This window comes from Pelodiscus sinensis, chromosome 5, assembly GCF_052426305.1.
Source record: "Pelodiscus sinensis isolate ZL-2025 chromosome 5, ASM5242630v1, whole genome shotgun sequence".
Classification (NCBI taxonomy): Eukaryota; Metazoa; Chordata; order Testudines; family Trionychidae; genus Pelodiscus; species Pelodiscus sinensis.
In genome coordinates this window covers 13664554-13938744 of record NC_143056.1, presented here as the reverse complement: position 1 = coordinate 13938744, position 274191 = coordinate 13664554, and the positions used below count along the sequence as shown (strand labels likewise).

Below are 274191 nucleotides of genomic sequence, written 5' to 3'. Positions count from 1 at the left end.
GCCCAGGGAACATTTTTAAGGGGGTGGGAGTGCTGACTTCTTCCCCCTTACCCTGCCTTCTCCTACCCCTAGCTGAGGTCAGGATCAAAGCCCTGGTGTGTGGAGCAGCACCAGGGACCCAGGGCATGACACTGGCAGGAGAGACTGCAGGAGAGCAGATTGTGTGTCTGTGCAGGCTCTACACATCAGAACTGCTGTTGCAGCTGAGCATGGAAAATGGCAGGAGGCAGTGTTCTATATGTCTTCCTGCCCTACACAATGATTCAAACATTGCTGTTTAGAAGTCACCGGGCATGGCTCAGACCACAAACTTTCCATTTATAGAACAAATAGACACAACTAATAAAACAATAAGGTCTTTTAAAAATTATGTCCCCTATCCTGAGACTCTTCATGAATAACCTGATACATAGAAGTGGTCCTATTTATATTAATAGGACTACTCACCTGCAAAAAGCCACTTGGGAATATAATGGTTTATAAGACAGGGTTCAGTGGATCCACTCCAACTCCCATTATGATAACAGATAGACTCCTACCAACTTCAGTAGGAGGACTGATGCAATGGGATGACCGACTTCTGGTGAATACGTAGCCTTACTGTAGGAGAAATATGACTGCAATGCAACCATAGTACACACCTGCAACCATTTATCACTCTAGTCTTTTGCAATACAATACAGGTAAAATAAGTTCTGTTAATATAGTATTAAGAAAATGTACTGTGCTGAATATAATACAATTAGTTAGTACCTTTGGTACCAAAAGATGTCATAGTATTTTACGTATGCAGCATGACGAGCATCCATGGTGCTTTACCAAACACAGAAAAAGACTAGGTCCTTTCCCAACGAACTTGCAAGCAAACTCAAATAAAAAACCAAGAGACAACTGTGCCAGCACAAGTACAAGCCAAGACTTTGTTGGTGAAGAGAGGGTGTAGACTACAGGGTTTTTTCAAAAAACTTCCCATGTCTAGTCTGCTGCCACAGTCTTTCGAAAGTAAATCAAAAGAACGCAGCAGTTTTTTCGACCATGGAAAACCTTGTTTTACAAGGAATAACGCCTTTTTTCGAAAGTGCTCTTTCGAAAAAAGATACTATGTAATAGAAAATTGTGCTTTTTCGAAATAAAGCATCCAGACTGCCTGGGTGCTCTCTCTTGAAAAAGTGGCTTGCTTTTTTTAAAGTACTGGTTGTAGTCTAGACACTCTTTTTCAAAAGAGGCTTTTTCAAAAGAATCTTTTGAAAAGGCTCTTTCGAAAGAGGCTTGCAGTCTAGACATAGCCAGATTGACATAGTAAGCTTTGTGAAGGAAGCCTAACAAATATAGACACACAGTAAGAAATATCTGGAAAAGAGAAAAGCACCAAGAACATGACACACCACGGCTATGTCTACATTGGCACCCTTTTCCGTAAAAGGGATGCTAATGAGACAAGTCGGAATTGCAAATGCCGCGGGGGATTTAAATATCCCCCGCGGCATTTGCATGAACATGGCTGCCGCTTTTTTCCGGCTCGGGGTTTTGCCGGAGAAAAGCGCCAGTCTAGACGGGATCTTTCGGAAAATAAAGCCTTTTCCGGAAGATCCCTTATTCCTGATTTTAAGAGGAATAAGGGATCTTCCGGAAAAGGCTTTATTTTCTGAAAGATCCCGTCTAGACTGGCGCTTTTCTCCGGCAAAACCCCGAGCCGGAAAAAAGCGGCAGCCATGTTCATGCAAATTCCGCGGGGGATATTTAAACCCTCCGCGGCATTTGCAATTCCGACTTGTCTCATTAGCATCCCTTTTACTGAAAAGAGTACAAATGTAGACACAGCCCACATGACCACAGCTAAGGAGAGTGGAGAAAGAAACTTTTGGTCCGAGTCAGTGGAATTAGCATTGAAGGCTCCCCTGCAATGTTAACTATGTCTTCTCGATCATGTGGATTATAGGCCTTATTCTGTGAGGGGTAAATATAAGTGAGATACAGAGGGTGTTCAGAAGTGCTAAAAAGCTTTCATTATATTCCATCACATGGATCTGCAGCTGCTCTGTCTCCTTTCCCATGCTGGGTCTATCTTGTCAATTTAGATTATAAACTCTTCAGGACAGGTGCTGTCTGCTTTTCTGTACAGTGCCTAATACAATAGAGCCCTCTGCTTGGTTCACCTGTAGACATTCCCACAATAAATGATAAAACAAACAATAATAAATGCTCATTTAGGGCTGGGTAATTTGATATACTCTTAAATGAATGATACACAAGGAGCTACACCCGTTGAAGATAATATTTTATTATCTTTGATTTTTAAAGATAATTTTGGCATACCTTTCTGTACATATTTTATAATGTAATGAAAGCACCTTGAGGTGCAAGTTGGTGGTGCTGTGATACCCTTAACTCCCTGGCTTTTATATATGTAGGTTTTTAATTTTAACAACTCAGATAAAGTCATTTTTTGCATACAACTGAAGAAAATGGTGACTTTGAAGTTTAAACAGAAATGGCAGGGCGAATAGTTGCTGCAATCTGATACACATATGTCATGGATTCTTTTTATCCTTTGAGATTTCTCATCCAAGAACTGATGAAGGCTAGTTTGGCTTAGCTTATGAGATGTGACAATATTATAGCTCACGGCAGCAAGGCTGTGGACTTGTGATATTTTTGTTGTTCTGCTCACCGAAGCCTCAAGGACAGAAATAATCAGGACATAAATCAAAACTAGATTTCCCACATAAACATAAAAAAGCACCAATGCTAGGCCACTGGGGAAGAGAATAGATATTTACCTTTTAGAAGGAAGCACAGACAGACAGCCTGAAGATAGGGAAAAACTCACGGTGCACTGCCTTTATACCAGCTTAACTAGGCCACAGAGCCATTGTAAAGGCCTCTCGGGAATTCCCCTGATGTAAATGGGAACTTCTCGCAGGTGCACAACTATCTCAGGTGACTCTGTGCCACTTGCACAGGAACCTTGGCAGAGCTGAAACAAAAAACAGGACTATGTAGCTCTTTAAAGACTAACAAGATGGTTTATTAGGTGATGAGCTTTCATGGGCCAGACCCACTTCCTCAGATCAGATAGTGGAAGAAAATTGTCACAACCATATATACCAAAGAATACAATTTAAAAAATGAACATATATGAAAAGGACAAATCAAATTTCAGAACAGAAGGCAGATGGGGGGGGGGGTGTAAATGTCTGTGAGCTAATGATATTACAGGTGATAATTGGGGAAGCTATCTTTGTAATGGGTAAGATAATTAGTCTATTCAAACTTAGGCGTAAAGTGTCGAATTTAAGCATGAATGGCAGCTCAGAGGATTCTCTTTTAAGTATAGTCTTAAAAGGCCTTTGAAGCAGGATGCAGGTAATCAAGTCGTTGAGACAATGTCCTTTCTGGTTGAAATGGCAAGAAACTGTTTTTTCTTTGTGATCCTGTCTAATATCTGTTTTGTGGGCATTGATCCTTTGGCGAAGTGTCTGAGACGTTTGTCCAATGTACATAGCAGATGGACACTTTCGGCACATGATAGCATAAATTATATTTCTGGATGCGCAGGAATATGTGTTCTTGATCTTATAACTCACTTGGTTAGGTCCAATAATGGTATCAGCAGAGTGAATATGTGGACAAAGCTGGCAACGGGGTTTGTTGCAAGGGAAGGTACCAGGATTGGTATTAGTGTGGTATGTCCTGTGGTTGTTGGTAAGAATCATCTTGAGGTTAGGCAGTTGTCTATAGGAGACTATGGGTCTGTCTCCCAGAGCCTCTTGGAGTTTAGTATCCTGTTCCAGTATAGGCTGTAGTTTATTGATAATGTATTGGACAGGTTTAAGTTGTGGGCTGTAGGTGATGACAAGTGGTGTTCTATTGTTGGTTTTCTTGGGTCTGTCTTGAAGTAGATGGTTTCTAGGTATTCGTCTGGCTCTTTCAATTTGCTTTTTTATTTTTCCGGGTGGGTAGTTGAGGTTTATAAATGCTTGGTAGAGATCCTGAAGTTTCTGGTCTCTGTCAGTGGGATTAGAGCAGATGTGATTGTATCGAAGGGTTTGGCTATAGATGATGGATCATATGGTGTGTTCTGGATGGGAGCTGGAAGCATGTAGGTAACTGTATGAGTTAGTGGGTTTTCTGTAGAGAGTGGTGTCTAATTTTTCCTTGCTGATTTGTACTGTAGTGTCCAGGAAATGGATCTCTCGTGTAGAATGGTCCAGGCTGAGATTGATGGTGGGGTGTAGGTTAAAATCTCTGTGGAATGTCTCCAGTGTTTCTTAGCCATGCGTCAAGATCATAAAGATTTCATCGATGTAGCATAAGTAGAGAAGGGGTAAAAGGGACAGGAGTTGAGAAAACGTTCTAGGTCAGCCATAAAGATATTAGCATACTGTGGGGCCATGCATGTACCCATGGCTGTGCTGCTGATCTGGAGGTATAAGTTGTTCTCAAACTGGAAATAATTGTGGGTGAGAACAAAGTTACATGGGTCTGCTAACAGATTGGTAGTGGTGTCCTCTGGGATAGTGTTTCTAATTGCTTGTAATCCATCTTCATGTGGAATGTTGGTGTATAGATCTTCTACATCCATGGTGGCAACGATGGTGTTATCGGGGAGGTTATCGATGTTTTGTAGTTTCCTTAGGAAGTCAGTAGTATCTTGGAGATATAGCTGGGGGTTTTGGTTGCGTAGGGTTTGAGAAGAGAGTCTACATAGCTAGATAAATCAGTAGTGAGCGTGCTGATACCAGAGATGATGGGACGTCCGGGGTGTCCAGGTTTATGGATTTTGGGAAGCAGATAGAACAATCTGATAGAACAATCAGAGCAGATGTGTAAGGGACATTTCTGGGAGGAGACAGAACATGACAACAGTGTTCCTATTCTGGCTGCAGGAATGGTGTTCTAACCTGCACTGGGAACTGAAGTAGCTCCTGCTGACCCCAGCATATGGAGGTGGAAAGCCATCTTTGCTCTTCTACTGCAGTGTCAATGCAGATCTTAGTGCATGTGAAGGAGTGATTTGGCCTTGTAGAACACTAGGTAAAGAGCACAAGATAAAGTACTAGTCAGGTCAAAACCTGCAGAGCTTTAAAAATTAGACAGGATCAGGCTTATTCTAGCAATTAGCATAATTTATTTCAGGCTTACCATTGCAAACCTTTCAACTGCAACTAACTTTCATGCCTATGATGTGCTCATTTTAGGAGGAACTTGTACATCTTAACATCTGGGTTTGTTAGATCATGAAAGTTCGATGTGTTTATGGACCACTGTACACGTGACAAATTTCGATTGTGCTTTACCAAATATCCCCATGTGCCTCGTTCAGTCTAGTTGTGACTCAAGCAATGAGACTCTAGATTAACAGTACAGTCACGCAGGTATAGTAGATCTTTTGGGATCCCTGGATGGAAGGCACTAAATCGGGCTGGGCAATCATTTTTGACTGGGGGGGGGCACTTGAGAAATTTTGGAAGTGAGCTCCAGGCCTCTCTGGAAGGGGCAGGGCCTCAGGCAGAAGGGGTGGGGCCAGGACACATCGGTGCTTCCCCACCCACAGACCCTGATTGGTCTTTTGGTGGAGGAGCACGTGAAGTATTTGCCTCCACCCCCTCTAGAGAGAACCGCCAGTTGTTCAGAACAGTTGGTGGTTCCCTTTAGGAGCCTGTGCCCCTGGCAGTGGGAGGAGCCTTCGCTTGCTCCCCTGCCTCCAGGTCAATCAGAGCCTGGGGATGAAGATGAGCACACAAAGCCTGCCCCCACCCTGCAAGAGAGCACCACACTTAGAGTCACCTGCCAGCTGAGCAGCAGCTGGAGGTTGATGCTAAGTGCCGAGTCCCTTGTAGGGCGGGAGGAGACTTTGTGTGCACCCCCACCCCTACGCCAATCAGGGCCTAGCGGCAGGGGAAAGTGTGCAAAGTCTCCTCCCGCCCTTCCCCCATCCTGCAAGGAGTGCACGGCAGGAGAAGACTTCTAAGCACTGTGTACCCATTGCAGGGTAGGTGCAGGGTGGGAGGAAACTGTGCACTTCCCCTCACCCCCAGGCCCTGAGTGGCCTTGGGGCGTGGGGAGCACGAAGTCTCTCGCTTCCTACACTCTGGTGTGCAGCGCTTAGAGTCAACCGCCGCGTGCTCCCCCATCCCTAGGCCCTGATTGACCTGGGGGCAGGGGAATGGCAGGACCTCCACAGGCTGGCTTCAGCCTGGGGAGGCCCTTTTGCCCACCCCTGTACTAGATAAGTGCTTAGTATGCATGTTATTAATAGTAATCCACATGAATTGTTTAGAAAGGGAACTGGCTGAGGAGTTGTAGGTGCTGTGGGCTCATTACTATGTACAGTTCAGATAGGCATCTTTGTAGGCATTTCTCAAATACCAAATATATAGAGCCCTGCAAATCTACTGATATCTGCTTTATATCCATGGGTATCTGCATCCGCAGATGCAGATATCCACTGCTCATTTTTGCAGATATGGATGCGGATACAAATTTTGTATCTAGAACCCTGAAAATTTGCTGATATCGGCTTTATGTCCATGAGTATTCACATCTGCGGATGTTAATGCCAATATCCACAACTCATTTTTGTGGATACAGATATGGATACAAACTTTGTATCAGTGCAGGGCTCTATAAATATACACACAGTCTGCAGTAAAGACCTACCCATCAAAAGGTGGTAGTGTTTTAAAAAAATATTAAGAATGGATGCTTGCTCAGCAATTAACTATTTCCCTTTAAAATGATACTATCGTAGATTTAGAGATGGCATGAAGTATAAATATTTTCCCCTGACATGAAATTTCAAGCCACTTAACTTCAATAATTTCTGATACACTTTTCCCTTCTCATTTTGCCAGTACTTGCTAACAGTAACTCATGATAATATGTAGCAACTTTTAGTCACTTTTCCTGACCTTTATAGATGTACAAAGTTCAGTAAGTTATTTCGTTAGCAGAACTTCCTGAGTAAACTATTGCTTACATATGACTAATTACACCTAATTCACAGCAGACTGGGCACTGAGTCAGAAAGTAGCTCAGTGAGGTAGGAGCAGGAAACAGGGCCGAGAGCAAGTCCACAAAAGGATGCCAGGTCCTTTTCCTTTCTGCCCATGGGAATACAGGAGCTGTCTTGAGCTCCAATCTGGGTTTCATTCAAATAAAGGGCAAAGCTTCTATTGACTTAAATGGGAGGATGATCAAGACCTTAACTCATTGGACACCCTTCCCTTCTGACACTGTAACAGGACACAAAGAAGACCCATTGACTTTCAATTGACAGGGAAGTCTATTGTGATAACAGTGTCAATGTCCACTAATTTTGTAAATAAAGCCCCCTAAGGCTACAGTGATGGGCACCATATAACCAAGTACATATTTGTCCACGAAACAGATGCAACTCACCTGCTCGCTGTGGAAGCACCTATGGAAAGAGTATGTCTTCACTACAGAGTTAGCCTGGGCTAGAGTAGCATGAGTGAAGCATCCTCACTTCAGATCCCTACCTGTGAGTCTGCATCAGTAATGGTGCTGAACTAACTTATGTGCTGTGCTGAATTTCTAGCAGGGCATCTCATGTTTCTTAGCTGTACCTCTCCTATGGATTCATTCACAGTGTGTTGTGAGAGAACGTCTCTCTCCTTCCAGGCTCCTGCGGAAGTGCTCTTGTGGGTCTTACTGATGTCACATCACAGCTTGACCACAAGGCTGTGGTCAGCATTAGCCTTCTGGCAGCCCAGGAGCAAGATGTATTAGATGGCATCTCTGTAAATACAGAGGATGTGCAACAGAAATGGAGCAGGCCAATGTGGGTTTAAAACACAGTGCAGAATAAGGGTGCCGTTGGATAAAAAAAATATTGATCAGGTGGAATTGTGGAATAGGATAGGGTATGTCTACACTACCCCGCTAGTTCGAACTAGCGGGGTAATGTATGCATACCGCACTTGCTAATGAAGCCCGGGATTTGAATTTCCCGGGCTTCATTAGCATAAGCGGGGAGCCGCCATTTTTAAATCCCCGCTGCTTCGAACCCCGTGCAGCGTGGCTACATGGGGCTCGAACTAGGTAGTTCGGACTAGGGTGCCTATTCCGAACTACCGGTACACCTCGTTTCACGAGGAGTAACGGTAGTTCAGAATAGGAACCTAGTCCGAACTACCCTAGTTCGAGCCCCGTGTAGCCGCGCTGCACGGGGTTCGAAGCAGCGGGGATTTAAAAATGGCAGCTCCCCGCTTATGCTAATGAAGCCCGGGAAATTCAAATCCTGGGCTTCATTAGCAAGTGCGGTATGCATACATTACCCTCCTAGTTCGAACTAGGAGGGTAGTGTAGACATACCCATAGGGGGACTAACAGCACTTGGGCTTGATTAGCCTGCATCCCTGCTGCAAAGTAGGCAGGTTGCCAACTTGGGCTGAAGCTAAACCCACATTCAACCCTATATCTTTGCCATTCCTGCTAGCTTGGGCTTAAACCACACTCAAGTTCAGGGTAAAGGTTTTTCTATGTGGCCTAAGGTTAGAGCCCAAGATAACGTTGCACTATGGGCCTTGGAGGAGGATTAAGTTTCATTTAACTCAGGATACACTACTCCCAAATTAGAGTATCCACATAGAAATTTAATGTGTTTAACTTATATGCATCAACTTCACACCTTTAGCTGATTTGCCTTAACTTGACTATATCCCTGTATAGATATGGCCTAAGAAAAAGAGTAGCTAAGTTTTTATGACACATCCTTGGCTTCTCTACAGAGATGGTCAACAAATTACCAGCTGATTCCAATTACTGTGATATTTTTAATGATGCAAAAACCTGGAATTATCACCAACTCGTTTCACAATAAACTGCTGTTTTTCAGTAATATCTGTCTCTACTGATGGGATTCAAACCTTCGACAGGGTAGCAAAAGCTACCAACATGAGCTGAAGCAGAAGAGACATGACTAGATGAGGCTACTACTCTTCTGCAATTGCTGCTATTTCCACGACTCTCTCCCAAGCCTTAGAACATGTCTATTGTGCAATCAAAAGCCTAACGGCAACTCATGTAGACATACCCAAGCTAGCTCTGATTTAGCTAACTCAGATAACAACACACATCTCAGAGGGGCAGCAGTGTTGGTTTGTAACTTTAAAAACGACTAGTCCTGCACCTTAGAGACTTACCAAATATATAGAATAATGAGATTTAATGGGTAAAACCCACTTCATCAGATGGACTTGAGTGGAAACCATAGAAATTGTATATTATATATAGTGGCAGGGTCAGTTCCACTTCTGGGCCCCAGACTTCTGTTTAGTTCACAAACTCACAGCCTAAGTACTGTGGGATGGGTGCCACTTGCCCTTGCCGGGGTTTGGGCTTCTGTTCCTTGGCTAAAAAGGTATTGGAGCAGGTGCCCCCGGTCAGCCTGGGCTGGGTAACCAGTCTTCCCCAGCTACTGGCTGTACTCTAAGACTACTTGGGGAAGGGAGTCCATACACTACGGCTGTGTCTACACTGGCAAGTTATTCCGGAAAATCAGCCGCTTTTCTGGAAAAACTTGCCAGCTGTCTACACTGGCCACTTGAATTTCCGGAAAAGCACTGACGATTTAATGTAAAATCATCAGTGCTTTTCCGGAAAAACTATGCTGCTCCCGTTCGGGCAAAAGTCTTTTTCCGGAAAACTGTTCCGGAAAAGGGCCAGTGTAGACAGCACAGTAGTGTTTTCCGCAAAAAAGCCCCGATCGCGAAAATGACGATCGGGGCTTTTTTGCAGAAAAGCGCATCTAGATTGGCCACGCACGCTTTTCTGGAAAAAGTGCTTTTCTGGAAAAGCGTCCTGCCAATCTAGAAGCGCTTTTCCGGAAATACTTTTAACGGAAAACCTTTTCCATTAAAAGCATTTCCGGAAAATCATGCCAGTGTAGACGTAGCCTCCCTGTCAAAGCCCCTCACCTTCCCTCATCTCCAGCAACTCTGCTGTTCTCTCTGTATCAGCTTCTCTGATTCTTTCCTTATCAGCTATTGCTCCTCTCTGCATCACTCCAAACTCCTCTTCCACTCTCTTGCCTCTTCCCACAGCAGGGGAAGCTTTTTAAGAGGCCTCAAGTGAGATCAGACAGCCCTAATCTCTGGTCTCCCACTCCGCCCCTGAGTCAGTTGTGCTTAGCTGCCCTAAGTAACCCTTTCCTGATTAGCAAGGGCCATTGTGTTTTCTAGAGCTGCCTCTCTCCCTCTAATCTAACCCTCTAGCATGACCCTGTCACTGTATATAAGGGACGTAAGCAAATAGTCAAGTAGTCGACGACCCAATAATCCTAGGCTTTTTGGAAAGTCAAGTCGACTACTCGCTTCCCCCGCCCTTGGTACCTCTGTATCAGAGGCAGCAAGGGTGGGGGAAGCAGGATTTGGTGCTGGGCGGGAGCTGGCTTAAAAGCCCATTCTCTCCAGCACCATCTCCACAATGCTGCCTGCCTCCTGCCCCACACTGCTTCCTCTATCAGAAGCAGCAGTGGGGGAGGGGCTGGGGAGGCTGCCACGAAGCAGCCCCTGTTCACAATGGCTTGGGCTGGCCGTGGGCAGAGGCTGCTCCCGCAGCAGCCCCTGTCCATACAGGGGAGGAGGGGTCCCAGGTTCCAGCTGGGACCCCCTGCGGACAGGTGGGGGCTGCTGGACCTGGAGCGAGCAAGCCCGGCTCAGGCCTGGCTCTCTCTGGGTCCGGGACCTACTTCTGCTGTGCCTCTGCAGTTTAAGTGTAGTAGGAGCCAGGCTGCCTGTGTACCTGGCTCTTACTACCGTTAAACTGCAGAGCCAAGGCGGGGATAGCTCCTGGACCCAGTGAGAGTCTGGACTGAGGAAGCCTTCCCTTAGCGACTAATTGTGTCATCGATAAACATTTTATTGAGTACAGGATTAGTGGATTACCGCACCTCTTAACATCCTTATTTTAACAGCAGAAGAAGTGCCTGTCAATTGTAGGGCCTGTGTTAATGAGGCTAATTAAGTGGGCTAGATGTGTCCCATACATAGCTTTTGATGTGGACATGTAGATGTTAAAGGCAAGAGAAATTAGCTTTGTAATGCACCAACTAGTTAATATCTTTGTTCAACCCCTAGGTAATGTAGTCAAATCTGTAGATGAATTCCAGTTCTGCAGACTCTCTCTATAATTAGTTAGTGAAATTCCTTTGTAGAAGATTGGTTACTGTTAAATGCATCGAGTGACCAGGCAGGTTAAAATGTTCCCCTACACCTAGAGGTTTGTGTGTGTTACCAGTTCTGATGTCTGATTTGTGTCTTTATCCTTTGTCATAGGGACTGTCTGGTTTGGCCAATATACATGGCAGAGGAGCATAGCTGGCACTCGACTGCATATATCATGTTAGTTGTAGATTGTCAATGATACGCTGGAAGTGTTTGAAGATAACATAATAACATAAGATAACAGATAACAGTGATGCTGCAGCAGCACAGATGGTGGCAGTTTGTGCTGTACAACTTCTCCCAGGATCCTGGGTATGTGCTCGCAGCTGGCCCATGCTACTGTCCTTGTTGCCATGGCTTCACTGCTATTTTTAAGCTAGCTTGGTCAAAGGTTGCTCAGGTGTCTACATGTGCCACAGGCACAGTTCTGAAGGCAGTGTAGACTTACCCTTGAAGACTCATATTCCTAGTCCAGTCTCTTGTTCCTTCCTCTTAACATTTGCCTGCTCAAATACTTTAAGGCCAATATCCATTTTTAGGGCCTGGATCCAAAGTCAGTTTAGGTACATGGAAAGACTCAAATTGGCTTCAATGAGCTTTGGATCAAGCCATGCTCTGCATACAAAGATGATGGAGAGTGGCCTGATAACTGTTCCTGTAATAAGAAAACTGACATCAAATTCAGGGTGCTCAAATCAGCTGAACTTTAAGGGAGAATATTGCTTATCATGAATGAGACAAACTAACACTGACCAGATGGAAGCATGGTGCATGCAATGTTATTCAAATTTCCTCATGCTGGTCTGCCACAGAATTACATCCTGCCAGCCCCAGACCACTCTTGAGCAGACAGTGGTCATTGTACAGAGGTGGATGCGGACAAATTGGAATGGAATCTACAATTGCCCCCCAGCGTGAGGATGATCTTGTAATTAAGACATAATCAAGGGAGGCAGGAAGTCTGGGTTCCGCTCCAGACTCTCTATGGAACGCTGGACAAATCATCTGACGAAGTGAGTCTTTGCCCACGAAAGCTTATGCTCCTACACTTCAGTTAGTCTATAAGGTGCCACAGGACTCCTCGCCGCTTTTGCAGATTCATACTAACACGGCTACCCCTCTGATACTGGACAAATCAGTTTTTCTGTGACTCATCTCCCCACCTATAAAATAAAAATGCAAATGCTCCCTCTTCCCCACTCTTGGTCTTTTCCTGCAAGCTCTTCAGTGTGTGGGCTGTCTCTTACATGACTATGCAGTGGCTAGCAGAATGGGGCCCTGTTCTCAGTTAGGGCCTCTTGCTTCTATGCAATACAAATAATGAGTCATTTTTTCTTGTGTCCAAAATACAGTATTTTTACTCACATCTTTGGATCTGAAAGGACACTCCCATGTGCCGGCTAACTCTACAACATAACCAGCTTAGCTGCAAGGCATCTACAAAGCTAGATTCACTTTCTTCTTAGTCCAGCTTCTCTTGTGAATGCCTTATAAGTATAAGGGAAGTGCTTTAAGAACCTGTGATGGAAGCCAGGCAGGTGAAACATGAACTGGATTTCAGGAAGAATGTGTACTTACGTACAAAACCTAGAGCAGATGGAAACTCTAAGCCCTGGTCTACATTAAGGAGTTATTTTGAAGTGACTCCCCTTATTTCAAAATAACAAGTAGAACGTCCACACTACCAAACCCATTATTTTGAAATTAGGGGGCTGGTTATTTCAAAATAATAACTCCTGCTTCTCATGAGGAATAATGCTTATTTCAAAATAGATATTTTGAAATAGTGGTAGTGTGGATGCTTCAAAATAACTACTCCCCAGAGTCATTCAAAGTAATTACTCCCCAATGCTTCCTGAGACTCTAAGTCAAGGTAGTGCATCCACATTAAGGGATCCTGCCTCGGACTAATTTCAAGGCTTCTCTGTAATGAGGACATGGCTATTTCAATTTTGTTACTTCTGGGGTTATTATTTTGAAATAAGTTATTTCAAAATAATTTCCTAGTATAGACATGCCCTAACTCTTTCAAAAGAAGTGGTTTTTGCTTCACATCACACTCTGCAAATACCCCTGAACATTTTGGGAAAAGTTTCTTTTTTTCCACCCTCAGCTAATTCACAATCTGGACTGCAGGTCTGTTATTTCTGAAAAAAGATGTGAGTTTTAACATGTAAGTGAGCGATTAAAATATAAGGGGAAATCAAATGTTTGTACATAACTTCACATCCTGAACTGTTTTGACTTTGAAAATTTCCTGTCGTGTTATTAAAGTTATTTTACTAAACGCTGGAAAATGCACATTTCCTGAATAATTTTTCTCCTGGAGTTGTTGGCTAAAACAGAAACTTAATTTGTTTCTGTGTTTTGGCTAATATATTAGAAAACACAGTTCAGTCTTTAACACCTATGTGTGTCATAACATGCCTTTTGGAGAACTGTAGGCATTCACAGAGGGAGGGAGGCGATTAACATTATATCTAGGCTTGCAAAAACAAGTTAGAAGCAATAGGCTTGTTTCTCCAGCAATTGGAAGACATTAATTAAAATAATAATATCTTGCCTTTTTTCTTCTTCCATTAATATTTTAGTGTATGCTAAACCCTGAGCCACAGCTTTAAAGGGATCATCTTATTACAGATAATAATGATTTCACACATATTCAAAAGGAAGCATTCATACAAGCTACAATAAAAGTGTATATTATAAAGCAATGTCATCAGTAAATTTAAAATGAATTCAAGAACTCCTGAATTCTAATCCCCATCCTGATACTAACTTCCCCAGCAGCTTTATTCATGTCACTTACCCTTCTGCTAAATGTGAGTAACAGCGCTAACAATATTTGATGGAAGAGGAAGTTGGCAAGATTCACTAAATTGACATAGGGAGGTGTCAGATACAGCACACCCTACATCATTGAGGAACCTTGCTTCTCAAGGGTGAGATCTGGAGGGAAAAGGACAGATGGAATTAATTCCTCAGGAATCCTTCCTGCAGAAGAACCCAAACTAGTGTTTATAAAACACTGCATCTCATTGGGCCAAAATGAGCACTTTACCAACTTGACAGGGATAGGGCTGAGCCAGGGAAAATCTCTTGTCCTTTTAATTCTCTTCCAATTATCTCAATAATGTGTTGTCTGTGGCTCAAGGCCAACAATGCAATGCTAGCTAAAGAGAGCTTGTTGGTTTAATCACAGGATAATAAATGGCTATCCCTTATAAAGGTGATATTGCTTTTGTTTTGGTAATATCAAAAACTAAAGCAATATAGTAAGACACCTTTGGAATAGTTAATCATTCTCCAAGAGCCCTGAGATAATTTATTCAGGCTATTGGGATAAAGGGTGGCCCAGTGATTTGGGGGCTAGCCTGGAACATGGGAGATCTGAAATCAGACATGGCTACATTTCTATCACTGAAGATCTAGACCTTCGTCTTTGTGTGCCTCAGTTTCCAATCTACATAGAAGGGATGAAAGTACTTCCCTCTTCACATGGTGAGGGTAACTAAATTAAAACATGTGAGGCACACACAACTACTGTTGTAAGCACCCCAAATAGACAGATACCATGCAAGTTACTGTTCAGAGGCAGGAGTGGCCTTCAGCCTGTCCCCCTCCCCCCCCGCCCATAGGAACTTGTATTTATAACAGGCAGAGGGAGCATCATTCCTGATTCCTTGTCTATCAGCCTATCTTCTGACATGATTCATGGCAGAGACTGAATTTCCCTTCCCCCACTCCTAGGTTGGAAAGTTGGGGTTTAGCTCATCTTGCTGGCTTCATAGGAGTTTCATAATAATGTGCAGAAGTAGGGGAAGAAGTCACTAGAAACCAAGGAGTTGGATGGAGCCTTGCCAGATTATTTCAAAAAAGGTTCCACAAACTTGGGCTGACCCAGTTGGGAGGTAATAAATGGAGCCCGCTGATGGGGGGAGCAAAGGGGTCAATTGCCCTGGGATCTGGTGATTCAAAGGCGGCTCCCAGCTACCCCTGCTAGAACCCCACACTCTTTAAAATTGCTTCCAGACTGCCACCCAGAGCACTCCGGGCAGCTCATAAGGCCACCTGGGGAGGCAGGAGCATACCTCTGAGGGCTAGTGGGGCAGAGTGCACCACTGTCTGGGCTGCACTGAGGGCTGGCTGCCCTCCCCTGCTTCTGCCTGAGACCCTGCCCCTTCTGCTTGAGATCCTGCCCACTACCGCTGAGGGCTGGGTGGGGAGGCTAACTCCCAGCCCAGCAACATCTGCCCAAAGCCCTACCCCTTCTGGGGGAAGGGTGGGGCAGAGCAAGCCCCCTATACACACACTTTGCCCAGGGCCTGGCAAAGTTTGTCACCAGCTCTAGGGCCAGATATATTACTAGTTAGAACTTTCTTCTGAGTCCATAAACACTTGTAATACGGTGTCTGTCTAGAACTCTGCATGTAAACCAGTTTCAAGTTTATAACTGCCTTAACAAAATACAGACCATAAACTAGGTGAAAGGCTCCTAGCTCACTGCTGACAACACCATTTAATTTAATAGTGACGTAAAATAAAATAAACAAACAAGGTCTTGAACTTTATATTGAGAGGTGGAGCAGTCATGTTCATACAAGATGTTCTGTCAACACAGGAACCTAAGTACACTTCATTTTAATAGATTATTCTGTTGTGATGGTTTGGGCACACTGCTAGAGGACAAACTCTGCAGAGATTAGAAAAGTACAAGACATAGCCAAAGTCAGTCAGTTGTGTGGGTTGGATTTCTGATAAATGATTACCAAGCTTCGCTTGACACCAGAGATTTAATACTAGATCAGAGGTTCCCAAACTTTTATTTCATGTCCCCTTCCAAAATCTACCAGCTGCCTGCATACCCTACACCAGATTTATCAGCTTCCTGCTTGCATATCCTTCTCATCACTAATACCTAATGGCTGCGTCTAGACTGGCATGATTTTGCCGCCTGTCTACACTGGCCGCGAGTATTTCCGCAAGAACACTGACTTTATAATGTACAAAATCAGTAGTTCTTGTGCAAATACTCTGACGCTCCCACTCAGGGATAAGCCCTCTTGCACAAGTATTCTTGCTTAAGAGGGCCAGTGTAGACAACAACGTTAATTTCTTGCGCAAGAAAGCCCGATGGCTAAAATGGCCATCGGCGCTTTCTTGCACAAGAGAGCATCTACACTGGCACGGATGCTTTTGCGCAAAAACAAATCTTTTGCGCAAAGGCACATGCCAGTATAGACACTCTCTTGCGCAAATACTTTTAACGGAAAAACTTTTCCATTAAAAGTATTTGTGCAAAATCATGCCAGTCTAGACGCAGCCAATGTGTTCTTCTTAGCACTACCTGTCTTTAGACATCTGTCCCTATTTCACTGTTACATCCATGTATAGTTATAGTGTAATGTAATTTGTACAACTAAAAAACCCCAAACAAACAAATCCTACATTCTGCCCACTACCTCAGTTAGGATACGGGGCTATTTGGGATACCAGAGGTATCCTGAAATAGCTACCCTACATCTTTTAAAGGTGCCCGTTATTTCAAAATATTTTTCGAAATAACAGGTGCGCTGTTCCAGCATTCCTGTAACCCTCTTTCCACAAGGGTTATAAGATGTCTCGAAATAGCACGTTATTTTGAAATTTGGTATCGTGTAGATGCACCAAATTTTGAAATAAGCTATTTCAAAATACAATTGAAATAAGATACGCAATTTGTGTAGTGCAAATTGCATATCTTATTTTGAGTTTAGGGTGCTGTGTAGACGCACCCTTAGATTAGACAGTTGCTGGGCATTCTGAATGGTGACTGGAGGTGAGGGCTCTGCACATCAGCATCTCTGTGTATCTATGTTCTTTTGGTTTATCCTGAAGTAAATTAAGTACCGTACTACGTAAAAACATTCCCACAGATTTTTAAAGCTTCATCTGAACAGTTTATTATGAAAATGGAATAAATCCAAATAATTAATAAATAAAATCCAACATTACACAAATCCTCCTGCATACTTGCCAGAGATGTGTCATGTACCTCCCAAGGGGGCTCCTACCCATTTGGGAACCCTGCACTAGATGCATTGCTCTACATTCTATAAAAAGGGAAATAAGGCCAATACAGTAGAATACAGACCAGTGAGTTTAACTTGAGTTCACCTGCACATCTACAAATGTGATATATGCCATCAGAGCGGTCCTGTTCATGGGATGGTTTGGGGTGGACACCCTAGGGTCCATGCTATGAGGGGGGCCCCCATGGCAGCTGCCTCAACTGTCCTACAGGATACCTAGGGTTGCCAGATGGTTTAACCAAAAATACCGAACATGTTCTCCCCCCCCCCCCCCCAAAAAAAAACACTGGGGAAAAATTATGTTGAGAAAAAAGAGGGGGGGAGACCAAAGTTGTTGAGCAAAAAATAATTAAAAAAAACCCCAGCATGGCCCCTTTAAGAAACGCTTTTGAGGCTTTTTGGCCCTGTCAGGGTGCACACCCCCACCGTGCCTCAGTGCCCCCTGACTGTCCTCATCTAGCCCCTCTCAGGGCAAGTTATAGTCTGTATGGGTTGCTCATCATTGGCAATGGGGTTATCTCTACTGCCCCGCTTACCTAAGCCGCGTTGTGATCTGCCTCCAAACCCTGGGCCTTGCCTCCGGCCCCTAGCCAGGGGGAGTCTTAGCTGGCCCTCTCCCAGCCCTTGCTGGCTATTCCCAGCTGGTCTCCCTCCTGGGAGCTCCTGCTTCCTCTGCAGTCAACCCCTTACTGGCTCTCCTCTCCAAGCCAACCGTGCTTCTCTATATAGCTGCCAGCTGGGCTCTCACTAGCCTAATGGCTTCAGCTGGCCTCTCTGTTCCCAGCCCCGGCTCAGGGCCTGAGTCCTGGTCTTAAAGGGCCAGTGCAGGGCAGGCGCCCTGTCACAGGCCCTAACAGGCTGCCGGTGGCCATCCGCCATCTTGTCTTCCTGCTCTGGGCCAGACAGCTCCCCTGCAGAACCAGGTAAGCACCTGGTATTTTCCCCTCCGAACTGGGAAAAAAATCAGAAAATACCGGACATTTTAGGTGAATTTTTTTTACCGGACAGGATGCAAAAATACCAGACTGTCTGAGTCAGTACCAGACACCTGGCAACCCTAAGGGTACCAGTAGGAGTCACCACGCCCCTACCCTGATGGCGGGAGCCAGAGCTATCTGACAGCCTGCGCTGTCCTGCCACCCTCTCCCAGTTGGCTGCACTTGACTTCTCCGCAGCAGCAGGAAGTGGAGGGCCTTGGTCCCAGGGTGCTCTGCTTCCTGCCACTGCGGAGAAGTGAGGGGCAGCCGGCTGGGAGGACAACGTGGCATGGCGGAGTGGAGCAGGCTGCTAAAGCACTCCAGCTCCCACCACCAGCTGAGTGCCAGGGATGAGGGTGTAACAATCCCAGCTACCATTCGGCCCCTGGTCATCTCCTGCCTTGAGTCTCATGGGGCAGGAGGCAAGGACATGGGAAGGGTCACAGCAGGGATGGAACAGGCGGAACAGGGGTAGGAATTGGGGGAAGGAGTGTAGTGGTGGCAGGGTAGGGACGGTGGATTGGTAGGGTGGGGCCTGCAATGGGGGGGGGGGTCTGCTCTGGGCCCCACACCAGAAGCACTGTGGGGGCGGGGGTTTCCCCAGGCCCTGCCTCCCCCTTGGGATGACTCTGTATGTCATCATGTGCCATCAATGCTCCTCTACATGTACATTGGACAAACTGGATTGTCTCTATGGACAAAAATCAGACATAAAAAATGGTAACATACAAAAACCAGTGGGAGAACATTTTAACCTCCCTGAAAGTTGCCATCCTCAAACAAAAAATTTCAAAACCAGGTTACAAGGTGAAACTGCTGAATTGGAATTTATATGCAAATTTGACACCATTGGACTAGATCTTAATTAGGAATGGTCCACTCATTACCATAAGTAATTTTCCACTTTAGACATTCTCACCTTCTTCATCCTGACTGAATTATTTCTGATGCAACACTCCCATCTCTACACCCCTACTGTTTCTTTTTCTTTCCTTGCATGCATTTGATGAAGTGAGTTGCAACTCATGAATGCTTATGCCATAATAAAATTGTTATAGTCTTTAAAGTGCAACCGGATTTCTTATTTTTTTGAAAGCAATTAATTTATAAACATCTAGAAAATAATAAAGTAACAGAGTGAATTTGTCAAAAACAAATCATGTTCAACCCACTAATAGCTTTCTTTGACTGGGTAACAAGCCTTATAAATGGCAGGAAGTGGTTTATGTGCTATACCTTGACTTTAGTAAGGCTTTGGATTCTGTCTTGCATCACTTACTCATAAACAAATTGGCTACGTCTAGACTGGCATGATTTTCCGGAAATGCTTTTAACGGAAAAGTTTTCTGTTAAAAGCATTTTTGGAAAAGAGCGTCTAGATTGGCAGGACGCTTTTCTGCAAAAGCACTTTTTGCAGAAAAGCGTCCGTGGCCAATCTAGATGCGCTTTTCCGCAAAAAAGCCCAGATCACCATTTTCACGATAGGGGCTTTTTAGCGGAAAAGAAATCTCTGCAGTCTACGCTGGCCCTTATGCGCAAAAGTCTTTTGGAAAAAGACTTTTGCCCGAACGGGAACAGCAAAGTATTTCTGCAAAAATCACTGATTTCTTACAGTAGGAAGTCAGTGCTTTTGCGGAAATTCAAGCGGCCCGTGTAGACAGCTGACAAGTTTTTCCGGAAAAGCGGCTGATTTTCCGGAAAAACTGGCCAGTCTAGACACAGCCATTAGGTAAATTAGCCTAAGTAGAGCTGCTATGAGTTGAGTTCCTACAAGTTGAGTGGAGTCCTGCATGGATCAGTTCTAGGTAAATATTGTCATCAATTATTTAGGTAATATCACAGAGAGTAGATTTCCTGTCAGGGTAGTTAAACAGTGAAATCAATTGCCCAGGGAGGTTGTGGAATCTTCATCACTAGACATTTTAAAGAGCAGGTTAGTCAAACACCCCACTGAGGTGATCTAAACAACATTTTGTTCTGCCACGAGGGCAGATGAGGTGATATTTCAAGGTCTCTTCCAGTCCTACAGCTCTAGCATTCTAGCAGCCAGCACTATTTCATGGTTTTACTGCTGTAATAAAAGAATGCCAAAAATAACATTCCAGACTCTCCCAACAGCTTTTAAACTACTGATTTATATCAGCATCTCTCTCTATATATATATAAAATGGAGACAAAAAGGATGTTCCACTGACTAAAGTAAGATCATGACAGGAAAAGAACAGATTACTGCTAAAAGCAGCCCCAGATAATTGAAAGGCAAGAGTTTATGGCTGAAGTAAAGTAAGCAATAGCCTATATGCAACAGAGTGTGAGTTTGTTGCTAGAATTAGAAGTGGCATCATGAAGAAAGATCCCAAAAGCAGCAACCAAAGTAAATATAACTGGGATAGCAGAATGTTACTTTGGGAAGCAAAAGGAATTATTTTGGAGGTTATAAAGATAAAGCTTTTAGAGTTTTGGATGATTTAAATCAGGAAACAAATTGACCCACAAGAAAAAGCATCCGTACCAGAAAAAATCTTCCCTATTAATTGGAATAGGCATTAATAAGTCAAATGATCTTTTCTTTCTATTATTAGTATGTACATACATTGGGGTTGTGTGTACATTGGTGTGATCTTGTGCAAAAGCAGTAGCTTTTGTGCACAAACTTCCTGCCTGTCTACACTGGCCATGAGTTCTTGTGCAAGTACACTGATGTTCTAATGTATGAAATCAGTGCTTCTTGTGCAAGAACTCTGATGCTCCCACTCAGAAATAAGCCCTCTTGAGCAACTATTCTTGAGCAAGAGGCCAGTATGGACAGGCAACATGAATTTCTTGCGCAAGAAAGCCCTATGGTTAAAATGGGTATCAGAGCTTTCTTGCGCAAGAGAGCATCTACACTGGCATGGATGCTCTTGCACAAAAGCACATCTCTTGTGCAAATGCACATGCCAGTGTAGATGCTCTCTTCTGGAAGAGTTTTTGCACAAGAACTCTTCCACAAAAGAGTTCTTGTGCAAGGTCATGCCAGTGTAGACATAGCCTGGAGTTAAAATGAAAGGAATTTAGCAGGGCTAAAATTCCTCTCCCTGGGATATGGTAACTAGACCAGGAGTCCACAGGACCTGGGTTCTATTCCTAACTCTTCTACTATCTACAAAGTGATCTTGAGCAAGTCACTTTACAATTCTGAGCCTCAGTTTCCCATCTCATATCCATTTATACTGTAAGTTCTTCAGGGTAAGGGATGTTTTTGACCACGTGCCTGTACATGTACCTAACACAATGAGGTCTCAATCTCAGTTGTGATGTCTAAGAGCTACCATAATACAAATAAATAGTCTAAAACTTCTGTTCAACAGTGTTGCCACAACTTTTATACTGGTCTTTTTCTCACTCAAGTTTAATCACCACCCAAGCTCATCTGAAGAAGTGGGGTTTTGCCCACGAAAGCTCATGACACTATGTTTTTGTTAGTCTCTAAGGTGCCACAGGACTACTTAAAATATATACTAGAGATCTTTTAATTTGCTTTCTAGTTTCCAAATCTTCAGGGTTCATGGTTTCATATTCTTCTCCATAACACAAAGGCTAGAAACTTACTTTAGAAACCCCCCAAAAGCCGACATTTTAGTGTATTCATAAGATTCCATGGTCTCTAGAGCTTTAAGGGAAACAACAGATATGCAAGATTAGCATTAACACCTATAACTAGAGGATTTACCCAGCATTTTTCGAGTCCTTCAGGACAGGAGGTATGGGGGGGCTCAGGAGTCGGGGAAGGAGGTGGGGAGCTCAGGGGAGAGAGTGGGGGAGGCTGGCAACTGCTCCCCAGGGCTGGCCCTGGGCAGTGGAGCCTGTACTGTCCACTGCCTGTTCTTCCCCGGGGCTGGCCCCAAAGGTGGCAGGGACAGCACTGGTTTACCAGCAGCTGCTCCCTCAGGGCACACCATGGTGGTGGGGGCCATGCTGCCAGCCAGAGGCTGCTCCCTGGAGCTGGGGCACTTGCTGCCCCCCCATGGTCATTCTGGGATTAACTTTCCTCTCTGATTGTTGCCCTCCTGTGGTCACTCATGAGTATAACCACTCCTGCTGTCACACTCCGCCCTTTCCATTTGATGAGAAACAATCACCTGCCAGGCACATCCAATTGTCCTGACACAACGGCAGGGGGCTTGCTTTAAGTTATGATAAGAGGAAACTGCATTCCAAGTTTGGTGATCCTAGCTCAGGGTGGTCCTTGCCTGAATCTGGCCCCTGAGGCTCATGTCACCCCCAGCTTTGGGGAGCCTACACTGGTGCTCCAGTCCCTCTGCCACCTCACAGCTGGGCTAGAGCTTACAGAATATGCTCGGCTGGGCCCCCTTAGGCTCTGGTGTGCGAAAGGAATGTGGAGAGTGTCTGTCTCCTTCTCCGTTGGGGACCACATCAGTGAGGTGTGTGGCCCCGACTGATTTTTCTGTGGGTCAGTGGCCCCTGACCCAAAAAAGGTTCCCCACTCTTCTTCTCGCTCATACCATATAGGAGGAATTCTTGAACAAATGGACTCACAGACAGACACACAAACTTTCTCAAATATATAGTAGATAAGAGTTGACAACATAGATATAGACTATAGAAACATTCTTAGTTCATCTTGGAACATCATTAAACCCATTTTGTGGATCAGGCAACTGAGACATTGAAAAGACAAGACACACAGCTAGTTGGAAAAATTGGAATTTTATCCATGTGGAAAAAGTTTGGTTTTCAATGAAAAAAATCAAGAATGGAAATATTTTTATTCAGAAATGCCGCAATAGCACTTGCCAGAATTATAGCTTACGTGGTTCATGCACTTCTCTAGGCCAGACACCCTGATCAGTCTACATGTCCCATGGAGACAGTTGTCTACCATCCTGGTGAGAGAAAATGGTGCATCCTGGGAAATTAAGTCTGTCTGGGGAACCCTGCCCATGGAGAAAAGGAACACAAGGCAAAGGAATTACAAGTCCCATGAGGCAGCAGCATATCCAAATTGAAAACAGTTTATTTTTCAGTTGAAAACAATTCCATTTTCATACATTTTGTTTTTTAATGAAACAAACTTTTTGTGAAGTTTAATTTAACTGAAAACCCAATTTCCCACCAAATAACTGTTTCCATCGAATAACAGATATGATGGGAAATTTTTGACCAGCCCTATTCCTAAGCCCCCATCTTGTGCACTTGCCCCTAGATCATGCTGCCAATGGGTCGACAGACGTGAAAAAGAATCCAACGACAGCACTTCAGGATCCCACACACGTCTTCAATCAATAAGAGACATGTGACTGCTGAAACCCATGTTTATCTTTCCACGTAAAGCAGTTTCTCATGCAAAAGCAATTAAATGAGTCAAAAGCCAGCAAGAAGCTGTCATGAAGAACAAACATACCATCACATGTCTAAATACTAAACTCATAAAGTGAAAAGAAACTTGTTCTGTACTAAAGAGACTTTATACATGAGCAAACATCATACAGGAAACTGATGCAATATACCACAACCATAGACACAGTATAACAGCATATCCAGGGCTAAACTTTCAAAGTTAGGCATGAAGAACAGTTTGCATGTGCTTTATACAGACAAACACACACCAATTTGCATGTGCTTTACACACACACACGGACACACACACACACGGACAACCTAGACATGCAGCTAAGTACACATGCCAGATAGGTGCCTAACTAGCGATACACATGCACACACCATATACAGATGTGTGTGCGCAATTGTGCATGCTTAACTTTGAATATCTGGCACCTATTGTTCCATGCACAATCTGTTACCCCCTCTCACATGCACCATAGATATGTACTCCAAGAGTATGAAAGCAGCATGGAGTGTTTGGCAAGTGACCCAATGCATCTTACCAAAGTTTATTTTATTGTTCACTGCCTTTTCTTCTGTTGGCCACATAGAGCCTCCTGCCAGGCCTCTATGTTACAGAGTAATTAAAGTACAAATAACTAGTGACTTATGAAATAGCTTAGCAATTGTACACAGCTACAGAGTATAGGTATGCGTGTATGACTCAATTACTGCTTAAACACCATAACTGGCAGATTTCCAGTTCCTGAAATATCATTGACACTATGAACCCTGTCTCAAAATTCATTCTTCCATATAAGAATACCAGGGGGCTGTGCCCCCTGCTTGCTATGCTAGCCAACCCCCCTTTCTCTGGAGGTAGGCAGCCCTGACTCTCCCCCCGGCCACCAGGGTAGGCTGGGGCCGCACCAGCCACGGCTCTCCCGTGGGCTGCCGGGGAGGGCCAGCCTCAGTCTCTCCCCACAGCTGCAGAGTAGGGCCAGCACCGTGCCAGCCCTGGTCTCTCGGCCCCTCCAGCCACTGGGGAGCGGGGAGAAGGAAAAGGCAGGGAGGAGGCCACATGGCTGAGGATGGAGGGATGCAGAGTGACGTGATGATGTCACTCTGTTGGCCTCCAGGACTTTTTTTTTTACAGCAATATTATTGACATTTATAGCATGACTTCAAACCCCTCCAGAGCCAATGAAGGTGCTAATCATGTCCCAGCATTATTATTATTATTTTTTCTCCTTCTCCTCTCCTTCCTCATCCTTCTTCTTGAGTTATTTTCTTTATTATAATTATGCCAAGCCCCAGAGTCCTACAGCATGCTAGGAGTAACACCTTTCTGGTTTCTGAAAATGGACACAATAGTGGGGATATGTCTACACAGCAGCGTTATTTTGAAATAACAAAATGCGTGTCTACACAGCAAGCTGTTATTTTGAAATACTGTTGAGCTGGAGGACTTCCTACTCCAACTCCTGTAAACCTCGTTTTATGAGGAGTAAGGGAAGTGGAAGGAAGCGTGTTCTTCTTTCAACTTCCTGCTGTGTAGACAGCGCCAAAAGCTGAATTAAGCTATTTCGACTTCAGCTACGCAATTGATGTAGCTGAAGTTGCGTAGCTTAATTTGACTTTTGCCCTGCTGTGTAGACGTACCCTAGGAGATCTGGAACCTCCCTACTCCTGCCTCTTCCCAACACTCACTGCTCCCCCCCGTCTCCCTTTCTCCTCACTTGATCCTGTCTACCTTCACTGCCCCATCCCCTACTAGCTGGGCAAGGATGGGAGCCTGCCTGCCCAAGAGACACAGGTAGGAGGCAGCCCCAGCTGAGCAGGGACTGGCTTGAGTTGATAACCCAGCACTTCCTTCTTTGCCCCACCCTCACCTGTTGTAACTGGACTTTTGGTGTCTAGTCAGTACCTGTGAATAGACACTGCACTGGTCTTCTTCCAACTGGACTTCCTGGAAGAAAACTGGATACCCAAGTCTGCCTGTTTTCAGAGCTCAGTGCACGGCCCACCTCTACGTGCAAGCTGTCCCTCACTGAAGGAAGGAGCATGTCTTGTCACAAACTCAAACGGATGATGGTGAGGGCCGCGAGGGCAGTGGGAAGGAAAGTCACAAGGACCTGATCCATTACGTGAGTAATCCATACTCCTGTGAGGAATTTCATTGACGGCTGGCTGCCACAGCAGCCATTTCTTTTTCACTGTGGTAAGAGGAGCAACATCACATCTGCAATGTCAGGTGAAAAAGTATCCACTGAATCCCTCCTCTCCCCCAGGTTTAAAACTTTAGCAACATAAAGTGAGAAAGACTTAAGGGGAGAACAGGGCAGGAGCCCAGACCCTATCCATGTAGAACCATTTCCCCTGGAGCAGTAAGTGCGGACTCCACATTGAACAGGACACTTATGCTAAATCTTGTCAGTCTTTTCCTTGAAGTCTGTGCAGTGAGGACAAGGGGAATATGGGAAAAGTCAGGAAGATGATGTGGAATGCACAGAGGTTGTAACTCAGGGTATGTCTAGACTACAGGGTTTTGTCAACAGAAGTTTTGTCGGCAGATACTGTCGACAAAGCTTTTGTCGACAAAGAGCGTCTAGACTACATCTAGTTCTGTCGACAAAGCAAGCCGCTTTCTCGACATAACAGTGTGGACACAAAGGACAGTGTAGATGCAATAATGCCTTCTATCGACAGAACTCTGTCGACAAAAGGCGTTATTCCTCGTAGAATGAGGTTTACATGCGTCGACAAAACTGCTGAGTTTTGTCAACGTTACGTCGACATAACTCAAAGGCAGTGTGGACGCAGGTATAGTTTTGTCGGCAAAAGTCCACTTTTGTCAACAAAACCCTGTAGTCTAGACACACCCTCAGTGTTTTGTGTGTGTGGAGGGGCGGGTGACATGGAAGTAATTCAATGGGAACCACTGAAAGATATTTCTCTTTTCAGGCACATGCTTTGTAGGCTTTCCAGTGTGATATCAGTTGGGGGAGGGGAAGACTCTAGTAATAGAAAAAGCATCTTTTTGCCAAAATATTAGTTTTTTGGAAGGATGAGGAACACTCCAGGAAATGCCATGAGAGATTCCCATAGAATGGAGGGGAGACTGAAGCCAGGTAAGTGTTAGAGCTATAGAAATAGGAAAAACAGGCAAGAAAGAGGGCAAGGCTAGAAACAGCCAGGCAAGACTGTAATCTGGGAAAGAAATTGGAGACCCCCATGAGCAGCACAGCTGCCTGTGATCAGGGATTAAGCAGGCCTTGTCAGCAGGCTTATGGTGTCTCATAAACCAAGAGAGGTTTTCTTCACTTCTAAAAGAGAGAACTTGTGTGCTGGGCAGGTTTGTGGAAACTGTAGATGTCTGGCTGGTGTTAGAAAAAAAACCCTTCTGCCCCCCCCCAGTACAAAGTTTGGCCAGGCCGTGCTTGCCATAGTGGGCTGCAGTACTCCTTGGGAGAAACCGGCTGCACCCTTCCTGCATACCGTTGCCTGTAGAAAAGGGAAGGTGTGAAAAAGGGAAAATAGCCTTGGACTCTCCCACCTGTCACCTTGGTGTGAGAACTGCGGGGCTTACCTGGTCGCATGAAACCTGCACAGTTTCGGCCCGGCTCCTGTGACACATACCCCCACTTGGTGACCGTTGGGCTGTATATGGTAATATGCAAGCGTGGGAAAGCGATGTGCAGACTTGGGGATAGATACCCATCACACAGTTCGCTCTAAGAGGACTTCGCAACACAAAGACCACCGTGCGTGTGCCTTCCTGTCTATTTCAAAGCGCTGCCGGCATGATCAACCAACAGGCAACTTCCCCCAACTCTTGGGTGTAACCAAGGCCTTCGCAACCGAACCAATATCTTTGAAATGTTCCGTGTGCTGTGTAAGTTGTTATGTATGATTTGATTTTCTTTGTTGTATAGCTTAGTGTTATATAGTTGTTTTGGTAGTACATAGAGTTTGTAGTTATCACTGTTATTAATTAGTATAACTTGATATCTTTAGAGCAGAGACTAGTCCCCTTGCCGTTCCCATCCTTATATTTCTGATACGTTCAACTAGAAATCATAGAATAAATATAATAAATATTGTAAATTCATTACTGACACAGTCAATTAAAAATCTTAGAATAAATACTATAAATTCATCACTGTCATAAATATATATCTTTTATTTTACTAAAACGGTCCACCTGGTTCTGTCCTTCCCTTCTTGGGTATGCATCATCGGAACTGTGGTTCTCGCAACAGCTGGTACAAGGCAAAGCAGCCATAGCTACTTTCATGGAAACAGGCTTTTTAGAAATAAAATTTCCACAGAGTATATATATATATATATATATATTCTCTTCCGGAGTCTGTGACACATGGTAACTGTTTGCTTGCAGAAATATTGGGCTATTTGTTTTCAAGAATGAACAGAACAGAAAGTTACCCTATCCAAGATGTAAGAGAGAGCGGGGGAGAGAGAAAACCACAGAAACCAAACACAACTGGGATCGTAGAGGCAACCTAAACCCTGACAGTTCATTCCCTGAGCTCAAACACAGCATTTGCAGTGAAATACCAACAAAAGCTTTCCTCAGGCTTAGCAACACTGTTCAGTACTACTCCATGGTAGCATTTTTAACTTCAGTTGCAATTTCTTTATATTCCTTCTAATGAATATTGGTAGAATCATAGAATCATAGGACTGGAAGGGACCTCGAGAGGTCATCGAGTCCAGCCCCCTGCCCTCAAGGCAGGACCAAGCTCCGTCTACACCATCCCTGACAGATGTCTATCTAACCTGTTCTTAAATATCTCCAGAGAGGGAGATTCCACCACCTCCCTTGGCAATTTATTCCAATATTTGACCACCCTGACAGTTAGGAATTTTTTCCTAATGTCCAATCTAAACCTCCCCTGCTGCACTTTAAGCCCATTACTCCTTGTCCTGTCCTCAGAAACCAAGAGGAACAAATTTTCTCCTTCCTCCTTGTGACACCCTTTTAGATATTTGAAAACCGCTATCATGTCCCCCCTTAATCTTCTTTTTTCAACCCAAAGAAGGTAGGAAAGGATATATTGTTATTCTAGTGGGGTGAGTAAGGGCATGTCTACACTAGCAAATTATTTTGAAATAGTTATTTTGGGTGTTATTATTTTGAAATAAGTTATTTTGAAATAGCATATCCGCACTACAGGGATGCCTCTAAATTAGTCCAAGGCAGGCTCCCTTAATGTGGACATGCTACCTCGACTTAGAGCTCCAGGAAGCACTGGGAGACATTACTTTGAATGACTCTGGGGAGTAGTTATCTCGAAATAGCAGCAGAGGAGCATCCACACTACTGCTATTTTGAAATAATTAATTAAAAATAAATGTTATTCCTCGTGGAAAGCAGGAGTTATTATTTTGAAATAACCAGCCCCTTATTTCGTAATAACAGGGTTAGTAGTGTGGACTCTCCACTTGTTAGTTCAAAAGAAGGGGAGTTATTTCAAAATAACTCTGTAGTGTAGAGTAAGGATTACTGTTTTCTGGCTCTAACATAAAACCAAACACATAAAAAACCAAGGGATTAAAAACACAAAATTTAAAATATTAATTATAATGCCAATGATTTTTCAAGAATTAAAAGTATTAAAGAATTAAAGCATTAACCTACATTTTAAAATTCAAAAAATACAATAAAGTTTCAAAACTATGTAAAAGTTGGTTAACATTTAGCTGCAAAATCTTGTTCTCTGTGATGGAATTCCAGCTAAAGCAGGCATCTCACAGAGAAAGTGCTCAGTGACATAGAATTGTGTTTCTGTGTATTTTGGAACGGGTTTTGGAACATTTGTGCTCACTGAAATGACAGCCTTTCTGGTAATTTCTCCGTTTCCCACCAAGAAAAAAAAAGGGCCTTAATCGTCTTACTGGAAATTGTTCTATTTATGCAGTAAATCCAGCTTCTAAAATTGCTTTAGTTCATAAGTTATGTAACCTAAACAGATGGACTTTGAGCAATTTTTGTATGGCAATTCAAACGATAATCTAAACAGGCTGCAATGATTTATCAGCTCATTCACGGCGGAGGGGAAACAGATTTGAGGCCTTGAAAATAGGCATGGGCTGTACACCCTGGTGTAGCAGTGTTTATGTGGCAAAAACGGTAAAAAAATAATAAAGGGCTTGTTCTCTCTGTCCCCAGCTGAAGCATTCTAGATGCTGTACATAATAAGCAAATAAATAAATAGTACACTATATGATATATTATGGTCCTCCTGCACATGTTTAATTTTATGCACTGTGAGTAGCTTCATTGAAGACAATGGGGCAGACAAACTACTATAGATACAGTTACTTAAGTCTTTCCAGGATCAAGGCCTAAAAGATTAGTGAGGGAGGAGGGAAGGACAGAGAAGGAACTTAAAACAGGGCCAGAAATAAAATAGGCAAATAAGGGTTGGGAAATGTGAAAAATACACAGTCCCTTAATAATGTTCTCCAACCAATGTTCTCATCTCACAATCAGTGTTATGTACAGAATTATAAAGTATAAATCCATTCCATCGCCCGCCCCACGATCTTCAGTTCTAAGGCAGGAAGAGATATAGTATTTTTACTATATAAAGAAATGTCTGTTTGTCCATCCATCTGTGAGTCCATTTGTTCAAGAATTCCTACCAAACAGTAAGAGCCAGGACTACCAAATTTGGTATGCAGTCTTATAATAACTTCAAGCAAGGTCAGGATCAGTGTTCTCTCTAACATTTTCTATCCTTGGGTGGGTTGAATTTTCTTTTGGAGGGTTGAAATTTCTTCTGTGCAACACCAATATTGAAGTAGTGCGTGGATGTGCATATGTATATATATTTCCCCCACCTATCCCATGCAGTCAGCCCTTTACACCTCCCTTCCCAGCCCACGAGGGTTGAGGATACTGTTGGGTTTTGGCCTCTGCCTCTCTTTCTCTCTCCCTCTCCTCGCACACAGGACTCTCAAAAGTCCACTCCCCTCTGGCGTCCCCCTAAGCCAATTAATATATATTTAACAGTCCATATGCGTGGAAGAAAATATGAGAGATTTTTAACAAAGAGTGATGCTTACAATATTAAATATGAAATTAATAAAAAGAAAATTAACACTACCCTTGGAGAACATGTATCATCATCCTTTCTAAAAACTCAGTCTAGTAAACAAACCAAAATGAATATTATCTACACATAGCTCAGCTTCAAGATGCTAAACAAATCTATGAGACAACTAGAAATAGTATTTGCAAAGAGAGCATGAATAATACAGTAGTTCCTGACACTGGGAAGGAGAGTAAAAGGCATTCACTAAGGCTTATATAGTTTTTCTGGGGAATGTTTAGGATTCATGCTGTAAAAATAGACAAAAATAGTTTCTCGGTTTGAAACGTTCACCTTTTGTGGGTCACCAAGAGTAGAAGCCCCAGAACAAATTATCTCAAGGCTTCAGGATTTGTAGATGGTTTCATGTTTCAAAGAGCTTGGAAATGTTTCATCCTACAAAATAACTAGCATCATACCTAGTACTTGCTATTTCTGACTCATAAGAGCCAGAACTCTACTATGTAGCAAAGATTCAGCCTTAATGCAATAGAATATACCATGTATTAATTAGTAACACAGGATTTAAAAAAAATCATTAAGATAAGAATTTTAGATATCTGAAACACTCAAAAAAAGTCTGTTAAAAGAATCTTTTTCTTTCTAACCTTAAGCCATTAACACCCAGGTAAACTTTGTTTGTTGTAGCTAGTTGAGTTAAGGATCGACGCAATACTGGATAAATCTTCTAGGAATGTATAAATCAGACTATTGCATGCATACATTAAGCTATTTTTAATTAAAAATATTTATAACCTCCCTTTTCCCAGTCATATTCAAACAAACAGTGATGTCTCAAGGGGCCTGATTAGTGTCTTGCCAATTTTACACTTGTTTATTATCACTGACTTTAAGAGGGCTACTTATATTTGTCACCTCTGTAAGCAAAAGGAGACTCAGGATCACATAAGAGTTTAATGCCTAAAAGGATGAGAAGAAGTAGAGGGAAAATAGGGAATAAAGGTCATTCTAAAATATAATTAAGTATCTGGCTGCTTTTTAAAAGTTAGGAGAGTTGGTCTGATGGGTGTTGGAGTAGGCGGAGGAAGGACAGAAAAAGTGACTTGTGCCCACTAGAGATCACAGTAAACACTCCATTTCTTATACACCTAAGAGCCATCCAAGGCTACAAAATGTACCATGTTGAAATGTAGCCCTAATCCAGCCATATTACACAGCTTTTATCCTAATCCTTTAGGATTTAAATGGAGTACTTGCAAATCTGGGATCAAATTGCGATGTAGCCGTGGTAAGGCTCTTTGATCCAGGTTATGTTTTAAACAGGGCTAAAAAGCAGAGTTTCTTAATATAGTTTAAATAGTCTAGGCTGAAGCAAGGCCAAAATATGGCCCCAGTTCTACAATCAAGTCCATGTAAGCAGACACTTGCACCTGTATGGAACTGATTGCAGGACAGGGATCCCTGTTATACCATGGCTGGACCATCACGATGTTTAAACACGGTACCTAATGACAGTGAATTTGTGAAGTTTAAAGGGAAATTATGCGACCCGGGCAAGCAGCATGAAGTCCAAGTCCCTCACAAATATAGCCAAGGTCTGCCCAGAAGGCCATTTTTTGTCCAAGGTTTCAGCCCTGAAATTTCATTCACTACATGGTTGTGAGTTGTGCTTTTCTAGCCTCCCTGCATTTCTCCATCCTCAAGGTTTTCCTTTTCTAATCTTCTGATGAGGGGGAAAGGTGCAACAGGTTTCACTGAAATACCAAGTCATTACAGAAATAAACTGACAGCACATTAAATATAAAGGACCAAATTCAGTCCCCGTTGCAATGCTCTTTTCATCATGTGAGTCTACAATGCCTAGCACAAACAAGGCCTTCGTCTTTTGGGTGGTCCTGAAATACAAAGAATTAATATGCAATGACCTCCGTGGAGTTTGAATCTGGCCTAATGATTACTGTATCGTCTTTTAGTCAGATTGTATTTTGCTATACAAAAACCACCCCAAAATTCCACCTCCTCACAAAAGAAAACAAATATGTTTCCCCTTCTGTTTGTAAATATATTGAAATGATCAACTGAATAGGCTTGTCACTCAAGCTTAGAAGGCATGATTGGCTTAGAATAGCTTTTCCATAGATGATGTCATTTACTTGACTGTGTATTCCTACCTATTCCACAACTGTGTTAGTCAATCTCGCAGTAGATTAATCCTGATGCACCAATCTGGCATGCACTCAATTTGCCCAGCAGTTATTGAATGCATTTCAAGAAGGCTGCTATTTATGTTGCAGAAAGCATGGTCCAGATGACTTTCAGATGGCCATTAGTTTGTTTGTGTGTAAATAGGTCTAAAATCCCTGAGGACTAACAACTGGACTAAGCCAGATACTGTATTAGCAGTTACATAAGAGGAGAGCTAATGTTTTCCCCCTATTGTTACTTGGCTATACTGAATTCAAATACAGTATAGATGAAAAGGGATTCCCACATCTTTTGGCATACTGACTGATCCCTAAAAGTTCTCTTCAACTGCCCGGTGTTCTTAATTTGAAACTTTAAGGAACAGTGGATGTGTGGCCCTTGGTCAGGAGAGTTTTTGTTTAATCTTAGTGAATTTAGACCTGATGAAAAGCACTGGCCTGACAGCTCTTGGGAAAAGTACTTTATTTAAACAGAACATATAGAACAAGTTACAATGTCTCAGAGGGGTAGTTGAGCTAGTCTGTAACTTTAAAAAGAACAAGTAGGAATTTCATCACCCAATACAGAGAGAGACTGCGGAATTGGAATTCATCTACAAGTTTGACACTGTTACCCTGGGCTTGAATAAAGACATTAACTGGTTGGCGCATTACAAAGACAATTTCCCCTACCTTTAACATCCACATTTTCACATCAAAAGCTATGAATGGGACACATCCAGCCCACTTAAGACGGGTCCTATAACTGACAAGTACTTCTTTTCCTGTTATATATACCTTGATTTCTGCTATTTCCACTCCGTCTCATCTGATGAAGTAGGTTTTAGCAACAAAAGCTCATGGTACTATATATTTTTGTTAGTTTGTAAGGTGCCACAGTACTACTCATTGTTTATATAGAGCAAGGTTAAGAATAATAAACCCTTTCCCATGACATACTCTTATGTGCCTCAATGTGGCCTGCTGGGATTACCTTTAAGATAAAAGATGATGATGACCTCTATGCAACTTCAAGCCTTAGTTTCTTTGCTGATTTAACACATTAATTTTGTGCATATGTTCATGTCTCCCTGCCTCCAAATACTAAAACAGCTGGCTTCATGAGGCTAAAAGAAGTTCCCAGTAGTTAAAGTGGTGAGGTGCAAGAGCTAAAGATTTCAGCTTCAGACTAAGTTAAATCAATGATGCATGTAACTAAGCAAGATAGAGAGCAGACTAATGTTTATTCCACCGGGATGCCCAACAGACTGTCACTAATTGCAACATCCTTAAAGATCTGCACTGAGAGAACCAAGTCATTTTACCTAGGTGTCCAGACAGCTATTAGACCATAGTATTTTTTTGGTCAATGCTGGCCCAGGCTGAATTCAAATCATGGATCTAGAGGTGAAGGTTCCATATCCCTTGATAAAACCAGTGCTGTGTTTTTTACACATGTAGAAGTGGCAAAATTGGCCAAGAAACTGACAGCATCGCAGTAACAAGAATAGCTCTTTTTTTCTTTTGGTACTAAAAGTATTTCTAGTGCACACAGAAATGTACACTGATATGGCTGATTGAACAGAGACAGGTAGTTACTTTTGAACACATTCAGTCTTTGAGGAAGGTGTTATCTTCCCTCAAGAGATTTCAACAACCTACACCCCACCATCAACCGCAGCCTGGACTATTCTATACGAGAGATCCACTTCCTGGACACCACAGTACAAATCAGCAATGGAAAATTAGACACCACTCTCTACAGAAAACCCACTAACTCATACAGTTACCTACATGCTTCCAGCTCCCATCCAGAACACACTACACGATCCATCGTCTCTAGTCAAGCCCTTCGATACAACCACATCTGCTCTAATCCCACTGACAGAGACCAGAAACTTCAGGATCTCTACCAAGCATTTATAAACCTCAACTACCCACCTGGAGAAATAAAAAAGCAAATTGAAAGAGCCAGACGAATACCTAGAAACCATCTACTTCAAGACAGACCCAAGAAAACCAACAATAGAACACCACTTGTCATCACCTACAACCCCCAACTTAAACCTGTCCAACACATTATCAATAAACTACAGCCTATACTGGAACAGGATACCATACTCCAAGAGGCTCTGGGAGACAGACCCATAGTCTCCTATAGACAACCACCTAACCTCAAGATGATTCTTACCAACAACCACAGGACATACCACACTAATACCAACCCTGGTACCTTCCCTTGCAACAAACCCCATTGCCAGCTTTGTCCACATATTCATTCTGCTGATACCATTATTGGACCTAACCAAGTGAGTTATAAGATCAAGAACACATATTCCTGCGCATCCAGAAATATAATTTATGCTATCATGTGCCAAAAGTGTCCGTCTGCTATGTACATTTGACAAACATCTCAGACACTTCGCCAAAGGATTAATGCCCACAAAACAGATATCAGACAAGATCACAAAGAAAAAACAGTTTCTTGCCATTTTAACCAGAAAGGACACTCTCTCAATGACTTAACCACCTGCATTCTGCTACAAAGACCTTTTACATCTGCACTTGAAAGGGAATCCTCTGAACTGTCATTCATGTTAAAATTCAACACTCTCCGGGAAGGAATGAACAAACACTCAAACTATCTTACCCATTACCAAGATAGCTTCCCCAATTATCACCTCTAATACCATTAGCTCACAGACATCCCACTCTCCCCACCTCTAATATCATCAATTCACAGACACTTACCTTCCTTCCTCCCCCCCCCCCCCCTGCATTCCCCTCCTGTTCTGAAATGTGATTTGTCCTTTTCATATGTGTTCACTTTTTTTTAATTGTATCCTTTGGTATATATGGTTGTGACTATTTTCTTCCACTATTTGATCTGAGGAAGTGGGTTTGGCCCACGAAAGCTCATCATCTAATAAACCATCTTGTTAGTCTTTAAAGTGCTACATTGTCCTGCATTTTGCTTCATCTTCCCTCAAGACTTTCTGCTGAAGTTTCCTTCCTTAAATAATGGCATTTTGCTACAGACCTGTAAAACAAAACTGGGAGCTCTACAGACTGCTCTCATAACTGTATTTATCCTTCTGCTAACAGTTTTATGGCAAATTATATTTCATTTTGTTAAATGAGCTTTTGAGTAGAAGCCAAATTGCTCTGGGCAAAACATATTTTGTTTTCCTACCATTTAATCAGTAGAAAATTAAGAGACCAAAACTGCAGTGCCACTGACTTAATGTCAAGCATCTGAACTCCCTGAAATGAACACTGAGAAGAAAAGGTCAGTGTTCTTATTGTGATGTACCTGGGAGTCAAACAAAGATTCTGCCGGTAAAATATAATTTTAAGTCTCCATGTTCCTTTAATAATGCTTCCTACTATGAATGTAACAGAAACCAAATACCAAACTAAGCTTTAAGGAGCTAATCTTCAGATGGTGTGAATGAGTACAGCTCTTGTGGTGTTACAGGAGCTGTGTAATTCTAAACAGTCAAGAATTTGGTCTTGAGAGTTTTAGTGGCCATCAGCTTCTGAAATGTTCTAGGATCTCACTCATCTACTTTGCTGTTGGTTTTGTTACAAATAAATTTGACCTTCTAAGGGGAAATTGAGGACATTGCTCAAATTCCTGTTTCCGCCCTTGCTTCTCTTCTGGCAGCTATTCAGAGAGCAGGAACTGCTACAGAAATAATATCTAAAGATTGCTGCTGCCAAAGATCAGGGTTTGTTGCCCTGAAAGAAAAAATGTTTCTAGAGTAAACACTAATATGACAATGTAGCACATGTCTCTGCTACCAAAATATAAACCAGTTTGAAGCATTTTTATTTCTATGACGAACATGCTCAGCAGCACAATGTCTGCTAATGCCAGAGCCAAATCTGGCTCAAAGTCTTAAAACTAGATGCAATTTTTCTCAGTTTTGGGTGTGTGGAGGAGGCAAGGGGGAGGTAAGAGCTTTTTTTTTTTGCTACTTATGCACATGGAGGAAAATTTTATAATGTTTTTGTTTTTAATGTTATCTATGATAGCTATGCAAATGCTACACTGGTACAGTACCATACATTTTATATGTCTGGAAAGGAAATCATATATTTACTCATATATGTGAATATAAAAGTGGCCATTTTTATATTTCACTCTGAAGTTACATATGTAACATGTGTTACTTACAATCTATGGCCCTGATCCCACAAACGTGACAGACTTCTACACTCCCACAGAGACCTCTTGATTTCAGCAGAGTTTGGTAGAATCGGGACCTATTTGTATCAGACATATGTCCTTTCCATAAAACTAGAATCTTATTTGGTACAGTCCTTGAGCCACACTGTGTCTCCCCGCCAGCAGTGGAAGATCCAGGCCCAAGATTTACTGCAAGACTGTAGTTCACTCTGCCGTTTCTACTGGTTAGATAGCTCTGGCTCTTAGCAGTCGTGGAGGGTGGGGGAGTGAGTGCCAGGTACCTCCATTTGCAAATAATCCAATCAGGCCCAATTGTGGGGGGGCATTGTTGTGTATTGGGTTGTAGATGTAAATCTTGTTGTTATAATAACTGAGTTAGGTCACTGGGGTCAGCCCAGCTGGTTTGGACTTGTTCTAGTTAGTTCTGTGCTATGCAATAAAATGGATACTTGCAACTACTCCAGCTCTCTGTATTTCCACTGGTTTCTTCCTATACTGTGAAACTCCACACGACATAACGAAGGTGGGATACCTGTGCTGCCTCCAGCAACAAAAGAAGTAGAAGTCAATGTAAGAAAACAACCTTTTTTTTTTGGCTGTTCTGGAAGGTGGGGGTAAGAACTGGCTGCTACCCTGTGCAAACTGAAACTAAGATCAGTGGAGCTCAGAGGCTGAAAAAGAAAAAAAAACGGGGGGGGAGTACAGCAGCCATGGCTACACTTACAGGGCCGCTCGGACGTTTTGAAGAGACTATAGAGCAATGGCACGTATATACTGAGCGTTTTGAACTTTTTGCTATTGCAAATGCCATTAAAGAAGAGAAGAAGGTGCCAATATTTTTAAGTGTTGTAGGGGCTAAGACCTATTCTCTGCTACGCAGTTTGCTGCTCCCTGTTAAGCCGGAGACCAAATCTTACAGTGCCATTGTGGAAATCCTGGGGTCAAATTTATGCTCCAAAGCCATTGGTCATTGCAGAAAGGTACAGGTTCCATAACAGAGACCAAAAAGAAAGTGAAACAATTGTACAATTTGTAGCAAATTTGAAACAGCTTGTTGAACACTGTGAATTTAAGGAGATGTTAAATGATGCCCTACGTGACAGGTTAGTGCGTGGCTGCACTGGGAAGCTATACGGAGGCGTCTGTTAACAGAAGCTCAGCTCACCCTACTGAAGGCTATTGATATTGTGGTCTCCATGGGACTGGCCACATGAGAGGCGCAATGCCTTAGTGCACCCCCTAGAGTGCATAAAGTGTCCCAAGAACCTACCCACAAAACAGTGGGGAGCCAGGCACATTACCGCTGTGGAAAGCCAGGCCACCATGCATCAGAATGCTGGGGTAAGAACCGAGTGTGTTGACAGTGTAGAAAAAAAGGACACATTGAGCGTGCCTGCCAACAAAAGAAAAAGAGGCCTGTGGTCTGGCAGAACAAAAAGGAAAATCTGCATCCCATTGAGCAGATGCCTGATGATCAAGGTGACACCCTGTCTGAAGAAGAAGTGCCATGCTAGGTTTTGTCTTTGGAAGGGGGCTCCCATGTATACTGGGTAACCCCCTGTTGGATGCCAAACCTGTACGCGTGGAAGTAGACTCTGGTGCAGTTTCATTGGTCTCAGACATGGTGTATAAGGAAAAGCTGAAGCATCTTCCACTTCAGGCTATTGTGACGGCTCCACCCCCTCAAAATGTTAGTCAACTTCACTTGTTTCTAGGACTTTTGAACTATTATGGAAGGTTTATTTCACAGCTAGCCACACTATTAAAACCACTTCATGAGCTCCTTGGCCAGAACAAGTCTGGAAGTGGACTGACGCCAGTGATGTTGCATTTAACAAGGCTAAATGTGCACTGCTAAATGCAGAGGTCCTGATGCATTTTGATCCATCCTTACCTTTACAGTTGGCCTGTGATGCCTCCTCATATGGAGTGGGAGCAGTCTTGTCACACATTATGCCTTCAGGAGAGGAGAAACCAATTGCTTTTGCTTCACGCACCTTACGCTAACTATGCGCAAATTGAGCGTGAAGCATTGGGAATTGTTTTCGGGCTTCAGAAACTTCACCAGTAGCTGTTTGGATGAAAGTTTATACTTCTCACTGACCATCGACCTCTGACAGCAATTTTTGGTCCACACACAGGTATTCCGCCATTGGCTGCTAGTCGTATGCAATGATGGGCACTGTGGCTTTCAGGACACACATATGAGATCAGATATAGGAAATCTACTCTGCATGGCAATGAAGATAGTCTCTCTAGGCTGTCTTTGCTAGTCAAACATCAAGATAGTGGCCAGAAGTACCTGTTTTACTTTGAACAGGTAGAGAACACGCCCATCACTGCTGCACAAGTTAAGAGAGCAACTCGTGTTGACCCAGTACTGTCCCAAGTTATGGATCTAGTGATGCATGGAACATCTCTACGGAACTCTCAGGTCTCACCTGACCTTGTCTCCTACATGTCCAGGAGAAAGGAATTATCAACCCATTCGGAGTGCTTGTTGAGGGGAATACCTGTCATTATTCCAAAAATACTGAGACAACAGATGTTAGAGCAGCTGCATTCAGGTCACTGTGGAATGGTGTGCATGAAAGAAGTTGCACAAAGCTATTTTTGGTGGCTTGGCTTAGGCAGTGACATTGAAGAGAAGGCAAGAGCTTGTATTTCTTGACAGGGTGTGAAGAATGCACCTCAATTGGCACCCCTACACCCATGGGACTAGCTTGAAAAAACATGGCAACGTATTCATGTTGATTTTGTTTGCCCATTTGAAAGTAGCATGTTATTGGTGGTGGTAGATGCTCATTCCAAATGGCCAGAAGTCTGTATAATGCCTTCCACTACTGCAGAGAGTACTATCCAAAAACTATGGGGAATCTTTTGTCATTTTGGTCTTCCAGAACAACTTGTGAGTGACAACGGTCCACAGTTTGTCTCTCAGGAGTTTGGAAATTTTATGAAAGCAAACAGGATCCATCACATCACTTCAGCACCGTATCACCCAGACACGAATGAATTGCCTGAAAGGTTCGTTCAGACAATGAAACAAGCTCTGAAATCGGCTAGAGGACATTCACTCATACAAAAGAGTCTGGACACCTTCTTACTATCCTACAGAAACACACCTCATGCTACAACTAAAATGTCCCCGGCTTTTCTAATGATGGGATGTCAGCTGTGTACTTGCTTTGATTTGCTGAAACCTTCAGAATCACAACAAATTGTGCAACATCAGCAGGAAGGTCAAGTCATCAGGCGTGCATCCAGATCAAAAGATCGAACCTTTAGTCCTGGACAGCCAGTTTTGGCTCGGAACTATGCTCCTAGAGCTAAATGGGTCCCTGCCACTATTATTGCTCAAACAGGACCTGTTTCCTATACTGTCTGGACTGCGAAGGCTCTCATTTGGTGGCGGCATGTAGATCAGTTATTGACAGGTTATTCCTGCCCCCAAGGCACATCTCCAGTAGAGTTGCCCGTCCTTCCCACTGCTGGTGTCAAGAATCACCTGCTCCTGACTCTCCTCCTCCATCACCACCTGCAGTGAACATAAACCCCCTCCTTGAGCAGGCTAATCCGACAGCCTCACCTGTTCACACTTCTGGTTCCCAGCCCAGTGTCAGGCCCGTACCCATAACACCTTCGGGTGCGAGAACGCCAGACGTCCGCCGTAATCCACCTCAAGAAAGGAGGCCTCTTCAACGGTTGACCCTTTAGTTGAGATTAACTCACAGATGGGGCAAAATAATCCCCAGGATTAGCTGGGAACTTGAGGCCATCTACCCTCATTCCATAGTTAGTGATAGAAATGTAGCCGTGTTAGTCTGGGGTAGCTGAAGCAAAATGCAGGACAATGTAACACTTTAAAAACTAACAAGATGGTTTATTAGATGATGAGCTTTCGTGGGCCAGACCCACTTTCTCAGATCAAATAGTGGAAGAAAATAGTCACAACCATATATACCAAAGGATACAATTAAAAAAATGAACACATATGAAAAGGACAAATCACATTTCAGAACAGGAGCAGGATGCGGGGGGGAAGGAAGGAAGGTAAATGTCTGTGAATTGATGATATTAGAGGTGGGGGGAGTGGGATGTTTGTGAGTTAATGGTATTAGAGGTGATAATTGGGGAAGCTATCTTGGTAATGGGTGAGATAGTTCAAGTGTTTGTTCATTCCTTTTTGGAGAGTGTTGAATTTTAACATGAATGACAGTTCAGAGGATCCTGTTCTGCAATGTGATTTGTCCTTTTCATATGTGTTCATTTTTTTAATTGTATCCTTTGGTATATATGGTTGTGACTATTTTCTTCCACTATTTGATCTGAGGAAGTGGGTCTGGCCCACGAAAGCTCATCATCTAATAAACCATCTTGTTAGTCTTTAAAGTGCTACATTGTCCTGCATTTTGCTCCATAGTTAGTATTTGTTTTCTTAAAGGGATGTTTTTATTAAGGGGAGAGGAACATGTTGTATATTTGGTTGTCGATATAGATCTTGTTGTTATAGTAACTGAGTAGGTCACTGGGGTCAGCCCAGCTGGTTTGGGCTTGTTCTAGTTAGTTCTGTGCTATGCAATAAAATGGACACTAGTATTCTATGATTCTAACTACTCCAGCTCTCTATATTTCACTGGTTTCTTCCTATACTGTGAAACTCCCCACAACATAACAGGCATTAAAGGGGCAATTGCCCCAGGGTCCAGCGATTCAAAAAGGCTCAGGGCTCCTGGATGCCGCTGCCACTGCTACTGCCCTTTAAATTGCTGCAAGAGCCCCAAGGTGGCATGGAAGACCCCAGCCCTGCCCCTCCACCGAAGACCACATCCCTTCTAGGAGCACAGAACTGCTCCTCCCTGGCCCAGGGGCCCCTCCCCCCCCAAATCTGGTACAGTTGAAAGTTTTCAAAGTACAAATTCTAACCACAGCCGGCCCCGCTCAAACACAGAACATGAGCTAGAATCTCAGCTGGTGCACACTGTCCCAGCTCCATTAACTTCACTTGAGCTAAGTCCATGTACAGCAGCTGAGGATCTGGTGCCGGGCATGTGAAGTGCTAACCCCTCTTCAGCATCATACAGAGCAAACTGTCAGTGCAAACCTGACAACACTGCCGAACCTGTCTGAGATAACGCGGTTAGTCTGGGCTATTGCCATATAGAATGCAAACAGCGAGACATACTGCTCAGCCCGTCTAATAATACCTCTTATCAGCAGTTCTGAGGTTGTTCCAGTGTAATAAAATGTATGTAAACAAAAGCAGATTGACTGTCTTTTCATGTCTACAGATAAGGTGACCAGAATTTGAAAATGTGCAAGGAGGACACTGAGTTGACAAAAAAACCATACTTGTATATGTATATAAATAATCATATAAATAAATGATCACAATATTAGTCGTCTTATAAGACAAACAGACTTAACAAAAACAATCATTTAACATTAAAAACATCAATATTTGTCACTCTTTTAAGAAATTAAAATTCTCGATCCATTTTTTATCAATGTCACGTTCAGTCCATTCATTGTCTTATATTATATTGTTAATTCTTCGTACTTCGTCGAACAATACATTGTCATTTATTGTGATGCTAAATTTTTCCTTAACGAATAAAACTGTTTCAATGATTTTATTCCATTGAATTTCTTCATTCAGCAGAATCCAATCAAACACGTACACTGGTTCGTCCAATTTTCTAGATATTCAAGAGCATTTTTATAAAAGCTCATTGCCTCCCTCGCAAATTCTTTCTTCGTTCCCGGATTGCTCTCTTGTAATTTGTTTAAATTAGTAATTACAACCAATGGAAGGAAGTTGGACTCAAGACGTGACTGAAGTTGCTCCTTCAATTGTTTAATATGCAATCCCACTTCTGTAGAAGTGATATGCTCTTTTTCAATACTTTTTATAACTGACTGGAACAAAGTTGCTTGATTGTGAACAAAATACAGAGTTACTTCAGCAGATTCATTCTTTAAAAAGTTTTTCAAGATCAGTGAACATTTTTCCAAACTTAGAAAATATGATTTTAAAGGCTTGAACAATTGCAGCACTCGTTCAATGGCTGGCATTAAAGCTAACCATCTTGTTTTCGAATATCCCAACAGTTTTTTATATTCAACTGAGGCTTCTTCACAAAAAGACTTTAATGATGTAACTCATCGTTCAAAATGTAAATAAATTTGAGGTATCACAACTTCAACATCGATGGACATTAAGCTTGATGCTGGATTGATGGCATTAGATACAATATGGGCATTGCAACTGATTCCAATAATCGTTTTCCCAAGTAAATGCATCATTTTCTTATGAACATTTTTATCGCCCTTGCGATTTACACCCCCAAAAATAGTATTTGTGTCAATGTCAACTAAAAAATCACATTGACATTAAAATGGCTCAAAATAAACAATAACATTTCATAAATACCCTCTAAGTGTACTTTTACTGTATATTAAGCCTTTTAAAAGGGGTTCAACTGCAGTATGATGATACTTTAAAAAACAGCGGGATATATTTTTTTGGCAAAGTAAGACAAGAAGGACAATTTTTTTCAAAGGAGGACAAAAAGAGGACATAATTATTGGGGAGGACAAGCCCCTCAGAAGGAGGACTTTGCTCTACAAAGGAGGACGTCTGGTCACCTTACTACAGAGCATCTGGACATTGCTCATTATTCTATTCAGGTTATTTCATGGCACCTATCAAAAGGGCTAGGCACACTACAGAAATGTACAACAATTTTAAAAAAAAGCTACGACAAGGTGTCCCTGCATGTGCTGGGGCTGCACAGCATAAATGTGGGTGGAGAATCACATATATTAGCACAGGTAATACTCAGGTCAGAGGGTACAAAGGAACCTGATCTTGCAATAATGTGGGAATGCACTCCTGCCTCATGGCAAAAATATGGCCAAAGAGTTGTGCTATTAGTTTCAGTGGGGCCAGGATACTCTTTATACAAATGAGGATCATTCTAGGACTCCCATCTTCTCATGTGTGCACACACCCACCCACCCACAGACACACACACGCCCTCACCTACCTACCTTGTCCCTATTTTACCCTCTGTTGAAAGCACAAGGACAAACACACGCACCAGACTTGCTCCCAGTGCTGCTACTTACATAGGTGGGAACAGCGGTGAAAGTAACTTAAAATGTCTTACAGGCCCTGTCCTATTGCAACCCGGGTTCCTGCCAGCTCTTTAAATAGCTCCCTGCTGGCTTTTGCCACAGCTCAGCCAGTTCTTGCTGAAGCTGCACACCAGGGCACAGCCGCTTACTTTCACCTCTGTGGGGGAAGCTTATTCTGCTCCGATTTTGTTCTCCCCCAGCAGTTCGCTGGCCCTGCTCCAGAGTGAGCCCAATCTGTCCCTTCCCCTTTCTCAGAAATCTGCTTCTCTGGGAGGCATAAAAGTGAGCAGGCGCTTGTTCCCTGAGTGTGGGGGGAGCGGAGTGTGTGTTGTGAGTAGTCTCTGTGCAACAGCTAGAGAAGATACTTGCTTGTCCCTGCCCCTGCATGCACACTTGCAATCTTGCTGTGTAATTAACTAATTGCCTAGAACCTTGTAGACGCTCAGAGCCAAGTTCTGCTCTTGGTTCCACAGCCATACTCCAGAGTAGCTCCCTCTAGGGACAGGCCTGTCTACACTAGGACCACAAACACTTGCTGACAATGGTAATAGACAGAGTACCTCACTAGGAAGCTGTTTGACTGCTAGTGCAGGCCTGGGCCGAGTTATTTGTAACTTCATTACAGAAAATGTATGAGACCAAGTAGAACCAGATGCATTTTCTATAGGGTTGCTCCCTTCTGCGTTGGCCTCCAACAAGTTTTCAACAGGAGCTGCGGGGGAGAGGGAGAGTCAGGATTGATTAACATTGTCAACAGCAATTCATTGTTCTGGTGTAGCAGGCAGAGCTTTAGACCCTGGCTTCTAGTCAGGGTCATATGAGGTGACTACAGCTGGTAATGCATCCACTCAGTCCTGCCCCATCCTCTTACTCTTAGAAACTCATCCAAATCAATATTGAACTGAAACTCTTGTCATTGATTAAACAGGCTCCCCTCCCCCCATGGGGATTTCCATTTCATCCTCCCCAGGTTTTTGAGGACAAGACATCTTGGATCTGTGAGTTTCAAAGCCAGCAGTCCCATGCTGTGCAGCTGTCATAGGACCCCTTTGCACTGCAATGTTGTCACTAATGCATTGTGATTATTTAGTAGATGTAGCTAGTTGAGATTACCAGATTTGTTGTGTTTGTTTTTTAAAGGGAATCTTAATAGTCACAATTTATTTGGCTTCTGATTTCATATTGATCATCTTTCCTTACTTGTGCCTCCTTTTCACCTCTTCCTGCTGTCCTACAGGCCGTCCTTGCTGTAAGTCCAAGATGTGTTCCAAAACACTGGGATTTATAGCAAAACAACTTAAAGCGGGAATTTTTTTCCTGTGGCTGACTTCCATTTGCACAAATTGGGTTTTTTTTTTTTTGGTTGGTTGGTTGGTTGGGTTTTTTTTGTGCAACTTAATAACGGGGAATGGGAGGACTTATAATGCATCAGTTCCTACAAGCGTCAACAACTTTAGTGTGGCCGGATGTGTGACATAGCAGGGACGATTTTGCTGGAGAAAGACAGCTTTGATCTCTGCTAGCATCTCTTATCGGCAGAGGCTGCAGCAGGGATGCACTGCACAGCCTGGCCTCCAGGCATGCCTGACACACTGTCATCTGGTTTCCATTATCCAACTAGATTGTTCCTGGCCACTTAGCCTTTCCAAGGGGTTGCCGGCTTTCACTGGCCTGGAGCATGGGAGGAACCTGATCCCTAGCACCTGAAACCCAACAGATTGTCCGTTCTCTACACAGCACGCTCTGAGATCCTACACTGTCTGTGCCTGATTTTGCTTTCCTGTATATTGCATGGTTTAAGTGCATGACATCACACTCAAGGTGATACACGAACTTCTATTTCCAGCCTCATCGCATCCCTTAGCACGTCTAACAGCTCAAAGGTCACAGAGCATTTTACCTATTTCTAACAAAACACAAGTCACTCGTTGAAACCTCTGTTTTGACAAGTTGTGCCCACTAAAACATTGGCAGGGAGAATCTGTGTTAAGGTTTCTCATTCATGGGGTAAGAATGGTCCGTTGACATAGCTGGGGCATTGTAACTGTTTGCAGTGCAAAAACAGCAGAAGTTGATAACATCTGTTCTTATGGCAGGAAATGGGAAGAAGGCGGGGGCTGAGCCCAGAGGGAACAAACCAATGTCAATTTTCACCAGGTTTCCTCATTTCAAGCATCAGCATTTTTTTTTTTAAATACCACTTGTGGAACAACTATTTAAAGGCTTTGTTAATTATCCTACGGACCCCAGCTATTCCTGGGCTAACTGCTGAGAAGCCCGTATGACGCCACACTGTTCAATTTGACCGATGCAATGTCAAGACATACCAACCGCAAGGAAACAAGAGTATTTGCTCACTCCTTGATGCACTGTACTGTGGGGACAGCTAAACTGGGATTTATTTGTGGAGGTATCCTGATAATGCAGGACAGCCTTTCAATGAGTCCTGCCTTCAATCAGACTCATTTGCACAGCGCTTCTGAGATGCAGCAGCCAGGCAGTGTTCCCTCTAAGATTTTTCAACCATGAGCAGAGTGAGTTTCAGCTTGTGCACTGGTTTGGATGTGTGCCACCGTGGCACCCTATTTATTTATTTATTTCTCTCTCTCTCAGACATCCCCTCCCACCCCCAGCCATGCAGCATGTACCATCCCAGGCTGCCGGAACAGTCAACCCACCCTCCCCCCACTGGCATGTGGCAGGTCCTGTTCCTGGCCCCAGTCTCCTGAATAGGCTCCACCCCCCCCCCTCACATGGCAGCCCTGGCCACCAGAGCAGTCCTCCTCCTCCCCACCACGTGGCCCTGGCAGCTCCCTCACCACGCTGTCTCAGCCAGCCCCACCCACTGGAGCAGCCACCTCTCCAGAGGAGGTGGGCGGGGGAAGAATTTTTTAAGGCATGCACCTTAGTGGGAACTATGGTGTCTGGCCATCGGTGCCCGCACTGCTCAGAGCAGGGTGGCTGGGGTTTTCTAGTCTCACTAGACTATCAACAGGGAACTACTGCCCAGAGTCAAAACTGCTGAAACCTCAACTTCCTCATCCCAACCGGTCATACGGTTATCAGTGTGTTGACCCTGAAAAAAGTACTGTGAGACAGGCAGTGAGAATAATCAAGTACAACCAGACCTCCTTTTCCAATAACCACAGTCCAGGGCACGGCCTGAAGGGTTCTTTCACTTTTTCTTCCCCCATACGGAAGGGAGGCCAGCAGGCAATTTTTTTTTGTCTCTCCCTTAGCGCTCAGCAGTAGTTGAGTAAATCTTTAGCTGGTGGTGGGAAGGGAAAGCAGCAAACCGGGTTCTAGTTCTGCTCATCCGTGGTGCAGACCCAGACCCAAGAAATTAAGAGTTCAGGCTCCCACGTTAGAAGAAAGGGAAGAAGCACCTAAAGACAGTAAACCAGTTTCTTCAAGCTCCCTCTTTAAATGCATGAGTCTCCACAGCTCATGCCTGACCCCTTCCACTACTTCCTATTTAACACGCACTCGCTCCTTCGCTAGCTCCTGCTGCTGCTCTCAGACCCCTGTATGGCCTGCCCTGGAATGGCATAGCCCAGGAGCCTCCAGGGGCACCAACTGAGGAGGCCCTTCCTGCACTTGCTCCATGGGCTGCACAGCTGTGGCTCAACCTGTCGTAAGCAGCAGCCCCATCCTAAATCAGCACAGGTCTTGCTCCAGCTACATGGTCACAACACCCCTGCAAGCTGACCCACATCAGCCACCCTTCCATCCAGACAGACAGGCAGCCCTGGCAAATGATAAGCGGGTGCACAGGGTACGGTAGAGTGCAGACCAATCTGCCGAGAACTGGATTCCCGGCCGCACCGGCTCACGCTGAATGGATACCAGGAGATGAGATTCAGCCAGTGAAGGAGACCTGGGATTCCTGGGGCAGGAGGGGGGAATGAGTGGGGACAGGAATTTGCAGCTCTACCTCCCTCATCCGCCGCCACCCAGAAAAAAAAAAAGAAATCAGCTTTGACCCAAAGTGCCTGTAGTGAGTGAAGATAATTAGATTGCATAAGTAAAATAAACTGGAAATAGATTTCCAAAGAGGTTTAAAGACTGAACAGTCTTTTCCTTCCTAGGCTGGCATTTGATATAGTAACGAAGCGTAATTTAATTCGTAAAGTAATTCTTAATGACCATGAGGGGGATTACATACCTGCCTCATCAGGAAGCTGGGAGGATTAGGTAGCTAATGTTTGCTCTGTGCTTTAAAAATGTAAAGCACCAGATATACCGCCAGCAGGAATCTCCTTCCATGAGGCGGTGAAATGCCAGGGTTGATGGCATTCTACCATGCCTGGTAGGTGGTGGTGTATCGCCTGCCACTGCATTAGGCAATACAAACAGCAGGCTGTCAAAATCCTCGATTTTGCCACAATTCTGGAAAGAAAAGCCATCTGCTCCCAGAGCAGTGTGACACCATTGGCTGCAGTGGAGTCACTGCTGATTTACACCAGGCTGTGCCAAAGAACAGCTGGGCCAGGTCTCTAAAGCTGCAGCTTTCTAGGCCTTTGGTCTTCAATAGTCCTCTATAAAATCATGACTGATGTGGAGAAAGTAAATAAGGAAAAGCTTGTACAGGGCCGGCCTTACCATGAGGTGAACTGAGGCGGCTGCCTCAGGTGCCAGACTGTGGGGGAGGGCGGGAGGGGCCTATTAGGACCCAGAGTGTAGAAAATTGTGTCTGTTCCTGGTGCATATGTATTCTCTCTGTAGTACCATGAGAGGAGTAGAACAGGAAGAAGGCAGAACTGAGACCTTTCAAAGTTTTGGCCCAAGTGAGGGGGCATGGGGGCATCATTTGAGCTCCCTGCCTCAGGTGCCAAAATGTTGTGGGCCAGCCTTGAGCTTGTATAATCATAGAATACAAGAACTAGAAGGGACATCTGGAAGCCATCAAGTCCAGTCTCCTGCCCTCAGCAGAACCAATCACCATCCCTGATAGATGTCTATTCAACCTGCTTTTAAATATCTCCAGTGATGGAGAATCCACAACCTCCCTAGGCAATTTATTCCAGTGTTTAACCACCCAGTTAGGAAGTTTTTCCTAATGTCCAACCTACACCTCCCTTGCTGCAATTTAAGCCTGTTGCTTCTTGTCCTATCATCAGAGGCCAAGGAGAATAATTTCAAGTATCTAAACACCCTTTTAGATACTTGAGTTATTTACTCCTTCCCATAAATAAGGGGGTCATCAAATGGAATAAATAGGCAGAAGGTTTAAAACAAACAAAAGGAAGCACTTGTTCACACAACACACAGTCAACCCATGGAACTCCCTGCCAGAGGATGTCAGGAAGGCCAGGGCTAGAATAGAGTTAAAAAAAGAGCAAGATAAATTCATGGAGGACAGGTCCATCAATGGCTATTAGCCAGGATGGGGCAGGGATGGTGTCCCTAGCCTCTGTTTGTCAGAAGATGGAAATGGGTAACAGAGGGTGGATCACTTGATGATTCCCTTTTTTTGTTCATTCCCTCTGGGGCACCTGGTATTGGTCACTGTCAGAAGACACGATACTGGGCCAGATATACCTTTGGTCTGACCCAGTCTGGCCATTCGTATGTTCTTATTCTTTATGACACTGGGAAGTACTGTCGGTAATTCCCCCCTTAGCATGGAAGGAACAATGCCTTCTCTCTAGATGCCCTCCAGAAGTCCTGGGGCCACATGTCAGTGAGTGCAGTGTCATTGCAGATGCAGTCATATGAGGGCTTGGATAGGGCTTTGCACTGGGGGCATTCAACCCGAGGTCGGCTAGCCCAGGTCAGGTGCCTGTCTCCCATGCTAACCGCACTGAAGGCACATCCTGCCTACGATCTGCTCTTGTCCCTGTGGAGACCACTGCGTTCGCACACGAGGCCCTTTCAGTGCGTTTGCTTCTTGAAAGAGGATTAACATAAGAACGTAAGAACGGCCGTACTGGGTCAGACCAAAGGTCCATCTAGCCCAGTAGCCTGTCTGCCGACAGTGGCCAGCACCAGGTGCCCCAGAGGGGATGGATCGAAGACAATGATCAAGCGATTTGTCTCGGGCCATCCATCCCCAGCCTTTGACAAACAGAGATCAGGGACACCATTCCTACCCCCTGGCTAATAGCCTTTTATGGACCTAACCGCCATGAAATTATCTAGCTTCTCTTTAAACTCTGTTATAGTCCTAGCCTTCACAGCCTCCTCCGGCAAGAAGTTCCACAGGATTGCCAGTTTCTCTCCTGTAAACACATTAGGTTGTGGCCTCTTTAATGAATCGCCCTTTCAGCTTCTTTGTCAGGCTCCAGCGTGAGGCCAGTCCATCTGAAAATGAGCTGAAATAATGCCACCACTTTAAGGATACTAGTCAGGTGCTGCACATTGTATTAGGGGTGAAGGAACCAGAGCCTCCAACACAGTGTGGAGAGAGAGCCCTACTTGGGATTGAAGACAAGAGGCAGATAAGGCATCCTGCTGCTAATCCCCTGCTGGGGAATTCATTGTCACTGGTCGCTAGCTCTATCTAGGCACCCACGCCAGGTGCAAAGCAGGGTGAAGGATATTTCTATGACATAGCCACTAGAATGGGATTTGATTCAGAGGGTACAAAGCTACCTTGCTTAAACTTAGCTCTCGTTAATTTGCTATATCCATCATTCTGTCTGCTTCTAGGGCTTTATAGCTGCACATTTGATTTGAGGGTAGAATCAGCATAAAATGCACACACAGAATGGCAAGTGCTTTGTTTTCTGTGTTTTTCTTTTTGTGGCAAACGAGTGTTTGCCTCTGTGGATGAGAACTCGTACTGATCCAATTGGCTGCCCAGAGAGCTCAGGGCGGAGATGGGTGAGCATATGTGCTACCTGTACAAGGACAGTGGATTAGAAGGGGACAGGTAACAGCCAAGTGATGTATTCGTGCTGTGCACGTGTATTTACACACAAAGATCTGCGACTGAGGCACTATCTAAAGCACAAAGCTTGCTGACATTTATTATTGCAAGAAAGAAAGAGAAGAAAATGAAAAATCTCTCCAAGAGTCATCTTTTCAGAATCTCTTAGCAGGTTTGGCATCTTAATCCAGTTTGTCACATCTGTTTCCTTTGCATCAGAGAGGGAGAAGCTGGAGAAATCTTATGAAGCTAACTGAACTTTTCAAAGAAGCAAAGAAGCCAAGGTCTGTCCTTGTTTGTCTGCCTCAGGAGAGCCCCAAGGGACATGTAATTACTTTCAAAAATATCAATTTACGCATGAAGGGGGGAGGCACCAAAATTCTGTTACCTTCATCAAAGTAGACATGGATATATTTTAAATTGGTGCTTCACTACATATTACAACCTAGCGTCTACTTCAAAAAGGCTCTCACCTTAGGAGAAAACTATGTTAAATTAGGGTCAGATCTGTATGTACTGCTTAGCACCTTACTCTGCAAGCATTCCCATTGACTTCAGGAGGACAGTTCTAGGGGTGAGGTACCAAATGTGACTAGCAACTGCAATCTACCAGACTTGATCCTTAATTTTCCCACTCCAATTCGCCTCAGTCTACAGCAAAACTGATGATTCTTCACAAAGGTGTTTTAATGAGCATCACATTAAAGGATGAGAGAGAGCGAGGAACAGAGTTTCCATCTTATCACTTTGAATCAGCAACACAAACCAAGATAACAGGATAGGCCAGGAATAAATATCATTGGATTTCCACACTTTTCCAGATTGAGGCTGTGTTATGATTAGACTCTGGCAAATGTTGGCAGTACATTTTCCACAGATGACCTAATTGCTGAAGAGGGATATTCAACAATCCTGGATAATTCATTATCCAAACTGCATTAGCAAATTCTACAATCATAGTTTATACTTTATGACAAAAAGAGCAATTGCCCTGGCAACGAACATGTCCCTCATATGGTGTGTCTTTTTCATAACATGCGTTTGACATTAATGTGTGTGCCCAAGCAAAGTCATTAAGATGACTGAAATTGCAAGATGCTGACCCTAGAAATCAGAGATTCCACAAAACCAGAAACACAGCTGCAGTTTCTCTCACCCAGACTAAAATAAATAACCACAACACAAAAGAATCAAGTGTTTGGGGTTTTAAGAGACTGTTGGGGAGGGGAGAAAGTCAAGAGTTCTGCTCTGTTAATTACTCTCAGTCACTCTTGCTTTTGGGTTCTGCATGAATTGGACACAATTTGCATCTTTTTAGTCTGGTTTCGAAAGAGACACAGTTAGATGAATCTGGTGTTTTTTAGAGACATGTTGGCTAAGGAGCCATTTTTTAATTACCACTCCTAAGTAGAACTATCCAAAAATACTTGTGTGTAATGTTCCCTCTAATTTTTTTCCATCTATATATGGAATACATTTTGTTATGTGCACCAAGGCCTGTGTGGATGTGCACTAGTAGAAACACATGCTACCAGCTGTGGGCAGCATTTGAATCTCTGCTTGGTGGCCACCCAAGCGCACAGCTTACAGGGAACACTGCTTGTGTGTGCATTTTATTGACAGATTATCATTGTTAGGTTTGATTCTACTCACACCTACATGAGTTGTCAAATCAGGAGTGACTCCACTAAAGTTAATGGAGTTACACTGTTGTAAACCCAGATCCAGTGCCAGGATAGTATCAGTCAAGTACTCTGAGTTGGGAATATCCGTGAATCTAGAACTCTAAAGGCAAAGGGGGAAGAATAGACAATTCTTGATATGAAAGGTGAATGGAAATCCAAATACATTCTCTAGAAATGAGTGGCTATCGCTGTTGCCATTCTTTACACAGGAATGACACAGAAGAGATATTTTCAGATTACATCTGAAACCAGCACCTGACAACATCTGCTTCTACTGTTGGTAAACTCTTCTGAAAATGACGTCGAGGGTATACTCTTTCCACCTTGCTCTAGTAGATTAATGCAATAACAGCTATTTACTATATCTGCAAGGGAAAAGAGGGAGCTCACGGGTCAACCAGAAGCAATGCATCTGCTGCAGCATGCCGTGAACTGCTAACCTGGAAAAAACACCATGCAACAAAATCAATGCCTTCCACCCGCTTCTCTCCTCGTGCACTCGGAAACCAAGGACTCATTTTGTAATGTCCTGTCCAGCATGCAAGAGGCTCAGTGTAAAACCCAGGGTGAGGCATCTTTGGAAGTGTCCTGCTCAGGATTCTGTAGGAGCAGTCACTGGCTGGACATTACAGTGGCCTTCATTCCCTGATCTGCTCTGTTGTTCTCTTGAGGTGGCAGGGAGCTGTCAGCTGGCCTGATTACCCCTTACTCGTTATAGCTTTCCTTTGTGGAGAGCTGACTAAGCAAGTCATCAGCTTATCTCTATAGACAGGCCTTCCCTTAGGGGTCTAGCCAGGGAGCAAACAGCCCAACTTAATTCTCATTAGGCTGCCTAGAGCTTATTAATAGGCAGCAAGTGGCATGTTTCATGAGGTTTAGCTCCTAGGGGGCCATCAGCACTTTATTTACCTGTGTCTCCACAGGTATGGCCACTTGCAGCTCCCATTGGCCGTGGATCACTGTTTCCCACCAATGGGAGCTGCAGGAAATGGTGTCCCAGTCCGTACCACTTCCCCCAGCTCCCATTGGCCAGGAATAGGGATCTGCAGCCAATGGGAACTGTAAGCGGCCGGACGTGTGGAGGCGCAGCTATATAAAGTGCCAGTGGCCCATCAGAGGCTAACTCTGGTGAACTGCATCCAGCTTATTATCCACCCCTGGCTTAGAGTGTCCAATTCCCTCCTTAGTATTCTGCGTGGGACTCAGTAACCTTTCCATTGTCGGTCCTGCTTTAAAATTTAGAAGGACTTCTGTGTCTTCAGCAAAAATCTCTTCCCCTCGGCACCACCCACATGATTAGGAAACCCTCTGCAACACAGTGCGACTCACCGCCACAGTGCCTCCTGCTGGCCACTCAGGAATTAGCCTGCTTATCACTGGAGTTCCCCCTTCTGGCTGGTGCCTCATTGATACTTGAGTGTGCTCTGTTGCCTTTCATTAGGACCCACCTCCCTCCCAGACTGCAGTACTCTGCCCTCTGGGTACTGTCCTGCCTCAGTGCCCCCACACTCTGCAGTCCTCCCCTTCAGGGAACTCCAACCTCCTTGCCTCAGTGACCTACTGCCGGTTGTCATCTAGCCTCTGCCTCAGGGCAAACTGCAGTCTGAAATGGCCACTCATCATTGGCAAGAGGGTGGACCTGCTGCCTGCCCCCCCAGTAGCCTGAGGCCCTGAGAGCAAGGCCTCAGCCTGGAAGTTTGCCTGGCTAGAGCTACCCAGTCCCACCTGCCTTTCCCCAGCTCTGTTCTGCATCAGGAATTCTCTAGCTTCCCTGGCAGATAGGTGCCTCCTGCCTCACAGCTGGAGCAAGAGAGAATGTGTCTCTACTCCCCACCTGGAGCCCTCATTTATACAGCCCTCAATTGGGCTGTAATTGGCTGACACATGCCACAGCTGTGGGCTCCACCCCTACTCCAGTTAAAGAAATTGGTGTTGGAAGAGGAGACAATCACAGGTCATTTCCTCGTGAATCCCTTCCTCCCTCAGCCCATCCTTTACCTGCCCCCACCCTATGCTGAGGTGGCTGCTGAACCTTTCCTCCATAGGCTGGTGAGATCTGCCTTGCTAATCTTGGCCTGTAGCTCCTTTTCAGTGACCTTTATGGAATCCTCTGACACTACTAGAGAACCCTAATTGTTTCACACACACCTCCATTACAAGTTCTATAGAACTCAGTGATTGCAAGGGGATGCATATCTAGTAGGATTGCCAGATGGTCTCCCAAAAAATACCAAACACACAAGCTAAAAATTTGTTGAGCAAAAAAAACAACCACCCACACCGAACACACATCCTGTGTGGCTACTACCAAGATCCACCAAGCTAGGAACAAAGCAGCCGCACAATGGCAGGGCGGGGGAGGGGGGGGGGGTGACCGTGGGTTGGAAGATAACTCCCTCATAGCCAGGTGTCCCAGTGGGAAGAAATAGAAATTCCACCCCAGTCAGTTTTGGCTGAGAGCCCATGGAAGGCACCTAAACGCAACTACAAAGCACCCGCGGGCTTCTCTCCTGGACTATGGCACCACAACGCGCTTGAACAGCGCTCAGGAGCAGGGACAGGGCTTCCCCTCCTCCACAAGGTGTCACTCCTCTTCAGACGCAATCAGCTGAGGGCTCCTAGCCCAACTTAATTCCGCCCCCCCCCAGGCACTCCCCCCGCCCCCGCCAGGTTTCTGCCTGGCGCCCAGCCGGAAAAACAGAAAATACCGGACATTGCACATGTCCGGTATTTTCTGAATTGTTTTACCGGACAGAGGGGCACAAAAACTGGACTGTCTGGTAGAATACTGGACACCTGGCAACCCTCATAGACTCATAGACTCATAGACTTTAAGGTCAGAAGGGACCATTATGATCATCTAGTCTGACCCCCTGCACAGTGCAGGCCACAGAATCTCGCCCACCCCTCTTAGAATAATCCTCTCACCTATGTCTCAGATATTGAAGCCTTCCAATACTTTGAAGGCCCCAACATGCAGAGAGTCCTTCAGCTGTGATCTGTGCCCAATGCTACAGAGGAAGGCGAAAAACCTCCAGGGCCTCTGCCAATCCACCCTGGAGGAAAATTCCTTCCTGACCCCAAATATGGCGATCAGCTAAACCCTGAGCATGTGGGCAAGACTCACCAGCCAGACACCCAGAAAGTTCCCTATAGCAACTCCTATCATCCCTCCATTGACCTATTTCCAACTGGAAATGAATGGTCAATTAGTTACCAAGATCATGTTATTTCATCCAACCATCCCCTTATCATAGAATCAGAACTGGAAGAGACCTCAGAAGGTCGTCAAGTCCAGCCCTCCGCTCTAGGCAGGACCAATCCCATCTAAATCAACCCGGCCAGGGCTTTGTCAAGCCGAGACTTAAACACCTCTAGGGATGGAGACTCCACTACTTCCCTAGGTAACCCATTCCAATGCTTCACTACCCTCCTAGTAAAATAGTTTTTCCTAATATCCAATCTGGACCTCTCCCACCACAACTTGAGACCATTGCTCCTTGTTCTGCCATCTGTCACTACTGAGAACAGCCTCTCTCCATCCTCTTTGGAACCTCCCTTCAGGAAGTTGAAGGCTGCTATCAAGTCCCCCCTCACTCTTCGCTTCTGCAGACTAAACAGACCCAAGTCCCTCAGCCTCTCCTCGTAGGTCATATGCTCCAGACCCCTAATCATTTTGGTTGCCCTCCGCTGGACCCTCTCCAATGCGTCCGCATCCTTTTTGTAGTGGGGGGCCCAGAACTGGACACAGTACTCCAGATGTGGCCTCACCAAAGCCGAATAAAGGGGGATAATGACATCTCTGGATCTGCTGGCAATGCTCCTCTTAATGCATCCTAATATGCCATTAGCCTTCTTGGCTACAAGGGCACACTGTTGACTCATATCTAGCTTCTCATCCACTGTAACCCCCAGGTCCTTTTCTGCAGAACTACTACTTAACTGGTTGGTCCCCAGCCTGTAACTATGCTTGGGATTCTTCCGTCCCAAGTGCAGGACTCTACACTTGTCTTTGTTGAATCTCATGAGATTTCTAGTGGCCCAATCCTCCAATTTGTCTAAGTCACTCTGGACCCTATCTCTGCCCTTAAGCGTATCTACCTCTCCCCCTAGCTTAGTGTCATCTGCAAACTTGCTGAGGGTGCAATCTATCCCCTCATCCAGGTCATTAATAAAGATATTGAACAAAACCGGTCCCAGAACAGAACCTTGGGGCACTCCACTAGAAACCGACCGCCATCCTGACATCGAACCGTTGATCACTACCCGCTGGGCCCGGCCTTCTAGCCATCTTTCTATCCATCTTACCGTCCATTTATCCAATCCGCATTCCCTTAACTTGCTGGCAAGAATATCGTGGGAGACCGTATCAAAAGCCTTGCTAAAGTCAAGGTACACAACATCCACTGACTTTCCCATGTCCACTGAGCCAGTTACCTCATCATAGAAGCCAATCAGATTGGTCAAGCACGACTTGCCCTTTGTGAATCCATGCTGACTATTCCTGATCACTTTCCTCTCATTCAAGTGTCTCAAAATGGATTCCTTTAGGATCCCTTCCATGATTTTTCCAGGAACCGAGGTAAGACTGACCGGCCTATAGTTCCCTGGATCGTCCTTCTTCCCTTTTTTGAAGATGGGCACTACATTTGCCCTTTTCCAATCATCCGGGATTTCGCCCGATCTCCACGACTTTTCAAAGATAATGGCCAAAGGCTCCTCAATGACATTTGCCAACTCCTTCAGTACCCTTGGGTGCATTAAGTCTGGACCCATGGATTTGTGTACGTTTAGTTTTTCTAAATAGTTCCTAACCTGTTCTTTACCCACCAAGGGCTGTCCATCTTCTTCCCATCTTGCGTCGCTTAGCACAGAAGTCCAGGAGCCGACCTTGTCCGTGAATACAGAGGCAAAGAAAGCATTGAGCACTTCAGCTTTCCCTACATCCTCTGTCACTAGGTTACCTCCTTCATCCATTAGGGACTGCACACCCTCTCTGATCACCTTCTTTTTGTTGACATGCCTGTAGAAACCTTTCTTGTTATCCTTCACATCCTTAGCCAGTCGCAACTCCATTTGCGCTTTCGCCTTCCTGATAACCCCCCGGCATTCTCGAACTATACATTTAAGCTCCTCCCTAGTCATTTGTCCAAGTTTCCACTTTCTGTAAGCTTCCTTTTTGTGCTTAAGTACACCAAGGATTTCCCCTGTAAGCCAATCCGGTCTCCTACCAGGTTTGCCTCTCTTGCTACGTGTCGGGATGGTTTCTTTCTGTGCCTTCAATAAGGCTTCTTTAAAATACTGCCAGCTGTCCTGGACTCCTTTCCCCTTCATGTTAACATCCCAGGGGATTCTTTCCATCAGATCTCTGAGGGAGTCAAAATCTGCTTTTTTGAAGTCCAAGGTGTGTATTTTACTACTCTCTTTCCTTCCTTTGGTCAGGATCCTGAAATCTACCATCTCATGATCACTGCTTCCCAGGTTGTCACCCACCTCTACGTCCCCTATTAGTTCCTCCCTGTTTGTGAGGAGAAGGTCAAGCTGTGCACGGCCCCTGGTCGGATCCTTCAGCACTTGTACCAAGAAGTTATCCCCAACATTCTCCAAAAACTTCCTGGATTGCCTGTGTACTGCTGTATTGGTTTCCCAACAGATGTCAGGGTGATTAAAGTCCCCCATGAGAACCAGGGCCTGCGATCTGGAAGCTTCGCTCAGTTGTTCGAAGAAAGCCTCATCTACCTCATCCACCTGGTTCGGTGGCCTGTAGCAGACACCAACCACAACATCACTGCTGTTTGCTCCTTTAAACCTGACCCATAGACTTTCAACAAGTTTTTCTCCCTCTTTATACTGGAGTTCAGAGCAATCATAGTGCTCTCTTACATATAGTGCAACTCCTCCTCCTTTTCTCCCCTGCCTATTCTTCCTGAACAATCTATACCCTTCCATGACAGCGCTCCAGTCATGCGAGTCATCCCACCAAGTCTCTGTTATCCCAATTAAATCATATTTCTTGGCCTGGGCCAGGGCCTCCAGCTCTTCCTGCTTGTTGCCCAGGCTTCTCGCATTAGTGTACAAACACTTCAGGTAACCAGTTGATTGCACTATCTTCTCCATTCGAAACTGGGGTCCTCCTTTCTCGCTCCTTGCTCTATGCATTTCTTCCCGGTATCTGACTTTCCCACTCCCCTCAGGGTTTTGGTCACCGTCCCCCGACGAACCTAGTTTAAAGCCCTCCTCACTAGGTTCGCAAGCCTGCCCGCGAAGATGCTCCTTCCTCTCTTGGTTAGGTGGATCCCATCTCTTCCTAACAATCCTTCCGCCCGGAACAGAGTCCCATGGTCGAAGAAACCAAAGCCCTCTCTGTGACACCACCTGCGCAACCACGCATTTACGTCCTCAATTCGACGATCCCTGCCCAGTCCTTTCCCTTCAACAGGGAGGATGGACGAGAACACCACTTGCGCTCCAAAGTCTTGGATCCTTCTTCCCAGTGCTACATAATCCGCAGCAACCCGCTCAAGGTCATTCTTGGCCGTATCATTCGTTCCTACATGGAGAAGCAGGAAGGGGTAGCGATCCGAAGGTTTGATCAGCTTGCTAAGCCTCTCAGTGACATCCCGAATGCGAGCTCCCGGTAAGCAGCACACCTCTCGAGATTCCAGGTCCGGACGGCAGAGGGATGGCTCAGTCCCTCTTAGGAGGGAGTCCCCGACCACCACCACCCGTCGTTTCCTTTTGGGGGTGGTGGCCGTGGAACCCCCATCCCTAGGACTACGCATCCCATGCCTTTCAGTAGATGGTGCTCCCTTCTGGTTTCTACCTTGTGAGGTCCCTTCCAGAGCATTCAGCACTGCAGAGCCTGTGGAGAGAGCTTGAAAGCGATTGCTTACCTCTATAGCATCGGGGGAATCCCGTGCTGGCCTTTTTCCCCTTCTAGAAGTTACATGCTGCCAGTTCTCCTCTTGGTCGCGTACTGCCCTCACTGGCTCCTCTGCCTGCCGTGCTTGAAGGATCAATTGCTGCCTTCTATCGAGGAAGTCTTCATCCTCTCTGATCAAGCGTAAGGTCGACACTTGGGCCTCCAGTCCTCTAATTTTTTCTTCCAAAATCTCGACCAGCTTGCACTTGGTGCAGATGAAATCCGTTCTTTCTTCCGGGAGGAAGACAAACATGGCACACGCCGTGCAGGTAACAACAGCAGCAGACGCATCATCAACCATCTCTGCTGTCCTGGAGAAGGGATTTAAAAAGAAAGACAAGAGAACCTCCCGCCCTTCCCTCTCCCCTTCCCAACTCCCTCTCAAAACTCCCTGTTAGCAATCACCTGTTCGCAAGCTCCTTGGTCGCTTGCCCACTGCCTTATAAAGCCCCTCCCCCTACCAAGGCTCAGCCAATCAGCAGAGGCTTCTACAATTCAAACTTTAATTAGAAGCCAACAGTTTCCACCTGCCAATCACAGCCCCTACCAATCACAGCACAAACTCTAATATCTAGGGCCTAATATCTAGGGCCTTATATAAATAATAAAGCAAGGCGGCCTGGTCTGCCCCCACAGGGGAGGCCCAGTGGGTGCGACTGCAGAAGACTGGGATGGGTAGGGAGACTAATGGACTGCAGGCCCTGTGCTGAGATCTGCCTTACCAGAGAGTTGGTGGACAGGCAGCAAATCAGAACCTTAACAAAACTGCCTGGCCACCCACCAACCCTCACCCAATAGGACCTGCTGCTGTAGTAAATTCCCGCACTGGGCAGTATCACGCCTCCAGGACATCCCTTTACCTTCTGGGATTCAGTTCCCAGGGAAGGGTTCTCATTTTATCCAACCCACTCACTCAGCACTAAACAACAGTTTCCTGCAGATGTCAAATTTACTGCTATTCCTGTTAAAAAAATTAAACTGCATTTACCACCAGTGAGCCTTCTTCATATAGTCAAGAGTCCTCTGGCCAGGACAGTTGGCAGGAACATTGGAAATGAGCTGGCAAAAAACAGTGACGTTTTAATGGATCTTATACATCCTCCTTTGGGGTTTTTAATTGCCTGCTTGAGCAGATAGCATTCAGCTCTTGCTGCTGTTGCAGGATGTGGAAAGAAGTCAGATGAAGAAAGGAGACAGGCTATTGTTGCAAGATCTTCAGGGTTTCCCCCTTGCTGCAGCATGAAGCTATCTGTGGTCTTGCAATGCTTTAAACTTGCAGGTTTCATTTTCCAAGAGGACTTTCTTAGACGGATTGTTCTGGGAGGTGTGTTATTAATTCTGTGTCATGTTTCTGTACTGATGAAATTCTGGAGACAGAGCTAAGGAGAAAGGACGTAAGCCACACCAAAGACAATGCTAAAATGAGTCACATTGATCTGGTTGTTTCAATTTCATAGTAACAGAAATGGAGAAGGGGGAGGGGAGAGATAAGTAGAAGATTTGCTGGCATGGGCTATTTCCTTCTGCATGTAGGTTTACTGGTCTCGGAGATTAGCAGTACTTTTTGTGCATTGTTCCAAGACTAAATATAACAAGTCATACATCTTTGACTTGTGTCATATCATATATTGGACCGAGTAAATTAATATGCTCTTGACTGTCATCTTTAGAGCAGGAATCCAGTGCAATTCCAGGCTGATTTAAGGGTTACATTTCAGATTGAGTCCTTCATTGATCAATGTTCCTTTCCTATCGTCTGACCCCACTATTCTACGATCAGTTCTTCCATGAACTTAGTGATATGCTGGGAAGTATAATAAAAAGATACAAATCTAGGTCTTAAATTTGCTCTTTCTATCCCGCATGTGTCCCCTGAGGAAATCTGAGACATCAGTGAAAGAATCATAATTTTTTCTTTATACAATTGATTATTTAATAGTGATTAAATTCTAGTAGCCAAATACTGTCCATGCCTCAATAATCTATCCAAGAGAGCTATACGTTGGCTTCCTTGGGTTTTTTTTTTTTTTTTTTGGCCTTCAATTAGTCTCACTCATGGGTCAGTACCTGTGAATGAGGCCATAAAGCATTGTAAAGAGCCAAGGACATTACTGAAGGCTGCTGGGCTATGAAGCGGACAAGTGCTCCAAATGCTCTGTAGCTGAAATGCTGACCTTGATTGCTCTTGGGCTGCCTAAGCTGCTGCCTGCCTCTGGCAAGGATTAATTCAGTCCCTTATTGATGGATCAAGCAACTGTCTTTAAATCAGAAACAAGCAGAAAGCTGTTCTCTAGAACTCTGGGAAAAGATAAGGAACTAACATTCAGAGATACTTATTCACAAGTGAGAACAGTATGGAAGCACTATACATTGTATGGCTTGCAGCAGCCTTTATCACTGTCTAAATATTCTTTAGAGGGACAGACAGCTTTAGGGTCTGATTGGACAGATTGGATTGGATTTACACTGGTGTAGGGCTAACATAAGTGCAAGGGGAATGTGACCTTCAGGCTCAGACCTCCAGCTGGCGTCAATCAACAAACTTTCCGAGAGCTACATTGATTTACACCAACAGAAGCCCTTAAAGTTTATTTTGTGCACCGCTTTATAAAGCGAGACAGGATCCAGCCATCAGTACAGATTACAATTCAACTCCTACCTTCTCTTTTTAGCAGCTGAAGTTTGCGCTAGTGTTCTCCCCAGTTCCTGGCCTGGCTCTCATCTTAGATAGGAGGGTAACACAGTTACCTTTTCTCTTGAAATCTCTCTGAACACAGAGATACCCCATAACATTCATCAGTTCATGTGATCTGTTCTGACACGTGAATTTCTGTGCTAAACAAAGCAGCGCATGGCCTCCACACTTTCTCCAGTACAAACTGTATAAATACTCAGCGGAAGCCAGGAAAGCTATATGTAAATAGCGGACACCAAAGAGGGATGCGACGGGTTCCCCTCAGGGTGCCACCTGGAATTGGGGTACTGCTGAGCACCCACTGGCCAGGGCGCCTTCTCACACTCCACCGCTGTGACAAGTTGCCAAGCCCTCAGGACTCCAGCCTACACTCTCACCAGCATACAAGCAGGGACAGGCCCAATGCAGTTACATGAGGGTGCTCTGCTCTGACCCTGCATAGGAAGGCTACAGCCAGGACAATTACCAAATCCTCAGGCACACCCTGCCTCTCGAGTATAGACCTAACACGATCCCTTGTTGCGCTGCACAGGGAACCATACATACACACAGGACAATTATATTTAGCAAATTACAACCTCTCCAATGTCATCTCACAAAATTTATCTTGCCTAAAATACATCATAACTATGTCATAACCATGTGCTATTGCTATGGAGAATAGGAGGTGTAGTGTGTGTGTGTATGTGTAGGGTAACTTGATCGTTTTGGCCCTCCATTACTTTTCATGGGGTACTTCCACACCACCTTGCCCCAAAAAGAGGGTTTTCCCTTTGTAGACATTGCTGCAGGGAAGAAAAAAAAGTGAGTAGGGGGATGGCAAAGAAGATGCTGATATGGAAGTAATGTGCTGTTTCCTATACCTGACTGTTCCTTCTTGCTTTATATGGCGATGCAAAAGATGCTACAATTTCTGATCGCCTGTTATATACAATTTGTGGCCTGCTACCTGAATTATCACTCAGATGAATTCCATTCATTGTTGGTTCCCTAGACATGAATTGCCTGAGGAAAGTTCAGCGGGGATGGGCAGAGTTAACTTTTGCTGGAAGTGGATGTTGATGCTTTTCATGTGTTGCACATGGAGAAGAAGTCAGAGCGCTCTCAACTAAGTCTATATTTTTCTGTTTTCTATGAGACACCAGCACAGCTGGGAAACAGGAAAGAGGTAGAAGAATCTCCTGGGTCTGGCATATACAAAGCAATTGCTTTGTATACGCCAGTCTCCACCAATCTCATATCTCTCTCTCGGGTACTGTCACCATAAGTAGCCAGTCAAGAGATGCACAACAATAGAAACATGGCTTTCCCAAATTCACAGTCCTTATTTGCAAATTTCAATCACTGCATTTTTAACATTTTGAATTTCGTGGTTTCAGATATTTAAATCCTAAATTTCACAGTGTAGTAGCAAAGCATGAATTTGTTTTTAAAAACAGCAAAAATAGAATCTTGTAAAGCCCTTAAGTCAGCAAAAGCAGGTGAGGGGGAAAAATCTGATTTCAAATGGCATTAGCTGAATGTGAGCATAGAGCGTCCTGCAACTGTGTCTTTCCTCAGTCCCTGTCTCTGTGCTGAGCACACCTGTCCATGTTTGGACACTGCTCTCTCTGCAGCCACAGGGTACCCTGGAGTTGTCAGACAGTGCTGAGTTAGCCTTGTCAGGTGGGGGTTTCTTGTCTTCCACTAAGTTCCAAAATGCTTGCACAGACAAGGTTCAGTCTGCTGCTTTTGTGACATTTTTGTAAGCAAGGATCTGTACCTACAATTCTTGTCAAAGCTGGGAATTACATTGAGAGGAAATCCCACATCAACAGGTGCATTTGTGCAGGGTCAAATATAGACACCTTTTTTAGGAACCCTGCTACAGGTTTTTAGGATCCTTGCTACCTGTTCTTTCTACAGAGCTTAACTCTCTTCCTCATTGCAGTAATATTGGTCTGAGTTTCTTTGCCAGGCAAGAAAGCACTTGCTGAGTGCTGGCATTTAGCTCAGCATTGTCAGTGATTTTCATTTGAGTGAATGTCAGCCTGGGACTGTACATCCATTACTTTGCTGTAAGCTTCATGGATTATGACATGTTGAGATTCGAACCAAGTGATTAAGTCCATCAGTCCTGTGGCATTCTTGGCAATGAACTGAACTTCCTCATTCAGCTTAGCATTGGCTAGAAGGGTTAAAGTTCTGTTAAAACCTGCTTTTTTGGAGTCAGTGAGAGCTCTTTTGAGACAAACTCTGAGCAATATCTCAGGTGAGCTGCGTGGTATTATACAGCCCCAAAACAAAAAATCCATCAAGTAATAACTGACTCTGGGGGAAAGTGCAATTTTCCTTCCCTCCCCTCTCCCTCCCCCCCAAATCAGTTGCATTTGCAATGTATTCCGTGTATTGAAGTTTGCAGCTACACTGGGCTGTGTCTAGAATGGCCAGTTTTTCCGGAAAATCAGCTGCTTTTCCGGAAAAACTTGCCAGCTGTCTACACTGGCCGCTTGAATTTCTGCAAAACCACTGACTTCCTACTGTAAGAAATCAGTGCTTCTTGTGGAAATACTATGCTGTTCCCGTTCAGGCAAAAGTCCTTTTGGGCAAAAGTTTTGCACAAAAGGGCCAGTGTAGACAGCTCAGATTTGTTTTCCACAAAAAAGCCCCGATCTTGAAAATGACGATTGGGGCTTTTTTGCGGAAAAGCACGTCTAGATTGGCATGGACGCTTTTCCGCAAAAAAAAAAAGCATTTCCGGAAAATCATGCCAGTCTAGACACAGCCCTGGTGTTTAAAGATCTTTTTAATGTAGCCGAGCAGTTTATCAACTTTAAACTAGTGTCTCAATAGCTCACCAACAAGAGAAATTATATATGCATGATATATGAGAGAGACAGAATTTGGCACAGGACCTTGGAGAACAGATTTGAAAGATTTCATCATGTAAGCTGCGTTGTTTGTTTATGAAAACAGATACTTTCTTAAAATCCACACTGTATTTTGAAAGGATTTTAATTATTGCTTGAGACACTGTAGTAGTGTAGTTAACAGCATCCAGATAAATGAAGTTGAGGAGCACAGTTATTAGCTTTTCTGTCTTGTACATCTTTGGCCTGGTCAGAAATAAAATCAAACAGAACATGCAGTGGATAGCTGTTTTGCTCATCAGTGGACTCATCAAAAATAATGACAAAAGATTCATGAGTTACAGACATCAGTTCCTCTAAACGTGTTGCCAAACCTCTGGGGAATGATCCTGGTAACTTATTCACACTTGGTAAGCAATTGGCATTTTTTACATTCTGTTGAATAAGTTCATGCCACTTTGTGTGATGAAATTTTTCAACTGGTATATCAGCACTTGCAAATGCACCCACAAGTTCCATTGTGGCTAAATGATGGGTCTGGGTGCTCTCTGTTGCCTTCTTAAAAAGAGAAGAAATTGGGTTTTTACTTTTTCATTTCCCAGCAATGGGCTATCCACAGCCCTCCTGCTGCTTTGATTGCTTTCCAAGTCAAAGTGACGCTGAATCGTTGCCCACTGCGTGTGATCCAACAAAACATGTCTGCTTCCAAATAGAAAATTCAGAATTCAGCTTCCAAATTCTTTCACACAATCTCCTGCAACAGTGATTGTAGAGGTTTTTGGACACTCATTTTAAAATAATTTCACTTGTTTTACGGTTGGCTAATAATTGAGATTACTGCGCTACAAAACTGCACTGGATGCCCATATCTACCAATCAGTGCGTTGAACCCAGAGTGTTAGTTGCTGCTGTAAAGTCTCAATAAACAACCCACTGTCAAGATCATGACCTTTCCTCTTTTTATATCGAAACAAACTAATAATTGCACGTGGACTCTGTAACGGTACATAGAATCGCATTGGTTTTACTATAGGGTAAAAGTACACAGAATATCAGCTTTCACTGGGCAGACCAAATTTCATGGTCTGTGACATGTTTTTCACAGTCATGAAATGGGTAGGAAGCCTAGTACAAATGCCATACAGAGACAGACTTGGAAATAACTTTACCCACAGGATTATCCCCCCTTCTCAGATTCACTGCATATTGTCAGTTTGCAGGGTGGTTAGTTTTCCATTTACTTGGGACTTGTATTATTGTGCTGTTGCACCAGGGAGCTGCAAATATAGAACGGGCCTCTGATTAGAACACTGGATTGAGATTTAGATTAAGATCTAGGCTTAATTCTTACTTCCACAGAATTTCTGAGTAATTTCATCTGCAAAATAGGAACACCACCATTTCCTTTCTCCCACCGTTTGGCAACTTCTTCAGGGTGGGGCCTGTCTGTTACATAAAGCAGCTAGCACTACGGGATCCCAATTTCAGTTGACTTCTAGCCACTTCCTAACAACAAATGAGCAACAAATAAAAATTGTGGTGTTATGATAGTGTTGCACTGTCACTAGGCAGTTTATTTTACCCCACAAGACAGCTCAAGTGAAGACACGCCCTAAGATGTCTCTAGCTCCTTTAAAACACAGAATCATAGAAATGTAAGACTGGAGGGGACCTCCGTGGCTTCTAATCCAGAAAGTCTCCTGCACTGAGGCAAGTCTCAGTGTTGTCTAGACATGAGTTTGTCTAACGTATTCTTAAAAACCTGCAGTGATGGAAATTCCACAATATCCCGAAGGGTACGTCTACACCGCAGGGAAGCCTCAAAATTAGACTGAGGCAGGCTTCCCTAATGCAGATGTGCTATTTCGATTAGAGCCCTAGGAGGCACTGGGGAGGAATAACTTAGAATAGCCCTGGTCAGGGGCTATTTCGAAATAGCAGAAGTGGAGCATCCACACACGCCTTATTTCAAAATAGCTATTTTGGAATAGACATTGTTCCTCGCAGAATGAGGTTTACAGAATTCAGAATAAGCTGTCCATTATTTCAAAATTATTTCTAAACAACAGAATGGCTGTATAGACGCTCGCATAGTTATTTTGAAATAACGCTAGTTATCTCGAAATAACGGTGCAGTGTAGATGCACCCAAAGTAACGTGTTCTAGTGTTTGACTACTCTTATTGTTAGGACTTTTTTTTAATCTCCCATCTAACTTTCCCTCATGAGGTTCATGAGTGGTCTGCAGTGTTCTAGACATCCAGAGTAGGATTTCAGTGGGAGTTTGGTGTCCAAGTTTCCAATCTACTTTCACCAGCCTGCCCTCACTTCTGCAAACAAGGAGAGAACACAGAAATCCACCAGGCCCACATAAGAGGAAGCACCATCATCCATTTCAAGGAAACCTTCTCCCTGACTTTTTCTAAAACCATCAAATTACTGTAATCTCTGAGCAAAGCTGTTTCATCACAATTGATTCCAACATCATATTGTGCTCGGTTTAATGCAGATCTTTCCCTGCCCCTCCCTCCCCACCATCCAGTTATACCCCAACTTAAATACCTGTAGGATTATCTTTTCCCTTTAGGCTCCAACTACAGTTTTCCTGCTCTGCTGCCTATATGAAAAGACTGATGGGCCTCCTGCTTTTCCAGGCATGGCATTTTCACACCATACCTCCCAGTACAATTGCAATGTGTGGTTCCACCTTCAGCCAAGAGGACAATCACATGGCTTCCTCATTCAACTGCTGCCAATGCTGGGCCAGGAGGAAGCCGTATGGCGTGAAAAGCTCTTCCCTTTATACATCTCTAGAGCACCCAGCCTCTTGTTGTGTAAGATAGCCAGAGATCTTACCACACTAGAGTTCCCCAAAAGCCTGGGAACGCACATGGCCAACACAGTAGACAGGTAAAGCCAAGATCCCCCTCCTACTGAGAGTGGGTCACGCAATTGATTTCAGTGGAGATGTTCTTGACTGACTTTGTTGTGAGATCACAATCAAGCTCTGAGCAACCAGAGAGATACGTATCATGACAAAAAACTTCCCTCTGGGGACACTGGAGTAGGATTATACCAAGGAGAATGTATAGGAACTCAGAAACCTCTGATTTCAGGAAGTGCTTGCCAAGAGAGGACAGGGCATGTGAAAGAAGGACCAAAGCCTGAATGTTGCCCTATCTTGGCTATTTCTTGTTGCACACCCAATAGCACAATATGTTGCTAGAGTGTCCAACACACACAAATGTACCATTTCCCAGAATACTCAGCAATCATTCCCTGCAGTTTTTCACCATAACTGGTTATGAGCAGTGAGCGATACATGCTGTGCAAGGCAACCAGAAGACCATCCTTTTGTTACTGCTTCACCCACGTACTGCTAGTGACATCCACTGATAAGTCTGTGTTCACTAAAACACAGGCTCTTACTAAGTCAGGGCCATATTAGCACAAACCTTACTCAGCCGCACATGGGAGTGTATCCCCCCCACACACACCTCACTCAGCCACACATGGGAGTGAATCCCACACACAAACACATGCACACACACAAACCTCATTCAGCCACACATGGGAGTGAATCCTCCACACACACCCCCAACTTGCTCCCCTGCCTAGCCCTGTGATTCTGGTTGCAATGACGAAAGCAGGTGGTGTTTGTCTAGTACTTCCCTTCAAGGAAAGTAGAGGTGAATAGAAGTAGTTTTGCCTGCACCCTCCCACTCACCAGCCAGACACATTGGCTGGGCATGTGGGGCAATTACACTGTTTCATTGAGAACACCCTAGAGCAAACGGAGTAAGGCAGGAATCATGACTTGGAATCGCAAATTCCTCCCTGATCTGCTCCACAGTGCGGCTACATACCACCCCTTGCCCAGCCCAGCCTATAAAGTTACAATCTAGTGCTTTTAATGATGGATATGACGTTGTGACATTTTGTACTCCACTGCTGTGAGGCAAAATGCACAGTGCTGCTGGATCTGGCACTGCAACTCATCTGACTAGAGCTGAGTGGAATTCAGAATTTCCATCCTGTGAGAAATTCCAATACATCAACTCACAGACTCAGACTTTGAGGTCAGAAGGGATCATTGTGACCATCTAGTCTGACCGTCGGCACATTCCAGGCCGCAGAACCTCACCCACTCCTATAACAGAAGCCTGATTGAGGCTATGTCTATACTGCAGAGTTTTTTCAGGTATCCCTGAAAAAACTCTGCTGCAGCCAGGGAACGCGTCTGCTCTTCCGAATTTTTTTCCGGAAGAGCAGACATGCTTTTTCTGCATCCCTTTAAACCTCGTATTACAACGAAGAAGGGATGTTCTGAAAAAGGTTTTTTTTCTGACACTTGGCCCAGTGTAAACGGACCAAATGTTAGAAAAGCCTCTTCTAATAAAAGAAGCAGAAAAAGCTTTTTCCAGAAGAGCAGTGCTGTGTAGACATAGCCTGCGTTACAGAAGTCCTCAAATCATGACTTAAAGACTTCAAATGGTGTAAACCCACCATTTACACTAGTTTAAACCTGCAAGCGACATGTGCCCCAGGCTACAGAAAAAGGGGAAACAAACAAACTTAGGGCCTTTGCCAATCTGACCTGGGCAAAAACTACTTGTAGACCCCAAATATAGTGATCAGTTATACCCAGAGCATGAGAGCAAGACCCTCCAGCCAGATACATAGAAAAAAATTCTCTGTAATAATACAGAGTCTTCTGCATTTAGTGTTCCATCAGCAGCCATTGGAGGTATTTGTTACTAGCGGTCAGATCAGTTATATGCCACTGTAGACAGTCTTATGCCATCCCATCCATGAACCTTTGTTTTCATCCCAAACTGAGACAATTTTTTTTAATTAATTCAATTTTTCCAGGAACAGAAAGCTCTGAAAATTTTTGATTCAGAAAAAAACATTTGGCACCCCCAAATCTAAGAATTTCATTTCCAGTTAGCGAAACAATGAACTGTGTTTTCCTGCATTGCTGCAGTGCCTCACGGGAGTTGTAGTTTGAGAATAAGGACAGGAAGCAAAGAGAGGGCTTTGTTCTCTGGCTGGAGTACATTTTCCATGAAGCCATGCAGTCTCACCTCTAGTTGAATCACCATGGTGTATCATGGGATTCCCGTGGCAATGATGCACCATGGGAGAAGTAGTTTGACTGTGGAGACCAGCCCTTAGAGGAGAGGAAACACATGATGTACTCAAACTACAGCTCCTATGAAGCACTACAGTAGCTCTGGTGGACTCAGATTAGTGATGAACTGACCCAGTAGGAGATGTTTTTATCCAACAAACGAAATTGCTTTGATTTGGGCTGAAGCAACCTGAAATCAAATATTTTGCTTAGATTTTCTCAACATAACCATTGAAACATTTTGGCACAAAAAAATTTCAAAAATGTCTCGTGGAAAAATTCAATTTTGCAGAAATTGCAATTTGCATTGATAGAATATTGACAGAAAGTTCCTGACCATGGACTCTATTCTTTGAAATCACTGGAAGATTTAGCAAGTATGTCCAAATTAACTCCCCTTTGTGGCACGTTCAAAAACCATCGGGTGGGTACATCAACTCCTGAGAAATTAAAAATATGAGAGACACAGATGCAGTCTTCTACACTTTCTATATGTAGGATTGCATAATAGCTGACACCCTGAAGGATAGGTCACAAAGTGTGAAGTAACAGTTCATTATTTATCCATTTCAGTTGTCTCAGTCTGCTGACTGCATGGCCGGGAAGGAGAAAAGGGAAGTAAGGGCTGAGCAGTTAAAGCAGAGAAAAGCTATTGTCAGAGTTGCAGGACTCATGATGGCTCCTTGATTCACAGTTTGGGCCTGACCTCCTTTCACAAGCCAATCCTGCTAATTACTGCCCTCCTCACCAGCCAAGTTAATGGTGCTGCTGAGGATGCTCAACAGTTGGTGCAATTGGGCCCTTAATTCCTCTTGGATGGCGATGGCAATTTACATTTCTAGGTTTCTCAGATCACCATCCAGCAGACTAGAAGAAAGCCTGTGCTCTGCTCCCAGCCTGGGTGTTGGCTTGCTTTGTGATCTCGGACAGGTACTGCAGCACTTTCCTCACCTGTGAAATGGGGCTAATCAGCAGGGTATCAGTTCAGAAAAATTCAAAGAGGGGTGGAAAGTTTTATCACCCTCTGTACTTCCTCCTTCCTGATGAGGCGAGGAGGGGGGATTAGTGGCTGGTCCCATCCCAGAGGGGGGCAGGGAGGTGGTGTGCTGGTCCTATACCAAGTGGCCCAATAGCCTGTAGGGGTGTCTCACCAAGGCCCGTCCTGGGGCAGGGATTGGGGCCTGGCTCATGCTGCACTAAGCTCTCGTTCAGGCTGCTGCTTTCTGTCTGGCCACTAGAGGGCGGAGGCAATGCTAAGAATGAGGTGATTAGGAGCCCTGGCCAGCCGATGACACAGCAGCACCCCGATACCAGGGAAGACACCAAAGTGCTGACAGCTGAGGAGCACTGAAAAGTCAGGGGAGGGGAGGAAAACTCCCCTTTTGCTGCACAAAAAATGGCACCTGGATATTAACACTCACCCACCTTTGCAATCCCGTGATGAGAAGCACTAAGTAAAAACTAAGCATTATTAATGGCCAGCCAGAGCTGTCTGGAACAAAAGTGTCCAGGTGGGCCTCTTCCAATGGCAGACAGTCATCAGTCGAGTGCGATCACCCGGCAGCTTGTAGTAGTCTGACAGTCCTTGAAGGAGTTTTCCCTCAGGACAAGGCCATCTCTTTAACTCTGTGGTTCTCAACTGGTGGTCCATGGTGACTTTTTCGGTGGTCCACAGGAACATTGTCCAAAGTCACATGGCATGACTACCATAGAGAAATGTTGGGCCAGTGTGACCGGGAGGTACCCAAATCTGTCAGCACATGCAGTCTCAAAAAGAAGGTGGTCCATGAAAATTCTTTGATTGGCCTGGTGGTCCATTGACTGAAATGAGTTGAGAACCACTGCTTTAACTGGAGGGGAAAAGGAGGAAATTTGCTTTATATGAGAACCATTTGTTACAGTTAGAGAGAAATTCAGCCCTATGCAGAGATTCAGCACCAGTTAGGGTATGTCTAGACTACATGCCTCTTGTCGGCAGAGGCATGTAAAATAAGCTACCCAACAAAGTCAATGAAATGGGGATTTAAATATCCCTGGCTTCATTAAAATAAAAATGGCTGCTGCACTGTGCCGGATCAGCTGATTGTCGGCACAGCACGCGAGTCAAGACGCGGATCAGTCGACAAGGGAAGCTTTTGTTGACCGTTCCCTTATGCCCCGTAGAACGAGGTTTACAGGAGCGGTCGACAAAGGCTTCCCTCGTCGACTGATCCGCATCTTGACTCACACGCTGTGCCGACAATCAGCTGATCCGGCACAGTGTGGTGGCCATTTTTATTTTAATGAAGCCGGGGATATTTAAATCCCTGCTTCTTTGACTATATCGGGTAGCCTATTTTACATGCCTCTGCCGACAAGAGGCATGTAGTCTAGACATACACTTAGAGTCCTGCCTGAATCCTATTTTCAGAACCTGAGCTATGTACAGAATGTGCTTTACATGATCAGCATAGGTGTGAATTTTATTTGTACAAATGAGTTTACTCCTTAGGTTTTACAGGCCAGTTGATGTTGACTTTGGTGTAACTCCACTGATTTATACCAATTAATAATCTGGCCCTATGTATTTTGACCTCAGTACATTGTTGCTCACTGTGTCCCATAGATTCAGGCAGATTAATTAGAGTTTAATCCTGAACAGAGCTGAGTGACCTGAACAGAACTGAGCAAGACACGAGAAGTCATTCTTCCACTCTATTGTGCATGGATTAGGCCTCAATTGGAGTATTGTGTCCAGTTCTGGTTTCAAGAAAGATGTGGAGAAATTGGAGAGGGTCCAGAGAAGAGCAACAAAAATGACTGAAGGTCTAGAAAAAGTGACCTATGAGGAAAGACTGAAAGAGCTGGGTTTGTTTAGTTTGGAAAAGAGAAGACTGGGAGGAGACATGATAACAGCTTTCAAGTACCTAAAAGGCTATTACAAAGATGTTATTTTCCTTAACATCTGATAGTATTAGAAGCAATGGGCTTAAATTGTTGCAAGGAAGGGTTAGGTTGGTCATAAGAAAAACTTACCAACTGTCAGGGTGGTTAAACACTGGAATACATTGCCTAGGGAGGTTCTGGAATAACCATAATTGGAGATATTTAAGAGCAGGTTAGATAGACATCTACCAGGGATGGTGCTTGGTCCTGCCGCGAGGGCAGGGGACTGGTCTTGATGACCTCTTGAGGTCCTTTCCAGTTCTAGTGTTCCGTGATTCTGTAACTTTCACTAATCTCAGTGACAGATTTCATAGAAGTTGTTCAGAGTCTCACAGACTTGGACCTAAAAACAGATGTGACATTTATAATGAATAATACTTGCACTCTTTTGGCAAGAGGCACTCCAGCTTATTGATCATTTTTTTGACCAAGTATCTTACAGAATTGTTCCATGATTTCTTGTTTCCCTGGAGGGGCCCATTAAAAGTTCTGTTTCACATTCCATCCACTTGATATTTTTAAAAATTATGCTTCTGTGATCTGCATACAGTGGAAACAGAAGTCCTGCTTGCATTTATATTGCAATGTTGTTACATGCTGTTCTCCTTTATGCTGACATCTGCAGAACACTGAAGATGGCATTAAAAACACCCAAAACAAAGAGGAGTGCAGACCAAACATCACTTGCAATTAAACCGGTGTAAGCCTGAAGTTTATGGAGGTACTTGAAGTTTACATCAACACAAGATCAGGATTTGGTTTGGCAAGTCATAATTAGAGCCATGTGGAATGTTCACAGTGAAAACAAGATAGAACTGACAAGGTTCCAGGTTTTGTTTCAAATACAAATCAGACCGTATTTATCAGAGTGTTTGTATGGGTTCACGAACCCTTTTGAGTGTCCTGGGGCAGATACGCAGTTTCAGACCACACTTATGCAGAACATGTCATTTTGACTCTCCAAGCCAGTGACATTTTGGAGTTATCCTATGAGAGCCTCTCTCATTCAAACTGATAATTCAAAAGAAAACACAGGGGCATGAGATAATTTACGTGAGTCAACTCTGAAGGAAGTGCTCACATGAATCCCTGCAAAATGAATCTTCCAAGTATTGTATAAGTCTACCACTACATACTCGAACCTTGAATTGGGTACATTGCAAACTTTTCCCAATGGAGTCAACTGAGTTGTGTCCCCTTATATCAAGGATAACTTTGGTTCAGTGATTACTCACTGCAATTTGCAGTGCTCTAACATATCTAACGTACTGTGTTGCAGAAAGCCACAGTTACTGAATGACCAAATGCCACCGCCACTCATATAGTGCAGGACCTTACCGATTCACTAGCCTCTTTTATTTCAGTAGGACAACTCAAAACCTAGATTTGTACTCTACATGAGTAAAGAGGGCAGGATCTGGTTCCTAGGGCATCGCTTGTTTCTACTTGGAAGGAAAGATTAATGTCAAGACACCTCACAACAAAAGCAAAATTGGTAAAACAATTCGCACCAGCCAGTTGTATTCTGACCAAAGCAAGTCTAAGTGTAATACTATCAAGACTCATCCCAGAGCTGTCTCTCATGGGCAGCCAGTATGTTAGGCAGGGGAAGGCTTTGCCTTCCCAAACTGCCAGCCTGGCCCTGCCCTCATTCTGCCCTCAGAATGCCTACTGTAGGCGTACTAGGCGTGAAGTGTTGCTGCCCCCCTGCGCCTGCCCTCCCTGTGATCTGGGGACAGGGAGGCTGGGATGAGACGCCTTCCTCCCGCCCTGTGCTCCAGGCCCACCTGCCCTCCCCATGGTGTGGGGTAGGGGGTACAGGGAGGTGGCTTGGTTCCCATAGGGGGCAGAGCCTTGGCAGAAGGAGCAGAGTTGAAGGTGGGGATAGGGGCTTTCCTCCCCCCAGCTCTACTTTCACCCACCACCCGTATGTATCTGAAAAATATACAGGACAAACCAGGACTAGAATAGTATGGCAACACAAAACAGCCAAGAATTGAGACAGCATGCGTGAGAGCCAAACGTATCTGCATGTACCTTTTCCATTATTGACTTCATAATCTTGACTTAGTTGGCAATAGAAGTAACTGAACGGCTACGTCTACACTGGCCCCTTTTTCGGAAGGGGCATGCTAATTTTGAAAGTGGGAATAGGGAAATCCACGGGGGATTTAAATATCCCCCGCGGATTTAAATAAACATGTCCGCCGCTTTTTTTCCGGCTTGGGGAAAAGCCGGAAAAAAAGCGTCTAGACTGGCCCGATCCTCCGGAATAAAGCCCTTCGAAGTAGGAATAAGAGATCCTCCGGAATAGGGCTTTATTCCGGAGGATCGGGCCAGTCTAGACGCTTTTTTTCCGGCTTTTCCCCAAGCCGGAAAAAAAGCAGCGGACATGTTTATTTAAATCCGCGGGGGATATTTAAATCCCCCGCGGATTTCCCTATTCCCACTTTCAAAATTAGCATGCCCCTTCCGAAAAAGGGGCCAGTGTAGACGTAGCCAACATGTTTAAGTCTTAGAATAGTAAGTGTGATTCAGACGTAGAATTAGTCAGACCTGGCACGAGTCTAAAGGAAGGTAGAGGTTATACTGAAAATAGTAAAGAGAAGATGAAAGATCCAGAGATCTGCAAAATGAAGAGCTGGGAAATGCATGATAGATCTGCAAACAATGCACCTATTTTTGCCAATGACATGTACTGAGGAACTGAATGGATGTGGAATCAAAATTTGTTATAAGGATGTTATGATTAATGATGTCATGGAAGTAGGGGCCAGAATTAGGGAAATGTAAGGTGGATTCCTGACAATGTGCATCTTGCGGCCTCTGGCAAGGTCACAGCCTCAGGTAATGTGTGTCTGGGAAGGCCACCAATTAAAGGGAAGGGCTTTCTACACTACCTTTGCTACCTGGGAGGTCTCCACGGCTGCCAAGCTGCCACCTTGCCTAAGAACTACATTTCATTCCAAATGCAGCTTTCTAAGGGCACTTGCCATGCTAAAGATCGATGTTCTTGCATTTCATTTAGTGGGTCTAGTTTAGACCTGTAAATCAATTTTGAGGGCAGCTCCGGCTGGCACCTGTACTCATTGCAGTTGTGATAAGTAAGGGAAGCTGTTGGGACACCACCAAACTCGGCTTAAGATAAGCTGACTCCAGCTACGCATTCTATGTAGCTGGAGTTGAGTATCTTCCGCCGACCTTCCAGGTCTAGTGCAGACCCGGCCTAAGTCTGTTGGCCAAGATTTTTCAAATGCGATTTTGGATGTTTCAAGTTTTGAATGCCCAACGTGTCATGAAGGAGTCAGATACTGAGCCCATCCTCTGAAAATAAGGCCTCTTTCCAATGGTCTAAAAAATAACTGTTTACTTTTGAAAAAACAGTGATCCTACCTCTGTCTTCTCAGCTCTACCAGTCCAAGTCCCCACAAGTGCAGGGTACTTCTGATTTAGGAACATGTGTCCTGCAGGCCTGACTCTACCTTTCCAGCCCACATGCAAGATACAGGGGACGGGAGAGAGGCTGGGATTTTCATATTGACCCTTCCAGTGAATTTTGGACATCCAAATTCCTTAAGGGTTTTTTTTTTTTTTTTTTTTTTTTAACATCTCGAGCTAGGATTTGTACAAGTGTCGCAGTGGAGCAGTTAGACTGTGGGTAAGAGTATGGCGTCTTGTTATGCTTTGTCGAACTGAACTGCTCATAAACTATTTTGTGGAGGGACTATTAGCAGATTTTGTAAAAAGGCCAAGCCAGTAAATGCTTTACCACGGCTATAAGAGACCACGGAAGTTATTCAGATTGCATCTCAAAGCACCTACAAGTTTGAAGTGTATGCAGATCTTGTCTGTTCTCAATATCCAGCCCTCTAGCTCTTCTGAACCTTTGAACTAGTTAATTTCCCTGCATTAGATTTCAATAAACTCATGACTAAGCCTACAAGTGTTCCAACATGTGCTTTGCTCCAACATGCATATGTATTAGATCCTAGTTACAGCTCAGAGAGGAGTCTCTGTCAATGGGCTTGAATTTCACATACAATGGGGCTAGGGGAACTGCTATGCAAAAGCGCCACTGAGAATAGCATCCAAAGCTGGCCACAAATAAACAACAGAGGCTGTTTTGAAACTTACCTAGTTTCCTGAGAAAATGTGCCCAGCACCAAGCCACAATGCTTCTGAATGAGAAACCTCCCCCTCCCGCTCTCCACAATCAGTGAGGGGGAATTCAGACTATGCAATAATGTCTTCATCGGAGATAAGATTCCGCAACCATGACAACTTTTACTGTGGCTCACACAATACAGTCACAGGGTCAGATCTTCAGCTGAGAAACATCAGCATAGCTCCATTGACTTCTGCTAAATGATGCCCATTTATGCCAGCTGAAGATCTAGCTTCTAGCTCTACTTGAATCCAGAATTAATTTGCAAACTAGACAAATGAATAAAAATAAGTAGCTAAAAGCTACATAATAGTTCAGGGTCCAAATAATCAAACCTTCCCCCTATCTCCATCATGTTACTCTTCTTTTTCCTTGAAAGGTATCTAAAAATGCACTAAAAGGATATCAACAGACAAGAAAGGGGGAAAAAGAGGAAGGATAAAAGTGTGACAGTTCCTACTCTGTGAAGCATGTACACATCAGCAGTCATGTCACATGGGCTCTTGAATAGTCTTCTTATCTTGGTAACAACTTTTGGCCATTCCTACAGCAGTTTGGATTGAGTGTGAACTACTGCCCAGGACAGGGAATGGCCACGGGAGATCAAACTTAACAATCTCTCCTCTAGAAGTCAAAGAAACTGGACTGAGATGTTCAAAGCCACTGACAAGATCTGAACATACAATTCCCATTACATTTAATAAGAACTGGACATCTGCGTCTCTGGGCAGCTTGATAGTTTGTGAAGCTGCCTAGATTAGTTTCAGGGGGTAGCCGAGTTAGTCCGTTACAGAAAAAAAACAACAAATGGTCAGGTAGCACTTTATAGACTAACAGAACATGTAGATGCTATCATGAGCTTTCCTGGGCACAGCCCACTCCGGTCTTCTGAAGAAGTGGGCCCACGAAAGCTCATGATAGCATCTACATGTTTTGTTAGTCTATAAAGTGCTACCGGACCATTTGTTGGTTTTTTTTTAGATAATTAGTGAATCCACAATCTTCTGGAACCTTGGCTGTGTTTCCTTGACGAGCCTAGTACAGGGAACAACTTTCACATTCCTTCTCTTACCCAAACACTTAAACTGCCCTGCCAGAAAAAGCTGAACATCATTTTGGTTACAGTGACCACAGACTACAGTTATTTCAGCTGGTGATGCAAGAATTTGTTCTGCAGCTGAAATAAATCTATGTCTTGCCTGTTTCCTTTCTAGACTAAATTACTTTGCCTCAGTGTTTGCAATATTGCATATCGAAAATACAGGGAAACACATGACTAATCTTTTCTTTTTGTCTAAGCTAAAGCCTGGCAGAAGTTCACATTTGTTCTGGGAAAACTCCAAACAGGTAGAACAGGTAGGAATGGTAAAAGGGAGAACAGCAAAATAGAGACAATGGATTTCAGGAAGGCAGATTTTGGAAACTCAAGAGAGCTGGTAGGTAAGGTCCCATGGGAAGCAAGAATAAGAGGAAAAACAACTGAAGAGAATTGGCAGTTTTTCAAAGGGACAGTAAGGGCCCAAAAGTAAGCTATTCCGTTGTGCAGGAAAGATAGAAAGTATGGCAAAAGACCGCCTTGGCTTAACCAGGAGATCTTACAAGATCTCAAAATCAGAAACAAGTCATATAAAAAGTGGAAACTAAGACAAAGGAGGAATATAAGCAAACAATACAGGTATGCAGGGGCAAGATTAGAAAGGCAAAAGCATAAAACGAGTTCAAACTAGCTAGAGACATAAAGGGTAACAAGAAGTCATTCTCTAAATATATTAGAAGCAAGAGGAAGACCAAGGACAGGGTAGGTCCACTGTTCAGTGAGGAGGGAGAAGCAATAACAGGAAACTTGGAAATGGCAGAGGTGTTTAATGACTTCTTTGTTTTGGTCTTCACCAAAAAGTTTGATGATGAAGGGATACCTAACATAGTGAATACTAGTGGGAAGGGGGTAGGTTTAGAAAATAAAATAAAAAACGAACAAGTTAAAAATCACTTAGAAAAGTTAATGTCTGCAAGTCGCCAGGGCCTGATAAAATGCATCCTAGAATATTCAAGGAGCCAATAGAGGAGGTATCTGAGCCTTTAGCTATCATATTTGAAAAATCAGGAGAAGATGGGAGAGATTCCAGAAGATCGGAGAAGGGCAAATATAGTACCCATCTATAAAAAGAGAAATAAGAACAACCTAGGAAACTACAGACCAGTTAGTTTAACTTCTGTGCCAGGAAAGATAATGGAACAAGTAATTAAGGAATTCATCCACAAGTATCTGGAAAAAAATAAGGTGATAGGTAACAGCCAGCATGGATTTGTAAAGACCGCTCAAGATCCCTTCCAGTTCTAGTGTTCTATGATTCTATTTGAGAACTTTTAGAACTTGTGCAGACATCACAAGAAGGCTTGTTCCATGTTTGTTGCTGAGTTGGGTTTCATCATTTGGGTTTGTGTCCTCTCTACTCTGATTTTGCTATTAACATGTGAATTAACACGTTAGAGAACGTATGTTCTTTAGAACACTGCATTATGCAGGACTGGATTTTAGTGTTACTTTCGCTAGGATTACTTGCACTCACCCACCCATTGGAAGGTAGGTAGTAAAACCTTTGTGAGTTCCGTTAGGCTTTGTCTACACAGCAGCTAGCTCGAAATAAGCTTCACAATTTGAGATATGCAAATTGCGTATCTTATTGTGAGTTTATTCTGAGATAGTCTGTTTCTAAATTTGGCACTACCTACACCGCAGCCAATTTCAAAACAGACTGCTATTTGACAAGTCCCTTAGTCCTTGTGGAACAAGGTTTAGCAGGACATCGGAATAGCAAGCCTGTTATTTCGACTGCATTTCAAAATAACGGACATGCTGTTAAGATGCGGAAAAGGCTATTTCGGGATACCAGACATATCCTAAAATAGCGCCCGCTGTCTAGATGTACCCTGTGGGTACGTCTAGACTACATGCCTCTGTCGTCAGAGGCATGTAGATTAGGCTACCCGACATAGTAAAATGAAGCGGCGATTTAAATAATCGCCGCTTCATTTAAATTTACATGGCTGCCGCGCTGAGCCGACAAACAGCTGATCAGCTGTTTGTCGGCTCAGCGCGATAGTCTGGACGCGCGGGTGTCGACATCAAAGGTATCTGTCGACCACCCAGGTAAGCCACATCCCAGGAGGCTTACCTGGGTGATCGACAAATACCTTTGATGTCGACATCCGCGCGTCCAGACTATCGCGCTGAGCCGACAAACAGCTGATCAGCTGTTTGTCGGCTCAGCGCGGCAGCCATGTAAATTTAAATGAAGCGGCGATTATTTAAATCGCCGCTTCATTTTACTATGTCGGGTAGCCTAATCTACATGCCTCTGACGACAGAGGCATGTAGTCTAGACATACTCTTAGACAAAACAGGAATCCCTTTTATTCTGGGATCAAAGAACCCCATAGACAGAGGCTGCCCAGCTATATGCTGAATATATTGTCCTAAGACATGCATCAGCTGGGCAGGACTCCACAGCCATTCCCCTTCCCAGCCCGTTTCTGGACAGCACCAGCTGGCTCCAGCTCCCTCCCAAGAGTAAGGATTGTGGCTGCTTGCATTGCCTTGGCTCTGCCCACCCTTGCAGGAGATTTTTATTAGTGCAGATTAGGGATGTAAAACAGTAGTCTATTAGTTGACTCCCCGATAAGCCTAGCCTTATCAGGTAGTCGAGTTGACTACTCCTATATCAGAGGTAGCAAGGGGGGGGGGGGAGGAGCAGCAGCTGGAGCTGGGGGGAGCTGGCTTAAAAGCCGGTTCTCCCCAGCACTGTCTCTGAGATTTGGGGGGGAAAGGGAGGCAGGGGAAGGAGAGGTGCAGTGGCCTTTTAAATGTAGTGAGCCGAGCGGATCTTATTACATTTAAAAGGCAGAGCCACAGAAGTCCAGACCCAGCATGAGCCCCAGCTCGTGCCGGGTCCGGCTGCCTCTACGCCCGGCTCCTACAACATTTAAACTGCAGAGCTGCAGCGGCCCCTTATCGACTAATCACGTACTCGATGGAATCATTAAACCTAGCCAGTGAATTATACCCATTAGAAACTATGCGTGGGGCTGAGAAACAGCCCCTACCATAATCCTGGACCCTGCCACGTGGCAGCCCTGGCCCTTGCTGCCTTTTAGGACACAGTGGGCTACGGGTTGAAACCCACAGATCTAGTCTGATCTCCTGCCTAACACAGGCCATAGAATTCCATCCAGGGAGTCCTGCATGGAGTTTCATGGCTTATGGTGGAACTGGAGCGCATTTTGCATTAATCTCTGAAAGAGGATAGCTGGGGTTGTAAGCTGGAGAGGGCAAAGACAGTCTCTGTCCTACTTGTGCCTGTGGGGATACTTACCAAAATGAGGCTGGGATGTTGACTCGGGCCTCTAGTACGACAGTTCTACATACAAGTACATACAGTACGAGTACAAATAGTGCATACGAGTGCCCCATGATTATTACAACTGGTGCTCATTGTGGGGAGGGGATGCTCTTTCAGGAGCTCTGCCTCTGAACACTGCTCGACATTTTGGAAGATGATGGCTGGTGGCTCTGATTTCTGATGCCCTTGGAGACGCTGATAGAAATGCACAAGGAAAAAGCGTCTGAATAAAGGAATCCAGAGCTTGTTCCAGCTCCAGGCTGGAGGATGCTGCTGAAACCTTCAGGATACATGGGTTTGCCCCACTCCTTGAAAGCTGTGTCACATTTTCAACTCCTTCCCCCCGTTTCAGACAGCAGTGCTCTGGCCTCTTGAGCATATAGTCAAGGCAGACTGGGCACCCACAATTCCTGTGGCTGCAGAAGGAAGCCCCCCAAAATCAAGGTACAATTGCCTGCTCCTAGGGGTGAGCGGGCATCTTTTCCCCACACAAGGAGGCTCCCAACTTCTCTCTTGCTGTTGAGGAGAAGAAATGGAATAAGTCCCCATCAGAGCAGCCTGCAGGTAACCAGATCCACTTCATGTCATTTCCTTCCCTGGCTAAGAGCCTATGCCATAGCCCAGAGAAGTCAGGGGGAACTTTTCCATGGATTTTGCTGGACTTTTTGACCAGGCTTTCAGATGGAAGGACGTGGCTGTGGGGGAACAGCGGTGGGGAGAACTGGTGGTCAGACCCGATGCCTATTTGCCTGGAGACCCACAGGCAAATCTTTCAAAAAAGCGCCTAAATCCATAGGCACCTAAGAACGGCTTACAGCCCAGGCCCAGAACGCATCCTGCTGGTGAAGGGTTTGGAACAACAGGGCCTTCTCTACACTTGCCATGGTAATGGGTCAGCCCTGGTTCAGGAGAACCCATTCCTGACAAACTGGAAGTAATTTACATCAGAGGGAAGGCTGTTTAATTCCAGGGCTGGCCACAAATCAGTTCAGCTCCCACCTGCCACTTCCCCAAGGGGCCAAGCCATTAACCAGGAACAGCTGGCCCCACAGACTGCACACTCCTGGCCGCATCCCACTGTACTGTGGCTATGGGGATGGAGGAAGCCTCTATTCCAGTTCTGTGCCACCCCCAGGCTCCCCTTTTCTGCTGGGGGCTTCCCAAGCAGCCAACAAACCTCACTTGATTGTGCTTCAGGAGCAGTGCAAAAGGAGCCTAAGAACTTCGACCTTGCTTTTGAGAAAGCTGGAACAGCTGTGATTTTACTGACTGCTGCGGTGATGACTGCTGGACTCCGTGAAGCGAGGACAGGCCCCCTCCCAGTGCCACTTGTAGCTGGAAGCACTGTGACCTAGAGCGGATTAGACATGAGTCAGCATTACCACGAGGGCTGAGTCAGCTGTTGGAAGCTCTCTGAGCTGACTTTTGGGCAATAGGTTTAAATATCGTTGCTTGATGAACAGATGGGAACACGTTGTTCTGCGGTTAAATTGTTCTACTTGGGGCTAGCCATGCCTCTGATTTTTGCAGGTTTTCTAACTCCTGCCCTATCAATTAATTGACTATTTTTGCCTGTCACAAGTGAGCTTTTTTTTTTTTCTTACAGACCCATGATGCATTCTCCAGAGTTCGGATCCCAGGGCATGACGCCTTTAAGCTTCAGCCTGCTAAAACAACACACTGAGCCAGATTCTTGAGTCTGCTATGACTACTTTGCACCTCTCAGTCACAGGGGTAGGGATGTTAAATTTCCTTTAATCAACTAGTCGATGGATTTTCCATCAACTTGTTGATTAGTCGGTAAGCGGGGGAGCTGCAGCAGGGTTAGCTCCTGACCCTGGGAGCTAACCCTGCTGCGGCTCTGCCTTTTAAATGTACTAAGAGCCTACCAGCTCTTAATACATTTAAAAGGCTAAAGTGCGGGGGGGGGGGGGGGACCTGGAGCAAGCTGGGACAGCTGATTCCCAGCTTGAACTGGGTTCCCCCCTCTGCACCAGCCTTAAATGTAAAAAGGCTGGAGCGCAACACTACCCGGCGCGAGCCAGTGATCAGCTGTTCCAGCATGCGCCAGGTCGCCCCCGCTACACTTCAGCCTTTTAAATGTATTAAGAGCTGGTCAAGGGACTAGTCGACTATCCAATAAGCTTTTGCTTATTGGATAGTTGACTAGCCGCTTACATCCCTACACAAGGGAATTCTTTGCTGGCATAAAATTGGAGGAGGTGGCATAGCTAGTACCTGCTTCCTCTTTCAGCCCCTTCCCCCAATTCTTTGCTCTTAGAGTCTTGTCTGGGAAGGAATGAGGGGGCTGCAGAGCACCAGTGTACCTATGCTCTGCTAGCATATGATCACTTGGGGGCCATGTGCCCATGAAGTAGCTCTTTGGCTGTCCTAGCTTATGCCAGGGCTAGGTGGCTTAGGCTCAGGACACATCAGCCAGCTCCCCAGAGATTCAGGCTGGATATGCGGAGTTTCTCAGAGCTATATGACTGTGATGCATTAGCATGCCACTAAGTACTGTGATGAAAGGGAAGCAAGAAATCCACAACAATTTGGGGGCATCACGGGGCGGTGATAGGCCCTTATGGGTGGGTTGCAAAACTTCTGCATTGAGGCCTTTCAATTGAGGTGAAACCCCTGAGTAGTTTTCTCACCATCTCGCAGTCAGAATGTCAATGGTGACTGCTCTCTATGAGAGGGAGGAGGAGATGGCGATGAACCAAGTGAGGTATAGTGCTATCTTTGTTGGCGCGGCACAAGGCACGTTTTCCCACTGATCTAAATAAGAAACACCTCCCCTCAGTGGCTGATTCCAAACAAGCGATGAGATAGAAAGCTAATCTGCCCCATTTAGACTCAGTCCATGAGATTAAGGCTATCCATGCATGTAGCACTGGGAGAAAGGAGCTGTTTAAACCACATGCTGCACGTGGTGATTATCCTGCTACATGACACTCTATGCAGATCACATTATATTTAGTCTACTGTCATCAGCTCACTGGTTTGTGGTATTGCTGATTAAATTGTTTTGCCTTTGGGCCCCATTGCATTCTGGCAAGCCAGGAAAGAAGTGAAATGTCAAGGTTACATTAAGATACCTTTTTAAATCCACCCCACGCTCTTTATTATGTATCTGAGAACCTGCCCATCAGACCAGCTTTCTGCATCAGCCAAACTCAAAAGCTCTTCACACTGTTATTCATCAGATATTGGAGCTCTCAGATGACACCCATTCAAATGAACCCTCTGCTGGCAGAGCTGGTTGTTCACTAAAGGTCAAATTCAGCTCCCCTACTGCTGTCTAAAGGCTCTGGATTATCCAAGTGAGTAAAGTGGCCTGGCATTGAACCCAGCAAATTCCCTTCTGTTTCATACTCTCAGCCTCAGCTTGGTTTCAGAGGACCCCAGCCCCCAAAACTCCAGGGGAAATCAATGGCAGCCGCGGGGACTCAGCAACTCTGAAAACCAGGCTCTATGGCCCAGATCCTCAAAGCTGTTGAGGTGCCTAACTTCTACTGAAGTCATTGGGATTTAGGAACTTCATTTACTTTTGGGGATCTAGACTTAGTCAATTACAAGGGACATCCTAGAGCCAAGAGTAAACACTAGGCTATGAGTCAGTTGCACTCAGTCCAGGATCTGCAATGGGTATAAATCATAGTCTGCTTAAGCATTTAAACTCTTAAGTCACTGGTGCAGATACCTTAAAAATTCCCAGAATTTCACTGCCTAACCCTTTAGTAACTGACCCAGGCACTGCTCCAAGGCAAAAACTCCTGGACGCCTCGACAAGAATCCCTGGGGAGTAGAGGGATGGCTGAGGCGGGGGCTTGATTGGGAGGTTGGAGCTTAAAAATGTAAGGTACCTTACATACAAGTAGGGCCGCCAATGGAAGAGGGAGAAGAGAGCAGCTGCCTTGGGGGCAGGAGATTCAAAAGGACATGGGGCTCCTGGTTGTCACTACTGCAGGAGCAGCAGGAGCCCTGGGCCCTTTACATTGCAACTGGAGTGCTGGGGGGGACTGGCCTGGTGTGCTCCAGATAGTGCAGAGGGCTGGCTGTCCCAGTCCTGCCATTTCCGGGCATGCAAAGTTGCCCCTTCCCCACTTTTCCCAAGGGCCTGGCAAGTCTGCTGGGCCCCCTGGGTACAAGCAATCGTGACAGGATCACATTCATAATGTGCAAGCAGACTAAAGTCTAGGCTAATAATATACTTACTTGGTGCTTTAATAGGGGCAATTTCACAAAGTCAATAATAATTAAGAGCCAGATTAGCTGGGGGAGGAGGGAGAATTTCATCAGAAAAATGTGACTGACATAGTGGAGGGCAAGCAAGCGAGCATGGTGCCTGGTGCAAACCCAGAAGCCTGAACCAGTCTGCAAAGCCACCCCATGCTATGAGACAGTCAGGCCCTGTCATAAAGCAGACATTTGCTTACAAGAGCACTATCCAGTACAGGAAGTTGGCCATGGTTTGCAAGTGTTGCTGAAACACAAGCTCTCCTAAGTACTGGCTGTTCATATAGACACAGTTCTGGGAGATAGCACAGGAACATACTGATCCTGGTAAGACAAGGACAGGATAACAGAGGAGGATGTTTCTTTCAAACTAGCAAACACAAAGGAGTTTGGTAACTAATCACGACCGGAGTGTAATATGTAACTTGTGTGAATCAATGCATAAAAATTGATTAAAAGGGCAACTGCAGAAAATCCTGTGGCTGACGGAGCTGGTCTGTTAATCGTGGGCATACATGCATTATTGTATCTGGAGCAGTTATGGGGCAGCTGGACCGTGGTTTGTCAACAATAAACCTAGCTGAGTGTTTTTGCCACCAAACCCAGTCTGTAGCTTTTCTGGGTGGCCCTCTCAAGGTCTGCGTAGAAGTTGAGAGCCTCGAGAGAGAAAACGCCTCCCCACCTGGCAACAAATGATAATTGGGAATAATTTAAGAACTCCTTATTAGAGGCCCCACAAGCCACAATCCCACAATTGAGGAAGGCAGCTTTGTCGGTTGGGTAATTAACCCTCCAACTGAAGAGTTAAACCTCTTGAAAATCTCCATCTTCTCTTTTTATCAGGGTCACTGTCTTCACTCCTATCTAGGGCAGTGGTTCCCAAACTGTGTGCCATCACACGCCCTTTTTGATTTTTGAGAAACCCTCACCCCCCCAAAACAGCAAAACCTGTTCAGCAAAAAGAAAGAAAGAAAGAAAAAACCACTTGTGATTGACTCTGTGTGTGTGTGTGTGTGTGTGTGTGTTGAGCAAAAAGAAAGAAAAAACCACTTGTGATTGACTGTGTGTGTGTGTGTGAGCGCACACGCGCTGGGTCACATCCCCCCCCAGGAGGGCAGGCCCCCCAGTTTGGGAACACAGCGAAATCACTGATGGGCTTTGGAAAATGTTCATCCAGGGGGCCCAAAACATCAGATCTGACCCCTGTTTCTCCTACTTCTGTTTTCTCAAGGCTACCTCTTTTGTTCAAGCTTCTTCCAGGGCTCCAAGTAGCAAGGCCCAGAGGTCTGGCTCATTTCCTGCTTTCTGCTTGTTCTGAGTAAATGCAGTTTTTCTATCTCCCCTCACTTGCTCCCAGCATCTGTTGACGGGACAGCTCTTATTCTTATCAGCTGTGGAGATGACAAACCCCACAATTCCTTGGCTCAGGGCTGAACTGGAACAGGGCTGTGCTTAAAGGACCAGCACCTTCTGTTACACAGTGCGAAAAATAAAACCAGGTATGTGTGCCACAATGAGGAAAACAGTGCCTGATGCTTCAAGCAGAAAATACATGCCAAGGCATGGCACTTAAGTTAGCAGCAATGCGACGTAAGTTCAAAGTGAGTGCATTAGCAACAATAGTAGGACCAATCAAAAGCGTTCAAAGATCATGAATCAGTTCCCTCCCTGCCAAACAGGTTCTTTGGTTAAATTTCATGATTTCTTTTTACTGGCCTTCTGCTTTTTGAGTCTTTAAGATGCACCCAAATCCCATTTTTTTAATCCAATCATAAGGGCTCCAAAATGATGGTTTTGTTAAACATGAAAGCTAAGATTCTCTTACTGACACATCTGCAGGAGCTGGGGTTCTAAGAAAAATAAGAAACATCAATAAAACTAGCAGATCCCAAGAAATGACAAAACTGTAACATTCCATGACTGGTAAGCAAGAACAGACAGGATGTCTCTGGTAAACCCTCTGCCTTGTCCATTGTCAGGTGCATTAACAACCAGCCGGTAGCCCAGGCCTCATTCTCCGTATGGAGGTTGTAAGCTTCACAATATACAAAACCAACTCTCTCATTGCAGGTACATTCCACTCTTTGGCTACATCTATAGTTTTTGAGCCTTGTAGGAAAAAGGATCTTTTGGTGGCTTTCCTGCAAAAATACTGAGCTCCCTTAACATCCGTGACCCGTACCAAACAAGGTAGGGTTTGTTACATTTTTTTACTATGGTGCCACATGCACTACAATTGTCTACCCGTATAACTTGGCTAAAACAACAGAATTTTTGTCAAGGTAACAAAAGCAGTATTTGCAACACAGATGATCAAACAAAGAAAGAGCCAGATCTCCCTCCCGCCCCCAAATCACCAGGCTGACTCAAAAAAAAAAAATCACAGAATCATTCTGAGTTTTTTATTTTGACTTCTGGTTTCTGAGCTGTTTGGGAAGATCTCCCCCTCTCCCCAGCTTTCCTCTGCAATCACAAGGACTCAGAAACTTAAAAAACCAAACAAACCTGATAATCTTACCTGATCCCATGACTCCAGGAGCATCAGCTTTAAATAAATCAACAAATATTGTGAAACTCTCAATAAAATTGCAAGGATCATCAATATGGTGAAAGGTACTTTGATTCTATAAGAGCTTTGTAATTCTGAGTTCTTATTTTGAGATATTTTTGCAATAGGAAAACAATACTTTATTCCTTGTTCATGCCCTTGTTCTCAAAATTGCTTTCTCCCAAGCTTGAAAAAAATATGTAAATTTCAGCCTGAAATTTGAATGTTATAGAAGGTAAGGAGGAGATTAGGGTAGATATGCCTAGGCAACCTCAACTGTACACAACTGTTGCTTGTGCTGCAGTTGAAGAAAATGAGTGAAAACATGATGTGATATTTTATAACTTATGTAAAGCATCTATACACAATTGCTAAATTTTATTTTAATATTAAATTCTTTGGAATATTTTGAGGCTAGTGACAATGTTTTTTATTGCTTACCAAGCTGTTGCATTAAAGCGATTCCTCTAACAGTCTACTTGTCATATATTTTGAACCATTTGCCTTCTTTGCATTGCATCTTCCCCTAAACTTTCAAAGGCCTTGTATAAGATTTAGCCCATTGAATTTTATGGCTAAATCTCATGCATCTCTTTGCAAATGAAAGGAACAAGAATTCAGAGCTGAAACTTCAAAGAGACGTTTCTTTTTAATGCATTTACCTTTTTAGGAGAAAGTTGCCTAATAATAATTTGCTCCATGACCAATGTTCATACTGGAGAGAACTTGAGCTTTCTATACTTTAATCTTTGCAAACCAGTGGTTGCTAGTTTAATACACTCTCAATGCAAGGTCTAAAATTAATATACTAAAACCCTCTAATCGTATCCACCCAAGTTAGTCATGCTGTCAAAATAATAGGCAGAGGAACTCATGCAGGAGTTTTTTCAGATGGACGCTTTGTTTTAAAAACCAATCTTTTATTTGCATATTCAATAGCACCTAAACACTAGATCAGTATTTGCAAAAACCAAAATTATTTCACAGATACTTTCTAAGGAGTCGATATTCATTCTGCAGATTACGTGGTCTTGAAGGAGTGAAAGGAAAATGTTAATTCCTTCTAAAAGAATGGCAGAATGTGGGGAATCTGGCCAAATGTGTGGCTGATTCAGCATCTGCTGACTGGCAAAAATGATGGTTTAGCTGCCATTTTAGTGCCAGGAAGCCAGCAGAGATGAATGGTTATTCTGAATTGTGAAAACCAGTAAGATTATTTTATGCTGCACAGCAGATCTGCAAATTACCATGGAATTTCCAGCCCAGGCAATAGATCTGCACAGACATGATTTTACAATGAGGAGGATAATGTAAAAGGTTTATGAGGTGAATTCCTGGCTCCTCGGACATTAATGGCAAAATTGCCACTAACATCCATGGGGCCAGGATTTCACCCATGATACTTTATTTATCCAACGAAAAAAGTTACCCCACGGTGAATGACCAACCAAAAACTGGCTGTACAAGGGGAGAAATTTTCCTGCAGGTCTCTCTCCAGGATGGTGCGAAATGCTCTTAGAGATACTCCTATTCCCTCATTAGCAGAGATTTTTGTGAAATGAACATCGGAAACCATGTCACAATGGCCTGTTCCTTGCATTCATAGCCAATGCTCTCAGACTACAGATTTCAAGAGGGTACATCAATATAAGTTGGATTTTCCACATTCTTCTTACAATCAGTGGCATCCCCAGCTACTGTACCAAGGCTGGGGTCCTGTTAACACAGCGATACAATAGTAAGGTTTGATGTTTACGGGTGATTTGGCAGCTCTAATCATCCCACGAGGCCCAGAGCCATCTCATCTATAGGATAGTCTGGGGTCAATCCCTGCTTTAAGGGCCCCCAGAAAGCCTAGGGTGGCCTGGAGAATTACTGGGGGGCCTGGCGCTGGCTGCAGGGGCCAGGTCTGCCCTCGCACTCACTAGTGGTGGCGGAAGCTGTGGGAAGCAGAGTGACTCAGCTGCGTCATTCCACTTCCCCGTGGCGGTGAGAAGCAGTCTGCCCTGGCCAGTGTACTATGCTCCGCTGAGCGATGTGGCTGGGAACTAGGTTCGGGGGAGCGCAGCTGGCTGGGGCTGGGTTGCTCTGCTTCTTGCTGCTGTGGAGGGGAGCAGGGCTGATTCCTATGGTCAGTGCCAGGCCCCCCAGTCATCCCTCAGGTCATGTCACTCGAGGGAGAGGGCACAATGGAGGTGGGAGGGGACGGAGCAGGGGCAGGACTTGGTGGAAAGGGTGGAACAGGGGCTGGATTGCCCTGGACTTTGCACTCACCTCCCCTGGGGACAGCACTGAGGAGGCCCGTGAATGTTCAGCGGTGCAGTCCTAGCAATAAAAGTGAGCTGGGGAAGGAGCCATGTCATGAATCACCCTCCCGGCGCAGATTTTCCCAGGAGGTTACTCTACAATTATCTCCAGTGGGACTAGCGGCCAAAGGCCCTGCCTACAGACCGTGTGCCACAAGCTGCCTGCTGAAGCCCTCCTTCCAGAGCGGAAAGTAAAGTTTACGGATCTTTTTTATTGATTTGGTGCCTGCAGCGTCTGTTAGAAAGAGAATCTCCAATTTTAACACTGCTCAGATGCTGCTGTGGTGGATGTGGCCTGGATCCAATGACCACGGAGGTCAAAGAAAGGACACCACTGGACTTCATAGGCTTTGGATAGGACTGTAAAACCTTGTCTACACACCCACCTTGTAGCACTGTAACGACACCAGCATAATTAAAGTAGCACAACCCCCCAAGTATGAATGCAGTTATATTGGTATATAAGAGCTTAGATCTGTATAATTTATTCCTGTACAGGAAGAACTTTTATACTGGAAGAATTGCATCCATACTAAGGGTTACATTAGTGCGACTATCAGCAAGGAGGAAAAAAAGGTACAACCCTAACTAACATCAGGTACAGTGTCAGTCTGTAGACCAGACATGAGAACACAGACAGTCCCTGCTGGATGACCCTTTTTTCAGTTTAAAACTTGTGACTCATAATACAAAGACATGAGTAGCCTTGCAAGCTTTTTAAAACATACTTCCCCTTCCCACTAACTGGTATCTGCCCAAAAGGTAGGCAAATCCTCAAGAAAAAAGATTCTAACCCTGATATGTAGCCTGAAATCTAGCAATTGCTAAAGAAGTCAGCATTGGAAATGGACATGGAATCTGTCCAGCTTCCTGAAGTGCAGGGTAAAGCACGTCTGAATTTCCTAACAGAGTGACTGATTAATAGAAGCTGCTTCCAGCACTGTATCAGCTTGACTATGACTCATGCATTTAATGCTAAAATTGATAAGGTATCTCCTCTCAATAAATTCTTCAATCCAAACCAAACTAGGTCAATTCTCTCCTTCAGTCTCAATGAAGATGTATCCTTCAAAAGGGAAGAGTATTGTCCTTTTATGTCATTGTTTATTTGACAATTCTACTTTCAAACAGCTTGCCCGTTTTGCCGCTCCCATCACAATAACACCACAAATAATTTAAGATCTACTATTTTCCATCAATGTTTTAATGAGCCAGTGAATTCACAAAAGGGGCTCTGTATAACATAATTAAATACAATCTGTCTAAGTAAATGGCAAGATTTCACGCACATTATGTTAGTTGAAAACAGCTGGTACGCAGAGAAAGGGTGCATGATGCAAAAGAGCATTTCACAGAATGCAAATGCTAAAACATTTCATATCACACAAATACTAAAACACTGAGCTTACAAGTGGCTTCGCTCCGTTTTGGAAGACGGGGAGAGGGGAGGGGTGTGTGTGACACTTTTTTGCTTTTGCTAGTTTGCACAGTGAAATATTTTACATGGAAGCCCAAAACAGGTTCAAAGAGCCATTTGTTGTTAGGATAGAAATAAATACTTCAGAAACAGGTAGCGCCACGTGGACCATCTTGCTCAATGAGCTCAGTGGAGGCTAGTTCTTTCCCATGTCTCCAAAGAGGAAGCAGCACTGGATCCCTCAAAGCTGAGTCTTGCAAAGGGCAATATTGCAAAATGTCTGTTTGGCTCAGAGCTGCAAGACCATGCTCATGTCGTGCTCACACCAATTCCTCAAACTCATTGCAAATTGCAACTAGTCAGATTTGTGCTGAACCAAATATCTCGGCATTAAACGGTCCGTCCGCATTGACTAGTTTTGATACCATGTTTATTCCAGCCCTCTAAATATTTGATATCAGAGCTGCACAAATCCTGGAGGTTTTTTTTTCCTAATTTCACATTAAGGTAACGTTGTTGTCGGTGCTGTTGCATAATAAGGCTGTTTCAGTGTATTCCTTGAGAATGAAATTCCTGGTCATTCCAATTTTCACTTCTTCGGTCATGTTCTATCATTACCTTGCACAACTTTTTCCATGAGACTATGGCTGTAATTCTGGATCAGTGTATGAAAAGTTTCTAAATTCTTCTTGGTTAATCATGGCAAGAATCCCTTCTTCGACGGGAGTTAGAGCTGGTTCTTCTTTTACAAAATCAGGATCAAAATTACTGACATCTTCTCTGGATTTCTGCCAAACAAAAAGATAAAGAGAGAAGAGGTCAAACTAAGGTCGCCAGGTGTCCGGTTTTTGCCTGGACACTCCGTTATTCATGGCCCCTGTCCGGTTTAAAAAAAAACAACCTAGAAAATACAAGGTTGCTCAACAACTTTGGTTGGTCCCCCGTTTTTTTTGGTCAACCAATTTTTTTCCCTGCCATGTTCGGAATTTGGGGTGAAAGCATCTGGCAACCTTAAGTCAAACACTTGCACCATCATTTTTCTATTCTCTTCGTAACTCATCCTTGTCTTAAATGAGATGCATGACTGGCTCCATGGAGTGCTCAGTTGTTTTGTAACTCACTTTGGGCTGCTTCCTGTGAGATGTGAGTGCCCCTGCGTAGCCCTTTCTAGCCCTTCCTTTCCTTGTTAGCTTCTCTGGGCTTTTTGCAGGCATACCCCTCACTAATTTAGCTGACATCAGCTGCAGTTTTGCTTGCTCTGTTGCTGCAAGGCAGACCCCAGGAAGCAGTAATCCCTTACTTTAAGTGCCAGACTGTACACACTGCCATTCACAGCAATTATACACACTGTTTCCAATTAGCTGAATCTACACAATCTCTCCTTATCTGTGCGGCATCTGAAGCTGCCCAGTTGGGGGATATTCTCCTTTGTCCAAAAAGCCATTTTACTTGTACCACAATGAATTAGTTATGCCACAGGGGAATAAATACCCTGTCTCGAGGTGCTGGATTCCTATCCACTCAGCACAAAGTAGGACTGTTCTCAAAAGAGACCCAACCAAGTAGTCTTGTGGCACATTTTGACACAATGCTGTTTTTTCCTGTCTCCAGAAGAGCAAGTTTCATTACCACAAGAGTTTATTTTCCCAGAGCCACTCTAGCAAGAGGAATTCAGTAGGCCCTACTGAACGGTCACTTTATACCGTCCAAGAACACGTGCATGTTTAGAGCGGGATTCAGAGTGCTCCCTCCTGCTTGTGTTTCGAAAGGGCATTTTATTATCGACTCCTGGGGGCTGAGAGCCTTGGAACCCTCCCCATCCCGTGATTTCAATGACAAGTCTCTCAGACCTGGCACAACCCATGAGATTTTAAATCTCAGCTCTCTGGATGGCGAAATCTCAAACTGCTCGTTAGCCAAAACAAAGGCCGAGTATCAGGGACGGCTGTGATTTGAGCCCACTTCCCTTAATTTCCAGTCCAGTGCCTTAATCATAAAGCTGCCCTTCCACTGCCTCCTTCTCCCCAGTTAGTGAAAGAGTTCAGCAAAAGGAGAGACTCGTGCCCACTCCCTGTCACTCACAATTCGAGGTCTGAAGGGCGGTTCCATCTGGCGCTGGTTCAGCAGGTCCCAGTCCAATTCTTTGAAGTAGGGGTGCCTTAGGATAGCATTCTCTCCACCCTGAGCCAGGCTGCCCAAACGCAGGTTGGGGTTCTTGGTCATAAACTGCAGAGCAAAATAAATGAAGCTGGTTAGTCCTTTACTCACACTCAGCAAGGAGGCAGGAGATACTCCTTTTACTAGCAATCACACAAATGCTTTTTCTCTCAGATTTCTTGTTGAGTCTACTTTGCTGGCCTGGCTTTCCACCTTCTTTACACTGGAAGAGCAAGGAGGGATCTTGGAACCCCTTTTAGGGTGGGAGCATCAGTATATTTAGATGCTTGGTCACTTTTATTTCAGATGCATCCTTGGTTACCATGACAATAAAAGAACATAAAAGTGCATCGCCTGCAGCACTACAAACACTGTTTTTGGGGGGTTTCTTTTTCAGGAACAAAAGCTCTTTATAAGCCTGATATGTGCCAGCTGCCTGGGCTTTGGATTGGAGTCAGTTTTTAATTGTGCCTTTTTCCTAAACCTCGGATGGCAGAAGTGAAGCCGGAAACCCTCTCTGTGCTTCCTGCAGTCTCACAGAGAAGCCACGGGTGGCTGAGGAGCAGGAGGAAGAGTTTGAATTTCAGAGATCATTAAAAAGAAAATAGCAATATCCAAAGAAAACTGGACATTTGAATTCATGCAGGTGGCATCAGCTTGTGTGTGTGAAACTCAATGGCAGACTCTCCCTTCTCTGCAACAAGAGGAAAGAAACCTCTACCACAGTATCAGACTTCAGTGAGGGATTCTAATCCAGAGGAAAGCCACAGAAAAGCTGTCGATCATCTAACCAGTTCAGTACTGGGGCGAGAGAGACATGGCTTGCACCTTTCAGATTGTAGAAATAATGCTCAAGTGAAAATGTATTTGCAAACTGTTTGAAACTCCTTTCTTATACTAGTAAAAAAGTGTTGTGTTTTGTTTTTAAACTTCAGGACACATTTTTTTAAAAGACTGAAGAAACCAAATCAAAATTCCACTCCTCCATTTGATTTACTAGAGAAAGAGAAATTTGTTTCAATTGGAGAAAAACAGCCACTTTAATTTGCTGGGGCAGCTGAAATGGCAGCAGAAGGAAACATCAGGATCAATGGTAGACTTGTCTGGATGAGTCCCTTGAGGGTGAAAGCATTACGTTCAGTGAACATTGCGCCGGCCAAACCAGGCATCCAGTCGCTGCTGACAGAATTTAAATCTATTGCATCCTCAACAGTGAGAAAATCAAAAAGGCCAAAAGCAACGTTGACAGACCTACTTGTATCTGACAGGAAGATCCTTTCCGAAGGCAGGAATTCCTCAAGACGAGTTACTAAAAGGCGGGGTCATTCCCCCTCTCTCTATCCTCCCAGACAGATCCACGAGAGGGGTTGGAGAACAGTGGAAATTCTGTAAAATTCACCTCAAGGAGTTTCCTCCACATCTTTCCAAAATGAACCAAATGCCACAATTTCGGACTCCAGGCCATGAGACAGGGAACCAGCTCCTATATGTACCTCTCTGACCTCCAACAGGGTTGCCTACTGTCTAAGGACGCCGACCCAAACACTCTTGCCCTGCCCCAATGCACCACCCATAATACAAAACAGTATTTTTCCATAAGAACTTAGATTAAATAGTCAAGACAATGGAGGGGAAGGAGAAATAGAGGCACAACTACATGGACTGACTCGTCCATAAGAGCTGGAAAGAGAGCCCACATCTCCTGACCCCCAGTCCAGTACCTATCCACTGTACTATGATGCCTCTGCTTGGAATATAAAACAACAAACTTTTTCAAGTCTCAGCAAAGTCTCATGGAGGATAGATTCATCCTATTAGCCAGGGTGGGCAGGGACGGTCTCCCTAGCCTCTGTTAGCTGGAAGTATGGAATGGACAACAGGATATGGATCACTTGAGGCCCATATGCGGAAATTTCTGTATGGGGGTGCTTTTTTGGTACACATGGACGGCAAGGATGTGACTGCACCCCCAAGTAAGCAGGGAAATCAGCCCCAGCCTTCCCCGGCCGGCCAGCGCATAGGGGAGGGAGGCTCGGGCAGTACACTGCTCCTGTCTTCCCCAGCCGCTGGAGCATGCTTACTTGGGGACCATGCGGGTGCTTTCACATCCCCCCCTCACATATGGGCCTGCACGTGATAATTACCTGCTCTATTCATTTCTTCTGAAGCACCTGACATTGACCACTGTTGGAAGACAGGATACCAGGCTAGATGGACCTTCGATCTGACCCAGTATGGCCATACTTATGATATGTTCTAAAGGCTTGGTACGTTTAGATTCAAGCAATGAAACCAACAAAAGTCTGAATGTGTCTGCCCATCCTCAAAACGGGAAAGTAAAAGTGTGTTTATATTCTGACTAGCTTGTTGTATTTAGCATTATGCCAAAACTGCATCAAGCAAAAGCATCCAGTTCAACAAATCAAGGTCCACCCAATTGTTCTGATTCTGTTAATTGGCTTGGATTATCATAATAGACCTGATATCCTCAGGAAATTATAGTGCATACATTCTGCGTAGTGATACCTGCTTTTTTTTCCCTATCTGGTATTTGGTATCCAAAGGAGGTAGGAAGGGAGTTAGCCCTTTCACTTTTGCTCACTTATGGAATGCACTTCTGACTGATTGCAGTTGTGAGAGGCTGCATAATTACTGCCAAGCTCATGGCAGGGCTGCTGTGAAAATCCTTTTGAAGCCATCCTTGTTTCAGAAGAGTAAACATGTTTGGAAATGATCCAAACACTGGATACCTGATCAAAGAGCCTCATTCTCCTGTGCTTCATATTTTATGTATAAATTCTGTTCTATCCTGTTGCTTGGTGTAGAAGTGTACGTTTCCAGAGTGCATAGAGATTGACAAACCAGATCCCTGAGCCATTATTTTTATGTCTCTCTGAAAAACAAAGAGCTTAAAAGTGTGTGCAAATAACTAAATTTTCCACAGGCACCTTTACACGACCAGAGTGATGTCAAAGGGCTTTATTACATAAAAATCAGGCCCAAAACATACTGTTTTAAAACAAGCAGAATACAATTTGCAAAACGAATCACATTTCTTATTATAGAACATAATTGCACCCATCTCTGACTGACTTCTTTTACACTGGACCGAAGCATTTTGTATGCAAATGTAGCTCAGTAGGTGTTATTTATTATTCTGAAATTCTAGTTCTGATATGCCATTATACTGTACCTGTAAACTGTTACTATGTTCATGGCAGCCTGGAATATCTTGACCTAGATGATTACAGGCTGATGTGCTGTTTTCATGCCTTTATAGCCCAGGGGATGTCACAAACAACAAACTCTTTGTCATTTCTAGTCTTTCAATGCATGAAATCTTATTGTGATTTCTGGAAATGGGGTACCTGTGGCAGACTGGATATAGTCAGCTTGTTTTATGTGGGAAACAGTTGGCTTTAATATCAAGTAGGTCTCCACAAATGAGTGGAAAAACACAGAATGCTAACAGCGCCTCTTACTAATTGCGTCAGTGTTGACAAATGTGCCATCATATAGTTATATATCGTATCATATGATGCATTTCAAACTTAAGGCTGAAATGTTCAAAGATGCCTAAGGGATTTGGATGCCTGATTCTCATTAAATTTAATAATTTAAAAGATATGTTCTTAATTCTGCCTGAAGTAATGGGCTTCACGCAGGACTTATTGACTGAAATTATAAGGCAGGAGGCCTGCAGCAAATCAGACAGATAATTATGATGGTCTCTAGGGAAGTTAAATGGTTAGCTGGCAAGCATGATGCTTACTGGTACGTTTACTGGTTAATTGGTTAACCGGCCCTTGCCAGTGAACTCCAGCAACAGCTAGCTGTACTGAGCTGAAACAGCCCCAGCTGTGGAGGCAACAGTGGGCTAAGCCCCACGGCCACAGTGGAACCAGCAAAGACTCCACAGCCACAGTTGAATTCCACATCCGCAGTGGGCCAGGTAAGAGGCCCTAAGTTAACTGGTTAACAGGTTAAGCAGTAATATCCCTAATGGTCTCTTCTGGCCTTAGAAATCTATTCAACTCTCTACACAGCACTGAGAGCCTCAGTAAATTTTTGTATTGTTTATTGTTTGTATTACAGCTGCATCTAGAGGCCTAATAGTCTAGGTGCTATACAGACAGACAACAAAAGACATCCTCTAAACAGACAGGACAAAAGAGTGGGAGAAAGGAAGTGTTACTAGCTTCATTTTTACTGATGGGCAACTGAGGCATAAGTGTCTCAAGGTCACTGAGCAAGTCTTTGGGAGAGCAGAGAAGCCAGCCTGTTTCTCCAGACTCTCAATCTAATGCCTTAACCACGAAGACCAGCCGTCTTCTCCAAAGTGTTTACATGACATTATGGAAGATTGAAGCCTGTGCCTACGGCTCGGAAATTTTAACCAACACCTTCCTAATTCATCAGTGGCAGGATGCCAGTCTAGGCCACCAGAGACCTCTGAGGGCTTCTGGATACCAAATTGGACAGTCATAGGGCAAGGGGAACATAAGGACATTTAAAGAAATCCAGTGTCTGGACGGTACTCGGAAATGATAAACTTTGGAAGGGGAAAGGCCGTTCCAAAGTCTTGGTGTCAATTAAATTCTAGAGAAAAATAAGGCTTAGACTAATATATATTCATCACCAGGTCCAGGCCTGAGAGACCTACAGGGCCTTCCAGCTCCAACTATGCTGTGTTTTGGCTGGTAATAGGAGACAATTCACATACGTTTATTAGTACTGGTATCTGTATTTTGCACCAATAACTGGATAACTAACATAAATATCTGCCTCTGGATATTCTATCTACACACTGCCTATCAAAGAATTACACAGAATGAATGAGAGAGCCCTTAGCAAAAGAAAATAGGTTAAAAAAACATGTTAGTCACTTGCTCCTGCTCCCCTTAAAACCAACAGCAAGACCATTGGTTTTAATGGAGGCAGACTCGTCTGTCAACAAGGGTTTGTAAAGCTGCAAACTCACAGCTAGACTGAACCTGACCTCATCTGAACTTCTCAGAGGCACATCAGCCAAAAACAGCACTGCGAGACAGCCAGAACACCTGACCTCTATGGAATTATTGATACGTATTTACTGAAAGAACATGTCATGAATCACACTATGCAATTAAGAGCTGAAGCTCGGTTTGCCTAGGGCCAGTGAAGCTACAGCAGAGATTGTAAGGATAAGGGACCTCACCACAAGGAAAATATTGTGTCACCCACTAGAGCTAAATCTATAGACAGGTGGACAATTTTGTATACTGCTTGTCCCATCACTCTACAAATGATTTATAAAGAATTAGGGCTTGCAAAAGCATCTGGAGACTTAAGACTGCAGAAATGTTTGTACAAACTTTGTTGCTAATCATAGTTTTGCTTTTGAGAGTTGTATATAAAGATCTCTCTCTCTCTCTCACACACACACAACTCAGCATTATTTTAACATATCTATATTGCGTTTAATTATCACCTGTGGCAATTATTTTCACATGTAATATTGGGTGATTAGGTTACTTGCTAATGGGGAGAAATGTTAAAAAAGTCCAAACAGAAAGAGGGAAAGGTAAAGTATCTCAGGAACCTAGAAGGGCGAGGAATGAAAATGCCTAGTTTAACCACAACAATTTTCCTAGCAATAATAATAATTATTTGCACTACAGTAGCGTGTAGTGGTCAGAACTCAGGTCACTGAGTTAAACTGCATACGTAGTACTTTGTAAGACACAACTGAAGCCCTGAGAAGCTTACAATTTAAACAAAGAGAGAGACAAAGGAGGTAAGTAGTTAATGAAGATGTATTATCCCCATTTTATAGATAGGGAAAATGAACTACAAAGAAGTTAAGTGACCAGCGCAGACACACATGGAGAGTCTTGGCCGAGCTGATGCCAGATCTTGAGTCCCAACCTACTGTGCCAGCTCTTGCCTTCAAGATGTTAAGGGAAAGCAAGATTTCCTTTTACGTTTTCTTAAAGTTTCCCTCCTGTTGTTAATGAAATATGAGAAACACAAAACAGAAAATCAAGCGTGTACTAGATTAATGGTACCAAAATACAGCTCCCTTCAGAATGAGATAGAATGGATTCTTCAGGCTTAGTTATAGGAGTGACTTAGACCTACAAAACAGAAATTACCTCTAAAGGAAACAGGGTTTCTCAAGGATCTTTCTGATTTCAGACAAAGGGAGATCGTTACATAAATAAAGCAATTACTCTAATTGAGGCTTCCCTTGATGAATCTCACCACTAAACATTGGACTTGAAACAAATGTGGTTTGATTATTATGTAAGGAAAGTAAGCCAACAATATGTGATTTAATTAGTCTTCATCAGCTCCTGAACAAAAGGGAAGAATGATGGCTCTACATTTGTTAATGACTTGAAGCCAGGAGGCACTTGCATAGAATAGAAGCACTTTATTAGCAGCTCTTACAGAACTCAGTCCTGAGCTCCTTTCTGTATTGGGTTCTGGCAGGAATCAAGACAAATTCTCCAGTGTAGACAGGGCCTAAAGAATGCAGCATTAGCTCTAGGGAGTAGAAATATACTCCAAATGAATTTTTGAAAATGGGGAGGAGGAAAATTCTTGGTTATTTCACCTTTCCAGCTATGAAGTAAAGAGGATGTGGGTAAATCACTTTTCTCTATTCGTCCCAGAAGCCACATGGAGTGTAAAACTTAACAGCTATCAGAATGGCATAGCCACAGGTTCAGTGCAGTAGGCCACGATGTCAAGGATAAAAATATCAGTGTTGCAGAGATTCACTTCACTGACATTAAACTAAGACAAGTTTGGTCTCACTCTTGTTTGATTCCTAGATGATCCCTAGTGGGTGAGGTGCTGACAATTCCAACTTTGGTAGAGGACAAAGATTACTCTGTTATGACGATTGTTAAGGAAGACATACATAAAGTAAACCAGAAAGAGGAAGCAATGTGAGCAATCGATATATTTGGGGCCACATTTTCTGCAGTTATAAATGGATAAATGAATTTTGCTCGTTCACCCAGCAGAGAATTTGGCCACAAAAATGTGCTCTCTGCCCCAGGTGAGGTTAGAGTATTGATAGTTTAGCTTCAAACTAACTTGCAGTACTGGAATCTACATGGTCCCCTTCAATTTTTCCAGATGTTCCCATCAACTCAAGGCGAACATTTTCAAACCCAAGTGCCTAAAATTAAAATTCTGAGGCTGTGATTTTCAAAAGGCACTAGTGATTTTGGGTGTTCAATTCGACATCTCAAAAGGGCCTGAATGTCAGAAAGTGGTGAGTGGCTCTTAGGTTGTGTATCCAACAACTGAACTGCCCCAAATCATTAGTCACTTAGAAAATATTGGCCTTCTCTCTACATTTACACATCCCTGGTTCAAGTAGAAAGATGAATAAAACAAAGCCTGAATGAACAATAAGGAAATCTCAGAAAAATCACTATACAAATCTTTTTATTCTCTTGTAAACTTTTAAATTATTTGAATTATGGTGTTCCTATGATAGTAGAATTGGTCAGAAAGGTCAGGAATAGAAGGATGAGAGAAGAGAAAGAGTACAATCATTTGGAACATTATTACAGTAGTATCTAGCTCCTCCAATTAGAACTGGGACTCCACTGTGCTAGGCACTGTACAAACACTGAGGGCTCATCTAGACTACGCCAAAGTGCTGAAAGAGGATCTCACTTCTGAAAGAGGAGCTTTCGAAAGTGAAAGTAGTTTGGACGCGGCTTTTTCAGTTATCCCCCCTTTTTCGAAAAGCCATTTTTTCCTCAAAAATGAGGTTTACACGGCTTTTCGAAGGGGGGGGGGAGTTTGCCGAAAAAAACCAAACTACTTTCACTTTCAAAAGCACCGCTTTCAAAAGTGAGTTTGGAAGAAGATTTGAGTTTGGAAGATTGGAATTTGCATATCCTCTTTTGGCACTTCGGCGTAGTCTAGATGAGCCCATAGTTAGAGACAACACTTGCCACAAAGAACTTAAATAGGCAAGACAGACAAAAGAAGTATTACTGTCCCCATTTTGCAGATGAGTAATTGAAGCAAAGGGACATGAAGTGATTTATCCAAAGTTACAAAGGGTGTGTCTGGCAGAGAACTGAATGAGTTCTATCGAGTCCTAATCCAGTGCCTTTGTCACAAGAACATCTTTCCTCCCATGCAGCTCGGAAAAGAGCAGAGAGAAAAGCAAAAAATGATCAGCATAACTAATATTGCTTTGCCTGAATCTGTGGCAGGGAGAGAGAAATGAATCATAAATGTTGTAGTAATAGCCAGGATTATGAGCTTTTATTATGCCGCAGACTAGTCCCTGCATGCTGGGGATCTTTATAAGATGCTGAGTTTGAAAAGGAAAAGTAGAAGAGCAGATGATTACATTCAAGATGAATTTGACCTCAGCTTTTCCCACAGAATTAGTTTCCTTTTATAGTGAAGTGCACAGGAAGAGTATAAAGCCTGTTACTGCACAAAGTTCAAAGAAAAAGAGAGAGCATTTATGACACGAACAGAGAAGATGCAGGCTTCTGAAGCTGCCTACCACGATGGCAACAAGGGTAACATAGGGTTAAGTAACTGGCGAAAAAGATGACTCAGAGGAAGGCTGCATCCTCCCAGGGAGGAGGCATTTGTTGTTTTTTGGCAAGTAAAGATCTTACACCATGAAAAGCTAAATGAAAGCAGGAATCAGATACAGCAACCTAGGAGAAAAATGCAGAAAAGAAAGACAGGAAGAGAGAGCTCCGAGGGACAAGCCTGAGGAAACTTAAAATGTCACAAACCAAAAAATAGGCCTTGTCTCAATTCCATCACCTCCTTATTCAGCCTTGTCGTGGCATGGCTGGACACATAGTGCCTACTCTCCACATACTCTCCCCGTGAAATCAGGTACATGAGGAGTGGGCAGAGCTTTAGCACCTCACTAGCCAGCAGGCCAGCGCACTTGGGTTCAGGGCTGCAGTACAAAACTGCACATCAGGAGCAGGGTGTATGTGTTAGGGATGTAAAATCCTCATTTAATCAGTTAACCAGTTAAATGGTAGGCTTCTGCTCCTGCCCCCTACCTCTCCTCCTCGCGCTTGGGGCTGCAACTGCAAGTTTCCTCCCCCTCTCAACACAGGCTTGGAGGCAGAAAGAGCCCAGAGGGACTGGAGCAACCCTCCTCCAGCAGCAGGCTGTGGGCGGAGGGCTGCTCCTGGGTACTAGTTAACTGGTTACTCGTTCACATGCCTTGTTTGTGTGTGTGTGTAGAAGTAAAACACCCACTAATCACAGTTCTTTTCCAGGGTTCTGCAGTTATGTATCATCCCTTACTGAGAACAAACTCTGAAGTCTGATCAACTGTTGGAATGAACCTAGAAAAAGAAAGAAAGCTTCTAGTATATACAAGACTGGCAATACAATACAAAGGTGAGGGGACAGAATGCTATTGAGCCATGCCAGGAATTAATTTCATTCACTACCAGTATCTGCAAAATCCAAGAAAGGACAAACAATTTACAGGCAGTCCCCGCGGGGGTTACGTACAAGATAGGGACTGTAGGTTTGTTCTTAAGTTGAATTTGTGTGTAAGTCGGAACTGGTACGTATTGTAGGGGAAACTCTAGCCAAACATTTCTCCAGAGCTCAGTTTTATTCTCCCACCTCACTTCCCTCAGTCCTTTATTTTCAAGCTGAGGTGTCTGCTGAGAAAAGCCGCTCCGCATCTCCCTGGTCTGCTGGGGGAGGCGCTAGCTTCGCGTCTCCCTGGTCTGCTGGGGGGAAGCAGCTAGTGAGGGGTTGCCTCACCCCGTTTGTAAGTAGGGATCCGATGTAAGTCGGATCCATGTAACCCGGGGACTGCCTGTATATCCAAATCCAAAAAATAAGTCCAGTAAATGAAATCACAGGAGGGGCCACCGGCTGTTCCTGGGCTTTGGAGATTTACAAAAGAAAAGTGGAATGAATAGAGGGGGATAACATGGTACAAAAATGGATAATGCAAGTTCAAGTAGCAAAATATAAAAGACAGACTGTTGGCGGCAGACAATGTTGTGGCATAACCATGATGATCAGAGAACAACTGAAGGACAGTGTAGTGGATAGCTGATAAGGTATTAATGTCTATGAGTTTCTCCTGTGCGTGGAAGAGGAGAGAATATTTAGTGTGAACCTTTAGAACAGGGGTGGGCAAAAGGGCCTCCATGGGCCAGATCTGCCGTTTCCCCACCCCCAAGCCAATAAGGGCCTGGGAGTGTGGGAGCGCACGAAGTTTCCTCCGCCTTGCCAGAGCACACAGTGCTTAGAAGCACCAGAAGCTCCTGGCAAGGCAGGAGGAGGCTTTGCATGCCCCAAGGCCAATCAGGGCTTGGGAGTGGGGTGGATGGGGAGGGGAGTGCGCAAAATCTCCTCCCACCCTGCCAGGAGCCTTTGGCACTTCTAAGCGCCGTGTGCTGCTCACAGGGCAGGGACAGAGCAGAGGAAACTTCACGTGTTCCCCTACCCCCAGGCCCTGATTGACCTGGGGGCGTGGGAGCGCATGAAGCCTTCTCCCACCCTGCCAGGAGTGGCTGGTGCTTCTGAGCGCCACGTGCTCATGGCAGGGCAGAGGAAACTTCGTGCACTTCCCCCTGCTCCCAGGTCCTAATTGGCCTGGAGGCGGAGGCCCTTTTGCCCACCCCTAATCCCGGGGGGACCTGGAGGAGGCAAAGGTGATCCCCCGCCCATGGTCTAGGGGCAGGGAACCCAGAAGTATCCTGGCCCTGCCTCTTCCAGTGCAGCCTGGGGCCACTTCAAAAATTTCTGAAGTGGCTCCCAGCAAAGAATTATTGCCCACCCCTGCTTTAGAAAATAATCTCAGCTAAGAAGCTACAGGAATTCCAGAATTCTGGTTCTGAGGAAGGAGTTGGAAAACTGCAAGGTGAAAAGCAAACAGAAGTTGTTTACAACAATCCAGAACAGATCTTCAGAAAGCAAGTCAAATATTGTATCGTGGCTTTGGCAGCCAAAGCCTAATTTAACCTGTGAGAGAGAATCTGCTAATCAAGAAAAGATGCCGAAGAGAATGATTTACTGGCATATTTGAAGACATTTTTAATATCTGTTTTTGTTAGCCTGGTTCCATGGCTCTGAGGAAAAGCTGGGAGTTCATCATGGCTCCTCTTTGATTTCAGTTGTGTCCACCGTTCGTGTTCATCCTTTCCCCTTTAATCCTTGTCCAAAATCTTACAGCACCTGGTTTGTTCCATAGACAAGTTCACACAAAGTTGTTCTGGCACAGTGTGTAAAATAAATTAGCAACAGCAGTCACAAAGTTGCTATGATCTGCTCAGGGGCTAACCTGGCCTATGATTTGGGTGCATGAGATAGAAAGTTCTCAGTCCTATGCATTGTTTCCCTGGGCATTGGTAGCAGTTGGCTTGCAATATATTCTTTAAAAAAAATCTGCTTCATAAAAAAAAAAATCTTTTTATGGTAAGAATCCTGGTCTTTCCCATCATCTCTCCTAATTAATAACATTTTCACATTGCTGACTGAGATAAGACTGAGGCTCAGGGCTGCATGCTCTCTTTCCTGGACCCGAGATGACTGCCTAAAGGTATGCAGATGAGCAAGCACAACGTGTCCTACACCATGTGTAACCAATATAGCTGATAATGTCGACATCCCTGGCCTAGGATACATAGCTTATTTCTCCCGCATTCTCCTTGCTTTCTTTACTGCAGCTTGTCTGGGCTCAGGGCCATAGGGGAATTTTTTTCAGTATCTCTCAGATCTAGTTTCTGGCCAGTAGGCTATGATATGTTCATGTGGCACAGATTCAGTCTTTGAGTGCTTCACTTTGGAACAATTGTCTTCCATTTACTTAGACCAAATCACAGGGTTGCCAGATGGTTTCAACAAAAATACCAGACACAATTGACATTACATCACAATCTACATTACATCTTATTTAGAAAATACCAGACATTTATATTTTCTCATTTATATTTTCTTAATTTGTTTCCCAAACAGAAAGCTCAAATACTGGACTGTCCGGTTCAAAACCGGACACTTGACAACCCTACAAACCACATTTAGCTCTTGCCACACAAGATTAAGCTCTGTTTTAATTGCATTTTGTGGGGGCCTCACCACTTTCTGCGCTTCCTCATCAGGTATCACCTGCAAATTAGGAAAACCCATATTTTCCATGCACTATTATCTACCTTTTTTATGAAAATAAACTAGTTCACTGCCCTAGACTTTGATGTAAAAGGTGCAATTATGGTGTTATTTATATGAGGACACAAAGCACTGAACAGAATGCACTACCAGAGTTCCCCTATTTAGCGTGCTGCATTAGGGCCCGATTCTGCCATTCCTAAGCAAATTGAGTCTGTGAGTAGCCCCACTGACATCAGTGAAACTGCTTGTGGAGCTACTCAGGATGGCTGAATCACGCCTCCACGCAACAGGGGAACAGAACCATATTGACAGCAAGGCATTCTGGGAAAATTTGGTGGGCAACAGTTTGTCCAACAGTTACAAGGTAGATGAACTAGTCTCAGATCTTTTGCTCTTATGGGCTGCAATGGAATGCCAACTCTTTACAGAAAATATTACTTTGCCTTTTTGATTGCTAAGACTAAAAATGGGGGAGGTAGAGGAAGGCACTGTGCCTTTGTATGAATGTACAGCAACCACCACAATGAGGCCCTGATCATGGCTGGGGCTCATCAGGCAGGACCGTAATACAAACAGTAACAGCAATAATAATAAACAGTGACACTTTAACGTTGCTCTTAGGCATTCTACGCACACAAGAGTCTCTCTCTCTCTCTCTCTCTCTCTCTCTCTCTCTAACCCTGCTCTGAAAGACTCCGGAGCCGTGACTGATTGAAGAGGTGGTCAGGGCTTTTATCTGCTCCCCCACTATGGCCTGTAACTCTGGACCACTCTGGTATGGGATCCTGTCTTTGGGCCCCTGAATGAGAAGTCCTTCTGAGATTGGGATTGAAAAAGCTTCTGCTGGTATCCCAAGCGACAGTATCCTGGGGTCAGTATTCTGGATAAGACACCGGGTTCTGTATTTAAATCAGCAGTTGCTGTTTTAAAAGCTCCAGTCTCTTGAAAACAGGATCAGAGGACACAGAGGGGTCATGAGATCAATGCCGGTGCCTTTGTTCTCCAGGCAGGACACAGATCAGGACACATATCCCAGCTGACAGAGCTCAACCTCTAATGAGTGCTCTCCTGAGGTCATGGGGTTTGGGGAGACACCTTATCTGGTTGACTCTCCACATGCTCTCGAACACTATGGGGAAATTTTCCATGATGGACTCCATGACGAAGAAGAAACTTCCAGCTCCCTCTTGCTCTATCTTGTGTACCAGTGGCCAAGAACTAGAGCATAGATAAGTCTCTTTCTCACACAAGATCTATCTTCCACAGGGATTCTTGGAGCACCAGGATGCTGTTTCCTATATACAAGCATAGGGTCCCAATACTCATTTACACTGCAGCCCCTTTACACCACTTTGGCAGTACAAAGAGACTTGAAAATGCATGTAAATGTAATTCACTCTCAATGTCAGGCCACTCTACCCTGCTGGAGCAATGTAAATGAGAATCAACCATTAGATCTTTAGGACATGTTGATCATGTTACGGTGAAGAGTGTGGGCAATGGCAAGTAAGCATGTCATTGATCTCTGGACAATTTCAGTGAAGCTGATGGGTAACCAGCCTTCATTCTGGCTAATTATAAGAAGCCACTAAGTACCTATGGGTATGTCTACACTACAAAGTTAATTTGAATTAACAGCCATTAGTTCGAATTAACTTTAATAGGGGCTACACATACAAACCGTTAGTTCGAATTTAATTCGAACTAGTGGAGTGCTTAATTCGAACTAGGTAAACCTCATTCTACAAGGCGTAACACCTAGTTCGAATTAAGTAGTTTGAATTAAGGGCTGTGTAGCCACTTAATTCGAACTAGTTGGAGGCTAGCCCTTCCCAGGTTGCCCTGGTGGCCACTCTGGGCCAAACCAGGGAAACTGTTCTGCCCCCCTCCCGGCCCCAGAGCCCTTAAAGGGGCATGGTCTGGCTACAGTGCTTGTGCCAGTTGCAAGCCTGCCAGCACCCCGCCAGCAGACTCTGCACCTAGCATAGCACGAGCCAGCCACCCGCTGCCACCCAGCCCTCTGCCTCTTCCCAGGACCAGACTGGCGGCTCCCAGGAGCCTGCCCAGGGCTGCAAGAGGCGGGCGCCCGCCTGGTCTAGTGCAGAGATCATGGACTTCATCAAGGTTTGGGGGGAGACCTCCAACGTCCACGACCTCCGCACTAGGCACAGGAATGCGGCCGTCTAGGGCAGGATAGCTGCCAGCCTGGCCACCAAAAGCCACATGCAAACCCAGGAGCAGGTTTGCATGAAAATCAAGGTAGCCCAGTGAGACCCCCCAACCCTGAGCCCTGGGCTTAGAACATAAGGACATAAGAACGGCCATACTGGGTCAGACCAAAGGTCCAGCTAGCCCAGTAGCCTGTCTGCCAACAGCGGCCAACACCAGGTACCCCGGAGGGGATGGACCGAAGACAATGACCAAGCGATTTGTCTCATGCCATCACACCACTCATGATTTTATATACCTCTATCATATCCCCCCCTCAGTCTCCTCTTTTCTAAGCTGAAAAGTCCCAGTCTCTTTAGCCTCTCTTTATATGGGACCTGTTCCAAATCCCTAATCATTTTAGTTGTCCTTTTCTGAACCCTTTCCAAGGCCAAAATATCTTTTTTGAGGTGAGGAGACCACATCTGTACACAGTACTGAAGATATGGCGTACCATCGTTTGATACTTCCTCTCCTCCTTCTTCCCCTGGCTTCCCCCTCCCCTCTCCCACGTCCTTTTCCCAGTCTCCCCAGAGGTTAATCCCCCCCACCCGACAGTTTTGTTAAATAAAGAGAGTTTCTATTTTTGACCACGTGTCCATTATTTTTTACATCAGGAAGGGGGGCTAGGGAAGGGTAAGTGTGAGGAGGTGAGGGAGGAATGGGGCACAAGCCCCCAATGGGGAGGACTGGGGTGGCTCTGCAGGCTCCTCGGGGTGGAAGCTCTCCTGCAGGGCCTCCTGGATCCTGACAGCATCCCGACTGACTCTCCCCCCCACCCCAGATGGCAGCCTGCGGCAAGTGCAGCCGGGCTGAGGGCTGAGTGCTGTGATGTGCCGAGTGAGGGCACCCAGGGCACTCCAAGACAGGACTGCTTTGCTGTCCCTCATCGAGTTAGACAAGCAAGCGGGGAACCCTGAGAACTGTCTGGGTCGGGTCCCTTTAAGCACAGCCCTCGGCTAGCCTGAGGCAGCAGCTCCACACTCTAAGTCCTAACCTGATGCCCTACCGGCACTGGTTCTGGCCAGCCTTAACTTCGGTTCAGGGTCCACTCAGTGTGGACATGCTATTTCAAATTAGCAAAACGCTAATTTGAATTAGTTTTTAGGTCTAGATGCACTAATTCGAATTAGCTTATTTTGAATTAGTGCTGTAGTGTAGACATACCCTATCTGGAGTAAAAGAGCTGGAACAAAAACACTGGCAACATGGAAGGCCTGATCAAGAATTAATTCTGGCAGGATCAGAGGAGTTTCCCTGGGGGCTGATTTCAGAACAGGTGCTGGGGCATTGACTGGATTGCAGCTGTGCATGTTGGAAGCAGATAGCAAGAGAATCACATCAGTGTGATTGTAGCCATGGGAGAAAGCTAAAAGAGGATTTCTTCTGGGCAAAGTAATGGCTTGAAAGATACGTTTGGAAATTCCGAGCAAGAAATCGGCCTCCTGTGTGTTCCCACTCTGTGCAGGGAAGCAAGAGCTGTATACAATCGTTGTGAATAAACAGAACAGCAGAGAGATACCAAACTCCTGTCATCAATTTCTCCTCCTTACATAAACAACCTAGCAAGGCCTCCAAATTGGATCACCGCTCTGCTGAAAGGGGGCAACAATAAGATTCTGGAAGTGTGCTGATAAAAGGAATAGCAATGAAAGATAGGGGACAAAATATGCTCACTTCTGCAGAACATGGGGGAGTGGCTTTTCCTATTCTTTGTTCTACTTTTTTTTTTTCTATAGAAATTCAATAAAACAAGAAGTGATAAAGAGAAACATGCAGAACCTAGCGGTAACACTGACTACTCTGCTTAGGAGTTGGCACTAGAAATGTTTCATGACAAGTACCCAAGTTGGCTGCTGCTGTTTTAATGATGGGTTCAGACATCTGCAAGTGCTAACCAGCACCAAAGGGGTGATGTAGAGCCGTGTTTCTCAACCAGTGGTACAAGTACCTTTAGGGGTACTTAAGAGAAGTCTGGGGGGTATGGCAACACAACTGAAATTTAGAAAAAACTGAATTTTTGTTTTAAGTTTTACAGTGCTTTATTATTTTTGTTCTTTTTACAAAAGAATAAAAATGTAATCGCCTGACTAGCTACAATTAAGTTGTTTAAACAAATGTGTTGCAAGGGCAGAATAAAAAATTGTGTGTCTGAAAGCTTTAGGTACTTGGTGTACTTATAATTTTTTTTAAAGAGGGTACTTACTTTTCTTTTTTTAAAAGGGGCATTTTATTAAAAAAGGTTGAGAAACACTGATGTAGAGAACCGTGGCAGGAAGTGAACTCAGTGATCTGTAGCAACAGACAGTTTGGTAAACCAGAGAATTTGCCTTCTGAGTCAGTGTCAATTCTGGCTAATTGTAATCTATAAACACAGGTCAGCTTCCGTCTTCTTTTCTCCCTTCTGTCAATACATTACTGGCAGCATCACTACCACTGAGTACTTCTCAGGCACCTCTGTGTCAGCCGGACTGGATTAGCACCTATAAGCATGCTCATTAGCTCTTCAAATCATCCCCTCTATAGTATCACTGGCTCTTTTTGCTAACTCGCCAGCATAAGGATTACTCCTCAATATTACACCCGCATTTCCAAACGAAGAGTTGAACATTGCAACCACAGACTGCCTTTCCACAATTGGATCCCTTGCTTACAGTATCTTTCAGCTTGTTGTTTGCTCTTCATTCAAAAACAGCAATGCAGGCCCACCCCCAGTCTTGATTTTGATCTCTACAGACAACAGCAAAGTTTAAATGGTACTATTTTGTTGCTATTATTATCCAGGGGGGCTGGAACAATTTTTATAGTGGGGGTGCTGAGAGCTTTTGACTCAAACTGTAAATTTAGGGTGGGGAACCTAAGGCCCAGGGGCTGGATGCAGCCCCCCACTTACCTGGATCTGGCCTCTGAGGCTCAGGGCCCCCCCAATATTGGGGAGCCCGTTCTTGCACTCTAGCCCTCCCACCCCCGCTGCCCCACTGCAGGGCTGGAGCACACAAAATCTACCAGGTTGGACCCCCCGAGTCTCTGGTGTACGAGGGGAACGTGGAGAACGTCTTTCTGCTTCTCAGTTGGGGGCCATGTCAATGAGGGTTTGTTTGGTTGGTTTTTTTGCTTCTCGCTTGCATGTGGCCCTGACTCACAGAAAAAATCAATAAGTGGCCCCTGACTCAAAAATTTCCCCACCCCTAAACCCTACATATGATAGAAACCCCCAGTTCCAGCACCTATGTCCCCAGCCGGCCTGAAGAGTGCAACCCTTCCATAGTCCACAAGAACAGGGCAGTGCTGCCCACACACCTGTTTTTGGAGGAGTGTCTGAGCTGGAAGGAAATGTTTGAATGCTCTCATTATGCACAGAAGTTAGCAGTCATATTCCAGAGAACTCCTAATTCCTCATTTGACTTCCAAATGTGTGTGGGAGCTGACAGTTAGAAGCCCTGGGCCCAGAAGATTGCCTGCTCTTGGAGAGTAGGGATTTAGTATAGCTGGCGGTCTCCAGAAAATCTTGGACAGCATCTAGACATAAAATCTCGAAGCTTTTGGTCCACTGATAACCAGTTCTATTGTTCCTAGAGCAGTGACAGAAGGGGGAAAAGAAGACAGAAGCTGATCTGTTTATAGATTATGATTAGCTAGAACTGACACTGACACAGAAAGCAAACCCTCTAGTTTACCACTATATCTTGTAATGACTGTATTGTCTTAGGATTTGCCTAAGCTTACAGCACTGTAACACTTCATGAAGTCTATCTACACTGACAGGAAAGCTTCTCCACATCAGGGTAATTAATTCTCCATCTTGAGAGGCACTACCTATGTGTAAACGAGAAGCCCTCCTAATTTGACATAGTGCTATCTGCATCTGGGGTTAAGTTTGCATAACTATCTCACTCAAGGGTGTGGACATTGCAGACCAAGCATTCCTCTTTCCCCGGAAAGGAAGATCTCTGCAATTTTTCTCTGTACCTTTCATGGTTTTACCTTCCCTTTATAGACCACTGCTTCCTGAATCTTGGTTTTTAACATGACTTTTCCAGTTAAACCTAATTTCCAGCAAGCTGGTGCAGAATTGGGCCATGTCCAAGGAAAGCACACAGTTATGGCCTTAACTAGAACTATAGTGATGGTGCTGAAATTATATTTACCACACTGTGCATGGGACAAAAAGGACAACAAAGACAGTCATATTTCATGCTGCAATTCATCCAGCTGGGTCCCTAATATCTCCAGCTACTGGGTGTACCACTAGTTCCACTCTAGATATTATCCACTAATGACAAATCAGACATCAGCCTTCTGTGTGAAAATGAACCCCTAGCTACATACAGCTGATGTGGGTCACTGTCTAAGAACTTGCATTTCCAATGCAACCAAAAAATAAGCTTCCTTTTCACAGAGTCCTCCCCAGAAAACAGGGGTAACTAAGTCAACTTGTATCAAAGAAGATTTTGAGGGGTATATTTTATAGAAGTTTATACAGCAGGCCTCATTCATTCTTGGCATAACTCAACAGAATTATATTAGGGCAAATCTAAGTAGTGAGAGATGGAAGTTGGAAAATAAACCTCATGCAGCTTGTTACAACTAACAGGCCAGGTCCCCAGCTGGTTTAAATCAGCACAGCACCATTGACTCCAACACAGCTTTGCTGATTTATTCCAGCTCGGAAGACCCTTCCTTCCAGCCCTTTACAAATATTTTAAATGCCACAAAACACTGATGGGGAAATAAGGAACAATTTCCTGTTTAAAACACAAACGCTCTGGCTTCTATACAGGCTCCAAGTGCTTCTAGGTTGTTTTTTTGTTTACCTACCGCAGCAATGCTTAAAAACATTCCCGGAACAGCTGCTGACCAAACAAGATCTTAAGTCCTAAATAAACCCTGGAGAATGGATTGCAACAACCTTCAGGAAATTAGGAAGATGTACAAGATGCAACCTACTTCACAGGATACATGCACAAATGACATCTAGGGAGGAGGGAGCTGGGCAAAACAAAACAGTAGTGAAAAGCAACTTGAAATAAGCCCCAAATTTCATGATCCCGAATCACAGCAGAAAGCCATACACAAAGATAAACTGCTCCTGGGCTTATTTATCCTATGTATCAACTTGTAAAACATCTCAAGGCCAACTGTTTAGAAGATCAAATATCTTCACAGCGAGGGAGATTTTGATTTTTGTTTCAGGGATGTGTGGCACTCATGCTCTGCATTCATTAGTATCACTGGAACTGATGAAGATTTCAAGTCAGATGCATTAGTGAGGAAGGACAATCCTGCAGTTAGGTCGCTGGTCTGGTATTTAAAAGACCCAGGGTCAATTCATGGTCTGCCAGGCCTCATGTACAATCTGTTCTGTTCTAGATAGGCTCTTCTACCATGCTCATCACTGCAGTGTCAAAGTATTTGGGCAATTCACTCAGTACCTCATCTATAATATCGGGTTAATGGTTTCCTGCCTCACAGGAATTCTGCAAGAATAAATAAAATAGAGACTGTGAAGTGCTCACACACTATAGTAACAGAAACCAATAAATAACTTAGAGAATGTTAGTCTTCTACCACCTAAATAAGTCTCTTAACCAGGAACTATAGTAAGCTATTACCCTTTCATACAGACCAGCCACTAGAGGGGAAAAAAGACTTGCCTTGTACTAATGGGGGTTAACCTCGAGTGCGCCAGGTTACAGCCCCTTTTTCGGCTCCTCCAGAACCTCTTGTTGAGGTTCTAGCTGCACTTTTCCCATCACCTGCTAATCTACGTACACCCCATCCATGGCCCCACAAAGTTGCGGGACCTCCTGGTCAACCTCCTCCTGGCTATGCCCAAACTAGCAATCTACAAAACTAGGGAGCAGAGGCTGGCCGAGGGAGGGGCCTGCAACTGTGGGGCCTATTTCCGTTCCTGCATCCGCTCACGCATCTGAGTAGAGTTCCCCTGGGCAGCGTCCACTGGCTCTCTCAAAACCTTTGAGGGGCCAGTGGGCGCTGTCTGGGGTTCTCTGCTCAGTGTCTCCATCCGGTTCCCTTGTTTCAGCTCTTTGACCCTCACACCAGTCCTTGTTTTCTCTTTATTTGTCCTCCAGAATCACTTGGGCTGTGTCTACATTGGCACCCCTTTCCGGAAAAGGGATGCTAATGAGACACTTCGGAATTGCAAATTCCGCAGGGGATTTAAATATCCTGAATCATAGATAAAAACTTTTGGTGCAGTCACCTGAAGCATCAGCCACCTGGAGAATGACATATGTGTAAGGAACTGAACCAAATGGCATATATAAAATTCTGTGATGCAAACACATCAGTTCATCACAGATTTCTGGCCATTGCTCTGAAATTGACCTACTTATAACAAGTCTTCTCTCTCATTCCTTCCCCCACCCCATTTTCTACCACTAACTTTCAAGGCACAGCTTTTTGCAAGCAATGCTTGCAAACTGCAGAAGGAAGTTCTGTTCTGGTTTGTGTTTCATGAGCAATAAGCTCATGCTAAGGTGAAGCAGAGTGTCAGGAGAGAGATCTTTGTTCATTATGTCGAGAGTTTACAGTCTGAGGGAGCTGCCTGGCTTCCCATTACATTCCTAAACACCTTGGTGTCTTACTCAAATAGGCCCCTCTTGAAACATGACCCTCTTTCTCCAGTTCCACTCACCTTGCTGCTATTGACAGTTACAGGAGAATGACTTAAAGTAACACGTGTAAAAACTTATTGTGAAATCACTATGGTTACAGCTCCCTGATTCTTTGTCTCCGCATAGGGCAGAACAGCTTGGGAGTGAATCTAACTTGCCATCAGCTGGCTTGCTGAGATTCCTGTAGTAATGAGTTAAATAAATGTGTCATCAGTTTTATCCCCCTTCACCTTGTTCTGACACAGAATAGGTCATATTATACTTTGTACTTCCTTGTGTGATTAGCATTTACTGTATCATACTATGCTCTCTGGACTTACATAAGATTCCTGCAATGTATAAAAGTGCAACTTTATTTTAGAATTGTTTTTCGATTAGCAAGCGCTCATACACCTGAGGAAATATCAGTTCCAGGACATAAATTGTCCTAAACATTTGAAAGCACCAGTCTAGCACTGCAAGTAGTGCTCTTGAATTTCCACTGCTTGGGAACACAACCTTTTTGTAAAAACAGGTTTTTTTAAATTTCTGGGAAAGATTTCCAAGCCCAGAGCCTTCATTGAGAAAAATGATCACCTCGGGCCAAGGCCTAAGGATTTCATAGCACAATCCTTCCTCAGTAGACTGATTTTGGTTTTAGCAGTGCTTTTAGGAATAATACAGATGTGCTGACAACTTTGTAAACTGGATTATCGACTTTATATACTACAGAAACCTTCCACATCAATTTCCAGACTTTTATTACTAGATTACCTTTCTTTATAGCCCCAGAGGGGTAGCTGTGTTAGTTTGTAACTTTAAAAACAATGAGAAGTCCTGCTGCACCTTAGAGACTAACAAAAATATACATAGTATCATGAGCTTTTGAGGGTAAAACCCACTTCCTCAAATGATGTGGCGTGGGGAAAAAAGTGTCCGATTCACCCTATTTTTCAGAATTTTCAAATTCAGTTAAACCTGAACCAAAATATGATTTTTTTTTCTGTTTGTGGGAACTGCCATGGAACTGAAATGTCAATTATTTGCCCACTTCTGTTTGCATCAATGAACACGTCCAGCTGGGGTGAGCTGAAACGAAGGGCATAGAAGCAGAGCGCACAGAAGTAAGGGAACTTACCGCTTTCAAGATGGCTACTGCATCCTGCTGGAGCCAGGTTGGGTAAGTAACTTCATCATTCAGGATGGCTTCGAAGAGATCATCTTCATTCTCTGCTTCAAAAGGGGCATGGCCACATAGCATCTCATAAAGCAGCACCCCCATAGCCCACCAATCTACATCAGGACCATAGAGCATCTCCTGCAGAATCTACAATGGGGATTTGGAAGGGGGAGAAATGTCATTCACAGGGCTTAACAGTTGTTTTTCTAAGCAGGGATTATGAAATATTAATGGGAGCAAAACATATCCCCACATATGAACCTGCTTCTGTGCTTGCCATTCCCCCTTTCTTAAAGCCCCTTGTCTGATGTGGATTTCCAACTGGCAACCCATTGATTTGCAAATGGAATAAACAAGGGGTCTGCCAGTTGTACTCACTTGCCAGACATGCTTAGGAACAGACTCTTTAAAAGAATGGGCTGAGCAGGAGATGAAGTGTTTTTCAGTCCAGTTGTTCTAGTCAGGTGGATCAACTGGGTCTGCAGATGGAGCTTCTGCACTCCCCTGGGCCTCTCAGAAGGAAAGGCCTACATGGTTCCAAAACCACATTCCCAGCTGCAGAAGGGAAGGGTGTGTCAGCAAAAGTAAATGTGAGTGTGAGAAGGGGGACAGAGGAACCATGACCATAGCACATAAATTGAGCAGCGTAACAGAAGCCTCTACAGCATGACTGGTACACCTGGCAGGATATGGAGGAAAGGTGCTTCTGAAAGCTGTGTGTACTCTTTTTTTTTTTTTTTTTAAATTAGGCAGATGAATGACAAGGAGGGAGGGAACAGACAGAGGCAGGGAAGGGAATTGGGGAATGAGGGAGATTGCAGTCTGCTCTCAACCACACTGGGCTGGAACCTGTGATATTTGCTATAACCAGCATTTTGGCAGCTACAGTCTGGCATCTATGTTTTTCAAGATGCATGTCCTCTTCCCTGAGTGGGGCTGATGCCCAGTGTCAGCCATAGCAACGTGCAGATTTATTTAGACTTCACTAGCCCATGGGACTGTAAATCTCAATGCGCTTCTGAGACCAAGCTTTCCACCAGTCAACTCCATAAGATGCAGCCAAGTTAAGCAGAGATCTCATCTTGTTGCTTTTAAACCAGACCTAACAGGAGGTCAATGGATCTTCCAATCTAGAAGCATTTCCCTGTACCTCTGGAGCAATGTAGTCTGGCGTGCCGCAAAACGTTGCTGTCGTAATTCCATCGCGAATCCCCTCTTTGCACATGCCAAAATCTGCCAACTTGCAGTGGCCCTCGTGATCCAGCAGCACATTATCCAGCTTCAGATCCCTGCAAGAATAAGAACGATTATTGTTATTATTTAAGTTGTTACATATGAGGAACTGCACAAACCCAAATGAAGATACAGGGCCTATTCTCTCAAGAGCTTAAAATAAAACCTGGACAAATGCATGTCACTGGATCCAGCAGCCTACTGCACCATCGTCTTCTGAAAACAAGCTGTGTGCATGAATTCAGCACTTGTGTAAAGGAGGACCTAATATTGTTGAGTTGAGCCAGATTTAATATGAACAGGTGTTATGAAATTCCCCAAGTCTTAACTGCTGAAACCCCTAGTAATTCAGTTTTGAGATGCATTTGAGGCAGGAGTGGGCAATAAAATGGCAGCGGTTCACCAGGTTTAGCCCCTGGTGGGCCACTGCCACTATACTTATCTGAGCCTCCACAGGAATGGTGATCCGTAGCCAACGGGAGCTGCGATTCCCTTGCACCTGTGGAGGCGCAGGTAAATACGGCAGTGTGGGGGCCCACCAGGGGCTAACCATGGCGGACCAAATCTGGGCTGTGAGCTGGTATTTGCCCACCCCTGTTCTGAGCAGAGTGATAGTTCTGCATATACAAAGGCCTAAATTAGTCCTGGAGGAATTCTGCAATTGTTGCGTTTAGAGTCATAGTAAAATTGCAGAATTCCCCCATGCCTGCTAAATGTCCATAGGTGCACTAATCTCGGTGAGGTTGCACTGGTGTATCCAAGAGGAGGATTTGCTGCCAAGAATCTTGTTATTATTTACTTGTGCTCTCTTGTCTCATCCCCACATTATTGTCATTATGTAGGAAGCTTGTTGGCAGCTTGATCTTGAGATGGCCCCAGAGAATATTTCACCATCATAAATACAGTCAGGATAACAATGGAGCCATCTGCAGACCCAGGCAACGCTTTCCTAAAAATATAGTCCAGCTCTTAGCATCTGGCCCCTTCAGCTGTCACGCTTATCCCGCGCACACTCGCAGATGGGGGAAAGCCACCCTTGCCACAGAGCTGCCCCAGTGATGTTAATATCAAGAGCAGAATGCCTGTGTACATGATAGCAATGGGCTCTGTTTCCTCTTCCTAGGTCTTGGGGAAAAGATATGAGACTTGGCCTCTCGAATGTATTCAACTTGCCAATCACTTGGTCAGATAAGCCAGTGCCTTCCTGGTGTGGTACAACCCAACATTCTGATTCACTCCCATAGCAGACAATTAATTAGGACCTAGACAGGCATTCTGGGTATCTATGTAGGTCCTTATATGGCCATATTGCTACGGTCTCTGGACATCTCACAGCACTCCAGAGAGTTAGACCAGAACTATTATCCCTCATTTACCAAGGAACAGAGAAACTAAGGCAGAGGAAGCCTATGTCAGAGAATGGACTAGAACCCAGATCTCTGGTTAGCATTCTAACCGCTGGGCCACCATTCTTCTCTACTACAGTGCCTTCAAAACAAGAAGTACAGATATTCCACTCTCTCTCAGAAGTCCTATCAGCAGAACCACCACAGGATGTATCTCTTAAACTAATGTTGGGTCACCATGGAGTTTATTATTATTTCTGGTCTTGCTATGCTAGGCAACTGTGCTAGCAAGAGTCAGGTCCTGCCCCATAGAATTTACAAATAAATAGACAAGAATATTATCCCTACTTGGTTGATGAGGAACAATGATAAAGAGAGATTAAGACCCTTGCCCAAGGTCACCAGAGCCAGGAATGAACCTGGATCTCCTGAGTTACATTGCAGCATTTTCTCTGGATGGGATGTGAACTAATAGAGTTTTTCTTTTTAGAATTAAAAATGGTCATAAAGCTTGATGGGCCAAAACCCATCCTTTAAGGGATTAGGAGGACACAAAGAGATGTATTATGTGTTGGCTCATGACAACCTTGTAGTGTGGTTTAAAGAGTGGCTTACAGTTAGAGCTCCTGGAATTCTGCCCTGTGCTACTAGCACATTAGGAAACATTTCCAAGCATAAAGGCAGGCTTTGTTATCCATAATTTTTAGGGAAGTGATTGAAATAGCAAATTATTCTTAAATCCAGTCAAATTCTTTTTCAGATACATGAGAGAGAATGGAAGAAACCATGTTCAGCCACAGTTCTTGAAGGCTTTAGTCTCTCTCAGAGGCTGTGAGCTTTAAGCAAACTTCAGCCTTTAAACTGGAGTGCAACATCCAGGCCTGTTTTGCCTAGAACTCAGGTCTAGAATCTTTACCCTCTTGTCCAATGAAGCTACAGCAGCTCTGTTAACTGGGCAATGCAATATACTCTTCAGAACACCAATATGGAAGGAGCATTTGCAGGTGCAAGTTCATTGTGTGATTTCCCCCAAAAGAATCTCTGTTTTTCTAATTCCCATTTTATTTAAATCAGCTGCTGCCCATTCACATTCTGGAAACAAGAACAGTGTTAGCCACACCAAGACAAAACTCCAGTGTATGGGCTTCTAATGTTGGTATATTAATCTTGTTAAGAACACCTGTCTCCCACTGCTACAAGGTGGATGTTTATTCCTACTGGCATCTTTTAAGTGATGAGAAATCTAAAGCTCACATTTTATTATTTCATGTGGCCCAGAATGGGGTATTAATTGAACCTTACTTGGTCACAAGATACTACAAGTCTGGCTCCCAAGATAGGATGTGTCAAAAAGGATTTATTTCACTCTTCATCAACTCCATCTACAGTCAGTGGTTCTCTCAAGTCATGTCAATGCTATTAATCTGCATACTTGTTGCTTTGCATTCACTGGTCTTACCGTTCTTTATGCCAAATGAAGTCACATAAAGAAACCTGTACAGGATTCTAAGATTCACAAGGTGCTCTTCAGTTCAGCTGCAAGAGCTCCAGGAAGCTGATGAAATTAGAAAGTAGCCCATTCACAAAGCCCAAATCTAGCTCAGATTTCCTTAATACTTGTCTTTTTCATTCCACATTTTGGTAGTGTGATGCAGCAATAAAGGGAGGGATATTTTGGAGGTCATTATATGCATTTGTTATGCCATTATTCTGTTTTGATGCAGTCCTTTTGAAGGCAAACTCACACTGGAATAAGAATGTTGTGCACACTAACGGCACGTCTGAACAAAATTTTTCGAAAGAGGATATGCAGATTCCGCATAATCTGGCCCAATATTTGTAACAAGACCTCATCTTGTCTTAACTTTGTGACATATCAAAGGGCCTGAGCCAAAGCCCATTGTGGTAAATGGAAAAACTCCTTTAAGGCTTTGGATTGGGTCTCAAGAAATCTCTTACCATATGGTATTTTACTAACAGTATTTGCAATCCTGTGACTTGAAATCGCAGAGAAATTACTGCCGAGTAAGAATGTTTTTTTGTCAGGAACATCTCTCACTTCTTCCAGATTTTTTCCCCAACAGCAAGGCATGCATGTGACCATGCATATTTTTATATCCAGGAATTCCTTACCCCAAAGCATCATGAGACTGCTTTGCAAATTTCCAGAGCACCAGTAAAGCTGAGTAAGCATCAACAAATAGTAAAAAATGTTGTCTAATGAAGACTTCTCTATCTGTGATTCCAGAGCTCAGACAGAAAAACCCAATCTGTGCTGGTGTCCTTTTTGTCAATGTTACCACATCAGTAGGTTTAGAGATCACAATCACAAATGGAAAACCAGAGTATTGAATTTTAAAAAAGGAAGCCACAAAACAGAGATCAGAAACAGATGAAACTGTTTTTAATTTGAGAAAAACAGCTTGAAAATTTCAGGTCAGTGGAATAAAAGACTGAATCATCACTCCCCCTCAGCTTTGGATGTTTGTTCTAAAGTCACTAATGTGGAACTTTAAAGGGAAAAATCAGCAGAGCTAGAACAAGTGTGCAGTGATAAGCAGTCCATATGGGGTATAGAGAGCTGGGAGAAAGAACACTTTCTTTTTGGCACAGACCCAAAGGAAATACTTAAAATGACATATTAGGTTGATTAACTAAAGAAACCCTGCTGCCATTTATGGCCATAGTATTCTTGCTGACCCATGTTTAGAAGGTTGGAATTGTTTTATAGCTCTGAGCTTCCAGAACATGATCACAAAATCTTTGTCAAGATTCAACTGCAGCCTGCTCTGTTACTTTCCCTTATTTAAAATATGAAACAATGGACACTGTAGTTATGTGCATGGTCCTCCTGAGCTTTGAAAATGAAGCATTAAAATAAATCTTTTGGTTTGCAAAACATTAACTCACCAATCACCACCCTATTTTTTAGATCAATTTTCTGTTTTTTGGGTGAGTGAAATGCATTATCTAGTTTCCAGGTGGCTGTTAAAGGCCCCTGAAGTGTAGGAACACTAGTACACTGAATGTGATGGCTGGACCAGCGTAACTATGAAGCACTGAATGGTTTGCAACTTCAGATATAATAAAGTCAGAATGAAATGAAGAGCGAGCCTTCACGTGGTGTCCTGGCTTTTGAAAAATGAACACAACTTTTAAAAAAGGAGTTAAATGTAATGATGTGTACACAATGTAAAGATGGACAATGAAATGCCCTCTTTGTTGTTGTGACAGCAGGAAGTCCTTCTGAAATGCTTGCCAGTTCCTAGGACAAAGGAATGAGGAACATTACTGTGAAGGCTCCAATCTAGACCTCTATTTCTCCTGAATAATGGCATAGCAAATGGCAATTCAATACACAATGAAGTCAAAGGGTCAAATCTAGACCTTGTACGAGTGAGTTTAACCCCATTAAAAACACATGATGGCAGGGAGTTACTTGTTCTTAACAGAGTCTGGGTGGACCTAGGGAGAGGGACATAAGGTCCTTTGGGAAGGAAACAGAGTCCCTGTGCAGCTCCTCTTGTGTGTATGGGGACTGCACATTGTGACTCCTTGGGATTGTGCAGCCCGCTTTCCTACAACACACCCTGTCAGCGTCAGAACCGGCGTTGTGACAACAGCAGGCGATAGGGAGATAAGAGAGCTGTGGCCTCATCTTTTCTCCACCCCCTCTTTGATATATCTTATGTGGAAGGACCTAGGCCTCGTGTTGGGAAAGAGGGGGCGGGGGGATGAGTCTGAGTGTGTGTATGAGACAGAAAGAGAGAGAGTGAAGGCTCCTTGCACTGTCTTCCCCTTGGGTACCTCTTGCAAGGTCCAGTGACAATCAGGCTAATGTTGTGTTATGTACCCAGTGAGATTAGGGTTGCCAGATGGTTTCAACAAAAATACCAGACACGCTTGACATTACATCACAATCTACATTACATCTTATTTAGAAAATACTGGACATTTCTATTTTCTCATTTATGTTTTCTCAATTTGTTTCCGGAACAGAAAGCTCAAATACTGGACTGTCCGGTTCAAAACCGGACACCTGGCAACCCTAAATGAGATAAATCTAATTCAATGTTAGAATTAGTTTCTGATGGGCTATATGAAACAGTAGCTTCACATATAGAAATACTGCTATTACACTTAAATCATAAAGCCAACTAGCACTTCAAACACATGGATACGTTTTTGCAAGTTATTTGTCCAGACCCTGCCAATGCCGTTCTCTTTTCAGCAGATTTTGGATTAGAACACAGGCGCTCCTGGCTCTCAGTTTCACCCTCACATCACTTGATACTGCTGCCTTGTATCTGTAACTGTGTTATACCTGCAATATAACAACACCATGAGCACCAAGTCTGCATCATTTTTTGGTGGTGCCCAAAACGGGTCGAAGCAGAGCTGTCCCATCCATAGAATGGACCAGAACAACTGCCTCAGGCCCTGTGCTTTGGGGAGCTCTGCATTTCAGGGAGACATGGGGTCCAGGGTGGTCTGGGAAGTTAGTGGAGGCCTGGTGTTGGCAGCAGTGACCTACCTGGCCCCAGTCTCCTGCATTCTGCTCCGCCAGCTCCCAGCATTGCTCAAGGGAGGGGGCGGAAGGCGAAAAGATGTGAGGCACAGGTTTGGGGAAAGGAGTGGAAAGGGGGTGGGGCAAAGGCGCTTGCTGTTGCTGGCGCCAGGTTTCCATGTTCCCTTGAAGCACGGGGCCCCCTCAAAGCATGATGCCTGGGGCAGCTGTCCCAGTCCATCCTATGGATGGAACAGCTCTCAAAGATTGGTGGAGCTGGGCTCACATTCTGGAGTATTGGTGGAGCACCACGAGCCCATATAACTCGTAACCTATGAACAACACAACAGCATTTGTAAGACCCAGGTGGCTTCGCTTCCTGAGACGGTGTTCACAGAGAACATGCAGTGCCCCAGAGGCCAACTACAAAGACGACACACGAATGGCTCAAACATTAATTAGACTTTTCCTGCTCCTGAAACCTCTCTGAATTAATTTAAAATCTCTAATCTCAGCCCCCCTTTGGACAGTCTCATTGCTCAGAAGAGCTTCCTATGGAAGGTAACTATTTCTAACCCAACTGAGACCAGCAAGGCCTGATTCAGCTTCCAATTAAATTTGAGCATGTAGGATAGAGAATACAGCCACTGACTAAAAACCTGGCACATCACAAAGATTCCTTAATGCTCCTGGCCCCGAGAGGTGCAGAACCAATTCGAAAAGTGGGTGCTCGATACCTTTCAGGATCAAGTCTGCTGATAAATGCTGCACCCTTATTATACCAATGGTGGCTATTAGATAGCGTAATGACAATCTCAAAAGTGGCCTTAAAAAGAACTGAAAAATTTTGGCTTATAAAATTGGGCAGCAGCAAAAACATTACTGATGAAGCACAGACGCTGCTAAAGTTGGCTCTCTTAGGGTACGTCTAGACTATATTCCTCTTTCAAAAAGAGGAATGCAAATGAGGAAAATCAAAAATGCAAATGAAGTGCAGATTTACAAATTTCGTGCTCATTTGCATAATCATGTCCGATTGCTTTTTTTCAAAAAAAACCTTTTTCGAAAAGGCAGTCTGGGTTCTTTCAAAAAGGGATTTGTTTAGAAAGAACTGCGTCTAGACTGCTTTTTTTCGAAAGAGCGATTGGACATGATTATGCAAATTAAGCACGAGATTTGTAAATCTGTGCTTCATTTGCATTTTTTATTTCCCTCATTTGTATTCCTCTTTCAAAAGAGGGCTGTAGTCTAGATATAGCCTTAGGGTAACCCCTGATTATGGTGCAATCTACCCTTATGTACATAGATAGCACACATTTACTGCACTTTTCCATGGTAGTCTCCTCAGGAAAAGAGAGAGAATGGAGTTACACTTGAGGCATTTCCCAGAATCCCAATGAAAACATTCTGTAATTTACAGTGCAGAGAAAAGTGACGGAAAAAAGTCATTATTTCAAGTTCATGGTATTCATGCTGTACACGTCCTGTCTGGATGACCAAATACATGAACCATTGGACTGACATTTGCTGGCCCAGGCAATGTCATTTACCAAACAATGCTTCTCCTTTATGCTTGCCAAAATAATTTTAAAAAAATCCTCCATCTACCTGCCTGAGATCTGCATAGTGGGTGCAGAGTAAACGTCAGCCATAAATGTACCAATGTATGATGAAGATTCGTGACTGATGGTGCCAACAGAGAAAGGAGAGGGATTAAGAAGCGTGAGCCTGTTATGTCACCGTGACAGAAATAGACCCATGCTGAATCCTCAATCAGAAATGAAAATCAAACAGCACTTGTGATGGCTGTAAATCTGGCAGCAATGAGTTGGCTGAATTACCAGACAAGATGAATGATTAGTGATTAAGCCCAGTTATAACAACACTTTATCCAATATCAAACCATAGCCAACCTAGCAGTATATGCTAAAAGGCTCAGCCAGAGCTCTTGTCTGTCATGGCAAAAATCAAGGGAGAGAGATATGTCCCCTTTTGGCCTGTGCCTGCCCTGGAGCATGGATCAAGTCAAAGCAATTATTTCTGCTGCCTGGTCAGTTATCTCACAACTGTCCATGGACTCTACCTTCCCCACACCCAGAGTAATAGATGGAATATTTCACTTCAGGAAGAAGCAAAAAACGCTTGGCAGAGTTGATCTGGATCACATGTGCAGATTGCTGCTGGCAACAGCTCAGACAGCAAGCTAACCTGTACTAATATTGGTAATGCTTTATAGGGCTTTGTGAGGAAGGAGAAAATCCTCAACTGAACCTAAATGTCTAGCCAAAAAACCCAGGTTTCTCCACATATTATATATACCTGCAATCTGCACTTCTCCAGCTCACTCAAATCATTGCAAAGACTTCTGCTGACTCTGGTGGGCTTGGATCAGCCCCTGAAAACCAACCAACCAACCAAACAAAAAAACCCCACCCATTACTGAGACTTTGATATCCCTTTCAAGACTTCAGAGAGACAAGGTAGGTGAGGCAATGCTTTTATTAGATCAACTTCTAGGGATGAAAGAGAGAAGCATCCAAACCTACATTGAGCTTGTCTCTTTCAACAGTTGGTCCAATAAAAGATATTACCTCACCCAGTCTATTCTGTCTTAAATCCTATGACCAACACAGCTAAAACAACACTGCAAGCTCTCAAGGGTTCATGTTGTTTGATAGCGCTTCCTCTATTATCCCTTTCTATTCGGAAGCGGGAAAGCTGACAGTAAATTGTGAAATATTCTGGGTGGGATTTACAAATGTGCTCAGCTTTGATCTGTTTCCACAGAAACTAGCTGGACTTCACTGCTAACTTCAATAGGCATCTGGCTAAACATGGAGTATTTCTGAAAACTCCCCTGTCCTTGTCTATCGCTTCGGTTTATAATAGGAAGAAGAGTCTCTAGGACACGTTCTTGGGGCATCATGCACTGATGGTGTGTCCACACAGCAAAAGAAACCAACCCAAAAAACAACCCCCCTCCTCCACCACAGTAACAAGCTGTAGGGAGGAGCCTCAGGCAGGAGGGGTGGGGCAGCCAGATCTTAGCACTGCCCAGAGCATGCCATGCCCCTCCTTGCCAGCTCTTAGTGCTGTCCCAAGTGTGCCACTAAGCACTCCAGTCAACATTTACAGGACCTGAGGCCCTGGCCACTGCAGCAGTGGCTGCCACCATAGAAGCTGCCAGTACCCAAGGTCCTTTTGAATTGCCAGGCCCCAGGGCAGCTTCTGCCTTTGCTCCCAACTTTTGGCAGGCCTGAGGATATGTGCTGTCAGGCTAAAACTAGCAGTGTAGACTTTCAAGCTTGCCCTGGCTTCAAGACCTTCTCCTCTTACTGAGTTTCCAAAACCAAGTCTGTCTCCACTGCTATTTTTAGGCCTGTCACACAAGCTCGAGTCCATTGAGACTTACTGCTGCTGTGAAGACATGCAAATATTTATTGGGGGGAACCCATCTTCAGCTTCATTTGCATTAAAAGCCGAAACCAGCATCGATACTACTGGTACTCTCTTTTCTAAGACTCTAGGGAAGCTGTGGCTAAATAAAAAAAGTCTTCTTGTCTCCTCTCTTGCCTCAGAAATCTCTTAAAATCAAATTGAGAACTATTGGTCAGAGCCTAGCAGATGGGATATTGTCCAATGTTTTAGCTTCTCCTTCAACATGAACTATTGTTGCTTGTCCCTCATAAATGGTGATTCACTCCACCCCCGCATAAGGTGCAAGTATCTTGGCTTTCTATGGGTGGAACAAAGCAAGATGAAATTCACCCCACCCACCACAATGGCAGGATGCCGGCCTACTGTGCAGCCCATTCCACCCATAACTGGCTTTTCATCAGCCCTCCACAATTGAGGCAGATTTCACTCTGCATGCCCCCAGATGCCACGCAGACATGCAGAAAAAAAGATGCCCATCCTGAAGAGGCTGGATCCTAAGCGCTACACATATAAAGCTGGCATCAAGGCTGAAACTGACGTGGCGAACGCGGTTTGAACAACTGTTTTAGAAATGCATTTGAAAATGTGGAATAAATAGGTGACTCAGACTGTAAAACAAAGCTCTCTTGGTTGATGTTCCCACCCCTTTGCAGGCAGTGGGTTGGCAAGCAGGTTTCTGAATGAGAAGAGGGTGGTGTATGTTGAATGTATGTCTTTAAACATACCATGAATTGCCCCTCTAGTAATAGGAACAGCTGGTAAAGTCTAGAGGGCAATTCTGGGAACTCACAGGCACTGGCATTCTATTTTCCTTAAGGGTGTTCAACACCCACTCAGCCCTAGGCCCCACCCCCACTCCACCAATGCTCTCCCCCCTTTTCCCACCCAGTTCTGTCCCCTCCCCCAAGCACGACCCATCCCCAGCTCCTCCTCCTCCGGTACCTTCTGCCCATTGCAGAATAGCTGATTACAATGGGCAGGAGGAGCCGAGAGAGGGAGTGAGGAGTGGATCATCATGGCCGCTAGCATGTGGGTGGTGCTGGGGGGAGGGAACTGGCTTCTAGTGGGTGCTATGGATGCTCCAGGGCTGGAGCATGCACGGAGCTGGCGCCAATGCTGGAACTAATGACTAACTGTGGTATGCAGTAAAGATGGAGATTATGAAGGTACCATCCATGAGTAACATGTGTCTGCCAGCCAGCTCATCCTGAGCCATTACTTGCATGGTTCTATTTTCCCCTAGAACGAGACCTTTTTGATTAACAGAAGGTAACTCTGCAGCTCTATCACTCACTCTTCACCAGGTTGAAACTGAGGGTCTACTCTTCTCAAGACTAGATTATTTAAAACCAAGGAAGGCCTAAGTTTCAGATACATCCTTCTTTGTTATAGCCCACAATTCAGGACATGCATTCGGGTATTTGCATTATGAGTCACTTTTCTTCTCTCCCCCCCTCAAAAAAAAAAATTACTTAAGCTTCTTTTAATCCAAGGAGACAAGAAACAACAAGCAACAAGAAAAGCAATCTTTGCTGGATGATGTGACTAGCAAGCACCTGTCAAAATCTGAAATTACATATTATGCTCTCAAATCTCCCCTATTTGCACCTTATACAATTGCATAACTATAAACATTTCTTGTTATGAGGCCTGTCTTAACCTTAAAATAAGGTTTTTCAAAGTACTTTGGTCTATGATTGTTTAAGTTACAATGACCCTGGTCAGATCTAAAATGCACTGCATTTCACTCATGTACTGATTAAAGTTTAATGCACAAAACTCAGAAGTCCTGTTTTTCCATCACTCTGCCATCGTCTTGCTTTGATTATGGCAACCAGTGTTCCCTCTAAACTGATGAGCAGCACAGCTTCACAGGTAATTAATTATCCCCGCCCAGGCAGAGGTTCAAGACTCCTTGCAAGGAGCTGACTGACTGGGCGGGGCTGATTAATCACTTGTGAAGCTGTGCTGCCGCGCAATTTAGAGGGAACTCTGGTGGCAACTGAGCGGCCTTTAACAAGTACTGCAAGCATATTGTCGGGCACGAGTAAGCCAAACTGAAAAGTACATACAAGTATGGGTACCAGTAATACCTACCATTTGTGTTTGTTGTTTTCAGTCACACTCCCTTCAATAGCAAATTCAATGGCAACTAATTAGAGGTAGTGGAAGCTAGTGGGAAGCTATGGGACACCCTCTAAAGGAACTCAACGTGCAACTTTTTTGCTTGTAGTGTATATTCTGGACGTCATTTGTTCCACCACATAAACAAATTATGTATCTGAATTATTAAAGGCCAGGAGCACTTGGCAAAGGGAAAGAATGGGATGGTGATGTGTTCTCCCCTTTGCATTTTGGGCATACAGTGCACATACACACTTTTTTTGGAAGCCCAGGCCTCTGTTCACAGACAGAATCAACTGTATTTCACATCACAACTGGTGCTCAAACTTTTTCACATTGGATCAAACCTGAAAACACAGATCCTCTTTCGCTCCCTGCTCCACACTTTGCTTGAGGCAACTATAATCACTTGGTTACAAGGCAGCAATGTTACAGAAACAAGTGCATGATTATGACATATGCATTTGGGACCAGAGCACTTTCACTCAGTGGGGCTAGGACTTCACAATCCTCTTCCTACCTGAATCCCCCTGTGATGGACCAGTCAGCCCCTTGAAAGCAGTAGTGCCTAACGGTCAGTCCTTCCTACCACATGGCATGTCCCTTTACGGGTCTGAAAGGTCCAATACAAGGATTGAAAGGGCATATGGCTAGAGAGGAAGCTGTTCTGGGAACACGTAGTGCTTGGAAGGAAATCCTGTTATTTTATCCTTATGGACCCAGGGTTAGGAGCACTCCAGAGAGGCAAGGCTCCCCGCTTACCTAACACACTGGGAATAATGTGGGAGATGGGTTCTAGTATGTATGAAAGCAGAAACAAGCAAAAGAAGGCTGCCAAACCCAACGACTCAGAGGACTAAGTGGGACCTGCTCAAGAAGAAGTTGCCTAATGTCTGATAGCCAGTAAATGACAAGCCAGGGTCAGCAGGAGAGTTGGGAATTCCTGGTTTAAGAATAAGGATAATAATTGTCTGTATTACCCAGCTCCAAGAGCAGGCTCCTGCTGTAAGGAGATACACACAGAGGTAACCCGCTAAGGGCTACAGGGCTCAGAGAGTGAGTTTCAGAGGAACCTCAACAGCCAGCAGAACTTTGTTTATTTGGGACTTTCGTTGTAGACTATTTTGTAAGAGATTTTATAAGAAACCAGTGCCAAGACGGATATTATTGAGTCAAATACAAGAAGAGGAGTTACTGGCTTCCTTTCAGAAGAAACTGAGGCCACGAATGCCTGGCGTGCGACACTTAGCCAGAAAGGGGCACTCCAAAGTTGTCATGCTCTGTGATGGCCATGCTGTTCTATCCCCCCAAACCGAATGTTTGCTAGTGCCCACATTTTTGCTGCACCAGCAAATTTGATCGTGTCCGAATTTACTCCAAATAGCCCATGTTCAGCAAAGAAATACTAGGTAACACTACAGAGTTGATCTCCTGTGCAGCAACCCAAATGAGTTCTCCCGGGGACACAGCTTGGATGATGACATATGCAGCTGACACTTGCAGGATGTTTGCAAGAGCAGCCTGGCTCTGTTGCTCGTGTGAAAGTGCGCCCACATGCTCCATCATCCACATGCCATAGTCAGAGGCCCCTGCAACAGGAGATAGATTGCTTTGCCCTGCACATTTAATTTCAAGTTTCTATCTCAAAGCAAAGGTTGAACTCTGCGGAGTACATATTGCATCTTCACAAGACAGAAAGCTAAAACTGGCACCTAGCCCTTGCTACTCAAATCTGCAGCCAAGGAGAGCTCCTTTCTGTCCTTAGTTGCTCTGTGGTGGCTTGAGTGTTTCCTGGCATTCACTGGCAACTGTATGGGCTTATAGAGGTGGAAAAACTAAACAGAGAGCCAAGCAGCTTCTGGTTTAGTTTCTCACCTTTAAAGAAAATGTTAGGGTATAAAAATGGCTCTGGCCAGCAGCTCAGACACCAGAAGGCCTCTTTTTTTAATAAGTTAATTATCAGATATATGGGTATGGCTGTCATGGGTCCTTCACATATTGGTTTCCTCTCCAATGGTGCAGCCACACAACTTTCCTTACCTAAACCAGTCACTTGTGTTTCATCCTGTCTGCATTAACAGTGACTGTGCCTCCTGTGGTGTTTATAAAGCATCACACATATATGCATTGCTCTGTAAATAAAATATTATGACTCAATTCCCAAGCCCTTTATCCATCTATTGTGAGCTCCCTTTGTGAGCTGGAAGCATTGCATATCCTGTAACAAAGGGCTTCCTGCTGGGAGGATTTTTTAAGGCTGGCATTTAAATATTTCAAACAATAACATTTCGTAAATTACTCTGAACCACACCTTGGGTGGGGGAATGGCTCTTTCTGGGAATTTAAATTCCCCCAACAACATTCCGAGGTGCTGCCCCCTCCCACACACACTACTGCCTCTATCAGGGACCCTCCATGGACAGTGGCTGCTGCTGGAGCAATCTCTGTCTGCGGCGGCCGGGGCTGGCCATGAGCAGAGGCTGGTATGTAGTAGTCCCTGTCCACGGGGCATCCCAGCAGACAGGGGCTACTGTACCTGGCGTGAGCTGAGACTGAGCAAGCCTGGCTTGGTCCCGGCTCATGCCAGGTAGAGGAGCTACCCCTGTTATGGCTCTGCAGTTTAAATGTAGTGGGAGCAGGGCTACCTGCATGTCTGGCTCTTGCTACATTTAAACTGCAGAGCCACAGTGGGGGTAGCTCCTTCTGAGCGCCTTCCCTTATCAAGTAATCGTGTAGTCGATACAAATTGTATCGACTACATAATGACCCAATTACCTGCCTCTTAACATCCTTAGGACTCAGCAGCCCCCCAGAAAGCTAGGGCTTTCCTTGGGACGGAGTTGCTCCTCAAAGAGGAGATTGGTGACAGGAGAAGAGCCATTTTCTCTCCCTTCTCCTCATGCAGGAGAAGACTGGGATCATGTAACTACCCTGCCAAGAGAGGAATCCTTATTGTTCAGCTATTTGTTTTAGTCTGATTTTAATAACAAGGGGACTGTGTGAAAAACTAATTGCCTCCCACAAGGAAAGCAGCCGGAGCTGCTGGACAATGAGTGTGTGAATTGTTTGTTCCCAGGCTGACTTAAATGGGTTTATGACTTCCTTTCCAAGGGTGAGGGGCAGTGACTATTACAAAGAGAATATAATCCGTACAGGCATCTGTTACTAAGTGTGCCCTGGACATAAACCATCACTACAACCTCACAATATTTACTCACTAGATAAGAGATTGCTGCTCTCGCCAGTTTGAGGTAGCTCTGCAGGGACAGAAGAAGGAAGGCGGGTAAGGCAGGTCTTGAGGCGTATTACCCAGCTGATTGGAATTCCCAAAACTCAGCAGTTTAAACAAACTTTTATGGTAGCTTGCTGAGCAAGAGCACCACGTGATTACGATTACGACACTGCAGGGAAATGAAGTGAGTCACTGAAAAACAATGGATATGCAGACAGAAAGAGAGAACTCGCTTAAAGGCTTCTGGCTAAAGGAAGAAAGGGCTATTTATAAAATATGTAATGCATTAAGGGGGAGGTGGGGCTTCAATTGTGGGTGTATGTTTCAGTGTTAAAAGGAAGTGGGTGGATCTTGAAGAAAAATCACTAAAAATTATGTTATGGCAGGTACGGACACCCGCTCTGAACTTACTAGACTGGAAAAAAAAAATCACTGTAGAAAAAGCATCTAGCACATTGTGTTCTGTATTTGTTGACAGCAGTCCCAATGAAATCAGTTGGTCTGTTTTCAGAGCAGGTTACTACTCAAGGGGAATAAGACTAAAGAGTTGGACCCTACACTTTTATGCCCTTTATATACTTTTAAAGGGAGAAAATGTTTGTTCTGGGGAGGAGAGGAAGACTCAAACCATTCATGGCTCCCAAGAAAAAAGGCTGTGTTGCAGCAGATAGGACACCAGAGTTCCGTTAAATGCACCAGAAATATCAAAACACCCATAAGAAAAGATTAGAGCATTCTAGACACCCAGATGGGTTTATTTTAAAGAACATACAAATTCATCTCTCTTTTCACATAACTTCAATTGACGGATGGCCAGACTGAAATTGTGCATTTCCCAGAGACGTCAGTAAGCAGCAGGAGTTGAACCTTGCAACAGCAGGCTAGGGCAGTGTTTCTTAAACTTTTTAAGACTGTGTAGCCAGACAGCCCCCCCGCCCATCTCATCCATCTTATTTGCCTCTCTGAAGCATACAGGGCAGAGAAGGAGCAGTAAAATCAGCATAGTCTATGCTGGCTCATCTGATCCTGAGAAGCTGGAAAAACAGATATGTGGAGAGAGAGCGATTAAGTCAATAAGCTGGCCTCGAGGCTGTGAGAACTGCCCCCGGCTGGCACCCATGTTGATTCGAACACACACACAGTCCCTGGGAGAGGAATTTCCCACTGAGAAAAGAATCCCCAGTACTTCCAATTTAATCATCTCAATTCTCTCTTACAAGTGTAAATTAAGTTCACAACTCCCTTGTAAGAACTGGTCTCACAAAAGACAGACCAGCCCCATTTGGCATGACAGATAAGAAAGAGAAATACGTGACCCAATGGGTATATAAGATAGGTCCAGCACACACTCACTTTGAGTGTCATTCTACCCTCTACCTGCTGGTCGGGTTAGGTGTTTGACCTCCCGAGGTTCTATGGGGACGCCCACCTCGTATGTTCGTCTTTCCTAGGAATTGAGGGACCGGCCCTGGCCCGACATGCTGGAGTCGAGAGGCACAGAAGGGGGTAAAAATTGTACCTGGATGTGGTCCTCTGTCTTAAGTGTACACATAGAAAGAGTAAGCTGTTAGTTGGTACCATTATTTCTATTTTTCTATCTTTATCTTCTTTGTAACCATTTTTAAGACCTATATTTTGCTAGTAGTTAAGAAACAGAACAATAGCCATTGTAACCATATGATTTATAAGCTTCCTCAAATAAACCTGTAACTGTTTAAGTTTTAACCTGACTCCTCAGTTGCTGTAATAGAACCAAGCACAATTTAAAAGAACTTCAGCTGGTCATAAAGGGACAGACATAGGGAGAGCTTGGGCGTTTGGATCTGTGTCACTCCCAGGTGACAAGATCCGTTGGGACACCTTTTCAGCCTTTCCTAGGCTGCCCACTGCAAAGGAACCCTGTGTTCTAGCAGCTAAAATCTAAGGTGTAATAAGCTCTTCCTATATAATGGGGTGTCTGTTGGCCTGCTGGCCACCCTATGCGATGGGACCCCGGTCCTAGCAGTAAAGACATGGACGTTAAACCTTTTCTCGGAAACATACACACACACACTGCCCTGACCGACCGTCGGCTGACAGACTGAGGAACACCAAAGGATTTCTTTTTGTTGAGCCAAAAAAAAAAAACCCAACCAAAAAACCCAAACAAACCACTGGATCAGGAAGGAGGGTAGAGGAGGGGACTTGGGGCAGGGAGGGTGCAGGAGGGGACTTGGGGCAGGGTGTCACAGCAAGCTGGGAATGCGGGGTCTTGGTGGGGGAGGGGAGTGAGGGGGGTTTGGCACCCTGCTGAAGAAGGGAAAGCCTCCAGGGAGCATGCCCTTGTTCCTCGGGGGGGGGGGGGGGCAAGGAGCTCAGTCCCTCCCCCCCACTGCCTATGCAGCGGGGAACCCAGCTCAGCTGCTGCACTAGGCCAGGCTTCCCGCTGGCAGGGCGAGGGCGGGGGGTGGGGACGAGTAGAAACCCCAACTGTCCCTGCCAGATTAAACTCTGCCACTTCCACAGCAGGCTGGGGAGGGACGCAGGGGGGAGAGAGCAACAGTGCACAGGGGGCAGCAGAGACCAACCACGTCCCAAGGGGGGACCGCAGAGCCCGAGTGCGCCGCAGGTGGGCGGTCGGCAGAGCCTGAGCCGGATTCCCCGCAGGTGGCAGTTTTAAAATGCCGAGGTCCGGGAGCAGCTCCTCAGCTCCGGTCACCCCTCCACCTCCCAGCAGCTGCTGTAAAAGCTGCCGCCTGCACACGTGGAGGAGGAGGCTGCGCAGCATTGGAGGCCCTGTGGGACAGGGACAGTCCTGCAGGCTGGGGAGGAGGGGGGGACAGCCGCAGCGGGAGCGGTCTACAGGCTCTGCAGGGGGCGGGGGAGCAGATTTTTTTATATTTCTTCCACGGCACACCTCTGACTGCCTCGCGGCACACCGGTGTACTGTGGAACACAGTTTAAGAAACAGTGGGGTAGGGTCTGAGATGCCTTCCCGTGGACAACAAAAACAAAAACAAAGGTTTGGAACATTTGTTCCACATTAGCAATAGTGATGGGTGTAGGGGGAGAGGTTCTGGAATTCTGGTGCATAAGGAAGCAAAAAACGAACAGCAAAATCCTTTCATTGGTCAAATATGGATAACAATAGATTGGCCTAGATATGCCAAAGTCTTCAGGTAAGGTGAGGGGCTGCCACCTTTGCTGCTTGGGCTCCTAGAGTTCCCACCTGACATCCCTATTGTCCCCAAACAGCCTCAGTTTAGGGTTAGCCTCATGATGGACTACATCCAGGTCAGTGCAATTTGTCCTCTGTTTCTTGCTCCCTGGTTTAGCAGGGACTGTGTCACTCAAAAGGCTGCCATCTGGCTGAAGTTCACATAGACAAACTTTAGAAGAAACCCCATCAGGCCAAGGGAATTCGGCCCTACAGGGTCTTTGGAGATAGTTGTGTACTTCTGTAAGTGGCGAGGAGCCAAGAAAATTTTCCCCATAATCGTAATAAATGAAAACAACTTTCCTTTTCACAGGGGCCTTGAGGGTCAGGTTAGTCAGCAATTTGCACAGTCAGCTTGGAGCAACTAAATCCAAAGCGAGTAGGGGACACAATGTGGAGTGCTTCCACTCATGAGTCACACTTGCTGAGATTCAAATCCACTAGAAAAGTTGAACTTAATTTCCCAGTTTATAAAAGCATTGCAACCTTTTCCCCCTGGTTAGCTACCTGGCCGCCATGTGAAAAAACAAACATTTGTGCTCCGCTTCCATTTTGACACAAAGCATTGCAAAGAGATATACTCTTGTGGGCTCCGTCTTGATAAAGTTCATGGTTTTAACAGCAGAACTGAGAATATTATTAAGTCCTGATCAGCTTTGTGGTGTTTCAATCAGTCCACAATCTATGTGGAGCAATTTCAGAACCTTTGCCTTTTAAACCTGTCATATCTGCAGGCATAGAAGGAGTCTACCCATGCAGATTCTGACACAGGCTTCCCACTTCAACTAATGAGATGTTAGGAAGTCATTTAAAACATTAAACAATTCAGACCCAGTTGTACACAGTTTAATTAGCTTCCAGTACAAAAAATCTTCCAATAATGATGTTTCACGAGAGTACTGAATTGAAGTAATGAATGAGCTTCTTTGTATATAAATTGGCTTCACCCAACTGAATTGCAAATAAACTGGATTGCAGTTGAGAGATAAACTGTGCTTCGACATTTTTGGATGTGTCAGAGATTCGGTGGCTGACTGTGTCATCTGACAATGGGATCACTTAAACTTCCTTGTTGCATTATCATCAGGTATCATCCTGCAAATGTCAATTGCTGCAGGGAGAACCAGCTTTTCCCTAGTTACACAAGACTTTTTATTCTTGGCAATGTGGCACACAACTTGATCTGATGCATTTAAATTATTTGTAGGGGTGGATACCACATTTTTCACTGTTTTTTTGATTGTTAATTTCTTGTTGATTTTCTTAAAAAAAAAAAGTCTTTGTTCTTTCCTATCTGATGCTTTGTTTCTAAAGGGTCTCTTAATTTTGTTGGATCCGGGCTATCATTTGCTAAAGTTACTGCACAGACTACACACTGAGGCTTAATTTCTCTGTTTACTGCAAAAGAAGCGAAACCAAAATCCAAAAATGCTTCATCATATATTTTTTTTGCAGATTTTTGTTCTGTTTTGCCTTTGGCAGTTTCAGCATCTGCCTTTTGTTTCAGAATACCAAGATCTTTGGCAATATATACTGACCTACTTTTGACCACATAGTGATATGAAAAAATATCTAGTTCACCAGCTGAATAAACACTGCATAACTGTTTGTTGTAACGGCAGGATATGATATGCTAAACTAGAAGACGGGAAAGCTGGTTGTGGCTATAGAAATAATCATTGGCTTATAAATACATAGCAACATGCTCCCATGTACTGCATCAGAAGCCTTGTATCAGCCAAAAAGTCCATTTGATTACATAAGCACAAGTAAACGTTTTGCAACTTAAGACCCTACTTAATTTGCAATATTGAAGAAATCATAGATCCTGCAATCTCAAGCTTCCATTGTAATTTGTTGGCTGGGCAATTCATGGCCACTGACAGATCCGGGCAGCTGACAAAATTGCACTGGTAGCCTAATATTGCAGGATTCGCAATTTTCACAAAACCATGAATTAAGTAGTGCCTTAGTAATAATAATTTTTTAAAAAGTAAAGAATGCCTTGCACATTACACCCTCTCAATATTCCTCCATGCCCTCCAAGAAGAGGATGCCTGACAGGGGTTAGACAAGTACCTGTCTAAATTTACTTGGTCCTTCCTCAGCACAGAATGGACTAGATTATGGGTTCCCAAACTGGGGTGTGTAAAGAAATTCCGGGGGGGGGGGAGCGAAGAGGGAGCCGTGAGGCAACCCACCCCCCCATCAAGTTTTGCTGCCTTGGTCAGTTCCCCTCTTTTTTGTTTTTTTTTTTTTGCTCAACAAGTTTTGCTGCTATTTTTTGTGGGGGAAAGAAGGGGGGAATGTGAGGGTTTTTCAAAAATCAAAAAGGGGGCGTGATGCCGAAAAGTTTGGGAACCACTGGACTAGATGGTCACTCCAAGTCCCTTTCAACCCTAAAATTCTATGAGTCTATGATTGTGGGCTTTTGCCAGAATTAAGTCAGGACACATGACAAGCCTGTTATATTTTCCTGCTAAGCAAACTACCTCAAGGGACCAAACCGGATTCATATGGAGAAAAAAAAGCCTGTATGCTACGTGCCATGCATCAGCTCAGCCACTGAGTCCAACGTGCTAGAACCTGTGTGCATTGGAGTCTGTAAATGAAATGCTCTGCAGCCTTCTTGCACATATACAGGCATATTTACAGAAGACAGTCTGGAATAGTGATTACTGTTCTCAAAGTGACCAAATTCTTGACTGCTGCATTCCAGTCCCCTCTCACAATGCATTTCTCCCTCCCCACACCTATTATTCTGAGAAAAAGAAAAAAAAAGCGCCTCGGCCGCTTTGGGAAGGCTTCTTGACTCTGCAAGCCTTTTCTGAGATGGCACGTGTCCAATGAGTCTGGACACCTCACAATACCACATTCTCCCACTGCTTTAGCAGCTCATATTGAACATTTAACAGTCTCAGAGGGGTAGCTGTGTTAGTCTAAAACTTAAACGACAATGGTAAAATTCTTAGATGACTCTGCAAGGCAGAGTACCTAGAAGTGGGATTTAACTGCAGGAAAACACTTCCTAAAGCGAAGTCATTTTCCAGATTCAGAGATACTTCTTTGCTGTTTCTAAGTGGGAGAAAGGGAGTGAGCGTGAGAGAGATTTGTGAAACAGCTCTATAGATTTATAATTTAGGCCTCGGATATGGATATAAACAATTGATTCAAGTAAGGCTTGTTCAGAATTTGGAATAAGTGTTTCTGTGGTTTCTGGAGATATTTTACCATTGATTTACTTTATAAACCTGAAATTAAGACTCTGAATAGCTCTGTTATTAGTCTCTGAGGCCTGCTCCGGTTGTAGCGTTTTGCCACGGGCTTCAGAGGGATAAGGATCAGGTAATACAGCTCATGGCCTAGACTGTGCCTTTAGGCACAGCTCCAAACAAGGGGTGGTGTGCACCACCCCACCAGGCATTGTGACATACCTATGAGGCACACTTCTCAATTTGCTCTGCAGCTGGGGCAATGGTTTAGCAATTTGAATTCTGGAATAGCAGCAAGTCATGACACTCCTTTCATCAACTCAGCTGCACCTGGCTGGTGCATTAAGGGACAGAACCAATACTTTACTAACATTCTGTACTCACCTGCCGTGCATGGTGCAGGGACTGGGTGCGTGGCAGACAACACTAATGTGGTCAACTTAATGTAGCCTCTCTTTTTACATATATATCATGTATCACTTGAAAGCTTATTATGTCTAGTTTAAGATGAGGTATGATGTGTAGCTGGAGATGATGCTGTTATCTTAGAAACAGGATAAACAATTACACCATCAAAAAGTCAAAATGACAAATTTGAAATAGTTTATTGATATAAAATTCACATTTCTATGTTACCTCAAAGCACTATAACAACAATCTAAAAGGTAAAATAAAATCTTTTTACAAATATAATTGAAATGTAATAACGCTGGTGAGATTTCTGGTCAATAACATCATCTTGCTCATCATTAAGATTTCTGTTGAGTGTGCGTGGATAACCACAGTCTTCATTGTCTTGGCAGAGTTCTGTGCATGGAAGATTGTTCTGGCTACAAATGCAGTGGACTGTGAAGAGACCCTTATTACTACAAGCACAAATAAGGTTCTGTAGGAGCTCAGATGCCATTCGGTCCTTGGCAAATACAAAATGCATCTTTCATTCATGCTGCAATGGTGATCCAGTATCTAATTTATATGTGTGTGAAGACATCAAAAAGCGAAGTTACTCACCTTGGTGCAGTAACTGTTATTCTTCGAGATGTGTCCCCCCATGGGTGCTCCACTGTAGGTGCTGGACTTGCCCCGGCGCTGCAGGACGGATATTTTTCGCAGCAGTAGTCTGGTCAGACCGCGCATGCTCGGGGAGGGTTTTGCAGCATTAGTGCCCTTTTTCACTGCTTGGTCCGGTCTGAGCCAGTTCCTCATACCCGCCTCAGTATCTGGAAAAAAGGACGGACACAGACTCTGAAGTGGGGAGGCGGGCATGTAGTGAAGCACCCATGGGGACACACATCTCGAAGAACGACAGTTACTGCATCAAGGTGAATAACTTTGCTTTCTTCTTCAAGTGATGTCTCCATGGGTGCTCCACTGTAGGTGTCTGCACAGCAGTATCCCCGCTTCCCCATACCATGGAGGTAGGTAGGAATTGGAGTCTCTATCAGTTGACAGACGAAAGAACTGTGGCCATTACAGATTTATCCAATAGCCATCTCTGCTGTGCAGCATAATGTTCTACAAAGGTGCAATAGGGTGCCCATGTGGCTGACCTACAGACGTCTGCAAGGGGAACCCCTCTGAGGAATGCTGTGGAAGCTGAAATGGCTCTAGCGGAGTGTGCTCTGGGGCACTCGGGCAGCAGTATTCCCTGAACAGAGTAGCAGTGGGTTATGCAAGACACAATTAAGTTAGCTACTCTTTGAGCAGAAATGGGTTCACCCTTGGAGCGTTCTGCCAGGGACAGGAGAGGTCAGTCTGTCTTTCTAAAGGGCTTGTTGCGGTCAACATAAAAGGCTAATGCTCTACGCACATCTAGAGTATGGAGAGCCACTTCTTTAGCAGAAGTGTGAGGCTTAGTAGTATGCAGGTAATACGATGGGCTCATTAACATGGAAATCGGAACAGACCTTAGGTATAAAGGCTGGGTGATGTCTGAGGACAACACAATCTCTCTGGAAGATGGTGTATGGGGGTACGGCCATTAACGCTGATAGCTCACTGACTGCGCTTAGAGGTGATCACGAGTAGAAACACCAACTTCTGGGTCAGGAGTTGAAGAAGTATTGTGGCCAATGGTTTGAATGGTGGGGCCATAAGGGTCTGCAGTACCATGTCCAAGTCCCACAGCAGAGGGGTTGTGCACAAGGGCGGGTTCAGATTTGTCAAGCCCTTGATAAACCTCTTTGTGATGGAATGTGCAAATATAAAAAACCCCTCTATAGGTTATGGGAAAGCCGCTATTGCCACGCAATATACTTTTAATGATGTTAAAGCTAGTCTTGTTTGTTGTAGATCCATTATATAGGCTGGAACATTATGCATATGAGCAAGTAGTGGGTTCCCGCGATGATCTGAGCACCAGGAGGTAAACCTTGTCCGCTTTGCAAGGTACGTATTTCTTGTATAGGTCACCTACTATGTATGAGGATGTTTTTAACCTTCTTAGAGCATAAGGTTTCAGTAGCATTCAGCCAGCTAGGTACCAGGCTGCAAGGTGCATCGTGTGAAATTGTGGGTAGAGAAGGCGGCCATGGTTCATGGTGAGAAATGCCGGGAATAGTGGTAGTTGGTAAGACGGGTAGCAGGACAGTTGCAATAGTAGAGGGAACCAGTGCTGCTTATGCAGGAGCTATCAATATCACTGTGACCCGGTCTATCTTGATTTTCTGCAACACTCTTGGAATGAGTGGTATGGGGGGGAAGGCATACATAAGGGGCCTCCTCCAGCTGATGAGGAATGCGTCCCCCAGTGAGTGGCGACCAAGGCCTACCCTGGAACAGTATTGGTGACACTTCTTGTTGTAGGTTGCGAATAAGTTGATGAGCGGCGTGCCCCATCAGTAAAAGAAGGAGCGAAGAACTCCGTGGTGAAGCTCCCATTCGTGATGTGGGGCAAAATTCCTGCTGAGGGAATCCGCTGTTACGTTGTTGATGTCAGGTAAGTATGACGCCACAAGAGTGATGCTATTGGTGATGCACCAGTTCCAGCATCGGACCGCCTCTGCACATAGGGATTGTGAGCGTGCTCTGCCCTGTCGATTGATGTAGTACATTGTGGTTATATTGTCTGTTAGAATCTTTATCATAGAGTTGCGTATGTGGTCACAGAAATGCCTGCAAGCACTGGCGACAGCTCTGAGCTCCAGAAGATTTATATGGAGCAATGTCTCTTGGGGTGTTCAGTGGCCTTGTACAGAGGCTCCGCCCATATGTGCTCCCCATCCCAGAAGGGAAGTGTCTGTCGTAATCTGTTATTGTGGTAGTGGCTGGTGGAAGGGCACTCCTGACAGCAAATGCTTTTCTATGGTCCACCTGTGCAGAGAGGCTATGACATTGGAAGGTATTGCCACAATTCTCTGTACATCAGGGGTGATATGACTGTGCATGGTGGCTAGCCAATGTTGGAGGGCACGAAAGTGTAGACTGGCATGTGTGACCACGAAAGAAGTTGCAGCCATATGGCCCATAAGCTTGAGGGCCAAGAGTACTTGAATCCTGTGACTGATTCGACAGGTATCTATTAGCAGCTGTATTGCATGAAACCTGGCCACAGCTAGGAATGCTCTTGCTGACTTGGAGTCCAGCCTTGCTCCAATGAACTCTAGGTCTTGGGTGGGAATCAATGTTGACTTGCCCTCATTCACTAGCAGGCCAAGAGATTGGAAAGTTCATCTGAGAATGGATAGCATGCTGGCTACCTGCGAAGACGATCGGCCTTTTTATAAGACAGTCATCTAGGTAGGGGAATATGATTACCCCTTTGCGTCAAAGATGAGCGGCAACAACTGAGAGCACCTTTGTGAACATTCTGGGGGCGGCTGAAAGTCCGATGGAAGGACCCTGTATCGGCAGTGATTTTTGCTGGCAACGAATCTGAAAAACTGTCTGTGTGCCGGGTGGATTGTAACATGGAAATAAGTGTCCTGTAGGTCGAGAGCAACAAACCAGTTGTCCTGATCTAAGGCTGGGATAATTGATGTAAGGGTCACCATTTTGAAACACTGTTTTCAAAGATATTTGTTTAGTTACCTGAGATCCAAGATCGGTCTCCAACTCCCTGACGTCTTCTGAATCAGGAAATAGTGAGAATAGAACCCTTTCCCTCTGAATTAGTGCGGCACTCTTTCTACCGCACCGATCTGCAGCAGATGATTTATTTTGGCTATGAGCAGATCTTCGTGAGAGGGGTCCCTGATCTTCGTGAGGGGGGGTTGTAGGTGGGATAGAGAGGAAGGGTATGGCATAACTGGTTCTGATTATCTCTAGCACCCATCTGTCGCTGGTGATGTCTGTCCAGTGTTGGTAAAATGGGCATAGGCGATGGTGAAACAGTGGGATGGTGACCGGTGAGACTGGTTGAATGCTCCCAACCAAGCAGTCAAACCTGCTGCCTGGTATTGGGTTGGTTTTGCAGACGATTATTCTGATTTCGATGTCTCGGAGGCTGTGGACATTGGCGGGAATTATCTAAAGGACGGTGTTGCTGCTGTTGCCATGGCTGCCTGGGATGGTAATCATAGCACCTCTGGTATGGTGTATATCATTGTCGTCTCCTATATGGCGGAGTGTACATACCAAGTGTTCTCATGGTGGACCTGGTATCCTTGCTGGAATGAAGCAGGGTATCTGTCTTCTCCGCAAAAAGGTTATCTTTCTCAAACGGTAAATCCTCTACCTTTGATTGCATGTCCTTAGGAACTGCTGCAGCCTGGAGGAATGAGGCCCTTCGCATGACAACTGCAGTGGCAGTGGCCCTGGCTGCAGTGTCCGCTACGTCAGCTGCTATCTGTAAGCTGGTCCTGGTGGCAGCATAACCTTCCTGAACAATAGCCTTCAGAATGTGTCTCTTGATTCAGGTAGAGACTCCATGAGGGTTGTCAGTTTTGAATAGTTGTTGAAATTATGGTTAGATAAATGCTCCAAATAGTTGACTATTCGGAGAAGAAGTGTTGATGATGTGTACACCTTCCTTCCAAATAAATCCAGTCCCTTTGAATCTTTATCTGATGTTTGGCCTCTATATTGTGGCACCCGTGTTCTCTGTCGTGCTGCATCAACCACCAAGGAATTGGGGAGCGGGTGGGTGAATAAAACTCTGATCCCTTTGGGGGGGACAAAATATTTCTTGTCCACCTTCTTGTTTGAGGACAATACTGATGGTTGGGTTTGCCACAAGTCATTGGCGACTTCCAATATGGCCTTATCCAGGGGGATCGCCAGTTTAGGAGCATGAGACATCTCGAGATTCTTGAATAGACGGTGGTGTTTACCTTTGATTTCAGTGAGCTGAATCTCCTGAGAGAGAGCTACTCTTTTGAAAAGCTCTTGGAATTGCCTGAGATCATCAGGGGGAGAGGTGTCCCCTCGTATAACCGCCTTATCTGGTGAGGATGGCGACGGATCGGTAGGCGATATTTCAGGCTGATGTGTTTCCTCCAGTAGGGGCTGCTCTTCCTCGATGTGAACCTGGAGGAGGGGGGGGGGGGTGAGGACCTTGAGCCACGCTGGGAATGGGGTGGGTCAGTCACTGGTGAGTATCTCACAGAGAAGTCATGTGTCCCAGATCTAGGAAGTGATCTGGACGAGCAATGATAAGAGTGGTGGTAAGGCAAATGGTTCTGTAGTATGTATGGTTATTGTACAAGTCCCGATAGTAATAGGAGGAATGAGATGGCGAGCGGTCGTAGCAGTGAGAACTGCTGTAAGACCTGCTGTAAGAGACCTATAGGCATGGTCACACGAACGCAGTGACAGTGAGGGAGAATAGGACCTCCGTGGTAAGGGAGAAGGTGCGGTGGAAAACTGGTGATGACAGTGAGGCTCCCTTTGATAACGATGCTCCCTTGGTGGCATTAGGAATGGAGATGGGAGGCGCTCGCGGGAGGAAAATCTTCTAGATGGAGACCACCTAGGTGACTGAGGTGGCGATGGCGAGGAGGGTTCTGAAGAAAATGTTGGAGAAGGGGAGCGTGGAGATGGGCTTCTCTCCCATGGTGTCTTGGCTGTAGCCTGCCTGTGGTGCCCCCGTCTCGGTGCGGAGGTTGGTGCCGTATTGCCCTCCCCAGTAAGTGGGGTTGCAGGCGCCAGTGCCGCTTGTGGAGCCGGCAAGATTGGTGCTGCACGGGCAGTTTGGTCTTCTGGACGACTCGGCACCAGAGTCGGTGCCGCGAGAGGCTCAGGAGGGGTCGGTGCCCGCCTTGGCATCCGTGCCGGTGTGGCTCGAGTGGCACTTGTCGGTGCCAATGTGCCACGAGCGGAGCTTGACGGTGCCGAAGACATCGGTGCCGATGAATGACATGCAGTAGGCACTGAACAACTGAATTTTGCTGATTTGGACAGTGCCTTGTGCACCATAGATGTGCCTGAAGTGCCCCGTTTACTGCCAACGCACAATCTGCCATGCGAAGGAGCAGGCAGAGAGCGAGTTGGAGACGGCTTGCTCTTTCTTGGTGGGGCAGCAGTCAGAGAGGAAGCCCTTCTTTTTTGTGGCTCTCTTGCTGGCCATGGGGGGGGGGGGGGGGGAGAGGAGAGACAGTTCTTTGAGGCTGAAGAGCCTTATCAAACAGGATCATCCTGAGCTTCATCTCCCTGTCACATCGCACTCTAGCTGTAAGCTTAGAGTAGTGAGGGCACTTTTGTGGAACATGGCCCTCCGCTAAACAACGAATACAGGAGGAGTGGCCATCCGAGGCGGGCATTCCCTCATGGCAGGCATCACATTTTTTGAATCCTGGTGAATCAGTCATTATTGTAATATAACTTCAAATTACTAAACTTAACTTTTAATTATTTTTTTTTTAAACGGGGAGAAGGTAATGAGTAACAGGGAAGATAAACTTAGCAAGTAAGGGCAGTAAACGTATGGTAACCAGTTCAACTGTAACTTTTAACTTTAAAATGGGTAGGTTTTTTTTAACTAGGAAAGGAAAGGAGAAGGTAAGTATAAAATGTGAACCAGAGATAAGAACCAGAGAAAAGAACAAGCTTGAATTCCTCACGAACAGAAGAGATCCAAGGAGAGAGGTTTCCTCCGTCTGCAGCCTGAGGCAGTTGAGAGGAACTGGCTCAGACCGGACTGAGCAGCGCGAAAGGGTGCGAATGCTGCGAGATGCTCCCCGTGCATGCGCGGTCCAGCCAGATTACTGCTGTGAAAAATCTCTGTCCTGCAGCACTGGGGCAAGCCTACCGCCTACAGTGGAGCACCCACGGGGACATCGCTCAAAGAAGAATCTTTTTTGACTAAGCTGCTCTTCTGATCTGCCCTTCAAAATGGTCCTCGCATGGTGACTTGTCCTTTCTGATGGCTAGATTGAAGAACGAGCAATTCAGGTCTCTGTGGGTCCCCTTTTCTTTGTTGCTCTGCTCATATAACATTACCAACTACCTTGTTGCAGAGACTGTGGCTTGTCTGTCACTGTCTCCCAATTTGGAAACATCTTTGAACCAGGAAGCATCCTCTATTTTGACATTAAACACACATTTTTCCTAATGCCAATTAGGGTTGAAATAGTGTCATATTCCACTAACACACATACAGCAGGAAGTTAGGAGCGAGTGCATCACAGGTTGCATGCACAGGTATGAAGCAATGTTTGTAATGGTGCCCATTTCAACTCACCTTATCTGCATGCTCCTTTTGTGGAAAGTAGTTAACAACAGGAGCCAAAACATCTATATCCGGTAACCAAATTACTATGAAAAACTTAAAAAACAATGAATAGTCTAGTAGCACCTTAAAGACTAACAAAACAGGTGCTACTAGACTATTTGTTGTTTTTTAAGTTTTTCCTGTTGCACACTAACTCAGCTACCCTTCTGAAGCTAATTACTATGGTTCCTTTGATACCCAGAGATCCAAAAGCCATACTGATATATACAGCATGCTGAAGCATCTGTGTGTCCATTCCTCCTGAATACCATCTTGGGCTTCTTTAACACCTCTGCTGAGGGACTTTGCTTGGAAAAGCCTCCTACATGAAGGACTGTTGATGTTGAGTGTGCTCCCATGTGTCCAGATGCATTTTGAACCACATATCCACAGAGGAGTTTTGCAAGTGACTACATGTTGCAGGCCACATTTAGAAACGTCTTCCTTGTAGGCACAGGGCATCCACCAATCACCTGGTATTTCTTATATCCAACCTCAGATCCTGTCCAGTGCTGTCCTTCTGCAGTTTCCACAGAGTTACTGTTGCCTTTGGTTACAGAAAAAGCTTTGTCAAATCCTTTTAGGATCTTCCTCATGTCCTCAGCAACTAATTCACTGAATGTGTGGAATTTACTTCCAGACATTCATTGTATGACAGCCGTGGCATTTCTGATGTTTTTTTGTTGCCTGCTGTTCACTCATGGCTTCTTTCAGCTTAAACTTCCAGCTGATACCCTAATTCAGCTTTGTCAGTTTTTCTCATTGTTCCATCAGCATCGAAGACAGACATAGGATCAGGTCCTATTGGGTGACTAAGAACAGTTGCCATTGAAGTAATACCTCTGCATTTTGCTAAGGACAGGGTTCTGCAGAAAACACATTTCTGTGCTAATAGCAGCTGTGATTGCCTCTCCCCTTGTCAGACTTGGTCTTCTGGTTCATGTCAGCAAATGGTTTGAAGAAGTTTTATATCCTATCCCCTCTCGCAAATCTCTCCATTTGTTCTTCACCAACATCTGCTATTTTGAACAGACACTCTTATATAGCCGATGTTACCTGCAGTCTAGTAGATAAGCACCTCTGGACTTGATTCCGAGTCAAATGGGTTTGTCATATTGATGATGACATGGTTGGCAAGAGCTGTAACTTCTTTGCAGTTCAGAGGCAAAGCTATGTTTGTGAAGTCTATCTTCACTTCTTCTTGTTAAGCCACTTCTTTATCACTCATAGCTTTTGCATGCTCATCATCTAAAATTCTGTATTGTCAGTGCTATCACTAATATCGAGCTGTGCATAAGTGTAATTAAATTAAAAAGCTAGATTCTAGAATATTTCAGAGGCTTAGTAGCACATGCATAGTCAATTGCAAATTAAAACCTTTTACCAGGCAGACCAGTTGCTATATTGTATGCACAAAAGCTTACAAAAAGAGAAGCATTGCATTAATCATTCATGTACATTTTTATCTACCCACTATGCAATACAAACTATAAGCACACAATCTATCAACATTAAGTGTGAGACCCAGTCAGCAAATTTCAACTAAAAATACAGAAAACTATTACACTTACTTGTGAAATCTTTTGACAATTAAGAATGAGACGTGATAACATTTCATGTTAGTATATTGCCATTTTTGCTAAACAGCTTTTCTCAACTTCAACTTCCTGCTGATGCCCCAATTCAGCTTTGTCAGTTTTTCTCTTTGTTCCATCAACATGAAAGAGGGACATAGGCTCAGGTCCTATTAAGTAACTAAGAACAGTTGCCATTGAAGTAACATCTCTGCATATTGCTAAGGAGAGGGCTCTGCAGAAAACAAATGTCGGGGATAATAGTCTAACTACCAGCTCTTGTTTCTTGTAAATTCTGGACTTGCAATTTGTTTCTCAGCAGACTAAAGTATCATATGTAAAGACAGACACAGGCTGGATAGGATTGTTTTTATTCTGTGCTTATGTGGTGGTGGACCTGGGTAAAGCACGGCAGAAAATTTAGTTAAGACGTATTAAAGACAGAGTGACAATATATAAGAAGGGACAGAGGTAGCATAGTGAGTGGACTGGAAAGAAAAAGGGAAGACATTATTCATACACACACAGCTTCCTATATTCCCCCACACTTCTACCACAGAAAAACTGTCATGGCTTTTGGACATAAGAGAGACCCTATCAGGGAATATTTTGAAGCAATTCATTCCCTGGGTAAAAAAGAAAAATGTGTCAAGTGTAAGCAGTGTAAGAAGATGATGCAGGGCCTAGTTGGAAGAATGAAACGTCAGAAGTAAAACTCCTTCTTGGGAGAAAGTGATGTGGACGAAAATTTAAATGTGGATATGTCTGAAGAACAACACATAACTGGTTAGTAACTTAAATAATTCACTTTGCAAGGCATCATTCTTCAAGACTCTCTATGCCTTTTAGAATAAGTGTGATTTAACAAATAAATCACAAGCTGCTTGCCATTTTTGAACTTGTTAGGAAAAAAAAAGTTTAGCTTAGCTAATATTTATGGCTTGTTTAATTAGTTAACTAGATTTAGAATCTGTCATCCAAGTACATGGTACAGAAAGCTGCAGTAAAAGAAAATCTAGAGCTACAAATTGCCACTGGGTGTCATTTTCTTATTTAATATTACATATAATGAATGCCCCTTATTTGGGAACAACATGGCCACATACCATAATGGTGATTCCACAAGTCTGTTCCCTATTTTACTTCTGCATAACTCGGCTTTAAATGGGAACCCCATCCTATACTTGTTTTTCTCAAAAAAACAGAAGTTCAATGGGGCTTACACCAAAATTAAGTGTACTCACTGTAAGCAAAGTCAGTCTTAGCTTTTCTGGTAATCTACGTCCTTGATGAAAAAATTTAAATGATTAACTCTGAATAACAGAATGAGAAAAACTGAAAAGAATTTTGTTTCAGGATCCCTTTTAAGTGTAAGAGACTTTGTAGGGTTGCCAGGTGTCTGGTATTGAACCGGACAGTCTGGTATTTTCGCCTCCTGTCCGGTAAAAAAAATTCAGAAAATTTTCAGACACCTAAAATGTCTGGTATTTTCCGATTTTTTCCCAGCCAGGAGGTGAAACTGCCAGGCTGTCCGGCTCAGTACGGAGACAGCCTGGCAACCCAGAGGGGTGGAGATTACTAATCTCCCACTCAACCAAAGCAGCTAAAATCCCCCCAGGCTGGGAGACCTGAGAGCAGCCTGGGGCCAAACCTTCCCCCTGCAGCCTGGGGGCACCAGGGCACCTCTCCCGGGGGGTCTCTCTTACCTGCCCCCCAAGTGCTGCCCGCCTTGGGGCAGGGGCTGGCTACGCTGGGGGCGCTGTCCTGGGAGAAGATCCTGGAGAGCAGCGGGACTGTCCCTGCCGGAGATTCCTCCTCCTGGCTGCAGCCCAGGCTCCGAGGCCCCGCAGCAGCCCCCGCTGGGGCTCAGGGATCCAGTCCAGAGCCTGGCCCCAGAGTCCCTCAGAGCAGCAGCGGCAAGTCACTTCCTGCAGCCGGGCCGGAGTCTGCGATCGCTCCCCCCGCGTCTTCTGGGACAGCGGGACTCCCAGCTGCAGCTCCCGTCCCCAGCGCCTCCTGGGTTCTAGCGAGTGCAGGGCAGGGAAGGGGACTTGGAGGAGTTCCCAGCCAGGGGGGCAGGTTGGCAGAATTTTTGGTGGAGCCTAGAAAGTGTCCAAGACCGCCTTCCTCCCCACCCCCACCTGCCTAAGGCTCTGGAAGGGAGTTTGGGGGCAGGATCTGGGCTGAGGCAGGCCATTGGGGTCGGAATTTGGGGGCAGAAGGGGGTGCAGGCTCTGGGAGCTTGGGGGATTTTCAGCAAAGGGTGTATTCATAAAAATGTATTTAACCCCTCCCCCCAAATATTTAACTGCCCCCCCCCCCCCCACACACCTGTCATGAAGTCTAATTAAGATTGATTTGCATGATCATTCAGCCCGGAGAGTTGTTAAGCAAAATTAAAAAAGGACCCTGAGAGTTAAGGCCAAAAAAAAAAAAAAAAAAAAAAAAAAAAAAAAAAGACGCTGAGAGTTAAGCAAAAAAAACCAACCAAAAAACCACATAGACCCTTTAAAAGTGGAAGGCAGCTTGGGTGAAAGTGATCATGAAATCATAGAGTTCACAATTCTAAGGAAGGGTAGAAGGGAGAACAGCTAAATAGAGACAATGGATTTCAGGAAGGTGGATTTTGGTAAGCTCAGAAAGCTGATAGGTAAGGTCCCATGGGAATCAAGACTGAGGGGGAAAAACAACTGAGGAGAGCTGGCAGTTTTTCAAAGGGGCATTATTAAGGGCCCAAAAGAAAACTATTCCACTGTGTCGGAAAGATAGAAAGTATTGCAAAAGACCGCTGTGGCTTAACCATGAGATCTTGCATGATCTAAAAATAAAAAAGGAGTCATGTAAAAAATGGAAAGTAGGACAAATTACAAAGGATGAATATAGGCAAACAACACAGGAATGCAGGTGAAAGATTAGAAAGGCAAAGGCACAAAATGAGCTCAAACTAGCTACGGGAATAAAGGGAATCAAGAAGACTTTTTATAAATACATTAGAAGCAAGAGGAAGACCAAGGACAGGGTAGGACCACTGATCAGCAAGGGAGGTTTAGGTTGGACATTAGGAAAAAAGTTCCTAACTGTCAGGGTAGTCAAACACTGGAATAAATTGTCCAGGGAGGTTGTGGAATCTCCATCTGTGGAGATATTGAAGAGTAGGTTAGATAAATGTCTATCAGGGATGGTCTAGATGGTATTTGGTCCCGCCATGAGGGCAGGGGACTGGACTCGATGACCTCTCGAGGTCCCTTCCAAGTCCTAATATTCTATGAAAAAACACATGGTGAGGCTTTTTGGCCCGCCATCTTGCCTCCCTACGCTGGACGGTTTTTAATGGGGGCCACGGTGTTGCTTAACAAGTCTCGGGGTCTTTTTTTGCTCAACAAACTTTTATCCTGGCATGGTTTTTTGTTGTTGTTGTTGGGTATTTTTTCTGAAACCATCTGGAAACCCTAAGACTTAGACTGCTTCTGTGCAACAACTTCAGAGTCATCTTTTGGTACTGTTATCCACAGAGCTCCAAGTAAACATATTTCAGAAAATGAAGTCTCAGTAGCAAGAAAAATATTTCAATCATCTAGTAAAACCACCACCATGGGTTGGTTTGTAGTAAGGACCAACAAACAAACACAGATGAAAAGATTGCTACATTCCACCTGATAGAGCAGACATTGGTGAAAGGTTTCTAGATAAACTGTATGAGAAGGAACTTGAATAGTGAGCAAGAAATACTGGGGGGAAATTAGCCAGTTTAAGCCTTGATGAGTGGAACAATGTACACAATAATCCAGTAATATGTGCTGTGAGACAATAGAAAATGGGGTTGCATATCTTTCAGAAACAATAGATACCATCAGGAAATGCCCACACAGCAGACTATTTAACAGACGTGGCAGTGAAATTGTAATAAACAAAAATTCAACTGTCACATCTGCAGTTTTGTCATAGATAATGCAGCAAACATGGCAAAGATGTGAAGATACTTAGAAGAAGAAATGGAAATATACTCCTTAATAACATATGGCTGCAATGGCTATTTAATGCATCTGTTAGCCAAAGACTTAAGTACACCTTATTCAGGAATAAAAGAAAATGTTACTGAAGTCACAAAATACTTCTGTAACAACCATTTTCCTTCAGCTTCATTGAAGAGAGCAGCAGGATCCAAACTAGTTCTCCCTGAAGATGTTTGATGTAACTCTGAACAATTTATTAAAAATTGGCTCATTCTCGTAAAACTTTAAGATAATTGTGATTACATAGATGGAAGTGTCTCATCCAAAGTATCTCACATTAGGTTAAAGAGGAATGTAGAGAATATGTTCAGTATACTGAAACTTATTGTCCATCACCTTAAACAAACTTCAGAGAAATGGATGCTGGATTGCTGATGCTGTTGAAATTTGGAAGGCTCCTCCAGAGATATTGACTAAAGAAATACCTCCCCAGAAGTGATCAAATACTAATTCCACCTCATTTTTTTGTGAACATTTTTACCCTCGGGTATAAAGCTTGATGTCTAACTTCTGAAGATGATGCATCTGCCATGGCATTGGCATCTCAAAATCACTTCTCTATTAACTCCAGTCATAATAAATTTCAGGGCTAAGTAAAACCATTTAATCAGTAAACATTTATTGATGACATTTTGAACAAAAATCTCCCCCCTGAATTGGTGAAAATCATTAGCCACGCATCTTGAAACAGTTCCATCAGTTGCTAAGCCAACTTTTCACAGCTGTAGCTTCTTCTACAGGCACAGAAAGAACATTTTCATCACTTACTCAAAGCTAAGACATTGACTAGGAGTTGAAAAAGCAGGAAAACTTATATTTGTGTTTCAGTCTATGAATCAAAATGACAGTAGGAGTGGGGAATATGAGAGCTAGTTGTAGAAGTTTTAAGGAGATTATATAATTGGTGTTATGATGACTTGTTTATTAGAGTTAATAAAACTTGAAAATTAAAAAAAGTTTAAAGAAGCCATTAGCAGTCAATTCAGAAGACTGCTGCAATTGCAAATATGAAACATTTATGTAACACTCAAGATTTGGCTGAATAAGCTATAAGTGCTACTATATTTGTGTGTGTGATTTAGTTCTTACGTTCCTAATATATTGCAGCTTGATACTCTTGCCTGTATTACGTACTATTTCCTAAATTAATAAAAATCAAGTTATCCATAAAAATTAGACAAAGTATATGCTCTAAGATAGTTAAATGCTGTACTGAGTTGTAAATTAACATGTTTGAGTGATTAGATTTGCACCATTGTTGAAGAAATATATGAAATAATATCAGTGGGAACTTGATTTAAATCAATGATTTTTTCTTGATTTAAATCAATCCGCCCTACAATCTAAATAGACAAGATGCAATCAAAAAAACCCAAATAAAACCTTGTCAAGAAACATGTTTTACATACACTAGCTATGAGCACAGGTTGCATGTTTTGAGTCAATTTATTTTAACAATATAAAAAACCAACAGGCATTGATTATGTCAGTAATTCCTGATAATGACCCTTCTAACTAATATCAGTTGGTCATTTAGTAGCTCTTATGCATATAAGTAGCCATATTACAGAGCTATGCTTAATTATGTCAATGAGATGAGAGATATGTATACAATATGCAACAGAGTTCTGAAGGCAGGACTTTTTCCCCTACGAGCAAAACTGAAATTCAGGTCTAAGAAATATAGCACAATGTCTGATAACGAACGACAGCACACAAATGTGATAGGCTGTTTTCGCTGCACTTACTATTTTTGTCCACGTGTCAAGAATAAAACACCTTATACAGCACAGGTCCAGAGGATGTAAAAATAATACAAACACACACAAATTAAAAAAATGGAAAGCATAAAAGATTAACCTGAACCAGGTTAAAAAACACAGTTGTAATCACAGTGCAAAGTATGTGTGCTCTTGGATAGTATATAAACTTTCCCACACATATTATTAGATTACCCGGCCCTTTACATATTATGTCTGAATGCCCTTTATCCAGATGCACAAAAAGGATTACAACACAAAGAAAATCTAGGCTGCTGCATACAAACTCTTGCCCAGGGGGCTATGCTATTTGCAAGCTACTGTGATTTCTGCCATTTTACAGCTTTTAATTTACCAGTTTTTTTGTTCCTAATAAAATCTGCTTATTTCCCATTCTTTTTACTAGACTCTTAACCCCTGTCTATTCTATCAGCATAATACTCTTCCTGGCCCCAGTTCAGGAAAGAACTTAAGCCTGTGCTAAACTGGTTTCCTGAATCAGGACCTCCAAGATTACAATAATTGACATATTCAGTCAATGAGGATTTTTGGAGCTACAACGAACACACAACTGTGGATTTAAAAATGCCTCATCATTTGGCCTAATGTCTCACATCCCATCCATAGCTTTCCCATTGGAATACATACTACATATATGTGTATGTGTAACCCATACACACCTAGGCTATGTCTACACTCACGGCTTCTTGTGCGAGAAATATGCAAATGAGGCTAAGCATGGAATATCACGAAGCCTCATTTGCATACCTAATGAGCCGCCATTTTGCAAAAGAGGCTCTTGCACCAGAAGGAGCTGTCTACGCTGCCCCTTCTTGCCCTAGAAAAACCCTCTTGCGCAATGCCATTATTCCTGAAAATAATCAGCATAGCAGCGTAGACAGCTCCTTCTGGTGCAAGAGCCTTTTTGCAAAAATGATGCCTCATTAGGTATGCAAATGAGGCTCAGCAATATTCCACGCTTAGCCTCATTTGCATTCTTCTCACACAAGAAGCCGCAAGTATAGACATTGAACCACACATGCGCTCTGTCCCATGAAATGGCACTTAGACCACTTACAGCCAGAGATAAGAACAAGGGAGCTCTACAACCTAAACTGAGAGCCTACTTGCTTTATAGCTCAAGCTGTAGCAGCTCCTACACTAAGCTCCAAAAGTCCTAAGTTCAAAACTGCCAGGTGGCAGTTACATATGCACATATTTATGTGATTAGAGAATACAATAGAGTGGATGTGTAACATGCTGCAGATCCCCAGAGTTTTGCAGACCACAGGTTGAAAACCACTGCTTTAAGGGGATCAAGATCTGAACCCAGATGTACAGATACGGAAACCAACAACAGAAGCGAAGGGGAATTAAAATCACCATTTGCAAAAACTGAGAAAGTAAAAAAGGTGGTGTGAAGAGGGGGAAGCTCTTGGCATGGCAAGAAAGGAAGAGCGAGCTGCACTATAGACAATGGCTCTAGACAAATGGGAAGCAGGGCTAACTACGTTTTGATTTGCAGCATATAATTTTACATTCACTTAATGTCAGATTTTTGTCTCAGTGGAAACCCTATGTCCTTTTTGGCTATTATAAACCTTTCTTGTAAAATTAGTCTCTTTAAAAGGTCTATGTAAACCTCTCTCTAAATGTCACCGACTGTCAACCGAAATATGAAGTTTATGAACATGTAGCAAAAATGCCTTCCTTATGAATGTCTATAGCTGGAGAAATGTGATCTTGTCAGGCCTTATAAGCTAAAAAAGCTGATCTTATAAACATGCCCCAGTTTCCAGTTCACGTACTGAGAGATCTCCAAGTCAACTGCAGCTCCTGGAAGATTCAGCCGGTGGTTAGTCAATCCTGAATGCTGTTAAGGAGCACTGCACTGATGAAATTGTATAAATGGGTCTCCAACCAATTGTCATTGACAATTCTGTGGCACTTTTCACAACAGTTACTGTTAATCCCTAAATAATGGCCACATTCTAATCTAGATAATTACACTGTGCCCTCCACAGAACCAAAGTGCATGATCAAAGCAGTCACTTTGAGGGACCTGCCAGTAATTTGCTAAAGACCTGGACTGTCGCAAGGGATGGGGATTCCACCACCATTTTCCTTCGAAGAGTTAACAAACTGCAGGGCCTATCTTCATTACAACATACAGATGACCGGGCTTGGCCTGGGTACACAGCTAGGGGGCATCTACATGGTTATTTCTGTAGCATAAACACATACTCGAGGTGGCAAAAAGTCATGATCCAAATTAGAACTGGGTGAAAACACAGGCATTTGTGCCCTGCTCTCTTATGAAAAGTGACTCAGGATCTACAATGCCCATAGGTGGCTGGGACTTCATGCTGAAAAGGAGATGCTCAATCAAAAAGAGAACAACTTGTCTGCACCTGAGAGATCCTATGCACTCACTGAAATCATCATCAGCTGCTGGCGCTTATCACCTCAGCAAGCTATGCTACCCTTGTGTAGAGAGATGCCTTCCAGGGGAAGAGAAGGAAGGTAGAAGTGTCATGAGAGTGAAGAATGTGTAGACAGGTTGGGCAGACAACTGGGTGCTGCTGCTGTAGGAAGCCTGTGAGCTGTCTGAACCCTACTAACCTCACTAAAGAAAAGGAACATTTCAAAGATACATTTGAACCTGATGGGTCTTGGTGTGCATATATCATGCTTCAGTTTCAGGACACTGCAAATGAAACATGACAAGAGGACATAGAAGATAGCAAATTTATAATCCAAATGCTGCACTGATTTGCCTTGGTCTGAACTGGGGTACAAGAAAGCAGCTCACCCATTTGGCATATTAGATCAGCATACAATTAATATGTACCATTTTAAATTTAGAAATCAAGTATGCTCTTTTTCCAATCCTTTTTGTTATTTGTTAGGGCTAGTATGTCTGGCAACACATACAGCCTACAGTACAACATACTACAGTACAGCTCAGATATACTCATATTGCAGGTTTTTTTCTTTATACTATTCACAGAGAACTAGCAAGCTGGAAAATGCAAGCTTCAAGAAGAATATTTATATGCATGCTTTACAAAGAGTTGTGAGCAAACTCACTTATCCTTTCCCAAACTGATCATTGTGTTTTTCTTTGTAGGTAGGTTTAAAAAAAAAAAAAAAAAAGAGCGAGAGAGCGCACATGTGTTGCTCTACAATAGAGGATTCCTCATGCAACACCCTGAAATGTGGTGATGCCTTTTTCTAGTCTAGTAATATATAGCACAAATTGAGCCAAAATCTACCCTTGCACAACATTAGTGTATTTCAGATAACAAAAAACTATGATTTGGCATATGAAAAAGCATGTACTTAAGTCCATATTTGAATTTCATTCTAATTTTTCCCCCTTGTGTGATGTGATACGAAACTGTGATATACTTGTCAACATTCTTCAGAATACAGCTATAAATAGCAGGTGCTGACTTGAGAACTCAACCTCAGCTGATGTTTCTTTGATAATGCTAATGAAATGTCCCACTTCTGCAGCAACACAAAAACATCCATGAAACCAAAACCTGCTTTTAAAAAAACCCAAAGCCACATATTTTTATGGGAATTATTCTTGAGTCTGTTCTCATGACCAAAAAACAGACTTTTATCCAGTGACAGCTTCAAAATGAGGTGATCTAAGCAGCTACTGAAAATTAAAGGGCATTAAAATTATTTATCCTGAAATGCTTCATGTTGAAAGATGGAAAATGTCAGTATTGTTACACTTAAAGCTATCCTGGAAGAATTGTTAACTATATGGTGCTTTTCTGGGATCATCCTCTAAGTTACCACTTTATTCTAACGATAATTTATATTAGTATAGTCCAAAGAAGATTGTTGGAAAGATGTTGGCAAAATGCTTTCAATTCAGAAAGTTTTTCCCTTAACTTTTTTGCAGACGCTTCAATCTCGTTTCTGTTAATAAACAGCACTTCTCATTCTAACATCAGTTCAAATGGCTTCCTCTTAATTAAACATTTTCCTCTGCCCTGTAAACTGCTTCCTACAAGTCAAGGACCACCCAAAGAGCAATCTGTGAGTTAAAAGATTTCCTTTCTAGTTTCAGCAATTGAAAAAGCTGAGATTCTCATCCTAGATGGATGTATCATATTTAATAAATCTGCCATTATACAAAAATTATATATTAATATTAGCCTTTTAAAAACATTTTGTAAGCCACCTCAAATATTTTAAATAGAAAGGCAGGGTAAAGTATTTTAAATAAATAAAATAAAATAAATAAATAAAAAGCACTCTCTACCATCCTTATCATCTAAGATAATCTACCATATAATTATACGACATGTATCCCTCTGGGATCTCTGTGCCCCTCCACCCTCACACATATGCACTCACATTTTCTAACAATGAACTCCAAACAAATTTAATTGCCGGATCAGCCTTTAAACATCTCTAATATCGAGGCTAAGTTTTCTATCACAAACTATAGCAACTTGTAGGAAGCTCCTAAATATAAACAGATTGACTCCCCTCATCTGAGGACAGGCAGCAGGAGAAAGCATTGAAACCACAGAGGGATAGGCATTTGATTTTGTGCAAAGTTCTGTCAGTGACTGAATGGCAATGACTATCGGAGGTTAATATTTTAAGAATATTAAGAAAACTGTGCAATTATCTGGCAGGGCCTCCCTTCTGAGGCTGGTATTTTATACAAGGGAAAATTTAGGATGAAAAGCAGGTATGGGAGGAGAGGACTTGTTTTTACGTGTAGGTCACAGTGCTTTAGGAGCATAATAGGCACTATAAATATCACAGGTAAAGCCCACGTTACATTGGAGTTTGGAAATACTAAAACTACATCCTTTTTCTTTTCTATTTTACATGCTCATTCAGCAGATCATTTTGTACTTTAAAGAAATACAGAGAACTCTGCTCTGTACTTGTGTCTCTACTTATTCTGGGAGCTCCATCTGCAAAGAGGAAGATCTCGATCTCCCTTTTCCTAACTTATCTTTCAGTCTTGCCAACAACAGTTGATTACTGAACCCCAAGCTAAAATGGTTTTGAAAACAATTTTTTAACATTGTTTCTCTAGTAAGGGAAACCCCACTACCAACTGGGGAGAAGGCTCACATGCACTAAACTTTAGGAGCCAAAGATCAAATGGTGTTTGGGCCAACCTTCAGTACAAAAACCATACCAATGGCCACTGTCTTCAACAAGGCAGTTCCGAGTGGGCACAAGAGTCTACCTGTGTGGATCCAGTTGCATGATGTAGCATAATGTGGTTGAATCAGCACAAAGCATGTCCACAACCACATGGTTTCTAACCATACTGGCATAACATGTAAAGGCCTGACTGGAGAATAGGGTCGTGGCAGGGTTGGTAGGCCATAACTGGATACAACACATTACCGACTTATTGTTGGGACTGCCGGAAAGGATCTGTGTAATATAATTAGCTGGTCCTCCTACCCTCTTAATGGAAGGGCAGTCTGAAGTGCATTGCATCCAATGTCATAGACAGTACTCTTTAATCATGTCCTAGTATCTTGTATGCTCACTGCACTAGTCATTCTATCCAGTTCTATGAAATGTCTCATATAATCTGGCCCCTTGTATATGTACGGGAATTCTTAAAAACTTCTGGCACCCTGGACTTTGCCAGTCCAACTCCATGATCGAGAATCAGTTATCCACCCTGGCCTGCTGATCACAAGAGTAGTCAGATGGGCAAGGAGGGGAGAGTTGGAGCATTACACAACAGACAGCCAATAGCTAAATTAGCTCTGTGGACCCAGATGGATTCTGGAATTGGAATGCAGTGTAGCCATCAAGAGGGAAATGAAATCATGAAAAACACCCATAATCCTCTAGTCTGGCAGCAGTATTTGAAGCAGTGTGGGAACAATGCTCAGATTTTCCTAGAGTGCACTGATACAAACACAATCATGTGAAGTGGTGGATGTGGACAACATCTGATGCTTAATTGTGCTGAGGGAGGGCGGAGAAAATGCTTGTGTGGATGTGCTGAGTCATGTTAGATGTGGGTCTCAGACCCAGTTTTTTGTTTGTAGCATAGATGGGCATTGAGGGGGAATGAACACAGTCCTGCAGCACTGTTGCAATGCAGAATAACAGCAGCCCAGGGCTGGATTTGGGCCCTGTGTACAGAGCTATAAATGACAAATCACTCACAGCCAGGGGATACAGCTCATCGTACTTATGCCCCAGATAACACAGAACGCTTTCACCTAATCTGCTCCCTCTTTGTTGTGACCTTGATTTATATTCAGCAGCAGCAGTAGGATAGGCTGAGACCTATTCAGAGGAGGCTTCTGTTTTTCAGCAGCTATCAGTCTACAGCTCTCCAATTTCCCATTAATATAGGCACCCTGATAAGTGCAAATGTCTGCGTGTCAACATTGTGGGCCTGATCTTTTGCTGGTGTTGCACTGACTTCAGCAAAGCAATGCTGATTTACAATTCTAGTTTACATCAATTCAGCATCTGGCAAGGTATCTTGAACATGTAAAAGGCTGATATTTTTATATCTGTTCCTAGACATATAACTGGTCGAGGAATGATGGTCTCACCTCCCCCCGTAATAAATATTATACCAGGTAGTTTGTCTGCCTCCTGCAGGCTGTGGGCACATTTGACAGTCAGCAGCAAAGAAACAGAGTGATTATCGTTACATTTGTTAAGTGATTCCCAGCAGCCTGCGAGGAATTATTTGTCTGAATGGAAAAAGCACAGCTTAGATCAAGAAAGTAAATGAAATGCAGAGCTCACCGATAAATGATGCCTTTCTCATGGAGAAACATGAGGGCTGAAATAATTTCTGCAGCATAGAAGCGGGCTCGAACTTCGTCAAAGCGACGGGACTTCTGAATATGGAACATCAAGTCCCCACCATTCACAAACTCCATGACGAAGAACAAGCGATCCTTTACAGACACACAAACACAACATGGACATTAAGCGTTAATCAGCATATCTTGTCCCATGCAGAGATTACTTAAATTCAAAACTATTCTCTCCAAAACAAAATCAGAAAAAACACTAAGAAATGCTGAAAAATGTGATCTTTCCAGAGAGGTTACGTCAAAAACGATAAGATCTAAAAGAAATACCCCTTATTGCTCAACAATGAAATATGTCCATTTGTTCTGTACATGTGAGCACATGCATACTTATGAAAAGAATCCCAGAGAACTTTACAGATAATTATAACCTTTCTCCAGGTTTTTACTAATCACTCCAATCTGGTTTAATGCAGACCAGGGGGAGGGGGAGCAGAGCGGAGCAGAGCAGAGGAACGCGTCTGGGCTGTCAGCTGGCCGCGCGTTCCGCCGCTCTGCTCTGCTCCCCCTCCCCCTGGTCTGCAGACCTGGGGGACGGGGAGCAGAGCAGAGCAAAGCCGCGGAGCCCGAGGGCAGCAGGATAGCCACGGCGCGTCTGGGCTGTCCCCTGCCCCCTGCCCCCGTGCTCCGCGGCTTTGCTCCGGACGCCTGTGGTACAGCAGCTGGGGCACTGCCGGTTGATCCCATAGCGCCGCTCTGGGCGCCACTGGACCAACCCAGCAGCACCCCAGCTGCTCTGCCCCAGGTGTCCCCAAGTCAGCAGCTGCTGAAAATGACCAGTGGCTGACTACAGGAAGCTCCTGCCCCGGGCTTCCTGGAATCAGCCGCTGATCAGTTTCAGCAGCAGCTGACTTGGGGATGCCTGGGGTTCTTAAGTTGAATCTGTATGTAAGTCAGAACTGGCGTCCAGATTCAGCCACTGTTGAAACTGATCAGTTTCAGCAGCGGCTGAATCTGGACGCCAGTTCCGACTTACATACAGATTCAACTTAAGAACAAACCTACAGTCCCTATCTTGTACGTAACCCGGGGACTGCCTGTACTTAGTTCCTGGCAGTAAATGAGCAGAGATTCACTGCTGTTCTTTGAGCTTCTGTATTTTTGCAAAGGACCATATATGTGGAGAAAGCTGTTGCACATGCATTTAATGAAGTTTGACATAACAATGAGGATTTTACATGTGCAAAACTGATGCATGCTTTATTTTTTGCAAGGGGGGGGAATGAGGAGGAGACAATGTAGTCTAATGTATGCAAAGAAAATTGCACATGAGCAGGTGTGGCGTGACATCACAGCCCGGGACTTTAAAACCGCCTGGCCCAGAGTTGTACCGGGCGGCCCAGCTCCAGGTCCGGCATGTGGCCTGGTCTGGAGTCCCAGCAGCAGCTGGGGCCCGATCACAGACTCCAGCCCCACAAACTGGAAGACAGAAGCCAGGTAGGGGAAGGGATGGGGGAAAAAATAGGGGAAAGGGTGGGAGAGGAAGGGGCTTGTGCTTGAGATGAAAATGCCCTGGGGTTTGGGCTTCCCCTGGAGCGCGTGCCCCATCCCCCAGAAAGCTGCACAAGCTGCATTTGTGTGCACACCCCCAGCAAGCCGCGCAAGCTGCATTTGCATGTGCACCCTCCCCGGACAAAAAAAGGGGGGGGGGATTTTTTTGCTTGGGGTGGCAAAAAACCTAGAGCCTGCCCTGGACACAGGGGCTGTGTCTACACTGGCCACATAACCCGGAATAGCTATGGAAATGAGAGAAGTCAGAATAGGGAAATGCGCGGGGGATTTAAATATCCCCCACGGGATTTAAATAAACATGGCCGCCGCTTTTTTCCGGCTTGGGGAAAAGCCGGAAAAGAGCGTCCAGACTGGCGCGATCCTCCGGAATAAAGCCCTATTCCGGAGGATCTCTTATTCCTACTAGCAAGTAGGAAATAGGAATAAGAGATCCTCCGGAATAGGGCTTTATTCCGGAGGATCGTGCCAGTCTGGACGCTCTTTTCCGGCTTTTCCCCAAGCCGGAAAAAAGCGGCGGCCATGTTTATTTAAATCCCGTGGGGGATATTTAAATCCCCCGCGCATTTCCCTATTCTGACTTCTCTCATTTCCATAGCTATTCCGGGTTATGTGGCCACTGTATAGACACAGCCAGGGAAAGGGGGAGGGGCATGCAGGGGTGACGTAAAAAAGGATGAGGGGCACGCAAGAGTGACGTCATGGGGAGGGCCGTTCTCAACCCATTTCCCGGGCCTATTTTGATTGCCAGTCCGCCCCTGTTCCAATGTTAAGGTTTTCATTCTGAAAAACAGAAAAGTCCAGTCTGGAAGGCAAATAGAGGATTAACTTGAGCCAGTTCAATTTCTTTATGATTCTTTTTGTCTTACCCTTCTTCAAATCCCCACCCATGCTTGAGCATTATTAATCTACAGCCGGAGGTTTTAATCTCCTCTCTACATTCCAGTGGCCAGATGTTTGGTTCTTTCCAATCTCTTGCATCTGGCCAGCTTGAAATGACCACTGGCATTAGCATCTTGAAATGCACATGGCAGAAGGAAAGCAACCAAGGATCTTTTAGTTTTTCAGCTGGTGCTGAAGACACAAGAGGGAAGCCAAATGGGGTGTGAGTGGCAATAAAGAATTCTTCTCATTACCATCATGGGCTGCTGCGAGAGCTGGTGGAATCTCACAGCTCTCTCCAGAAGCAGCAACATGAAGATAGATGTGTTCCCCTGATCCTGGAGTCAAAAAATACTCAGCCAAAATGTGCACTATAGTGGAGAAAGTGATCACACCTGCTATGCTACATGAAAAGAGCCTGCTATGCTACATGAAAACCATACGAATGTCTATGATCCTTCAGTGTTTCTCTCTGGCCTACTATTAGGACTAGGGTTGCCAGGTGTCTGGTATTGTACCGGACAGTCCGGTATTTGCACTCTTTGTCCAGTTAAAAAAATGTAGAGAATACCAGACATGTGCAATATTCAGTATCTCTGATTTTACTGGCTGCGCACTGGACAGAAGCCTGGTGTGGGCGGAGGGAGTGGCTGGAAGGCGGGACCATGATGAGCACTGGGAGCCTGTGATTGCACAGAAGCCTGGCGGGGGCGGAGGGAGTGGCTGGGAGTCCCAGCTACTCCCCCCGCCCCTGCCAGGTTTCTGCGCAATCACAGGCTCCCAGCATCGATGGCGGCCCTGCCTTCTAGCCTGGGAGGCGGGGCCACGATCACTGCTCTGGGCACTTCAGAAGCCTCGTTGGGGTGGGGGGGAGTGCCTGGGAGTCCATCTGGCAACCCTAGTTAGGACTCATTAGTAAGGGGAAATAGACTGGAATTGCACAATAATGCCCTATGAAGACACTCGTTTTCCATACTAAGAATGCCTTTGTGTGGTTTTTCCCTAATTACATATGCACATAATTCTGGGTGAAAGAATAAACTGCAGATCAGTTAAGAATAACCAACTCTCCCAAATTGAGAAATATTGTCAAGGTAAAAGTTGGTCTGAAAAGAACCAAGTGTTAAAATTAGTAAGTTAATGCTCCCTAGACTCAGTGGTTAAGAATAACTAACTCCCATGCTTCAAGAAAGACAGAAGTTGATCAGAAAAGAACCTAGCCTTTACATTAATAAGCTAATGCTTCAAGGACTCACTGGATTAAGCAACACCGCACAAAAGGTACTATATGGAATAAGTGTGTGCATACCGCAAGTTAGTGAAGAATAGCTGTTGTGATTTTTTAAAAAAAATCACATCCTAATTTATTCTGCAATAGCTTCTCAATGTAGACAAGCTTTCAGAAGGACACTGAGCAAGACTAAGGAACACATACTGTGGTGGAATTGGATAAAATTCAGATTCCTCTGCCTTGCTAATTATACTGCCTTGACATACCTTTTATTCCTCTCCTTCTCGCCTCTTTCTCTAGGGTTGTCTCTACAGAAAGAGCAATCCATCCTACTTAGGCCAGTTCATTAGGCCATCACTCACCTCTTCATTTTAATTCCTCCTTAAAACTCCCTTCCTGCCACACTACCTACATGAAGTTATTTAATTCACCTACACCCAACTGTGTGTGTGTCTGTATTTAGAAACATAGCAACAGTGTAGTGTCCCCCACTTTTTTTATGCCAAACTTTGAGAAAATAAAACCACTGCAATCCTATCCTGCTTCCCCACCTCCAACTAGTCCTTCTTGACTTCCTTGTGGGGCATACCTCACACTCTGAGATACGTTCCTAGAGATTTTCATAGTCTAACACTTCCCTCCCTATGAGTGCAATGAAACAGCAGTATTTGAAGTGTCAATGATATCTGAACGAACAGGTATTGACGTGAATGGTGCAGTCCACAGCTATTGCTTCAGGTTTTCTGCAAATTCAGGCAACATCACTACATGGATTACACTCAGGTTACATTCTGAAGGTTTTCTTTGTAACCATAACTTCTAGTGACTTACCTCTGCATGTGCTCACATACATAAATGATAAATCAGGATTGTTTCACCATTGAGACTCTCTCATTTAGCCTTAACATAATGTCTGCCTACCCAAATTCATTCTTTTCTCCCTGGTTTTGCCAGGTTCCTAATTACCTAGTTTACTAACACTTATTAGTCTTGTGGGTCTGACTAAGGAGAAGAGAAGGGCTGAGTATTATAAACTGTTCACAAACTAGAATTTGTGCACTGGTTTCTTGTCTGCATGGTAGCATATACTATAAAGATCAGCACGAATGAGAATTCTTGGGGAATGAGGAATTAAACAAGATTTTCCACTGGTATTGACAGGTGGGGACATCAGTTTGCTATCCTGCAAAGACCAACTAAGTAATCTCTCCAAAAGCATCCTGAAGCAATGACAGTTTATTAAGAACGGGAATTTACAGTTAAAATTAGGAATAAGCATGTAAAATGTCCATGAACATGGAAAGGGGGCTTTACATAGCAAATGAATTTCATCATAAACTTAGAGGTAAGCCATCTGGTACTCCAAAGCAATGCTTGGCATACCTAGGTTACATCTAGACTGCAGTGTTAAATCAGAAAGAGATACACAATTTTCAGTATGCAAATTGCATATCGTTTCCCGATTTACTTTCTAAAGAGGCTTTTCTGAAATTTGGTACATCTACACGGTGCCAAATTTCAGAAAAAAGTGCTCTTTCTACACATCCCTTATGCCTCGTAGAATGAGGTTTACCAGGATGGTGAAAGAGCGCGTCAGCTTTTTCGATTTTTTTTTTTTAAAAGGGGACACGTTCCTTGGATGCGGCGTTGCTTTTCCGGAATACCAGTGCTGTCTAGATGTTGCCCTAGAAGGTGGGCAGAGACAAATCTTTATACCACTGTTCTGCGTTCCCTGACGCTGAGCTCAGCACAAGTTAGAGCAGTCTCAGTGCAGCTCTAACTCAGACTGGTTGATAAAGGCCTCCAAGAAACTACTCCACAAGCCATGACTGCCCACTCTTCACTTGATTATATCCCTTTACTGAAATAGGGCAGAGGGGGATGGGAAAGTCTTCATCTAAGCCACCTTTCAATCCACTTGGAGCTGCTAGATAGGTACAAATGGGAGTGAGGATGGATTAAGGATTGGACAGTGTTTTTGAGAAGAGGAACTGCTGAAATGCTTGTCAGTGTTTTACATGCTGTGTTTCTCAGAAGCTTTCTCTGATCTGTTATCTTTGTATGACATTGGCAATAAATTAAGATTTTGAGTCAACAGGAAACAGTGACGTTAAAGGCTTCACAGCAACGGCAGCCACAACAGGAAATCCTGTTGCACCATTTTGGATTAAAATCAAGCTGAACAAAAGCCACAATGCCAACTGTTACTGTAAATTAAAGAAACAATTGGGTGAAATAAAGTGCTCTGGGTCATATGGTTTTGTTTTGAGGCTGGCCAGTGTCCAGACATGAATGCTGTAAAACTCTTCTGCAAGAAAATTTGGTATATTTCTCACCTTGGCATCTTGCTTACCAAGCTGGCAGGCGTTAGGCACAGGGCTAGGCAAATAATGGTGATAATCGAAGCAAAACAAAAATAATTTGAGATCAGACAATTTTTTAAAAAGTTTTTCTTGATAAAACCAAAACTGAAAAAAAAATTGTTTCAAGTCAAACAAAATGCTTTAGATAGCACCACAATAAAACTTTTCTGGCTTTTTCACACCAATTTTTCCTTGGTCAAAACTATTCTCAGAATTCAACCAAAATTCGTGAATAATTCTGATCAACCTAAAATCTGCATTTTTTGGTGAAAAAATATTCGTACACAGCTACGCACACAAAATTTCCCAGCTCCAGTCAGGAGTCCCCTAATAAGAGGGCCTCATGTAACTCAAATGCATCTCCGTCTTTTTGCTTGGAAAAGCAGAGTGGGGCTTTGAAGGAAATTGCTTCCTGTTAGGCCCCGATTCTACAAGCTGTTCTGGGTAGATTTCCAAGATGGTCTATGGGGTCCTGGGCAGTTTACAGGATTAGGCTTGGGGTTAAGAGTATGTCTACACAGCCCACAAGAGTGAATTTCCCAGCCCCAGTTGACAGGCTTAGGTTAGCAGAGCTCCTGGCAGCATTTTGAAAATAGGTGTGTAGATTGTGTTTTGAAGGTGCTGCTTTGGCTCGGGTTTCAGAAGTCAAGCTCCAGCCTAGCCACAATTTCCAAGTACTGTCTACACAACTGTTTTTAGAGTGCTGACATAAGCCCTACTACTACCCATGCTGTGTAGACGTACACCTCAGGATTAGTGGCTAGGGAGGGTGCAAAGGTGGTTTAAAGCCACATTAGACACTTCTCCCTTTAGGCTGCATCTCTTAGAGCAGGGGTGGTCAATAAAATGGCGACAGTTCACCGGGTTTAGCCCCTCGTGGGCCACTACCACTATATTTACCTGTGCCTCCGCAGGTATGGGTGATCACAGCTCCTACTGGCTAGGAATGGTGATCCACAGCCAACAGGAGTTGTCATTCCCTGTACCTGCCAAGGTGCAGGTAAATATGGCGATGTGAGGGCCTGACAGACTGGATCTAGCATGTGGGTTAAGTCCTGTCTTAGAGGCACCATACAGAATCTCACCCTGAAATTGTCATAGGCCTCTATCCTGGGAACACATCCATGCAGGCAGACCTTTATAGCTACTGACCATGTGGATGCTTTTGCACGAGCAGATCCTTAATTAGTCCATTAACAAAATTTAACTGAGTAATTATATATATTTTTTCATCTAAAGACTTTAAAGTTTGTAGTCTCCATATAAGGGAGCATCTGAAAGAGACTGAAATATAGTTTGTGGTTTTCTAGTATTCAGAGATTCTGCCTGAATGTGGAATTCCACACTGTGTAAGCGTTTAATCTCCATGTCTATGACTGGCATATGCAACTCATCGGCAGGCAGATTTTGGGCTCAACATGAAACTCAAAGTCAAAAGACTCCAGTAAAAGCAGGGGACATTTTCACTGTCTGTTCCCTCATTAAAAAGGTTTTACAGTGCACTCAGCAATTTAAGCTTTGCACACAGTGGAAGCCAAGGTTTAAAAGCTGTTCCACGAAGGGTGAGGTCTGTCTTTGCTCAACAATAGAATTTTATTAGCTCATAAAATAAGTGTAGGGGTTGGACAGCTGATAAAATATTGTTACAAAGCCACCTCAAGGGCAGTCCGGCTGCCTCAGAGCTCCTCAAAACTCCTGTTATTTTGGGGTTTTTTTGTATGGTTCCGCAACCCCACAAAACCCTACTCACTAGGCCTTGCTGGAAGTTTGGAAATCAACAACAGTTTTTTAAATACCTTGCCAGGACAAAACTTCACTAGCAGTGAAGTGCTCTTACTACCAGAGAGTCCAGATGCACTGGAGTGCGGAGCATTGGACACATTTCATGGTTTTTTTAAAGTTATTTGAGGCAGCAATTTGACTGATCCTCTTTGAAACTCTCCCTAACAACACCCACTAAACCAGTGCTGAATCCTAATGAGTACTGGCATTCTAAACTAAGAGGTTTACACAATTACAGAGGATAGGTTCATAGAATGGATAGTAGTTGGCAGCAGTCCAGATTAAGAAGGGATTAGCAGCAGAAACAGGAGGAGAGGTGGAATGAAGAGACATGTCACCAGTACAATCTTTCTTTGAAAAGTGCTCTGAATTACATTTAATTTTGGATCCAGATCCCAGCTGACAGTAATGGAGCTATACTGATCTTTAAGGTCTCTGCTTTAAAGTTGGAATAACATTAAACAGAGATAAACCATTTACGTCCACTCCAAATCCCATCACAGGAACTATTCATGTACATTAGCTATGATTCTTAAATAGTCAAATTTATGACAGCCAGCGGCATGGGACTCAGCTAGTCATTTATTTTGTGGGCATGACAAGGGCTATGAAAATGCAACCATTAAAAAATAATTGCAAATTGATTTCACCAGATATTTTATTTGTATGCTTCAGTCACTTTGTAAATTCATGCCACTATCAGCAACAAATTATGTCTATGAGAAGTCAAACTGCAGTGTGCCACAAACAGAATTATGCAGCCCTCGGGGTATTGGTACAGCACAAACAGAAATGAATTGCTGTAAACCTAGACACAGTGAACTGCTGAGATAAGTTTCTTGGGGTTTTTTTAAGTTAATAAGGCAAAATGAAAAAACTAACATTTCAGAAATGACAGAGTTGAATCCACACTGCATTTATTCTCCAAAACAAGAAAAATTATACATAGTGGCTGTGTCTACATTGGCACCCCTTTCCAGAAAAGGGATGCTAATGTAGACTTAGGAATAGCAAAATCCACGGGGGATTTAAATATCCCCCGCGGCATTTGCATTTACATGGCTGCCGCTTTTTTCCGGGTTGGGGATAAGCTGGAGAAAAGTGCCAGTCTAGACGTGATTCTCCAGAAAATAAGCCCTTTTCCGGAGGATTTCTTATTCCTTGAAAGTAGGAATAAGAGATCCTCCGGAAAAGGGCTTATTTTCCAGAGAATCACGTGTAGACTGGCGCTTTTCTCCGGCTTATCCCCAACCCGGAAAAAAGCGGCAGCCATGTTAATGCAAATTCTGCAGGGGATATTTAAATCCCCCACGGATTTTGCTATTCCGAAGTGTCTAATCTGCATCCCTTTTCCGGAATAGGGGTGCAGTGTAGACACAGCCAGTGGCTGTCTTTGAGAGGACAGAGGACTTCTGGTCACCAAAATAATTTAATCTAGGGACTTGCCTGGCTTGTATTTAGTGAACACATTTCTGAGAAACACAGATCAGTTTCTCACTCTGGGCTGGTCCTTGCCACTTACAGTGAATTACTGATGTCATAGCCACAGATCCAGGAACTGCTGAGTCATCATCTGAGAGTGCTTTGTTATTTTACATTCTTGATAGGAGATACAAGACCAAATTCCATACACAGCACTCCTAAAGCAGCTGAACATTACTTAAGGAAGCTTCCCTGAGGCACTGACAATTAAACTGGTTCTTTCCAGCTTCCTGTAACATTTCTCCAGTGTCTCTCTGAATAAAGGTCACCATAAGTGTAATCTTCTATATAGTTTGGTATTAACACTAAGCCTGATTTTCAGAACTGCTGAGTATTAACACTCCAGTTAAAATCAATAGGAGCTGTGGGCACCCAGCACCTCTGAAAATCAGTTAACACTTTGTCAGTATAGAAGCAAGCATGCCACTAAATCAGAACATCTGTGTATTTTCTCAACCTTGTCCGAGGCAGCAATTTTATGAGGTTTAAAATTAATTGCAGTCATTTTTCTGGAACACGGCACCTTTTGAGCTACTGAGTGGCTGGTTGCCCCAGTCCAGGAATGGCTAATGTCATGCCTAAAAGATTATTCAGGCCTTTCCTATGAGGCACAGATTTATTCTTTAATACAAAAATTAAAGAAATTATCTTGACCAAATCAGGCTGCAAAGTTTTTCCCCTGCTTCTCCCTCCCCTTGGTCCTGTACCTGAGGGCCAGTAATAGGAACCCATTTTCCTCCCCCAGCAAGCCTCTTCAGCTGAATAACTTGCTGGCTTTTATCACCTCTTCATCAATCTTAGAATGGATGTAGCACATCAGTCACAGATGAGATTAGGCCCAACTCATTTTAAAGAGCTACCCACCCTGTGAAAGGTTAACTGTCCTGCAAACTATATGCTGCTCCTGACATACCCTTCAGATCAAGTACATCTTAAAGGGAACAGAAGTTCCATGGTGAACACATCATGTGATTATAAAATTCTACACAGAATGCACGCAGAAAGATGATTTTTATTGTTGCTTATTAATTTCTATTTAATTTAAAAAAGTAATCCCAAAATGTAGGAGCCTAAGCACTAGCACAGTGTTTCTCAACCTTTTTTAATAAAGTACTCCCTTAAAAAAAATTATAAATACCCCCAGTACTTACAGTTTCCAGTCACACTATTTTTTTCTACCATTGCAACACATTAGTTTAAACAACTTAATCATAGCCAGGCGGGCGATGAAATCTTTGGGTGTAAAAAGTACAAAAATAATCAAGCGCTATAAAACTTAAAACAAAAATTGAGTTTTCTCTAAATTTCAGTTGTGTTGACATACTCCCCAGACTTCTCTTGAATACCCCTAAGGCAGTGGTCTGCAACCTTTTTACACCCAAGATCACTTTTTAAATGACAGAAAAAGCCAAGATCTACCACCCCGCCCCTTCCTTGAAGCCCCATCCTTTCTGTTTACCTGCTCTCCATCACTTGCTATCCCCAACCCTTACACTGCTGCTTTTCCATCCCCCTAATTCTTCTGTAGGAAGAAGTTTTTCCAACATTTGGCCTGTCTAGACTTGACCATATGTCAGAAAAACCCCTTCTTTTGGAAGCCCCCTTGACATAGTATTTATTCCTCATGGAAAGAGGAATATAGGGGTGACCAAAAGATCATGTTTGCTCTTCCACTAAAAGAAGAACAAATGCATCCCTGGACGCAGAAGCGTTTTTCTGGGGTATCTCCGGAATCCTGAAAAACTCCTGCAGTCTAGACGTGCTCTCGCTGGGTTGAGACAGGATGTATAGGCTCCGAGGTGGGAATGAGGGATCTGGGTGCGGAAAGGGGTGAGAGGTGCAAGCTCTGGGAGGATATCTGGATGCAGGAGGAAGTGGATAAGGAAACGCTGGCTTGGGGAGGGAGTTCCAGGCCAGGCAGTGTTGGGGTCAGATGTAGGGTTACGGTACTAAGTAAGCCACAGACTTCTGGATGTGAGGGTTCAGGAATTTGGGTTGGGGTATGTGAGGGGCCCAGGGAAGGGGGTTCCAGTGTATGATAGGTTGAGATGTAGGGTCTGGGGGAAAGGGGAGTGCAGGAGTGTCACGATGCTGTGGCCAGATGGGGGCTTGGCTCCAATTGGGGTTTTTTTGGCCAAGCTTCATTTTCAAATAAAATACTATGTCAAACACAAAAATTTTCTGCATTGTCTTTATTTCTGAGAAGGGCAGGGAACCTGTTTGGACAGGGTGCCAGTGGGGACAGGTTTCTGCAGCTGGGGATGGGAGAGGGGACAGGGTGCCAGTGTGGACAGGTTTCTGAGGCTGGGGAGTGGGGAGAGGGAACGGAGGAAGTGGGGGCAGAAAGTCCCCTGCTATCACCTCCTCCCAGGATTCTCCCTCCCCCCCACACACCCCCGAGGTAAGCCGGTGGGTACCTCCCACAGTGCAGCCAAATCTCCACAGGCGCCTGCCCCAGGCCCAAACCCCCCCACTCCCGCGGCAGGGCCAACCCCCCCCCCCCCCAGGAGCCTGCCCCAGGGCCAAACCCCCGCGGGAGCCTGCCCTGGGGCCAAACCCCTCTCCTGCGGTGGGGCCAAACCCCCACAGGCGCCTGCCCTGGGGCCAAACCCCCACGAGCACCCGCCCCGGGGCCAAACCCCCCTCCTGCAGCGCGGCCCAAACCCCAGGGCTGACCCCCGCTCCTGCGGCACAGGGAAACCCCTGTGCTCAACTCACCCCTCTGGTGCCAGCGGCACAGGGAAGCTGACGCCCCCTCCCCAAGCACGTGACAGAGCTGTGGGAGGGGAGCAGCCAGCGCACTTCTGGAACCCCCGGAAGTGACGCTGGCTTTAGACAGGACTTCCATCCACCCGGAAGCCAGCACTACACTAGAGATAGGTAGTGGGGCTTCTCGGGGGTGGGGGGAAAATCGAGGGTGGGGGTGCTCAGACGCCTCGTGCTCGACTGGTCGAGGCCTCGCGATCGACCAGTCGATCACGATTGACAGGTTGGTGACCACGGCCTTAAGGGAACTCGTACCACTGGTTGAGAAACACTGCACTAGCACATAAAAACAAACAAAAAAAATCATGCACCACCCACCAAAACCCCCCACTTCTGAGTCCTTATCCACCAAGTAAATACGTTCACCTATCATAAATAAACTATTATTCCCTTGCTACATATGTCCCCTTATAAGGAGTGTGGAAAATTATGTAGTCTTTGCGGCATGTCTGGCAGGTCAAAAAGCCAAGTTTTGTTAGCTCCAGACAGGGAATAAATCTGAGAATCAAAGATACTTGATTGAATATGTCCATACACCAACTGCTCCCATTCAGTCTAGGGACCTGTGAGTTTATGCATCTCAGCTACTGCATCTATCATAGGATCACACAAGGAGAGAGGGCCCTCCCAGAATAACTAGGACCACAGCACTTGCAACCATATTTTCAAAAGTAGACACTGGAATTGGGTGCTTCACTTTGTGGGCATGTGACTTGAGACAATTTTGGACCAATTTTCAGAGATGCTGAGATCCCTGCACTTCCCCCACTGGCTTCAGATGGAATTGTGGGTGCTCAACATATCTGAAAACTAGGCTCAAGATATTTGCAGTCAAGGCTCCAAAAATTAAGACACCAAATAGTCACTTTGTAAGTGTGGCTGTGATGAAATGGAGTGGTACTGTCCTTTTCTGGACATCCCAGCCATTCAGTTTTCTTGTGATCACAAAGAAAAAACAGTTTCTTGACATTTCAACCAGTTTCTTGACATTACCTGCATCCTACTCCAGAAGACTTTCAAATCTGCACTTGAAAGGGAATCCTCTGAACTGTCATTCATGCTAAAATTTGACACTCTCTGCGGGGGGCTCAACAAAGACACCAACTACCTTACCCATTACAAAGATAGCTTCCCCAATTATCACCTCTAATACCATTAGCTCACAGACATCTACCTTTCCTCACCTCTAATATCATTAACTCACAGACATTTACCTTCCTTCCCCCCCCCCCCCCCCCGCATCCTCCTTCTGTTCTGAAATGTGATTTGTCCTTTTCATGTGTGTTCATTTTTTTAATTGTATCCTTTGGTATATATGGTTGTGACTATTTTCTTCCACTATTTGATCTGAGGAAGTGGGTTTGGCCCACGAAAGCTCATCATCTAATAAACCAACTTGTTAGTCTTTAAAGTGCTACATAGTCCTGTATTTTGTTTCAGCTACACCAGACTAACACGGCTACATTTCTATCATTTGTCTGTATAGTATCTGGGGTTAGTACTTTTCCTCTCTAATTGCCTACTAATGGTTCTTATTGGCCTCTTTTGATTATCCATTCTATAGGCGCTTATAAACTTTTTTTTTTCTGCTCAGCTTTCCCCTTGATATTTTTATACCCACTGCATCTTTTTGTCCCCGTCCCTCCCAGCTTCCTTCTCCCCTATTTATTTTAGTTCTGGACATCCAAACTCTGGTCATCTGAAGAAGTGGGCTGTGCCCAAGAAAGCTCATGATACCATCTACACGTTTTGTTAGTCTTTAAAGTACCAGACTAGCTGTTGTTTTTTAAGTTTATTTTAATGAAAATAGAGAGTGAGTTTTTTAATCGAAGCAGTACCCTCCTGCTGCGGTCTTTGTGTGAGCAGAGCAAGAGCTGGGAGAGATGAGTTAAGCCAGGAACAAGACATGGAATTTCCTGTGATATCCATGCCTAGGGAAGAATTAAGCCTGGGAACAACAGATATGTAAATAGGACAGGGAATGTTGAGTCAGATGCAATCAGATTATTTTCTTTATTTTGGGTTATGCTGAACACTTTTTTTTGCTGAGTCCATTTACTGGCCAAATTTTGATAGCACTAATTTCAACACGAGCTAGCCTCCAACCACACAGACTCTTAGTAAATTGGTCCCATGTCAACTCTCCTATGCCACAGATTAGTAGATTTCAAGGCCAGAAGGATCATCTAGTCTGATTTCCTGCATGATTCAGACCAGATATCATCCTCGTCATAACCTCTGTTTGACTAAATGTTAAATGTATAATAAGCTGTTGTAGATGGGGCCTGTAAAACAGCTTTATAACATTTCCCTATAAAAAATTTCCTATCCAGACAGGTCAGAAGAGCCATGGTTGCTCACAGAAGTGGAATTTAAAAAATGGCTGTAGCTATCAAATTGATGTTTCCTGTAGTAGTTACATAATAGTCTATGGACTGAAGACAATCTATTCTGCAGATAGGGACTGCTCATGCAAATCAGTAAACTAATTCAAACTCCAGGACTGGTGAAGGCCTCAGAAGATACAACTTTCCTTCCAGGTGTGCAAAAAGTAACTTATCCATCTTACCCTGGAGTACCTCAGTGACACTCTGATTTATAAGGCTTTTGTAGCAGGTCCCTAACAACTCTTCACTTTCTCAACTCTACTTATGACTCAAAGGAAAGCCAAGTATTATTGAGCCTCTTGGAACATGATGTGCTAGAAATAGAATGTTCTTACAGTCTTCTACATTAGTCTCAGACAAAACCAAATGTTGTGGCAGAGGGCTTGTCTACACAAAGGGTTTAAACCAGATTAAGTCAAATTAATCCAGTTAAAAATGCTTGTATATACACAATGCAGTCCATCACAGTGCACCAACTCTGCATTTATCACAAACTCTGGAGTCCTCTTCCAAAGTAGCCTGTCTTTCTGCAATTTGAATTAGTTTGGTCTACTGTTCATGTACACACAATGCTGCCATCGAGCAAAGCCAGATAAAGAGCAAGCAGCTCAGGAGGACTGATATTAAAACCAAAGATGATTGGAAATAATCTGGCAAGGGACCTGTAATCTACCTAATTTGCTGAGGAACTGGGCAGGATTTTGCTTAAATACGTAATCACCAACCCAGAAAGGTTGTGAAACCTTCTGGCTGCTCTTCTCCATCCCTCCCAACAGCAACCAGCCACACGCTTCAGAAGATAAGCATGAAGAGGAACTGTCCCCCAAGAACCCGGATCTCTTTGGACTCAGGGCCCTGAGGTCATCCAGGTAGAAAGCCAACCTGATTCCTACCATGCAACAACAGAGCCAAAGTCCCAGCCAGGAACCTGGGCTGGGGCCCAAAAGGCAGATCTCCTGGAAGTAATTTCTGCATATAAGTATCTATATTTACAGTGTATTATTGATTGTGCTATAGTGCCATGATAGCTTCAGTTACACGTGCCCCACTGCCACAGCCATTTTAGGCAGATGTGAACTAGGAGACTTTCCGAACCTCCACCCTCCTTCTTTCCCTCCACCCTTACTGTTTACTCACCCTCCACCCCAGTAAACAGTTCCACCCAGGTTATTGACATAGCAAAGCCCTGATCATTGATCATTATTGGGCCATACCATTGAGGACAAATGCCCTTCTACTAATTTTCCTTTCCCCTCCCCTCAGCCTTATTCCCTCTGCCCAGTGAACATCTATACCTGATAGTCTTCTAACATAGCTGCCTCTTGGGCTAGCAGACTCATTGCCCACCACTGTCACAAAGGAGAAAAGAAAGATCCAGTCAGCAAGAAGAGCGGATGCAACAAACACATGCACGCTCTGGCTATCTGTAAATTACTCAGATCTACCAATTATTTCAAGTATCAGAGGGGTAGCCATGATAGTCTGAATCTGCAAAAGCGACGAGGAGTCCTTTAGCACCTTATAGACTAACAGACTTATTGGAGCATAAGATTTTGTGGCAATTTTGTGATGAAGTGGGTCTTTGACCACGAAAGCTTATGCTCCAATAAATCTGTTAGTCTATAAGGTGCCACAGGACTCCTCATCACAATTATTTCAAGACACTAGAGAGAAAAGGATGGATGTTTAAAACATCAGGAATGGGTCAAAGTCATCGCTGTAGCTTTAGCCCTACCAGCCTAAAAGGGACTCCTGTGATCCCTTTTCAGGCAGAAACTCCAACAGATTCCCCCCTTCCTGATTTTCTTTCCCACTAGCACTCTCCAAGGCCTATGTCAGGATGCTTTTTTCTCTCACTGAGGGAGGGGTAACTGCAGCATTCTGGAGTTCTGCATCTCTGCTACTCAGGGCTTTTCCCTAGCAATGGTCACTACTATATTGTGCGCCCAACCTCTGATGTCAGGGCAGTTGCTAGATTACAAAGCCAGCCTCAATGTTGACTTCACATGTTAGGTAATCCTGGGGAAAACAAAACTGACCGTGTCCCCTTAGAAAGTAACCACAGCTAGATCCCTTATGTAACATATGCATAGATTCAAGCTGAGCCTATATTAAATTTTAAAAAGTCATGGCAACTAAGGACAGGCCCATCTGCTGAAACGCGTGAGCAATTTATGACGTAACGGTCATGTTCATTCTAGAAAAAAAACCCCAAGCAATCTGAAATCCACGGGAGCCATTAGAGGCAAATGAATAATTTTCCCAGTCTGTTCATTTTAGTGGCGTGACCTCAACTAGCATCTTTTAATGGGGCAGAAGTCGATGTGTCTTACAAAGCCTCCTGGCTTTGCAAAATGTTACTATTCAGTGATTAGCTCTCCAGGAATGCCTGGATTCTCTTGACTTCAAGAGTATCCCTGTTTGTAAGCCATCATTTGAGAAGGTGTGTTCATTACAGAAAAGCATGTCACAATGCTAAGAACTCAGGTCTCATTATTTCTGGAATAAGACATTCAATGCTCCCTGTTTCGAATATTGGCAGCATAAGGCTCTGGAAAATGAAGCCACAGGATGACTTGATTTGTAGTCTTGCTAACAAGGACAGTGTCTGAAATAGCATCCCAGCAGAAGAGAGTCCTCTGACAGTATCTTATATTCACTAGGTCTATGTTTACACTACGGGGTTTTTCCGGGATACCAGATGTGTTGTTTTTTTAAGTTTATCCTGTACAGACTAACTTGGCTACCACGTGAACCTACTGAAAGAGACAGTAACTGCATTAAGATAAGCAGAAATCACCCTTCAGATAAAGATGTGTGATAGAAAAACTGAACAGCATTAGCAATACTTATTGGAAGGGTGGGCTTCAGAGACTACTCAATCCCAGTTTCTACATGGCTAAAATCACCCTATGAATGAAGGAGCATGGCACTCTGGATGAAAGGAATTCAAGGATTAAAATTAAAAAAAAAATGTCCTTCATCTTCCCTATCTATTTGTGGGAGTTACAAGATACAGAATAAAGCAAGAGCAGCATGGCCCAGCTCCTCCATGGTTCGCGTTTCTTCCTTTGACTTAAAAAACGTGACCCATTGTGGCTAAAAGTATACTCCTGCCACCTAGTGGTAAAAACATTTCCCTTTTAAAAGAGCAGGTAGATTGCCTGGGAGTCAGTCAACTCGAGAAAACAGAGCTGGGCTTTTTCAGAATTATTACAATTATTTATTCATTATTTATTCGTATTGTGGTTGTAACAGGACTCCCTAGTCACACACCAGGACCACAATGTACTTGACGCTGTACTGAAACACACCTGAAAGCCAGAACATTATCTACAATAGATGTAAGGATTCTTATCCAGAAACAAACTTCCAGTAATCAGCAGCAAAGCAGTTGTCCATGCTTTGCTTCCAATTTGTAGTACAGTTTGTTTCACTGCACCCAAATATTGTATTGGGGTCAAGATGAGCAAATGGAGCCTATGTCCACCAACATCCTCCATGCTTCTCTTGCCCATCCACCCTCAAAGCTTGATGGTACTTCGGACACTTTCTATAGTACCATTTCCATCACCAAAGGAAAGCACTACTGCAGGCAATGCTTCATGTACATTTATGAGGCTTTTGATGCTCATCACTATAATTTTCAAACAATGCAATTCTGTGATAAAGACTACATTAAAAAAATGTAAAATGGGCACCCAGAAGAGATGTAGGAGCTCAGCTCTCCTCAGGGTCAGGCTCTTTGTTTCCTTTAAAATATGAAAAGCCCTCAAAATAGGTAGTTATTTTAAGATTTCTAATGAGAGGCCTGGCATCTCATCATTTAGAACTGGAGATGGGAAACTCTCAAACTTCTAGTACTACTAGAAAGAAATCGGCTTGTTTTTTTTCAGAGTGTAAATACGTTGAATGGGCTTTTCTGAACTTGGGCCACACATTATCCTTGGATGTACATGCAGCATACGTGTACTTGCGTATGCAAACAGCAATTGGGATGAGTGAATTCCACACTGCACATGTTATTTACTTTGTAATTTGCAACTATAACGTACAGTCCAAGTTTTGAAAACGTATCTGAATAATAAAGGACAATGTCATTTTAAAAACTTGAAGCAATTAAGCTTTATTAATGTAACTGCGTAGAAAGAACAGAAATGAATACAGGAGGAAATTCATCCCATCCAGAGAGTGAGCATAAAGAATGTCCATCTCTTTAGCCCTACTAAGCCTGGTTTTGATCATTAAAATATCTTCTGCATGGGGTGAATTTCACCCCCACTCAATAAATGTCTCTACTGTAGCAAAAGAACCCAGTCATGCTCTCAGAAACTAATGTAAATCAGATTATTCATGGTTACAGCTGACATAGCTGTGTGCAGAATTTGGCTCAAGCACAATGTATTTATATTTTAGTGTCTCTACAATTTTGTTTTAATTTATTATAGGAGCACGGATGATGTTTATCGCTGCTGCAGAACAATCCTGGTAACAAACCATTCTCTCTCACCTGGGGGGATTCTCCAGGGAAACATTTTAATTTTAAATAAAGTCATGGCAAAGTAGGGTATCTGTTAGTGATAGAAAGTTCTATTAAAGCAGAGCTGAGCTCTAGTAATAGCTAACCTTTCCAATCCTATTTTATGCAACACATTAGTGAGGTTATTAACCTTGCACCTTTGTTCCATGAAACCTGAAGATAAAGTGACCCAAGGCTCTCTGTACCTGCAACAGGGCTGATATAAAAACCCTGTTTTACTCAGGATAGGTTGCTTCCGGAAATACATGAACTTTAACAAAAATCTCTCCTCCATTATTTGGGTGAAGCTCCCCAGGGCTCCAATCCAACCTGGCATGACACCTGAGCTCTCCTGCTGGCTGTTGCACCACTCAAATGAAACAAGCACATCAGTCAGGTTGCTGCCAGAGTGCACTCCTTTGCTGTTAGGAATTTCCCAAGCAGCAGTGGAGTACATATGATCAAAGCATAATTTCTTCTGTGGCCCTCTGAGGGGAAAGGCAGGATCTATTAGCTGTTAGGAGAAGACAGACTAGTAATAGCTAGAAATGAGTTGTTGTGGTCTGAAAGAGTTTCAGTGCATTATGAACTTGAATCTCAACAGGAAAGAAGGCTTAGTTCATTCAGCGTACATCCCCATGCTGAGAGATAGATATATTCTACACTGGTCTGGTCCAATGTCCACTACAGTCAATGGGAATCTTTCCATTAGCTTCAGTGGGCTTTTTTGAGCAATCCTGCAACTAGGTAGGAGGGTGGACAAGATCCAATATTTTTTTTTCCCCAAAATTAAAGTTGGTTGAGGTTGCAGAGTTGTGCTGCAATGGAGACCACTCTGTTATTCAATTCTCTAGACAGATTCTGCAGGCCAGTGATCCCTCACTGACCAATTCAGAGGATTATGAGGCACAAGGGTGGGAGGATGGGAGTATGCCTGTCAAATGGCAGTGGCACCAGCTCTGTTTCCAGGAAAGATGGCACAGCATGTCTTCCCCGTCACTGCAGTTTGGCTAAGGAGCTTGAAACGAGGCAGTTTTCTGCCAAGTAACTAGGGATCTCGATGTTAGAGGTGGAATTTGTTGAAACCATTGCCCTGCCCTCTGCCCTGTCAGTGGCATGGATAAAGAATGACTACAGCACGTTTTGAGGGAGCTGTCTGTGAATGCTGTGCTATTTACTTGGCTCTGCTTACAGCAGAGGAGGAAAAATACTCAGAAAGGCTCCGTTTTCCCCGTCCATCCTGCCTAGCACACAAGGAGCAATGTGAAAGCTATGCCATACTCACGGGAGTCTGAAAGCAGTAGAAAAGCTGAGTAAGGAATGGATGGCTTCTTGCCAGGGATAGGATACGCTTCTCAGTCATGGTGCATTCCACATCATCATCCTGGATAATAACATCCTTCTTCAGTATCTTCACTGCATACAGCTGGTCGGTCGCCTTCATTTTGGCAAGCATCACCTACACCAAAGCAGGGAGAGTGAACTGTATGGGCTAAATCCTGGCCTCTCTTATGCATATATGGCAGAAAGACACAGGGGCCTCTCATACCACCTGGTAAGACATGGCAGGCAGCACACAAGGGTTCACCAGAAAGTCCAGCCAGCTAATGATTCAGTATCAGCAGGTGTGGGTGTGCCCAACTAGTGACAAATCTAGCTGGCATGTGCGCTGCCACAAGAGCAGGCCCTAACTGGTAGAAGCAGGCATGCAGGTTGCTCAACGATATAAAGAGCAGCAAATCTCTCCTAGACCTGGCCAGTGGCATCCTTCCCAGTGCTAGTAGGAATCCTCTCTCATAACACACACTGAGCCTTCTGTCCCACAGTCAGAGCTTGGTCCGCTCACCAGATTTGATTGCACCATTTGCACAATGGCTTTGAGGCAAAAAGTAGGTGCATGTTTTGCATGCAGATGGAGAGTAAGCACTGAAAAGTTCGCCTGCCCAAGGAAGTGCTGCATAAGAGAGCACTAATGCTGAAGCACAGGACTACTCAATATACGACCTGGGGGCCGCATGCAGCTTGCAGCCCATTTATTTGCGGCCCGTGGTGCAGTTTGGGTTTACACGGGGCTCAACACCTGCGGCCTGCAGGTGGGATCCTTTGAACATGGCCTCCACTGGGAACACACTCCACAACAGCAAGGCATCTCCCAGGCGCATGAGCACTGAAAGACGCAAGCAGACAGGCTGGCTGGAACAGATGGGTAGAGGGTGTTGGCATTTCTAGCCTTAGGGAGAAGGTGGCAGGAGCACCGGGGACATCGTGGGAAGTGCTTTTACTCATGCCCGTCAGTGTGAAAGAAGCTATATTTGCATATATTTGCACCTATATTTGCATGTTTAGGCAACCACACTTAAGTTGCAGCCCTCAGCATGTGCTGAGTATTATTGTGGCCCCCAGGGCTTCCAAAGTTGAGTAGCCCTGCTGTAGCATTTGTTATGCTCTCTTGTGTGTGGAAATTGTTCCTCTGGTTGTGGCAGTTTTCCCTTTTTATTGTAGCCAGTCTTTCAATTTGTGGTTGTTTTACATTCCCTCTCCCCCCACCTCTTCTCTATAGCTGATCTTTCTGCATACTAGATGTATAATCAGACTGATATGCACTGAGCTTTCATGCAGTCCCCTACTGATTTGCAATCATGTTTGTCTTGAGAGGGATCTTACCTTTTATCTGTTTTGGAAAGCACTTCATGTTGGGAGCCAGTAATATAATAAATAGCACCGCCACCACTTTGTGAAGAGCCAAGAATAAAACTCACCTTCCCAAAACTGCCCTTTCCCAACACTCGGATAAAGGTTAGGTCTTTGATCCCAAGTTTGCTTGCTGAACTTCCACTCACACTGTTGCTGTCTTTTGGACTTTCTTTTCCTTGGCGCCTCAGCGTGGACCTGGAAGCTAATTTCTGTGGGGGAAAATAGCTCTTGAGTTTCCCTAAAAACTGTACACCAAGTATGACATGCCACTGTGTTTACTAATGACACATATCTGTCTGGGTACATCTGCTGTGCACAACTTCACTGTATTGCTGTTGAAATGGGAAATATGTTGGGCATAATATCACCATAGATGCCATGCGCACCAAGCCTACCCATCATCATCCATAGCCACAACGAAACATAAGAACTGCGGTTCTTGCTCCGTGTGTTTTACCCTGTAAAGTCACTTTGCTAAACTTAAAGAGCAAGTCTGACCTCCCTACTTTGGAAATGGTAGAGATCAGTGAGAAAACCTGGCAATCTCTCATCTGAATTACAGGGGTATGAATAAATAGGGCTACCTAAATCCTCACACCACAGACAGCACTAGCGACGTTTGGAATCTAAAAGATTTGTGTCTAGCCACTTCCTCTCCTCAGCCTTTTCTCCTTACAAGCTACCTCCCTATCACAGGGCTGCAAGTCCTCCTCCCTAACTAGAGGTCAGGTCCCATTTGATGGTGTCCCTTCAAGTTTTCAAGAACACTGCCCTTAGCAATCTCTTTCTGCAGCTATTATTTTTGCAGTAGTTACATCCAGTGCTTTCTGTTCGTAACTCTACAGATGTAGGTTCATAAGAGAAGTCCCAAATACTTAAAAGATAAAGGATTTTCTTGCTCTTTTTTTTTCTTAAACTAAGTCATACACAGATTTCTTGAGCACCACCTTGTGACTGTTTCATAACAAAGCACAATTCACAAAATCCATCCATGCAGAATGAAACAAAGCCATTTGGAACAACTCCCCATATCCCTGGAAAATATAGCTAAAGGAAGTTAACACTTGTATACTGACAAGTCATAAACTCCCAACATATTTTGATAACTTAAATGCAATCTTTACTTCACAAAGAATTAGGAAAACCCAATACATACCAGTGCACAGATATGGTGTATCTATATGTTGTGCAAATTATGCAGAGGACATACTATTAGTGTCCTGATTTTCAGAGTACTGTCTGCCTTCTGTGAAGCTAATGGGCAGTTTGGAAACTCTGTAAATTACGGAATAAATGACTAATAGTTTTACAGTTTGTGCTATAGACTGAAGCATGATAATGAGAGGTTTGAAAATCCTTGTAGGCCTATTTTGCTATGAGCTTGATCCCAAGTCCATTAAAGTAAATAGGGGCGATATCCTCAACTTGTTCCATTGATAGAGTATGCAGATTTATACCATCTGTGGATCTGGCCTGGGAATCTGTCCATTGATTTCAATGGGCTTTGGATTGACTCCTTTGTAGCTGGAGAATCAACATATTATTTGATCTTCCACTATTTGATCTGAGGAAGTGGGTCTGGCCCACGAAAGCTCATCATCTAATAAACCATCTTGTTAGTCTTTAAAGTGCTACATTGTCCTGCATTTTGCTTCAACATATTATTTGTCTTTCTTTTCCCCTACATTCCCCCGTTTTCTTTCTTTCTTACTTCAGTTCTACATGAAGACTAAGTTGATTTATGACATATGCCAGTATACAATGTTCACTTCTTATATGTTGAAATTTGTCATGTCTGTTGATTTATTTTGTCACTTTTTAAATTTTTATTTATTATATTATTCTTTTCATGTATTTTTTGGAAAACATTAGTAATAATAAAATAATAAAATTGAATCATAAGTTCACAGGTTACCAAAGGCCTACTCTTATTTTCAAAGCTGAAAAAAGATTTAAAGGGGATCCCCAGACAAAATTGGAAATGAAGGTCCTACCATCCTTCCAAAAAATTATGATTGACATGAAATAGCTTAAGTAGGATACTACAAAAACACTTTAGAGTTGATTTACTGTCACAAAAGACAAGTTGTATCATGTTTATCTTTCTTGCTCTTGATGCAGACACATTTCTGACACGATCATAATTTGGGCTCCTTGCAAAAATCACATTCTGATAGCATCACTGAGACAGTGCTCCCCTTTGGGCACTGAAATCAATTCAGAGATGAAAATCATTGCATCGGAGGGTTGTGGGAAACCACTCTGCAGTTTTTTCCATTTTCTACATTTTATTCTCTCTGGTACTCATGTCGTGTACCTGGGTTGTGCATCACAGAAGTATTTCATATAATCATATTGTGCTCTGGGCTTAGTGACCCCTCAAATAAGGGGAGAGCTCAGTTTGTCTTTCCCCTCGCCACTTTGGCCAGCCTTGCTTATTTTCATAAATATTTACAGACATTTTAACACTTTGTTACATTAAATTTTACAACGGTCTAAACAGATTATAGACTATGTTAAAATGCATGAATACACAGTGCACATTTAAGCCTCAACCCTGCAAACTCTTAGGCACAATGGACTAATCAAGTACTTAAAGTTAGGCATGCATGTACCACCATCTCCTGGACTCGGGCGTTAGAGCCCTTTCTATCCCTGGAAAGTTCTCACTATTATGTGACTGAAGGGACAGAGGCGGCTTTCCATATTGCTCCAATGACTAATAATATCTAGTTGCTATATGACATTTCCTATCCCTAGATGTCAAAGCTCTGTGCAAAGAAGGTGAGCATCACGACCTTCATTTTACAGATGGCTAAATAGAGACAGAAGGAGGTGAAGCAATGGGTCCAAGATCAGTTAGAAAAACAGTAGCAGAACTAGAACTAGAGCCCAGGTCTCAAGTCCCAGTGTTGTGCTCTATTCACTAGGCAATGCTGTCTCCCTATTTGCCACTGGGCATGTTCCTGAATAACAAGGGAAACAAGAGTGTAGACTGGATTCTCCTCTTACTTGTACTGATCAAGACCAGCTCAGTGGAGCTACACAGCGGTAAGTGTGAGAGCAGAATCAGGCCCTCGATTTTGCCACATTTTACATAGATCAAACAATAGGAAACACACACTGAAGCCTCTGCCAGTGTAAGCTTTGAAACTGAACATTCACTTTCCAGGAGAGGCATTTGCTGAATGTCACAGAACAAAAGCCAACTTGTACAGGGCACCCCACAATGCCCCTCTTTCTGACCAAAGCCCTCAACTTCTCTTGTGCTTATAGAAATGACACAGTTGGAAGCTCTGATAAAGAAAGGAGAAAAGTCTCACCGAATTTGGAGAAATAGTTCCTGGCTGCAGTCCCATGCATGCTAAGGTTTTCGCCAGTTCGGCAGCATTCACTCCACAGTTGGGTGCCACACTGGCTTGGCACCTGATATGTACATTCATTTTACACACTGAGAGAGTGAAAAATAAAATCAAATGAACAACTGGAACAACACTGGGATAAAAGTTCAGAATGTTAGTGCTGAAAAATAGTATGGGCTAGAGGGCGAAAGTAGTGGGGGGGAGTTTCATGTTAGATATTAGTAAAAACTATTTTACTAGTGTGGTGAAATACCAGAACAGGTTACCGGGGGAGATTGTGGAATTTCCATTCTTAGAGGCTTTTTTAGACCAGGCTTGACAAAGCCCAGGCTGGAATGATTTAGTTGGGGTTGGTCCTGCTTTGAGCAGAGGGTTGGACCTGATGACCTCTTGAGGACTCTTCCAGCCCTAATCTTCTATGATTTCCCACCTGAAAAGCTACATCATTGCCTTGAGCTTGTGCTACTGATGCCACAGAGACTTTTGCCAAAGGGACTTGCAGTGGAAGCAGGATCAGAGCTCCTATGAAAGAACAATGCTACGGAAATCAAGTCACTGTACCTCAAAATATCCTGTATGGTGCAAACTGGTAAGGTGTCCATTTGTGTACACGTATGAGGTTGGTAGGTACAAGGGAAGCATGCACGGCTGTGCATCAATATTCACTAAGGCAAATTAGCTTCAGAATGCCATAGAACATAGCAATATACTTCAACAGTGACTTACAAAAAATAACTGGGAAAATAACTGATGTTTCAATTTGCTGGGCAAACTGAAAATTTTGAAGATAGTATCAGCAAACCAAAATGTCAGGAAAAAAATGTTTGGGTTCATCAAAAGATTTCATTTAATTTTTGAGCTTGTAAAAATTATTTTTAAAAAATAAATTGAACAAATTTCTAAATGAAGTCATTTCAAATTTAAAAAAAACTAAGTGTTTCGCTTTTAAAATTAGGGATGTTAGTCATAGTGTAATTGAATAGTTGGGTAACTACATGAAATCTTATCAATACACCACTATTCGATAGTCCCTGGGGGCAAGTACAGCAGACGGTGTGCTCCCGTTCCCACTTCTGGAGAGCCCATTGCCACCCCATGTTGCTGCCTCTGTATCAGAGGCAGTAGCACGAGATGGCAGAGGGAGCCAGTCTGTTAGGGAAGCCAGTTTAAAAACAAGCTCCCTGCACTGTTGCTTCTGATAAAGAGTGTCGTGGCTGCAGCCCCTGTCCACAGTGGGTCCGAGCTCCCCACGAACAGAGGATGTCCTGGCAGCAGCCCCTCTGTGTGTGTGGGAGGGGAGGCGGCGGGGAAGGTTAGAGCTCTACTGAGCAGCCTCTGTCTGCGGAGAGCCTGGGCTCCCACCAACATTCATTCCTACATGCCTCCCCGTGCTGTCTCTGCAGGAGGTGTGTGGGGAGGGGAGGGGGACCAGGCAGGTCTGCGGAGCCAGCATGCGCAGAGAGGCAAAAAAACAACTCCCCATGCGTATCGGCTCCAGCCTGGTCCCCTCACCCTCCGCACTGCTGCCTCTGTATCAGAGGCAGCAGCGCAGGGGTAAGGGTGCAGGCAGATCTGTTGCTGATACAGAGGCAGCAGTGCGGAGGATTAGGGGACCAGGCTGGAGCCGATACGCATGTAGTCAACTACACATTGACATCCCTATTAAAAATGTAGAAACAAAATTATTGTATTTAATTATTTTATTTTTAAGGTTTTCTTAAATCAAAACTACTCAGTTAATTTGACACAAAATTGCAAAATGTTTCAGCCAATTTGAATCTGAATTTTTTGGCAAAAAGAAGTGTGTCTAAACATTTTTGCCTAGATCTAATACATAACTATATAATTTTACATCCCTTTGAAGTCAACTAACTGTGTGACATGTTAATCAACAAACTCTGATGACTTTTCCTCTGTTAATATTTTTTTCTGAAACCTTGTTAGTATTCACTACTTAAGCAATGGCTCAGTAAATAGAAAAAGCAACGCTGGAAATAGCAAATTCATGAGTAATTTCAGCTATCTGTATTAAAAAAACCTGGACAGACAGTGTGTATTAGAATCCACTCTACAGCCTGGAAAAATTTGAGCTATACATCACTTATGTATCCATGGAGTGGAGGGGAATGTAATCACTTAAGCTAAAAGACACAGGAAATTGTCCCTTCAATTCTTTGATTTTCCACACATCCACAGAAGTTTTTCTAAGAAAGCATGAATAAGGCTTGCTTACTTTTACACTGCAGTCCTTGCCGCATTATCCCCCACAGCAAAGACCCACAATGATCACAAAAGGTTGGTACTTTATAGTTGTGGATTCTAAACTTGTGGGGAATGTTGATTCCAAATCTTTGTTCAGAAACCTGAGAAGGAATCAAAAAGACAAACACAGGGAAGAAAAATCAGTACATATGGAACAATAATTTTATTAACAAAAAGTACATTAGTATATGAACATTGGGAACAACTGCAGAATTACTTTTAAAAAATCCCAGTTCTGAAAGCATCATCTTTGCTCTCCACTGCACTGTAATTTACCAAATGGTAATCATGTAATGCACTGATTGAGCTCTCATCAGCAATGAGCCAGCTCTGGCAGATTTTGTGACATGCCTTGTAAGCAGAACAAAGCAAATTTTACAAAGGATTCATTAGTTAATGTCAAATCCTTCAGTGAATTTGGAATCATTAAAACCAGATGTGTCTTATCTTTGCCTCATCACAAACTATCAAGCCATTTAAGCACTGAATACAAATTGTTGCTAACTATAGGAGTTTGTTGCTCATTAATCAGTAGTAAAAATTATTGGTTTACTTTTCTTTTGCATGTGGCATGTATTTAAAAATGACGAATCTCTCTATCATTTTTAGCACGTCAGCAGTTTTTCTAGATCTTCCAAATTCCTCACTTTTTCTGCCCCTTTCTTATCGATATTTATTTCTATTTTGGACTCTGATTTATCTATATACACACACCTGGGGCTATCCCTCCCCCCCATCCCCCGCTTCCCCATGTGAACTATTTAGATCACAAATGCACAATCAGAAAACTTTAGAAAATGTGACATGTTGAACAAATGGATCCTGTTTTATTTTGTGTCTCAACATTTTGGTCCTGGCAGATTGAAAGGTGAATCCATATCTCATGTAATTTAAAATATAGGTGTGAATGGAATAACAGGTTTCAAGTTAATTATACCTCTTGAACTTTCTCTCTCTCTTTCGCTCTCTCTTTTTTTTTTTTTTTTTTTCCCAAGGGTTTAGTATTTTTTTCATTAAAGTGTTTAATTACCATCTTGAGAGATTTGGTATTTGATGTTTTAGGATTGGTGAAAAGTAATTTTAAAGTATCAGAGGGGTAGCCGTGTTAGTCTGAATCTGCAAAAGCGACGAGGAATCCTGTGGCACCTTATAGACTAACTGAAGTGTAGGAGCATAAGCTTTCGTGGGCAAAGACCCACTTCGTCAGATGCATGTAAAGACCCACTTGGTCAGATGCATGCATCTGACCAAGTGGGTCTTTGCCCACGAAAGCTTATGCTCCTACACTTCAGTTAGTCTATAAGGTGCCACAGGACTCCTCGTCGCTTTTGCAGTCATTTTAAAGTTTAGCTCAACTGTTCTGCTTAGAAATAGTCAGCCATAGAATCTGTTACAATACAGCTTTTGTGGTGGAGAGTTACTCAATGACTAATAATATTCCTCATGGATGGATACTATAGAAAAACAGGACGCAGGACCGGAAATGATCACCTGGGTCAGAGACCAGTTGCCTGCTGTTGTAGACAACCCTGCCACATAATCCCATTCATAAATTTATAAAGTTCCGCCTTAAAAATAGTTATGTTGTTTGTCTTTGCTACACTACAGAGAATTGTTCCAGAGCCTGCCTCTCTCTGATGGTTTGGAACCTGTTTTTAATTTCCAGTCTAACTTCAGTCATGAACAGTTTATACCCATTTGTTCTTGACCCAACATTGTCCTTTAAGGGAAACAGCTCTTCTCCCTCCCTGCTGTATTTAAAAAGTACAATCATAGCCTCTCTCAGGCTTCGTATTGCTGGGTTAAACACCCCAAACTATTTTATTCTTCTCTTGTAAGAAAATTGGGTCTATATTCCCCTGCTTACCCTAGCAGCCCTTCTCTAAACCTCTTCAGCTTTTATCAGGGATTGGGACATTTGTGAGCTCACCTAGTGACAAGGTCCGGGGCACGGCCTAGTGCAGTGGTCCCCAACGTGGTGCCTACAGGCGCCATGGCGCCCACCAGGGCATTTATGTGTGCCCGCCTAGTGATCAGGGCCAGCCCGAGCCATTCTTGTGTCCCAGGCCCTGGGCACCCAGTGCATGCGCAACCTCCATCCCGGGCGCACGGCGCATGCGCGGCCCCGCCCCCAAGCACCTGGCAGCCCCAAAAGGTTGGGGATCACTGGCCTAGTGGTTGGGGCCGGGGCCAGGAACAAGAACCAGAAGCCAGAGCTAGAAACTAAAGAAGGGCACAGGGCTGGGGCAGATTGCAACTGGGCAAGAACAATGCACGAATAGGTCTGCAGCACGGGAAACAAGCAGGTGATTATAGCTGTGGGTGTAAGTGTTCAGCAATCTGCAACTTGCTGCTGTTACACACCTGAGGGCTCCTGGCAGCCAATTAGAGGGCTAGCCCATCAAGAGACCAGCCAATTGGCCACAGTCCAATTCAGCTCATGAACCAGGCTCAGCCCAGAAAAATTGGACAGAGAGTTCTTGACAATTTTGAATTCATCTTTCTTCACCACAGTGAACCAGAATTGTATCCAGTATTCCATATGAAGTTTTACCATTGCTTTGTACAATGGCAGAAATGTTTCCCAATTTCTAGTGGAAATACCTCACCTGATACATCCTAAAGATTATCAAGTTCTAGGAATGAACCACACAAGACACCAAACAGTCAGAGCCTTACCTAAAAGTGTGCCACACAGAGCAAAGACTACAGAAAGAGGAAGAATAAATTAATAATAATATAATAATAAGAAGAAGATGAAGAGGTCATTTGATCATAGTATACAAGTACTTTCTTTGGGAGGGAGGGGAACAGCTACTAAGGGGCTCTTTAATCACACAGAGAAAAGTGTAATAAGGAGTCCGAGCGAGAGAAATAAGTAATTATTTAACAGTGAGGGTGATTAATCATTGGAACCAACTGCCAAAGAGTGTGGTACAGTGTCCAGCTCTGGAAGCCTTCCTATCAAGACAAGATGCAAGTAAAATAGTCTTTACTCAAACACAAATTATTGAGTTCAATTGAGGATGAAATTCTATAGCCTCTGTTACGCAGCATCTTAGACCACAATCTAAATTATAAGTTCTGGCCCTAGAATCTATGAATGGAAATAATAAACCAAAGAAAAATAAATTCCATTATTTTGCAACCACTACCACCCACCCAAACCTGAAGATTCAGCAAGTCCTATGATACAAGTATCCAATTCTGACTTTACCTTGGTGTCTGTCTTGTCAATATTGTTTTGGCACGTGCAGGCTGTAACAATCAGATGATGGCAACGCTTGTGTACAACACAGGTACATACTAGGAAACAAAAGAAGCATATTGAACTATCAAAAGATTTAGAACTTATCAAACAAACTAGGTTCTTCTAGATTCGATTTAAATCAGCAGCAGGTAATGGAATTATATGAAAAATGAACACCATGGCTGAGATTTGCAAAGTAGCCTAAGGATTTGGATATATAGTGTAACCCCCAAGGAGATTACTTAGTTTCCATTAATTTTAAGAGAAATTAGATGCTCAAATAGTCTAAGACGTTTTTAACGTATCAGCCTACATAAACATTGTGAGATGCATGTAGAAATGTCATTGCAATCCAAACATTATTAACAATGAACTAAATAAAGATGACCACTGAAATCTTCCAATGAAGAATATTGCAGGTGATGCAAACAAAAACACAAAAAAACACTGCTTTGACACAATTCAATGCAGTGGCTTCAGGAAGGGATATTTGTGAGGTCAAATATATCACTGGTGATTGTGTGTCTAGAAGTCCCTCAGTGCCTTACATTAGCTTGCACTCACAGTGGCCTGTCTATCAGTAAAGGAATGCTTTCTTTTTGTTGAGCAAGAGACATTTAGTTTATCTGCAGTTCAGGTCAATGTGAATGCCCTGGTTTCCCTGCACATTTCACAAGAGCCAAGCTGCATTATTAGTCTAACTGAAAGACCAATCATGCAGGAAGCCAACTTAGTCATACTCACAGCCCTCTAGTGCAAAGCCACAGAGAAAGGGAGAGGCCAAGATGAACTGATGAGAATTCATTGAACAGAAAAAAAAGTACTGTAAAAATCAATACAGCATATTACTTTGTATTAGGAAAAAGCAGAATTTCAAACTACAGTTTCCCTTTGAAGTAATTTCTCTAATGTCAAGTGGGTTTAATTGCATAGTTAAAGGAATTATTGCAGACTAAAGCCATCCACCAAAGGGCCTGGAGACTGCATGCTTCATGAAGGCAGGTCACTAGGTTGAGGCACAATAGGCTGCAATCTGATAATGAGTAGGGCTCAGTGAAGTGGAAGGCGTCCACTGCCACATAGCACAGTGCAGGATAGGAGCCATAGCATGAGGATGCTGCATATGTATGAGCGTTCTCTCATGCCGCCAGCCTGACAGCAATATGAATCGGGACTTCAAAGTGGCCCTGCGGGAGGAGATGCAGCTCAGTGTTGGAATATTCTATAATTAATACACGGCATAGGGATAAAACACTTTACCTTGGCACTGGTATCCCTGCTTCCCAAACACTCCCCTGTGCAAAACAAAACATGGAACATAAATCACAATTACACCCCAAGACACTTTGGCAGTAGTTTTATGAGGGTAGAACCAAAAGGCAGTGGAGCCCGAGCATTCTGATTCACAAAGCAAGCAGCCCGTGGTGACATGAAGATAGTGAACGTCTGTAATTCAGTGCATGTAACAAAGGGACAGGGCAGGCTTTGGCTCAAAATTCATCTTTTTTCCACATTATCCTCTCACCACATTTCCTTTAGTACTTCACCTACACCACACTAAGTAAAACAATTATTAAAAGGACCAGATTACATGTGCTCTATTATTACCTCTTAAGGACCTAAGTTTAACAGAGAGAAATAATTACTTCTCCCTATGCTCCTCTCAGCCATTTCAGCTTAATGGGTGGTTACCCCCTATTCTTTCACCCAGTGTTCCCTCTAAGCTGCGCAGCAGCACAGCCCCACAGTTGTTTAATGAGTCGCATCCAGTCAGGCAGCTCTGTGCACGGAGCCCTGCACCTATGGCTGATTAAGAGCAGAACACTGCTCTCCCCCCATTTTAGCTCCACATTTATTAACCTGCTCTTTATACCTTGAATGATCTGTGTTTTCTCATCCACCCAGCATACTCTCTCTTCCTTCAAATCCCCTTCAACATTCCTCCCTGTTTTCTTCTCACCATCAGTAATCCCCACAGCATCAACTGAACTGCTGTCCACGATCCAGTCTAACTCTTAGTCTTGTCTAATTTAGGTTGTAAGCTCTGTTACTTAATTGGCATTTGTGAGGTACACAATGGGGCCAGACCTGCTAGCAGGAGCATAAAGATTGTTATTATGGGCTTGTCTACACAGTCAATTAGCACATGGCAACCTGGGGTGTAAATCTACAAAGCGTTAGTTTGCTTTGTACTAACTCACAGCATGGACCATGGTACTGTGCACTAAAAGTTTTATAGTGCACTTTGACTTACTGCTGTGGTAGTAGGGGCCCACACAGTGACTTAGACTGTGCACACAGACTAGTGAGCTGTACAATCACAACCTAGGAGAACGTGCTCAGGGGAAGGAAAGGCCAATGTGATGGAGGTTGTGTAAGTCATTCTTACCAGATAAATTCCTTGCAGTGGGAGCAATATGTTGGCTGTCGCAAATAGGTAGCCATAAATTTGTGCCCATTGACTTGATGTACTCTTCTTCGCATAGCCCTCTGGCGTTTCCGAGTAAAATTTTTAAAAATTCTCTCTCTCTGGAGGGTCCCTATACAGGAAAATATATACAACATAAATATTTATTTATGATTATCCATATATAAGGAGTAATAAAATTATTTTATATAATCATTTTGATCCATATATCTCAAAACACTTTACAAGGTTATCAATCATTATAACCCCTATTTAAAGATCGGGAAGCTGCAGAGAGAAATGAAATTGTGTGTGCCAGGTCAGAAAGCAAGACAACACAAAGACAGGAATTGAATACACAACTCCCAGCTGCAGCACTGAACAGGTTTGCCTGAACTTAGCTTTTCAGATCAAAGGCAGTAGACATTTGCATCACATAAAAGTCATGAATACTACAATGAATAGGCCAGTGTGTATGTACTGCTGCCCTCTACTGGATGGAATCAGAGCTGATCAACTGTGTATTATATGTGACAGACACTGTACAATGATAATGGAAAGTCTCCTCTCTAGTGAAAAGCACAGGGCCTGGCCTTGGGATAAGAGGTTAAATGTTCTATTGAAGTTGATGCAAGGAAGTGCCACATGGCCACGGTGTTCACCACAGTGACAACACAGAAGACTGTACAGTTGCAAACTCTGTCTCTGATTAGTTTAATCAACACCACTTCTCCTAATCTGAAAGTATAACAGAGGTGACATGTGGTAGTGGGGAACCAGGTCATATCGCCTCCTCTCTTTCCCCCTCCTCTGCCCTCTGTTTTGCTTATATTGAGCATGTTCAGTTACATCAGCAAAAGCTGCAGCCCTCACTCTGCACACCCTGAAGGTATGGGTCATCCTGGCTATTACTGTAATAACTGCCACATTTGCCTCTTAAGAACACTGTGATTGAAACGTATCACTTGAAAATTCAATCTGCTGGTCGATAGTGTCCTGATAAAATAGGTGAGCCACATGGTATGTGAAGTTAAGGTTTCCCTGTATGATGTGATTAAAATATTTCAAATGGACCTGGCAAACAAGTATTTTGTTTCAAATATAATGTGGACTCTGCTTAATTTGCATATAACCAAAAAGTAAACACAGTTATCAAGCCGAAAGGGGGAGAGTTTTCAAACAGATGGCAAAACCATCATGAAACATCCTTACTTACAGATACCCAGTCTCCTGAATCGCAGCTAGAAATGTTTTTCAAGTGGGGGAGACATATAAAAAAAGGAATAAACTCTCCAAGGTACCCAGTCCATTCTCCATCAATTCATCACATGAAAAAGGACAAAGGAAGCGACCGTTAAACAGAAGAAGGGGTTCCTGGCCAAAAAAGTTGGGCCAGTAAGACTGTGTAGAGCGTGTGGTGAGAAAACTTTGCTTCGATTTAACAGTTTGTTAAGTTAGGCCGTGGGTGGGCAATACTTTTTGATAGGGGGCCACTCAAAATTTTGGTAAGTGGTCAAGGGCAGAACTTTTCTGTGGAGGGGGAGTAGGGTCTGGGACAGAGGTTAGGTGCAGAAGGAAGCTCGGGGTAGAGGATTGAGGTGCAGGAAAGGGTGTGGGATCTGCGACAGAATTTGGGTGAAAGAGATGGTTGTGACCTAGCGCACGGGATTGGGTGCAGGGTCCAGGAAAGGATTCTAGTCTGGGGAAGGAATGTAGGAGTGGGTACAGAATGTGGGAGGGAGTTGTCAGCTGGGACACTTAAAATCCCTTTTTGTAGCTAATTATCTTGTTTTACTGTTTTATCAAATCCATTGCATCTGAACTGAAGTGTCTGAAGAACTATTTGAAATAATAAGCTGCTATATTATTGTCTTAAAGAAATAATAAACTTAAAATATTTGTATTGTCTAGGAGAGGGTGGGCAGTTCTAGACATACATTTCTGGAGGCAATCTAAGGGTGTGTCTAGACTACCTAGTTTTGTCGACAAAAGTGGACTTTTGTCGACAAAACTATACCAGCGATTACACTACCGCTGAGTTCTGTCGACATAACATCGACAGAACTCAGCAGTTTTGTCGACTCTGGTATATCTCATTTTACGAGGCATAACACCTTCTGTCGACAGAACTCTGTCGACAGAAGGTGTTATTGCCTGTAACATTGCGTCCAGACTACGGAGTTCTGTCGACAAAGCAGCTTGCTTTGTCGACAGAACTCAATGTGTCTGGACGCTCTTTGTCGACGGAAGTTTTGTCGACAGTATCTGTCGACAAAACGCGGTAGTCTAGACGTACCCTAAGACTGGAAGTGCGTTGGGGATACTCTCTACTATAAACAAGGCTAGTTAAGAGCCAAAGCATGGCTCACACACTGCAGCACAGACATAGCTGAGAGTGACTTGTATGCTGGAGGCTGTTTGAGAGCAGTCCAGACTGGAGGGTAAAATGACAAAGTAGGTGTGAAGGGCCTCTCAGGTTAGAAGGTAGGAGCAACACTCTGCGTATGTCACAAATGGGTTGAAACCTCTTCCATTTATCAACCAGCACTGTTCATTAGAATTTTTTTTTAAACAATAAAAAAAATGCTGCCAACTTAATCAAGGCATGAGAGTAAAGAGTTAAACATTGCAAGCATACTTCATCGCCCTTTCTGCAGAACAGAGATAGAGAAAGCAATACTATCAGTGCTGCAGCCAACCATTTCAAAGGGACACCAACCAAATGACACACTGCAGTGTCTCTGAATTCCTGCTGTACAGGTGAAGATGGAAAACTATCAGTAAAGCTCAGATTGTTTTCTGCTGGATTCTTCTGCTTTTTATGCATATGCTTCCTTTCATTTTCCCTAACTGGAAATTACATACCTAATGACATAACTAGGGCGCTGAAGAATGCTTGACTTTCAAGATACCTTGAATTTTTAAAACGAAACACACACCATAAATTGGAAGCTGCCTATTAGAAAAAGCAGGGATGCAGTAAGTGTGATCCAAGCACTTAAAAGAAGCTTGCTTTTTTATAGCTGGTCTTCTAGTTAACATAATATTGCTCAGAAAGACATCAGGAAATAATTCCAACATGTGCATAACTCTCACTGAAGCCAATGGGATTTAAGACAGGAATTGCCTTACTGAATGGGACCAGTCCATCAGCTTGAGTCTTTCAGTGCTCACCATTGAAAGGTACAGGGTATCAATGTTTTTAGCTCCCAGGGAGGAGGTGCCAGGAGCACCGAGGCATTGTGGGAAGTTCTGGCTGTTTAGCTTTGTGGGCAGAACCTGAGAGGCGCTGACTGGCTCACACTGGCCATGTTTGGGTCCGGTGCCGTTGCTTAAAGTTTAATCTTTGTATAAATGCTCATCAGTGTAAAAAGCTATTTGCATATATTTGCATACATATTTTAATGTATATGTAACCACACTTAAGTTGCGACCCTTGGCACGTGCTGTGAGTATCATTGTGGCCCTGGGGCTTCCAAAGTTGAGTAGCCCTAATCTAGATCATTCCTGACAGGTGTCTGTCTAACCTGCTCTTAAATATCTCCAGTGATGGAGATTGCACAACCTCCCTAAGTAATTTATTCCAGGTGTTTAACCACTCTGACAGGCATGAAGTTTTTCCTAATGTCAAACCTTATTTAGGGGTATATTAGAGCTAAATAACTGCATAGAACATGAAGAGAAGGTAGTCATTTCATTGTGTGTACAGATTGGAGGGCTGAGAGGAAGCACAGCCTTGGCATATTTCCTGGTATTTCCTAGGAAACCCACTTGATTAACACTTCATTCCTGTCTTAGCCCACTGCTTAAGAGTGTCCTCGGAAGTTCATACTGGTCCTCAAGGCTTACATTAGTCATGTCTTTTAGATGAGTTAAATACAATTCCTCCATTACACGCTTGCTTTTTTAATACGAGTTCCTATAATACTTAAAATTTCTTATTGACAAACTAGGCAAATATAACTTAGATAGGGCCACGATAAGGTGGGTGCATAATTGGCTGGATAACTATAGTCAGAGAGTTGTTGTTAACGGTGCTAAATCCTGCTGGAAAGGGATAACAAGTGGAGTTCCGCAAGAGTCCGTTTTGGGACCTATACTGTTCAATATCTTCATCAATGATGTAGATATTGTGATAGAGAGTACGCTTATTAAGTTTGCAGATGATACCAAACTGGGTGGGGTTGCAACTTCTTTGGAGGATAGGGACATCATTCAAAATGACCGTAGCAAGTTAGAGAAATGGTCAGAGGTAAACAGGATGAAGTTTAATAAAGAGAAATGCAAAGTGCTCCACTTAGGAAGGAACAATCAGTTCCATACATACAAGATGGGAAGCGACTGTCTAGGAAGGAGCATGGCGGAAAGGGATCTAGGGGTCATAGTGGACCACAAGTTGAATATGAGTCAACAGTGTGATGCTGCTGCAAAAAAAGCAAATATGATTCTAGGTTGTATCAACAGGTGTGTTGTAAGCAAAACTCGTGAAGTCATTCTGCCGCTCTACTCTGCACTAGTTAGGCCTCAGCTGGAGTACTGTGTCCAGTTCTGGGCGCCACATGTCAAGAAAGATGTGGAGAAATTGGAAAGGGTACAGAGAAGAGCGACGAGAATGATTAAAGGTCTAGAGAATATGACCTATGAAGCCAGGCTTCATGAACTGGGCTTGTTTAGTTTGGAAAAAAGAAGATTAAGGGGGGACATGATAGCGGTTTTCAAATATCTAAAAGGGTGTCACAAGGAGGAAGGAGAAAATTTGTTCCTCTTGGTTTCTGAGGACAGGACAAGGAGTAATGGGCTTAAAGTGCAGCAAGGGAGGTTTAGATTGGACATTAGGAAAAAATTCCTAACTGTCAGGGTGGTCAAATATTGGAATAAATTGCCAAGGGAGGTGGTGGAATCTCCCTCTCTGAGATATTTAAGAACAGGTTAGACAGACATCTGTCAGGTATGGTGTAGACAGAGCTTGGTCCTGCCTTGAGGGCGGGGGGCTGGACTCGATGACCTCTCGAGGTCCCTTCCAGTCCTATGATTCTATGATTAGTTCAATAAGGTCTGTCCAAGATATTGCAGAAAATTTTCATACCTGTTAAATCTGGTCCAAATGTATTTATTGGTTTATTAAAAATGTTTGCACACACACATTTTTCCTTCCGGGTCACAAAGTACCTCCTTCTCTACAACCAACTTCCATCACGATAGCAAAATACCAGCAAATAACCACTGTATCCGCCTATGTATTCATAACACCATCCTTCCTAAGACCAAATGTGGAACATATAAAACAGCATACAAGTCTTTCTTGGTTGAAACAGGGGGGCTGGTGTAGTAGTTCCACTTGTTTATAATTTACTTTTATTTGTGTTATTAACATCTACAGTAATAGCTAGAAAAACTCACATTGACTTCTGGCCAGTTTCCCACAGAATCTCTCTTCCCATCTCCAACCACTTCCCACTTTTACAAAACAAAGCAAAAACATCATGATTTGAAAAATTACTACTTTAATACTTATAAACTTTTAAAACCTTCCAACCTCTAGTAACACAACTACCAGTATGGTCCAAATTCTGCCATCATATACATGCAAGTAACTCTACAATGAAGTCAAAGGGAGTGGCCCATACTGTGCTGACAGCTAAATTCAGCCCTCTATGGCCACTTCTACTGCAACGCGATTTCTGGATACCGGAGTATCCTAGAATAGCTATCCCACGTCTTCACAGCAAGTCCGTTATTTCAAATATAATGGGCTCGCTATGCCAATGTCCCTGTAAACCTCATTCTACAAGGAATAAGGGACATTTCAGAATAGCGGGGTATTTCAAAATTTGGTGCTGCCAAAGTACGAAATAAGCTATTTCAAAATAACATCAAAATAAGATAAGCAATTTGTGTAGCTCAAATTGCATATCTTATTTTGAGCTATGGTGATGTGTGAACACGCTCTGTGATAGTCAGGCACAGTAAGCACTCTGTTATTTGTAAAAAAAAAAAATGGACATTAAAGACATTGAAGAGTCTTTTCTCCTTTCCCTCTCTCTAGGCATACCCAGCACATATTCGCATCAGTGGAAATTATGCATGCTGAGGGAGCAAAGAATAAATAAACCACTAAGTCACTTATGGACATCTGAATATATCGGCATGCTATTCACCCTCTCAGCAATGTAATGATACTGGAGTGCCTGCCATATTAGATTAAATGATTCCAAAAATTCTGTGCAATGGAGTTTTTTGTCTTCTTTTACTGCATACATTTTTAGGTGAATAAACTTAATGGAGTCAAGAAAGTTCTATAGCTATCAAATGGATATAACTTCTCCCTCCCCCACAATGAAGCACATTCACATTTGGTTCTTACTGCCACAAAAAATCATTTATTTATACTGTTCAGAGTGACACTATGCATTGCTGCCTCAACCCAATGTTATTTGCTAGGGCTCCACTCCTCCTCTTAATAAAACAAGAACATTGAGGTGGGGTTAGCTCCTGGACTCAGTGAGAGCCAGAATTGAATTCCTTAATCACGTATATTAGTTATCATGTTATATTATTTTCCCCAAGGGTCAATCCTACGACCAATCCCAGGAGCCCAACTCTGCTCCTTCTGGGAGCATGGAGCCGCCCTTTCTCCCCGCTATTGCGCAGAGGCCTGGTGATTCTGTCAGCTCCCCTGAGTGTATGGCAGGGAATTGTGCAACCTTAAAACCCTAGTCAGATGGAATGGGACAAAGGAGCCTTCCCAGAGACAGGTGATGGCTGGAGACCTGAGACCTGACTGGGCACTTCAAGAGAACCACACAGGGGAATACAGTGCAGTTACTCTGAAACTGACATGTAACGAGTAGTACTTCATGTTTTCTTAATCATTCAATGGCATCACTCTACCTAAAAGCACATGGGAGCAATTCTCTGAGAACTACGACTGATGAGCTACTGATGCTGTCATTTCTTTCCTGTCTCTTCAGGTCTACATTTTTACACTTCCTACATTTGTTATCGCCCTTTGGTTTCTTTATGAAGAAATATGCCTGGTTTAGTTCCCACGAGGGACACATTAAAAACAACTGACTCAACTATTTTAACTCAAGGGGAACTTTAGATTTGATCCAGCCATTGTTCTCCCATTGAAGTCAGGGGATGGCTCAGCATTAGGACTTCAGCCAGCAAATTCATTTTAAAGATAAGTTTGTCCTTTCAGCGTTGTTTTTTTTCCCTTGAGTGTTGTCTGGATGAATGAGCACAATGGATGAAATTCTGACTCCGGTGAAGTTAAGGGGGGGAGGAGTTTCCATTGACTTCCGTGGACACAGTATTTCATCCAAAGTTAGGAGTCACATCCATAGCTCTAATCCTTGCTCTATCACGGACTCATTGTGCAAGTGATTGTTTTTTTCTTCCTCCATTTATCCACGTAGAAAACAAAGACTAAAACACATTCCCCATCTACCTCCCAAAAGAGCTTTGAGGATTAATTTGTTAATATTTGTACAGTGCTTTGAACACAGAAAGCACAATCTAAACACTGTGTCATATAGAATACTAATACTTAGGAAAAGAAAAATCACAGAGGCACCAGCCTCTTACTAAACCCTCTGCAACTCACTTGTACATTGTAAAGAATTATTACCAGCCTTAGAAATTCACTAAATAAGGCAATCCATCCCCGAGCGGCGTATGAGCACAAGACCAAGCAGAATTCTACGCACAAGGCAAGGCATTCAGCCTCCTTGAATTTCCACTATCCACTGTTACAGAAAGCAGACTAGCTGCATTTCATTTCTATTTATATATTTTTGCTATATGAGGGGAAGAAGTTAATTTATGAGTAATGCAATCAGGCTGCACCCTCACACAAGTGGTAGGAGGCAAGCTGAACTACTGTAGTACTTGATGTGATAACAGTCAACAATGATAACAGGAACTATCTGTTGTCAGCACCAGGGTGTGACTCCCACTTTCCTGCTGGAAATTTCTTTTCAAAAGGTTCAATAATTTACTTTACCTTTTGAATGTTTATTACTTTTCATTCAACAGTATTCCTGAGACTGCGAAGACTTGATCCTGTAATGTGCTTAAAGCCTCTTGGGAAAATGCCGAGTACCTTCTGTTCTACCTAGCTACTGTATATGGTCTCCACCACCAGAACACCTCAGTGCCTCCTATCATTTACGTATTTATCTCACAATGCATGTAGACATGGAAGGATTATTATTCCCATTTGAGAGCTAGGAAATTGAGGCAAAGAAGGAAGGTATTTGTCCAAGGTCACAGAAGACTGTGGTGAAGCTTGTAAATGAACTCAGAGCTTTTGAGTCTCAGATTGGTATCTTAATCTCAAGACCCCCGCTCCGTCTGGTTCACCCCCCTACAGGAGGAGCACACACACACACACACACACACACACACACACTGTGGGATTGGAGAGGCCAGATGATTTAGACAACACACTAGAGACAAGGAATTTGTAGACCTGCGGTCGATTTCTCTGTTCCATGAGCTTTGGCAAATTACTCTGCTTTCTGTGCCTCAGTTTGGGGATAACAATAGCCACATTTTCTGGGTAAAGAACTTTGAGTTGTACAGGTAATGTTCACTAGGTACGGTTATTAGTTCCTGCAAGGGCCGGACCGAGCCATTCCGGCACCCTGGGCAGACAGTTTAATTGCGCCCCGGGTTGGGGGAGGGTGCATGTGCAGCCCCGCCCCTGTGCCAGTGCATGGGAGAGGGTGCATGCGCGGCCCTGCCCCCACCCAGTGCGTGGGGGAGGGTGCGCGGAGCTGGCAGTGGCAGGATGCACGTGTCCAGCCCAGCCCAGCCCAGCTACTGCCGCTGGCGTGCAGCCCGGGGCTGCCTAGGGTGGGGTGAGTCTGGCCGGGCAGGGACCCGTGGGGAAGAGCACTGCTGGCCAGTGCTGCGGGGGTTAACACAGCCCCCACCCTGGGCAGCTGCTGCAGGGTGGCCGCTGGGAGCTGCTGCAGGCTGCAATCTGGGAGCCGGACGCACGGCGCCTGATGGCAGCCATAAGGGGTGCCACGCACCCGGCTCCCGGATAGCTGCCATCAGGCACCCCCCCATAGATTGGCGCCCCAGGCAGCTGCCCAGCTAGCCCATGCCTTAATTTGGCCCTGAATCGACAGACAGAGAACAGCTGATTTCCCCTTTACCAAATTAAAATCATTACCATCATGTGTGCTTAGACAAGAGAATCCCCCACTGTAAAATATCATGTTAGTTCTTCTCTATTCAGCTAGAGAGTTTTTGTGTTAATTTATTAGGAGCGGAAGTCAATTAAATAGACTATTATTAAAAACAAGGAAACAAAATTAATAAAGCCATATGTCTGTTGATATATTCATGTTCCAGAAGCCTTCCTGTGCCACAGATTTCAAAGCTCATACACATTACATGGCTAGAGATTTTATAAAGTGTCTAGAGCCTGCAAAGACTGGCAGAAGTGCTGAGAAATCTTTACAGCCTCTGGAAATAGCAGAGAGATCCTTAACTTCCTCCTGATCCCAATGCCTCGGGACCAATGTCTTCTTGTAGCAACCAGCAAATCACATTTGATTAGTAGTCCCGTAATAGGGATTATAATATGCAGTGCTTATTTAGGCCTTGAATACACAGGAAACTTGCCAGCTGTCTACACTGGCCACTTGAATTTGTGCAAGAACACTGACTTTGTAATGTACAAAATCAGTGCTTCTTGCTCAAACACTTTGACGCTCCCGCTCAGGGATAAGCCCTCTTACGCAAGAATACTTGTGCAAGAGGGCCAGTGTAGACAGGCACCTTAATTTTTTGCGCAAGAAAGCCCGATGGCTAAAATGGCCATCGGTGCTTTCTTGCGCAAAAGCACGTCTATACTGGGCACAGATGCTTTTGCGCAAAAGCATCCGTGCCAATCTAGATGCTCTTTTGCGGAAACACTTTTAACGGAAAAACTTTTCCGTTAAAAGTATTTCCAAAAAAATCATGCCAGTCTAGACATAGCCTTTCAGTCTAAAATTGGCTTATTTTGGGTTATTTTAACAGCTTAAGATGAATCAAAGAGATACTCTTGTTTCACATAAAAGTGTATCCTCACAAGGTTTTGCACCGTTTTGTGAACTAATTCTATTTATGTTCACACAGGGGCGCCCCTTGAGTATAGGCCAACTCAGCCGTTGCCTAGGGCACCACCTTCAACGGGGCACCCGATGATGACATGACGCCATTGAGGGCCATGCAGGCGGGGGCGCCGATCGCGTGTTCTGCCTGGAGCGCCAGCTGCCGCAGCCCATCTCAGGCTGCCCCTGTGTTCACACCTCATGCTAAATGAGTGTTTCTCAAACTTTTTGGCCTGTGGCCCACCCTGCTCAACCCAGATCTTTCCGCAGACCACCAGCCAATCATCTGTGAGGACAAAAATGGGTGCAGGAGGTGCAGGGTTTGGCAAGGAGGTTGGGTGCAGAAGTGGGCTGACTGTGGGGGGGATCTGTCTGGAAGGTAAGCTGCAGGAGCGGGATAGGGGTGAGGAGGTCAGGGTGGGAGGGTATCTGGGAGGGAGAGAAGGAGGGAGGTTGTTGGGTATGTGTGTCTGGGAAGGAGACAAAGAGGAAGGAAGGAAGGGTGTAGGCAACAGGTGGGGATGTGGGGTCAGAGACGGGGCACTTTCCTGGCTCCATGCCTCCCATTATTTCCAGGCACCCTCCCCTCCCCCTGCTGCTCCCACTGGCTGTAATTCCAGCCAATGGGAGGTAGCAGGGAAAGCCTCTGGGCAAGTAGTTTCCTGTGCTGCCTTTCCACCAGCCAGGGGAAGGGGGAGTGGCAGCGAGGCGCGCACGCGCGCGCGCACACACACACAGCAGCGGGAAGCCAGTGCTGGTGCTCCAGCCTCATAGGGTGTGTGTGGAGTGCCAGTACAGGCTCCCCACTATGGTCTACCTACATGATAGTCACAGGCTACATTTTGCGAACCACTGTGCTAAACTGATGAGGCTTTCCTGTGCACACTTCCATGCACCAAGATATAGTGCATGGAAAATATTCTTCATGCTAATGGGCAGTCAGTGCAGAAGAGAAAATAAATTAGGAATGGTCAGAAAACTTAGAGACTATCCTACTTTTTTTTTTTTTTAAAAGGGCAAAATGTATTAATAAATCGAATGATAATTTGAATTTCAAGCAACTATCATCCAAAAAGAGCTAATCTACTTTAGCCAGTCTGTAACCAGTGATCATTTTATTGAACACTAAAATGCAGCCACCTCGACTGTGGACCACAGCACATCTTCGACACTAACAGCACTACAGCTATTAGAAAAGAAAGTAAATTATTAACTGCAAGTATAATTGGAATTTAGAAGGGAAGAAATTAATTAGGAGAGCTGGACAGTGGCCAAGGTAATTAACTTTCCATTTCCACAGCAGTAAGCACCTCCAATATATTTTTCATCTGACTGATAATTTCACTATTGCACAGCTCCTTCTAACACATTTCTGGAATATTAATTTAGTTTTAACTCAGGCCTTATCTATACCTAAAACTTAGGTCAAACTAGGTATGTTGCTCAGGGCTATGAAAAATTCTCAGCCCTAAAAGACACAGTTAGTCATGGTGTAGATACTGCTATGTTGATGAAATAATTCTTCTTTAGACTTAATCCATCCCTTCGAGAGGTGGATGCTAACTACAGAAAAAAAAACCCAAACCCTTCCGTCATTATAATAATGATGTAATATTCTACAGCACAATTGTGATACAGTGGAAGTACCTGTGCCGCAGTAGTGCAGCAGTACTGTAGACATATCCTCAGAGGGATGACTAACACCCAAGTCATCAGTATAGTTACACTGAATTCTCCTGGTTGACTAGTAACTCAACCCTTGAATGAGCCCAACCCTACATAGCTGACAACATAATAACCTAAAGCAGTATAACTGCATACCTAACACTGATTATATATGTTTGTTACTCCCTCTTCTGAGCTTTCTAAGTGACAGCTTGCTAAACATTTATGTAATTGCAACTGCCTTAAAAACAGGTCATTAACAACTTTATGTCCTTACCTAGCCTCTGACATAAAAGAGAGAACAATACCACCACAGACACTGCATAAGTTAAATATAGTGAAGACATTTGGTAAACTGCTGGCATTTTTTTCACTGGGGGACTATCCCTCACTTTTGAAATATAACTGATAACTTTGCTTCAAGTCATTAGGATAGCAGTAGCATTGGCTTGGCTTCGCTTCATAGGTTACCCTAAACTGACTAATAAATGTGAGAGCTTACACAAAGGCATATACTTTGTCACTGTTCTGATAACATTGCAGATAATTCTGATCTTGAAGGCACGTTTTCACTTTGAAGGGGTGGATTCCCAAGAGAGAATTCCAGGAAGGTTGATTGACATTTGCAAAACACAACTGCCACCGACAACCCTGATACAGTCATTTGTTGGCTGTATCTGGTCAAAATTTTTCACCATGGAAAAAAAGGATTCTATTTAATATAAAATTTTAAATAAAGGATTGTTTTTTTGAAGAGTAAAAAATTTTTTTATTTGAATCAAAACAGTATTTTGTTTCAGATTTTTAAAAAGAAATGCTAACAAAAATTTCAAATGAAAATGTTTTGTTCAAACTTTTTTGTGGGAAAACAATTATATTGACGTAATAAGGTACTGGACTTCACATATTATTTTGATAAAAGACTTGCAGTATACAAAACTCAAGATGGGCCATATTAAATAGATTGAAAACTGGTTAACTGACAGATTTAAAAAAAGGATCTGCAATTCTAACTCTTCTAACAAACCTTAGCTGACACATATTCTCAATCGCCCTTCGTTGGGCAAGGCTATTGAGAAAGTATTGCTATAACATCTCTTTTCACATCTTCATGACCCAGAAGTCCTTAATCTAGGCGTTACGGTTACAGAGATAGGTGCAATATGGATGTGGAATTGCTCCTCATTGTTGATCATTTCCTTGTAGAGATGAAGACGGGCAAGTGCTCTCACTTATTTTTATCAACTCTACAGTGGCCTTTGATTCTATTGATGGTGAGGCTTTGCTGATTGGTGGGAACTTGTAGGAGTGGATGCCGGTCATCTTTTGAGTGTGTTCCTCCTTCTCCAAAGAGGTATCCAAGAGGCATAATGTTAGCATATGTTTCCTCTCCCAGGGCTCTCCCATCTCACCCCTCCTGTTTAAGGAATACATATGTGCATTAAATGTAGCACCTTACGTTTGTCTCTGTTGAATTTCATTTTGCTGTCTATACAGCAGTTATTTAATGTATTGAAATCCCTTTGAACTTTATTTCTGTCCTCCACAGTGCTCACAGAGTCCCCTAGCTTTGTGTCATCTGCAAATTTGATCAATATGCTCTCTATTTTGACATCCAGATAATTTAAATATGTTCCCTGTGGAATTCAACTTGATACCTCCTTCTAATCTGACATCATTCCATTAATAGTTATTCTGTGTGTGTAGTTGTTCAATCAATTACGTATCCATTTAATGGTAGTTCTGTCATGGCCACATTCGTATCAGAATGTCATATAGGACTATGTCAATATCCTTATGAAATACAGGTATAAAAAATATTTTGGAATTGGAAAAGATTTAAAAGGGGCAATACACATTTTTTGTGGTATGGAATGGCTGCCATATGAGGAGAGATCAATAAAACTGGGACTTTTCATCTTGAAAAAGACACGACTGGGGGGGGGGGGAATATGATAAAGGTACACAAAATCATGACTGGTGGGGAGAAAAACAAGGAAAAGCTATTTACTCCTTCCCATAACACAAGAATTAGAGGTCACCAAATGAAATTAATAGGCAGCAGGTTTCAAACAAAAGAAAGTATTTCTTCACACAATGTATAGTCAATCTGTGGAATACCCTGTCAGAAGATGTTATGAATTGCCAGGACTTTCACAGGGTTTAAAAAAGAACTAAATAAATTAATGGAAGATATGTCCATCAATAGCTATTAGCCCATTGTTAGTATTAGTCCATATTATGGACAGGGATAATGTCCCTAGCCTCTGTTTGTCAGGGCCGGGATGGGTCAACAGGGGATGAGTCATTTAATGGTTTACCTGTTCTGTTCATCACTACTGGGGCACCTGGCATTGGCCACTGTCAGAAGAGAGGATGCTGGGCTAGACAGATCCTTGTTCTGACTGATTACCGTGGTTCTTATGTCCGTTGCATTCCCCAATCCACCGAAGTAGTTACATTGTCAAAGAAAGAAATAAAACTGGTTTAGCAAGATTTGTTTTAGACCATCCCTTCATCTTCCAGCTACCTGCAAGTCAAATGTTTTATACTAGGGGTCTCAAACTCATGGCCCATGAGGAATGCATTAGGGGGAGGGAAGCTGAATGCTGCTGTCACCCCACATTAGATCCCCTAATAATCCTTGGGTCTGCATCCCTCAGGGGATTGAGGGGAGAGGTTGGAATGGTAGCAAGAAGAGTTTGGCCTTGGGGGTCAGGTATGAATATGTCCCCCTGAGCCACCAGAACTCCCAGAATGGATTGCAAAAATGCTCTGGCTATAGATGACCTGCAGGCTGCAAGTTTGAGGCCCTCATTTTACACACTGCTCTAGTAGCTCCCCAGATATCCAGGACAGACTGACAGGTCTTCCTTTCCCCCCTTTCCCCTCATTGTGTGTGCTGGACATTTCCCTGTGCAGCTAAGCAGTACAGCAGAACAGGTGTCGATGCATACTGAGATTTTATAGTAATCTTCCAGGGAGATCTCTAGGAAACTTTCCTAGAGGTACTTGAAAAACCTTTGCCAAAGGCTTTTTTGGCAGAGTTGCTTGCTCTTTTCCCACTGAAGGAATCTTCCCCATAATATTCTGTAATTACAGAATAGAAAAAAAAAGAGGCCTACATGAAAGACACTACTGAGAATACAGACATACAACAAACAGATACAAAAAGATGGAGAAGCACCAAGAAACAATAATAGAATCACAGAATACTAGAACTGGAAGGGACATCAAAAGGGCATCAAGTCTAAGCCTCTGCCTCCACAGCAGGACCAAGCACCATCTAGATCAGTGGTAACCTCTTTGGCACTGTTACCCTTTAAGCTTAAGCAATAAACCAAAATTACCCCTCCTCCTTTTTAAAATGGTAATAGACAAAAAGAAAATTATGATTAGTCATTTTTATTGTATTTTGCTTTCTCATACATTATGTTGAACAAAATTGAACATGTATCGTATTAAAAACTTATTACCCCCTGAAATATGCCAAAGTACCCCTTGAGGTTAATTATCCCCGGGTAATTAACCACTGATCTAGATCATCCTTGATAGATGTTTATCTAACCTGTTCTTAAATCTCTCCAATGATGGAGATTCCACAACCTTCCTAGGCAATTTATTCCAGTGATGGCTTGCAGACAGTTAGGAAGTTTTTCCAAATGTCCAACTTAAATCTCCCTTGCTGCAATTTAAGACCACCGCTTCTTGTCCTAAAATCAGAGGTTAAGGAGAATAATTTTCTCCCTCCTCCTTGTAACACTCATTTAGGTGTAGGAAAGCTGCTATCATGCCTTCCTTAGTCTTTCCTTTTCCAAACGAAACAAACCCAATTCTTTTGTTTTCCTTTAATTATTTTTGTTGCTCTTCTCTGGACCCTCTCCAGTTTCTCCACATCTTTCCGGAAATGTGATAGGGATGAAAATGGTTAATCAGCAAGCCTAACCCATAGCCAGCAAAGCTTACCAGTTCCAGTTAACTGGTAGGGGCTGGAACAGCTCCCTGCCCGTCCCTTGCACAAGGCTGCTCCAGACCAGCGAGGCCCACTGGAGTAGCCCCTGTCCATTGCAGGCCTGTCCCCCTGCCCACCAGCCACAGCTTACATGCTGGCTCCCTAGGAGTGGGGCTGACAGGGTCTGCCAGCCCTCTCCCAGGGAGCCTTCTACTAGACAGCCCGCAGCAGAACTGTCTCCTACAGACGCTCAGCACTTGTGTAGCCACTAGGAATTTTAGCAGTTACATGGTTACATTTTTAAATGACGTTTTTCATCCCTAAAATGTGATGCTCAGAACTGGACACAATACTCCAACTGAGGCCTAACCAGCGCAAAGTAGAGCAGAAGACCAACTCCTCGGGCCTTGCTCACAACACTCTTCTTAATGCATCCCAGAATCAAGTTTGCTTATTTTGCAACAGTGTCACAGTGTTGACTTATATTTAGCTTGTGTTCCACTATCACCCCTAGATCCCTTTTTGCAGTACTCCTTCCTAGATAAGTCATTTCCCATTCTGTGTGTGTGAAACTGATTGTTCCTTCCTAAGAGGAGTACTTTGCATTTTTCCTTATTAAGCTTCAACCTAACATTGTTAATTAAACAATGAGGCAATAATGGTCAACATTATAGGCAGAGGTCTCAACACTGTCAGACGAATGCTTTGATGGCTCTATAAATCAGTGTAACTAATTATTTCCTCTATAGCTATCTATGGGGAGAAGTGGAAGAAGAGTAGCAGGGGGAAGGAAAACAATATTATTATTTGTTATTAATTATTATTATTATTATTGAAAAACACTTGAGAATAAAAAAAGTGTTTAAAGAAAAGTAACCTGTGACTAAAGGTACTATGTGCTTTAAAATGATGGATTGTTATCCCAAATACATCACGTGCCTAGATTGAGAGTTACAAATTGCAGAGGTTTTTCTGGTTTAGAGGGAGGTTCTCATCTCCTGGCTGCAGCAGCACCTACCTTCATTAAATATCAAGGAACAGGTGCCAAGTCTGTACTACCAAATGGATTTGAATACTGAATATTCTCTTTGTTCTATTTCTAGCCTGTATCTTGAATTTGTCTTTTTCTTTCCTGGCTCTTCATAAGCAAGGGACTGTCATTACACGAAAGGAGAGGGGAACCCAAAATGGAATTTTATGACAGAATTACGATTTTGGGTGACAATTTAGAAAAGAAAACTGGCAAGTTCAAAAGAGCCCAAAGCACTACAAGGGAAAGGATGATTATATTCAGTATGGTTTGCTTTATTAAATCAACTCAATAGAATGAATTCACAGTATTTGTTTCAGTAAACTTGGTCAAAATGGAAAGCAGTAAGAAACAAGACAGATGCTGTGTTGTCTCTTGCTATTCCCGCCTATTCCCGCACCTGTCTACAATGCATCCATCTGTTGTCTCTCGTTTTACAGTTAATCTGTAAACTCTTTGGTGTAAAAACCTTTTGTTCACTGTACTATGTGAGATACAAACACATGGAGTTATGGTCTGATTAGGGCTTCTAGGCATTTTGATAATTAATAAATAAACAAATAAATACTACATTTTGTAAGAATAATACCACATCTTATGTGCCCGAGTTAACCTTGTGTTATTGGAGTGCCAAGGAGAGGAGTTTCATGCCATCCTTCAACTACATATTTGGGGTTTCTCAGTCCTCATTCTTACTCTAACTTAGCAAAACACCTAAGCACAAGCGTAACTATAGGCCCATGAGTCGTCCTGTGATTTCTCATTGATTTCTGGGAGTGTGACCAAATAACTTAGTATTGAGTAATGAACACACACTACATGCGTGTCTTTCTACTGTGCAAAAACTATTCGTTTCCCCTTTTGCAACTGATGTCAGTATTCACTAGAGTAGGGGATGGGAACAGGAAATAGATGGCAGGTCTTAATTTGTAGCTCATCTCTATTCATTTTGAATCATGGCTGAGTCACAGAATACCTGCAGAGGGCACTGACGACGCTGCAAAACCACTAAGGTAAATTGCACAAACTTGGTAAACCACTCATCTTATCTGAAGGAGAGAGTCATATTTCACATAGCCTACGAGTGATGCTCCATAAAAGGCACAATATCAAAAACAACTGCTGAGGACTATAAAGGGCGAGCAATTCTCATTAATGGTTTAGACACATTGGATTAGAGAGCATGGAACTATATCAGTAATATCTCATAGCTAAACAACAACAGTAGCATGCTGGACAATGTTAGTTACTTTTCAGACACTGACAAAGGAACAGTCAGTTCCCTAAAAAGTTTATGTAAGGACAGACAGATATAAAGACAGAGGTTAGGAGAAAGGGGAAATAATTAAGGAACTGTATACAGTTAATTAGATAAATTGTTGGTAGCACAGATTGTTTCAGGGAGACTTAAAACAGAAGTTGAGTTTTTAAATATAGCCAGAATCAGAAACATATGGATGATCTCAAGATGATCACACAATGCCTCAGAAGCTGTATCAAAAAAGGCACAAAGATGACTGTCTTTAAACCAATATTCTGATGGGCCTTGCAATTAATTCAGATGGGTCTTCCTCAATCATAAGAGACTGCTAAAAGTGAGCCATTTGCTCATAAGGAACTTGTTCTATGTGTATAAAATTTCTCTACATCATGCTACTCAAGAAAAGGGCTCCGCAAGGTATGCTTCATTTTCATGTATTGGAGACAGCATAGGCATTAGTTGGCTTCTAGCAGAAGCTGTCCACAATTAAGAAGAAGTATAAAAAGGCCACTGAAAAAATGTATTAAAAAATCTTGTCTTAAACAGAACACTGATTATCAAGATTTTCAAAAATAACTAGTGATTTTTTTCTCCTTAAAAGGGATCTGATTTTCAGAAAGTGCTGAGCATAACCCTTTGAAAAAAATCAAGGCTCCTTGAGGGGGTCTCAATTTGGACACCCAAAATCAAGGACATTCAGAATCACTAGTCCCTTCTGAAATTATTGTCTTGTATCTGAGGAACCAGCAGCCACGCCAGGACCCTGGGCAAGGTGTGTGTAGGGCTCTACGCTCCCAGAAGGGCCGGGGCCAAGTGCCCAGAATGCGGCACACCCATCTTCCCCTTCCCCCCAGTACTACCTGGAGCACATGGTGCCTCCTCCCCAACTCCCATGCAGCTCTAATTGCTGCCCGAAGCGCGCCACATGCAACTCCCGCAGCGATTTAAAGGGACTGGGACACTGCTGCTACCACAGCAGCAGCTGGAGCCCTGGGCCCCTTTGAATCACTGGGCCCTGGAGCAGTTGCCCCCTTTGCTCTCCTCACTCCCCACCATCAAGATGAAAAAGGACTATGAAACAGATAACCAAAGAGCTGGTGTTTCTTTCCACCACAACAGAATAATAATTGCAGCGATAAATTGCAGCTAGTTGCATTGTGCAATATTGGCAGCACTAGCAGGAACTCAGTCGGCAGCATGAGTATGTCAAGCGTGTGGGGATCAGAGTCTGAGGTAAAGCGGTTAATTATTTCTATCTTGGTGGGTTCACACAGGAAATAGAAACCGAACAGGAGGGGAGTCTGTCAGAACAAGTAGAGAGAGGAAAGCAATTTTTGTAAAGTCCTGTTTTGCACAGACACACAAGCACATTTATTCAACATAGCTAGAAAATAGAGAGCGTGTTCATGGCTAAATTATCCTCCATCCCTTTTTCTCTCTTCCTGTGGCACCATTTTTCCCTCCAACCAAAAACAACATGTACTTTTTACTATATTAACAGGCATATTTCCAGGTCTCAGAACAGCAGGCCACTTTTGGAAAAAAGATGAGCCATCCTCACAGGATTTTCCCTTTGAGGAAGTGAGGAGATCTGACAGAAACACAAGGATATAGTTCAGTTAAATTAATATTCAGCAGCATTCACTTTGGCCTGGTCTATACTAGAGCAGGCAGGTCAGTTTAAGGTACACAACTCCAGCTACACAAAAAGCACAGCTGGAATCAGCTTACTTTAAATTGAGCCATGGCGTCGTCCACACAGTGGGAGGCTGACATGAGTACAGCCGGTCCCTGAGTTACAACGTTTGCATTTACGGCCGTAAAGGCGGTCTCCAAGTTACGAACGCGACCCGCGCTTACGAATTGCGCGGTCGCAATCTAACTCAATGGGGTCCAACTTACAAACATTTCAAGTTATGGCCAAGTGTTTGGTCCGTAACCTGTTTGTAACTTGGGGTCCGGCTGTACATGCTCCCATCAGCTTCCCTTACACCTCACAGAACAAGGAGTACCAGACGCTGGCAGGGTTGTCCTCAGCATTCAATTTAGGGATCTACAATAGACCTGTTAGAAGATCGACCTCCATAGAAGAACATAATTTGTTGGGCAAAAGTCAACATGGTTTCTGTAAAGAGAAATCATGTTTTACTAATCTATTAGAGTAATTGGAAGGGGTCAACAAACATGTGGACAAGGGGGATCCAGTAGATATAGTGTACTTAGATTTCCAGAAAGCCTTTGACAAGGTCCCTCACCAAAGGCTCTTACATAAATTAAGTTGTCATAGGATAAGAGGGAAGATCCTTTCATGGACTGAAAACTGGTTAAAGACAGGAAAAAAGGGTAGATATAAATGGTAAATTTTCAGAATGGAGAGGGGTAACTAGTGGTGTTCCCCAAGGATCAGTCCTAGGACAATCCTATTCAACTTATTCAAAAACGATCTGAAGAAAGAGGTGAACAGTGAAGTGGCAAAGTTTACAGATGATACTAAACTGCTCAAGGTAGTTAAGACCAAAGCAGACTGTGAAGAACTTCAAAAGATCTCAACAAACTAAGTGACTGGGCAACAAAATAGCAAATGAAATTTAATGTGGATAAATTTAAAGTAATGCACATTGGAAAAAATAACCCCAACTATACATATAATATGATGGGGGCTAATTTAGCTACAACTAATCAGGAAAGAGATCTTGGAGTTATAGTGGATAGTTCTCTGAAGACGTCCATGCAGTGTGCAGCGGCAGTCAAAAAAAGCAAACAGGATGTTAGGAATCATTAAAAAAGGGATAGAGAATAAGATGGAGAAGCCTTATATAAATCCATGTTATGCCCACATCTTGAATACTGTGTACAGATGTGGTATCCTCATCTCAAAAGAGATATACTGGCATTAGAAAAGGTTCAGAGAAGGGCTACCAAAATGATTAGGGGTTTGGAATGGGTCCCATATGAGGAGAGATTAAAGTGACTGGGACTTTTCAGCTTGGAAAAAAGGAGACTAAAGGGGGGATATGATAGAGGTCTATAAAATCATGAGTGGTGTGGAGAAAGTGAATAAGGAAAAGTTATTTACTTGTTCCCATAATACCTAGGGGCAGGCGGTTTAAAACAAAAGGAAGTTCTTCTTCACACAGCACATAGTCAATCTGTGGAATTCCTTGCCAGAGGAGGCTGTGAAGGCTAGGACTATAACAGGTTTAAAAGAGAACTAAATAAATACATGGAGGTTAAGTCCATAAATGGCTACTAGCCAGTATGGGTAAGGAATGGTGTCCCTAGCCTCCATTTCTCAGAGGGTGAAGATGGATGTCAGGAGAGAGATTGCTTGATCATTACCTGTTCAATTAACTCCCTCTGGGACACCTGGCATTGGCCATAGTTGGCAGACAGGGTACTGGGCTTGATAGACCTGTGGTCTGTTCCAGTATGGCCATTCTTATGTTCTTCTTATATTCTTAATGGGTTGTCCAGTGAAAGAAGAAGGATCTGAGAATAGAGTAGCAACTGTACAGCAAAAAGAGTGTCATTAATATCGAGTGGGATTTTCAGAAGTCAGTATAAGAAGTGACTGCATGCTATGTCTAAAATGATATTAAGGAATAAATGCATTCTGATCCTACTGTCCCCTCTCCTTGCTTGGTCAGTGTTTTCAGATGCTCACACCAATTCATTTATCTTTCCATCTATGCAGTCCTCTGAAGGGCCATACCTAATGGGACACTTGGGATGTTACACAGGTGGCGCTAAACATTTGTATGCTGAAATTGCTATATTGGTCTTCCTTGCTTGCTGTATGGTATAGCATTTTCTACAGTTGGCTGAGATATTTTGGAGCAGGAAATACAATGAGTAATATGTCTATCATTGTTCAAGATGAATTATGAGAAAATGGTCAGTGTGCAAAATAACCTGGAACATTCAACTTGTAAAACTTGTAAAACACATGATAGACCAGATGACTTGATTTAATACAGATCATTATTCTGAGAAGTTGTAAGCATACGCTTTCGTTCTAGCTCAGAGACAACTCAGTGACAGGATGTTTTTGTCAGCCAGAACTAATTACAGCCACATCTGTCCAATTAGTAATTATTAACACAGACGATACGGTTGACTTTGTACTTTGTATTCTGCAAGTGACTGGGAACTTAAGAGACTCTCTCTCTATGTTTTCCAACTGGCATTTAATGACTGATTCCAAGTCATTAACAACATTTATCTGAGCATTCCAATTTAGAAATTTAACTATCAGGTTCCACGTCGAACTACTTCCTAGAAAAAAAAAAGTGACAAAGAAGAAAAAAAAAAAACAAAGAAAGATTGATGATCATTTATTGTATTGTACCCTGGGCCCCATTTTTGGTTGACCCTTAGGCATTGCCATAATAAACATGATTAATATCACAGAAGGGGTTCCCCTCCAAATCTCCATGCTCTCCACTTCCCAGTGACTTGGTGGTGTATACAGAGATCGAAGGGCCATAAGTTAAGAGATTGACTACTTACTGAAATCTACTTCTTACTTACACCTTCCACACTTCCACCAATGATCCTAGCTTCAACCATTTATTTACTTTCTCCTTTCTGCCTCTTAGCACTTTCTCCAATGCCCCCTTTACACATGCAAAGCTTTCCCCAAACTAATCCATAAAGCCACCAACCTGTCTTCCCACAAATTCTCTTTGAAGGCTCTCTTCTACCATGCTACCTATGGGAAATGGTCACCTACACTGTTACCATGCACTGCACATTCATACTGTGAGAGAGTCTCTCCCCCAAAGTCTTTACAATCTACACAAACAAATAGTAGGAGAAAGGCACATTATTATTCTCATTTGGCACATGGGGAATGGAGGCACAGAACCCATTAAGTGACTTTTTTAATGTCACCCGTGATGTCTGTGGCAAAATTAAACACGTCTCAGGAGACCCATTCCAGTCCCCTAACCACACACAAGGCCAGCTTTTCTTTTTCTCCTTATATCCCCGGTACCTGCTATAACAGTATCACTTCAGGATAGTTTCAGAGATCACATCACTGGCCCCTCAGATAGGCAAGTAATATCCCAATATCCAGTTGTGAAATTGGAAAGAGTGACAGGCCAAGCCATTTACCGAAGCTCAATCAGCAAGTCAGTCGCAGAACCAGGAATAGAAAGTAGATTTCCTGTCTCCTCTGTCAATGTGAGGTACATATGAGTATCCCATTACCAAAATATCTGAGCACCTCACAATGCAATGTATTTATCCTCACAATACCCCTGTGAGGCAGGTGTCACAGGTTTAGCATAACTGAACCCTCTGTAGTCATTCAAGGGTATCCACTCAAGGTTTCTAGCTCCCAGACGTCACCTCTCGGGAAGAAATCCAGGTTTCTCTTCCTACTGACTGGGGTTTCAGACTAGCCCTACACTGAGACATCTCCAGCAAGCCAGTTTGACTAATGGGTAGCCCCTGTGTCTTGCTTTTTCTCCAAGGGTTATGAACAAGGAATTGCCATGGAACACATATGAAAATAAAGGTTTCTATACATGCTAAAAGCTTACCAGAGATCAACCATCTATCTTATGGTTCCCTTTCCAACTTTTGGGGCTTTTGGAGAGAAGGTCCTATCTGTTTGCTGGCTTAGGAAGAAGGTGCTGTGTCAGTTTAAACGCAGCCCTTTTAGCCAAAAGTCCTTTCTTTGCTTGAGACACTGGACTATCTGGTTTACACAAGTATATGTAGCCCCCCAGGGATGGTACTTCTCTGGAGGGATTTACAATCTAAGCAATTCACCCTAATCACCCCCCCCCCCAGCCATTTTTAAACCCTGATCGCATTGTGGTAACCCTTTTCCCCCAATGCTACATACAATCACTGGCCTACAGTGATACATAAATCACTCATGTATTTAATACAATATAATCTCCAATGATATTACTGTGTATTGCAATATCTCTCACAGTTGGGAAATACTGCTGTCCCCATTTTACAGATGGGGAACTGAAGTATAGACACTAAGGGTACATCTACACAGCAGGGGTAAAGTTGAATTAAGCTATGTAATTTGAGCTACGTCAATTGCGTAGCTGAAGTCGAAATAGCACCAAAAGTCGAATAAAGCTGTCTACACAGCAGGAAGTCAAAGGAAGAACATGCTTCCTTTGACTTCCCTTACTCCTTGTAAAATGAGGGTTACAGGAGTCAGTGTAAGAAGTCCTCCAGCTCAACATTATTTCAAAATAATGGCTTGCAGTGTAAATGCACATTTTGTTATTTCGGAATAACATCCGTTATTCTGAAATAACGATGCTGTGTAGACATACCTTAAGAGAGATGCCAAAACTCCCATCAGAGGTTTGTGGTGAAGCGGGGAATTAAACCAGGAAGTCTCAAGACCCAAGTTTGCACACCAGTCACTAGACACCTATGCCATCTGTGCTCCACTTTCCCAAGAAAGCGAATACAATTTACTTAGGGCAGAAAGGTTATAATCCCAAATTCCACAGTGGGACTCATAAGCACTTAGTCAGCCAAATCCTGCACAGTTCACTGGTGTAGGAGAAACAACCACCAGCAAATAATGATTTACATCAACGTTCTCAACCTGGGCAGAAAATAGAGGGGGAGGGAAAATGTGGATAATTCCAGTCCACTTACTGCCTCTAAAAATTTTTTTTTTAAAAGAACAAAGAGAAGATTCAAACTTTTCAATATGTGGTAGAGGATATATTTACAGATTGACGATGAAGCATTTTTAGCTTTTTTTAGAAATGTTGGCTCCCTGTAGCTAAAGAACCACATTCTCACGAACACCAGACTTTTCTGTCTCTCTCACACACATACCCTGTAACAACTCAGACCCAGGGTACATTCAAATTTTACAACTAAACAAAAAGGGCATGTCTTCACAAAGATTTAAAGGTGTGATATTATCACACATTTATATACTAATCTAGACAAAAGCAAAGAGATGCTTCCCTTATTCTTCATTGCTTAACTAAGCTCCGCAAACAAGAGACCGAAGAACTGCCCAGATCCAAGAGGTACTTCCATTTTCCTATGCTACATTCTACTCCACTGGCCTTCCTGACCAGTCACCCTATCTGGTCCCTGGCTATAGCTCAAAGGTGGGCACAAATTTCTACAGAAATTTGTGCCCACCTTTGAGCTATAGCCAGGGACCAGATAGGGTGACTGGTCAGGAAGGCCAGTGGAGTAGAATGTAGCAAATGTTGGTAGTGGCTGAGGGCTGGTCCCAGAACGGGGTGGGGCCTCAGGTAGAAGGGGCAGTTCCCTCTAGGAACCACGTGCCCGGGGCTGAGACTTTGCACTCTCCCCTCTGGGGCAGGGGAGCATGAGAGGTACACAGCACCCAGAGGGAATCACAGGCCGTTTTGAACAGCTGATGGTTCTCTCTGGCATCGTATGCCCCTGGAGCGGGGAGGAGACTGTGTGCACTCTCCCCAACTCCCCCCAGGTCTCGACAGGCCTGGGGACGGGGGTGCCGCAGGGTGGCCTAGATCAAACAGCTTGCCAGGCTGGATTTGGCTTGTGAGCTGGATCTTGCCCACTCCTGCTATTGCTCTTGGCAGTCTCACACCATGGCTTCTCTGTCCCATTTACTCACATCCCGTGCCTTCTAACTCCCCTTGCTGTGTCCAAGGCTCCAAAGAAATCAAGACTAGACAGTGAAAGTCCCATACCTGTTAAGGTCTGCTGGCCTGGGCTCCCTTCTAGTTAGCTATAAAGATTTACCAGAGTGAAAAGCTATCTCCATAGAAGAGCTGCTAGCAATACTTTAAATGGCAACTTTGGACACAGGTCTTCCCTCTCCCTCATCCTTAACTCAGAGTTGCATCCAAACCTGGCCAAGCAGGCAGCCTCCCTCGTTCTCTCTCTCGTGTGAGCCCCCAGGGATTCATGGCCCCTGTGGCCTTAGACTTTAGCAGTAGGGTTGCCATATGGTTTAACCAAAAATACCAAATACCCCCCCCCAAAAAAAAACACTGTGAAAAAAATTCTATTGAGGGGAAAAAAAAGGGGGGAGATCAAAGTTGTTGAGCAATAACAACAGCAATTATTAAGCAAAAAAAATTAAAAAATAAAAATCAGCATGTCCCCTTTAAGAAGAGGCTTTTTGCTAGTGGCCATTTTGTTTTTCTTTCTAGTGACAAGACAAGCCCCTGTGGAACCAGGTAAGCGGGGGTGGGGGGGGGGGCACCAGTTGCTGAGTGTGTCGTAGGGTTGCCAAGTGTCCGGTATTTTCGCCTCCCGGCAGGGGAAAAGACAAGAAAATACCGGACATTTTAGGTGTATGGTATTTTCTGAATTTTTTTTTACTGGACAGGAGGTGAAAATACTGGACTGTCCAGGTCAATACTGGACACCTGGCAATCCTATTTAGCAGGCCTCTCAAACTGAGACTGAGGTTTCTTAGGCTCACCGCAGCTTAGACATATATCCCAGAGAACATTGGCAAAGGAGATACTTTCCCTACTCCCCACTTAACTCCAACCTCAACCAGAATAAGACCTTGCCTGTACTAGTGAATTTCACCAGATCAACTAGAGTAATTCAAAATTTATTTCAGTTCAACTGAGGCAATTTTCTGGTATAGACATGCTTGCTTTGGTCAGCATACTATGTCCTATTTTTATATGTAAACAGAAGAGGTCAGAGTTAAGGCTGTGTAAGTGATTGACTGGATGTGGGGTGAGAATTTTTATGGAATGCAGAAAATGAACGTGTGTCTATTTGAGCTCAGAGACTAGCAATGGTATTGCAACTGGCTCACATATCAAAAAACATTCTCCAGTCACGGGATTACAGTCACTTTTTCTTCAGGGCTTTAGTTTTATTTCTTCAAAATAAAGCTATTTGACACAAATTCAACATCTCAACAACATCCTCTCCTCTGACCTGGGGTTTCTGCAGAGACCCCATCTATTCTCTACCAAGTTACTCTCTGTAAGCCATTTTGCTGGTACCTAGGCAAGCCTCCCTTCTCCTTTCATCTTACTAGCCTGTTGCTTGAAGGCTTATGCTCTGCAGGCCTTCCTGCAGCTGGTTTGCAGCTGATAAGCCACATGTGACGGTTGGGCCCAACTCCTTAAAAAGGCTATCAAGCAAGCCTGTGATGTGGATATGGAACTTTTCATTTTTAAATCACCGACTGAAAGTTTTTTTTCTCTCACTTGTGACTTGACAATTCCCTAGCAGGCAGACATCTGCGCTGTAGTACACAGCTCTGGTGCTCTTGTTATCAGACTCACAGAAGTGAAATGATTGATAGGAGGTTACATTTTCTAAGTGGTTTGGACCCAAAGTCCAATATTTAATATTTATGCAAGCTCCTAAGTCTCAATGAAAGTTAATATGTCTTAGTGATAGAAATGTAGCCGTGTTAGTCTGGTGTAGCTGAAACAAAATACAGGACTATGTAGCACTTTAAAGACTAACAAGATGGTTTATTAGATGATGAGCTTTCGTGGGCCAGACCCACGAAATATGTCTTAGGGTTCTAAATGTCTTGTCACATGTGAAAATTAGGCTTAAATGCTTTTGAAAAATGTTCCCTGGACACCTGGGAGCTCTATAAACAATGAATAACTGAGGGGGAGGACAAATCTATCTCCTGCACCCCTACAGATGGTCTCTTCAGGTAAAGGTTGGAATACACCAAAGGGACAATGCTGTGGCACAAATGGAAGTCTGTACTGCTACTTGTGCCGTAGCTCTATGATTTTCCACGGGTACCCAACTTGTCACGAAGAGATGAATTTGCTTATAAATACTTCACTGCAGGAAACGAAATACCTCACTAATGCCAAATCCACCAAGAGAAGATTATCAATAGTGGGGAAGACTCACAGCCTGGATCCTTGATTTGCGGGAGAAGCCAGGCTGTGAGTCCTTTAAGGCCCACTCACAGTAAGGTGCAAGCTCTGTGCAACTTCCACGCCTAGCATGGGCTGGACCACCTGGCACAGCCCACATAGTACGTGGGGGGAAGCTAGGGATGAGATGGGACCAGACCACCCTAGTGATGTGCAGCATCAGCATGTGTTCTGAAAAGCTTCTGTGTTTAAATTTCCCTTCTCTGGCAAAAAATAGCAACGCTACCACCTCATTCCTAATCCTGGGAGTGAATTCCCTTTCGGCACTGGCTAAAGGCATACACTTATCAAGCATAATAAACAAAATGAGAGACCATCACACATGACCTACACCAATGTCTGGAATAACACATGATTTAGTGAGCAGGGACAGTGGAACAAAGCCAAATGTAAATGACACCATCAAGAAAGAGTATGTGGATTTTCAAATCAAAACCAGGACCAAAATCAATAGACTGTTGTGTGGAAATGCTTGAACAGGAGGAGAAAAGCAAAGTTTGAATAAAGAATAGCTCCTGTGCCAGATACTGAATAACAGAGTTTTGGCAAAATTACGAGTCCTACTCCAGCTCCCAATGAAGCTAATGTGAATCCTTCCATTGACTTGAATGGGACCTGAATAGGACCCAGGATCAGCAGCCAGATGTTATAAGATGAGGGCCTGAAACATAAGCCCAGATATCACAGGCCTGGTGTAATACTTTGCTAATATAAAGGAAAGTGAAGCTGTGAGCAAGAGGCAGGTCCATGCTCACAGAAGTTGGCAAGAATAGGCAGATATCACTGAAACACTCATACCTAAGATGTACTAAGAATAGGCCATAAGCACATTCCAGAGGGGTTGTACCAGAACACCCGGTGAAGAAACATCTCAGAACCAACACCCTCCTCCCCCTCCCAGAGATAACAGGAACATACCTACACAGGTTTGGGACAGAGTCTAAACTGACAGCATGATAAATAGTGATTGAACCCCCATGTACACGGTATCTAGGTAATGTCAGAATGTGGCAACCTGATATGTCAGGAGTGATGTGTAACTTGTTTGTACCTGTATATAGAAATGGACTCCAAATAATTGTCTTTGTCTCACCGAGGGGACAGCGTCTCATCTCTGGCACTGAGTCACATCCATTGTCACAGGCACAAATTCTTAGCTTACCCATAGACATCTGATCAGAGGAAGCTATTACTGCTTTGTTTACAATAAACCTGGCATAATGCCTTCAATCCTTATCTGATTTTGTGGTCTTTGGGGGCTCTCAGAGTCTGCTGTGGTGGCACACAGCAAAACAGGTATCATCACTGATGGAGCAAGAGACCTTTCAGAACACCTCTGGTGATGCCTGACCACTACAAGAGGCATCCCTTGGAGGCCTACAAAGAGCACAGTCACAAAGCTCCCAAAACAATGCAACCAACTTTAAGCTCAGCATTCATCTCAAGGTCCTACCACTGGAAGAGTGTTTTCCAGATACTAAACACATCTCCTCACCCCCGCCACATACCTATGTTTGTCTTCTCTAAAGCTAATCATTCCCCTTGTTAGTTTAGGAAACTCTAAGGGGTTCACATCCTCACCCAGGTGTCTGTGTTAGTCTGCTTCCCTGTGAATGGTGGCAGACAGCTGCCCCGGCCTTTGGACGGTGACCGTTTACAAGCCTGTTGAGCACTGGAAAAACAAGTCTTGGAACTTGGCTGGCAACTGGAAGGAGAATTTTCCCAGCTAATAGCTCAAGCATTGTCTATCAATGCCCAACATTCTTAATAGGAGATTGTTTATTTGGAGCTATTCTGTTGCCTTCCAAACAGCCCTCCTGCTAAACTAAACCCTTTCATGCATATGGAAAACATCCCAATAACCCAATATTGCCAAGCATTTACTCTGCACAATCAGCTTGCATACAATATTATTCCAGATCAGCTCCAGATCCTTCACATTTCCATCCTACCAAAGTCAATGGGACTGAAGCATACCACGTGCTGGAAAGAAGTTATTCTGTCTTTTCCAAGAAGGCATTCCAGATTTCATTGCATTCAGTTGCAAAGCAGTCACCTGTGCTCACATCAATACCTGACCAAGCCTTAATTGTTATCACAACAAACTGGGAAGTTAAAAACCATTTCACAACAGGAGTAGTCATGGAAGTAAAAGTAAATGAGAAGGTAAAAAACAAATGAAGAATGTGTTTTACAGGCAATGTTTGCACTGAGAGGGTTCTGTGTCCAGTAATAAGTGTCCTTCTTAAAACAGAAGCACTTGTGAAATAGACGGGTGAAATCACGGAATGAAGATTATTAGGAATAAATTTACATATTTGGCACACCCTGTCAAAGGTACTCACATGGAAATTTCAAGTGAATGAAACAATTACTTTGAAGGACAACCTGGGAGAAATGAACTAGATCAGGTGCAAATCATCTCTCTTGATCCTAGATCACAATGATTAAGTTTCAACTTGTAGACAGGATAAGCAGTCGATAACAGTCTCTTCAAAACTATCCTTATTACTCATAAAATCTTCAGTGTGTTCCAAGAATACTATCATTCACAATATTTACAGTACGTTAGCGAGTGGCAGCTTAAATTTAAGCCATGATGGATTTAAAAATGTCTTTGAAAACAAGCCAAAATACGTCTCTCACCTTCAGTGAAACTGCCTGTAAGAGTGATTACCACAAACACTTTTCCCTCTGGCTCCAGATCCACCTGAAAAAGATTGGGGGACAAGAGGAGAAATTATTGTTCAGAATATAGCACCTGTGCCAGATACTGAATGACAGAGTCTTCTCTTCACATGTGAAATGAATCCAATACTCGACAAATATTTAAAGTTGTGTACGATATGCCTCTTTAGACCTGGTTTACAGAAATATAGAGCACCCTCAACTTCAGTTGCTCACCATCTCTGGAGGGGAGGCAGGAAATCAAGTTCTTAATTCTTTAACAATCCAATCTGTTGAATAGTCTCATTTTTGCATTAAAATATGTGGGTGAAAATCAATTACATTATAATTTGTCAGGAATATTCAACGGTAGCAAGTCCCTCCCCTCTCCTGGAGTCAGCTTATCTTAAGCTGAGCCTTGGCAGCATCAACACTGCAGTAGGCCGACAGGAGCAAATGCTCCCATCAGTTTCCCTTATTCTTCGCAAAAGGAGGAGTACTGGACACCAGTGGGAGCTGCCCTCAGTGTTCATTTTAGGGGGTCTATGCTAGTCCCACTAAATTGAATGCCAGAAGATCAACCTCTGGAGCATTAATCTTCTGGTAAGTATGGACGTGCCCTTAGTGAGGTGCATTACAAAAGTTTGTCATTTATTCCCCTATTTGCCTATTATCTCATATCATACTTGTTGTAGAGTCACTGGAAAAACATCAGTGCTGTGTATAACATAAGCTTCCTTCTGTGCCTGATCTACAGTAGTTAGGAGTCTCTTACCCAGCCAGCCAGGGTATTCTATCTTATCTCAAGCAATAGTACTTCATGAAATAGTTCTGGAGGTCCCAGGTTCAGCCTCTAATGATGACCAAGATGAAGGAGCCATGGAATTTTTATTCTGAAACATTTCTTGAAAGTTTACCTCATTTATTGCAGCCTTGCTAAGAATTATTAAAGTTCAAGTCAACTTGCCACATGATATCTATAAAAAAGTCTCTGCTAATTTTATCCTTGCTAATCTGAAAACAACCTTCACACCATGTGGGCATTGATAATCTTTGCAGAAGAAAAAAAAAATCTGAAAATAGAGCAACCAGGAAGGATGATTAAACATGATAAATTTCCAGCTGACTTAGTTATTTTCATAACTTGTATTAGTCGGGAAAAACGTGATTTAACAAGCCACTCAAACCACCATTAGCTAACAATGTTTAACACTTAGGACAGACACGTTTCAAATATACCTTGCCGTGCCAGGGTAGGTGAGATTGATATACTGTCCAGTAGAACAGTGTGTTTTCAGGGGTTGGGTCAAGACTGAGTGCAAATCCCACAAGATTTAAAAAGTACCCCAAAACTCATCACTTCTGCTCCAAGGGCATATTTTAAACTTTGTTTTCCTTCACTAATATAAACATAATGTACTGCAGTCGATAAAGAAAACCTTTCCCCGAGAAAGGAGAGAGAGAGAAGGGCGAACCAACATGTGACACATCACTGGCATACTTGGAAAGTGCTCAGTGCTGTAATGGCCTGAATAGAAGATGGAATAACATGGTTGCTCCCAAACTGTTGTGACGTAATTGGAGTGCTGTCTGCTCTGTAACCTGGGGTTCCCCCATGCTGTGATGTGTGATTCCCACTGACTCACCCACATGTGTATTGGCCCACACACCTAGTCCCAGCCTGAGCAGATAACAAGTCTCTTCCCAGGAGGAGACACAAAGGAAGGGAGGCAGAGACGGCCACTTGGCTGGGGGACAGGGCCTGGGAGCTGGGCAGTTTTTGACTGGAAAACTATGAAAAGAACAGACTAAGAAGAGTGCTGGGAGTTGAGGGGCCTAAGCACCCCTGCCCCAAGGAATTTAGGATTGCCAGCCTGACTTCCTATGTCCACATCACGTCTATGCTGTGCTGTATCCTGGAGAAGCAATAAACCCTCTCTATTCTACTAGCTGGCGGAATCTCATCTTGCTGGAGACGGGGTACAGAATCGGGGGGGTCCCTGATGCACTGCCACACTGTGGTCTGAGGACGACAGGTGGTCTGAAGGACAACTGCTAAAGGCTCACAGAAATTTGGCTGATCACATGGTGCTAGCTACTATTCTTTATTTACAGCTGCTAAACTGCAATAAAGGTTTAGATTGGTTCAACTTGCATTCAACAGTTTCTGTAGGTCAGCAGTGGGGAATCTTTTTAGGTCAGGTGCCACTGACCCATAGAAAAATCAGTCAGGGGCCACACACAAGTGAAAAGGAAAAAAAGTGCTGCATGCTTCTGAATGGTAGGAGAGGTGGACCACACAACTGTAAATGGGAAGAGATGTGTTTGATAAGTCTGGCTCTCTACTGTGTTGTGTTGTTAATATTAGTTAATTCTTTCTGTTCGCATTATCCAAGAAACGGTGCAGCACCGCTACCAGGAATGAGACGTATAGCTGGACTAAGAAGAGTGAGGAGCAAATGATATTCTAAAGGGGATGGTAAAAATGCACCACTCACAGCTCATTTCCCAGATCTTGGCACCAGCGTAGGAAAATAATCAATACTTCTAAAATTCTCACTCATTAGCATGAGCAGGTGAATGAGAGACACTACAAAGGAAGAATTGAGCAAAATGAGGATGAAAGAAAGGTTGAGAGCTAGCATACAATGGTTATTTACACAGCCCAATAGCGATTCATTGTGCTTTGGGGACAAAAAGAATGACAGGTACATGCCCACAAGCAATAACAGACAAGGAAACGCATTATTTCCTGACAATAGTTTAACCAGAGCTGTTTGGGGAATTTTCTATTGAAGTGGGGGGAGGGATGAAAAATGTATGCTGAATCCCACTCCATCCCACACCCTCAATTGGAAAAATCTAAGCTAAGTTTTGAGTCAGCATTAAATCGATGCACCTGCCTTAGTTGCCACTGTGCCTCAGGCTCCTGTTTTCTCCTATGGGATCAGCTCCCTGGCCAGAAGGCACCTCCATGATGTAAGGTCTCTTGTGGAACTAAATTCCAGTATCAAACCAGGGAACAGCTGCTGCTCAGAGGTGTGCAGGAAGCACTGGGAGGAAGCGGGACATGGTGCACTCAGGGGAGGGGGCAGAAAGAGGAGATGCAGCATGGAGTGTAAGTGGGCAGTGGTGGGGCTCGGGGAAAGGAAGATGGGGCAAGGCCTAGGACTGAGCAGGGAGCTCAGGGGTCCATGAAAAATTTTAAAGCAAAATGGGGGTCATTGGGTTGCTAAAGTTTGAGAGCCACTGTTTTAAAATAATTAAAACCAAGTTGTGGGCCTTTGAAAACAGACAGTTCAAGCTTCTGCGGAAAAATTCTATATTTTTTCTTGAATGTGGGCTCAGTAGGTCTTCAAATGTAAAATCAAAAAGACTGTCACTATACACTGTTTTTCTACTAATTTCATTTGGTGAAGGTGCCTCAAGCTTTCACTTCCACATCCAAGAAGAGGAACATTTCCAGCTTCTCTTCTTGAAATTTAATAGTAGACTATAGGCCAAATGCTATAGGCATTAGTCCTTCAGCCAGAGTTCTGCCCAAGACAAGACTAGGATTCAGCTGTACAACAGACTTCCGATAATTCGGCACCTTTGGGACCCAGGGGGTGCCGGATTATTGGATATGCCAGACTATCAGGAGGTACTCTGGCAGGGGGGCTGTGCTGGGTCGGGGGGGGGGGCTGTGCTGGTTCAGGGGGGGAGTGTCGGGCAGGGAACAGCACAGCATGGGGCGAACCAGGTGCTGGTGAGGCGCAGCACTGTGGAACCAACCCGGCAGCACCCCAGCTGTTCTGCCCCACGCTTCCACAAGTCCGCCGCTGCTGAAACTGACCAGTGGCGGATTTGGGGAAGCCCTGGGGCAGAGCAGCTGGGGTGCTGCCAGGTTGGTCCCACAGCGCCACCCCTCACCTGAGCGGCACTGCGGGACCAACCCGGCAGCACCCCAGCTGTTCTGCCCCACGCTTCCACAAGTCCGCCTCTGCTGAAACTGACCAGCGGCGGACTTGGGGAAGCCCTGGGGCAGAGCAGCTGGAGTGCTGCCCAGTTGGTCCCGCAGTGCTGCCCCTCACCTGAGCGTCGCTGTGGGACCAGCCTGGCAGCACCCCAGCTGCTCTGCCCCAGGGCTCCCCAAGTCCGCCGCTGGTCAGTTTCAGCAGTGGCAGCAGCGGACTTGAGGAAGCGGCGCAGAGCAGCTCCAATTGTCCGGCTGGCCGGAGCACTTCCGGGTTCCAGTTGGTGCCAGACTATTGGGAGTGCCGGACCACTGGATGCCGGACAACTGGAGTTTTACTGTATATATATATTTGATGAGTCTTCCATAGTTTCTTGATCTAGAACAAAAGCTCCAAACATAGAGCTTGCAACAGCTTCTACATGGGCTCTTTGTAGTTTTGCACTCCACTTTAAATATAGTTTGTGTCTCCAAGGAACTATTCGGCTTCAGGAGACAGGCACAATCACTCATTTTAAAGATACAGCAGGAGACTGTCTATCACATCAAAGAACCCAAAACTTCTCTCCATTCTAAGGTCAAAGGATATTCAAACCCAGTGAATGGATTTAGCAGCCATGTGCTCATAAAATGTACCTGCGTTTTTTTCCCAAAAGCCTGGAATGGAGAAGGGTCTAACTGTATCAGAGACTTTCCTATGGCACATCCTGGTGGGTTCTGGAAATATACAATGTTCTTTCCCCCTCTCTCCCACGGAGTTATTAAATTATTTCTGCAGTAGTACAGTTGTGTCAGGCACTGTATACCCAAGACATGTTCTAGTTCAGTGTTTCTCAACCTTTTTTATAAAGTACCCCTTGTAAAAAAATTATAAGTACCTCCAGTACCTGCAGTTTTCAGACACAAAAAATTTTTCTACCGTTGCAACACATTTGTTTAAACAACTTAATTGTAGCCAGGCGGGCGATGAAATTTTTTGATGTAAAAAGTACAAAACTAATAAAATGCTGTAATACTTAAAACAAAACTTCAGTTTTCTCCAAATTTCAGTTGTGCTGATGTACCCCCCCACCCCCCCGACTTCTCTCAAGTACCCCTAAGGGTACTTGTACCACTGCTCTAGTTCAACCCCAAACCATGGACATAGGAGCAGGAATTGCTGGGTATAATCTGTGGCCAGTGTTATGCAGGAGGTGAGACTAGATTATCATAATATCCTCTTCTGACCTTAAAACACATGCAACCTCAGGTTTTGCCAAAGAAATTGTTACAGTGAAACGAAACAATTAAATATGTCAGATTATTGATAATAGTTTGGATTTTTTACTTGCAATGCTGTCTTTCAAAGTGAGCTTTGACAAGAATGTGAAGAATCCCATATAACATTCATCACTTGAAACAAATCAGAAATATGTGGAATGACAGGACAATAATAAAGTTTAACCCATGGAAAAAATTGAGGAAAAGGGAGTGTTAACATCCATCTCCAGCCTGATATTCTCTGGTGTCAGCATGAGATCTGACATGGACAGACAAGCTGCCCTATTACAGCAGTTCAACTCCCATGGGATGCTCTTGACTCCTAGAATTGAACTCTCTAGGATGAGGCGTGGTCGGGAGAAGACTTGTGCCTGTGGCATCTGCTCACTGAGGTTCCAATACAAAAAGGCACATAATTAAATGTAAATACATGAACAGCCACACCAAAGTCATCCCATTTCAGTCATTCAGCCTACTCACATGCTTAACTCTGGGCACAAGTAAGGCTTTCACTACAGTCTCACATGATCATCTCATAAACTACAATAATATAGCCTAGATTAATCTACTATAAGATGGGTGCGCAACTGGTTGGAAAACTGTATTCAGAGCAAAGTTATCCATGATTCAAATTGGAAGGGCAGATCTGTCCTGGGTCTGGTTCTATTCAGTATCTTCATAAATGATTTGAATAATGGCAAAGAGAGTACACGTCTACCTTTTGTGGACCACGCCACACCAGGAAGAGTAGCAAGTGCTTTGGAGGAAAATAGGATGAAATTCTATAAGGACAAATAACAAGTATTACACAAAGGAAAGAATATTCAGTTGCACAAATACAAAATGAGAAAGGAAGTAGTACTGCAGGAAAAAGATCTGAGGATTACAGTGAATCACAAAACTAAATGTAAATGTAATACTGATGCAAAAACAAGTGAATGTTATTCTGGAATATATTAGCAGGCGTGTAATAAATAAGACAAGAACTAATTCTTCCACTCTACTCAGCACTAATAAGGCATCAAAAAGAGTACAGTGTTCAGTCCTTGGCACCACACTTCAGAAAAGATTGGACAAACAGAAGAAAATCTAGAGAATAGTGGTCTAAAATTAGAGGTCTAAAAAACATGACCTTCTGAAAAAAACTGGGGTTGCTTACTCTGGAGTAAAGAAAACTGAATGGAGACACAAACAAAGTGGAGCAGAGGATAAGAATTATTCCTCTTAAATTACAGCAAGGGAGATTTAGGTTAGACATTAGGGAAAGCTTCCTAACCCTAAAGCTATGTTTATACTGCAGGCTTCTTATGCAAGAAGCTTTTTGCGGAAGAGATCTTCTGCAAAAACTTTTTGCGCAAGAGCACGTCCACACTACAAAAGCTCATCGGAAAAGCGATGCGCTTTTGCGCAAGAAAGCATCCAGACTGCATGGATGCTCTCTCGCAAGAAAGCTCTGATTGCCATTCACAGAATGGCCACTAGAGCACCTGTGCTTTTTTTGATAGGCTGTTTTTGCACAAAAAAAACCTTGTTTCCCAGCCACACGCACCTTTTTGCGCAAGAGCTCTTACACAAAAAGGAGCCATTCCTCGTAGAAAGAGGAATACCTATACCGCAAAAACCCCTCTGTTCTGTTGATTCACTGTAAATTTTCTTGCACAAAAATGCGCTTGAGGTGTGGACGTTGCGCGAGTTTTTGCACAAAAACAGTTGTTTTTGTGCAAAAATCTCTCCAGTATAGACATAGCCTAAGAGGAGCTTAGCACTGGAACAAAGTACCTATGAAAGTTGTGGAATCTCCATCTAGAGTTGCCAAATTTCCCAGATGAGACACCATGCATCCTCACATCAAGTTTGCTCCTCATGTTTTGAGGAAATGCCATGTGGAACCCGGAGTCAGCTGGGGTGTCCCCAGCTGATCGCAGGCTCCACGGTCCTTCAGGTGTTTTAAAGGGTCATCGCTGCTACACAGCTAAGCCGAGGATCAGCTGTGCAGCAGCAGCATCTGCCCCTTTGAAATGCTGCCTTGGGGTTTCAAAGTGGCAGCACCGCACAGTTGATCCCCGGCTTAGCTATGCGGCGCTACCACTTTGAAGTGCCCCTTTCTTCTCCCTCCTTTGCTGCCTCTATATGATAGAGGCAGCGGGGGGCAAGAGGGGGGAAATCGACTAGTTAACTAGTCAACAGACAAGTCGACTAGTCTTTAACATCCCTACTTCGTACAGTTAAAATTGAGTGGGAAATAGACAACAAGGAATAATCCTACACTGGTTCAACAAAAAAAAAAAAAAAAAGTTAAATTTTTCATTCAATTTATGCTGATTTCCCATGCTCAGCTGTGTGCACCTCACAACATTTAGAATATGATATAAACTAAACTCTTGGCAAGCAATATGACTGCCAGCCTGCTAGCTAAATATCATCATAATATTTACCCATGTGCAAAACATAATATGTGCTCATCTAATATATAAAGGAGAATGTTTGTATGTTTGTGTTCTAATAACTTGGACACTATAAAAGCTACCGCAACCAAACTTTCCATGGAATAACCTTTCCTCCAGAAGAAGGTTTTAAGGTACTTTTGGACCCAATCAGGCCAGAGCTCAACCTGTAAAAATAAAAAATAACCCATTGCGCTGCAGGGGCAGCCCCGCCCACCCTAGGTCACATGCCCACCGCCTGCAACCCCCAGTGCCATCCAGGACTCGCCTCACCCTCATGCACACAACGGCTCGGGCACCCGCCTTGCCCCCCGTGACTACGGTTACCAGGTAGTCTTAAAAAAAAACAAAAAACGGACACACTTGATCAGGGGCTGGTGGCAGGAACCAGCCGGGAGGAGCGGGGCTGGCTGGCCGGGGGAGATCGGAAGAGGGGCTGCTGGTGGGAAGCAGAGCTGGTCAGGGGAGGAGGGAAATCGGGGGCAGCAGGGCTGGCCAGGGAGGATCAGGGGAGGGGCAGCCAACGGGAAGCAGAGCTAGTCGGGGGGGGGGGGGGTCGGGGCCAGGTGCAGCGGGGCTGGTCGGGGAAGACTGGGAAAGGGGAGGCCGGTGGGAAGCAGAGCAGGTCGGAGGGGGAGGGGGAGGAGGAGGAGTCGGGTGCAGCGGGGCTGGCCAGGGGAGACTGGGAAAGGGGCGGTTGGTGGGAAGCAGAGCAGGTCGGGGGGGCAGTTGGGGGCAGCAGGGCTGGCCAGGGGAGATCAGGGGGGTGGCCGGCAGGAAGCAGAGCTGGCTGGGGGAGATCAGGAGAAGGAGGAGGAGAACTGGCTAGCAAGAAGCAGGGCTGGAGGAGGGGGAGGGGTGGAGCAAATTGGCTGGCGGGAAGCGGGACCAATCAATGCCGATGGAAATTTAAAAAATCCTATGCCACTTAACAAAATGAGGATGGATTGATCATATTCCTCCTGAATGAAAATAGGTGCAGAAAAGTACTTTGGCCCTAATTCAACAAGCACTTAAGCACCTTTTCTAACTTAGTGGAAGTTGAGCATGTGCTTGAGAACTTTGCTGAATCATAGCCATGAAATTATGGTGTGTGCTGCTGTTGAGAAACCCTAAGGCCTGTCGTGTTTAGCTATGGTGTCACCTCACTCCCATTACACAACATACTGCTTTGACAATAAAGGCATTGCATAAAACTAAATAGGGCTTTATACTCTATTCTGTAAGAAGAGCCACTCATGCAAGACCTGGACCTGGCGGGTGCTAGGTGTTCTTAGTTCCAAATGTCTTCAGTGGGAGATAAAAGTGTTCACCACCCCCACAGAATCAGCCCCAAAATCATTATTTTACCCACTAATCCTAAGGAAAGTTGGAGATTGGGGTTCACTCAGATCATGTTCATATTAACATCGTTACTGAAAATCAGATAGAAGTTAATAATTCCTTTCTCAGAAGTCTGAGTTTTTTTAAGGCAATTAATACAAGGAAGCAGAGAGACCAAAACAAAGAATTCTTTCACTTAAAGATCTCCATGTACATAATAGAAACTGGTCAGGCATGAGTCATCACTGGTAGAGGCTCAGAAAACAATCTCCGAGGAGGAAAATCTCTCAGGTAACACACATCAACACCCATCTGAAGCATCCACTAAACCTGAAGAGCAAGTACTGCTAGCCAGCTTCAGAGACAGAGCTTGGCATTCTTCCCTGAATATTTCATCATGGCTGAGAAAAGAAGGAAGAGGAGAAAACCTAAAGAGAGACCTTAATTTCCATTGTCTGCCTGCCAGTTTCTGTCTAAATCTGAGAGCAGCGTGAGGAAAGTGAATCTTTGGAATACAAATAAGAAATGCTTAATAGGCTTTATGCTTTGAATACGAATTCCGGCAGAAATGAGATTCAACCAACAAGGACAAACATTCCTTTACCCTAGCACAATGTTTCCCAAATGGTGGGTCAGTCACAGGAAGGTTTTAGGTGGCTTGCAGGCCTGGTGCAAAGAGTCCTGGGGAAGACACAGGAGGAGGGTTGGTGAAGGTTGTACTCACTCCACAGCTGTTGCTTCTGTCTCACATGGCTAGGTCCAGCTTCTCACTCGGGACATTACAAACTGGCACATAGGGTCACAGTGCCATTCAGCTTTGGCCTGGCAGTCCCCGCTTCACCATACATCTTGATTAGGCATTCTTTTTTCACCAAACATTTCAAAGACTGACACAGCTGCATGCACAATGAAGCATCCGAGATGGAATTCTCTGGACTGCCATATGGCAGGCCAGACATTTCTAATTCAGTAGGCTGAAACGTTTATTTGCCAGACAAGGTGTATTTAATTAGCAGTTATACCAACAAGCGCCACGCAAATGAATGAACTTGCTGCTTTCCCCTTCCACAAATGGTAGTGTGGTACAACCCATTGGTCAGCTCCTTCTTTTTTAGTGGTTTTTTATTGTTGTTCTGAACATGCATGTCTTTCTTTTAAATTAATTTCTGGGGGGTTATTTAAAAAAAAAAATGTTAAAACCAGGAGGGCGGAAATCAATACAAACAAAAACCAGCAGGCAAGGGGTTGCGGTGCCCATTACTTATGGTGACAGGTACTCACTATTTAGCAGGTAAAGCAACCATCTGCACCCTGCAGCAACTGGGCAGCCTTGGCTGCCAGGATACAGCGTCCAGCCCTTCTCACTCTCCTGCTGCAGAAAGGAAGCAAAATGGGCCCACGCTGAAGGCTCAGGGCCAGCGTGAGTAGAAGAGGGCTGCAATCTGTAAGTACCGATCCACCCTCTCTTGGAAAGAGACTCCTTTTGACCCTGCTGGCCCTTTAAAGCACAGCCCTGTCTGCTTCCCATTAAAAACTTCTTGGGTCGCCAAAAAGCCAAAGAGTGGATGAAACAAATTCTGGTTTTAAAAAAAGAGTGAGGGGAGGGTATTTTTCACAGTAAAACTTGCTGTGGATAATAAAATATAAAGTAACCACTTCATTACCACCCCCGTAGCATTGTAAAGTTAATGGAATTTCTCCCTCTCCCCATTCATGTTGGTGGGAATTTAGTTTTTTTAGTATATATATTAGCACTGCTCTAATATCTCATCTGAAGTATATTCCAGGATGGGTGCGTAAAGCATTCTTGCTTTTTCAGTAATGTTGCAAAATTACAGTCTATAGGCCAACCATGAACAGGGTCATGAAAACAATCAAACATAACTAATCACCGATCATTATCCTGAAAGCTTTAGTTAGTTTTACTCAAGGAAAAAACCCTACTGACTTCAATGAGTCCTTTGATCAAATAAAAACAAGTAAGGTTTTCTGACTTCTGGCAAAATCATTCTATTCTCATGAAACACCTGTTGATAAACCTACTTGATTGGACATATAAAAGAAAACATACTGCTTTAATTCTACTCCCATTTAAATCAATGGGAGTTTCATCACTAACTTCAATGGGAGTGGGTTAAGCCAATAATGACTGCTTTTGCAAAACCACACCTCTAAAGCACAGCAAACCCCAGAATAATGAACCTTGGTGCTAATTCCTGACACATCTTTGATTTCTGTAGTATGCCCTACCGTGTTTTAATGGAAGAGTCCAGTTTTGGTTCTATAGAAATATAAACTACACAGTGTACATGCAAAAAAATCAATATCTATTATCCTTTTCTTTGGGGGATGTTGTCCACTTATTTCTGGATTGATTAAATAAAAAAAGAAAAACTAATTAAAACTGAAACTACAAACTAACTGTAGATCGATCATGCATATACATTCTTATTAACATTGTCACTAAGTACTTAGAAGTCTTTAACATATTTATCCTCCCAACCCCCATGTTAGATGGGGAAATGCTATTTTACACAAGGAAAGCCAAGGTAAAAAGACAGACTAAGGGTATGTATGCAGCACCAGTCGGATTGACAGTCAGTGATCAGTCAAGCAGGGGTCAACTTACCAAGTCTCTCAATAAACTGACCTCAAATCGCTCTCATGTTGACCCTGGTACTCTACCAGAACAAGAGGCACAAAGGGAGTTGACAGGAGAGCATCTCGTGTGGATACACCACAGTGAAGACACCATGGTAGAGTAGACATAAGTACGTCAATTATTCACGTAGCTTAAGTTGCATAACTTTAATCAATCTCGTCCTGTAGTATAGACCAGTGCTCAGTGACCCTCCCAAGAGCATACCAGGGTCTGTTACAGAAGAAGGACGCTGTTGCACCCATGTCTCATGAAACTTAGGCTGGTGCCCTAACCCTTGAATCCTCTTTTGTCACCAAGGTTGAGACTGTTTTGGAGAGACCATGGAGAATGCTAAATGGGAATCACTGGGTGGAAAAAAAAGCCAAGAAGAATGCAACAAGGATCCAGATTTTCACAAGAGCTCAGCATCCATAAACGGGTCAGATTTCCAAAGGAGTGTAGCATATTGGGTGCAGAGCAATTTTGAAAATATGGCTGCAAGTGCAATGGGAGGTACAGGAAGAGGAGTTTTGAAAATCTAGCCCTTATTTAGCTGCATAAAGGGAAGCAGAGCTCTTTTGAAAATCTGGTCCTGGTTCTCTTAGCTCTCTCAAGTTAAAGATGTTTTTTCTGATTTCATGGTAAGGGCATGTCGGTGGGAAGTGTTAGAAGGTCACATACACTTGCTGCTGTCATCATCATCAATAGAATTTTAAGCACTATATGGCAGGGGAGTTTTACCACAGAATTCTGTGTGATTGCCTGGGTTCAGTCACACTAGTGAGTGTGACTTCCTGCCGTATGTGGCTACTGCATTCAGACAGCAGAGCGTTACACTGCTATGGGAAACATTTCTTCTATCATTCAACTGGGGAAAGAGCAATGTTCCGTATTGAGATAATGGAACATTTACTCTCTCAGAAACTTTATATTTAAAAGAAGATTACAGATAAATCTAACACGCTATTGACTCAAATCAGTGTGAGCAGGCTGTAGGGTTACCAGATGATTTAAAAAACATACTGGACACACTTGATCTCAGATTGGCGGGGAGCCCAACGGGAAGGGAGCGGGGCTGGCCAGGGAAGATTGGGAGGAGCGGGGCTGGCCGGGGGAGATCAGGAGAAAGAACTGGCTGGAAAACAGGGCTGACCGGGAGGGGGTTGGGGGAAGTGGGGATAGCCGGGGGAGATTGTGGGGGGGGGGGGGGAAGGGGAGGAACTGGCCAGCGGGGAGCAGGGCTGGCTGGGAAGGGGTTGGGGGGAGCGGGGGAGATCGGGGGGGGGGGGGAGAACCATCCAGCGGGGAGCAGGGCTGGCCAGGAGGGGGTTGGAAGGAGCGGGGATGGCCAGGGGAGATCGTCGGGGGGGGGGGGGGACTGGCCAGCAGGAGGCTGGGGGGGAGCGGGGCTGGCCCAGGCGCATGCAGATCCCAGGGTGCTGCCCATTCCATGCATGGTCCCGGTAGGGGGAACGGGCGAGTCCGGCCCCGGAGATTCCATCCCGCTCTGGCCCCGCCCCACTCCTCTCTACTGTATAGATGCGTACTGCCTGGCTGGTAGACACACTCACGCAATGTGAGCATGTCTACTAGCCAGGCAATACACAACTACATACTGATACTCATGATAATAATAAAACTTACTTAATTTGAAAATACCAGACATTTATGTGTCCGGTATTTTCTCAATTTGTTTCCCAGACAGAAAGCTCAAAAACCGGACACCTGGCAACCCTAGCAACCTGCGGCCCTTGGGCCTGCACGCAGCCCATTAGGGTAAATCGCCGGTAGGCCACAAGGCATTTTGCTGACAATGACCATCCGCAGGCATAGCCCAGTGCAGCTCCCAGTAACTGTGGTTCACCATTCTCAATTAATAGAAACTGTGGGAAACAGCGGCCAGCATGCCTCTGTGGCCTGCCAGTGGGAGCTGCAAGAGGTAGTACATGTAGATGATCAACTTCAGCAAAATATCTTGCATCCTACCAGTGGTTTACCCTGATGTGCCACATGCAGTCCACATGCCACATTCGACAAGTTGCCCTGCTGACAGATTATCCCCTACTAGAAAAATCCCAAAGGAAGAGGCTCTGAGGGAAGACAGCTGCATATAATGCAGGCATTAGCCATCTCTACACCTGAAAATTGTGAAGATAGTATCTGATTGGAAATTTTTCTAACATTCTGTCACCCCTTTTTTGACCCAGGTGGTTAGTCAAAGTACAGGTTTTTAGGTATATTCCATCCTGAAATAGAAATGGATGGAGCCTAACAATCTTTGATGCAATCTTCTGTATTACAAGAACGTACAAAATGCTGTGACTCCATGCAGAATGAAAGAAGAATAAAAAGACCAGGCTGTTAGCTTTCCGCCCCCAAGCTTCTTTAGTCAACACCAGACCTAAAAGTTTGTTCTCTAGCTTCTTGCAGGGCCACCCTACGCTTACAGGCTTCTGTTTGGCCTTCTTGCCTCTTCCACTCTATTCTTGTCCGGTCTCAATTTCTGTGTGAGCAATCTTCGCACACGCACACACCCACACATTACCCACACACCCACCCACACCGCCTAAAACAATACTCAACCCAAATTTCCTCGGCAGGTTCATGCATCTCTTTATCTTAACTATAAGCATAAGTCCCTACCTATGTTAATTGAAGGGTGCGTTCACACCAGTCAATTTCATTGTTTTAACTCAACCAATATCAAGGTTTCAACAAGCTCATACATTAGTTATTAATGGCTTGCAGGGCCATTATAGCAGTCAGATGCAAAAACGGCCCAGTCATATTCCCAAGCTTCTTACACTAAACAACAGACAGTGATATGCTATGGTGGCTCTAAAATTTATCATTGCAGGGGAAATCATCAGTGGAAAGAATGGTTAGATCAAGGCTGTTTTGTGGGAATCTGCTAAATGTGCAGGGAAATGGAGCTAAATCTGCATACAACTTTTCACGTTATAACTCATTTTGTTCTGAGAGAAAGCTCAAATGCCACTGACCCTGTAATCTACCACTGTACATGTGATTATCTCCTTTTCTTTTCAAATAGACATCATTAAAATTTCCAAATGAGTGAAAACTGAGAAAGCCACGGGATTGAAGTTTTACAAGCACAGTGCTCCATTTTCTGTCATTCATTCACACTGTTTCCACAAAGAAATCCAAAACCATCCCATAACTTTTGCCACATGCATGCAATTACCCAGTTTGCATGTGCAATCACAGTAAATGTGCTTACAAGACAACTGCATGCACCACCACACGCACACATGTCTGAAAATAACCCCAGAGTATTTGTTCTCATGACACAACTTTTGAGAAAACAAAACTCTGTTGGATTTCAACTGCAATCAGTGATGGTTAGTCAAGAATCTATGCTGGTTAATTGTTTAGCAAGGGAAAAGAGACTCAACTCTTAACAAGAGAAAGACATGAATATCCAATGGATAGTGTAGCTGTTGAAATCTCACCCCTCTGTATTAAAAAGGCACATGCCCTCTCTCTTCCCCCTCATCCCCTGCCCCCCAAGAGTTTCATAAATTACTATCTGGTTTGGTATGTAACTTGATTGGCAGGAAAACCGGGAAATTACTCCACTCACTATTTCCAATAAAAATTAATGTGCATACATACAAACAACTGGATTTCTAGGACAGGAACAGCTGAAGTACAAGAAAAAAAATACACTTGTGGTGTTTCTCAGAGCAAATATAACAGACCATTGTGTTAGACCGTTCGTGGAAGAAAGTGCATATGTTTATGGATGATGCCATAGGAAGTTGAAGACTTCCCAGAATTCTCAGAAACAGCTTATCCTAAATAAAGGCCTACTTTCTTCCAGGCCCCACTGGAGGTGTGATCTGTTGGCTTTCTGTCTGTGAAAAAACAGAAAGCTTACCATTTGGCTCCAGAAGAAACTGTACAAATAAATGGCAGAAGAACACAAGTACTAGGAGGAGGAGCAGCAGAGTTCTTCTTGGCCTTTTGGTACTCTCCTTTGGCTTGAATTGAGCTTTAATGGCACACTCAAACCTAGGGATACATCTAAACTACGTTCTATTTTCAAAAGAGCTTTTGAAAGTGAAAGTAGTCTGGATGCAGGTTTTTTTGGGAAAAACGTTTTTTGAAAGAACTGTGTAAACCTCATTTTTTAAGGAAGAGAGGTTTTTTCCTGAAAAAAACCACGTTCAGACTACTTTCACTTTCAAAGATCTGCTTTCGAAAGTGAGATCGGAAGAAGATATTCCCATGGAATTTGCATATCCTCTTTCAAAAATAGAACATAGTCTAGACATAGCCCAGGAATCATTCACAACTCTAAAGCTTACACCTTGAGGAATGAGGACAGTATCAAGATTTGGGGGGCTTCTGTACAAGACATTGCTTTCATAGTATTGGACCCCTTGTTCTAGTTACCCACAAAAGTCACCTCCACTGTGTTACAGTAATAAAAAACTGGAGACATAAGATATTGATCTCTACATCTTGACCTCTGGTGAATGTAACCCAAGTGATTATGAATCCTAACATATTTGCAGATGTCTAAATGTTGTATAAAACTATCATTTCTGTTGTGATCCTACTTACTTTCCTTGAGTAATTAGCACTTTTAGTGGCTTTGCCTTTCAGAATTTTCTATCAAAGAACAATTATGGCAATGATGATTATAGGATTATGGTACAATCTTAAATTTGTTGGGATTTCTTTTTATACAAATTCCTGTTAACTATGCAGGCTATTTCTGATAGCTGATTCTAATCAGCCATTGCATTTAATTCTCTTTGGTCTATTGCCACCATTCCATTTTTGCCCAGTAGTTTTAATTCTGTTGGGAAAATAAACATTCACTAAATACAGTAAGCCTACTGATTCTCCATCTTCGGTCACCCAAATTGTTAATGTCACCAAGAGAAAAATGATCTTCCTTTACTCCAAAGAGGTGATGCTCTGCTAATGTTTAAGAGCTCTGACTGGCTTTTGCTAAACCAAGCATCATCTTATTAATTACAGCAAAATTAAGAGTACTTTGGTATAATCACAGATTATCGAAAAATCTAATATTTATAGTGTTTCATTCCTATAGTGATGGTTGTGGGGGGAAAAATGTAAAACGGATACACATCTAAGTGCTTTTATCTCGCAGGAAGGAAACTGGGGGCTGCATAACGTGGAAACTATAAAATGCAACATTTTAGAACCATGCAAAAAGTACTACTGCTCCATTTAAAAAAAATGTCTAGTGGATTTGATTTCCCCAAATATTAGAGAATTTAAAGAAAGATACAAGCAGTTATTACATGAGCTACCGGTATTCCAAATTGTATTTTTTGGATTACAACTATTCAGTCTATATATGCGTAGAGACTATGAATGTCAGCTGTGATTATCACTTGCCTGGGCTATGTTTTCAGACACCATGTGTTATAACAACACAATCTACCTCTGACGCTTTTCAGCTGTAGATCTCAAAATGTAGTACAAAAGATGCAAATTTCCCAATCCCGATTTTACAGATAGGGAAACAGCAGGCACGCTGTTGGCAGACAAAACAACAGAATCTAGGACATTTAAGATCCAAGCCATACCCTATTTACCAAGCCAAAATACCTTACAATTGAAAGGGGTCTGCAATAGCCAGGAATACAAGACAATTTTAAATTCCATAGTCCCAAAGTCTGTGCTACTCAGGTGCTCTTTCCTCCTAAAAAAAGCAAGCAAACCTCTCTCTCCCGAATGATTACAAAATGCTGCTCTAGTTGTATTATTTGAAAATCTGTCACTGTTGCAATCCTCTGGGGAAGGGGCTGACTTTGTGTACAAATTAATTGCTCACTTAAAACAGTTTTGGCAAAAGTGGGTTTTCATGTTAGGGTTGTTAAATATCAGTTAATTGAATAGTCAAGTAACTTCATGAATCCTGATCGGTTACTCGACTATTCTATAGTACCCAGGGGCAGAGCCAGCTGCCAGTGCATTCTGGCCCCACTCCCAAGGAGCTCCCTGCCACTCTGTGCTGCTGCCTCTGTATCAGAGTACTAGGTAGGAGCTGGTCCACGAGGGGAGCCAGTTTAAAAACCAGCTCCCCTCATGGACTGGTTGCCTGTTGCCCTGTGCTGCTGCGTCCGATATAGAGGTAGCAGTGCGGGGTGGCAGCAGCCCATCTAGGGTGGGAGTCTGAGCTCCAGGACCCGGCATGAACCAGGACTGAGCTGGGTTGCTGGCTAGCCTGCTAAAAAATTTACTGGCGGGATGGGGGAATGCATGTAGTCTATAGCATTAACCTATATGCTTTTGCTTAATCGACTACACTATTACATTCCTATTTCATGTGATGCAGTAGAGGCATATAGGCCTATGTATTCAGAAACTATCAACACCTTTACATATGCATTTCAGACCTGCAGCTGCACCTGTTTAAAAAGCCTGACCACGTGATTAAAATCTCTCATCAGTTAGCTAGGTATCTAAAAGGGTGCGATCAATTGTTGTCTTTAATGGATGCTATTAGCCAAAAATAAGGACTGTGACATCATGGAGAAGAGATTTATGTTCATATGATTCTTAGCAGGTCACGGATAAACTACACTCTGTCTCATTAACAGGTGTGTTGTGAGCAAGGCACGAAAAGTCATTCTGCCGCTCTACTCTGCGCTGGTTAGGCCTCAGTTGGAGTATTGTGTTCAGTTCTGGGCATCGCATTTCAAGAAAGATGTGGAAAAATTGGAGAGGGTATAGAGAACAGCAACAAGAATGATTAAAGGTCTAGAGAACATGAGCTATGAAGGAAGGTTGAAAGAATTGGGTTTGATTAGTTTAGAAAAGAGAAGCCTGGGGGGGGCGGGACATGACTGTTAAGCCTCACCCATTAAGGTTAACTTTTAGCTGGTTAACCATTAACAGCCCTAGTTGGGATTTTGTCTTCTAATATGCATTATTTTGCATTTATCAACACTGTATTTCACCCACCATTTTGTTGCCCAGTCAGCTAGTTTTGGGAGATCCCTTTGTAGCTCTTTACAGTCTGCTTTGGACTTAACATACACTGACACACTGAATGATATAAGGTTATGGTTACTAATCACATTCCTGTGTGAACCCAGGCATTGCTGAACTGTGGATTGGTCTGCAAAGTACCAAATTTGGCAGCCAATGATCTCCTCTTTAATATGGAGTTCTTATCTGGGAACTCAAGTTGCAGCATGCAAAGCTCCATCTTGATCCCAGTGGAAGATGGGTAGTGTTCATTGCCACAACTCCACACTACAGGGGAGAATTGACATGTGCTCTGCTCACCACAGCTGGCACCTGCTTTATTGTCACAGCAGCCCAGAGTCTGTCTTGGTGTCAATTCTTGATCTGATACCAACATGTGCTTTGAACCAATCGTCTCCTAAGTATTGGCTAGTAGAACAAATGTAAATTCCACCCTGGAACAAACGCCTCCCCATCTGGATGTAACCACTATCCGATCCTTTAAAACCTAATTCTGTCTCTTTCCTGCTCTTTCACAGGTACAGTCTCCCATGGGGGGGAAAGGGTCCTCATGCCTTGATTTTTAATTAACTCATAAATGCCAATTTAGAGCTATATCCACAGAGACTCTGTTACCCGAGGAGAGAAGTCTCTACAAGATATTTTCATAACTCTTTTAAATGAAAATTTTGGAATAACGTTTTTGCTTTGAGATTCATGGTGCACTATAACATACAGCATAGATCTAGCCCTGTAAGTGGTATGTCATCATATCATTCTGTTAGTGATACTGAAAAATAAATGCACATGGTGTGGGTCCTTTAGCATCTGACATAGGATATATCCATAGGAAAGTCCTTAAGAACAGAAATTAAAAACAAATAACCACATGACTCTTAGTATGTATAACATTTACTGCGCTATAGATAAGATTATAGAAATCAAGATCCAGAACCTCTGGTGGTATAACTTGAAGTAGCTCCACTGACATTTACTGAGATGACTGACCACAGCTCAGAATCATGTCCTCATTCTGACTTAACTGATACATCAGGTACTGCCTGATGTAAAGATTACTCTTACAATAGAATAGTGGTTGGAAGGTTTGGGGGTGATCACTCACAATGAATATTCTCAGCCACCTAATTAACAATCTTTTTGCAATAAGAAGTCTGAACAACTAATAACTGACTGGAAAATTCATAGCAAGAGATGGAAAGATTTGGTCCACTTGCAAGGGTTAGTACACCTACTCTCCATGGCTGCGGTGCAGCAGCAAGCCACAACAGAATCTATTGTAGAGTACAGTTCCTGTGGAAACTGTTGCTACCAATTGCTAAGAGATGATCTGCTCGAAATATGATATGGTTGCTGGTTAAAACGCTGCAAGTGCTCACAAAATTAATGGTTTAAAAAAAAAAGAAAAAACGTTTTTTGTTTTTTCTGTGATCATCCATAGTTAAGTCTGAAACAATCCACAGTTAAGCATCAGCTTTGGCTATTCTTTCCTGGCATCTTTGAAGCTAACCTATTTTTGCCGACTTTTGCTGAACTCAGTGAAATTTTGCTTTTTACATGCTGTGGTTTCATGCTGACAGCTGTCTAGATCAGTATTAATCTAGACATGTATCCCATGGTTAATACAGTAAACTTCCGATAATCCGGCACCTTCAGGACCCAGAGGGTGCCGGATTATCAGGTATGCCGGACTATCGGAAGGGGGGGGCTATGAGGGGTCTAGGGTGGTGGTGGGGGAATGCCATCCCAGACCCCTCATAGCCCCCCCTTCCGATAGTCCGGCTCTGCCCCAGGCGCCCCCAATTCAGCCCCTGCTGGTCAGTTTCAGCAGCAGCTGAATCGGGACGCCTGCGGCAGAGCAGCTGGGGTGCTGCTGGGTTGGTCCAATAGTGCCGCCCCTTGGCACTGCGAGATCAACCCAGCAGCACCCCAGTTGCTCTTGGGGACGCCTGGGGCAGAGCAGCTGGGGTGCTGCCGGGTTGGTCCAGTAGCTCCGAGAAGCAACACTACCGGACCAACCCAGCAGCACCCCAGATGTCCCCAATTCAGATGCCGCTGAAACTGACCGGCGGCTGACTCCAGGAAGCCCAAGGCGGAGCTGCTCTGCCCCGGGCTTCCGGAGTCAGCCGCTGGTCAGTTTCAGCAGCGGCTGACTTGGGGACGCCGGGGGCAGAGCAGCTGGGGTGCTGCCAGGTTGGTCCGGTAGCGTTGCTCCTCGGCACTATTGGACCAACCCGGCAGCACCCCAGCTGCTCTGTCCCAGGCATCCCCAAGTCAGTCGCTGCTGAAACTGACCAGCGGCTGACTCCGGAAGCCCAGGGCAGAGCAGCTCTGCCTTGGACTTCCCGGAGTCAGCCGCTGGTCAGTTTCAGCGGCGTCTGAATTGGGGACAGCTGGGGTGCTGCTGGGTTGGTCCCGCAGCACCGAGGGGCAGCGCTACGGGACCTACCGGCAGCACTCCAGCTGCTCTGCCCCCGGCTTCCCTGATTCAGCCGCTGGTCAATTTCAGCGGCGGCAGAATCGGGGAAGCCGAGGGCAGAGCAGCTCCAATGGTGTGGCTGCCCGGAGCACTTCCAGGTTTCTGATGGGTCCGACACTCCTGATGGTCCGGCACATCAGCTGCCGGACCAATGGAGTTTGACTGTAGTGTGGAGATATCTATTTTCCTGGTGGAGATTTCAGGTGGCCAAAAGGATCTTTAGAATCATTCTCCCCAGAGACTGTATATAGAACTCTGCATCAAATGTTTTCTATAAAAAGCAAAGTTCAGTATTATAATCTTTCCTCCTCTAACATTTCTGCTCAAGGCACAAGGTCAAGGTGCTTCATCTAATATATAAAGGAGAATGTTTGTAAGTTTGTGAGCCAATAACTTGGACACTATAAGAGCTACCACAACTAAACTTTGCATGGGATAACCTTTCATCCAGGAGAAGATTTTAAGGTACTTTTGGACCCGATTGGGTTCGAGCTCAAGCTGTAAAAAATCAAAAAGTAACCCGCCACACTGTGCTGCAGGAGCTGCCCCACCTACCCTACGTCCCGTGCCTGCCACCTGCGGCCCCCAGTGCCAACCAGGACTCATCTCCTCCCGCCCGTGGGCAAGGAACTGAAAAATGTTTTTGAAGTGTGAGTATAATGCCGGAAGATCCCAGTTGCCTGCAAGTGGAATATAACCTGGGACCTCTGAAACTTAGTGCATGAGCCTCTACCACATGGGCTAAAAGCCATCTGGCTTATAGCTACGGCTGTAGAGCAGATTCATTATTCTCTCTGGGCATGTTTACAATACACAGGATAAGGTTGAATTAAGATACACAACTTCAGCTACGTTAATTGCATAGCTGAAGTCACAGTATTTTAACTTGACTTTTGGCACTGTCCACACTGCAGGAAGTCGAAGGGAGAACACTCTCCCTTCGACTTCTCTTATTCCTCGTGAAAGCAGGACTACCAGCATCAACTGGAGTGCCCCTCTCAGTTTGAATTAGAATGTCTTCACTAGACCCGCTAATCTGAACTCTGGAAGATAGACATCAGCAGCTTTGATCTTCTCTGTAGGATAGACATACCTTCTGAAAGTGGTCTCAGTGCCACTACATAGGATAGTACATCACACTCAGCTGGTGTGTGGGTTACATGAGCAATGTAAACTGAACTTCTACACTATGCCTGAAATTGCTAGAAACACTACTAGAAGAGTGTTTGAACAGCTCTTGTTCAAATAAGGGACAGTGAATATATTCTGGTGAGACATTCTATCTTAAGCTCAGAGAGCATGTAAGGCATGAACATTTGTTAGATTTCACACATCAGAACACTGAACAAGTTTTTTTCTGTTAATCCAACAAGATAATGCACTCTAAAGATAAAGAAACATTAAATGGGCCCAGTCCTGCAAAATGAGTAGCTGCAGTGGCTTTCTATGGCTATGTCTTCACTCACGGCTTCTTGCGCGAGTAATATGCAAATGAGGCTCAGTGTGGAATATCGCTGAGCCTCATTTGCATCCCTAATGAGCCACCATTCTTTTCAGAAGAGGCTCTTGCGCAAGAAGGAGCGTCTACCTGCCCCTTCTTGCACAAGAAAAACCCTCTTAAATTAATGGAGATTGCCTATCTCCTAGAACTGGAAGGGACCTTGAATGGTCATCGAGTCGAGTCCAGTCCCCTGCCTTCACAGCAGGACCAAGTACCATCCCTGACAAATTTTTGCCCCAAATCCCTAAATAGCCTCTGCAAGAATTGAACTCACAACCCTAGGTTTAGCAGGCCAATGCTCAAACCACTGAGCTATCCCTCCCCCTCTTGCGCAATGCTGTTCTTCCTGAAAAGTAATAGGTGTAACAGCATTGCACAACAGGGTTTTTCTTGCGCAAGAAGGGGCAGTGTAGACGCTCCTTCTCGCGCAAGAGCCTCTTCTGAAAAAATGGTGGTTCATTAGGAATTCAAATGAGGCTTGGCAATATTCCACACTGAGCCTCATTTATATATTACTCGCGCAAGAAGCCACGAGTATGCAGGTAGCCTATAGGTATGCAGGTAGAGTTTAAGGTGTTGGCCAGGACTTGAACAGCCCTAAATCTCCCTTCCTCAAGCCCTAATGACACCCTCCTTTCTTGATCATACAACAATATTCAGGCCTCTAAGCATCTTTCACTCAGAACTTTCTGTAAGTCCTCGCATCCAGGCTACATCTAAATCTTCCCAATCTTCCTTCCTAAAATCTTTAAAATAGTTCTTTTCCTATCCATCCACATAACTAAAAAGCTCTCATCCAAGCTCTCATTGTCTTGCATCTCAATTTCTGCAACATCCTTCTCTGCCCTTGACATAAGCCTCTGCCCAGATCTCCTCTATTCAGAAGGCTACTGCTAGCCTGTCACTGTAGCTCATCACTCCTATTTTTACATCCTTCGCTGGCTCCCCCATTTCTACACGAAAGATAAGCTACTTGTCTTCATAGTCCATCCCCTCTTACTACCTTCACTCCAGCTTTTTCTCCTGGCATCAGCAAATGAGAGGGTGGACATGGCACCCATCCCCGCTCTGGCAGGGCCAAATAATGGCCAGTGCCTGGGCCAGACCAGATCAAGGCTACGGCTGCCATGGCAGTGGCAGAGTAGAGGGCAGGCTAGCTTGGTTTGTGCTGAGACCACTGCCAATCACCAATATTTTCTTATTGTTTCCTGGTACTCCACCATCCGTCTGTATCCAACTGTAGTCTCACTATTGACTGTGATAACATTACTCCTTATTTACATGGAGAATTGGATCTGAATCAGAGTTAGGCTTGGAATTGAATGGTTTCTATCTATCCAATGAAGGAGGTTATTGAAATGCCACTTAAATGGGATTATCCTGAAGAATGACAAATAAGAAACTGCTCACGGAGGCACAGTTAATTTTAAGGCCACCTGTTCTGATTGCTCATGGCAATGAGAGTCCCTTATGCTTGGGAAGAATGCCCCATAAAAATCATGGAGTTGCTGCCTTCTTCTCTCCTCAAGGCCTCATTAAATATCTACCTCTGTCATGAGGCCTACAAATAACCACACTCATCCAAAGATTCTGCAGCTTGGAACACAGCAAATGATCTTGGTAACCCACCACTTAAGATAGCGTTTCCCAATTCGTGCTCCATGGAACCCCAGGGTTCCCTTAAGACATTGTTCCCTTAATATTAAAAACCAAGATTTCACATTAGTCAGAGGCAGACTTATTTAAATACGTATGAGCCAGAATTGTTTGCTGTGTATCACCTTGAATTTCCAAATGGGCTGAGATTTTGTGGCTAGAGAAGTGCGGTGTTTGGTATAGAATCATTTACAAGTATCAGCGGGGTAGCCATGTTAGTCTGAATCTGCAAAAGCAGCGAGGAGTCCTGTGGCACCTTACAGACTAACAGAAGTGTTGGAGCATAAGCTTTCATGGGCAAAGACCATGCATCTGACGAAGTGGGTCTTTGCCCACGAAAGCTTATGCTCCGACACTTCTGTTAGTCTGTAAGGTGCCACAGGAGTCCTCACCACTTCAATCATTTACAAGAATATTTAGAGACTGATTTTATTTGCTTATCCTTTTTCGTGGTTATACAAAAGCTCTGGGGATTTCTTGTTTGTATTAGCGAAGCACAATGACTCTACTCAAGCGTAAAATATTAAAGGAACTTGTATACCACACAAGGGGGAAAAACAATTGAATTTAATTCAGTTTAGTAAACTTTCATATTGTATTACACTATAAACTGGTAGGTTTTCCAAAAATTCAACAGTCCAAGCCACACACCCCTCGGTGGCCCTTTATTTCCTGTAGCTCAAAATAAGTCAAAACCAAATTGTTTCTCAGAAATCACTCAAAATCAAAAACCCAGATAATGTTGGCTAAAACACAGCCTTAGAAAAGGCCTATATAGTAAAGGCTTAATAGAAATGCAAATGCACAAAGGCCTCATCAGATTAGACTACAAGTGTCCTACAGAACTCAGCTTTGAACAGAAACCTCCCCACGGAACTTGGTTAGCTTTTTTTCCTACTGATAATTTAACTTTATCTCCCTCGCTCAACAAGCAACCTCTTCTAAAACAGCAGCCTTGTGGCGAGGGTATTAGGCCTGCAAACACTCATACCCAGGAGTGCCTTCACTGACATGACTATTTCCATTGTGTGACTGTCTTCATCTGATCCCAGTACCAGATAAGTAAATCCCAGGCCTATACCTTTACCCGCTATCCAGGGTATTCATCAGAATTCCTTGTGATCCAATTTAATAACCTCGTATATAATAGCAGGAAAGCTACCTTTTTTTTTTCCTGTTTAGCTTACTCAGTCTTCATCTTAGATGAAAAATGGAAGAAGTGGTTATTTGATTCAACTGTGCAAGAAGCAGGTCACCCCGCCTTTAAAGATGGGTAGCAGAATGACTTGGATGGGCAGGCATACAATCAACTTGAAACGTTTTTCTGAACCCATTAGTGAGATTTCCTCATGCTAGGGTATTACAGCATTGAGGCGCATCCTCAGGGTGGCAGATTGAGGAAGCCCTCCGTAGAGTGATCCCGAGGGGTTGTGCCGAATAATACAGAATAAGGCGCCATGGACCAACAATACCTAGGAGAAGGGAAACTGATTCCAAACCAGGGCAGACTGAGCTCGCTAATCCTTTTTAGGCGTATCAGTCTAGGAGAAGGTAACTCCAATCTCAAACCTGCGCTCTCCCTCCAGTGTACATGTCACAGTTTATGTGCCTGTGCACGATGGTCGGAGTGAGAAGAGAGAGCGGGGTTGGAACTCACAAGCCTGCCTCACTTAAATCCACTCATACATGAAGGTATCTCTCTGATCTGGAAACTCTAGTTCAGGACAGATTGTCCTGGCGACAAACCATTGTACAGGCTCTTAATTGCTTTGAAGGTCAGCGTATCTAGGCATTGCAGGAAAAGCGGAGGATCCGAAAAGAGCATACAGCGCCTGCAGTTGGCAGCTTTTTATGTGACATCTGTAATCGGCGCTGCCAATCAAGGATTGATTTAGTTGCTCATCAAAGGCATCATAGAAGATGAGATCCGTTGATCAACGGCTCAGTCCAAGACAAGAGTGAGATTTTGCATTTTGCCATATTCATTCTCATTGTTCAAAAGTTTCTTTACAGATTTAGAATTTTTTTTAAACTAATGTTAAAATTATAGAACACATAGGTTAAAAAAAGAGTGTCTGTACATCTGGGTATAGTGCTTAAATTATCCAAAAGTACAAAGGTTGGTTTAAAAGTAAAATTATATATATATATATATATATATATATAGCTGTGATGAATGGGAGGGGTACCCTTTTCTGGGACATTTCAGTCATTCAATTAACTAAATTACCTATAAGAAAAATCCAGAAACAGTGGATGCTTGAGAGTCTCCAGGAAGCATTGTTGGCAGAGAGCCAATAAAAAGAGAATATGAGTTTTTTAATTGAAGCAGGACCCTCCTGCCGTAGTCAGTGTTTGAGCAGAGGAGAGCTGGGAAAGATGGACAGAGGCAGGAACAAGGCATGGAATTACCCAGGCATGGTTATTGCTGGAAAAGACTAAACCTTGGAACAACAGATATTTAAGTAGAACAGGAAACATTTAGTCAGATGCAATCAGGTTAGTTTTTGGTTTGTTGTACTCATCTGTATTGAGCCCATGTTCTACCCCAGGCCTAGGCAAAATACGGCTTGGGGATCAGATCTGGCCCACCAGATCCAGCCTGTGGATGCAGTGGGGAGCCTCACACAGCCTCCCTGCTTGCCCCGCCCCCACACTGCTCAAAAAAAGTGGCTGCCACAGCCATTTCTCTTTCACAGCTTGCTTCAGTGTGCTGCTCCTGTCCCCAGCAAAATCTCATTGGCTGATTTCTGGCCAATGGGAGCTGCCTGTTTACACTTCCCCCTCTCCTCGGGCTCTTATTCACCAATGCACGTGACCCTTGCAGCCTGTGTAGGGGTGGGACAGGCAGGCAAGCTGCCTGAAAACCCTGCTGGGCTGCTGGTTGGGAGTCACCCAGGTAAGCCTCTGGGCCAAAGTGTACCTTTGCCCCCAGCCTCCCCCTCCTCCCCACCTTCTGCCCCTTACCCCACATAAAACAAACTCTGTTGCCCTCCTGAACCCATACCCCCTTCCACACCCTGCACCCCAGTCCCCTGCCTCAGATCAAAACCCAAACCGCTGCATCCCAATCCCTTGCCCCAGGTCACAGCCTCTTCCTGCTCTAGGTCACAACCCAAACTCCTGCACCCCAATCTCCTTCCTTAGGTCACAACTGCTTCCTTCGCCCACACTCCCTCCTGCACCCAATACCTTACTGCTAGCTCCCTTCCACACCCACCCTCCATCCCAGTCCCCGTCCCCGTCCCTCCTCCATTAATATCATAGATGTGTGCGAACCTTGATCACTTTCCAAAATCTTGGAGTGGCCACCCCATCCAAAATTATTGCCCACCCATGTACTACATACACCCCTGTACACTGTAACTTTAAAACTGAAGCCAAGGGAAGCAATTCTCTGTGCTTTTAACATGCCTTTTTTCAGTTGCTCTCTAACACCTGGCAACCAAAAATGCTTTACCAAGTATATCTTCTTCGTTTAGTAAATAAAATCACCTTTTTAAAACTATAATCTGTCTCCTGTGTCCTACAAAGCAGTACGTTCTGTGTGCATGTGCCTTAGACTGAAAGGTTAGCTATTAAGAAGTTACAGTTTGTATTCAAGCTCTCTCCAGAGGGAAGATTAATGACACAGAACAACAACAAAAAACACACAACACAAATACACAATAACAAAAAGTGTATGCTTCAGTAGCCTGAGTCAGAAAGGTGCTGAGTACCTCAACTTCCAATGGCTCGCATGTTTTGGTCTTAAAAACAACCACCTTCTAGGGCATCCCTGCTCGTTGTGTCATCTGTCTGCCTCCCTTTTCCACCAGATTGTACAAGACTTGGAGAAGGGACTGTGTCCTCCTTTGGATCTTGTACACAACTTAGTAGTTGATGTTTAATAAATAAATTCTACTCATCACATTCAAAACAAGGACAAAATGTTTGCATCTTCTACAAGACAATTATAATTTGGCAAAAGGTTCCAGGAGAAATGTTAGAAGAGTTTTTGCAAGGGAACACAAGAGGGATGAGGCTAGTTTTCACCCCACTGCAAACTAGAGATGTCAATGTTTAGTTGACTATGCGATTAACACATAAACATAGGCTTATTGGTTAATCTTGTCGACTGCACACATCCCCCACCCCCCTCTTGCTGTCTCTGTATCAGAGGCAACAAGTGGGGGGAGGCAGGAGCCGGTTCCATGAGGAGCTAGCTTAAAAGCTAGCTCCCCACGAACACTGGATCCGCCTGCCTCCCTCCTTCCCCTGCACTGATGCCTCTGATAGACAGGCAGCAGCACAGAGGGTGAGGGGGGCAGGCTGGAGCAAATATGCACGAAGAGCTCGCTTTCAAGCCAGCTTCCACAAACCCACCTGTCCCCCTCTTGGTGCCTCCTATAGAGGCAGCGGGGGTGGTGGGATAAGCAGGAGATGGTGCTGGGGGAAGCTGGCTTAAAAGAGGCAGCAAGAACGGCAGGGGAGGCTGCTGCGAAGCAGCCTCTGTCCACGGGGGTCCAAGCTCCCTGCAGAGCAGCCTCTGTCCATGGGGAGCTCAGATCCCCACGACAGATGGGGTCTGCTGCCACCCCGCACTGCTGCCTCTATCACAGGCAGCAGCGCAAGGCAGCAGGCAGCTGGTCTGTGAGAGGAGCTGTTTTTTAAACTGGTTCCCTTTGTAGACCGGCTCCACCTGCCACCCCATGCTGCTGGCCATTATATAGAGGCAGCAGTGCTGGGTGGCAGGGGCTCCCTGGGAGTGGGGCAGGGAGCACACTGGCTGCCGGCCTACACCAGGGACTATCGAATAGTCATGTTACCAACAATATTTTGTGCGGTGACACGACTATTCAATTATCCAATATCTAACATCCCTACTACAAACAACTCAACTGCTAAAAAGTCACTGTGGAAGCATCCATCATGGGAGTAAATGGAAATAAGATTGTCAGGAGACACCAGCAGTTCCAATCAATCTAACTGTCCACCTGTTATATATTTCCCCCTAGTAGTTTTAGACTAACAAAAAGTTTGAGGTAGTTTAACAAGGCTGGTGAATAATAGCGCTGAAAATTCTAGGAGCTATATCTATAGCCTGACAGACTTTGTAACAAGAATTAAATCACTCCCTAGTAACTATGGCAATTCAACAGTGTTCCAACACGCTCTTACAATTACTATTTGTCCATGCTTAAAAGTTACATAAGCAACTACATAAGACCCAGAGGAATGAATAGTAAAATATTTGGTAATGATCTATTGTAAACATTTCTCCATTCAGTTAAAACTTCTGTACTTGACATTATTTATGGAAACTGTTTTCAAATTTTTTAGTCAAACTCCCCCCTTCCCTTTGAGTTACAATTTTTGGTTGTGGCCCCACCACAACCAGACAAAAAGTGGTGAATCAGAAGGTGGAGATGGGGCTCCCTCCTCATGTCCCACCACACAAGACTGAATCTCAAGCTATCTGGCATTGCAGTGGGCCCTCTAATGTTTCACCAGCATAAGTTATAGTGTGCACAGTGCTATGTCAGTGAGAAAGCTTCTCGCGCCGACACAGCTATCGCTACTTGCTGGAAGTGATTTGATAATGTTGATGGGAGCACTCTCTCCCATTTGCAAAGAGCAGCTCCTCAAGAGATCTTACTGCTGTATGGGTACAGCTATGCCACTGTAACATCTCCTATGCTGCAAACAGAGATACAAATGAATGAGCAAAATGTTCAAAGATTTTGCTTCTTGAGCTACAAGCAAAATCTTTGAACAAATGTTTGCAAAGCTGAATAAATGCTTTAAAATAATTCTTGTAGCACCAGGGTTGTAATCACAATGTACAACACAACATAACAGCATTCAGAATATCAGTGAGCTTCATTCTCTACTGCCTGGCACATAGTACACCTTTATAAAGCAAGTGTCAAGTGCTGACATTCAGGTTTGGCAGAATTTTACACCCACTCAACATCCAAAGATACATGGTAGTGGAGATAGTCACACCAACTTTATTCATATGACAGGCATGTTTGCACTTAACAAGAGACATTAAACATACCTAATTTTATTTACCTGTTTTCTCAGAAACAGAAAGCAAAGACTCACTACAAATCTTTCCTATTTGCATGCTTTTATGAATATTTAAGATGAATGTCATACCTGCTTAAAAATGAATATGCAATTACAGAACTATTCAGGCTGTAATAATATTTGTTTAACAGAGAGGCTTTGGCAAATCAACCCATCTGAAGAGTTATGGGACATAAGTAATTCTAAGAGCTCCCGACAAACATAAATTTCAACATAAACCACAAACATGGTATTCCATGCCAATACACAGCACTGGAACACCTTACATGCATAAAGTTACTCATATATGTAAGAGCTTGGGGCCTTAATTGCTATGGATTAAGCAAATCATCACACATGTTAACTGACAAGGTTAGTAGTGTCGTATGACTTACTAAAAATGACTTTCTTTCCACATCTGGATGCTTGAGCATCCTAAGTTGTCTCAATACAGACTGCAAGGTTTATACTTCGTGCTAGGCTTTCCTATGGCTTTTAGGAAATACTAGCCATTTGATTTGTTGTATACATCAAAAAGGCCTATGATAATGTTTTAGGACACCAAACCAAAAAGAGTGCATTAGTTCTTAGGCCTTGTCTACCGACAAAAGTTGTACAGCTTTTATTACACTGGTTAGTTAAAACAGTACAACTCCCCTTTTAGCGATGACTGGTTATACCAGTATAAAAGTACTTATACCAGTATACCTTATGTCCACACAGGAAAGGGAATAATAAGGGGACATACACTGGTATAAAGAACCCTTTTACAGAAAAGTAGTCTGGAAGGCATTCCAAGAGGTCATCTAGGTCATTCCCCCAGTTCTGATGCAGGACAAAGTAAACTTGGACCATCCCTGACAGCTGTTACTCTAACCTGCTCTGATAAGCCTCCAATGATGGGGATTCCACTAAGGATGTAAAAACCTGTTTAATTAATTAACCAGTTAAACATTAAGTTTAACTAGTTAACTGAATAAACAGGAGCAGGCGGGCTGGAGCAGCCCCTAGTCATGGGCGGGCAGCTGGCTCCCAGCCTGCACAGGTTGGGAGTCAGCAAATCACACAGTGGGGAGGGGACTGTGCAGGTTCGTGGGCTGGGAGTTGCCAGTGCCCCACCACTTCACCGCTTCCACCCAGCCCGTGCTGGCTTGCAGGCTGGGAGTTGGCAGCCCTCCCCCACACTTGGTGTCACTTACTCCCTTCCCCTCACGCACAAGCCTGCCAACTCACAGACTGCATGGGCTGGGAGCCAGCAGCCCCATGGGACTGCTCCCAGGTAATGGTTAAATGTTACCCAGTAAGCATCACCTGCTAAGGGTAATGCTTATCAGGTAACCAGTGACCCATTCACATCCCTAAATCCTACAACTTCCCTTGGTGACCTTTTCCACTATACCTATCCTTATAGCAAGAAAGATTTTCCTTCTATCTAAGGTAAATCTCCCTCACTGAAGATAACCCATTATTTTTTCTTCCTACTGCCAATGAATATGGAGATCAATTGATCACCATCCTCTTAAAACACATCTGAAGATATTTTATATAAGAATTCTTCCACTGACCTACCTACATCTATAGTGGGGTTTAGGCTGACCTACCTACATTGCACAAAGCACAACACTTTTCACAGCCCTTAGCAATGCAGCAAGGACAGTTTAAGTTTTAATAGCACAGACCAGGCTGGACATATATGGCTTGGTCTACACCTAAAACTTAGGTGGATGTAGTTATGTCATTCAGGAGCATTGAAAATTCACACGCATGAGAGATGTAGTTAAGATTGCCTATGCCTTAGTGTAAATGCCAGTAGGTGAAGGGTATAATTCTTTTGTCAATCTATCTAAACATCAAGGGACTAGATTAACTGCTGTGATGGAAGAGATTTTTTCCAAGAGCTACACTACAACGGTGTAGCCGCATCACCACATACAGAGTTTGCACTAACTATGGGTGTGTAGCGCATACATCGTGAACAGAAGACCCTTCCACCTAAAACAAGTGTTACTGAAACAGGCAACAAAACTAAAAACCAATATTAACACAAAGATTGACATGATAGGTGTGATCCACAATGCTCTGTCACACTGCTTGAGGTTCCTCCCTTGTCTTATACTCTCATCAATCCCATTGTGTATTTCAGTCACTCATTCTACAGGGCAGGAACTTCACGCTTGGCTGGAGAACACTTAGCACACTGTTGATGCTGACAATAATAAGCAGGATGTGTAGCACCAATGTTGTATTTTTCTACAGACACATAATCGTTTCTCTCGTATGTCGATATATAATGCTATTTCTCAGCCACTGTGAGGAAATGAGAAAGGAAAGCAATAGTAGCTTCTCTTGTGATAAGATCTCGATATCTGTCTATTCTTTTTAGTAGCATTTCTTATCATGATTTGACAATCCTCACTAAATTGTCTGGCCTCAACAAGTCATTAACAGTAATTCCTCCTGGGAATAACCAAACTCCTCTGCAATCTGTCTACCTGGAATAGTATATGTTTTTATTCTGCATAACTGTAAATTATTGTTAGATGGACACACTTCCCTTCCTCATATTGTAGTTCTGGAAATGAAAATAGGCAATTCTTTAACTGTCATATGTGAGACACATGAAGTCATTATTTTGCATTTAAGAAAGATGTGAATGAACAGGAAAGATTCCAGAGAAGAGCAATAACAATGATAAACGGTTTGGAAATCCAGACCTCTACAAAAAGTTGAAAGAATTAGGCACCTTCAGTCTAAAGAAGTGAAGACTGAGTGGGGGAGAAGGGAACCTGATAACCATCTTCAAATATATTAATGGCTCTTATAAAGAGTGCAGTACTTAATTATTCTCTATGTCCACCAAGGGTAGGACAAGAAGCGATCAGCTTCGTCTGCAGTAAGAGAAATTTAGGTTGGACAGTAGGATAAACTTGCTAAGTCTAAGCATAGTTAAGCACTGGAGCAACCAAGGTAAGTTGCTGAATCCCTATCACTAAATCCCCTTTACTGAAGATTTTTTAAAACAAGCTACACAAACACCTGACAGGGATGATCTAGGTATACTTAATCCAGCCTCAGCACAGAGGGATACACTACATACTGTCTCTGGTCTCTTAAAGCTCTATACTTCCATGATTCTATATATTATCCATGCCATCATTAGGGTTGAAATATGAACTACAGCTCAATGGGGGAAGATGCAAATTGCCCCTACATGGAAAACTGGGGAACAACCTGCAAATACAGATGTTTGGCTTATGCTTCTACTAATGTGATTTATGCACGATCATGCATTGTCAAGTTCATCTCTTTAATTCCTTTAAATTCAGGGCTGAATCTGGCCCAGAGTGTGTGAGCACATCCACAGGAGCGTGGGTAAATGTGTACCTAAGTTTGTAAGGAAATGTGTTCTTCCTCATGTGCATATGTTTGCAATTATCTGCAAGCATACATATATATGAGAGTTTGTAGGTGTGCATTTGTAACCCACTAGTGGGTGTGCATTTTTCACACATTCACAGAGAATGAGTTTTTACAGTCCCTTGTCAGGGAGTTTTGGTTCTTGAGCTCTTGAGTTTTTAGCCCCAGTTCAATCTCCAATGGATTAGCCAACATGGTGGCTGTCACAAATATATCTTGGCACACTTGGTTGCAAGATGTCTGTACCAACGTGACTACAAATAAGTGTGTGAGCAGGCACAGAGGTGGGTGTGCATACATACAGGTGTATAAGTGAGTGTACGCCCACAGGCATGTAAATATACATGCCAGTAGATTAGTGATAGAAATGTAGCCGTGTTAGTCTGGGGTAGTTGAAGCAAAATGCAGGACAATGTAGCACTTTAAAGACAGTAGATGTGATCACACAGTAAATGCCAGTAGATGTGATCACACACTCCCTGGCCAGCCGGCATCCCAGTGGAAGGAGAACTACTTACCCAGCCTTCGAAGTTATCAGCACTGCCCGTGATGTGTAAGAGATCATGGAAGCGCAGAGTGCAGTTGGCCACAAAGTCATCATAGCCGATGGGGGTGTCATGGAAGACGGCCAGCTCCAACAGCCGGCCATCGGTGACACTGGTGCTGAACTCCTCATTGTAGGTGGGCTTGTTGGTCTTCTGTTTGATGCTGGTCTGTCCCACCCGCACCTGGTCCACGCTCACCGCCACGTAGGGGTCCAGCAGCTGGTAGCCCTTCTTGAAGAGCGAGTGTCTCAGGGACCAGCGGGTGGGCTGCAGTCCCACCACCTCGCCAATCCGCACCTTCATGTACCCGTTGAACTTCATGGCCCCGGACATGGCGACCCAGCGGGGTAGCCCGAGGCGCGAAATGCCGAGGAAAGGGGTGCTGAGCTCAGCAGCTCCGGGGGAGGGCAGGGGTCCAGCAGTTCCACTTCCTCCTCAGTGGGGCAGGCAGCTCCCCCATCTCTGAGCCATGCCCACCAGCCCCCCGTCCAGGCGCAGGCTGCGCTCTGCCCTCCCAAGCCCGCCGAGGGGCCAATGCCTGGCGACTGCCGCGAGCCCGCCCGGCTTCGCCTCCCGCGGGGGCGAGCACCAGCCCGACACAGCGAGCCTCCCGCCGCAGCGGCCCCGCCCCAGCCGAGGCGGGCCCGGCCAGGGCTGCCGAGTCCCCGCCGCGGGAGCTACCGGCCGCGGGCGCCCCGCAGCAGGAAGCGGCCGCCGCAGCAGCCTCCCCTCAGCCGGCGCGGAAGCTCGGGCGCCGCCGCGCGCGCCTGGCCCCGGCAGAGCGCATCGCCCGTCCGAGCCAGGCGGGCAGGAAGCACCTGAGGCATGTGTGACAGCGGGGGGAGGAGCCGGGAACCGGCCCGGCCGGGCGGGGAGCGCGGGCAGGTCCCTGCGCCAGGGGTGTTTCCTGTCAGAGTCGGGGCCCGCTTGGCGCCCCGGCGGGGACCCTGCTCTGCCCGGGATGGGCGGGAGCTCGGCCGGCGCAGAGCCGTGGTAGAGGCGGCACCTTGCGGGGGGAGAAGGGGGGCAGGCTGCGGGCGGGGCTGGCCTTACCATGAGGGAACTGAGGAGGCCGCCTCAGGTGCCAGACGGGGGGGGCAGTAGGGCCCAGAGTGTAGAAAATTGTGTCATGGGGGCGTCATTTGAGCTCCCCGCCTCAGGTGCCAAAATGTTGTGGGCCTGAGCCTAATGGATAATCTGGCCCTGTCCACACTGCAGCCAAACCCCCTCTCTGCTTTCCAGAGCATGTCTACACTGCAGCACAGCCCCTGCTGGGCTCTCCCCAGATCTGTCTACTCTGTAGGCAAACCCCCACTCTGCCCTGCTGGGTCTGTGCACACTGGAACCCCTCCCTGGCACATGCACACTGCAACCAACCCCCCCACAGTGCAGAGTCCTGAAAATCCACTTTATGGCCCTGGGTAGCTGCAGCTGCAGATGTGGGTGCAAATATTTACTGTAGGGAATGTTACATTTAAATGAATCAACTAACCGAATAGTCGATGGGATTTCCATCAACTAGTCCAGTGTTAACCTTTTTTTATAAAGTACCCCATATATATATATATATATATATATATATATATATATATATATATATATTTAAAAGGGGTACTTTATTTTTAAAAAAGGGTGTGTGTGTGTGTGTGTGTATGTATATATATATATATATATATATATATATATATATATATAGGGCTTACCGAACCGCAGCGAGCCCTGCTTGTCAGCCGCGCTGTCCGGCGTTCTGCGCATGTGCAGATCACCAGAACTCAGCTCTTCCGGGTTACAATCTACTCGCCACGGGCGAGTAGACTGTATAATTTGTCGAGCCCTGTATCTATATATCTATATCTATAAATATACACGTATCCCCAATACCTACAGTTTTCAGACACAACATTTTTTTTCTACCATTGCAACACATTTGTTTAAACAACTTAATCATAGCTGGGCAGGTGATGAAATTTTTAGGTGTAAAAAGTACAAAAATAATCAAGCACTGTAAAACTTAAAACAAAAATTCAGTATTCTCCAAATTTCAGTTGTGTTGACGTACCACCCAGATTTCTGTCATGTACCCCAAGGGTACTCGTACCACTGGTTGAGAAACACTGGACTAGTCTATAAGGAGGCCTCCGCCTGTGAACTGTAGCATGAGCTCCCTGTGGGGCTTTCTTTTGAAATGTACAAGAGCCCGCGAGGTCTCTTGTACAGGTCAAAGGTTGAGGCACACAGGGAGCACAGGGCCAGCAGGGGAGTCCCCGCTGAGCCCACACTCCCTGTGGGGCCTATGCTTTTGAACTGTAGCAAGAGCCTAGCAGGCTACAGTTCAAAGGCATATGCGCCTTTATAGACTAGTCCAACTCGTGGGGCTCTTGTACATTTCAAAAGCAGAATCACAGCAGAAGCAGTGCGAGTGGAGCCTGCTTCAGTCCCCACTCATGCCATTTCCTGCTGTCTCCCCTCCCTGCCCCCTACAGAGACGGTGCTGCGGGAACAAGACACAGCAAGGGGAGGAAGCAACTAGTCACATCATTAGTCGACTATCTGATAAGCTTATGCTTATCGGCTAGTTGCTTACATCCCTATTTCACATCTCTGTTTTGCGAATGCAGATACAAAATTTGTATTTAGAACCCTGCAAATTTGCGGATATCCACTTTCTATCCAAGGCTATCTGCATCCATGGATGTCAATGCAGATATCCATGGCTCATATTTGTGGATACAGATGCGGATATGGATACAAATTTTGGATACAAGGGCTCTACCACTGTCCTCCCGAGTACGTCCACACTTCAGCCAAACCCCTGCTCTGCTCTGCCAAGGTATGTTTACACTGAAGCTAAACTCCTGCTCTGCCCTCCCAGATATGTCCTCATTGCAACCAAACTCCTGCTCTCCCATCATGGGTACATCCACACAGTAGCCAAAACCACACTCTGCCCTTCTGGGATATGCCCACGCTGACAGGGACGGATGAGAGTGCTGCGGGGCCCAGGGCAGCGCCGCGGGGCTCCAGGCAGCGAAATTTTGCGGGGGGGGGGGGGCCCCCTTTGACATGGCGCATGCACCATGGCGCCATGGTGCATGTGCGGAGCCCGGGGCAGCCGCTCCACTTGCCCTGCCCTAAATCCGCCGCTGCACGCTGCAGCAAAAGCCCCGCTCTGCCCTCCTGGGTATGTCCACACTGCAGCCAAACCCTCACTCTGTCCTGCCGTGGTACATCTACGCTGCAGCTAAACCCCCACTCTGACCTGCTGGAGTGCAACCACATGGCAGCTAACCCCAGGGCCGGTCCTATCCAATTGGCAGCCCTGGGTGACTGCCAGGCAAAATTTGTCGTACGTGGCCCCTTTAATTGCCACATGTCCCGAGCAAGCTTCCGTCGGGCTCTGTCGCTGGCCCCCTGAAAAATGGAGGCCCCGGGCAACCGCCAGGCTCACCCGCCCCTAAGACCGGATCTGGCTAAACCCCCGCTTTGCCCTCTCAGGGTATGTCTGTGCTGCAACTAAACACCCTCTGCTGGTCCATGTCAGCTGACTTGGTGTGTCTACATTGCCCACATTACAGACTGTAAAAGGAGGGGAGAGCTCTCCCATTGATAGAAAAAAAAGAAACACGAATGAGGTGTGGTAGCTTTATCACCAGGAGCACAGTTTAAACTGGCACTTTTCTGCTTTAAACCTTTAATTGCTCGGGAGTTGTTTTTTCACACCCATAAATTACTAAAGATTTAGCACTGAAAGTGGCAGTGTAGACCCTGGCTCAGGCTACAGAGTTACAAAATTTCAGGGTAGGGTTGCTAGGTGTCTGGTTTTGAACCAGACAGTCCAGTTTTTAATCTTTCTGTCCGGGAAACAAATTGAGAAAATACTGGACATATAAATGTCCAGTATTTTCTAATTAAATAAGTTTTATTATTATCATGAGTATCAGTACATAGTTGCGTACTGCATGAGCGTGTCTACCAGCCAGGCAGCACGCAACTACACAGTAGAGAGGAGGTGGGGCAGGGCCAGGGTGGGTTGGAATCCCCGGGGTTGGACTCGTCTGTGCACCCCGCCAGAACCATGCACGGGACAGGCAGCACCCCAGGATCTGCATGCACCCGGGGCAGCCCCACTACCTGCTGGCCAGCCCCACTCCCCCCAACTTCCTCCCAGCCAGCCCTGCTCCATGCCGGCCGGTTCCTTCGCCCGATTTTCCCTGGCCATCCCTGCTCCCCCTGATCTCCGCCCTGCTCCCCTCCCAGCCGGTCCCCACCCCCATCTGAGATCAAGTGTGTCCGGTATTTTTTTGAAATCATCTGGTAATCCTATTTCAGGGTAGATGTTCAGGCTCATGCTAGAGCCCAGACTCTGAGGCTATGTCTACACTACAAGGTTTTTGCACAAAAACTGGCAGAGCGTCCACACCTCAAGCGCGTTTTTACACACACAAAAATTACAGTAAATCAACAGCATAGAGGGCTTTTGCCGGTAGAGTTATTCCTCTCCCCACGAGGAAAAACCCCTTTTTGCTCTACAGCTCTTGCACAAAAAGGCATATGTGGATGCTCCGCAGGGGTTTCTTACGCAAAGAAGAGCCTATCAGAAAAAGCACAGGTGCTCTGATGGCCATTCTGTTAATGGCAATCAGAGCTTTCTTGAGCAAGAGCATCCATGCAGTGTGGACACTCTCTTGTGCAAAATCACATGGCTTTTGCAATGCCCTTTGAGGTGTGGACGCATTTTTGTGCAAGAAGCTTTTGTGGAAGATCTCTTCCACTAAAAGCTTCTTGCACAAAAACCTTGTAGTGTAAACAAAGCCTGAGAGTCCCAGGACTGAGGCTCCAGCCCGAATATCTAAGCTGTGGTTTTAGAGCCCAAGATACATGGGCCAGGCCCCGGAGTTTGATTGCACTGTAGCCATATCCCAACAGTCCATACCAGGACCCAGATGGGAAAAGGGAGCCATGCACCAGTGGTGAATCACTCTCTTCGAATGCTGAACAAGGAGATTAGTTTATTCATATTAGAATAAAGAGAACAGTTCTTATCTCACTACTGCCTCTAATGAGAAGTGCCCCAGCCTAAGCTTTGGTTTTGTGGTGTGTAGTCAAAAGTAAGATTGTTTAATTCCCTCAATGATAAAGGGCTGAGAGGCTTTCTTAGTTTCCATATGGAAGTCTGTGCATCTGCCCATGCAATATCGTATATTTCAGTGCATTGTATCCTAGAGACTCCCATGAACCTTGCAAATTACAAAACCCTGCTATTTCTCATGTTGCTATTCTGCAAAGTAGTTTCACTTATCTCAGGAAATGTTACTGTCTCACTTATTTTAGGCCATGTCAAACAGCAGATTGTGGCAGGAAGGATTTCTATTATATAAGTACATACAACAATAAAAAGTCAGGAATTGCAACAGCTAAATCTTCCAGCAGCAAAATTTCATTAGCCTTTGAAAAGCTTTGCATATATTGTGCTTTATAACATTTTATAACAGAAATAGTAATATTAAAGCTACACATTTAACCAGAAAAAACAGGAATAGAAAATATATAAATGTGGGTTTTTTTTCTGTTGGAGCCTTAAAGTTTGCATTGCCTGCATTTTGTGATTAACTATGCAATGTACCATTAACTTTGGCATTTAGGCCACATCTATACTAGAAAATTTTATGGTGAGACACCTGCCTACACACTAAGCAGTCTTTGCCCATGCACCAAGTCCTCTTAGAATGTGTCTAGGCAGCAACTAGACACCTGCAGCTTGTCTGTGTCAGATGACTCAGTCTTGAGGGCATTCGGGTTGTGAGGCTGTGTCACTGCAGTCTAAACTTCCAGGTTTGGGCTGGAGTCTGAGCGCTGGGACCCCTCCCATCTTGCAAGGTCCTAGAGGCCAGGCTCCAGCCTGAGCCTGGAAGTGTGTTCAGCCACAAAGGACTATCACTTAGGACAGTTACATGACTTCCCTAACTGTGGTGGGGTAATAGATTGTATATCCTGATTCTAGGGCCCCGCACCTGGCTCATCAACTTTAAGAACAAAAGGGACCATTGTGATCATTTAGTCTGATCTCGTGTACGGGTAGGCCACAGAATCTCACTCATCCACTCCTGCAATAGACCCCTAACCTCTGGCTGAGTTATTAAAATCCTCAACTCGTGGTTGAAAAACTTCAAGTTGCAAAGAATCAACCCCTCATGCTATTTTAAATCTACAAGTGACCCATGCCCCGTGCTGCAGAGGAAGGCTACAGACCCCCAAGATCTCTGCCAGTCTGACTCAGGAAAAACAGTGGTGGATTATCCAATGGGCTGATGGGCCTGTACAGTGAGCGGGGGCAGAAAGAAGCAAAGAAGTTGAGAGCACACTGTGGAATGGAATGGGGCAGGACTCTGGGTGGAACAAGGGCAGAGCTGAAGGGAAAGAAGCAGAACATGGGGTGGTCGGCCAGGGCGCACACTGCCCGTGTATTTAGAAAGTCCAGCGTCTATGGGAAGCTGGAGGATGTCACATTCTTTCCCTGGTGTAACTTTGCAGTTGGGGATGTGCAGATGGCACTGTACATCATGGGGGACTCGGCCTACCCCCCGATGTCGTGGCTGATGAAGCCATACACTGGTCACCTGGACCCCAGCAGGGAATAATTCAATGCCCACCTTAGCCGGTCCCGAATTCAGGTGGAGTGCACTTTTGGGTGCCTCAAGGAGCATTTCAGGTGCCTCCTGACCTGTCTGGACATGGGGGAGCACAACATCCCCGAGCTGGTGTTGGCGTGTTGTGTCCTCCACAACATTGTGGAGAGGAAGGGAGGAGACCTTCCTACCGGGGTGGGGCGCAGAGGCCAACCATGAAGGGAGGGCCTTTGAGCAGCCACGGACAGCTGCCATCCGCCAGGCCCATCAGTTGAAGGTGCGCATCCAGGAGGCCCTGAGGGAGAGTTTCTCTCAAGGACCCCAGTAACTCTCCGTGGGGTCTCCCCACTAGGAGGAGTGCCTTGTTCCACTATCCCTTTCCCACCACAAACCCCTCTTTCCCCCCTTTCCTTCAGTCTCAGTAAACACACCTGTTTTTATTTGAACAAAATGAATGTTGTATTTTTCTTTCAATAAAATAAACTGGGGAGGAGGGAGGCTGAGAACCTGGAGGGAGGCGGGGGGCTCAGGGCTGGGAGTAGCATGTGGGGTAGCTGAAAGTGCCGCCTCAGGTCTGGGGACCTTAGCAAACTAGAGGTTGGGTGGGGCCTGGGACAACAGGAGGGTGAACAGGAGGGGGGGCTGCAGCGGGGTCGGGGATGGCAGCGGGGTCATGGGGAGGGAGCATAGGCATCACTTGGGAAGGGAGCAGAGGTATTGCTTGGGGGGCAGGGAGAAGGGCAATAGGCATAGCAGGGAGGGTGGGAGGCAGGAGCAGGGACAGCTGCTGGGTGTGCCATCATTTCCCACATGATGGCACATGTTGTCCCCTTCCACACGAAGTGGTCCCACATGCAGCTCCCAGACCTGCACCAGGGTCTGCTGCATGTCACGCAGGACACCCACATGCTGCCTCATGAGGCCCTCCTGGACCCTCATGCATTTTCAGCTCCCCTGGGGTTGGGCAGCTGCCTCGGCTGGTCTGGCTGTGGAGAACAAAAAGGGAGAGGCGGTCAGTCATACACGCAGACATTGTCCCTGAGCTCGTGCCCTCCTCTTTGAGCAGCGACCAACAGTCCTTGGCCCAGAGGACAGGGATGTCCCGGAAGCAAAGCCATGTGGGGCCTGCACAGAGCAGGCCCTACCTCACAGGGGCCCCGAGGTACCCAGGGGACGTTGCTGCCCGCTCCCCCGCCCCCACCCAGCCAAGCAGGCAAGGGAAGTGTCTGGCCACAGTGAGATCCCCTGGGCAGCAGAGGGGTGTGGAGGAGCCTGGTCCTCCATGGGGCCCACACACACACCTGCACCTGGCAGCGCTGTCCATGGGAGCGGGTGGTGCCTCACGCGGGCACACATGCCCATGTGCTGTGTGCAGCACTCCTCAGTCCATATGAGGTCATGTATGCGCCTTGCTTCCAGCGGTGGATGGTGGTGGGAGGGCATCCCCCCCCCGGGGTCAGACCTGTGTGTGGCCTCCCCTGAGCCTATGACCAGGATCCGAGGGATGTTCCAGGACTGCCTCCTGAAGCCGCAGGGTGCAGACTGGTGCTGCACGTGCTTCTGTGTGCATGGACTGCAGCACAATGTTCAGGCCGAGAAGGCTGAGCAACGATCGCACTCCATCCCCTCTGCACCCATCTCCCCTGCCCTGTGTGTGTGGAAAACTGAGAGCACTCACCTGATGATTCCTCCCTGCCATCAAAGGATGCCTGTGACATGTCCAGGCCCTGCGGTACTGGCTCGAGGGTCAGAGTCACGGTGCTGGCTGTGTCCTCCTCCTGCCCCTGCTGTCCTTCGCCCTCCTCCTCCTCCACAGCGAGCTCCGGGCGGGCGATGACAAGCCACTTCAGCCCCGAGTCCAGCACCATGGGGGGAAAGGGCTTCCCTACCCCCCAGGATCTAGTGGAGCTACTGGTAGTAGGGGAAGAAATGGGATCCTGCCCCGGAGCAAGAGTTGCGCTCCAGGGTCCTGGCATAGCCCTGGAAGAGCTTGTTAACCTTACTATGGACCTGTTCTAAGGTCCAGAGGTGGGAGGAGGTGTCCCCTCTCCACCAGGACCTTGGCCATGCGCTCATAGATGTTAGTGTTTCTCTGCTGGATGCGGAGATCCTGCAGGGTATCCTCTTCCCCCGACAGCTCGAGGAGGGATAGGATCTCCACTCTGGACCAGGAGGGCGTACGCCATTTGCTGCCCCTGGCAGGGTCCTGGGAGCCCTGATTTTGCTCCCTGTGAGGGCCAGGGCAGGTCTTGGGGGGCTTGTGGCTGGGCCAGGGGGGCAATACCCATGGCAGGAAAAGCCGCGCGGTCAGGTGCTGTGCCCAAGGTCGGCTTCCTGCCACAAGGCTTGTCCAGGTGCCTGAAACTTTAAGAGCTGGCAGGAGACTGGAACTATAGATTTCTGATTAATTTGGACAGAGTGTCCACCAGGGCACCTGTGTTATTTCCTGGAGCCCTCTTCTTTTGGGGAAAAAAAAAAAAGCCTCTTCCGTGTCCACACACGCCTTTTTCCAAAAGAGCTCCTTTGGAAAAAAAACTTCTTCCTCGTAGAAAGAAGTTTACCATTGTCAGAAAAGACCCTCCATTCTTTTGACTTTCTGTTGAAAGAGCGCAATAGCAGTGTGGACGTAAGTTGTAGTTTTTCCGGGAAAACCCTGCAGTGTAGACATACCCTGAATAAGTAAGCAGAATAAGTAAGCAGAACGGGGTACTTTTTAAATGATTATGCAAGTATTCATGGATGCCCTGGGGACATTTCACTGATATTAACATTGCATGGTCAGGTAAGGTGCATGATGCTCACATCTTTAGGAATACAAGACTTTTCTGAAAAGCTGCAAGTAGGGACATTTCCCCCTGACTGGGCTGCTTGATTTGTTTTGTTTTAAAAAAATAAAAATAATCTGCCATTACTAAGTCAGTATTTAAATGCTCCTAATTAAGTTCTAAAGTTCACCACTCATTGAGAATTGGATGAGTCCCCACCTTGTTTTCTGCTACTATTTGTCTGGAGTTTTTTAGTAAGTTACTTTATGATCTTTGCAATACAAGAAATTTGGTCTCTTGAAGGTCACAATTTAAGCACAGAACAGGCCTGACCCTGCTTAGCTATGCTGGATCTAATGAGACAACCTAGGAGAATGACTATGGCAGATTAGGATAAATAGACCATTCTTGAGTCTGCCTTAGTCTCACTGAAGGCTCTGATAGATTCAGGAAGTTTGGCTTTTATTTAATCTTGAGGTTAGAGCCACAGTTCCCAGGACTTGGTTTTGGTTGACTGGGGGCCAAACCAGGATTCCTGCCAGCTTCTAAACTCTCCCCCTGCAGCTTTCTGGCTATATTTAATCTAATGATTATTCCCATCCCATTGAACTACCCTCCTTTCAGCCACTGTACATAATACAATGTTGTGCAAATGGAATATCATATGCAAATAAAACAAATCTTTCTAATTCATAAGATGTTTTGCTCTTTTTTCCTGTCCTTCCATTTCCTCATTCTGCTCTTTCCTTTCCCCCTCTCTCTTCTTACCATCTTCTCTTTTTAACTTTTGTTTTCCATTTCTCACTTTTTTTCCATCTCCTTCATTTTCTCTGCCCATTTCTTTCCCTGCCCCCATTGTCTTTCTGCTCTTACATGCTCGATTTGTTCCTTCCAGAGCTCCCCTCAGTTTTCCTCTTCCCTCATCAAGTGGGCTCCATTTTGGCCCCAAACCTCTTCTTTTACTCTCTCCGGCTGCTTTATCACTCCACTTCTCAACACCTAGCATGCTAGAACAGCAAGGTAAAGATCTTTTCAGATGCAGGGCTCCTCTTCACTCTGCAAGAGAAAGCAGATGTACCAGGTTCTGTAGTTTAAGAGTTGTCCTGTTGTTTCTCTCACAGAATCAAATGCCAGCAGAGCTTGTATCAGACCCAATCACCACTTTTTATTAGGGCTGTTGCTTAATTATAGTTAATTCACGTGATTAGCAAAAAATTTAATCGCGATTAAAAAAATTAATCGTGATTAGTCATAGTTTTACTCTCATAGTTAAATAATAATAAAATATCAATTGACATTCATTACATATTTTGGATGTTTTTCTACATTTTCCAATATATTGATTTCAATTACAACACAGGGTACAAAGTGCACAGTGCTCACTTTATATAATTATTTTCATTACAAATTTTTGCACTATAAAAACAATAAAAAAGAAGCACTATTTTTCAATTCACCTCATAGAAGTATTGTAGTGCAAACTTTTTATTGTAAAAGTGTAACTTACATTGTAGATTTTTTTTGTTATACAATTGCACTCCAAAACAAAACAATGCAAAACTTTAGAGCCTACAAATCCACTCAGTCCTACTTCTTGTTCAGTCAATTGTTAAGACAAATACGTTTGTTTACATTTACAGGAGATAATTCTGCCTGCTTCTTATTTACAGTGTCACCTGAAAGTGAAAACAGGCATTTTGTAGCCGGTATTGCAAAGTATTTACGTGTCAGATATGTTAAACATCCATATGTCCTTTTGTGCTTCAGCCACCATTCCAGAGAACATGCTTTCAGGCTCATGATGTTCATTTAAAAAAAAATGTATTAGTTACATTTGTGACTGAACTCCTTGAGGGAGAATTGTATGATTCTAGGTTGTATCAACAGGTGTGTTGTAAGCAAAACTCGTGAAGTCATTCTGCCACTCTACTCTGCACTAGTTAGGCCTCAGCTGGAGTACTGTGTCCAGTTCTGGGCGCCACATTTCAAGAAAGATGTGGAGAAATTGGAAAGGGTACAGAGAAGAGCGACAAGAATGATTAAAGGTTTAGAGAACATGACCTATGAAGCCAGGCTTCATGAACTGGGCTTGTTTAGTTTGGAAAAAAGAAGATTAAGGGGGGACATGATAGCGGTTTTCAAATATCTAAAAGGGTGTCACAAGGAGGAAGGAGAAAATGTGTTCCTCTTGGTTTCTGAGGACAGGACAAGGAGTAATGGGCTTAAAGTGCAGCAGGGGAGGTTTAGATTGGACATTAGGAAAAAATTCCTAACTGTCAGGGTGGTCAAATATTGGAATAAATTGCCAAGGGAGGTGGTGGAATCTCCCTCTCTGGAGATATTTAAGAACAGGTTAGATAGACATCTGTCAGGGATGGTGTAAACGGAGCTTGGTCCTGCCATGAGGGCGGGGGGCTGGACTCGATGACCTCTTGAGGTCCCTTCCAGTCCTATGATTCTATGTCTCCTGTTCTGTGTTTTCCCCACATTCTATATGCTGCAGTGCCAGAGGCGTGGAAGAGAAAAATGGTCCCTGACAGTCAGAGGGAAGATGTGGGGGAGGGGAAAGAGAAAAGGCCTGTGCTAGATGGAACCCCTACACTCCTAATCTCTTCTCACCCCCCAAAACTCATTCTTGCACTCCCCCATTCCCATTTTCCTGCACTCCCACCCACATGCCCAAGGCCCTTCCCTGATTCCTGCATTCCCCACACTGGCAGCCCCCTGCCTTGAAAGATCTGGGCATCGCCAGGTAAGTCTGCTAGTAAAAAAGTAAACAGAAAGCACTGTATACTTTGCATTCAAAAATATTTAAATAAAGAGCATTTTATTCTTGTTTAACAATGCAACTGATTGCGATTTTTTAAAAATGGTGTGATTTTTCTAATTCCACAATTAATTTTTTTAAAATCTCTTGACAGACCTATTTTTTACTCCTCGAAACTGCAAGTCCCTGTGTGTATTTGCAAGGACTTTAAGATTCTTGAATCATAGCCCTTGGCCTTATATAACTGCTGCTTAGAGAGTCTTAAAGCTCTGTAAATGCAGCCCATCCCTTGCAAAGTCCACAGGCCAAATCCTGGAAACATAGGAACTGCTAGACTGCCAAGGTCAGTGTAGTCCATATTAGGCCTCAACTGGACTACATGTTAATTTCTGGGTGCCACATTTCAAGAGAGATGAGGATAAATTGGAGAAGGCCCAGGGAAGAGCAACAAAAATGATTAAAGTTCTACAAAACATGACCTATGAGGGAAGATTGAAAGAATTGTGCTTAGTGTGGGAAAGAGAAGACTGAGAGGGGATATGATAGCAGCTTTCAAGTACCTAAAAAGTTATTATAAGGAAGAAAAATTATTCTCAACCTCTGATGATAGGAAAAAAGTTTAACAATTTAACAAGAAGTTAAATTGCAGCAAAGAATGTTTAGGTTGGACATTAGAAAAAACATCCTGTCAGGGTGGTGAAGCACTGGAATAAATTGCCTATAGAGAAGTTTTGGAATCTCCATCATTGGAAACTTTTAAGAGCAGGTCAGACAAACAGCTGTCAGGGATGATCTGGATGGTGCTAGGGGCTGGACTTGATGAACTCTCAAGGTTCCTCCCAGTTCGGTGAGTCTATGTCGGTAACCAGCAGCAGATAATTCAGAGGAAGGTTTCAAAACCCTGCAATAGCAGATGTGAGATTATCTACCCCATGAAGGTCTCATCCTGATCTCTAATAGTTAGAGATTGATTTGTACCAAAAGTTTTTAATTCCTTCCAAAGTTTGTGTTAGTATTACTATGATCACTGTGGATATCCTTCTTATCCATATAAATGTCCAATCCTTTGTTGAATTTTACTAAGTCCTTGGCCTCAATGCTGCCCGTAGCAGAGTTTCATAGCCAATTTATATACTGTGTAAACAAAATCCCTTGGTCTGTCTTGAATTTGCCGCTGTTTAAATTAATTGACTGTCCCCTTGTTCTTGTGTCATGAGATGGCAGAACAGAAGCTCCTGATCTATCTTATCTAGAGCATTCATTATTTTAAATACTGTTATCCTCTTTCTTCTTGTTATCAATGGGCTATCCATAATAGTCACCATGGGCTATACACTCCATGGACTTTATATGCTCCATGCTGATCATGAAGCGCAACTTGCAACCATTACAGGGCTGCAGCTGGAGACATTGTACATTCTGTATGCAAGGCTTGAAAACCTAAACGTTCCAAACCACAGAACTGTAAAGTCCACAGAACAAACTATCAGACTTTAAATGGGCTAAGCAGCAACCATGGCTCTTATAAGCCCCACAATGGTTAGCATGAAGCTTACAATTAACTTAAAAAGGCCTTTCAGGTGCTATAGTAGAAAACAAAGGACTTTTAAGTTCCTTGAAAAGGAGCTCGTTTGCAATTTACAAGGTCCACCTGAAATGACTGATTTGTACCTAGGTTTCTTTAAAAAGAGGGGTGTTTTTTTTCTTTATGGGGCTTAAAATCTCTGCAGGCTACTCCAGCTGGGCAACTAATCTCAGGAAGACCTATTTAGATACTTATAATATCTGCTGAAACTGGAGGAACACACAAAGCCGCAGAAAATCCATATTTTGCAACGTGACTTTACAAGATAATAACTGATGCAGAAGAATACCAGGAACTAAGGAATAAAATAAGTTCAGAGTTTCTAGACCAAATCACTCTTGCAATGATTAGATAAAATGTAATTAAAATAAAAAAACATTAATTACAAAGCTGTTCTACAATGCACTTGAGATTTGTTTTTCTGTGACCCTCATTAGAAGTAATGGTCATGTTAAATCAGATCTCATTAAACCATTGGTAGAAATGGAGAGAAGTTATAATGAGCATTAAGGATGTAAAGAAGGCAGAGTCTGGCCCAGGTTCCACAAGATACTTCTGCATGTTCCTAAATTAAACACATGAGAAGTCCCTTTAAGTAATTTGCCTTACATGAGTGAACAGTGGGGAAGGAAGGTATAAAAAGCCCTCTTCTTCTCAACCATCCATTCTTACATACACAGAACTGCCAAACCCAAACATTCAAAAATAATTAGTCAAGCCTCCCAAAAATCATGACATTGGCTTAAAAATCATATATATAGTAGCCCAATGTCTGTGACTCTGTAACGCTGAAATGCTGGCTGTTCTCCGTTGGCAGCGCTGTTGCCTCCCTGGCTATTCCCTCTGGGTGGCGCTGTTGCCCGAGTCACGTCCTTTGCCTTCCGCCGTGGTGCTCGGCTGACTTCTGTGCCGCTCAGCCGGGCCACCACGGGGGAGCAAGAGGCGCAAGCGGCCATTTGGACTCCGCAGTCCCCCGAGTGAGAGGCAGGAATGGGAGGAGAAGAGAAAGAGAGATACACAGAGAGAGGCAGGAGGTGGAGGAGAGCTGAGAAAGAGAGAGAGAGGAGGATGCAATAGAAGGAGGAGAGAGAGAAAGAGACGGAGCGAGAGATCGGAGGCTCAGGAGAGAAGACCGACGTGGAGGAGAAACCTGAAAATCCAGTCTTATGACGGGCTAATTGGCTAGTTATGAAATAAATACATAAATAAATAAAACAAAGCAAAACATGTTGGATTCTTTTTAGTTACCTTCTGGTTTTGGAGCTGTTAGAATTCATGTGTACAAGGTCTTTTCCACAATCATCAGGGCCAGAAAATTTAGGGGGGAAAATGTAAACTGAAAATCTGAGAAAATCATGTGACTCCAGAATCTGTGGCTTTTAAGAAAAAACTTCCAAATATGGTAAGACTCATGATAAAATTGTGAGCTAACAATACCAGTGTCTGCCATTGCTCCTTTGCTGAACAACAATATCTTGCTGGTCAGTTTCCCATACAAGAAGAAATCAATGATGTGCAATTAGGGTATAATTTTAGTGTTACATTTTTTATTTATACATCTACATCAGTCGTGGAATCATAGGTGCTGGAACTATTTCCATTATTTGCAGGGTTTATAGTTCAGTTCAATGGCTGTTAAAAATATAAAAATTGTTCCAACACCCCTGCCTGGAACAGAGATGGTCACATACGGCATGCAGAAAAGGCCCTCGCTCAGAACTCTCAGCCAGACACCAGTGTCCAGTTTCTTCTCCCAAAATGACTCTATTTAGAGAGATTAAGGCAGAAAGAAAGTCCCCTTAACTGCTTGCCAAGCTTCCCAAGAGAAACTTCAGAAAATCAACACCAATGCAGCATTTCTCCCAAGACTAGAAAGTTGCTCAAATCCCACTAAGAACTTGTAAGACTATGGCCAGGTCTACACTTGACCTGGAAGGTTGGCTTAAGGTATGCAACTCCAGCTAT

At 44.1% G+C, this 274191-nt stretch overlaps 1 protein-coding gene and 2 long non-coding RNA genes across 4 annotated transcripts; 1 reads left to right on the top strand and 2 right to left on the bottom strand.

The window, feature by feature from the left end:
- Positions 1 to 22942: 22942 nt before the first annotated feature.
- Positions 22943 to 78150, bottom strand: LOC149524290 (uncharacterized). The gene is made up of 3 exons (XR_016349582.1): positions 77374 to 78150; positions 44720 to 44871; positions 22943 to 23177 (listed from the first exon to the last, which is right to left on the bottom strand). It is a non-coding gene; the product is annotated as an uncharacterized LOC149524290 (long non-coding RNA).
- LOC142829062 (uncharacterized) lies at positions 71105 to 74098 on the top strand. Its single transcript, XR_012903268.2, has 2 exons — positions 71105 to 71244; positions 73865 to 74098. It is a non-coding gene; the product is annotated as an uncharacterized LOC142829062 (long non-coding RNA).
- A 13935-nt stretch (positions 78151 to 92085) lies between the features above and the next one.
- On the bottom strand, positions 92086 to 259451 carry PRKCH (protein kinase C eta). 2 transcript variants are annotated; one of them, XM_075926362.2, is made up of 14 exons: positions 258457 to 259447; positions 224195 to 224258; positions 193624 to 193774; positions 192495 to 192529; positions 191202 to 191290; positions 187956 to 188085; positions 185684 to 185811; positions 182426 to 182569; positions 180952 to 181125; positions 160675 to 160829; positions 117762 to 117900; positions 116570 to 116758; positions 94397 to 94540; positions 92086 to 93102 (listed from the first exon to the last, which is right to left on the bottom strand). In XM_075926362.2, exons 1-14 carry the CDS (start codon positions 258814 to 258816, stop codon positions 92956 to 92958), a joined length of 2049 nt encoding a protein of 682 aa, XP_075782477.2. In that variant the 5' UTR covers positions 258817 to 259447; the 3' UTR covers positions 92086 to 92955. The 2 variants fall into 2 exon arrangements, with proteins under 2 accessions (XP_075782477.2, XP_075782479.2); XM_075926364.2 differs by lacking the exons at positions 92086 to 93102; positions 94397 to 94540 and adding an exon at positions 94547 to 114291 and having other exon boundaries at positions 258457 to 259451.
- Between the last annotated feature and the right edge of the window lie 14740 nt (positions 259452 to 274191).

Excerpts from the sequence above, each read along its gene's own strand:
- PRKCH (XM_075926362.2), bottom strand. The coding sequence starts at position 258,816 with ATGTCCGGGGCCATGAAGTTCAACGGGTACATGAAGGTGCGGATTGGC. Across the intron at positions 191,291-192,494 it reads GCAGGGATACCAGTGCCAAG|TATGTACCTGTGTTGTACAC; the intron begins GTAAAGTGTTTT and ends TTTGTTTCCTAG. Across the intron at positions 185,812-187,955 it reads GCAAGGACTGCAGTGTAAAA|TGTGTAAAATGAATGTACAT; the intron begins GTAAGCAAGCCT and ends TCACTCTCTCAG.